General features: G+C 39.9%; 5 protein-coding genes across 11 annotated transcripts; 3 read left to right on the top strand and 2 right to left on the bottom strand.

Annotated features, from left to right (window-relative positions):
* Positions 1-1,882: 1,882 nt before the first annotated feature.
* On the bottom strand, positions 1,883-43,078 carry rsu1 (Ras suppressor protein 1). Of its 2 annotated transcripts, XM_031751240.2 has the most exons (9): positions 42,935-43,078; positions 42,670-42,784; positions 41,272-41,322; positions 36,454-36,574; positions 30,437-30,555; positions 29,873-29,955; positions 29,630-29,744; positions 28,913-29,045; positions 3,140-3,242 (listed from the first exon to the last, which is right to left on the bottom strand). In XM_031751240.2, exons 2-9 carry the CDS (start codon positions 42,776-42,778, stop codon positions 3,140-3,142), a joined length of 834 nt encoding a protein of 277 aa, XP_031607100.1. In that variant the 5' UTR covers positions 42,779-42,784; positions 42,935-43,078. The 2 variants fall into 2 exon arrangements, with proteins under 2 accessions (XP_039473531.1, XP_031607100.1); XM_039617597.1 differs by lacking the exon at positions 42,935-43,078 and having other exon boundaries at positions 1,883-3,242; positions 42,670-42,778.
* Positions 43,079-44,114: 1,036 nt separating this feature from the next.
* On the top strand, positions 44,115-61,880 carry trdmt1 (tRNA aspartic acid methyltransferase 1). The gene is made up of 11 exons (XM_031751222.2): positions 44,115-44,250; positions 47,228-47,337; positions 47,417-47,493; positions 48,491-48,562; positions 51,248-51,313; positions 52,545-52,614; positions 52,717-52,800; positions 54,639-54,955; positions 55,920-55,977; positions 57,435-57,564; positions 61,491-61,880. Exons 1-11 carry the CDS (start codon positions 44,187-44,189, stop codon positions 61,589-61,591), a joined length of 1,149 nt encoding a protein of 382 aa, XP_031607082.1. The 5' UTR covers positions 44,115-44,186; the 3' UTR covers positions 61,592-61,880.
* A 5,358-nt stretch (positions 61,881-67,238) lies between these two features.
* Positions 67,239-145,492, top strand: cubn (cubilin (intrinsic factor-cobalamin receptor)). 4 transcript variants are annotated; one of them, XM_039617163.1, is made up of 67 exons: positions 67,242-67,382; positions 67,600-67,729; positions 69,810-69,905; positions 70,121-70,159; positions 70,262-70,363; positions 71,496-71,599; positions 72,336-72,462; positions 72,548-72,716; positions 74,006-74,137; positions 74,694-74,789; positions 75,073-75,197; positions 76,801-76,993; positions 77,405-77,523; positions 77,754-77,988; positions 79,109-79,290; positions 79,592-79,754; positions 81,850-82,040; positions 83,985-84,141; positions 84,499-84,674; positions 87,615-87,780; positions 88,441-88,666; positions 90,806-90,936; positions 92,573-92,762; positions 92,871-93,031; positions 96,059-96,240; positions 97,330-97,486; positions 98,019-98,209; positions 99,579-99,738; positions 100,732-100,913; positions 101,870-102,038; positions 102,333-102,514; positions 104,539-104,692; positions 104,949-105,065; positions 105,181-105,294; positions 105,828-105,956; positions 106,102-106,234; positions 108,284-108,489; positions 108,918-109,099; positions 110,116-110,308; positions 110,801-110,998; positions 112,130-112,276; positions 113,032-113,222; positions 114,279-114,447; positions 115,540-115,714; positions 116,047-116,225; positions 116,650-116,859; positions 119,303-119,443; positions 120,436-120,620; positions 120,890-121,061; positions 122,301-122,504; positions 123,423-123,572; positions 123,692-123,813; positions 124,660-124,885; positions 125,314-125,501; positions 127,502-127,658; positions 131,745-131,894; positions 131,985-132,170; positions 132,635-132,764; positions 133,145-133,362; positions 134,736-134,935; positions 135,137-135,299; positions 141,395-141,603; positions 142,395-142,539; positions 142,724-142,905; positions 143,399-143,564; positions 143,856-144,091; positions 145,277-145,492. In XM_039617163.1, exons 1-67 carry the CDS (start codon positions 67,270-67,272, stop codon positions 145,382-145,384), a joined length of 10,881 nt encoding a protein of 3,626 aa, XP_039473097.1. In that variant the 5' UTR covers positions 67,242-67,269; the 3' UTR covers positions 145,385-145,492. The 4 variants fall into 4 exon arrangements, 2 of the variants coding, with proteins under 2 accessions (XP_039473097.1, XP_039473098.1); XM_039617164.1 differs by lacking the exons at positions 67,242-67,382; positions 67,600-67,729; positions 69,810-69,905; positions 70,121-70,159; positions 70,262-70,363 and adding an exon at positions 71,050-71,296; XR_005614260.1 differs by lacking the exons at positions 134,736-134,935; positions 135,137-135,299; positions 141,395-141,603; ... (3 more) ...; positions 143,856-144,091; positions 145,277-145,492 and having other exon boundaries at positions 67,239-67,382; positions 132,657-132,764; positions 133,145-133,286.
* A 2,880-nt stretch (positions 145,493-148,372) lies between these two features.
* lama1 (laminin, alpha 1) lies at positions 148,373-189,492 on the top strand. The gene is made up of 64 exons (XM_031750565.2): positions 148,373-149,556; positions 151,530-151,700; positions 151,900-152,012; positions 152,887-152,938; positions 153,054-153,244; positions 153,351-153,530; positions 153,622-153,711; positions 153,806-153,923; positions 154,031-154,209; positions 154,371-154,464; positions 154,573-154,730; positions 154,815-154,955; positions 155,045-155,203; positions 155,292-155,393; positions 155,563-155,777; positions 155,999-156,110; positions 156,544-156,654; positions 156,791-156,918; positions 156,998-157,084; positions 157,162-157,373; positions 160,783-160,889; positions 160,980-161,160; positions 161,242-161,378; positions 161,576-161,809; positions 162,155-162,298; positions 162,398-162,583; positions 162,840-163,025; positions 163,124-163,251; positions 164,274-164,394; positions 165,932-166,072; positions 166,199-166,317; positions 166,812-166,901; positions 167,023-167,216; positions 167,357-167,499; positions 167,576-167,674; positions 168,049-168,160; positions 168,296-168,452; positions 168,531-168,741; positions 172,961-173,077; positions 173,157-173,317; positions 173,391-173,529; positions 173,626-173,728; positions 173,846-173,962; positions 174,046-174,228; positions 174,310-174,464; positions 174,718-174,861; positions 174,941-175,074; positions 175,181-175,334; positions 175,410-175,534; positions 175,673-175,823; positions 175,903-176,047; positions 176,135-176,276; positions 176,371-176,485; positions 181,200-181,352; positions 181,455-181,606; positions 181,686-181,880; positions 182,702-182,885; positions 183,000-183,106; positions 183,252-183,441; positions 183,578-183,727; positions 184,112-184,259; positions 188,498-188,631; positions 188,892-189,105; positions 189,191-189,492. The coding sequence occupies exons 1-64, from the start codon at positions 149,502-149,504 to the stop codon at positions 189,343-189,345; spliced, it is 9,225 nt and encodes a 3,074-aa protein (XP_031606425.1). The 5' UTR covers positions 148,373-149,501; the 3' UTR covers positions 189,346-189,492.
* Positions 189,493-193,307: 3,815 nt separating this feature from the next.
* On the bottom strand, positions 193,308-229,681 carry epb41l3a (erythrocyte membrane protein band 4.1-like 3a). 3 transcript variants are annotated; one of them, XM_031750456.2, is made up of 23 exons: positions 229,619-229,681; positions 223,270-223,360; positions 223,018-223,191; positions 222,748-222,852; positions 222,634-222,676; positions 222,484-222,559; positions 222,270-222,391; positions 222,080-222,176; positions 221,909-221,996; positions 217,277-217,429; positions 215,673-215,770; positions 215,313-215,488; positions 213,988-214,071; positions 213,231-213,335; positions 213,015-213,130; positions 211,353-211,400; positions 211,233-211,262; positions 210,933-211,118; positions 203,306-203,401; positions 201,146-201,223; positions 199,518-199,616; positions 199,069-199,149; positions 193,308-194,003 (listed from the first exon to the last, which is right to left on the bottom strand). In XM_031750456.2, exons 2-23 carry the CDS (start codon positions 223,348-223,350, stop codon positions 193,998-194,000), a joined length of 2,142 nt encoding a protein of 713 aa, XP_031606316.1. In that variant the 5' UTR covers positions 223,351-223,360; positions 229,619-229,681; the 3' UTR covers positions 193,308-193,997. The 3 variants fall into 3 exon arrangements, with proteins under 3 accessions (XP_031606316.1, XP_031606330.1, XP_031606326.1); XM_031750470.2 differs by lacking the exon at positions 203,306-203,401; XM_031750466.2 differs by lacking the exon at positions 213,988-214,071.
* Between the last annotated feature and the right edge of the window lie 11,351 nt (positions 229,682-241,032).

The following is a 241,032-nucleotide window of genomic DNA, read 5'->3' as shown; positions in this document are numbered from 1 at the left end:
CAGGAAACTCAGACACAGAGAACCAGACAAGACACTGAACTAAACAGACAGATTCACAAACAGACAGTGTGACACCACAGACAGAACACAGAAGTGGGACCAGGGCAGGCACAGAACAGAAACCTAACAAATGGCAAATCATAACAGAATACATACTCAGAATAAACAAAAGCATAAAGAAACCCAAAACACTGAGTCAGCAGACTCAGGACCATGACAAGATTGCTGGAAGGAATAGTGTAACTCTGGAGAACACATCTCCACTGCTTTAACGTTCAGACACAGTGTGCTCTACAGCACTGCATCTGATGCTTTGAATTGCGCTCGGTGAAGTAAGGCTTGGATGCAACTACTTGGCCTTGGAAGCTGTTGTTGAGCTTATCTTAAGGCAACATTGCTTCCACTTTATTTTATTACTAACAGGTGACTGTGGAATCTATAATAGTGAGGAAACTTCACCACTGGACTTCTTGCACAGGTGGCTTCCTATCAAAGTACCAAGTTGGAATTCCTTGAGCTCTTGAGTGAGCCATTTTTTGACAAATGTTTGTAGAAGCTGTCTTCATGAGACTTCCATGACCGGCTGCAAGATGTCTAAATTTACAAACTTGTGTCTCAGAGTCATGCTAAAAACCTACCTCATGCAGTTATTACCTCTAGGCATGACTAGTGTAATTCATTATTATTGTTATCAGGTTGTTCTAAAAACTCCCTAAAAAGCCTTCAGTTGATCCAAAATTCTGCAACAAGAGTAAAGAAATGGCACATTTGTCTCATACTGGCTTCTTTTTATTGGATTTCTGTTAATTCCAGAATCAAATTTAAAATCTCCTCACATACAAAGTCTTCAATAATTAGGCACCACTTTACCTTAAAGGCCTCAAGTTACCATATCACTTCAATAGAGCACGTCACTCTCAGACTGCAGGCTTAATTGAGGTTCCTACAGTATTTAAAAGTAGAATGAGAAGCAGAACCTTCAGCTTTCAAGGCCCTTTTCTGTGGAACCAGGTTGCTGTTTGGATTTGGGAGACAGACACTATCTCTACTTTTAGATTAGGCTGAAAATTTCCTTTAGTTAGGGCTGGATATGATGATGCTGAACCCTTAGGCTGCAATAAGCCTAGGCTGCTGGGGGATTCCCACCGAGCATTTCTTCTTTACTTACCTTTACTTTAGAGGCAGGGTACACCTTGGACAGGTTGCCAGTCTGTCGCAGGGCTAACACATAGAAACAGATAGCCATTTGCACTCACATTCACACCTATGGGCAATTTAGAGTTTCCAATTAACCTATCCCCACTAAACTGCATGTCTTTGGTATGTGGGAGGAAGCTGGAGTAGCCGGAGAGAACCTGCAAACTCCAAACAGAAAGACCCCGGCCTGATGGTGAAACTCACTGCTTCCCACTTTGCATTTAATCATTAGTTATCATTAATCTCTGCCTCTCTCCCACATTGTCTTTTGTTCTTTCTTCTTCCCCTCACCCCCAACAGGTCGTGCACCTCCTCGATCCTGGTTCTGCTCGAGGTTTCTTCCTGTAAAAAGGGTGTTTTTACTTCCCACTGTAGTTCCTAGACAGTCATCTGACTGTTGGGAAATTTTCTCTATTATAGTAGAGTCTTTACCTTTCAATATAAAGCATTTTGAGGCAACTGCTGTTGTGATTTGGCGCTATATAAATAAATAAAATTAAATGAAAACAATTCAACAGCTCACATTCAGAAGACAGGCAAAAAGATTTTACTTTTGCATCAAAAACACTGATTCTTTTTCAGCTGGTTTCCTTTATCTGAATTGCCGTTGCTGTTTCCAGAAAGAAATACATGCAAAGAAATCTTCACCTCCACTGTATTTTGTAGGAAGTAGGGCACTCAAATATTAAATGAAAAATACAAAAGTACACTTTTTTATTTGCAAATGCTGAAATGCAGTGAGTACAATTAATGACCAGCATGTTTTGAACTGGTATAAAAGCACATGGATTGCATTCACACATTCAGAAAGGTCGTGAAATATCTGGCATTGAAAAACAGAATGTGAGAGAAAACGTGAGACGGAAAGCACAGAGGGATTCAAACACAATATTTCATGTTCATTTGAAATTCTTCTCATTAGTGGGATGAATACAGTTAATGGCAGATTTCACCATAAATTCTATATGGTGGATGGATGATAATTCCAAGGCTAAAAAGTTAAGCTAGTGTATACCTTAAATCTGTATTCCTTCTAATGGACATCAGGTCCTCAGATTGCAAAGAGAAGCCAGATCATAAACATGATCCTTCTGATCACTTGATAGATATCCTCAGCAAACACTTCCTTTAACACTAATAATCGTTAATTTCAAGTCTTATAACGTGGTGTTAATTTTGTACATTATGGTCCCTAATACTGTCAAAAAGCATGATAAATCAGGGGGTGATTTTGGGCAGGCATGCATGATTGCAGTGTCTCTCAGTTTCATAGTTAGATCTCCTTTGCAGGTCATGGCATTTTTCCAAAGATGAAGATGGCTACAGAAAAAAAACTGATGCTTCAGAACAAGACATTGGTAAACAACAGGCAACGTGATATATATACTGACAATGGCTTAACCGGTTTCCATAGTTTAGGCACGAATAAAAACAAATGTATCGAAATGTATGACAACATCTAAATAAGCTGTTAATGCATTTTTAATATGCACCATAATATTACGCTAGATTATAAGAATTAAATAGGAGAGTTTGAAAGTAACAGACCATGTGTATCTGAACTCTCCTAACAATGTTTCTGAAATACCTAAAAGCTCTTTTCACACAAAAGTAGAATCATCCTAATTCAGTTTTTTCCTTTGGTATATAGCAAATCCTTTTTTCCTAAAAGATAACATTACAGTAATTTTTTTTTGTACTTAAATCAATTTGCGCATTTTTGCAATCTTTATCAATTTTAACATGTCCAGTTCCTATAAGTAACAAATCACAAATACAGAGACTCTAAAAGTTAACAAGTCCAAATGACACATTGTATGCAGAAACACTCTTCATATATTTAACTGCAATACAGGTTTTTAACAAAAAAGGAGCACAAAAGGCACATGCAGTGAATCTGGCTGCTAAATAAGTGTCGATTTTCCATCCTCTTATTTCTTCTTCACTTGTTTTTGGCAGCCAGTGGTTTGCGGCTGATTTTCTTACTCTTATCGTTGTTCTTTTTGGGTGGTTCTGGGTTGGCCTGCATGTGTCTGCCATAAAGACTGGGGAGAGGAAAAGAGGAGGGAAGACACATTTAATATCAACGTGCATGTTTATGATTGCATACAAAAAGCTGCACAAATGTTTTTCAGAAAAGATCATGTAATAGTCAACCAAAAAATGTGAACTTTACTTGCTCCGGATAGTGCTCTGTTACACATAATGAGTCAGAATAATTACAGGTACAAGTAAATTGTTTATGCATTACTAGGATTTGTGAATTAACTTCCACTAAAAAGTAGCCTTGACTTCATAAAAATACAATTAGAGACAATCTGACTAAGCTGAGCGATAACTCAAAGACATCTGTACTGTGAAAGCTCTGTGAAAATGACTTCTCAAAATGCTACATGGTGTAAAACAAGTCTCCAGACACAGGTGGATGTTTACTTATAAAAAAGGGAAATGATGAACCAAACTAAAATGGATGTACGGCCGTTACAAACTTTTTAGCAAGGCCAAAAACAAGCTATGAGTGGATCAGTGGAAACATCCAGTGATATGGTGAACTGAATTAAGTCTATAACTAATTCACATGAGTTATAAGAGTACTCTTTCTGCCAAGAACCCTAATAACCTGTGTGTTTTAAAGTCTTTGCTTACAAACATGAAAGGGGTATGCACAAAAGAAAAGGTATGAAAACTTGTACTGATATACTGCCTTTCTACTGAATTGTCAAAGGAATTTGCAAAGAAAAGCGTCTGGACTTCTTTGAGTTGCTTGAAGACGTTTCACCTCTCATCCGAGAAGCTTCTTCAGTTCTAAGGTCAAATGGCGAGTCCCAGATTTAAACCCAGTGGGAGTATCCCCAAAGAGGGACAAGGACCCCTGGTGATCCTCTAATCACATGAGCCAAGGTGTGAAAGCGGGTGTGGTACCGCTTTAGAGGATCACCAGGGGTCCTTTGTCCTCTTTGGGGGATACTCCCACTGGGTTTAAACCGACTCTCGGCCATTTGACCTTAGAACTGAAGAAGCTTCGGATGAGAGGTGAAACATCTTCAAGCAACTCAAAGAAGTCCAGACGCTTTTCTTTGCAAATTCCTTTGACTACGATGACCTGGATGACTGAGAACCTTCACAGACTTTCTACTGAATTCGAGCTCTAAAAGCACTACAGTCATGGCCAAAAGTTTTGAGAATGAGAGAAATATTAGTTTACACAAAGTTTGCTGCTAAACTGCTTTTAGATCTTTGTTTCAGTTGTTTCTGTGATGTACTGAAATATAATTACAAGTATTTTATACGTTTCCAAAGCTTTTATCGACAATTACATGACATTTATGCAAAGAGTCAGTATTTGCAGTGTTGGCCCTTCTTTTTCAGGACCTCTGCAATTCGACTGGGCATGCTCTCAATCAACTTCTGGGCCAAATCCTGACTGATAGCAACCCATTCTGTCATAATCACTTCTTGGAGTTTGTCAGAATTAGTGGGTTTTTGTTTGTCCACCCGCCTCTTGAGGATTGACCACAAGTTCTCAATGGGATTAAGATCTGGGGAGTTTCCAGGCCATGGACCCAAAATTTCAACGTTCTGTTCCCCGAGCCACTTAGTTATCACCTCGCATTGTTCTTCACCAAACTGTTGTTGGATTGTTGGAAGAAGTTGCTGTTGGAGGGTGTTTTGGTACCATTCTTTATTCATGGCTGTGAGTGAGCCCACTCCCTTGGATGAGAAGCAACCCCACACATGAATGGTCTCAGGATGCTTTACTGTTGGCATGACACAGGACTGATGGTGGCGCTCACCTTTTCTTCTCCGGACAAGCCTTTTTCCAGATGCCCCAAACAATCGGAAAGAGGCTTCATCGGAGAATATGACTTTGCCCCTATCCTCAGCAGTCCATTCACCATACTTTCTGCAGAAGATCAATCTGTCCCTGATGTTTTTTTGGAGAGAAGTGGCTTCTTTGCTGCCCTTCTTGACACCAGGCCATCTTCCAAAAGTCTTTGCCTCACTGTGTGTGCAGATGTGTTCACACCTGCCTGCTGCCATTCCTGAGCAAGCTCTGCACTGGTGGCACTCCGATCCCGCAGCTGAATCATCTTTAGGAGACGATCCTGGCGCTTGCTGGACTTTCTTGGACGCCCTGAAGCCTTCTTAACAAGAATTGAACCTCTTTCCTTGAAGTTCTTGATGATCCTATAAATTGTTGATTTAGGTGCAATCTTAGTAGCCACAATATCCTAGCCTGTGAAGCCATTTTTATGCAACGCAATGATGGCTGCACGTGTTTCTTTGCAGGTCACCATGGCTGACAATGGAAGAACAATGATTTCAAGCATCACCCTCCTTTTAACATGTCAGGTCTGCCATTCTAACCCAATCAGCCTGACATAATGATCTCCAGCCTTGTGCTCGTCAACATTCTCACCTGAGTTAACAAGACGATTACTGAAATGATCTCAGCAGGTCCTTTAATGACAGCAATGAAATGCAGTGGAAAGGTTTTTTTGGGATTAAGTTAATTTTCATGGCAAAGAAGGACTATGCAATTCATCTGATCACTCTTCATAACATTCTGGAGTATATGCAAATTGCTATTTTAAAAACTTAAGCAGCAACTTTTCCAATTTCCAATATTTATGTAATTCTCAAAACATTTGGCCACGACTGTACAAGTCTCATTCACCCAATCATACAAACATTCAGGTGGTGCATTTATCTACACCTTTTAAGCATTTTTATCTAACATTCAAACACACTCTGACGGATGGATCGGGGCAACTCAGGGTTCAGTATCTTGCCTAAGGATACTTTGATACATAGAGTGGAGGGGCCAGGGGTCAAACAATAAATCTTCTGAGTGGTAGATAACCCAGTCTGAACCACACCCAGCCTGACAATTTAAGTGTAACACAAAAATCAAGAAAATCATCAACAGTGAACACACAGCTGTTGTGTTCAGTATTGATTGTCCATATTATTGCAGTATACCTTTTAGTGTAAGTTACACACACCACCATATACACATACATGCTCTTCTCACCCCACTGCCACCTTTGCCGTCCCATGGGTCTCATCTTTGCACAGAAGCAAGAGAGCTCATTGGACTGGAAAAGAGTTCTCTGCTCCTCACTGCAGCATGTTTCCACAGATAAATGTGTTGTTTTTCTCTGTTCTAGGCTTAAAATTTTAAATAGTATTCAAAATATGGTTATATTTTATTGTAGGCCTGCACAATAAATCGAAAATTTATTGTCATTGCGATATCAGCCTGTGCGATGGCCCCATCGCAAAACAGCGTAAACTGCGATAATTGGATACCTTAAAATGTTTACACACGTACTTTAAAGAATTTACCAATCAAAGAAACCCCTTTACACATTTGACCAGTCGAATAGAGCCCTTCATGGCATTAAACAATCAAATAGATTAGAGGCCCGCCTCCTACGTAGGTGGGGAGCGAACAACGCTGCAGCAACGAGTCAGAGTACGCTACTGACTGTGAACTCGTGGCTAAAAAAAAAAAAAAAAAAAAAAAAAAATAGTAGCTCGCTTATTTGGAGGTACTTTGGAAAACTGCAAAAGTTGCCGAACACTCGTGGCAACCACCAGAGGAAACACGACTAATCTCCACCATCATCTTCAATACAACCACAGAGAACTGTTTGAAGAGTTCCAGAAAGATAGGGCTAGCCAAACAAAGGTTGCTAATGTTAAGACAGAGCACAGCAGTCCAACAGCCGTCTCTGTATCAGAGTTTTTCAAGTGGAACTCCTTATGAGAAAACGTCGAAGCGGTACAAAGAAATAACAGAGGCCATTACACATTTTTTGGCTAAAGACATGATGCCTATAAATACAGTTAGCAGAGAGGGCTTCACCAGTCTGATACATAAAGTGGACCGGAGATACCGCATCCCCTCACGAAACTACTTTTCCCATGTTGCCATTCCACAAATGTACGAAATATGCCGCAAGACCGTCATGTTTGAACTGAGCCAAGCTGAAAACTACGCAAGCACTACAGTAAAGTTTCCTCTCCAGTTTTGACTTACATCATAACTACTTGGTGAGTGGTAAAATGGTGAACAACTGCATTGAGATAATTTGCAGTATAATTTGATTTATGTTTATTTAAAACTAATTATGGAGACCGGGAAGGATGTCTTTCAGAATTCAAGCCTCAGAAATTTTTTTATGGGGGCAATGTTTCAATGTTAAAGTGCACTTTGTTGTTACACTGCTAATACAGCAGCTTTCTTTAAATAAAACTGTTGCAGTAAAACGGAAATTATGTATTCGTTTTTTTGTGGGTTTTTTTGCTATTTATTTTATCGCAAGTCATATAGTTATCGCAATATTGATCACAGTTATCGCACATCGCAGGTTTTCCTAATATCATGCAGCCCTATTTTAATGTATAAAACAGTACAAGTAGGAAAAGGAATCCAGGGTTGAAATTCTGCGTTTAACAGCAGAGATCATCATGTGCACACAGGCCAGCAATGGCTATAAAGCTACAGCCAAACAAAAATATTGTAATTATTCAATTATCTGCGTTTAGACATTGTTTCAGGTAACAGTATAAACTGTTCATTGCCTCATTCCTTGTGAAATGAGACAAGGAGTTCACCCTTTATCCTCTTCCATGATTAGACAATGCTTAGATGAGAGAACCATGTACAATTGAATTGGGTATGGGGCATGGAAATTGGGGTGAAGGGTGTACATAATGAGTATATCCGTTTGTGGAAAAACGAATAATGCAAAGGACTTCTTAAAAATGCATTAGTATTCCAACTAGTAACTGTCCTATTCTAAACATCAACTATTTCTATTTTCCTTTATCTGGTGTCAGTTGTTTTATTCTAGCTGTAGCGGTTACGAAGCCTCAGTAAATTTCTCCCTTTTCCAGCCAACAGGTATCTAATGCTCTTCTACTTCTATCTCCTGACCCAAGGCAACCTTGCACACATGTGCATTTCAACACTGCCAAATAGATGAATAGCTGTAGTTAAGAGGACCTGGAGTGACTTATGGGATGTAATGGAATTTCTAGATGCAGCAGGAAACAGGTCCAGGTCAAAGTGCCACCAAAGTCACAGAGTGTCTGTTGTCTCTGCGATTGATATCAAGACAACAGTTTCTTTTCTTAGCTGTTGTTATTTTGGATAAAGAATTAAAGCGATGTACAGTGTAGTGCACATAAATCCAGTTTCTTTTAAACTGTATCTCTAAACTGAATTAGTACATTTAGTACAAAATATATTTTAACAATAATTTGTATTTCAAAAAGTGATCAATTTCTATCATGCATGGATATACCAGAAAAAGCATAATAAAACAATGATGCGTTACAAATATGGTCTAGCTTTTTATGGCCAAATGCCATTATTAGACAGCAGAAACATAAATTGTAAGAGCTTGTCTCACTATCAGATCGCATTTCCCAACAGTTTCTGCAATAGCCATTATTTACACTGTCTTTTGTTGGCATCGGCAAAGGGAGATGTCACCGTCATCTGAGATTTATATATAAAACTTCCAAACTGCTGAGATTTTAATGAGGTCACAGAGGAGTGTAATATCCACACACTTCTTTCATCCTTAGTAACACACCTTTAAAGTCTGAATAGAATTGAATGAACGGTTGTAGTGATAGGCTACACAGATAGGCTAGACAGAATGTCAGACAGACGTACAGAGATCCCTTCATTTGTTAGTTTGGTTTGAATGAGATGAGTCTATGCAACTGTCAGGCTTTTCTCTTGGGTGGTCTGTGGACAGGGTGACTGTAGGCATTCAAACTTCATAAACTGGAGGGTCAATGCTGAAGTGTTTGCTTGCTTACACTGAGATGCGGTTATGAAAGCAGATGACCTGAACATTTAAAGGGAGCCACCCATGATTTCCTTCTATATGTATAAATACAAATCATTTTAAATACAAATCCCTGAACACTAATTAAAAACTCACACCATAAGAAATTACCTAGAATAATCATAATTAAATTACAGACATTTGTGGTCCTCTTTTAGCCAAGGTTCACTGTGAATGATTTAAGATCAAGCTTAATGGGCTAGGCACCGCTATCCACTGTTTTTGTCCATTAATCATCCCAGGGACCATGTCAATAGACATTAAGGGCCCACTCATGCTCTTCTGTGATATGGCCTCACCATAAGTCCTGATACAAAACTTATAAATTAACCACAAAGTTAATGTTTCTAAAATCAGATTACATAGAAATGGAGCATGGGGAAATACCTGGCAAGCAAGAATGTAACAAGACTGGGACTGGGAAGTCATCAAAGCTAAATTTCACCATTTTTATTTGGTTATTAGATAACATTCATAATTTCAGCTAAATTAACACTGGTATTGTGCCAACAAGCAATTTGTTGTGGTCTACCAAGCAACACAGAGTTCTTGTGGCAAGACTTAATTTGACGAAGAGGAATGGTGTGTTTGAAGGTGTTTCCAGGTCATGCTGGGAACAATTTTCTATCACTGTATTGATATCGCTATATTGCTGTCATCGGTCAGAAGTCTTATAGCCTAAACAGAACTTGGTGCTTCTCACCCGGCATTGATAGCTGAGGTAAACAGTGAGTAAACAGCTTTCTACGGATAGGGGAAAAACTCCAGGAGGATCCAGTCCAAACAGTAATGGAAACCTGCTGGCTGCAGCCATTGTGGGGCACAGTGGTACACTGTTGATTACACTGTTTTCCCTCTCACTAGACTGAAATCTACTGATCTAGTGGTGAAAATGGGAACTTTAAAGGGTTCGACTTTAAATTTGGTCAGGCTGAACTACAGACCTCAGCCATGCTAAATTGTGTAGCTTTTGTTGTAGTGTACCACTGCAAATTTTGATAATTCAAATCATAAAATTTTAAATTTGGTGTCACGCATACATTTTCTAATTGACACCCATGTGAATGCATGACACTCCTTACATACAGCCCTGAACCCTGGGGTGCAAGGGCCCCATCATTATTATTATTATTATGATTATTATTATTTTATTTTTTAAGAACAGATTGCTAGAACAGATAGCTTATATTTATGGCCCTGAAAAGACAATGCACGCAGACAGCTAAAATACGTACTTCAAAACATCGCTTTCAAAACAAGACACTGAAGACACTAGAAAAGCTTAAGCATGTCACTGAATGTCTACAGCTAATGCTGCACATGCACACGCACACACATACACACCCTAAGAATGTGCGTATACAAATCCACAATAGTGAATACTGTCAGTCTATGATTGAAGTGTCTCGTTTTCTTCACCCTGCCTCCATCCCATGTCAAACCTCTCATCTGGGAATTAAATATGCCAACCCCCTCCCATGCTGCCCATCAAAGCAACTGTAGCCCTGGGCAGAGAGACACACAGGCCAGAACAGAGAGGAGTGGGACAGACGGAGATACACCCAGTGGAGGAATAGCAGTAGGCAACTCTTTTTCATTTTAACATGAGTGTTTGCTTTCCATGGGCATTTTGCCTTAACTCATGCAAAACCCATTTACCTTTGGAAACAGTACAACAGCAACTCTCTGGCTAGATGTAGTGTTACAAAACCAGCTGGGTTTTAGCCATGTGCAGCAACAGCTCAAAAGGAGTGAGTTGCTCACTAATTGGAAGGTCAGTATATGTACCCTTAAGTATCTCAGATGCACACAGTAGTGAGTGCGAGTATTTCTGATCAATAAAGTGCGGTGTAAGGCTAAAGAGATACCTATTTAACATTTCCCTACTTTAAAAAGCCTGTCTGTTTGGAGACACCACATCACCATTTAGGGTCTGCAGGGATACATATCAGACAGAGAGACAAGTTGAGACAAAGTAGGATCCTTGTGCTTTGCAGAGCTTCTTGCCCACTAGGGCCATCCCAGAGGAGATAATGGGGCAGGGGCAGGTGCCAGGAACCTCCTGGGAGTGTCTGGAATCAGCCAGGCATAGGGGCAGTTGACAGTTTTTACCATGTAAACAGAGCTCTAGGGATGGTACTGTCTGACTATTGGTCCTCAGCTTTTGTCCAGGCTGAATTATGTCAACATCAACAGGATGGATTACTGTTAAACATGGTTCACTCATGTTAATTTCAGGATGAATTCTAATCCCTCTATGATCCTTTAATAATTGTAATCTAGTCTGTAAACACAGCTATATATTGTGTTTACTCTCTGGATTATGAGCAAATATGAGGCGTGATCTCAAAGTTTCATGACTCTTCATTTATATGGCAAAAAAAAAACAAAACATGTTGTGACCAACAGCTCAAAAGGTCAAGGTCATCAAGTCAAAAGCATGGGGATTAAAGCAATAACGTATTTGTTGCTTTAACAGAATTCATGGAATTGGGGACATAGTTCTACCTTTCAGTGGAAACAAGGTGAACTATGGTATAATACTTAGTGCTGCTGCATCACAGCAAGAAGGTTCTGGATGTAAATTTCTAATCCTTGTTTCCACTGTGTACTCTGGCTTTCTTCCATAGTTTGATAGCATGCTTTGGTTAACTACTGATTCTAAACTGGTGATAGGTGTTGATGCAGGTTACAGATACTGCTTAGGAGCATAGAATAAAAGTATACCAAAATACCTCAGGTTTGCACTGGCAATGTGAAATCAATTGGACATCATTAAAAAAGAAGAAGTTTAATAGTAATGTCAACAAAATTTCCTTGTTAACCACTCTAATTGCTACTTTGTCCGTCCATCAATCCTCTTAACCACTTGTTCAATGTGAGGGGCTTTAGGCTATCCAAACTCTTAGTTGGAGAAATGTATGGTACACTTTGACGTGGTTGTTGACAGAGTTTATTGTTATGTCCAAAAAGGAAAATTAAGTACAAGGGCTACTATTTTAAAATAGTGTACTGTTTAACCAGTAACATAGCTCTAAAGCATGTTAACAATAGAAGTACTTCAGGCAATTTTTTAGCTGCCCATCTGCATCTGATGGTACCCCCCCCCCAACCCAACCCCACATCAACCTACCCATCAACCCACCCATCAACCCATCAGGGTCAGGGAGAGACTGGGTAAGAGGCTAGGTGCAGCCTGGACAGGCTGCGGGTCCATCAAATACACTTTCATTTCACACGTCACTGGAATGAATATCTTGGGTGTCTTTTGCAATGTTCTTTTGTAAGGCTCTTTGATTTGCCCATACCCTCAACATAGGACGACCTCTAACTGGTGTGGAAAGGTGGAAAGGCCTCCTCAGGAGATCAGCAGAACTATTAATATCTCTAAACAATCAAAAAAAAAAGTTAATATTCTTGTGTTATCTCAAATAGATCTCTCTTCTAAACTGATTTTAAGTTTTATGCTTTTATGTCTTAATGTAAAAAAAGGTGTGTATCTATTTAATAAAATTAAATTGTATAATGTTTTAAAAAGATCTAAATCCTTTACAAAGATGATTACAATTTTGTCAGTATGTGAAAAAAGACAGTGGAAACAGCTATTGTAATGAACACAATAGAGCTGCTTGAAGGAGCTCAGGACTGTGGTAACTCATTGAATATGCTCCTTTCAACAAAAGTGATTATTCATTAAGTCAATATGTGGACAGCCAATGCAGCACACTTGGTGTTGTCAAAACAAGCAGTATTCGCATAATTATGGGTACCAAGCATTGATGGATGAGAGGCTCGTGGATAAAAGGGAAGAGGGGGAGCGGGAGTAGAGAGAAATGATCAGTATGTCATAAAGGAAAAATTAAATGAGTGTTAAGACAGAATAATAATGCAGCCTTATTGATGCTAGGATCCAGTTTTCATTAATGCTTTTTAAATTAAATTTTTTTTAAGTCACACCTATGTTAAGGTAAAGAGAAGTAGGGTGAGCGGCTGTAGTGACAATACTGCCAATGAGATACACCACCTCAAATAAAAAATGTGCATTGCCCCCAATATGCTGTCATATTAGAACAAACAGTTGATCTAATTTTTATGGCGCTACTGGCACACCCATCCTGACAGTATTAAATGCAATTAATTAAAGCTAATTACTTTAATAATGCTTCCCTCTGATGCATATCTGAGAAGCATTATCCATGATATTAAATAAAAAACCATTTTAAATGCAAATCACTTTACTGTATTGTTTTGAATCATGCAAAATAATACCAAAAAAAGTCCATTGCATGTCTTGAGGTTGTCAGCATCAAGCATGCTGCTACTGCTGAATATCCTGTAGCAGCCAGAAAATGATCTAAAATCTACATATAAAAACAAAACAAAAACAAAACAGACAAAAAACAGCCAGAAAGACTGATCTGCATTTTCTGCAACTGGAATAAAAACTTACTATTAAGGCACACCAATTAGCATGATGATACAAAAATGTGTAGGATTTATTAATGAAGATTTAACCTATAGAAAAAAAACCCATATATGAAAGGTAATTCGTGCTTGTTCTAAAATGAAGAGTGTTTAAATGGTCTATATTTTTATTAACAATACTTGACAATCAGAAACCAAATATCTAACTACACCAACCAAAATGTAACATGCTAGATAATCTGTTCTGATTATCTTTTTTGATATGCAGTTTGCCTTTGCTAAACATAGCAACACTTTTTTGTTTATTTATTTTTTACTACATTTTATGCTATGCAGAGTGTAGTATAAACTCAGAACAGCTTTAATTTTTACTGTCACTATCACAGATACTAAATAACATCTCCACCACGTGGAGGTTGCAGAACCTTCTTCAGTTCTACCTCCATATCCATGTGGACCTGCAGGGGTCAGGACTTCTCTACATGACTAAGGATCACACAAACTAGCAGACATCTGAAGTGACAATCACACTGAGGGGAACTGCAGTCCTCACAAAATGGTGAGATCACAGTTGTAATAATGTGCCACTTTAATTCTCCAGATAGTGTAGCATACACTATCTGTGTGTATGATACCTGAAACACAGCAGACAATAGCCAAGTCATTTGCTAATTTTCATTTGACAACGCTGCTGTTCATCCTGTGTGGAGTGATGCAATATTTGTTTTATTTAAAAAAAAACCCTCAAAATTAATTCTGCATTCTGCATGTGTAATTTAATTTTGTGCATTCATTCCCTGTCATCACAGTTCTTTCAGATCATCTTGTAGTGTGGGATGAAGGCCACGGACGGATGTGTTATTTTCTCTGTCCTGAACCTGGAAACTCCCAGGAAGCTCAAAGACAACTTCCACATTTTAATGTTTTTTCTCATATGCAGCCCAGCAGTAAATTAAGCATTTATTGCCGCCATCTTGATGGAAACAAGATAGCGGCGCATACAGATGTATGCAGCAGCACAGCGTCCCTAACTACTGTGAACCTAACGCGCTGATCACATACAGTCGTCGAACTAATAGACGGCCTGAACCCTGTCTTGGGATTGGACTGACAGTATCCCACCCAACTGGGTGCTTTGTGGCTTATTGTCTGGAACAGCAAGCGATGCAGATGCCAGAGGGAGAGGAAACAAAAACAGGGATGCAGAGCTGGCCTTGCAGCATAACTATGCAATGGTTTAAGTTCACCTGATCCATTCCTAAACCTATGCTGGTGAGGTTTAATACCTAATCTTCAAATCAGACAGAAAGACTGTCTCACAAATTCAAACTGGGACATCCCCCCAGAAAGTTGATTCTGTTCATCTGGACGTAGTGTCTTCAGTCAGCTGATTGATTCTCAGCTGACTGCAGGTTTCCCCAACCTTATAAAGAAGACATTTGCGCAATGACTGAAACAAACACCACTGGCAAACAATAGCCTGTGATGTGAGTTTCTTCATTAATTATTGAAGAAATGAGTGACTTGCTTAATTAGTGGCGTAACATTTCTCCCACTGAAAATGCTACGCTCAGATGAAGGGAATCAACTTTTTGGGGGGATTGCCTTATCTGGATGATTGTACATACATCAAGACAAACTGGGACATGGTTCCACAGGACAGGGGCATGACAGCTGAAGGCTCTGCCTCCCATTCAACTTTTATAAACAAAACAAATTCACAAGTAAGACTACAGTCTGAGAGCAAAGTGCTCAACTAGTACAGTGGTCCCTCGCTATAACGCGGTTCACCTTTCGCGGCCTTGCTGTTTCGCAGATTTTTTGTGTGCAATTTTACACATTTTTTTTGTTTTTTACAGCGCATTGTTCTCTGCATCCTGATTGGCTGTAGACGATTGTCAATCAATCTCGTGCCGCGGTCTTGTACAGTACAGAATGCGTTCAAGCTTGTCAAATTTACATAAATCTTCAATCACTAGCCGTGTGACTCTGCCCATATGGAAAAGATATATATAAATCTTATAAAGTTTGTATCTGTCTTGTGTGAAACTTGTATGAAAAGCATACAAGAGTGAAAACAGATATAAGATCCCTTGAAAAATTATATAAATGAAAGTAGTATGTTTTGCATACTTACTAAAACAATATATGAAAGTAATGAGAAAGTGGCCACTTTCATGAGTAAATCATATAAGCCTTATGTGATTCACTATATGAAGTAGGCCACATTTTATGCAAGTCTTTTATAAGTTTTTTACTATTTCTTTTCCATATGGGTGAAGTGCTGTACTGTATGTTTGTTGTATTTGTTGGGGAAAAAACTCACAATGTCGATTAAACGCGTACCGCGGATGACGTCAGTGCGCACACTGTGTCTGAGGAGGATGTGCGGAAGTGCTTCAGGAAGGTGAACGCACGCAAAGCTACTGGTCCGGACGGGATTCCCGGCCGCGTCCTCAAGTCATGCGCGGCTCAGCTGGCTGGAGTGTTTACACACATCTTCAACCCTTCCCTCCCAGCAAATGCTTCGAGAAGCTGGTCAGGGACTTCGTTTGCTCTTCACTACCCGACTCACTGGACCCCCTACAGTTCGCATACCGCCACAACAGGTCCACTGATGACGCCATAGCCCTGATACTACATACTGCCCTGTCACACCTGGAGAAGAGAGACACGTATGTGAGAATGCTGTTTGTAGATTACAGCTCAGCATTCAATACCATCGTTCCCTCGAAGCTGGACAGGAAACTGCAGGATCTAGGACTGAGCAGCTCCCTCTGCAGCTGGATCCTTAGCTTCCTGTCTGACAGACGCCAAGTGGTCAGACTGGGCAGCATCACCTCATCCCCCATCACACTGAACACTGGTGCTCCACAGGGGTGTGTACTGAGCCCTCTCCTGTACTCACTCTACACCTATGACTGCACAGCCACTAACAACTCCAACATCATTGTGAAGTTCGCGGACAACACTACAGTGGTGGGTCTTATCACCAACGGTGATGAGACGGCCTACAGGGAGGAGGTCAGCGCCCTGACCCACTGGTGTCAAGACAACCATCTCACCCTCAACGTCACAAAGACAAAGGAGTTGATAGTGGACTTCCGGAGGTGCAGAGAAGTACACACCCCCATCACCATCAACGGTGCTGCTGTGGAGAGAGTGAGCAGCTTCCGCTTCCTTGGTGTACATCTGGCTGAGGATCTTACGTGGTCAGGACACATAAACAAAACAGTGAAGAAGGCGCAGCAGCGCCTCTTCTTTCTCAGGAGACTGAAAAGATTTGGCATGAGCCCCCGCATCCTCAGGACCTTCTATCGCTGTGCCATTGAGAGCATCCTCACTGGATGCATCACCACCTGGTATGGCAACAGCACCGCTTACAACTGCAAAGCTCTCCAGAGAGTAGTGCGGTGCTCTGAACGGATAATTGGAGGTGAGCTTCCCTCCCTCCAAGACATCTACAGGAAGCGGTGCCTGAGGAAAGCGGGGAGTATCATCAAGGACTCCAGTCACCCAGCCATAAACTGTTCAGACTACTTCCATCGGGAAGGAGGTTCTGCAGTATCCGGTCCCGAACCAGCAGACTGAGAGACAGCTTTTTTCACCAGGCCATCAGACTGCTGAACACGTCATAGACACCTCACCTTCACTACTTGAACTTCAACATTATGCACTCCACACTGTACATTAATGCCACTGTTTTGCACATGTCCAACTACCAACCTCTGTATATTTTATATATTTTATTTTATTGTTTACTCTATTTAATTTGTAAAATATGTATACATACACACACACACACACGTAGAAAAACATATTTAGTATACACATCCAGTAATGCATATACTCTTATATATTGTACATATATTTATTACTTTCAGATTTAGCCATTCCTATATTTTGCTTGTTTTACGTTATTGTATTTTTGCACATCTCTGTTGCTTGTGAAGCTCGCACACAAGAATTTCACTCGCATGTACTGTACCAGTGTACCTGCACATGTGACATGACAATAAAAATGATTTGATTTGATTTAAACGTTTTGCACCATCAAAGGCAACTGCAGGTGCCTTTGGTTTCAATCTATAATACTGGACTTATTTTTCTACAAAGGTTTGAACTTTGAGAGCGTTTAAACAACAGAGAAAAGTGTGAAAATGTTCATGCCTGTTTGAGAAAAGTGTATAAAGTTTGTAGTAAGGGGATTTACAGCCTTAAACATCTATAATTATTTTTTTACAATTAGGTTTTGTCAGCGATTCTGTTAATAATTTTTATGGAGGGAATTTCTAGGTGTAGCCAAGTGGCGGAAGGCTTCCACTTGGGATCTCATCTCTGCTTTTCTCAGATGATGTGGCTCTGTTGACTTCATCAGGTGATGGCCTACAGCTCACACTGGAGGCATTCTCAGCTGAGTGTGAAGTGGTGGGAATGAGAATCAGCACCTCCAAATCTGAGGCCATGGTCCTCAGCCGGAAAAGGGTGGAGTGCCACTCCAGGTCAGGGATGAGTTCCTGACCCAAGTGGAGGAGTTTAAGCATCTCGGGGTCTTGTTCACGAGTGACGGGAGAGGGGAGCGGGAGATTGACAGATGCTGTGGCTGCAGCAATGTGGATGCTGTACCGGTCCGGCGTGGTAAAGAGAGAGCTGAGCATAAAAGCAAAGCTCTCAATTTACTGGTTGGTCCATGTCCCTACCCTCACCTATTGTAATGAGCTTTGGGTAGTGAGCAAAAGAACAAGATCGTGGATACAAATGGCAGAAATCAGCTTTCTCCGAAGGTTGGCTGACTTCTCCCTTAGAGATAGGGTGAGGAGTTTGGCCATCCGGGAGGTGCTCAGAGTAGAGCTGCTGATCCTCCACCTTGAAAGAAGCCAGTTGAGGTGGTTCAGGCATCTGGCAAGGATGCCCTCTGGGCGCCTTCTGGGTGAGGTGTTTCGGGCATGTCCCACCGGGAGGAGGCACCGGGGCAGACCCAGCACACACTGGAGAGATTATATCTCTTGGCTGGCCTACGAACTCCTTGGTGTTCCTCTGGAAAGGCTAGAGGAGTTTCCTGGGAAGAGGGGATTTCTTGGCTTCTCTGCTTATGCTGCTGGCCCCGCAAACCGGATCAGGATAAATAAATAACAATAATGTATACTTTATTGATCCCCATGGGGAAATCCCTCTCCGCATTTAACCCATTCACTCAGTAAAGCAGTGGGCAGCCACTGGGCCCCCGGGGAGCAGTATGTAGGAACAGTACCTTGCTCAGGGGTACCTCTGGGTAGCCGTTCAGTGGATTCAAACCCCTGACCTTCCGATCATGGGGCCACCACTCTACCTACTGAGCTATCCCTGCCATAAGCGAAGAAAATGGATGGATGGATGGATGGATATACCCAATATCAAAAAACAAACAAGGAAAGACCAAGAAAAAAAATGCACTTTACCTCTTTAGCGAATATTCTTGCTTCTTCACTAGCTTAACATCATGTGTGATTTGCTAATTCTTGATAGAGAGCTGAGCTAAAAATACAACAACAAAAAAACTGCAAAGTCATGTGGTGTGGTGCGATGCCCATCGTTGGGACAGAAGAGCCAATTGTAATACCACTGAGAAACTCTATGGAGCAATTAATTATATTGTGCTGTACAGGTCAACCTCTAATAGAGGTTGACCTGTACAGCACTTTGCGACACTGCGACACTGTGCAACCTATAATGTCTTGGGGACAGTGTTTGCACAATGGATACACATGTTGTGTCCTATGCCCTACATTCATCTGCTTGTCGTTTTAGATTGTTACCCCTATATCATTCTTATTACTATGCCATCTGATATCTGCAGAGTTACAAGAACTTCTTCCCATTGTTTTTTTTTTTTTATCTTAAAATCTATGACATGTAAATACAAGCAGCAGACATGTAGTCTGAGCTCCCACCTATTCCTTTCCTATCTCTCTTGCTCTTGTGCTGAGCAAGCTGGAACCAGATATCAAACCAGTTGTACAGGCACATGACCAATGCAAGCAGTCAAGAGCAAAACAGTTCTAGCTAGAGGTCAAGATAAAGATTTCCTATTTATTTTAAGTGTGTGCATTTCTGTCTGTGTGTGTGTGTGTTTTCATGTATAGCTCCAGTGATGAACTGTTAGGGCCAATTAAAATCAGAAGAAAAGAGGCGAATGGATTCAGTTTCCTGATGATGTCTTTATAGAGTTCTGCTATTCCACCCGGCTTAATTAATCACAGCAAAGTTCTGTATGTATGCCTGCGTGTGCAAAGAGAATAAAAGTTGGTATCTGATTTTCTTTTTCGTGCGTGTGTGTGTGTGTTAAAAAGTTAAAAATATCTATGTGAATATATGCGTGTATGATAAATGTGCATGAAGGCCAAAGGCCATTGATCTGATGGAGGCGTTCCTCTTGCAGCCTCCTCATCTTCAACAGAGTTGCCGAGCAATTACGTAGTATCATTTACAGTCAAGTAATGTTTGTAAAAAGGAGGAGCTGCAGTGAAGATAAGAAAAGGGAAATGCAGAGGGGGACTAAAAGGCAGAGGAAAGGAGTAGAAAGTTCCTAACTAAGATTCATGAGAAACAACTAAGGTTTTTAGCCAATGGTGGAAAAGTTCTTTGCCTTTATCATTAGTTACATTTCAAGCTGACCCACCAGTCTTCTGACAGATATGTAGTGCATGTGAGTACTACTTTAGTAACCATAAATTACATCAGAAACAAATCTTTTACATAGTGGATATCTTTCTGCTACCCTTCTACACTCATCGGTTTTTAACCAGATTGGGCATGGGCCCATTTCTACTAAATTCCTCACATTTACAAAATGTGGAATTTATAAAATTAGGAATGAAATGAAATAGAACTACATACAAATGTGCATCTATTCATATTTATGCATTTTGCCAGTTAATTTGGATATTTGAATACATCTTTTTCTAAAATGAAAAATATATATGAGCTCACCCCTTCACTCTTAGGAGCATTTATTACAAATATGTCTCTTTTCCTTAATCCGCCCAAGTTAGAAACTTGTTCAGCAACTTCTTTTTCCATGAAAAAGTGTTTGGTGACAGTACTGACTTTACATTCACCAATACTACTTCTGCTACAGACATACTGTGACTACTCTGTATGCTTTCTGTAGAACAGAACACAATGGGTATAACCTTCTATTCTGCTGCTTTTAAACTTCTTTCACTTTGAAGTTTTGAAGCTCTGACTGATTTCAGGACTGGACTTGTTGCAAAGTGGCATCCTATCATTGTACCACACTAGAGTTCAAATATTTGCATCAAAATAAAGTTGCTCATCTTTATTCACCCAAATTCAGTGGATCTCTTAGAAAAAAAATTCGAAAATGTACCAAAACTTAACACAAAAATGAAATCAACATTGTACTACTTTACTCTGTGCTACAGTTATGTAAAACAATCTTCATATATATATATATATATATATATATTTAAAATTAATCTTTGCAGATAATAAGGTCTTTATTCAAAGGGCTCAAGTCCAGAAGTGCAGTTTTTGGCACTTTAGATAAAATTGATTGCGCTAGGCGATAACACATCTTTTGTTGAGTATGTTTACCATTTTCCTGAAGCCATTCGATACACATCTTCGGCCAGATGGAATATGACTGCATTGGTCATTTCAATAGGTCTTTGGGAGCTTGATGGATAAGCAGACATAGGCGGCTGTACAGGGTGACTTTTATGGATCAACCAGTTTCCAGAACGAATATGAGACAAAGGACTGAAAACATCCGTTTAGACTGTTGTGGTTAAATGCATCTATTGAGGGATGAAATGACAGCCTAAGAGAGGACAGAATGAGGTCTGTTTGGGTTAACAACCGTAATGGGAATTTAATTTGTTACTAATGATACTAAAGCTTAGGTCCCCATTTCTGCTAAGCCAGCTACTACATGTGGAGTAGGACAAACGCATCTGACACAGAAGAAAAGAATACATCTAAACGGGGATACATATACAGTTGTGGTCAAAAGTCATAAAAGAACCAAACTTCATGAATGTTTTTTGTGACAAAGAAGCATCTGTTCCAATCACTCCATCAGAGAAAAATCAGAGTTGTAGAAATAACGGGACACTCAAGAGAGCCATATTATGTTCTTTACAAGTGTATGTAAACTTTTGACCACAACTGTACTTTATTTAAATTAATCTATGTAAGGTCTGCATTTTAAAAAAATATTTCAGAGACTCAACTTTCAAGAAAACATTATTTTTGAGAATGATAGAAAGAAAGATTTATTTTTTTTTAAAAAAATATTTAAAATGATTTTTCCCACCACAGCAATAAGATGATAACAGCCAGATATTCTTTCTATTTTCATTAGACAGAAACTGGAGGTGTAGACAGCTCTGTGTGTGTGTGTGTGTGTGTGTGTGTGTGTGTGTGTGTGTGTGTGTGTGTGTGTGTGTGTGTTGACACGATTTGAAGAGGAAGGACATTTAGTCAGGTGTAAATAAAGCTGTGAAGAAATTAACACCTGTCAAAAGAGAGGCTGCTGCTAGATGCGAGTGTGTGCATACGTGTGTACATCTTCTCTTTCTCTGTTGTGCTGTTTTAGAGTAATACCTATTTCTTATTTACTTATTTTCACAGTCTATTCATATTGTGTCTTTCACAGAGTGTGGTACGTTGGAACAGCAAACTGAAAACCAGCCATGAGTGGAGTTAAGCTTGTCCAGATGCTGAGACCAGCGTAGACCTTCTTGTTCATCACATAAGGAGTAACTGAAGACTTAACTGAAAATAAACTGTTATCAATAATGTGGTATTTTTTCAAAGTTTAGTCACTTAGCCTCTGAATGTGGATACTGGATCAGCATGTTGTATGAAATGAGCTAAATGTTCAGCTTTTTTTTTTTTTATTATAGTTTAATCCCCAATAAATCTCATACATTTTTCTCTGTTTTTGTTATCAGACCAATGGAAGGATTAGTTAACAATCACACTCATAAAATCCTTCTGTTAACACAATGACCTCAGACATAAACACCACTTACCAAAACTAACATAAGTTATGGCTTAAGCAGAATTTATTGTCATTGTACAAAGTATGTGGTATAACCGGTCTGTGGGTCACTCTTGCTTTGCTGTAGATCCGCCAGCCAACCACAGATAAGAGTGAAGTTATAACAAAAGACCATTAAAAACAACAAAAGGTTTCTGCAGCAACGGTCTGTGTTTTTTATACTGTAGTTTTTGATCTTTGAAGCTTTATCTTTTTTTTCTTGCAGTTTTCACATTTCTGGTGAACTCTGTCACCGTAACTCCCTTCCCTATTCCAGCTCACCAGTCAACCAATCAGCATTCGTCAAATGCATACTTCATCCGCTTCCAGCAGCATGTGGTTAGGATGCTGAACGACTCACGACAATAACGAAAATACTTGGACCAAATGGGATCACTCCCAGGCAGATTGGCAAAGCTTTGCAATCAACTGGAGTCAGTCTGTGACAATGAGTCCAATTCACTCTGCACTTTGTGTTTTTGCAGTAAGGGACTAATTATATATTGCTTTTATTCATATACAAAAGCAAAGTGGTCTGTGAAAGAAATTCTGTTTCAAATCTTTGAGGTGATGGCTGAACTCAAATGTAAGTAGTTCTTATGAATTTCTGTTTAACTGATGTCGGACTTACAGCAGAATGACTGTCAGTTATTTCACGGTCTTGAGGTAACGAAATCACTTTGAAAAAAGCAACTGACTGCAAGTTGTCAAAGAAATGATCCCCGTTAGTGAAGCAACCATTTCAAAGACAAAGATTTATAGCAAAAGGTTACAAAAATGTTGACTGTGCTGTGACCTTGAACCACTGTTTTCCTTAGTGTGGCTGTAGTGTTAGTGCAATATTTGCTCTATTAAAAGTGATCAAAAAATTATGAAAATGATCCAGTAAAATTAAAAATCCTTACATTAATTACATTTGTCCATTTCCCCCCCTCCTATTAAAGGTCATCATATTATGTATCTAAAAACCATTTTCAGTGAAGATGCCTTTTTTAAAATCACTTTCTGCAAGTCCCATACATCCCCCAGTACTTGCAAATCTGTGATGCCAACTGAATCTGTTACAGAGTGTCAAAAATTTGATTTTTCACTTGGGATAAATCATGAGAGGTGAAACATCTTCACAAACGTAAAGCCGTCTAATTGACTTCTTTTTTCACCTCGACTTCAATTGAAAGGGAAGCAACTCAAGCTGAATGGTAAAAAGCTTTTGCGTTGGTCTGGATTAATTACAAGGCCACAACTTGCACTCCACTAATTAGTGTCACATTTGATTTTACCAGAGGAAATAAAGTTTCAACAGCAACACCACCCTCTCCACTTTGGGTGTTTTGGTATTAGCTTAGTTTAGCAAAGCCAAAAGACAAAGACAAAAATTACTATGAGGGACATCCTGTACTTTCTGATAGGTGGTCAAGGTGAGGCCTTTAACCCCAAGAACACCATGCCTGCCATCAAGCATGGTGGTGGTAGTATTATGCTGTGGGGCTGTTTTGCTGCCAATGGAACTGGTGCTTTACAGAGAGTAAATGGGATAATGAACATGGAGGATTACCTTCAAATTCTTCAACATAACCTAAAATCATCAGCCCAAACGTTGGGTCTTGGGCACAGTTGGGTGTTCCAACAAGACAATGACCCCTAACACATATCAAAAGTGATAAAGGAATGGCTAAATCAGGCTAGAATAAGAGTTTTAGAATGGCCATCCTGACTTAAACCCCATTGAAAACATGTGGTCAATGCTAAAGAAACAAGTCCATGTCAGAAAGCCATCAAATTTAACTGAACTGCACCAATTCTGTCAAGAGGAGTGGTCAAAGATTCAACCAGAAGCTTGCCAGAAGCTTATGGATGGCTACCAAAAGTACCTAATTGAAGTGAAAATGGCTAAGGGACATATAACCAAATATTAGCACTGCTGTATGTATATTTTTGCCCCAGCAGATATGATCACTGTTTTCTGTTAACCTATAATAAAGTCATAAAAGAACCAAACTTCATGAATGTTTTTTAGCAGTTACAGTGATTGATTGCATAGACAGAGTTGGAGTCGACTATATAGTGCAGGTAAATGCTCCATCATCCACCCTGACTGATACATGTAATCATGATGTCCAACTGTTTATCCTAAAATACAACCCGAGTGTTCTTGGCTGGCAGAGCTGAATTATAACGCCACACATTTTAGTTATAGTCCAGGAAAAATTGCAACAATGCAATCCACCACAAATCTTTTATGGTGGATATTTTAAAAAACTGAAACTTATGAATATTTTGTTGCTGTATTGAACCGTAAGCTGTGCTCTGTTATTAATGCTCGAGATGTTTTTAAAAGTTGGCTTGATGGACATATCTTTTTTTATAAGGCCCAATTCACACTGCAGACTTTCACAAACAATCATACAATACCCTATGAGCAAGTGTTTGGCAATGGTGGGAAGGGAGAACTCCCTTTTAACAGGAAAAAACCTGGAGCACAAGCAGGTTCATGGAGGGGCAACCACATACCACAAATATTAAAGTAAATTCAGGGAGTAAGTGAAGAAAAGTCAAAATAGGATAAATATTCCCTATTTCCAGCCCCCTCTCTCCTGGAGAGGGGCTGGAGTCTGTCTTATTCTGGAGTTGCTCTTGGTGAGAGGTGGCGGGCTGGGATGGGTATCTTAGTAGATCTTCTGAGTTCTTCCCGGTGCACGAGAAGGTTTGTTCCCTGCACCTTCACGTCGGACGCTTATGCGCTGAACGACAGTTTAGAGTACCTGACCTTCTTGGAGTCCCAAGGTAGGGTGGTATCCCTGGGGACTCCGTGGTCTTACACACTCATATGGCAAACGACAGTGAGACCTGGAGGGGCATGACTGGGAGGAATGACCTGCCAGATCTGAAACTGAGCGGTGTTCTGTTACTGGACTTCTGTGCAAACCAGTCTGTCCATAACAAACACAGTTTTGTAATATAAGGGTGTCCATAAGTACACGTCACCAGAACACTCTAGGCCACAGGTCAATAATTTTGTAATCGGATAATGAGATCGTAGCGTAAAAGCAAAGCGTAAAAGTCTCGATTTACGGTCAATCTACATTCCTACCCTCACCTATGGTCACAAGCTTTGGGAAGTGACCGAAAGGAGATAGCGGATACAAGCGGCAGAAATAAACTTTATCTAAAGGGTGGCTGGCTCCTCCCTTACAGATCAGAGTAGAGCCGCTACTCCTCCACATCGAAATAAGCCAGTTGAGGTAGTTCGGGCATCTAACAAGGATGCCTCCTCGGTGAAGTGTTCCGTGCATGGCCCACTGGGAGGAGGCCCTGGGGTAGACCAAGAACACGCTGGAGGGAGTGGCCGGGCAGAGGGAGGTCTGGGCTCCTCAGCTTAGGCTGCTGCCCCCGTGACCTGGTCCCAGGTAAGCAGAAGAAGATGGATGGATGCATAGATTTAAAATCATATCATTAAATAATGGTAAGACTTCTTTGAAAAGTTATGTAGGGATGGGGGTCAAATAGATATGTTTGGTTTGGAACTACTAAAGTTATTTTTTTTTCCCCTTTCTGAACTATCTGAAACTACTGCAGTTGCTGTACTCCTGCTACATCGATGAGAATACTGTAATAATTTTTCTAAAATATACACATTTTCTTTTTAAAGAATTTCATGAAGGCATTAGCCTTGTATTCCTTTAGAACTAAATGAATCCAGCTAGGGAAAGAGACAGAGGGAATGGCACTTCCATGCCTGAGAAAGTATTATTATGCTGAACAATTGATCCCTGTACTGCACTGGTGTAACAGAGGCTATAAAGCCAAGTGGAAGGAACTAGAATTTAGAATGTCATCTAATGTCATCTAGAATGTCAACAGTGAAGTTGCTGTTGTGTTATCTGTTGTTATCTGTGTTCTGTTGTTATCTGTTGTGTTGTTGCAACCACTTTGTGATCCTGTCATTGATTTAATAATCAACTAGCTCTAAGACGGATCAACAAGCTCTAACGAAGAAAAGTTCACTTTGTTGCTGTTCCCGTCCACCACCGTTTGTTTTACACTGCAAAAATCAACAGTAAAGCTACAGAACCAATGCTACATTAAAAAATGCATAAGAACTGTAAACTCAGCTTGATACGATGTTTAAATTAGACAGCTTGTTGAAGGCTGAGGGCAGCCGTCCCACTTTCTGTCGCAGTGATAAATGGTTATAATGCATTATTTTCGTATAATGCAAAAGATTTTAATCCTGGTCAAAAAAGGCTTAAAACCCACGTCTCTTTCTTTAGTTTATAAAAACTGAGGGATAATAATGATCTTGAACAGAAGGACTTTTAAGATGCCAACATGTATGTGGTATCTGAAAAAGATACAACATTTATCAAAATCACCAGTTAAGAAATATAATTACGGGCATAGTAAGGACGCAGCTCTGCGATTAAAGCAGAACTGTTACAGCCAACATTAGATTTAAAATGTTTTGTCATTCTAAATTGGGCTTTTGTTGCACCATAAATAATGCCGTCAAAAATCTGCATGAAAAACTGTCCGAAGCTAAGAATGATAGTATCATATTAAAGAAACATGGGAAAAAGAAGGAGGAAAAGGGCTATCCTCTGAGGACTAAAAGGAATTATGTAACTTTCACTGACTCAGTAACCATGAGTCTGTATGGAAGCTTATGTTGTCCCGATACTGGCGCATTACATATCACGGTGTATCATGGTGAGTGGTCTGATCAGAGAAATGTATTCTGCCAAATACAGAGAGATCCCTCAAGAAAACTTGCCATAGAAAAAGTGTGTTCTAAGGCCATTTCCACATTAACATGAACAATATATGAGGCATTATATTTCATACTCTAGACACCCACATTGCTGCCTTTTTAGAGTACCACATAGATCTGAGGCAAACTCAACATACCCATGATGTTTACTTATCTTGTTTAACACATTCCAACACACACCTTTGTTTGACTGCACCAAAAGAATAAAAAGCTGCTCAAAGGCCATTGAACTAATGGATTACTTAAATCTAAAAACAAAAAAACAAACAGATTCCCTGAGATCCCATTGATGCTTTAGAGGGAAAGATAACGCTTGACACAGTCTCTAAAACTATCCGCACACTGGAGTCTACATCTTGTACTGATGGGGAGATCATGGTCCAGTGAAATGACAGGTCAGTATGCTGATCAGATATTACAATGGATACAACATACCATGGCAACAGCAAAGCCTGACTTTACATTTTCAAGCCCTGCATCTTGTGTATGGAACGCCAGGACTGCCATAATGAATTAATTAAATACACCATTAAATAATTAATTAAATGTGGCAATAATTAATTAAATCTTGCAATAATATTTATTTAATTAATTATTTCCCATTTTAATTAATTATTTCCAATTTTAATTAATTATTGCCACATTTAATTAATTATTTAATGGTGTATTTAATTAATTCATTATGGCAGTCCTGGCGTTCCATACTTGCGTGTCTTCTTGTTTCATTTTTACTGGAAACCACAATGTTTGTATTTCCACTGTCAGCCTTCTCCATTGGTCTTGTGGTAATTAGTTCACTAGTGATGACTTTAAAATGCATAATAAAAATAATAAAAATAATAAAATAATAAAAATCAAGACATTTAAGTACTGCAGAAAAATATTTTTTGTGTGGGTCAAAATAAAAAGTTCAAATCGGACAAAGTGTGACATTTGTATGCACTACTCTATATCTTCACGGTGCTATATAAAATCTCATAGAAGTATGCAAACATAAAGTGGAATGGAATTTGTTTGAGACACGGTCTTTTTGTCTCTCTCGCCCACAGCCACATAGTGCAGGGATCAGTTCCAGAGCATGCCTCAGAGCAGCAGTTTGAAGCATTCACACAGAGGATTTGCAGCATCTCCTGCTGCTTGGAACAAAGAATTAATAGCAGTCTTCTGCTTTCCAGTGCAGACTCTAACTTTCTTCTCCACCAAAGTACCCTTTAAATATATGTATATATATAGATATATATGCATATATATATATATCTATATATATATATATGCATATATATATATATATAGATATATATATATACACATATATACACACACACACACACACACACACACACACACGTAGATATATATATATATATATATATATATATTTATAAATATATATCTGTGCTCTAAGGCACACATATCTGTACTAGACACTTCAAATCACATGCAAGCATTTTTTCTTTGGCACGATACTGAGATTGTAGCATTCAATTTCAGTTCAAGAGAAGAACCACTGCTGAGAGCAACCTCCACTTGCTTTTACTGTGACAAAGAATGCAAGCACTGCAGATAAACATATACATTTGTGTGTGTGTAACTCGTAATACTTACTATTTATAGGTCTCGGAACGAACATATTCAAAAACATGGGAGACTCCTAGCTGGAACTGGTCTGCAATGGGAGTAACCCAAGGATTATTCTCTGCTTTAAACACCTGCTTAGGACCAGTCAGATCCAGATTACCTGTGGACAAGGGGACATACAAACATGCCATTGAAGCATTTTCTCGTATGTCTGATGTTTATCTTGTATTCTGCAAACTAATCACATTTACAAAGTTAGATGCAGCTTGCTATACAGCTTCAGAGCCATCAGGTTGAGGGCTTTGATCATGGGAATTGCAGTGCTAATTGGAAAGAGTACAGTACTGCTCTAACAGTTCACCCACCCAGATTTATTCAGTTGGTAGAGAAACTCAGCTCTTGCCTTTATATATGCTTAAAACCCTTTAAAAAGGAAATGGGATGACAAAGAACACAGCTTTTCTCACCAGATTTCTATTTAAACATAAACACTCAGTTTTAACAGATGAATGTATTTGGATCACAGTGATGATTTAATAATACGTTATTAGGACAAAGAGCCAGTCCCCATAATGTAAAGCATTTAGTTTTAGGAAAAAAGACTTAGGTCTGTGTTAAGTTTGGGCTAGGCTAAGAGATAGGTTCAGGATTTCAGTATCGGTCAGCAGACAAAGTCTCCAGGAAATACACATGCAGTAAATCAATATGCTATTCTCTAAAGAATTGTTTGTATGTGGGTAGTACCGAGTTCGGGGGGCAGAACGGTCAGTCTGTTGCCCTGGATGTGAAGCTCTTTCAGATGAGCTAAATCCCCAATCTCCTTAGGCAGCGAGATCAGATCATTATCTCTAAGACTCAACTGAAGAGAAAAAATACACAAAGCAAAAAGAGGATGCATTCACTTATTATACAAGATCACATGCTTACATTGATTCAAAATTCAAATGGGGCTTGAATATTCCAAGACTTTTATTCACATTGACTTACTATTTGCAGCTTCGTCAGCTTCCCAATGTCAGCTGGAAGGACCTCAAAGTCATTGTCACTCAAATAAAGAGCTCGCAGAGTTGCTGGAAAACAGAGATCCCTGTTACTTTGAATCCATGTGCAATGATGGTGGAGAACAATACAACAGTCTAATCAATCAAGAGCAAACTCAGCAACATCTTCAACATAAGTTAGCAAGAGACAGGGTGAATTTCCAAAGTTTCCCAATTAGGCACCTAGTTGTTTATGGAAGGCAAAATATTCAAAAGCTTAACAAAACAAGACCCCGTCCATCCGTGCAATCTGCGACAGGTTCGCAATTTTGGCCCCATAGGCTGTATTATTGTAGAGTCTACCTTACAATATAAAGCACCTTGAGGCAACTGTTGTTGTGATTTGGCGCTATATAAATAAAACTGAATTGAATTGAATATAGCTTCACTGCCACAAGAATGGGATAAACTAAAATAATTCTATAACTCTTTGAGACTTTGGAAATTGTTTTGGGCAGAATCTATGATTTTCAACTTTTGCGTGTGTGTGTGTGTCTTCATGCACACTAACTGAGGTAAAAGAAGTTCCCAGGCAGACAGTTCTGGTTCAGGTTGTTATAGGTGAGGTCCAACACCTCCAGAGCAGGCAATGACCCAAATCCTCGGGGCAAGGTACTCAGGCGGTTCATCCTGTGCTCCAAAAAACAAACACAAAACCCATATCATGCATTACATAAAAACAATACACCAACTTCAGCTGTTTGCTGTTTCTGTTTCAAATTTAGGCAATGATTGAGTGCAAAGTTACTTATTGTGCATCATTTCCAAAACTGTGAAGAATTTGAATATCTCATAAACTATGGTTTGTCATAACATCAAAAGAATGTTGAAATCTGAAAAATGTCAAATATGTGTGTGCAAGGGACAAGGCTGAAAATTAATATAGAATCCTCATCTTTGGGACCTTTGGGAAGGTTGGTGGTTCAATCCCTGGCTCCCCCAGTCTGCATGCCAATTATCCTCGGGCAAGATATTAACCTCAAGTTGCTGTCTGATGCATTCATCCGAGTATGAATGTGTGTGAATGGTAGTTAGAAAGCACTTAAAAGCATAGAAGACAGTGCTTGTGTGAATGAATGGGTGTGAATGGGTGAATTTGGCATTTTGTATAGCACGCTTTGAATACTCTGGGAGAGTAGAATAGTGCTATATAAGAATCAGTCCATTTACCATTTACAAACAAACAAACAAAAACAAGCATGAGTTTATCATTTACATTGTTATCAGTATTCACCTAACGGCCCTGATGGTAAAGGTGTGGTACAAAATTTAATAATTGGTTGTGGCATATGGCTGCTCCAGCCATATTTTGCCAGAATTAAAGATTTTAAGCTTAAATATTCCATTCCTCAAGATCTGATGCATCACAGCTCCCCAACCTAAATAGGACACACACTTCACTGCAATCACCATAGCTATTCTACTTTAGAAACAGGTACAGGTAGAAATGGAGGCTACAATGCTACTGCTTTTGTTGGCTGTTGAAAATCAAACATTGATTGGGATCAGCATACACTCTGATTTACCATTTTTCTGGATTCTTCACTGTTGGCCTACTGTTAACATGCTGCCTTTGCAGATGCTTGGAAAGAGTCCATGTTGAATCAGCAGCAGTGGATAGTTTTTTTTAACCTGTAGTTTGCATTTTACTGTCATGTTCTTGTGTTTTCATGCAGCAATAATAAAAGCTCTTTCAAATCGTAACTCATCAATATTTATAGATTACTTCAAGATCTCCCTCCTCCCTGCACATACTGAAAACAGCTGATCGTAGTCTATATGAACAAAAGGGGCAGGTTTGATTTTTTTTTTCCTTACACTATATGGACACAGTCTAAGGAGCTTGAAAAGAAAGACGACCGGACTTCTTTGAGTTTCTCTCATTTGAAAAGCTTCTTCAGTTCTACAAGCAATTAGCGGAGGTTCCCAGATTTAAGCACTATTGGGAGCATCCCCAAGAGGGTCATGGACCCCCTTTTGATCCTCTACCTAATCACACGAGCCCAGGTGTGAAAACAAGTCTGGGTCACAATAGGCCAAGGTTTCGGGTGAACCCATAGTGAAAGCCATTGTAATTTCTTTCCTTAGTAACTGTAATATGATTTCTAAATTTACAGATGAGAAATCATCTCAATACTTCTTGCCATACTTCTTGATCTTGCGTTTCCACAATTACAGATTCCCATGGTACAAATCTGAGTTTTTTTGTTTGGGCCTTGTCCTTGATAATTATCATGAACATCGTAGCCAAATAAATAGGAACAAAACAAACAAAAGGTTTGAACAGACAGATTAACAGAAAGGGAGGATCTGATAATGGAGGAGACAACAGCTGAGTTTATGCACATATATGCTTTCAGGTAGAAGGAGCTGACAGGTCACAGGGACAACCGTTCTATTTGAGTTCTATGTGTTTGGCAAACGATATTACGAACCTACGAGGTCCAATCACATCGATGCAAGTCCAGCGACACACATACACATGCGCGCACATGTACAGACGCACACTCACAAAACAAAAAAATAAACAGAAAATGAAAAGTGAATGCACAGCCTGAATAGTAGTTTGAGGCTTAGACTATCCAGATCATGTTTGTTTGTGGATCAATACACACCATGGCTCCTCTCCTAATCCTCCTGTCACTGACATCCTGCCTGTGTGAGGCTGCACTCATATCTAAACATACACATACATTCACTTCCAATTTGTGACACAGAAACTGCAGTTTTAATTAGATTAGTTTGTAGTTTTTCTGTAACACTAAAACAATAAATGAAAACTCTTGAGTATTATTTGTGTTGTAAATCACTGGAGATAACCCAGCAAAGAGTCACATAAAGGCTGTGTGGCTGAGCTGAGGTTTAAACATCAAACACATGCTCTTTTACTCACTTACTGCTCATCAAATAAACAAACCAATTTAGATAAATGGCTGTAATCGAATCGAAGCTAGAGCAACCTGAGGTTTCACAGACTTAAAAAGGTAGAAAGAGATAAATTTACTGCATACAGTAATGTGTACACACTGGTGTGAGAAAGTATTTCCCCATTCAAACATGAATGGCCTGTCATACCAAAGCACTGAAATTAGATTCAAGTCCAAAACCTTCATTTTGTTTTGTTGAGCCATTCAGAAATAGACTTGCTTATGTCCTTTCCATTATTGTCCTGCTGCTTAACCAAAGTGTGCTTGAGATTCAGGGTACAAACGATGGTTGGACATCCTATTTTCTGGTAGAGAGCATAATTAATGGTTCCATCACTTATGACAAGTTGTCCAGGTCCCAAAGTGGCAAAGCAGCCCTGGACCATCGCACTATCACCACCGTGTTTGATTCTTGGTATGACAATGTTTTCGTGAAATGCTGTGTTAGCTTTAGGTTCTATTTAGATGATATCGTGATTAAACAGGCCTGGGTGCTGGCAAGTGAAATTGAACATGTAGTTAATCAAATTATACTAGTAATATTGTACTGCAGTTGTAAATGGAAGTTATCTCAGTATAGTGGTGAAGGAGATGAGCCCTTCTGTTAGTTGAAGAGTCTTCCACAATATTTTAATTTTTTTTATTGTTCATTTATTTATTTTGATTCACTTATTAAAATATTGATATTTAGTGTCTCTGGATCGATGCAATATCGCCATGCGAAATATCGCAATACTGCGCCATATCAATTTTTCTCACTCACCTCTATTGCACAAGCAACCTCACCTCAAACGATGCAGTCTGACTTGGACTGACTTGGAGTGAGTACAATTGCTCTCCGCGAGGTTGTCAAAGGTTTGGAAATGATTGCGGTCTAAATTATAAATACAGATTGCCAACATGTTGTCATCAGTCTGAATGAGTCTTTTGATTGCATTCCGGTTATATTGCTTCAGAATTGGAAGGTTGCAGAGCACAAATGTAAGTTTTATTCAAATTTCTGTTAAATGTATACATCTAGAGATATTTGATTCTTGATGATTTATCACAGTTAATTGCTTTACGATGAGAAAAAGATTTCATTTAATTGCCATCTTGACACCATTTAATCGCAGGCTAATAGACTGAAGACATAGTGTACATTTTCATTTTCACTGCTATGCTGATGACACCCAGCTCTATCTATCTATGAAGCCAGATAACACACACCAATTAGTTAAACTGCAGGAGCGTCTTAAAGACCTTGATGGCCGTTAACTTTCTGCTCTTTAATTCAGATAAAACTAAGGTTATTGTACTCGGCCCTGAAAATCTTAGAAACATGGTATCTAACCAGATTCTTACTCTGGATGGCATTACCTTGGCCTCCAGTAACACTGTGAGGAACCTTGGAGTCATTTTTGACCAGGATATGTCCTTCAATGCACATATTAAACAAATATGTTGGACTGCTTTCTTCCATTTGCGCAACATCTCTAAAATTAGAAATATCCTGTCTCAGAGTGACGCTGAAAAACTAGTTCATGCATTTATTACTTCCAGGCTTGACTACTGTAATTCATTATTATCAGAAAGTCCTAACCCCCCCCCCCCCTGAAAAGCCTTCAGTTAATCCAGTGGTTCTCAAACTTTTTTTGCTAGGCCCCCCTTTGTTTTACAAGAAAATCTACGCCCCCCCACCCCGTCCACACGTAAACGGCGTTTCAAATCACCGAAAACAAAGATTTTTTTAAAATTTTTTGCGTTTACGTGTGGACGAGTGGAATACGGAATTTTCCAAATCACGCTGTGCGCCACATTACTGTTTACATGAGATGAATTTCTACAATGGCAGATAGATTCAAAATACTGTTCCTGTTAATCTTACTATCAGCAGTTTTTACACGCTTACACACGCAGCTACTGTCCCTCCATTTAGAAAGGCAGAGGAGTCATGGTGTAATTATTTGTAGTTTTTTTTCCCTGTGTAATAATATTCAACATTGCTATCAATACATTTTTCAAAAAATGCCTCTTTGTGCAAAATTGGTTCAAAAACATAAACAACTGGGATACTGTTTGTCTGTGGTTTGGACAGCCCAGCGCGTGCTCTTAACGCAGGGGAAACAAATTCTATCGGGGATACCTACCTTGGCACTTGTGTAGGTGAAGCCAAAGGCAAGATATGCTTCATCATATTTTCTAGTCTTTGGCTTGGAAGGAAGCTGGTTTGGAAACATATTTGGCAATGCTTCATCTTCTGCTTTGCGTTTGTGTCGGAGCCCCATCACGTTTGTGTCCTAGCAGTGTCCAAGCATTCTTTATTTTTTAAATTTTTTTATTCATCACGTGTACCCCCCTGCAATGGCTCTGTGCCCCCCACTAGGGGGCACGCCCCCCACTTTGGGAACCTCTGCGTTAATCCAAAATGGTGCAGCAAGAGTACTGACTTGGACTAGAAAGAGAGAGTATATCTTTCCTGTATTGGCTTCCCTTCATTGGCTCCCTGTTAAATTCAGAATTGAATTCAAAATCCTGCTCCTCACATACAAGGTCTGAAATAATCAGGCCCCATCTTATCTTAATGACCTTGTAGTACCATATCACCCCATTAGAGCACTTCGCTGTTGCACTGCAGGTTTACTTGTTGTTCTTAGAGTATTTAAAAGTAGAATGGGAGGCAGAGTCTTCAGTTTTCAGGCCCCTCTTCTATGGAACCAGCTTCCAGTTTGGATTCGGGAGACAGACACTATCTCTACTTTTAAGATTAGGCTTAAAACTTTTCTTTTTGCTAAAGCATATAGTTAGGGCTGGACCAGGTGACCCTGAATCCTCCCTTAGTTATGCTGCAATAGTCATAGGCTGCTGGGGGACTCCCATGATGCATTGGGTTTTTCCTTTTCAGTCACCTTTTTCACACACTATCTGTTAATAGACCTCTCTGCATTGAATCGTACTTGTTATTAATCTCTCTCTCTCACCCCAACCGGTCGCAGCAGATGGCCCCGCCCCTCCCTGAGCCTGGTTCTGTCGGAGGTTTCTTCCTGTTAAAAGGGAGTTTTTCCTTCCCACTGTCGCCAAAGTGCTTGCTCATAGGGGGTCATATGATTGTTGGGTTTTTCCCTGTATGTATTATTGTAGGGTCTACCTTACAATATAAAGCGCCTTGAGGCGACTGTTGTTGTGATTTGGCGCTGTATAAATAAAATTTAATTGTATTGAATTGAATTGAATTGAACTGAAAGCAGACTGATTCCGTCTTACGGCAACATTTATGGTAAGTTTTAGTAACAGTGTTGGTATGCTTGACAATCTCCCTGTGTAGCAAATAAAATAACATAAATCAAATAACTTTATCTTATTGGATAAAACAAATGATGAAAGATAATTATGAGGACATAATTCACTGCTGAAAAATTGTGACAAACTGCAATGTATCGTATTGCAATACTTAACATATTGCAAAATATTAAAAATCCCAATAACACTGTATCATGAGCAAAGTATTGTGATAATATCATATTGTAGGGTTTCTGGCGATTCCCACCTATATCCAGCACGGACAGCTAGGGAACAATAAAGAGTAGGTGGCGATTGTAAACGAGGTAACAATAGCACATACCCAAGGTTGAGGTGTTTCAGCTTCTGAAGGCTGCTGATCTGAGTAGGAAGCTCTTCAATCTGGTTGTTGAACATGTTTAGAACTTCCAGGTTCTTCAGTTCTGAGATGTTAGCAGGGACAGCTGGAAAACACCAACACAGGGAAAATAAATGATAAGTATATCCAGCATACTGGGGACATTAGCACAAAAACACAGTTCTCTAAGATGTCCTGGATGTCTGAAAATATTGATAGTGTGGTATCACACAGGTGCCATCTCTAAAGTTAGGATACCATCAGCAACTCAGGCCTTGTTTCGAGACAACTGACTTTTTAACTAACCTTACACCTTACACACCCACAATTTACCAGGTTGTTTACAACAAAAATATACATACCGTGACACCACCAGTTCATCATCATCAACTTGATTAAACACTGTGTTGACCAACCTTGATATAAGATTGAAGAGTATAAACGAGACAGTTTTACCCTTCCCTACCATTTACAGTTCTACTGATGATCAGTGGGCTGGACATTTGAACAGAGACAAGTTAGAAGAAAAGAGTAAACCAACTAGGCCCTGACATGAATGCTGCCAGGAGGATGAGTGTTAAAGAGGTGAGGTCTGGGCATACTGATAGGCTTCGTAGGACTTGCGCATGAACGTGTGTGTGTGTGTGTGTGTGTGTGTGTGTGTGTGTGTGTGTGTGTGTGTGTATTTAACCTGCTAGTTGAAATGTGCAATATCTGCTTTCTACATTTTGAAAATAATTGAAGATAAATCTGTGCCATTCAGATCAAGACTTCCACAAAAACAACATTAACACTAAACACAAAGTCTGTGTCTGTAAGGTAAATATCGTTTCAGTCCAATTTAAGATTATATGTGGTCAAAAGAATTAGTAAGAAATGAAATATGAAGGAATTACCACTGTTAGACTGACCACAGTAGCTTATCTTAAAGGCATGCCCGTCTTGGGCTATAGTGGGCTAAAGACTATGGGGTGGAATTGTAGGGAGTGGGACTGGGTGGAGATGGGAGGTTGTTGGTTCAGCCTTTGCTCCCTGGTTTCTCGTTGGGTGGGATTGGACTTCACCTTTCTCGCTTCTTTTAATGCACAGCATTAGCCTAGCACAAGCTCATGACATTTATAATAAGTGTATTAACTATAGTTGTTAGGAGCAGATTGGGATGATGGTGGGATGCTGCCCCACATAACACAGGACCCGAAGAGGTTCAGGGCGATTCAGAACAGCATTCGGGACTATCTAGATTATCTCCTTGGTAAATTCCACACTTGATGGTGACTTGTGCAATCGGCTTTATGCTGGCCTCCGGTGTTTTTCGCCACATCCTCATCGATTTTCTGATGACAGCTGTTAGGGTCCTGAGTCATAGGCCTTTGTACAGACAATCTAGGTGGTGCACAGGTTGGTCAGTGTGGTATTGCAGTCTTGAGTGATTACTCTGTCTACTAAGAGCTTGTGCATCACAAGCTCACCTCTCTGGTGAATCTTCCAGTTCCCTTCTGGGCCCTGCTCATGTATTGAGTCATGTGCCTGTTCATCTTAGCTGCTGTGAGGCCTGATAGGGGTTTTGGTCACTAGTTGGATAGGACCGCTCCCTTTTGGGAATCCTTCAGGATCAGGACTGTCTGGCCTTCAGTTAGCCATTGCAGGTGCGTCTCATTCATTAGCAGCTCATTCGTTTGTACTGCCAGATGGCCATATCTTCTTTAGCCAGTAGGTGTGAACAATGTCTTTGCTTTATATCATGAAGCATGCCAGTGCCCTACGCTGAAAAACAGGTTCACACCATCATGTTCCCACCTTCAAACTTCACTGTTGGTATGGTGTTTATGGGGTGATATGCAGTGCCTTTTGACCACTGAACATGGTGTTTATTATGGCATCCAAAGAATTCAATTTTGGTCTTATCTGACCAAACTATATTCTCCCTGCTTATCTAAATATTGTTGAGCAAATTTTAAATGCGTTTCAATATGCTTTTCCTTCAACAATGTAGTCTTGCATGGTAAGCATGCATACAGTTTAGATATTCTTCTGTAACCAATGCCATCAGTAAGGTCTTGAGAGAGCTCTCATTGGTTTTATCCATCATGAGATGTTTCTTGTGTGAAACCTTGGTAATGAGACACCCATTTATAGGCCATCAGGACTGAACCAGCTGATATTAATTTGCACTAAGTGGCAGGATTGCGTTCTAATTACTGATGGATTTCAGCTGGTGTCATGACTTTCCATGCCTTTTCGCGCCTCCCTTTCTTCATGTGCGCAATACTTTCTCCCTGTGTCATTTCTTGATTTTACACATAATTTATGGACATCTATGGTTTGATTTCTTTGCATGTGTGGATTAGATGGGTTGTTACCGACATCTGGTAAGAATTTTAATGTCAATAGCCCAATTAGAAATACATTTAGTGACGTAATCAATACTTATTTTCCATGCTGTATGTATATCTTTTTATTATGTCCTCTACATTGCTGTGTGGAAGAAATGTAAACCATATAATAACCAATTATTTCTTAAATGAAAGATATACTGTACATTCTTTGGCATTATTAGATCACCTTATTTTAGTTTTATTTAACTCATAAGCTAGTGTTTTACATGACTTGAAGACATACAAACTGTAAAAACACAAGACCAGCATGAAAGTGTGAGTATATGCGAGTGAAGGAGGACTCGGCAGTCTTGCAAACCACATATTAGTGCTTGTGATAATATGACAGCAAACAGTAAGGTGTGTGTGAGTGTCAGTGAAGTCTCTTCTCATTCCTCCTGTGGGTCACTAACAGGACCTCAATCAATGAAATACCACAACCTTGTATCCATGTGAACAAACCTACAGTATTTATGAGGCTTTCTGTACAATATATGATATTGATTTCCATATAGGCTCTTTGGATGGTTGGAGAGCTACTATATTATTAGTTTGCATCTTCGTGTATTTGAACAAGAAAACCTTTTCAGCCATGCTTGAAAACACTGAAAAAAAAAAGTGTAAAGAAAAGTTTGGTGCAGCAGGTCTTCACTACCTTCTTTACGCCAGTAATATTCATCATTTATCATTTAAAATTTAAATGGTCTGAAAAATCATGACACAGAAAGATCAGGTGTGAGAATGGGATAGACGCAAACGTACAGAACAATATAAACCAGAATCCTGAAAAGAAAACATTTCTGTTAGGAGACAGTGGCTGACTGTTTCCACTCCTTTGGAGTTCTAAGGTAATATGATCCAATATAATACTACAAACAGTACAGACTGTCAAGTTTTTAAGACAAGTGTTAAGACAGAGGATCATCTTTCCTCTATTATTATAATACAGTCTTTACGTTGCAATAAAAACCACCTTGCCATGACTTCTGTTGTGAATGGGTGCTACATAGAAATAAACTGAACTGAACAGTGCAATCATTTGCAAACAAAGTAATCATAGTATTACAATTATAACAGTACGTTTATATTATAGTACTGCACTGTACTGTAACTGTTAGAGTAAAAAGTATTTCCGAAGTGCTGTGAAACAGAGCAAACACATTTTTCACACAGCTTCACCAAACATCCTAGTTTTATTTTGGATGCTTACTTGATTTTACCCTAACCCTAACCCTTCTTCATGTAGTTTTACATTTAGTTTATATTTCTCATAATTAGCTTTTATGAAAAATGTAAATTATCATTTTATTAACATAACATGAATTAGCAAGACACGATAACAAAAAAACCCAAGCTGTAGTTTCATAACAATATAAAAACAGATTAGTGAATGTGTGTAGTGAGCCTGTGGTGACCTCTGCTGGCGCAAAATACAATCACATGACTTCAATGCCATTAGATATTACAAAGTAGTCCCCTCCAGTTCCCTATTTATGACATAAATGGTGTCTTTGTTTCAGGTGTTAAACATTTTGCAGATCAAGTGTATTTATGTATGTATGGGGATTTTATGCAAACAGCTCTTAGAACAGAGCTAGTAAACCAAGGATGGGAAATGATAAATCAATATAAAAACCACTACAAGTAGTCCAATGGAACTCCTTTATATGTACACCATCTGAAACTCCAACCAGGGTTTACCGTTTACTTAAGTATATACACAACATGACCTTGCTTCAAATTCATGCCATGCTTCACTTGCCCAGTGACGCTATCTAACAGGACTGAGAGATGGGCTCCTATCTCTGTCTTAGAGATAATGTTATACCAGGAAGGGTGGACTGGTTCAGGGCACCATCAATTTATTTACATTTGTGATCAAAAGTTTGCAAAAACTCATCACTATATTCATGCCCAGTATATGTAATCTTTTGACCGCAACTGTATTTATAAACTGTATTTATAAACTACAAGTCTTCAGTCTGTTACTGCTTGTCCTGTTGCACAAATGAATAGAATGCCTTTATTGTCACTATACAGATGTACAATGGGATACAAATGAGTTCAAATCCCAGCTTTAGTAGATGAAAAGAGAACAGTATGAATGTGAATACACAGACTGGGCCTACCACTGACATAACAGGATATTACGGTTAGTTGATGCTGTCCAGATGTTTGACTTGAATAGGACTTTTTATTGATTCTAATATGCCAATGCTTTCCTTTTAACATCGCCTGCAGGCTATTTATTTTACAATATGCCTTACTTTAGATTTTTTTCTTTAAAAACCAAAAACAAGAATTAAAACAAAAAACAAAACAGTTACATCAAGCCTGACAATAATTAAAATGATGGCAAAGTTCACAGGGTTGTTTGATGTTAAACAGCTTAATATCTGAGAGAGCAGAGAAAGAGATAAGAAGTTACCTGTGAGCTTGTTGTGGCTGAGGACCAGCTGAGTGATATTAGACAGGGTGACTGAAACGACAAAGAATATCAAGTCAACAAAGCAGTAACAGATGACAAGGTGATGTCAAGGTACAAGTGTGTGTTATGTTGATGCACTGTTACCACCAACATAGAATACAAATAGTAAATATATAATACATTGTATAACGAGGAGTCAAAGTTGGAATAATCTGGAATGAGGTTGAGCTAATAAGCAGTTAAATCTAACAGGCAGTTTAATACAAAATGTTACCAAGTTCATTTTTCATGGGCTGCAATGTCAGGAGCCTGCATGTTGATACAAAGTCTTTTCATGGGCCCGCATGTATGTATTCTTGCTCTCACAGTACTTTTCCATCTAGCCACTTGTAGGCAAATGTTTATGTTATACATCCATTCATTCCTTTCTGCTTATCCTGTTCGTGTGGAGTGAGGGGCGTGAGGGGTTCTGCAGCCTCTCCCAGCTGTCATGGGATCACTGACTCTCACACCTAGGGCCCATTAAGAATCACCAGTAAACTTAATCCCACTAACTGCATGTCTTTGAACTGTGAGAGGAAGCTGGAGAACCTGGAGAGAACCTATGCAGAACATATGAAAAGTTATTGCTGAAGCAAAACAGAGAACTCGGTATGTATAAGAGCTCGGTGCAAAAAGTCAGGGAACTTTTGTTTGGTCAATTTCTTTGTTGTAACAATTCTTTTTGGCAATAAATGTCAGGATACCATTAGAAAGCCTGTTTATTCCATAATTTCCTTCAGGAATAATAAAGTATTTCTGATTCCGATTATCTGCCCTTAAATGGTGCCAAATTTGAACAACAAAATAGAGTATGAGTATGTGGTTTCTGCCCATGAAAAACTTCCAAATCTTCTGCTACTGACACTTCTGCTAATTGGACTGAATGATTTAAGTCTGAAGAAAACTGACATACTGAAAACTTAATGATCTATTCATTTAACAAACGGGATCGGCAGCATGAGGAAGAACCATACACAGCCAAAACAGCCTGTCACCTCCTCCTCGTTCATCTCCAAGAAGCGTTATTACAACAAACACCTGACCAAAAACCAATTTCGTTACTATTTATTTTAAGTGAATATATAATTCTGTTTTGCCCAATAACAACAGCTTTTCACATCACATTATAGTCCCTGTACAACGGTACACACGCTTTAAACATGACGCTATAAGAATACCAAAGTTGGAAATGACGATCGCAGATGGCTTTCAACAATGTATATTAGTCAGGAGTGGGAACACCAAGCAGTCTTATCTGTGTGTGTAACGTCTGTGTTATTTCTACGGTGCTTTGACTGTTACGTTAGCAGGCTTAAGAAAGTTTCGAGGTTAAATGGAAGACGGTCTTTTTCTTACATAGTCCTGGGATGTCGAGCATGTTCGAAATACCCCTATCGCACATCTCCACCTCCGGAAGGTTCTTATCTCGACACTCCTCCACAATCTTCTTCAAAGACTTGGACATATTTTCCTGAAAATCCAAAAGATACAGACGTGTTTAGAAAACTCGCAATCTGTAGCTACACTGCAATGCTAAAAGGGGAAGCTCCGCCTCTTCACAATTCTTCTATTTAGCAACGCAAAAACGGAAGACAGTTGTGTTGATACGAGATGGGCTTACCGTTAAGAAAAGACCGACAAAAAAATGTAAAAAAAAAAAAAAAAAAGAACTTTAGATTTTTAAAATCCTGACACAGCCTTCGCTACAAGCTCACGCCCTACCGGAAGCTTATGTGAGAACTACCATTCCATACTAGGATATTTCCTGTTCCTAGACGCGGTCAGCCACACCTCGGCTTCAGTGCAGCGGTGAACAATGTTGTTAGCAACATTGTTTAAAGTCTAAAAATAGTTTACAAAAATAAATGATACTGGATACTACTACTGTTATAACTACTGTTATTATTATTATTTTTAATAATAGTTATATACAGGTCTCCCTTGTAAATGAGACATCGAGTCTCCGGGACTACCTGTAGAAATAGGAAGTCTCCGGGACTACCTGTAGAAATAAAGATTATAATATACATATAAACTACCAGTTTGTGCTAGCAAAAATTTTAAAAAGTAAGCTAAAAATGGATATTTTCTATTTAATTCAATTTTATTTCACAAATGTTATTATTCTCCCATTTTGTTTTATTTTTCCATGTATGATTCTTGTTTATTTATTTATTTATTTGAAGAAGAAATGTATTTGAAGAATTATTTGATCCTAACCCTAACCCTAATTATTTGAAGAAGAAAGAATTCTTTTTAATAAGATCGGACAAATTAATTTGACATCACTCCTATAAGGCATCTAGAGGAAACAGGGCAAAGGAGGCATGCAAGAGGAGCTATAATCAAGGATTTGCAGATGTATGCTTTGCAGATGTGCAGATTTTGCAGATTTTTTTTTACCTGAAAATATATAAAGCTTGGACAGAAGGACTCTTTTTTTTTTTTCTTCATTTGTCAGCTTTTTGAGAAGGTCTAATATTCTGCCCTGTCCTGTTTCTGTGTAGTTAAAAATGTATTATATTGTCACATTGTGCTCTGTTGTGAATTCATACTGGGAAAATAGAAGCAAACACAATCAAAAGTGTTGAATATAATATTAACAGGGATTTGCTCTTTCAGAAAACGTCCATTTGGATTTGGTACATGTTGTCATTTCTGATTTATTTTGAGGAATATTTTGTATTTTGCATATGAGAAGCTCGAGGTTAAATAAACTATCGGGCCCCTACAGTCAATGGCCCCTACCTGTACCACATTCCACACCAGCTGGTGGCGGTAATGTGCCGTGGTCTTTAGTTGCCAGATAACCTTTATTGAATAGGAAGAAGAAATATGCTCCGCATCAGCATGCCGAGGTAGTTTATTTTGCCATGGACAATTTACGAGTACTCGAGCTGTATAGTGGCATTGGAGGAATGCATTATGCGTTAAAGGGTAAGCGTATTTGTGGTGGATACAAAGATTTGCTTATTTTGATTTTACTGGTCTATCCAACATGAATCCGGAAACACTGTTGGACTGTCATGCCAGCGTCTTTACTGCCATGCAACGCTCAAAAGTCAGGCCAGTGTTTCAGTTGAGTTTACATATTACTGTAAGACTTGTGCTGGCTGTGGCTCGTCAGCCGAAAAAAGTAGTAAGAACATGATAACTGAGTGAATCGGAATCCTGATAGGATGGGAAAACTGCCTTTACCGTAAAGAAGAGTGTGCAGTGGGAAACATCATGCTGTCACACGTGTAGAAGTCAGTTTTGAAATATATACTTTTTTTTTGTCCTTTGTCTAGGGCTCATTTCACAAACGACATTCTTGTCACAAGATGTAACAAGATGATGATTTTTTCAGCTAAAAAGTGCCATCGACATTAAACAAAGGCATTTTTACTACAGCTCCGACCAAAAGGGCTGCATTAACTGCAACACATATAGTAGTTATATATATTAACTGTTCTATAAAGAGATTTAAAGTGGCCAAAAAGAACTTTATTGATTATAATGTAGGTACAATAATGCAGAATCTTCAAGATATTTACAAAACAGGCAGTTCTTTATTTTATATATAATCCCTTTATAGATCCTACTGACTAAAGTCTATATACCAAAATAGACAAATACATTGCACATTAAATATGACACATAGACAGAGATCGACAGAGACCGGACACTGTTGTCAGTCCCTCATATCAATTAGTAACCTTTTCAACGAGTTTGATTCCCTGGACAGACTTTGTCCAGCTGTTTCAAGGTTCTGCTCTCCATAAGATCTGATGCTACCCCAAAACAGTACCTGTATCAGAAGAAGTTCATTAAGGCTCACAGAAACTGGAGTGGAAAAGGAGACTGTAGTTTAGTCAGCTTTTGACAGAATTTTTTTTTCTGAAGAACCTCAAGTACTGTGCTTTACTATGCCAGTATTGTTTGGGCTTTCTTCAGGAAGCTGATCAGCAATGTGTCAACAAGACAAGGTAACTGCTGAGGAAGACAAATACATGACAAATACAATACATCGCTTTTGTGCCAGTCACAAACAATTGATTTGTTAGCAGTTGATATTTGCATTACACGTGCTGAGTTCAAACATCAATTTTTGTGTCAAAGTGACCCAGCCGTCCTCTCATCACCATGAAGGTCACCACAACTCAAAGACTCAACAGCAGCTTTCAGTGGAAGAGCCTGGCCGCATCACATTAGGTCAGAAGCATGGAAAGAGCATACACTTTTTGGAAGTCCACAAGGGTCAAACTGTCAAAGTTCTGCTGATAAAGATGTTTAGCACAAATGACATGGACTGTAGCACATCCATTATTTGTCCTTTCTGTGAGGAAGAAATGGTGGATATTTCATTTATGAGAAAGGTAGCATTAATCTCAATTTAATTGTTATTTTTCTAGCTTCTTAACAGGCAGGAGTATATTTCCTAAATTGGTATTGATTAGTAAAATAATAAGTAACAGGCCCAAAATAAATGAAAACATATTTTGGTTTATTTGAACCTTGCAGTTCAACATAACAGGCTGCTGCATTTATGGTTGAGCCTATTTTCTCCTTTTCTCCACCAGTTCACAGCACAGGTGGAGCTGACAGGGAAGGGTAAATGAAATTATACTAATCAAGTTAAATGCAACACATTGTAATAGTAACAAAGACTTATTTTACATCAAATCAATGTCCCTCCAACTTCTGCGTTATATAAGCATGTTTCTCTGACCAAACGCAGGTTGAGAGAAGGTAGGAGTCATCGCCAGAGCGTTTTAGTTGTTTTAACTCACTTTGACCACAGTTTGTGGTCAAGTTAAAAACTTTTTGCAAACATGCATAAAAAAAGTTGTTGGTTTTAGCAGGTGTGAAACAGCCTCCAAACTGCTGAGTGTTTACTGTGCCATTCTATTTTGGCTCTCTCACTAGCAGCAGCTGCACTGTTGCTGATGTGTGGCGTAGGAAGAACAGAATGACATAGAACTGAATTCTGTAGAAAAGTCTGATGGTCGAAATGTTGTCACCAACACCACATCCAGCTGTTTGGCTCAGGGTTGAACTGATAATTCATCCGCAGCCTTAATACTGTTACAAGTATCGCTCACCACATGGCCTGACCACCACACCATACCAAACACAGTGGAAGTAAAATCTTCATGGAATTTGGGGAGGAGATGACATTGAAGAGAATGTCAGCCATGCAGACAGAGTCACAGACGTTTCTGATCACACCTCATATAATGATCAGTCATTTGTTACAAAGGCTTTTGCAATCAATAGTTTTGCAGTAGAGCACGTCACATTGAACATTCAATAATATGGGTCTCTGTGCACCTTTGCATGCATTCTTTCTCACACTCACCTGCCTAATATAGTGTGTTACCATTGTGCTCCTGCTATTCCACTCTGTGACTCTGAATCATGTAGAGCCTTTTTAGCACCCTGTGAACACCACCTAATAATTTAAATAGTCAGAGATTGTCAGTAGACAGCGGGCCTGATTGTGGGGTGTGATAGGGTCTGCTGAGGACTGGTAATCATGTTTCTGGTTTTCTTTTCACTGGTGGAATAATAAACCACATGGCTGTGTGGCATTAAAAGTGTTGAGTTGGTAATCTGGGATGTAAACAGCCATAACCAGGACTACACCATCTGTTGTCACCTGTCATTTCAATCCCCCCTGCTTTCTTTTTTTGCCTGCAGTATCTGTTGACCTGTAGAATCTAAAAAAAACAAGCGTCTTCAAGATCCCAACTTTTTCCATCAGTGTAATTTTTTTTTTTTTTTTTTTTAATAATCTGGTGAGAAATTAAACTGTGGAATGATAAACTAGAGCCTTAGGTAGACCCGGAATTAAAAATGAAATAAGTAATACAATGGAACTCATCATTATTAGTATTATTATTATTATTATCATTATTTATCCATTTTGCAGAGAGTGGCATACCTGCCCAAGTTGTAACTGCCATTGACATAAACACCACAGCAAATCAAGTCTACAAGCACAACTTCCCCGACACTGCCCTCTGGAACAAGACTATTGAGGTTAGTGATCGTGGAGCGTTGGTCCATGACTGATCAAACAATCAATCATATTTAAAATCCTTTTTTTTTCTTACTTTAGGGCATAACGTTAGATGAATTCAACAAGTTGTCTTTTGATATGATATTGATGAGTCCTCCTTGCCAGCCCTTTACCAGGTATGAGTTCAGTGTTTTGTATGTACTAAAATCCAAAATTTTGCAATCTCACTTAGACAAATGAATTAACTGCCAAAAGTGAATAATGAAGTATTTCATATATAATGTTAACTTTGGTTTAAATCCTTCCATCATGGGAATTCACAAAAAAGAATCTTTTTTAACGTGATGAGCGTGATCTCGTATTCAGAGTTAAACTATCATGCAAAGCCTGCATCGTAAAAAAGGCTTTGCACGATAAATCAATAAAAACAACCTTTTCACTAATCGGCAGATACAACAGCATACACCATAATGAGTCTTTGTGAAGATAAGTATAATGAAATATTTAATATTAATATTTCTGTGTGAACGGGTGACAAATTCCCTTATTTAGAGTTTTCATTGCATGTTTGTCACAGTGAAATGTTGCAGATCATCAAACAAATTTAAATATTTGACAAAGAAAACACAAGTGAGCATAATCATCATCAGGCTGTTGTTGTGTGTTATCGCTATGTAAATAAAACTGAAGCTCACTTCACTGTATTTGGGCTTTGTCTGTAGTGTTCTTAGTGAGTTTTTCCATTTTTCAGAGAGCTGTTGATGACTTCCTTTAAAAAGGAATTACACTTCCAGCCTGTAAATGACAAATGCATAGACTTTTTTTTTAGTCACTATCACTACATGATGCTCAAAATTAAGACAACATGCTAAACCTAAAAGTTTAGATTCGGGTGACATCCCCTAACCTAATTTCATGAGTATAAAATTAAATTTCATTTAGGGGGATAAAGGTTGACTAGTTGTATTTGACTCCATTTCACACATTTTTCCCTACCAGCAGATGCCCACTGTAAAACCCAGAGACTAGTTTCTCTCTAACAGGACTTCAACTGTCTTAGGTGCAGCGTAACACACTGAAACTGGGACCAGGTTGATATAGTCAGCCTAGAAAAAACACTTTTGTTGAGCAACTTAAAACTTGTTCCACCTTGTTTCATTTGTTTCTCCGCAGGATTGGCCTTCAAGGTGATGTTACTGACCCTAGAACCAAGAGCTTCCTTTACATCCTTGATCTTCTGCCAAGGTCTGAAAGACCCATATACCCCCTCCCTCACAGAGAGAATTATGACCTTGTTTTCTGCTTAGCAGTCACCTAAGGATTTACATCCCTGATAAGGAGGAGTCTCACTATCTGTTTAACATCTCCCATTACAATGGCCTCACTATGTGTGTAGAGCATAAGGCCCCTCTGTAGTGAACATGCATACAGCTAAGTGAGAAAGTGAAATTACTATTACTAATGTGATATGATTAAATTTGTGATTAATACAACAGAAAAGAAATCTGCTTCCACAGATTCTATGTGTCCATGTTCGTGGCTGACCATTTTATTGGCTGCACTATTTATATATTTCATCAAATGGCAGTTCCAAATAGGGCTGCCACGATTAGTCGACAAGTCACTATTACGTCGACTATCAAAATCGTCGACGACTAATTTAATAGTCGACACGTCGTTTGAAGCTTTGTAAGATCGCAAAAGACGCAGGAATAAGTAGTAGGATTTAAGAGTGTAATAACGGACTGAAACAGAAGATGGCAGCACTGCATGCACAGGGATGCCAGCTGCCGTTAAACCCCGAAGAAGAAACTGTCCCAGAATTCATAGCGCGACCCATCGCGGCCCTCCTCAGTTTCCAACAATGGCGGCAGCTTTGTGTAGGAAATCTGTGTACATGGATGAATGGAGATTTAACGGGATTTGGGCTGTAGCTCATTTTATGGATGAGAATGGGGTCTTATTAAAACATGAGACGTTTTGTGAGAAATTTGATGTAAGATGTACTGCTAAGAGATATAAATCCTTAATAAAAGCCATCCCAGTCCCTTTGAGATCAATGATAAAAGAAGATATTATGCACTCTAAAATTTCTCCTGGACTGAGGCAGCTCTGCATAGCTGGAGTTGAATTTGATGACAGCAGGTTTACAAACAAGGTGATCAGGAATATTTTGATAAATGAAATTTGCCCTAATCTGGTTAAAAGAAATTATATCCTTAAAGAATTTGAGTCCATGGAGGTTAAGGCGATAAGAAAAAAGTATATTTCACTTCCTCTTTCCCCTAAAGTAAAAGAGGTTCACTTTAAAATCATTAATGAGGTTTATCCAACCAATGAATTCTTAAGACGGAAATTTAACTTAGATGTGAACGCCTGCACATTTTGTGAAAATGATATTGAAAGTCTGGATCACTTGTTTTTCTACTGTGAGTCAGTGCACTCCTTCTGGACTGACATGTGGAGCTGGCTACAGTCCAGGAGAATTCAGTTACCACATTTAACGGTGACAGTAATAAAATTTGGAATACTTGCTGAGAATGCAGATTTTGACCTGTTGATTAGGACGTTTTTGTTAATGGGAAAAATTTTTATTCATAAATGTAGATATTTTAAAGCTAAACCATGTATAAACAGATGGTTGAATGACTTTAAACTCTGGGCTAAATCGCTGAAACTTGTGAATAATAAGAAAGCTCATAAGCTTGTTGTTTTATTTAACGAGTTTGATCTATGTTAAAAAAGAAAAAAAGAAACCTCCCTATGTTATAATCATGACTGCCCTTTTTTGCTCATGGTATTTTTTTTGCCTTTGGTTCAAATCCTTCATTGATTGTTCTCTCTTTTTGTAGCTTTGTGTTTATTGTTTTTTTTTGTTTGTTTGTTTGTTTTGGGGTTTTTTTTTTTTTTTCTTGCTATATTGCTCAACCGAGGATGTTACATATTGAGTTTAATGATTGTGCCTTGTATGTTATACTATCTGTAAATAAAGTTCTGTAATTTAAAAAAAAAACGAAAAACAAAAAAGACAATGGCGGCAGCTAGTTAGTTTTAATGTTACTCTTATTATTCTTTCTGGGTCACAAAATAAACGTTTAACATATTTTCAGGCGAGAATGTAGCTGTGTAAACTTCAAATATCTGCTCAGTTTATCAAAACACCACATATTTTCAAAAGCGCTCCGACGTTTTCGGAGATGTCTGTTACCCACTAGCTCGATAGCTAGCTGGGGTTGAAGGCTCACTAGAGCCGGTGAGAACACCGGACTCCCGGCAAATCGTTTTCAAACCCACCGCCGTCTTTCGCTACTCAGGTTAAACATGATATATAAGTCACTTGGATAACTTAAAAATGTTATTGTTTGGCTTTTTTCAGTATTTTATTTGTTCCTGAGTAAATCGGTTTGGCTGAGATGAAAGTTATAGTTTTACACAGCTGAATAAACGTCAAGCAGACGAGTGATTATCAGAAGTGTGAGATGCTTGAGAATATACTCCGGTGTCCTGTTATATTTTAGATAGCAAGGAGCAGACAGCTGCGTTTATTAAACTCCTCCGAAACAATCTGCAAATTTCAATTCAATAAACTATCATCTTGTCTTTATTTTTAGTTAGCACATACCTTAAACACTTAAAGCTGTAAGATAGTTAATGATAGTTATATAAGAGCAGATGCATGCTGGTGCAATAAGCTGTATGTTTTACGTTCAATGGATGCATGATCTGATTAGTCGACTAATCGCAAAACTAATCGGTGACTAGTCGACTATCAAAATAATCGTTTGTGGCAGCCCTAGTTCCAAACACAGATTAGTAAATGGTCCAAGGTCTCTTGATGCCAGCTGTGGGTGGATATGTAATAAGACTGATTTCTGTCAGCAAACTCTCCCATGCTTTGTTCCTAATGTGTATGTGCCATTGTGTTATTAGGCTGCAGAGGCTACCACGTTTCATCCTGCTGGAGAATGTGAAAGGCTTTGAGACCTCCTCTGCCAGGTAATTACTGGGCACACTAAGCACATGAAGGCCTGAAAGCTCAGCAAGTCACTAGCAAGCAAACATGGACAGTAAGCAGGGAGTCTAGAAATCTACCCATGTTTTCTCTATCTTCAAAAAATCCAAGAGTAGTCTAGTACTGCTCAATAGAGTAACTGTAGAATAATACAGTCATACTTCAGTTGTTATGTTTTTTTCGTAAAATGTACCACCATATTGATTTCAGCAAACACATTTATATCCAAAATCAAAGTGCAGCATGAAAAGAACATCCACAGACATGTGGATGTTTTTGATCAGTTTCTGACAAAGCCTGTGCTCTGTGAACTCTAAACATACTCATAGAAATGATCAAAAGAGGCCAGACGAGACGGGATTGAAATTACATCATGTTTATGGGACACCATGATTACTTCTTGATAATCTAAAAGTCATAAAAAATGCAGACACGATTGTTTGGTCTATGTTGAATTTGGAAGTGTGCTTACTTACAAAGAAAGAACAGTCAATAATTTTTATGGTTCAGAGATTTTAATGGAGTGAGAGAGAGAATATTAACCAACAATTGAGAAAAAACATGAAAGTTACAAATTGATTTGCAAGTCGTTGAATGAAATAAATATTTGATCCCCTACAAGCAGGTTAGAATACTGGCTCCCACAAACTGGCTGTGTGCTCAATACACAGCTTAAAATCAATCAATCAATCAATTACAGATACGTCTGATCTCAACATATGTGTAGGTTGTTCTTCCATTCCAACCACTCCAACACAATGGGTGAAAACAAAATAATGTCAGGAACAAGATTATACATACCATCACAAGCTGGAATGATGTCACAAGTTCACAGCAAGAAGCTTGGTGAAAAGGTGACCAATGTTGGTGCGTTTAATATGAATTGGAAGAAATACAAAACGATTATTAAACACCCTCAGTTTGGAGCTCCAAGCAAGATGTCAACTCCTGGGCTGCTGAGCATGAGATGTGTGTCGGATCAGCCCGAAACTACTTTAAAAACTTTAAAAATAAAGCTTCATTAAAAGAAAACTACCGTAAAATGACAGAATATTCATTTCTTTGTAAGTGAGCAAATTTACAAATTAATTTTTTTGATAACTTCTATAGAAATTCTGTCTCTAATTCTAAAAATTACTTTAATGATTATACAAATGTGAAAACTATAAACAAGCGAAGACAATAAAGATGTAACTATTTTACTCAATTCTGTAGAGCACGTTTGGTGAAAACGCTGACGGAATGTGGATATACTTTCCAGGAAATCATGATCTCACCCATAAGTGTAAGAAAAACAAACTCTTACTGACTTGATTCGATTACTGAAGTTTGCTGAAAATATAACATGTTTCTTTGTGCTCATGTCACTGTTATATTCATTAATCAGGTTGGGATCCCAAATTCAAGACTCCGTTATTTTCTGATTGCAAAGATTTCCACAGAAGATTTAAACACCCAGGCACCTTCAAAGGTGAGGTATTGTGCAATGTGTAACAAACAGTTGTTATTTTGTTTGTTTGTGCTTTTTTGAATATGAATATGTTCAAACAGCTGTTATGTAACAATTATATTCAGCACAACATTCCTCAATATTAATATTTTTCTCAAAAAGAGCACTTAGTAAAAATTGTTGATGTGCCAATTTACACAAGAGCTAGACTAGAAATCGTTGGCAGCAGATCTTATGGAATGATAATATGGTTATATGGACTTTCCCATATAACCAGAGGAAAACCAGAGGAAAAGTCAAACGGAGCTGGCGATGCAAATCAAGCATTTTGTATCAAATCAAAATGGCGTGTCATTTTTAAAATACCACCAATTTGCTAGAACATTTGGAACACAGTCATATAATAATGATTCCAATCTTGCGTTTCTTTTGAGTCTTGAACTGTTTAGGGTTGCTCTTACAGTATCCACTGATATGAATGAGTATATGGCAGTTACACACTTGTGTATAACGCTGCCAACTATACCTCTTTAGCAACCAGTTTCCCAGACATGGATTAAGCCTAGCCTAACTCTCAAAGGAAAAATCAGGTTCAAATTAGGATTTCACGTGAGGGAAAAAGTTTTTAATCTGGGAAACATTTTTAAACAGTTGCAGTTTTGTCATCACACAGCCAGATCCATATATGTTTGTTGTTATGGGGCCAGTAGGCATAGCAGTATTGTGTGTCACTTCTCAGACAAAACCTCTACATCACTGATAAAGGAGCAGAAGAAGACAAAACTAGAAGCAAAGAAATTGCTTGGGTTTTGGGGGGGTTTTTTTTTCTTTTCTTCATAGTTTTTTTCCATTTAAAAAAAAGAAACTTCTGTACTTTTATATCATTAAAATGGTGGTAAAAACAGACACAATCATACACTCCTGTCTTCCACCCACCGGCACTGGCATTGGCACAAGCACAGTTGACGTCAGTTTGGAGTCAACTTTGTTGTATGGCGTGTTTGCCAGCACCGCACGGCAGGTATAATGAGACCTGTAGTCTTCTTTGTAGTCTCAGCAGAATCACAAGAACTTAAGAGCCGCATGGACATTCGCAGTGATTCAATGACTTGAAGAAAATAACACAGCGATTAAATAATCGCTGTGTTCATATATATATGACCTCAGTCTTAGACACTGTTTCGAAGAGGCTGAAATGAGGCAGATACTTTAAATAGCCAAGAACAACTTCACTTTTCACATGAATTTTCGATGTATCCCTTATTCGCACTGGGTCATTACAGCTAGTAACTCGGCACATTTGATTTTTTAAACATACAGATTTTTTTGCCCTCCCTTGCAACCTTCCCTGTCCCCTAGAAGATTTGTGTCTCGTCCTAGAAACATCTTGAGATCTTTCGCTTGTTAACCAAATATGAAAACCCAGATCTAAAGTACATTTTTTGACAATTTGATGATATGACCAACAAATGTCACAGGCTCATATGATTTGGAAATCCTTGCATACTCAGCAGGTTTCATAATTTTGATTATGTATGCATTGGTTAGCACATCAAGAAGGTTTAGAGCTCTAGTTAGGTTCTCCTATTCCTAACTCTCTGGAGTTTACCTGTTCTCCCTGTGCCTGGGTGGGTTTCTTCCATATACTCCAGCATTTTCTCTCAGTCCAAACATATGTATGTTACTGGCTGATATAGTTTTTAAACTATGTAGAATAAAGTGTTATATGAATGAATGTATGGTTAGATATGGTTATGGCTTGTAATCTAAGGCAGTTTTAAGTGGCCACTAAGGACCCCACAGTGCTCATTTGTATATATTTGTGTATGCAAGATTTTATAGAAAGTTTCTCATTTTAGATTTTAGACTTCTTCCCACATCTTGCTGAGAGCGATTCTTCTGAGCATCCTACATTTTTGAGTCCTGCCTGTCAAGGTGCCAGCCAGCCAGAGGAAGGAACTGATGTCCTGTTTAAGCTAGAGACAACAGCAGAAGCCCAGAGGAAGATTCGTCAGAACAGCAATTTGTCTGTTAAGCAGATCAAAGAATTCTTGGAACCACAAATGGAAGTAAACATGGAGCCTTATCTCCTTCCTCCTAAAACACTGTTGCGATATGGTCTAGTTTTGGACATTGTTCAGCCCACATGCAGGAGGTCTGTCTGCTTCACTAAAGGGTGGGTTCATTAATTCTCTTCAACTTATCATCATTCCCTTCATTATTTTTAATGAACAATATGAAGAGTAAACAGGTTTTGCAAAATGTGAAAAAAATTGATTGTGCAAAATCTTGAGCCACTATTCATTTCTTTATATTTCTCTAGGAAAATGGGAAAGCTGCAGCAATTTATTCAAACATCTGCGAGCATACATGGAAATACAGTATACAAAAACAGAGTTAGGCAGAAAAACATAGTTAAGGACATTGCACACAGAGTGTGTTTCTAAAAAGTAATGTGAAATTCCAAATTTTTCCAAACTTATCACGTAACTTAAGACTGACATTCTGTTGGTAGGAAGAGAAGAGTAGATATGACTTTTGAATCTGCTGTTCACGATTTCTCTCTTTTTTTAGGCCCTCTACTTCTTTTTTCTTCCACTGGTCCAATTTCTTTTTAAGAACGCACTGAACACAATGCCAAGATATGGCTAGTGTTCAGCTTACCTTTCAAACTTGTCTTTTTTTTTTTTTACAGAATTTGCATTTTGCAGTATAGACTGCTAATAACGACTCGCATAAAGATACAAAAATTGATTCTTTGCCAAGTTCTCTGTAATGTGTAGACATAGCATCCATCCCTTGGGTTAGGTGCTCTTTCATGCTTGCATGATTCCCAACTTGGTGTTAATGGCCTGCAAAAATGTTCAGGTACAATGACTGGAGTGAAACTGACCAAAAAGGCAACCTGTGTGTGTGTCTGTGTGTGTGTGTGTGTGTGTGTGTGCGCGTGTGTGTGTGTATGTGTGTTACCAAAATACCGAAATAATGTTTTGTGTTTGTGCAATGGTTAATCCACCAGTATGCATAAAATCTGGACTGTATGCACTGATACATTTTTGTTGCAGTGTCTATACAATGTATAAATTAAATTAAAATGAGTAATTTTGTTATTTAACTTTGTTCATGTTGTTTATCCATAGCTATGGCCGGTATGTGCAGGGAACAGGTTCAGTATTGCAGTGTTGCATGGAAACCAAGGTACGTTTGGGTTTTTGTAAAAGTGATTTTGGACCCACAGAAAACGATCTCTGTGAATGCTACCTATTCCAGAGAAATCATAGATTAATGCTGCAGAAAAGCTAAAGAGTAAGCACACAGTTACTTTAGATTAGTTACTAATTACTTTAGAGCCAAATGTACTCTGTGGCGCTATTTATTACTGAGATGATGACTGCTCATTAGAGCTCTGAGACTCTAAACTGGATTCACTTAAACATTTTACTGCCCCACAGCTGGAGATGTGGAAAATGCTTTAGTTTGTCACAAAGAAGTGAAATGAATCTGACTGATTGAACAGGTATTCTTGGTATTCTAGTAGCTGTAGTTCTCAGCAGTAAGAAAGACTTGGCAGCAGATTAGAATCAAGTTTAAAAAACGCATATACGTTATCTCCAACTGACAGCAAAAAATCTGCATATAAAAAAACCCAGCAGAGAATCTAGAATGTACGGAAGCGTAGGCAAAAGAAAAATAGAGCTATATCACGTTATAACGTGAAAAGTTTATTGTTCTAACAATATACTTTTTATTCAGAAATCAACCAAATGCTTAATCTATGTGCAAAGTGGATATGAGCTGAGCAAGTACAGTGTTGGTGTCCTGTTTTAGAATCATATATTAATGCACATAGAGCGATAAAACAGTTGTTAAATTGTTTTGTTTTTTTAAAAAACAGATTTGGAATAAAGTTGCACCTAAAAATCGATATTTATTGCTGATGCTCATTTGGGAAACGCCTTTAGACAGAACTTTCCTACTCTTCCTCCAGAGGTCAAAGGAATCTTCCAGGAACAGTGGTGCTATTTTCTGGATACTTGATTGGTCAGTAGGCAGTGATTTTATAGATGTTAATCTCTAGAGTAAGTTGCCTTATACCTCCGTATAAATTGAATCACCTTCATAGTATAGCAAACCCAGGGTAAACCCTAAAGTTACCTGGCTTCAGGCTTCTAACCCCTCAGTGTCATCTGATGTTTTTGTTTTTGTTTTGTTTTTTCACATTCTGTTAATAACTATTTTTAAACTCAAAATTTAAGAGTAAGTCCTTGAGCAATTAAGCCCAGAATCTTTTTACTATCTTTGAATGAGCAAAATTGAGCAAAACTCATACAAATTTATAAAGCTAGATCCTACATATAAGGACTCCAAAATGCACAACATATTCGCCACTGTCATTGGTTTTGTGAATATCATCTTACTTTACAGTTATCAAAAAATACTCGATGGCAGCCATGCCATGCTGATATTTGGATGATAAATCTGTGTATGCTAAATATAAAACCGGTCTCACCACTGTGGTGATCCTTCCCAGAAAGCTGTAGGAATGGATTTAATTCTTTTTTTTTTTTTAATAATTTTTGCATTTTCCTATGTGTGGAACCCCATAAAAGAAAGAAAAGAATCTTATGCTTGCTTTTGCTTTGTGTCCTGTGCAGATTGAAAGTGTCTTTATGGGTCTGGACCAGTGTTCTGAGGAGGAGAAACTTCAGCGGCTGTTAAAACTGAAGCTTCGTTATTTTAGTCCCAGAGAAGTAGCCAACCTCATGGGATTCCCTCAAAATTTAAGTAAGTCATTAATCTGTCCATCATTGGAACTTTGCATCTTTAAGAATTCTTATGACCATCAAAATCTACTTTCATAGATGGATACAGTGGCTTGCAAAAGTGTTCGGCCCCCTTGAACTTTTCCACATTTTGTCACATTACAGCCACAAACATGAGTCGATTTTATTGGAATTCCACGTGAAAGACCAATATAAAGTGGTGTACACTTGAGAAGTGGAACGAAAATCGTACATGATTCCAAACATTTTTTGCAAATAAATAACTGAAAAGTGGGGGAATACTTTTGCAAGCCACTGTAGATGTTACTCTTTGTAGGTGATCGTCTATAGTAGTACTTAATGTTTTAAACTATTTATTTAAAGGTCATGAAATGCTTAACATTTTGTTATACTGGCATTGTATAGATGATGATCTAGGGGATTGACAGTGGTTATGGTATTTTTTGGCTAGTTTTCCCATTAATACAATAAATCAGTCATTGAGTAAAATAAGCATTTAATTCTGAAGAATAACATGATTTAGTATTTTGTGGAGAAACCCTTGTTGGCAAGTACAGCGGTGAGATGTTTCTTGTAGTTGGTCACCTGGTTTGTACACATCTCAAGAGGGATTTTGATCCAATCATCTTTACAGAAACTCTCTAAATCTTTTAAGTTTCTTGGCTGTAGCTTGGCATCTCAAAGCTTAAGCTCCCTCCACAGAGTTCCTATAGGATTGAGGTCTGGAGACTGGCTAGGCCACTCCTTAATGTGGTTCTTCTTTCACCACTTCTTTGTTACGTTGGCAGTATATTTTGTGTCATTGTCATGCTGGAAGACCCACCCATGACCCATCTTCAGTGTTTTTACTGACAGAAGCTGGTTCTCAACCCTGTCCGTTGGCTTTCAGAGCAGCAAAGTCCTCCTGTACAAAAAACAGCCCGAAACCATAACGATCACACCTCTGCGCTTGACTTCGGGGATGGTGTTCAGCATTTCTCTTCCTCCAGACACTCAAGATGATGCCAAAGCCTTTAGGTTTCATCTGACCATAGCGCTTTCTCCCAAGCCTTCTCTGAATAATTTAGATGTTAGCAAGCGGGCCTGTACATTTGCCTTCTTAAGCAGGGGGACCTTGCAGGTGCTGCAAGATTTCGGTCCATTACGGCATAGTGGGTTACCAGTGGTGTTCTTGGGGACTGTGGTCCCACTTGCCTTCAGATCATTAACAAGCTCCTTCTGTGTAGTTCAACCACATACTTCATGATCATCCTCGTCCCATGGGCCAAAATCTTGTATGGAACTCCAGACTGAGAGAAACTGATGGTCTTTTTATATAACTTTCATTTCCATGTAAAATCAATTTTCATCTCAGATGCCATTCAAGCTTTGTGCACCTGCACAAAGCTTGAATGGCATCTGAGATGAAAATTGATACAATCTTGTCCCCGATGTTCTTTGACAACTGTTTGTTCTTGCACATAATGGTGGAGAGATTGAAATGGAAGAAATGCTAGTCTGTCTCTCTCCATTAAAAACATACTACCATTAAAGTTAGAAACTGCTCATTTCTTTGTAAGCAGACAAACTTCAAATTCAGCAGGGGATCAGCAGATTTCCCCCACTGTATCTTAATATCTTTTTATTCTGCTTCCAATGTAGAATACCAAACAACATTAAGTCAGAAATATAATTGTATACACAATACATGTATTGTGGCTTTATTTTTTTTGCCACTTATCATGGTACTACTGCTGTTAGGAAGAATACACCGTGGATAGCATCTACTGCAGAATTATCATTCGTTTAACAACAGACTCTGTTTTCAAGTGTAAAAGTATAAAACATAATTTACATCTAACATCTTACTTTTCTGTGCAAGTTAAGAGAGCTTTTGTTACATCGAATTATTAAACATGTATTAAGCATCATATGCTTAACCTGACATACACTTGTAGGATTAGTTCCACACAACATAATTGAACTATGAAACAATGTTATTGGTTTTCAAAACCTAATAAAAACACCTGGGCCCATACATACAGGGAGTGCAGAATTATTAGGCAAGTTGTATTTTTGAGGAATAATTTTATTATTGAACAACAACCATGTTCTCAATGAACCCAAAAAACTCATTAATATCAAAGCTGAATGTTTTTGGAAGTAGTTTTTAGTTTGTTTTTAGTTTTAGCTATTTTAGGGGATATCTGTGTGTGCAGGTGACTATTACTGTGCATAATTATTAGGCAACTTAACAAAAACAAATATATACCCATTTCAATTATTTATTTTTACCAGTGAAACCAATATAACATCTCCACATTCACAAATATACATTTCTGACATTCAAAAACAAAACAAAAACAAATCAGCGACCAATATAGCCACCTTTCTTTGCAAGGACACTCAAAAGCCTGCCATCCATGGATTCTGTCAGTGTTTTGATCTGTTCACCATCAACATTGCGTGCAGCAGCAACCACAGCCTCCCAGACACTGTTCAGAGAGGTGTACTGTTTTCCCTCCTTGTAAATCTCACATTTGATGATGGACCACAGGTTCTCAATGGGGTTCAGATCAGGTGAACAAGGAGGCCATGTCATTAGTTTTTCTTCTTTTATACCCTTTCTTGCCAGCCACGCTGTGGAGTACTTAGACGCGTGTGATGGAGCATTGTCCTGCATGAAAATCATGTTTTTCTTGAAGGATGCAGACTTCTTCCTGTACCACTGCTTGAAGAAGGTGTCTTCCAGAAACTGGCAGTAGGACTGGGAGTTGAGCTTGACTCCATCCTCAACCCGAAAAGGCCCCACAAGCTCATCTTTGATGATACCAGCCCAAACCAGTACTCCACCTCCACCTTGCTGGCGCCTGAGTCGGACTGGAGCTCTCTGCCCTTTACCAATCCAGCCACGGGCCCATCCATCTGGCCCATCAAGACTCACTCTCATTTCATCAGTCCATAAAACCTTAGAAAAATCAGTCTTGAGATATTTCTTGGCCCAGTCTTGACATTTCAGCTTGTGTGTCTTGTTCAGTGGTGGTCGTCTTTCAGCCTTTCTTACCTTGGCCATGTCTCTGAGTATTGCACACCTTGTGCTTTTGGGCACTCCAGTGATGTTGCAGCTCTGAAATATGGCCAAACTGGTGGCAAGTGGCATCTTGGCAGCTGCACGCTTGACTTTTCTCAGTTCATGGGCAGTTATTTTGCGCCTTGGTTTTTCCACACGCTTCTTGCGACCCTGTTGACTATTTTGAATGAAACGCTTGATTGTTCGATGATCACGCTTCAGAAGCTTTGCAATTTTAAGACTGCTGCATCCCTCTGCAAGATATCTCACTATTTTTGACTTTTCTGAGCCTGTCAAGTCCTTCTTTTGACCCATTTTGCCAAAGGAAAGGAAGTTGCCTAATAATTATGCACACCTGATATAGGGTGTTGATGTCATTAGACCACACCCCTTCTCATTACAGAGATGCACATCACCTAATATGCTTAATTGGTAGTAGGCTTTCGAGCCTATACAGCTTGGAGTAAGACAACATGCATGAAGAGGATGATGTGGACAAAATACTCATTTGCCTAATAATTCTGCACTCCCTGTACAGAAATGTGTTGCAATAGTTAAACACAGAATTGTAATTCATATGTGATTTTGCTGAAAGATGAAGTGGATTGTATTCGTATTTGCTTGTTGTTTAATTTTTTTTTTTTTAATACAGGTCCATCGGCACATACACAAAGCAATTCACAAATGATTCTATGCTAGACAGTAACATGTGGTTTGCCATGTCTATTGGCTCCCTTTGTAGACAGAAATATATATTTCGCTTTATTGATTTATTTTTTTTATCTGTTTCTTCTTTTTTTAGCCATGAATAATAACGTGGCCCAGTGTTTATATGTTTTCTTTATCACTTTTTTCTGTTTGTTTTTTTTTTTTTGCAGTCTTTCCAGAAAAGATCCCTACCATTCAGCAATATAGACTGCTGGGAAACAGCCTCAATGTTGTTGTGGTGGCAAAACTTCTGCAGCTGTTGGTCTCCTAACACTTCCGGGGAAGACACCATTTTTGTACATGATTGGATTATATTACAATGCCCCTGTATAGCTGAATGTATATTTGAGATTTTGTATGAATGGTCATTCTTTCAATATTCATAAAACACAAAAATAGGTTTTGTGATCACCATTACCCAATTTAAAATCAGTGCCTCTCACATGTGTTTTAAGTAATGTGTATATCTTCTGTTTCAGTGTGATTTTATTTTTCTCTCATCACAATATATTTTCTAATAAAAATAAGTCTAAAAACTGTAGAGCACATTTTGTACAGTATTTACTCTAGATTTATTCAACTATTAATTTATTAAACTATTTATTGTTATTTTTTATGAATATTTTTACATTTCTATAGTAGATAAATTTATGCATTTGGTTTACTTAGTTTATTATATATACAGTTTAAACTTTAATTACTTTTTGCCTTCCTTTTTCCCCATACAGTATGCTTATGTCATTTCTGTGTATCAGTAAGTAATATTAGTGAAATTTGGTTGCTCAAAGAAATGTAAACTTTGAATAGTTTTACATTTATAACCTAAGTGTAGTTTACATTTCTCATTGATCTCATTGGCACCCTAGCTGAGCTCCATACACACTGATCCTAGTGCACAGCTTCCTGCCAAGGAGAACAGCACGACAAACAGAAGTGTATATACATATCTATGCTGATGGGGTGCCTTGTCATCTGTTGGTGTTGTTGGCGGTCCAAAGTCAATTCAATTCACAGCAGACGTTTTTTGGACTGGTTTTCTTTTTTTTCTTTTCTTTTTTTTTTGCCTGTCCCATTTGGTTCTTTAGCCGTCAGAATTGTTGTCTGAAGACCAACAAGGATACCAAATGGATTTTGCTAAATGGATCATCATGGCATTGCCGTATTGGTCCATTTGATCAAACTTTGTTGTTATTATTTACTTTATTTTCAGTTGGACTGGTTTCTGATTTTGGCTCTAGCTGTAAGCCATAATCATCAAACTTGAAACAAAAAAAGTCTTAGATGATCTGAAGCACTGGCATTCTGTTAGGACAGTCACTTCTAAAAATGCACATCAACTAAAACATACAAAAGTAAGTTCTCCTTCAGTCTCCGACAGCCCTGTCATGAAGCTACATTACATTACCGCCATCTTATGCCGGCAGTCAGTGGATTCAATCTCGTTGAAGACTGTAGCTATCCCTTTAATGCAGTGTGTCCTTAACAATGATCTGAGTCGAGCAAGCTGACAGGCCAGCAGCATTTTTCTTCTAGTGGTTTGCGCAGGTAAACTGAAGGAAGACCTGAGGCAGTAGCTCTCTCACTATGTCTGTTCTAATAAATCAGGCAAGTTGAACAGGTGCAATCTCAGCAGCACTGAATTTAATATGTTTAACCAGCTTTTCATTAGATAGTGACGGTTAACACTAGGTTTACTATCCTGCGCAAATTTGCGTAACTTCCCTAAACCCAATACCCCCTAGAATTACTGGCTTTTTTATTTTCTGGTGCAAGTCCCGAGGTGTTAAGCACCCCTGCTGAGATTTTCACAGGTCGTCAGCTCGTTTCTCCTACAGCTTTTGTTGTGCAAACCACCCATTGTCCTTGAGGCCTGGCACATTTGCATTTGCTCACTCAGAGTTGCTCAGATCCAAGGCAGGCCAAACCTCTGTGTTACAACTTTCAGAAATGCCTGATAGAAATGCTTCAACTTACTCATGAGATTTTGACCACATTTTTTGCGGAAGTCACAACTATACTGAATGCACGACCGTTGTTGCCAGCTGCAAGAAATGCTTGGTAGGGAACAGCTGTTCCCTACCAAGGTTCGTTTCAAAGTTTGAAAGACTTTGAAATAAAACAGACTTGTGTACCCATATATTGTGAATGTGTGTCTTTTGTATGTAGGTTGTAACACAGAGGTTTGGCCTGCCTTGGATCTAAGTAAACAAATGCCAATGTTGCACAAACACACACACACACACACACACACACACACACACACACACAGCAAATCTGCATTTATTTGTCCCACAAGTGGAAAATCTGCATTGTCATTGCAAAAAAGTGGACAGAGCACGGTATAGAAAGTGCACTATACAAACAATCTGGAAACATAAATATGGACACGTGTATTCAAAAATATTGGTGTAGTATACACACACACACACACATATCTATCTATCTACGTGTGTGTGTGTGTGTGTGTGTGTGTATATATATATATATACATCTATATATATATATATATATATATATATATATATATATATATATATATACGATATAGATGTGTCTGTGTGTATAACTAGACTTTATGCTTTAAGTTCATGAACTTATGGCATTCATTTCAATCCTGTTTGTAAGAGCAATCATGTGTCCTGTTGGTGCCATTGTGGATTGCTGGTCAGAAAGTTTTCTGGTGCCACTAATCAAAGAGACAATGCCCGAGATAGATTCATTTCAATTATGCAACACCTTTGATTTGATGACAGGGACACGCGGGCAGAACGGGTGAAAACAGACAAATTTGCAGCGATCTCCGACATCTGGACACGCTTCAACGAGAACTGTGCTAAGAGTTTCACTCCAGGGGAACACATGACCATAGATGAACAGCTGTTCCCTACCAAGGTTCGTTGTCCATTCACCCAGTATATTGCAACCAAGCCAGACAAATTTGGGATCAAGTTCTGGATGGCCACGGATTTGGACACCAAATATGTCTGCAGTGCATCTCCTTACTTGGGAAAGGACCCCAGTCATCAGAAGGAGAGAGGCTGGCAGAGAACGTGGTCATGAAACTGATGGAGCCGTTTTTGGATGATGGAAGAAATGTCACAACGGACAATTTCTTTACTTCACTGTCACTGTCGCACAGACTGCTGCAGCGCAAAACAACATTACTGGGCACGGTGAATAAAGTCCGGCGTGAACTTCCTCAACTTGCAAAAGATACTGCAAAGTGAGAGGTATTCTCCACTTCAGTGCTTAGAAGTGGCAGTGTGTCCTTGACAATTTATGCACCTAAAAAAAAAGACTGTGTGTGTTCTAAGTTCCATGCACCAAGACGTGACGATCCGTGACGGCAGAAAGAGGAAACCCAACACGATCACAGACTACAACCACATGAAGGTATGTGAATGTGTGTACAATTTTACACCAGTGCTACAATGTTTTCTGATGTGTGCTATACAGGCCTATAGAAAAACATATACTCATGACTCTCTCGCTCTGCTTTTACAGTGTGGTGTAGACGTGTTGGACCAAATGGCACGGATGTATTCTGTAAGATCAGCAACACGCAGGTGGCCAGTAGCGGTTTTCTACAATATGCTGGACCTGGCGGCAGTGAATGCCTACATTTTGTACACAAGGCATGTACAGGGTGGACAGGCAAAAGAAGATTGTTTCTGCGTCTTCTAGCTCAGCAACTTCGTTGCCGATTCATGCAGCACAAGGAAATCTTAGCACAGAGGCAGCTGCTGCAGCTGCTGTGCCAGGGACTGTAAAGACAACACAGTGCCAGGTGCAAGAGAGCTGCAACAGGAATCGCAGCAGATTTACCTGTGCAACATGTAAGAAATTCACCTGTGCCAAATGCAGGGATGATGGACACTGGGTCTGCAAACCCTGTAAAGTTTGAAACACTTTGAAATAAAACAGACTTGTGTACCCATATATTGTGAATGTCTGTCTTTTGTATGTAGGTTGTAACACAGAGGTTTGGCCTGCCTTGGATCTGAGTAAACAAATGCCAATGTTGCGCACACACACACACACACACACACACACACACACACACACACAGTAAATCTGCATTTATTTGTCCCACAAGTGGAAAATCTGCATTGTCATTGCAAAAAGTGGACAGAGCACGGTATAGAAAGTGCACTATACAAACATTTTATATATATATACATATATATATATATATATATATATATACATACATAGTTATACACACACATACATAGTTATACACACAGACACATCTATATCATATACACACACACATATATATATATATGTGTGTGTGTGTATATGATATAGATGTGTCTGTGTGTATAACTAGACTTTATGCATATTATATAAGGTGTGGCTATATAAATATATAAATATATGTACAACTCTGTGTATATATGTTTATGGACAGGCATGCAGGCAGGTAAGGAAGGAAAGCAGCCTTGCAGGGAAGGAAAAACTTGAATCTCTCATGGTTAGGGGTTGGGGAGGTGTGTTTGCACAACAAAAGCAGGAGAACAATGGAGCTGACGACCTGTGAAAATCTCAGCGGGGTGCCAAGAGGTGTTAAGGTCGGGGGGAATTTACGCAAATCTGCGCAGGCCAGTAAATCTAGTAGTAGGGACTTGCACCAGGGAAAAAAGGCTCAGTAATTCTATTAACCATGTCCCTCACTGCTCAAGCCTTTTAATTCAGCGGATTTTGCTGTTACTTATATATTTTATTATTTAAATAAATCGTGGTGTAGGTCTGTGTTTCTGAGCTCATGAGCACATTTTTTTCATAGACGTGGTTCTCTCAGGAAAGCCACTACAAACATTTGCTCAATAGAATATGATGCTGGACAATATAAATTACTTCAAATGAGCTCAATCTTAAACATATACAGCAGTAATATTAATTACTTCTGCACCATTTGTCATTTTCCCATAACAAGAACAACAGAATATTTTTTGGTAACATTTACTCAACAAGTAATAATAATAATCATCATATATATATACATAGATAGATAGATAGATAGATAGAGGAAGGAATGAGTGCACAAAGTTGAAGCTGTCCATATGTTTTAGTCACTCATGTCACACTCATGTGAATTATCTTTTATGTAACTACCAATATTGGCTCATCATTTTTTGCGTTGTACTACTATTGTTACAGTATTGGAAAGGTATTCTGACATGAATCACAACTAGATGAGCCTTTCAAAATGCAAAGGAGGCTTTTTATATGCTATTAAATGTTTTGACCAGCCATCTATCACAATTAATCAATGATTTGTTGATTTGTAGGTACCCAGAATGCAGCCTTGGATATTTTGTCCAGTAAGTTATCAGAAATCCCCCTGCACCCCCTTAACAGTGTTGGAAAAAATGCACACATTAAAAAACAACAACTCTTTACCCACCCAGTGTACTTCAGATGCTTGTAACTTTGACAATGTTCATATTATAAACATAAAGAGATGCATCTTTATGGCAAAATCAACCAAGGCTCTGAGACTTTTAGGTGGGAACATTTTTTCATAAACACAAATCATGTAATATGAGTTTTAAAATTCCACTAAATTAATTTGCCATAATTTAAATCATGGTCAAAATGTGAAAGGTTCATTAATAAAGATATAAAAATCTTGTATGAAAACAGGCTTTGTTTAACGTTAACCATGTCTGAGATCTGCAAATTTACGCTATGCACATAATGTCACCTGAAATGGGTTACTCATTGCTTAAAATCATGTGAGTGGCATTCTTTTTCAACAATAAACCACAGTTAAACCATAATAAACCATAATAAATAAACTATAGTTAACCATTTTGGGCAAATTGAGATGTACTTTACGGCTGTACTGTGAGGTCAAAGTCTTGGCAGTGAGCATCAGAGTGTGGCAGCATGTAAAACCCCAGTAGAGTTGCTGAGGGTGTTCATGCATCACATCCATTTTCCATGGCAGGGACACTGTGGCTATACTACACACTTGTATTCCTTCTGGTGGGATTGCAAGGAGAGCTGAATCACCCAGCACAACAGGGAAGTCAAAGGAAGATTAGCAATGACCAGTGAGTTGGTGTTTCTAAAAAAATGTTTTTTTTATGCTTTTCTTTGAATATTTCATGTCATAAGGATGCCATGTTATGCAGATGATCAGGTTTGTCTTAAGCTTTGATTCTAAGAGAATAAATGTATTTGTAATAGTATAAGTTGAACCCATTTTTTTTAACCATTACCTTTACTGACCTAAATATGAAATTGAATTTTGGACATTTGAATCTTTAGGCCATCCATGGTGTCAGATAATGGTCACCTTGTCTTCACAACTGGTGACAATAAAGAAATCCGTTTCCAGACCTCAGCATCAGGCCGGGTTATAGTGGGAAATGAAGACCTCACCCAACTTTTGAGTCAAGTAAGCTTTCTTTTACTAGCAAATATTCTTCTCCTGTTGTTTCACAAGATCACTGCCTTCGTGCGATCGTCATTTCAATGATAGTAAGTGACTTAAGGCACAACGATTGTGATGGTTATATACCATGATGCCATGGTATATAACATCCACATTTTGAAACACCCAGGGACAGCCTCAAAAAACAGAAGCAAAGGTCATGTCATATTGTTAGTGAATGGCATCCTAAAAAAGTGAATAGAAAATAACAAATTGTTTGAAAAGCGCAAATAATGTTTATAATATGTAATTTTTCCATTCCTAGCAGACAGGTATGCTCGCACAGATAACAGTTCACTGTCTTATCCAATCACTAATTACTTTGATGCTTTTGTTTCAATCTAGTAGTTAAAACAAATGTTTGTACTGCCACCTGTACTGAAACAGTAAAGCAATTTTTCTGATTTCTCAACCCAATAAACTCTCTCTGACTTTTGGAAGTGTGTGATTATAACATCTCACCTTTTAATGACCAAACACTGCTGCTCATCATATGACACTGTGAATCATTAACAAGTTAGGAAGCCAACAAAGCAAGACCAAAGCTCAGGGCTAGATACATTTGAGTCAGTGGATCCAGGATTACAGCTGTACGGCATTAAATGCAGTCCATCATACATGCGCACACACAATCTTTCAACATTTTTTTGATTAATCGTTTTTTGAATAGCTGCTAAGCCTAATATAGATCAAATAAATGGGTTTTTTTTTGTTTATGTTTGGGGAGGAACATTTTTGAGTTATAGCTCAAAGATTTCTAAATTGTGCTGCTGTATTATGACCACTGTAATTAGGGCGTGGTTATGCTTGGGTCTTGAGCAGAAGGTGGGCTAGATGTCGTTGTTTATTTTTAGTTTATTTCACTTCATCATTTTATATATGACATAAATAAACACAGACATTCTGACAGACACACAGCTATAATCTCCATGCTTATCCTTATCAGGGTTGCAGGAGGAACCCTATCTATACCTGGAAAACTAATACTCAAATACTATGATTTATAATTCTCCCCTGTAAGTTTGTGTGTAAAATGGAGACATGTTTATGTGAGCCTAAAAATATCAAATGGTAATCAAATTTCATACATTTTTAGCAATCAAATTAATGTGTTGACACATATTACGATTACGACTTCTTTCAAAGTAATAGACATATTCTGATAATTAGATGATGTTGCTTCTTGGAGAGTACTTTCCCACATTTGCATCAACTGCAGCATGACTGCATGTCAAGCCTCTTACTCCCAAGGTTTTTATAGTTAATAAAAATAAATACGTAAGTAAAACCTAAAAGCAGGTGTAATAACTCTATAATATAGTTAAATTGGTAAAAGCCTTTTCCAAACAATAAATCAATAAAAATCAAGTAAGCAAACCCACTGGAAACAAACAGACAAATTTGCAAAGTGCTTCACAAGACTAGGTAGAAAACAAGCTGCCCCAAAACATTTAAGAAACAATAAAGGCAAAAGGGGACTGGCAGCATAAATTCAAAAACAGGCAAATTAAATGCTTGTATAAAATAATTAAAAGAGCCTTGGCTAAGGACCTGACATTATGACAGGGCACAGAAGATCTGAAATATACTCTAGTATAAGTCCAGAGCAGGCCCTAAAAGGCTAAAAAAAACAAACACACATGATTATTGTAAATGTTTGCAAAAATGTTTCTGCAGTATTTTTTTCATATGAATGTACATTAGGTGGATGGTAAAATATTTTATTGCATAAATAAAAGCTTTAGCCTTTTTTAATAATTTTCAGGATAGTGATGATGATGGGAAGTAAATTCTTAAGTTTGAATGAGAATGGCAGCCAGGTGAATGGAGACCAAAAATATTTAAAAATCTATCTAGTTTATTGAGCTAATCTAAAAATGCAAACATGTGAATAGTTTCTTTTTTACCTCATTTACTCTATTCTTATCTGATAAATTTAATCATAAATGAAATATGACTAACAAAAAGAATCAAATCATTTTTTAGATCCCTTTTTTAAAGCTTTTTAATACTGAACCATCTGTCGTGGAATTTCTAAATGCAGATTAAAACCAACAAAGATGACATTGACGACATTAAATCTCACGGAGGAGCCATCCCTCCTGATATCACCAACAAGCTAAACCAGCTTGATACGAAGGTAGGACAAAGGTAGTTCCTAGTGGTAAATAAAATCATTTTTAATATTGCCATTAACTTATTTACTACTGTTTGTGTTACTTATTTCATTATGTTCACTTCATTCCTTTTATTGTTCCATGAATAATTTTGATTCAGTAAAATGAAGTGATTATAATGAAAAATGTAGCCATTGTCATCAAACATATTTACACTGCCTCTTTTCTTTCTTTTCAGGTTTCAACACTTGAGAATAAAGTGGTTACACTTGAAGAGGTGAGTCAGAAAAAGTCAAGAACTTCTATTGAAGTTGATGGTCATGGCTTAATCTGTTTACCATACCTTAGATATCATGTCTTCCCTTGTTTCCCCTTGCAGACAGTCCAGAGGGTGTCTTGCAGCAGTAATCCCTGTCAGAATGGAGGAACATGTCTCAACTTATTAAACTCATATCACTGTATATGTCCCAGCAACTGGGGGGTGAGTTCAGTATTGTTTTTCATATTCTTCATAACTTTTACAGGTTAGTATGTATGGATTGTAGACATTTACCAAAGTCGGTGGTTAGGACTGTTGCCTCGCAGCAAAAAAAGTCCCTGGTTCGAGTCCACCGTGTGGATGGACCTTTCTGTGTAGAGTTTGCATGTTCTCCCTGTATCCGCATGTTAAGAGATTTTCAAATGTTTCAAGTATTATTCCCACTTCCATTCGTATGTTATTGAAAGTTTATCTTTAATTTCAGTGTTAATAGTTGTTTACCCATTTATTCTTTCCATTTAATCATATTTTATAATTTTACTGTTTCACTGAAGTGAAGCTGAAGTAAAGACAAAAGCATAGTGTTCTCAGATATGATTCACCCAGTACATTTCCTCTGCACCTGGTTCTCTACGAGCCGTTTCACTCCCAGGAAGGGGAGAGCAGGACGTTCTTATCTACACTCCCAAATACCAAGAGGGGCCTGTTCTTCAGAATCACACACACACACAGAAAGCTGCATATATGTAATATTTAGTGATTATCTACAGAACACACACACACCCAGCTAAACTGGAACAAACCTGTCTCTCAGAGGCAAATCTTTGTCTCCTCCTTAAACAGTTGAAGCCACTATGTGACTATAAATAAAACCTCTGCCTGCACTCGGGGTGTGAGATCTCCTCGAAATCTCACCCAGCGTGCGCACGTTGTTACCATCTAAACTGTCTTGAGTGTCTTTATTTCGCCTGAAGAATGTCTTGTTTAAATATTTACTCCTTACACCGCATGTCTGCATGCTCCAAAGACATGCAGTTAGTGGGGTTAGGTTCAGTGATTATTCTAAATTGCTCTTAGGTGTGAATGTGAAGGGTGAATGGCTATATGTCTGCAACCCTGATATGGATGTGCAGAAGAGAATGGATGGATTAACACGTGGGTGTGATATTACTAAATAAAATAATACCCAGAAACCTCAAACTTTTAATTCCAGTACTGTTTTACTATAAGACTTTACTGTGTTCCTTTTCGTTGGGTGCTTGTTTTCCTGCATTATATTTTGATAAACCCATTTTCTCTCTCTCTCTCTCTCTCTCCCTCTCTCTCTGTATGTGTTTGTGTGTCTGTGTGTTAGGGTCCTAACTGTGCAACAGATGTAAATGAATGTCAGGTCTATTCAGGAACGTCACAAGGCTGTCAGAATGGGGCAACCTGTGTCAACACTGCTGGATCATTCACGTAAGTCTTATGCCTTCCTCTTTTTACTTACTAATTCTATGAGTGCTTTACATTATGCTGGCTTATGTCTCCTCGTGTCTTCTTTTCTTATCTATCTTTTGATCCATAAGACTTTCTCCTCCACATCTTGGAGGATTTCCATTTTTCAAGAAACCTTGATGCCATTAGGAGTAGTGTTTACTTATCAAGCAGTGTGAAGAATGAATGCCAGATGCACTCATAGTACACACTTTGTATTAGTATTGTGTATATGTATGATTAGACAGCAGAGGTCCAGTATAGTGTGTCCTTACCTTCTAACACACAACTAGCTTTACAAACAGTGGACAAAGAAAGTTTTTGTAATTCTACCTCTGTACACCTTCACAGTGAATTTGAAATGAAATAATTAAGTTTTTTTTTAACACTTGAATGAAAATCCAGTGACTAAAGTCTAGAACCCATGAACATCAACAAAAGTTGTTTCTGATGCTCTGCCAGGCCTTTACAGCAGCCACCTTCAGTCACTGCTTGTATTCAATAACTTAACAGCATGCTGTACTGGGTAGAGATCAAGTGACTCACTTGGCCATTTCCCTTGAAAAGGTCTTGGATTGCTTTTTCAGTGCATTTTGGGTTGTCATTCTTTTGCACTGTAAGCCTTTCTGATCAGTTTTGTGAAATCATTCAGGTTTTAGCCTGAAGCCCAGTCAGGAAAACACATACCCCATATGATCATGCTCCTCTTTGTATGCAGTTGCAGCTGTTCTCCAGAATGGCATGGGACTCTCTGTACCATGCGTTATGATGACTGCAGGAACGCAGGCAGTGACTTGTGTGTACATGGCTTATGCATTGATGCAGATCGAGTCATAGCTGGACAGGTAACTACTCGCCTATCCTAAGATATCTATCTATCTATCAATCTGTTGTTGTTAAGGTTTCTCACTGACTTTTGCTAATTAACAGCCTAAATACCAGTGCATTTGTGAGAGTGGGTGGGAAGCTCCAGCTGGGAACCCAGCGTGTGTGGCTGATGTTGATGAATGTAACCTTCCCAACAAGCCTTGTTCAACCAACCCAGCTGTTCCTTGCTACAACACCCAGGGATCCTTCTATTGTGGAGCCTGTCCCTCTGGTAGTGCTTAATAACATAACAAACCGCAGTATAGCCAGTTCTAAATTAGCATTTGGAGACAGGAGAGACAATTGATGCTAAAACAATTAATGTAACTATTTGTTCAGAGCATTAGCTTTTAATACTATTCTTTGCAGTGATGGCGGCTTTATACTACACAAGTGTTAAGCACTAATTAAGCCATTTGATGTTTTTTGTTGTTGTCACTTACTATGGTTTATTTACAGTTAACACTTGTCAGGTTATTAAAATCCTATATCAGAAATGGATGAATGGATGGAATGAAGACATTTTACTATTTCATGTAAAAATATGTAATTTGATGGCAGCAACACGTCTCAAAAAGTTGAAACATTTTTACCACTGTGCAGCATTCCACCTTCTTTTAACAACAGTTCATAAACTTCTGGAAAATGGGAATAGCAGATACTGGACTGTTCTCTGGTTTGTGATTCTACCTGTCAAGAGGTCTAGATCTTCTTTGTTGGATTTTTTGTTTGTTTGATGTACTGTTTGATTTAGCACCACAGAACAGTTTTCTACTTTAGCCAAGTTCATTGCAAATGAGCTTTGGCTCAGAGAAGACAACTGCGTTACAGGATTTCTTTTTTTGCATAACAGAACTTTAACCTGCATTTATGGATGACACAGCAAACTGTGTTCACAGACAGTTATTTCTGAAAGTGTTCCCAAGACAGAATCCTGTAACAGAATCACACCTGTTTTTAATGCAGTAAAACTTGATTCCCTTAAGAACCTTCTTAGCTCTGTCCCTTGCACAAAGAGATTTTTCCAACAAGATTTTGATGATAATATGTAATGTAGATGATGAGATGTTCAAAATCTTCACAATTTTCAGTTCAAGAACATTCTGAAAATTTTCCACAATTCATAGACACAGTTTTGGTTTTTTTTGTTTTTTTGCAGATTGGTGTGCCTCTGCCCATCTTTACTTCTGAGAAACTCTGCCTGTATACAGTCATATGACATCGCAACTTTTATAAGACATGTGCCATTAAATTCAGACTGAGTTAATATTTTTCATGAAGTAGTAAAATGTCTCAGTTAAACATTCAACATGTTTATTATGTGCTATTATCAGTAAAATGTGTTTTTTATGAGATTTTTACAAGTAATTAGAAATGATGTTCCAAGATTTGTTTTAAACCTTGTAAAGTTAAATAGCATTTTGCATCTTGATGCTATCCCAGTTTGCTAATGAGTTGTTGAGATTTGTGCATATAAATAGATTTAAGATTTTTCCTCTCATTTTCTCTGACATGTCTTAGGCTGGCAAGGAAATGGTTATAGCTGTCAGGATGTGGATGAATGTTTGACCAATAATGGCGGCTGCTCCACTACTCCAATGGTTCAGTGCTTGAACACCATGGGCTCTTTTCACTGCGGTCCCTGTCCTCCAGGTAACTCAGCAGAGAACAATACTGAATGTCATGCATATGTGCAGGAAGATGACCTGTAGCTTCTACAGCTTGGCTCCACTTAATCCCTGAAATTGCTGGTGTATTTAACCCAAGTAAAAAGCTACCTTTTTCAATAAAACATTTTGAGGGCACCACATAGCCTGACAGCACCTGGTCTAAGATACTATATAACATACCACAATACAAAGTACACAATACTGTAGCTGTAAGAGAAAAAATTACAAGCTATGTGGTGTAGACAAAACTAATTTAGTTTCATTTTTAATACAAAGTGCAATGGAACTCTAGATATTTAAACTCTAATTCTTTAAAATGTAAATATTATAGCTGTGAAAAATTGTTTATTACTGCATGTTGAGTATCTGCCTGTAAAAACTCTTTGTAACTCTTGTCTGTTAAAAATAGAAATATTTTTGTTACTTAGTCAAATAGCTGGGTGACTGACTGTGGCTCCCCAGATGTGAAAGCCACAATTTTGAGAGCACAAAGTGTCATTTGCACTGATAACTCACAGATAACTCCTCTGTTTTTGCAGGCTATGAAGGAGATGGGAAAACATGCACACAGTCTAACATCTGTGATACTAACAATGGAGGCTGTTACCCATTAGCCACCTGCAGCTCCAGCCCTGGTAAGAAAAATGAACAAAGAATAAACAAAAGAAAAGAAAAAAGAACCATGGGTTTACTGCTTCATATGTCAATCAAATAAGAATGAAGCATGAGCAAATAATACCGACTTACTACTGAAAGAAGGAAATAAAGTACTACTTATTTCTTCTTTCGGTACTTCTTTCTGAAATTTTGCTCAATTAAGAGTTATGTATGCATCTGCTCATCTGATTCCCCAAACATCTTCAGTAGTCACCAAGTCTGATCAAACCCCTTTCTATTCAAATCTCTTGCATCCACCAGGATCCAGTCTCCCGGTCTGTACCTGCCCACCAGGCTACATAGGCAATGGATATGGACCAACTGGTTGTACCCAAACCAGTAACATCTGTCAGACCAACAACCCCTGTGTCAATGGGCAGTGTGTGGTGAGTGTGTGCATGTGCATATTTGTTATTCTGGAGTAAAAATTAGGAAAAGAATTCTGTCTGTAAACAACACTTCCGTGGAGTCTTATATGACTCCCTATAGCTTCATTCCTCCTGTCATCCCAAAACCCCCCATCTCCACAGAGACTGTTTGTTCCCAGACCCTCAAAAACAAACCAAAAATCAGCAAGAACAAATTAAGTAGAACATTTCACAATAAAAGAATATTATAATAATACCCTCAACTACACCAAACAGTAAATCAACTAAATGTGGACTATTTAACAGTAAGTTTCTCACTTCTAAGTTCCTGTTAGTAAATTATTTCATAAATGATTAACAAATTCACTCTGCTTTGCCCAGACCTAGTTACAGCAGGATTAATATGTTAGTTCAAATGAATCATCAGGCGATCTCTGGGAGTACTGGGGTCTATTGGCTCCCTGGAGACTGGAGAACTGCGGTTGCCTTTTTGGAGTATCTGGGTCTCTGCCTCAGTTGGTGGTGGTGGGTGACTGGGGTGGGCCTGAGCTGCTTGTGGTGGTGGGTTCTGTCTCCCGACCGGGAAGCATAGCTTTTCTGTGGTCTGGGGGTCTGTGCCCTCTTTGGCTGCCTTGTCGTGTAGGGTGGCTGGGGCCCTGAGACCCTGATCTCAGCTTGCACCAGGGTGGCTGGGCTCTAGCGGGGTTCTCTGGGACTCCCACCCCCCGGCCATGAGTGCCCGATCTATGGCCTCGCTTCTTCTCCTGCCGGGATTAGCATGCAGATATGAATAAGATGTGCCTTGGAAAAGCAAAATGTGTTTGGCACAACAGTGCATTCATATCATAATTCTGATTGCAGAAGCTGCCAGACAGGACAGGATTTAAATAAATAAATAAATGAATCATGACCTTAAGTCTGAATCCTCAAAGCACATGCAGAGGAGAAGATGCAGTCTTTCTCACTGGACAATTAAAAAAGTGAAATAACTATTCTGGGTGATTTATCATCCATGGAGATGTTGAAAATGACAGTCTCAACACTGCATTTTATTTTTTATTATACCCAACTGGCTTCTTTCAAAACGTAAATGATCCCATTCATTGTCCTAATCACACTCCGGATATTGACATACGGTATAGAAACTGAAAACCCACTTTTGTCGGACATATAAAAAGAATAAATAGTATATAACAATAAATAAATCGATTTTGGAATAAGGCTGTGACATGACAAAATGTGTGAATGTTTTCCAGGTGCACTGTATTTTTGGTTCCTAGAGTTTTTAAAAGTAGAATGTGAGCCAGAGCCTTCAGATACCAGGGTCCTCTAGCTAGCACTTTGCATTTGGGAGACAGACGCTCTATTTTTACTTTTCAGATTAGGCCTAAAACTTTCATTTTTGTTGGAAATTTGCGCTATATAAATAATTCTGAATCTGACTGAATCAATAGTGAAATAAAATGTCCCACAAGATATTTTTTAAATTGTTTTTTGTTGTGTCATATTTATTTGAAATGTGTTTTTATATTTACTGAATGAATCTTTGAATGCCTAATAAATCCTTGATATGAAACCAAAGACAAATCCCTCTGCAAACATAAAACTTATGCTACCACAGGACATCACCTCAAATCCTGGCTACATCTGCAACTGCAACTCTGGCTGGGAAGGCGTGAACTGTGACCAGAATATCAATGAATGCTCAAGCAATCCCTGTCAGAATGGAGGAACGTGTACCGATGGCATTAATGGTTTCACGTGTACTTGCACCACCCAATGGACTGGCGAGCTCTGTCAGACTCCTCAGCAAGGTAATGGGAAGGATGGGCTGAGAGGGTGTGGATAAACTGAAAATAGATGAGGAGAGGAGAGTGAATGTGACACGGAGAGGAAAACACAGAGAGCATAGAAAATAAGCTGCAAAGTGCAGATTTATTCTGCACTGCACATCTGTCTGTGGCCGAGTGACTCAAAAATCACTTTGTTTTACAGAAATAGAACTGGAGTGGATTATTTTGTTTTTATTATTACACAGATAAATCATAGCCTTACGCTTCAAACTACGTTAACATGACATGTCCTTTAAAATGGTATGTGGTTAAAGCTTAAGAAACATAATCGCCAACCAGTAAAGATGATTTCAAACTTCAGCAGCATGCAAGCTAGCTTCTCTCACAAGGAAGATGATAAAGGTTAAAAACCAGTGTGAATGTGTGTTGCAGTTTGTGGAGGGTACCTGACTGGCCCTGCTGGTTCCTTCAGTTATCCTAACACCCCAGGTCATGATGAATATGATCACGAGGTCAGCTGTGCATGGGTGATCCACACTGATGCAAACAAGGTGTGTTCCTGTTCCTCTCAAATTTCCATACGGACAGCTTCTTTAAAATTCTAGACAAAAAAAAAAGTTTTTTTGTTTGTTTTGTTCTGTTTTATTTCATATTTTCATGATTTTGGTTTGTGAGGTGGTAGTAAATATGGAGGTGCAATGAAATGTGTTAAATGTTTACAAATCTTTGGCCCTTACTAATGTTTACTAATTAGTCATTTATTTTCTGTCTTTTCTTCTAGATCCTGCGCATTACCTTTCCATTCTTTGATCTGGAGAACAGTGCCAACTGCAACTTTGACTTCCTTCAGATTCACGACGGGGAGAGTGCTTCAGCTTACATGATCGGAAAATACTGTGGCCAAAATAGCCCTGCGGAGCTCTACAGCTCCCATAATTCTTTGTACTTCTGGTTTCGCTCTGACCACTCTGTCAGTGCCGGTGGCTTCACAGTTGCTTGGCAGTCTCAGGACCCAGGTCAGTACAGTTCAAGTGTTTTGGTTTTGAAATTTGAAATATTTTGAAGCTTGAAGCAGGAAAAAATTTTTTTGCATGAGGTTGCAATTGCAATTAAATGTGCCAACAAATGAAAAAACAAATTTATATATTTAAATAAATAAATAACGAAGACGCAGCCAGTTCATTTCAGTAATGGCCAAGAACAGTGCAAATTTGTGGGTCATAAATAAGCAAAGTTGTTTGTGAGTGTTTTTGTTACACTTTTAATTAGTAGTTGATAACCAAAAAGCTAAGCACAGCTTTACGTGCTGTGCTGTCTTTTAAAATGACATCCATATTGTAAATGAATGCCCATATGATGCCAAATGTATGTATGTGTCATATTTACATTACATCACCCCTCTTCTTGCAGTCCTTATCATTTCAAATAAATGAACACCTATTAGAACCACACAAAATTAGATTTGCTTTTTTCGGTGTCGTGACTTGTGTGCTGCAGACCTTAGTAAATCATATTTATGTGACTCCTTTAAATTTTCTCCTAATAATAATAAATAATAATAATAATGGATTGCATTTATATAGCGCTTTTCGGGACCCCTCAAAGCACTTTACAATACCACTATTCATTCACTCTCACATTCATACACCGGTGAAGGCAAGCTACAGTTGTTGCCACAGCTGCCCTGGGGCAGACTGACAGAGGCGAGGCTGCCATATCGCGCCATCGGCCATCGGCCCCTCTGGCCAACACCAGTAGGCGTAATAATATTTTGTGCTCTATAACTGAAATTCCTACAAATACATGTTCAATAATACCCCAAAATTACATTCAGTTGCAAAATTGACGCTATGCCTTTTTTGTAAATCCTGGCAGTAACTTTTTAAGACCCAGTGAGGTGTTTGATATGACACAGAGGGTTAATAAATCTGGTCCGTTACAATTAGTAATGTCTCAGTTTTAATTTTGAGAGATCTTGGTTTCTGTTACTGAGTTAGGCATGGGAGCTTGTGTTTTATTTATTTGATCATATGCACATTGTGTGCAAATGAACAATATTTTCCTGTTAAGTTAATAGAAAACAACAGTTGTATGAATAATGTTGATTTATTCCTTTAAATGCATTTCTAATCTCAGTGTGTGGAGAGGAACTAACTGCCCCATATGGCAACATTAATTCACCTGGTTATCCTGGAAACTACCCACCTAGTCGGGACTGCTACTGGACAGTAACAGTGGACCCTGGCCTTCTCATTACTTTTGCATTCGGGACTCTAAGTCTTGAACATCATCCTAACTGCAACTTTGACTTTCTAGAGGTAAGAAATGGCACATTACCCATTTCACTTTGAAAGCATGTTTTTGTGTTGTGTCCGTATTTGCTGGGACAGTCCTCTTTTTGACCACATTATCTCACTCAGACCTGACACTTATACCTATCTACACTGTAAAGCGGGGTTAAATGCAGCCATACTGCTGAAATGAAAACACTGAAATTATTCCGTCTTACTCGTGTTTGCTACAGTTTGCTATTTTAGGAGGTATGTGCATAGGCTGAAACTACTACTTTTTCATCCTTACAGTTTTTCCTCTATTGTTTTGTGTCACCAAATGCAATAGATTCGGGATGGCCTTCTATCTGAAGATCCGGTTTTAGGAAAGTACTGTAGTACTGCATCTCCACCCCCCATACAGACCACTGGCCCAGCAGCATGGATTCACTTCCACTCTGACTTCTCTGTCTCTGACCGAGGTTTCCACATCACATACACAACATCACCAAGTAAGAAACCAGTCATACTGAGTTTAGCTTGGTTAAGTGTATACAGTCATGCCCAGAATTATCGGCACCACTGGAATTTTTCCAGAAAATGCACCATTTCTTTGTTACAAGATTGTTACAATTACAAATGTTTTGTTATACACGTGTTTATTTCCTTTATGTGTGGTGGATCAACACAAAATACAGAGAAAAAAAGCCAAATTTGACAATGTTTTATGCAAAACTCCAAAAATTCTAAAAACTCCAAAAAAGCCTTGGTTGTGTGCAAGACATCATGAAATCTGAAGACTACCAAAACATTTTGGGGCGCAATGCAGGGCCCAGTGTCAGAAAGCTGGGTCTGCGTCAGAGGTCACGGGTCTTCCAGCAGGACAATGACCCCAAACACGCCTCTAAAAGCACCCAGAAATGGTAGAAGACATAGCGGTGGAGAGTTCTAAAGTGGCCAGCAATGAGTCCGGATCTAAATATGATTGAACACTAATGGAGAGATCTCAAAATTGTTGTTGGGAGGCGTCCTTCAAATCTCAGAGACCTTGAGCAGTTTGCAAAAGAAGAGTGGTCTAAACTTCCAGCTGAGAGGTGTAACCAGCTTGTTGATGGTTATAGAAAGTGATTGATTGCAGTTATTTTTTCCAAAGGGCATGCAATCAAATGTTAGTTTTGGAGTTTTCTGTGAAACACTGTCCAATTTGGCTTTTTCTTCTGTTTTTTTATGTTGATCCACTACACATAAAGGAAATAATCACGTGTATACCAAAGCATTTGTAATTTTAACAATTTTCTGGGAGAAATGTTGCATTTTCTGGAAAAATTCCAGGGGTTCCGGTAATTTTGGCCCTGACTGTAAGACAGATATATAATTGTTTGTATTAAACACTTTTCATTTAGCATATATAAACAGAGAAGCAGTAAACTGTAGCCTGATGTTTATCCCTAAGATCTTGAAGAAACTGTAGATATGTACCTTTTATGTATTGCTTGCAACCATTTTTGGCACTTACTGTAAGGCCAGGCTTGCTCCAAAATTGTTGTGCAGAAAGAAAGCATGTTTTATGTTTTGTGCTTCAGTTACTGCTTCATCACAGAGATTTAAGAGTGCATTCTTGATGAGTGAGATTTCTTTGCAAGGCCAGATGAAGATGTGATAAAAATGTAACCTAATTCTAAATTTGCTCTGTAATACCAGCTGCAAAATAATTTGGTGTCTGTTTCTTTGCTACTGTGACAGTAGTTTCACATGCTGTGCAATGCGCTTCAAAGCGAAATGGCAGAAGAATGGCAAGAAAAGAGGAATAGAGGGAAGACAACATTGAACTTTGGACCCTATCCTGAAAATAATCAGGCCTTAAATGGACAACAGCTGATCAGTCCAATTATTTAGCAGTCCATGTCCGTGAAATTAGCAAATCCCCTGTTTTCTCCCCCCCCCCCCCAAAATTAACCAACTGCAACTGTCCTGTTAATAATTGTATTACTTCTGATACAGTATAGCATCATTGACTGTCGTATGCTCTCCTGCTGCCATCTTGTGTCCTTCATGCTGTAGTTCTGGTCCATTTTTTTAATTATATTTGGTCAAAATTATTTGTTTCATGTTAAGCTAAATTGTAGCTAAAAGTGGAAAAAAAATGGAACTTATAATGAAATGAAATATTTTAGTGCAGAGAGAACAGTTCTGGACTGAGAAACATCCTTACAGTTGTACTTTTTAGGGGATTTGAGACGCATTATTCCCATGGGGGTTTTGGCCCCCTTAGTTTCATATTGCACTTGCATATACTTAAGGGCTATTTTATGGGATCTGGACCTGTTTTAGAAAAAAACAATAAGGGTGATTTTCCTAACACTTTATGTTTTGTATATCCTAAAAAATATATTCAATGTTTTGCATTTTTGTGTGCCTATAATTTGTACAGAGTTTGGATAAATGCTGTAATTGTCAGTTGTCATTATTATCATTATCATATTTATTAACAGTATTATCTGTGCAATGCAATTCTTGGATGCTTGGTTTGATTATTCCTAGCAGTGTCAATATCCTGCTTTATGAATTGTGTTGTGCTTCTAACTCTTTGTGCATGTTTTTTCTTAGGTGACCCTGGTTGTGGTGGAACATTCACTGACAGTGAGGGCATTATTATTTCCCCCAACTGGCCCAACAACTATAACCACAACCGCCAGTGTATCTATTTGATCAGGTTGCCAGAAGGTGGGCAGGTGGCCCTCAACTTCACTGACATGGATCTTGAGAGTCACAGTGGCTGTGCTTTTGACTATGTGGAGGTAAGACCTATTTATGTCTCCCAGACAAATATTTTGTCCCCTCTTTTTTTCAGAATTTGATATGTGGAAAGAAATCTCACCATACTTAAAAAATGCAGTGATTTTTTTTAGACACCATTTTGAGAAAATGATTGATAGCCACAATCAGCCTGGGAGCTTACTAATACTTTCAGAATCCGACTTTTATTCACAAGTAAATCTGCATATACATGGACTCTGTACTGGTCCATATGAACTTCAAATTATTTAATTTAATTCAATTCAATTCAATTCAATTCCATTTTATTTATGTAGCGCCAAATCACAGTCGCCTCAAGGCGCTTTATATTGTAAGGTACACCCTTCAATAATACATACAGAGAAAAACCCAACAATCATAGGACCCCCTATGAGCAAGCACTTCGGCAACAGTTGGAAGGAAAAACTCCCTTTTAACAGGAAGAAACCTCCGGCAGAACCAGGCTCAGGGAGGGGCGGGGCCATCTGCTGCGACCGGTTGGGGTGAAAGAAAGAAGACAGGATAAAAGACATGCTGTGGAAGAGAGACAGAGATTAATAATAACTACAAAGTTTTAAGCCTAATCTTAAAAGTAGAGATAGTGTCTGTCTCCTGAATCCAAAGTGGAAGTTGGTTCCACAGAAGAGGGGCCTGAAAACTGAAGACTCTGCCTCCCATTCTACTTTTAAATACTCTAGGAACAACAAGTAAGCCTGCAGAGCGAGAGCGAAGTGCTCTAATGGGGTGATATGGTACTACAAGGTCATTAAGATAAGATGGGACCTGATTATTTAAGACCTTGTATGTTAGGAGCAGGATTTTGAATTCAATTCTGGATTTAACAGGAAGCCAATGAAGGGAAGCCAATAAAGGAGAAATATGCTCTCTCTTTCTAGTCCCTGTCAGTACTCTTGTTGCAGCATTTTGGAATTACTGAAGGCTTTTCAGAGAGTTTTTAGGACATCCTGATAATAATGAATTGCAGTAATCCAGCCTAGAAGCAATAAATGCATGAACTAGTTTTTCAGTGTCACTCTGAGACAGGATATTTTTAATTTTAGAGATATTGCACAAATGGAAGAAAGCAGTCCTACATATTTGTTTATTATGTGCATTGAAGGACATATCCTGGTCAAAAATCACTCCATGATTCCTCACAGTGTTACTGGAGGCCAAGATAATGCTGTCCAGAGTAAAAATCTTTCTAAACTTTTCAAGGCCAAGTACAATATCCTCAGTTTGATCTGAATTTAGAAGCAGAAAATTAGAGGCCATCCAGGTCTTTATGTCTTTGAGACACTCTTGCAGTTTAACTAATTGGTGTGCGTTATCTGGCGTCATGGATAGATAGAGTTGGGTGTCATCTGCATAGCAGTGGAAATGTATGCTATGCCTTCTGATGATACTGCCTAAGGGAAGCATGTATAATGTAAACAGAATTGGTCCTAGCACTGAACCCTGTGGAACTCCATAATTAACCTCAGTGTGTGAAGAGGACTTTTACATGAAGATCTTAATCAGATGCTGGAGTTGATACAGACTCATCTGAACAGACCAAATATCCACCAATTCGTATAGCTCTTATAATGTGTATGACTTGAAAGAAGTAACTTGCTCAATCATAACGTCTCTTGTATTTGTGTGTGTAGTAATCAGGTCGAGGTGTGGCAAGTGAAATAGAACTCAGTTTTCCAAAAGATGTGGTTAATCAAAGTCAATTTAAAAGAAGAGTAGGCCAAAATTCCTCCACAGCAATTGCCAGTTACTGCAAATGCTTGACTGCACTTCTTGCTGAAACATGTAAATGTGAAAAATATGCAAAGATAAGAAATCAGGGCGGGGTAAATACTCTTTCACAACACTTTAGACACCATTGCTCGCCAGAGAGTTGTTATCAGATTAACATTCCAGCTTCTGTCCTCTTGTTCCACCTCCTTTTTTTTCAGGTCCGTGATGGGAGAACAGAGACTGATCCTCTAATAGGGAAGTACTGTGGAAACACCCTGCCAGCTCCTGTTCTCTCATCCTCAAACGTCCTGTGGATTCGCTTCAAGTCTGACAGCTCAGTCAGTCGAGCTGGATTTAGGGCTGTCTATACTGTTGGTGAGATTTGTAGTGTGATATTTTGTATATTTTATGACATTTTATGCTATTTTTGTTTAAGAATATCCACTTCTCTTAGTTGGCAGTTAGAATTAAAGCTGCAGGGATAATACCTTGCCTATAATTGCCAAATTTTCCTTTCCTTGTTGTCCCATTAGTTAACGGAAAATATTTTACAGTGACAGGAGAATTATTTTTTTTTAAAGTTTTTTTTAAAGCATTAATTTTATGCAGACTTGCTCAATCAAATATTTGTGTGTGTAATTATGTATATTTATGGACTTGATTTGGTAAATTCCACGTTCCAATATTAACCCCACTTGCCACTGACTAAACATTACCTCTCCCTCTCTCCAGCTTGTGGAGGTACTTTATCTGGGAGTGGGCAGTTTCACTCTCCCTACCACCCCGATGCATATCCCCATAATAAGGTCTGTGAATGGGTGATTAACCAGCCAGAGGGTTATGTGGTCACCCTTGACTTCCTGTCATTTGACGTTGAGGGAGGCTCCTGTCGATATGATTATGTTGAGGTAAATTCATTTTATATTAGTTCTCACAGTTAGATATTTTTACAGTACTCTGAGTACGACACACAACAATCTCAAATATAATAGAATAATTGCCTCATTATTTGACCGCTTCTTCTTTATCTTCCTATTGTTCTTCTTCTTTTTTATTATTATGGTTATTTATATTATTTCACTGTGATAAAAACATTAAGGAAATGAAAATGTTGCAGACAATAAAAAGTGATAGATGACTGATATTATTTTACAGGGTGGGCCATTTATATGGATACACCGTAATAAAATGGGAATGGTTGGTGATATTAAAGTCCTGTTTGTGGTACATTAGTATATGTGAGGGGGCAAACTCCTCAAGATGGGTGGTGACCATGGTGGCCATGAAGAAGTCGGCCATCTTGGATACAACTTTTGTTTTTTCAATAGGAAGAGGGCCATGTGACACATCAAACTTATTGGTAATGTCACAAGAAAAACAATGGTGTGCTTGGTTTCAACGTAACTTTATTCTTTCATGAGTTATTTACAAGTTTCTGACCACTTATAAAATGTGTTCAATGTGCTGCCCATTTTGTTGGATTGTCAATGCAACCCTCTTCTCCCACTCTTCACACACTGATAGCAACACCGCAGGAGAAACGCCAGCACAGGCATCCAGTATCCATAGTTTTAGGTGCTGCACATCTCGTATCTTCACACCATAGACAACTGCCTTCAGATGACCCCAAAGATAAAAGTCTAAGAGGGTCAGATCGGGAGACCTTGGGGGCCATTCAACTGGCCCACGACGACCAATCCACTTTCCAGGAAACTGTTCATCTAGGAATGCTCGGACCTGGCACCCATAATGTGGTGGTGCACCATCTTGCTGGAAAAACTCAGGGAACGTGCCAGCTTCAGTACATAAAGAGGGAAACACATCATCATGTAGCAATTTCAAATATCCAGTGGCCTTGAGGTTTCCATTGATGAAGAATGGACCCACTATCGTTGTACCCCATATACCACACCAAACCATCACTTTTGTTGTTCCAACAGTCTTGGAGGGATCCATCCAATGTGGGTTAGTGTCAGACCAGTAGCGGTGGTTTTGTTTGTTAACTTCACCATTCACATAAAAGTTTACCTCATCACTGAACAAAATCTTCTGCGTGAACTGAGGGTCCTGTTCCAATTTTTGTTTTGCCCATTCTGCAAATTCTGTGCGCCGATCTGGGTCATCCTCGTTGAGATGCTGCAGTAGCTGGAATTTGTAAGGGTGCCATTTGTGAGTAGCTAATTCCGCCGAAGGGATGTTCGACTAATGCCACTCTCCAGTGACATGTGGCGAGTGCTACGCTGTGGGCTCTTGCTGAATGAAGCTAGGACAGCCACTGAAGTTTCTTCATTAGTGACAGTTTTTCTTGCGTCCACATTTTGGCAAATCCAACACTGAACCAGTTTCACGAAACTTAGCAAGCAGTTTGCTAACTGTAGCATGGGAGATGGGTGGTCTCGTAGGGTGTCTTGCCTTGAAATCTGCTGCAGTGACCCGGTTACTGCGTTCACCAGATATCAACACAATTTCGATCCGCTCCTCACGTGTTAACCTCTTCGACATGTCAATGGCTGTGAACAAAGAGAAACTTTTAAATAACTCATGAAAGAATAAAGTTACGTTGAAACCAAGCACACCATTGTTTTTCTTGTGACATTACCAATAGGTTTGATGTGTCACATGGCCCTCTTCCTATTGAAAAAACAAAAGTTGTATCCAAGATGGCCGACTTCTAAATGGCCACCATGGTCACCACCCATCTTGAGGAGTTTTCCCCCTCACATATACTAATGTACCACAAACAGGACTTTATTATCACCAACCATTCCCATTTTATTACGGTGTATCCATATAAATGGCCCACCCTGTACATCAAAAAAAAAAAACATATCCAGAGGCTGCACAGTATCACCACAAGAAACCACAAGAAACATTTTCATTCATTCACAAAACAAAAATATAAACAGATGTACATTTCAGTAATTGCAATAATTATGAGGAAATCCTGGTTCAAATCCTGATTTATGGATATGAAGGTGTGATTAATGTACCTACTGTTAAATACCTGGAATGGAATATAATCTAGGCTTAATAGGGATGACATCTTAGGCTGTTTTTATGCTCACCACGTCACTTTTGTTGTGGGTGTTGCATGATGGTTTTCACATCAGTTCTTGTGTCATGGTGACATGGTGAGATGACGGTCCACCTCTGTACTGGAGCTTGTCCTTCAGATTCTCACAGTACATCAGGACCTGTTCCCTCCTGAATTCACACCTCACATGGTTTAGTGTGAGGGACATGTTTAAGTAGGTGGAGGGGCAGCACGTTGGGGAAGGTAGTGGAAGGGTGAAGGCCTAAGCTGGGAGTGGGCCATTCCCCAGGGGGCCCATGTGGGGTGTCGTTCTCCATTCTCAAGGTGTAGGTGGGGTTTTTTTTGGTTTAAATGATTTCAGATATGGGTTAAGGATTAGTGAGTGACCACATCTAACTCCATACATCAATACTTTGTGGTCTGCTGAGACTGCCTACTCCATTACACCATCTTACCTTAATTTCCTTTCTCATGTAAACAGCTGTATTTAACTTAAATGTTAAAAATTTCCGTCTGGTTACAGCTATCACTAACAAAAACTCATCACATGTGTAAAGCTCAGTACGGTAAATTGTTTTAAATGATTTTATGTTTTTTGGGTGTTTTTGGGGTGTTTTTTTTGGGGGGGGGGGGGTTGGATATATGTGAATAGTTCCCCCTGGTGGCATTTTAAATAGTTAATTAGTTAATTTTATATTTTTTATATTTATATTTTATATTTCACCTACAAATGTAACAGTGCATGTGCGTTATTCATACTTGAACTCATGGCAGTGGATCCGTTAAATGAGCACATGCTTTGTCCTGTTTCTAGGTGAGGGATGGAGCCACGTCAAGCTCTCCTCTGCTGGGGACATTTTGTGGTGCTGAGATTCCCCCCAGGCTTCAGTCTACTCAGCGATCTATGTACATCAAATTCACCACCGACTCCTCTGTCAGCAACCACGGCTTTGAAGCAGCCTATGACTCTGCCATAGAGGGTAAGAGAAATATCAGTGTTTCTCATTGAGTACTCTAAATGACAAATATTTTGTTGATCACCAGATATGATGGCAATTTGCTAAGTACTATTGGTTTAGTCTCTTGGCTTTTATAGGATTTGTTTTTTTCTCAGTTTTTAAATGGATCTTTCTTAAAATGTATCGTTTGTTTTTTTGCTTAAAAAATTTATATTGTTTGTTTGCCTGGATGACATTTCTTTCCTTTTTGAAAGAAACACTCAAAAAACCCCATGAGACTTGACTGTGAGTAAACACAGATACCGACAGAAATGTGGAAAGTTTGTAATCAAGTTAATTCACTGTAAATAAGATGAAATTTTAGTATTTGTAATGTAAGCTCATGAATTTATTATAACCGAGTGTGTATTTGAAACTGCTGTTAACCCATTTAAGATAACTGATAAACTGACTTGTGCAGCATATGTATGTTAATACAGTCTGATATTTACTAACAGCTAGCAAGTTTTAAGCCTTTAAAACTTTAAAGAAGGGACAGCAGCACTCCTGCTCTTTTTAAACCTGCTTTTTTACATGACATTAAGTTCCAATTATTTAAGCGCCATTCATACTTGTCTTTAAGCTTTAAAGCTCAAGCTCAAAAGTATGTTGATCTCTAATTTGCTTTTTTCCATATTCCAGGCTGTGGTGACACCTTGACCAGTCCTTCTGGCACCATTACAAGCCCTGGTCATCCCAGCAGCTACCCCCACGGTGCCAATTGTACCTGGTACATCAGTGTTAGCCCAGGCAACCTGATTCGGCTGACATTTGAGTCATTCAACTTAGAGTACCATACTAATTGTAACTTTGATTATCTGGAGGTCTACGACAACGGTACAGTGCAAACCGGAAACAAGATTGGAAGGTACACATGGACACCATGCACACACAACTGCACATATATGCACTCAACAACCACTTTGCATCAACATTTGTACACAAGTGTGCATGTTGATTGTATAATGATAATGATGATGATTGTATGATTCATACAGTCATACAGTTGTTGCATATTTATACAGAAGAGAAATAAAATTATTAAAAATGTTAAAAAGTCATCGTGTCAAGAATATTCAGCAATAACTAACTAACTCGCAAAAGTTGGTGTTGGTCTTGGAAGTCATCCAAACTAACTTAAACTGTTAGCTTCACAGTTAATTTAAAGAAGTAAGCCTGATTCATTATTTGTTTTACATAGAGACAAATAAAAAGTCACAAAAAGTGGTACCATAAGTTGGGATGCCATGTAAAATGTGAATAAAAAGTTTTTTTGGGGGGAAAAAATCATTTTAGCAACAAAAGTCTGGGAAAGTTGCATGGTGGGACAGTCTCACCAGTATGGGTTGACTGAGTATAATTAAAAAAAATGTAAATAAAATACCGAGAGGCTTGTGTCAGTGGGCAAATATTTCCCAAAACAATCTCAACCTTTGGTGTTTTAGTGTTATTCTAAATCCATGTCACAGAGCGGCTGTGTGCAGGCAGAAAAGGACCCAATCGCAGACTCAAACTCAAAGGAACACAGCTTTATTGCTGAGTGGCAAAACAATACAAAACTATACTGGGAAATGATAAACTAGACACACGGAGAGACACACAGGGAAACATAGCTGACACAAATTAACTAGACACACTGAACATGGGCACATGATTTTCACAACACCCCTACCTCTTTAAACTGTATTTATTATAACATTATTTAGTATAGTTCCAACAGCACCCCCCACCCCCACCCTCACTCAATGTGCAATATCATCCCCCCGCCACACACTCAATGTGCAATATCACTGATCACACTGCACCTCTCAATGCACCTGCTAGTTAGATGGCATGTATGTGTATGTATATAGATGTAAGCGTGTATGTGGAAATATGTGTGTGTATGCATGTACGGATGCAAATAGGTATATATACATATATGTATGTATGTGCGTGTATGTTTGCAGGTGTATGTATAACTTGTACATATCTTTCTTGTGTAAATGTAAATTTGTCATTGTGTAAATACTTACGCTATTGTGTACTTCACACACATGGAGAGATGCCAAACTGCCTTTCACTGTTCTTGTAACAGTGACAATAAAAAGCTATTCTATTCTATTCTATTCTAAAACAAGAAGCAGGAGTGGAGGAGTGGCAGACTAGAGGGAACGAGGGAACACGAGGGAGAGAGAGAGAGAGAGGGCAGACGTGATGGGCTGGGGAAACATAGATAAACATGACGGAGTGGAACACAAGGAGAGGAAACAAGGCACACGTACACACATAAGCACAAACACAGACACAGCGAGGGAGAGACAGAGGGCAAAGATATGGGGGAAAATCCAATAAACAAATCTAAAACGAACCACCAATAGAATAAATCTAGACTAACACAGAGGACTAAAACATAAATAATAATACAAAATTACAAAAACACAGAAAAAGTTAAACCGCTGGGTCACCAACCCAGGACCGTGACAATCCAGCCCTTAAATCATTTTGTTCTTAACAAATTACCTTTGTAGAAGAGAAGGAGGAGAATTCAAGGAAATCTTTGTATAAAAGGAAAGTAAAACAAGATTTTTGATGAATATATATTTCTTTCTTTATCAGTAAAGGCTCATGTTTTCAATAACACAATGCCACAAGAATCAAAATGAGGATATCTTTTTCCAGAAGAACAATAATAATAATTTGTTATGTTGTCTTTGGACTAAGTTTAATTTCAAAGGATGCTTTGAATGATTTGTCACTCCATGCATTGTTATGGATGTGTTGATTATCCAGCTACTATAACAATGCTGTTTTGTTTTGGTATTTTTACTTTACTGCTTTAAAAAAGGCTTGTTACTTTATAATACATTTTTTTTATCCTTCTCATTTTGATGTGTAGAATGATGCAAACTGCATTTAAGTTACAAAGCAATTAGGTTTGCACAGTGTAAAGGTTTGGATTGTTTTGTACATGCTGGTACATGGTACATGTATAAATTTGTCTACATGTTGCATTTTGTATGTGCAGGTACTGTGGTCGCTCAGTGCCTCCATCCATCACGAGTACTGACAACCAGCTGACCCTGCTATTTGTGTCTGACTCAAGTTTAAACACAGAAGGATTCTCTGCTAGCTATATCTCCATCAATGCCAGCACAGGTACATGGTTATCTTTCCCAAAACAGAGCATAGAATTTTTAACACAGCTTTTCCAGACATCCTAGTTTTTTTGCAAACAGATAAAAAAAAATATTTCCCAAAAATCAAAAACTACCAGGTTCAAAATTATTAACCTCCTAATGCAAATAGTACCCTTTTTTTGTTGGATAAGTGCCTAAAGTCATATGACACACATCTCTTGAGCAATCCCAGCCCATTTTTCTTTTTTCACAAGGCCTCCAGTTTTATAGGCTTCTGGCATTGACCTGGGTCTTCAGTTCATCCCACAGATGGAACTCAAGTGCAGGCTAGTCAGTAATATTCACTTTGGTCTTCTGGAGGTGGTACTTTATGAATAGCAATGTATGTTCTGGACCATTGTCATGCATCAAGATAAAGTGATGACCCAGGCTCAGTTTGATGGTGACTGCCTGCGGTTTTCTTTCTTCACATATCCTTGTTTCTTCTCGATTCCTTCCACCTTGAAGAGATTCCTAGTTCCAGATACACTGATAATACTCCTATCATTGTGTTTTACTGTGGGGACGGGGGTCATTGGCCTTTCGCCTTTCCCTTCTTCCTTAAAAGAGCTAGTTGTGTGTCATCTATTCTAAGAACACACTTCTAGCATCTTTCCTTACCTTACCTTAGCATACTTCAGTCTGGCTTCAAGGTGTCTCTAAAACTGGAGTTTTTCTTCATCTGCAACCCTACAGTCCATTCCTGTGAAGAGTTCTAGTCATTTCTTTATTTGAGACTACAATTCCTGACTTGGCCAAACCATTCATTAGTGTTCTGGAGTCTTTGAAATTGATTGCTGTCTATCTGCCAAACACTCCATGATGCTGCCAAGCTTGTTCTTTAATTTACAGATGATACTTCTCCCTCCAGTTCTTGACACTTGAAATGCTGTGATAATTTTGTACATCTACTTCCTGCTTTGTGAGGGTTTGTGAAATAGCTTCTCTAAGTTTAAATTCTGAACTTATTTCTTGTGTTTTTTGGCACAATATGTTTTGAAGTGACAGCTCAGCCCCTCCTTATGTTTTTATACCACGTGTAAATTTGGAGATAATTTAAAGTTTTAACTTGATTTTAAAAGCTTTAAGCATTAAAGAGTTGTACCACAGCATTGCCCAGAAATGCTTTATGCTATGGCTCAATATAAGTCAGTTTTTCAGTGGACTTTTAATCCGGACCCTAGTATTTTATTTTCTAAAATAATTCTGTTATTGTGTGCAGACAGAAAGAATTTATAAAAATGATGTGCTGCATTAAAGAAGAACAGGGAAAAATTTGACAAGAACTTCAAAAACTTGACAAAAATTTCATAGGGGGACTAATAACTTTTTTCTCATCTGTATATGGACATAGATATTGTACCTCACCTGTCAATTCAGGTGTTTTCAGTCACAGTGTATAAAATCAGACACCTAGTCATACAGTCTGCCTGTACAAACATCGTACAGTTTTCAAGATCAGTTTTAGAATTTAATCAAGAAAACGACATTTTAGGTTGCAGAAAAGTGAGCAGGGATTTTTCCATGCTTCGCTGCTTTTTCTCATGCAAAAAATAATATCATAGTCAGATTGTAATTTTTTAAAAACATTATTTCCCCCTTTTCTGTCTCAACAGACTGTGGCCAGACTTTCACCACCCCTACTGGGTCTTTCAGTTCACCCAACTACCCACAATATTACCCCAACAGTAGAGACTGCATCTTCAAGATAATTGTGGACGTCAATATGCAGATTATGCTGAACTTCACTGATTTTGAGTTGGAGGGGCCCCATCCTTCTTGCAGCTTTGATTTTGTGGAGATCAGGTGAAGAAAACATTTTCTGCCTACTTGGAAGAAAACTGCTGTACAGTTTTATCCGTAATACTTTTTACTCAGACCACTGACATGTTGAACTTCCACTGTCTCAACTAGGGACGGTGGCTTTGAGACATCTCCCTTGATTGGTAAGTTCTGTGCCAATCAACGGCCTCCAGTTCTGATGTCGCACAGCAACCGTTTGTGGGTTCGATTCAAATCTGACACCTCAGTCACTCGTCCCGGATTCATGGCTCACTGGGACGGAACACAAACTGGTGAGGTTCAAATATATGTGATGCCAGTTTTTACTATTTCAGCTTTTTCTTTATCAAGTTTAATTTTAAGTAAGTCTTTGACATTATGGGCTATAATTAATTTTTATAATATACTATAATACTAATAGAATTAAATTTATAATACCACCAAATTCATGCATTTTGCCAGGGCATCTGCACTTTTGCAACAAACGTCTGTAAGTTACCTATTATTTCAGTGGCACATGTCAAAGGTTAGCAGCCATCTGGAAGTAGAGAAATGGCCAAGGCCAAGTTTCTAAGTGAATTTAAAAAACATAAAGTTGTGTTCTGGACAGTGTGTTGCTTTGGCCCACAGGTTCTTGTGTTTCATATTGACCTATACCACCTACTTGAAGTAACACTGGTTAACTTGACCCCCAAAACAAAAATCAAACTAATACTTTATCTGGTCTTTCCTTAATTGTTAGAATAGTGTCATTCATCTACAATTATGTGGCTGAGCAGTTTGTATGTGTGTTTTAAAATACTTTAAATCTCGATGCTTGTGATTATGCATTCTAACAACCTGAGCAGGATGAGATCAACTAAATTTGTGTATAAATTTATATATATATATGTATGTAAAAACAAGATCTGGGCTATCAACACCTACGCCCTGCCCGTGATCAGGTATCTGGCTGGGATAATAAGCTGGCCAAAGGAGGAGATAGAAGCCACTGACATTAAGACAAGGAAGCTCCTGACCATGCATGGAGGGTTTCACCCCAAGTCCAGCACCCTGAAACTGTACGCTAAGAGGAAGGAAGGAGGCCGGGGACTGGTGAGTGTCAGCACCACAGTCCAGGATGAGACAACGAACATCCACGAATACATCACGAAGATGGCCCCAACTGACAGCGTGCTCAGTGAATACCTCAGGCAGCAGAAACCTAAGAAAGAGGAGGAAGGCGAGGAACCATCATGGAAGGACAGGCCCCTGCACGATATGTACCACCGGCATGGTGGCTGATATCCAGTAATCCTACCAGTGGCTGGACAAAGGACTGAAGGGCAGCACAGAGGCACTAACCATGGCAGCACAGGAACAATCTCTGAGCACAAGATCCATAGAAGCTGGGTATCACACCAGTCAAGACCCCAGGTGCAGGCTGTATAAAGATGCCCCTGAGACAATCCAGCACATAACAGCAGAGTGTAAGATGCAGTGACTCCCAAGCTAGGTTGAGTGTCTCAAGCAGATCCCGGGAACAACATCGGAGATCTCTGTCCAGAAGAGCGCAGTCCTAGGAACAGCTAAGATTCTGCGCAGGACCCTCAAGCTCCCAGGCCTCTGGTAGAGGACACGAGCTTGAAGGATTGACCGCCCAGGGCGAGCATGGAATTTTTAATACATACAAGAAGGCATCGGTGGGCAAGAGACGAAAATAGGGCGTTGTTGGAATGCTTTTTTTTTTTTTTTTTTTTTTTTTTATATTTGATTTTTATTTAGGAATAGGCAGAGCATCCTCTCTTCCTCCTGAAGCTCTGTCTTGTTTTTATTGACATTATTACACAACAGTGGGGAGTAGACTTCATCACAGTAGATGTCTTTCTGAAAGTGCTGTAACTAAGTTTAAGAATATAATCCACCCACTGTTATCATCTTCTTTTTTTTTTTGTTTGTTTTTTTTTTTTGTTTTTGTAACCTGTCCCGTTTGGTTCTTTTGCCATCAGAATTATTGTCTAAAGGCGAAGAAAGATGCCCAACGGATTTACTTTACCAAATGGACCATCCCAGCCTTGCCGTAATGGTCCATTTGATTCACCTTTATTGTTTATTTTATTTTCACTTGCTGAATACGGGACAGACTTGACTGGTGGAAAGAAAGGGAGAAAGAAAAGAGGAAAAGAAAAAAAAAAAAAAAAAACCTGAGAAGAGGGACGGGGAAAAGGGCAAAAACAAAAACCAACAGAATAAGCAGACAAAAAATACATATATCGATCACCTGGATCACCTGTTGAGAAAGAAAAAAGAAAGCAAGCAGAAGAAAACGAGAGTAATAAACAAGATCACAACGATATATGGGAATATGACAGTAAATACTAAATATTAAACATTATTGTGCAGCACGTGAGATCGACAGCGCAGTGTGTGCTTTGAGGTAGGAGCCAAAAAGGGTGTAGTTTGTGTGTGTGATCACCCGTGTGTGCACCTGTGAGCATGAACGCTTGTTTTTAAAAGGTTCCTTCATGTAATGATCTGCTAGAGGGTGTGGGGGGCCACTGCCCCGACCTCCAGGGCATGAAGCAGGTATGGAGGAGATCAAAACTCCAGACATCCAGAGGCCCCCAGAACACAAGAGACCAAGGAAGACCAACAGAGGGGCAGCCGCGCCACTATCCCAGAAAGAGCTGAGGAGAGTCCCAGATGAGGGGTCACTCAGCAGCCGCGGAGCAGAAGCCAGGGGGGGGCTGCAGTGACGTGCCCGTGAGCTCCGCCGGCAGCCAGCTGTGCCTGAGTGACCGAGCCCCGGGCCGAGAGGCCAAGGGCACCCCATCCCCGAAGTGGCCCGAGTGAGCCCCAGGCTCCATGCCCCGATAAGCAGAGCGTTGTTGGAATGCTACTACACAAGTAACCCTGGCAGAAGAGGTTACATGAATAGGATGAGGGACCTATGGATTCTTCGATACCCAACATCCACAATGTCTAAAACTATATATAGGTTATATAATTTTTTGTAAAGAGGACCTGAAACACTGAAAGAAACCTCTCCACTGTCCACCTGCTGATTGAAGCTTATGAGGGAATTGTCTAGCTATACTTCTATCTTCTTATCTAAGGCGTAAGCCAGCTGACCAGTTGATATGTTTCACGAGACTTTATTTCATACCTTTAATAATAACAAGAAATGTTTACCCTTCACTGTACAACAATTACAGTATATAGAAAACAGTACTTTTTCATTTGAAGTTTGATTGTAACAGTAAAATATAAAAAAAATAAAAATGTGTTTTCTGTCTTTTTTCTCTCTCATCTACACGTTTGATTTTATTCTTTGTTCCAAGGCTGTGGAGGGACGTTGACAACTGCATCTGGAGCATTCTCCTCTCCTAACTACCCACTACCCTACCACCCAAATGCTGAGTGCTACTGGAACATTAGGACCAGCCAGGGCAACAAACTCCTGCTCTCTTTCTCTGATTTCCATCTGGAATCTAATGCTAACTGTTATTATGATTATGTGGCTGTGAGTATTCTACCTCTAAGTCATATGGGTGCATTATTATGCAAGACTAAAGTATACAAGCAGATGAATGTTTCATTTGGGGGCATATTCAAACATTTTCTAATGAATGTACATAACTGTAGCTAAACATAGATGCGTAGCAGGCCTACTCAGCTTGGTGTTTGAAAACAACAACAACAAAGTCATTACAAAGCTAGATAGAGGTAGGTTTTTTTCAGTTTAGGGTATAAAACAACTTGCTTGGAGGTGTCAGTGGAATCTAAAATACTCGGAGAGAGCCAATACTAAGCCCAGAGGCTTTATCAGCCCACATTGTTCATGATTGGAGAAAAAAGGAGAGAAATAAGGAGTCAAGGTTTAGTTCGTTCTTGTAGTTTTTATTCTAATGAGTACTAGAAGCCAGTATAACTCTGCTAAGAGCGAACTGATGTGCTCTCCTTCATTGGTTTTCATTAATAACCTTGCAACAGAATTCAGGATAACCTGCAGCCTATTTGTAGTTTTATGGGGAAGCCCAACAAAGGGAGCACTGTAGTGATCCACTTTACCAGAGATAAATACATTAGTTTTTCAGCATAATGACAAGTCAGGAAGGGTCATATTTTGGTAATGTTCCTAAGTCTGAAGAAAGCTATCCTGGTAATGAAGTTTTAAAGCACATTTCAGAGTCTAAAATAACTCCAAGAAGGAAGTCAACTAGAATTTTCAAATTGATACCATAGGTGCAGCAACTAAAAATCTTGGATGAGTTTGAATCTCAATCATATCAAGGTCAGAGGTTAGAGGTCAAGTTTTCTGAAAATGGATTTTGGAAGTGATACCATGAGTGTATCTACTAGGAGGCTGAGGGGTAGCAGTGGTGGCTGCCAGTATTTTAGGTTGATGTAATTATGACAAAGTAGTACATATTTTGTTAGATTTTGTTTGGGTTTTGTTTTTCATACACAAATGTAAACAAGTTGTTACTCCCTCTGTTGAAAATAACACACCATAATTACCACTTTCAAAAATTTCAATTATTGAAATTGTTTTTCCTTAGTTCATTTTATTTCTTCAGTTCATTTTGTTTCTGTTATCTGTTTCTGTTAGGTACATGATGGCAACAGCAGCAATGCTCCACAACTGGCCAAGCTGTGTGGCAGTGACCTGCCGAGTACCATCAACTCTTCCAGCAATGAGCTGTACGTCAAACTCCGCACAGACAGCAGTGTCAATGCAGGAGGCTTCCTTGCATCCTACACTTCTCGTAAGAAAACATATTTTGTTTCTTTACATTATATGTGTTTGTGAATTTAAATAATTACAAAGATTTGGAACAATTCTGATAATTTATGAGATATTACCAGAGATGGCCAAAATTGTATTTTAATTAGTGCTATTAGCCGTAACCGCATTAACACGGCATCAGCTTGTTCACGCGTTAGTGCCGTGCGCACAGAGCGATCCACCCTAACTCGCTAACAGAGATTTGCTGCGCTAATGCGGTAATGGCGTTAATGTCATTTTAATGAGATTAACGCTGACTGCACTAATTTAAATAATAGAAGTGTTGGATAAAAACATCAGGCCACAAGGTCAGATAAAATTAGTCATCATCAGTAATAACTGAAATACTTGAGTTCACTATATATGCTATTACATAACTTTCTTGTTCTTGTAAAGATGGCTAACAAATGATAATGATGTTCCTGCACATATTCTTTTTAATAATTTCCATTTATCGGAGTAGGAATGCCATGTGTGATTTTCTTATTGTGTTGAACATTTCTTTTTTTCAGAATGCAATAGTATTTTGATCTCTGGCAAACACAGAGGAGTGATCGAGTCACTGAACTTTCCCAACAACTATCCAGACAACAGCCAGTGTAGCTGGACAATCCAAGCCAGTGGTGGAAATACCGTCAACTACACCTTCACAGCCTTCCAGCTAGAGGCCAGCTCTGCTGCTTGTACATTTGATTACATTAAGGTAACACATCCACATCTCTCAACATTATAAAAGAAAAGAAATAAAAGAAAGAATGACTCAAAACTCTCACCAGGCATGTTTGTAAATAAACAAAATTTGATTTTGTGCATTTTTTCAATGCAATTTGTTTACAAAAACTTAAATACTTGTAAATACAACTGACCCCTTTGTTTTTTATTATGTGACATTAACTAAAAATAACAGTTACAGAAATTTGCAACCATCCCAATAAAATAAACATCTATAAATTGGCTGCTGAAATAAGTTTCAACATTTTGTGAGTTAATGATTTGCTTTAAATGACTGCTACTTTAACATTATCTTTTTTTTCCCTCCTTCACTGATAAAACGTCCTCATTATGCAACTTTTGGCAGACCTACAAAAAGTAATAAGAACTTAAGCTGCATGGTTCATGAGTTTAAGGGAGAGCAGCAGGATAACAACTAGAAAACCATGGGAAATTTGCCTGTTTTTAAATGTTACCTGTCAGAGATGCCAAAGGACATCTGAGGTGTAATGACTTCAATGGCAGATGCTATTAATGGCAGATTCAATGGCAGATGTTATTACATGTCACAGTCATACTGTGACATGTAATAACATGTCACAGTATAACTGAGGAAATCTGTGATGTTAAGGAGCAAATTCTCTCTACACCTCTTTATCTGCTAACTCATGAAATCTTTGTCACCTGTGAAGTGCCCTTTGAACACTGAGTTGTCTGTGCAAAACTCAAAATAATGAACGAGCTAGTGGAGGAAATGTCAGTGGCAAACATCATTGAATTATTCTTACCTGCTTGGGCACATCGTGTCATTTCCAATTAACATCAAAGGAGATCAAAGGTTTCCTTGCATGGCTGGCTCAAACTACCAGATTGTTCCCAATTTTTCACAACTGTCTCAACCACTGAATGAATTACAATGCAAAGGATGTATGTCAGACTGCTTTTCAAGACCTGTCTGGTCTCCCCGTTCATCCGGGGTCATCACCAATGCCAGTGATGTAGGCCTGCGAGCATGAGTTTGGAAAAGAGGAAGTACTGGAGAATTGCAGTGATATTCTGAATAGAATAGGCAGAACTTAAGAATTCTGCCACTGAGAAGTGTTTGGCTCTGGTATGGCCTGGAAAGGCGGCGATGCCAACTGGAAGGGGAATGCTTTACTGTGGTCCCAGACCACTTTGCTCTATATTAACACTAGAACGAGCAAACACTTTTTTAATGTAATTAACGATGTAGGCTGTGCAATCATTCCACACTGGAAAAAGAACAGTTCAAAGAAATCGTAGAAAGCCCCAAATTACCATGGCATTTCTGCCCATTTTCAGTGCATACTTTCTGCTTTCTCCATATATCATTGTCTTAGCTCTATGATGGGCCTAACCAAGAAGCACCTCTGATTGGCACATTCTGTGGGTACACTCCTCCCCCGGCCGGCAGCACTACAAGCTCAGCCCTCAACATTGTGTTCAGAACTGATTCATCTGTTTCGACATCAGGCTTCCAGATGATGTGGTACCAAAATGGTAAGAGGGAAATATATTTGATTGGTACAGACCAGATCAAGAGAACCATTACAAATATACTGTGTACTATAGTATTTAAAATAGTTTTTAAAACATTTATATAAATAAATGAAATTGAATTTTTATATTTTTAAATACATGCTACTAACTTAGCACAGAGACCTAATCTCTCAAGCGTGTTCTGGATCTGCTCTGGGGTCTCCTCCTAAGTGAACATACCTCACCTTGAAGCCATCAAGAAGGCATTCTGGTGTGTTGCCCAAACCACCACATGCGGAGGAGTTTTCACTCTTCACTGAGTCCTTCCTGATCAAACTTATCACCTTATCAATATGGAAGATCTCTGACGCCCTCATTTCATTTGTCAGTTTTTACAATTTTATTTTTTCCTTCACTATCCAGAGATCATGGCCGTAAGTGAGAGCAGGAATGTCAACCAGTAAATCAACCACTCTCTCCCTTCAGCACAACTGACCAGTGTAACTAAATGCTGACTAATAACAGAAATACTGCATCTCATATACCAAGAACAGATGCATCCACACACTGAACTGCTGATATGATACATACACTCATCACTGTGTTTGTTACCACACCTCTTCTTGTCATAAATGTCCTGAAATGATGTAGAGGTGCAATGTTGTAAGTCTGATTTTACCATGAGGACTACATCTCCTTTGTCTCTTCAGATTGTCACACATATAGAGAGAAGGTGCGACTTTTGCAGGTAGTGGAGGTCATTTGTGTTTGATGGTATACTATAAAGGCAGTTTTAAGTTTATACTACACTTGGCAGCTGGGTGTTGGTTTTGATCTCTGGTTTTGACAAGAGTTAATGCTTGCTTTATTGAATCTTTTCTCATGCTTTCTTTTCACCTTCCTTTCTTCTGCTGACAAATCTTTTCGTTAAAAATGTTGGTTTAGTCTAAATAGTTACTTAAATAAAATAATACTAATTTGATGCATGATTTAGTGATTTCTGTGTCCCTGCAGGTTGTGGTGGGGATCTCTCAGGTCCCAGTGGCTCCTTCAACAGCCCAGGCTACCCTAACAGATATCCAGATAATAGAGAATGTATATGGTATATCACCACATCAGCTGGCAGCAGTATAACTATCACCATCCATGAATTTGATGTTGAGTACCACCAAGACTGCAACTATGATGTGCTGGAGGTAAGATATGGATCTTTTCTCTACTAGATGTTGGCTTAGTAGTAGACAGTTCATAAGCATACCAAAAGCTGAATTCATGACAAAACTCATATTATCTTAATTCAGTTCAATTTAATTAAATATCAGTTTTACTTATATAGCACCGAATGACAAAAAAATAACGGCCATCAGCACTGTACACAGACTGGTGCGTAATAAGCAAGTGAATAATGCGGCAAACAGAATTGAGATGGGAAACTGTTCTCTCAGTTCACTGAGAGAGAGAGAGAGAGAGCTGTGCAAGAAGTGTGATGTTATCGTAGTGAAAGCAAAACTGCCAAAGTAAGAGGGAACTCATGACGATGTTGTTCGTCATGTGAAGCATAGTTTTGATCTTCTTTTGCTGCTGGTTCAGTGAATTTTGGTAAGAGAGTGACGAATATTTGAGATGTCGGCTTCCTGCACCCGATGGTGTGTCCATGTACTCGACCCGAGGGTCAAACTTTGTGTTTACATCGTTGTGCTAAATCCGTTTACCTGTTTGGTGGCTGTTGAAATAGTTTTGTGAGCTTTAAGCTGAGATTCTGGCGTTTCTGGCAAAATAAATTTCTATTTAAAAATCAATTCAGGATCATCGCGCAATAATCACAATAATGTTATATAATGATATCGCATTATTCAAACCTAAAATCGATTTGAATCAGGAAATCAATTTTTTAAACCCACCCCTAATCACAACCCCCACCCCAAAGTGCTTTACACTGAAATTTAAAGACCTCACAATAATAGAGAGAAAATCAGATGACCCCAAGGACCTGAGCAAGGACTTGGTGATACTGGGAAAGAAAAACTCACCCTAGATGACTGAAACTATTGTGATCGATTGGGGTTCATGGCAGAAGGCAACAAATTGTTGATTGTTGACTTGATTTCTTTTTGATTTGATTATTTATTGAATTGATGTTATTTCCCCTCAGGTTTATGGAGGGCCAGACTTGTCAGCCCCACAGCTGGCTAAGCTATGCAGCACTACATCCACCCCAATGCATGTCTCCAGCACTGGCAACCTTCTCACTGTGCGCTTCAAATCTGATGCCTATGTCAGTGGTCGAGGATTCAATGCAAGCTGGACTGAAGTCCAGGGAGGTGGGTAGGCATCATTAAGTGCAGCTTTTACAGCTCTGCATGCTCCTTCTGCATACAGCATCAGAGCTTTGGGTCTTGCAGTTTGATTATAGATTTTGTAGCTGGGTGGAATATTTTATAGAAATTTAGTTGTTGTAGTGTCAACTGGATTGAAGTTGTCACTACTGCAGTAGTTTTGACTGCTAACGATTCACCATCTGCTATCTTTCTGCCATTTTAAATTACAAAGCCTTAAGAGTTTATGTATATATACAGTACTCTGTACGTTTTATTAAACTCTCTTTCTTCTTGCAGGCTGTGGAGGCCCAGTCACAGCTCCTTCAGGGGAAATCCATTCTCCTTTGTATCCCAACAGCTATCCAAACAATGTGGATTGTTCCTGGGTCATCAGCGTGGATCCCAACCACCGTGTCTTTCTGAACTTTACAGACCTGGACATTGAATATCACAGCAGCTGTGACTTTGACTATGTGGCTGTAAGTGACTGAATAACAACAACTAATATTCAAGCAGCTGTGTTTGGTTGTTGCTATGTGCTCTATCTAAGGCTAACAAGGCAAAGACAGGCAAAAGCACTATCACTGCTTGAAAAGCCAGCAAACTAAGAAAGTCCAGAGTAAACTTTTCATTCTTGTGCCTGATTTATTAATAAACATGTAGCCTAAAATTTTGTTTACGCTTCCATTCAGTGTGACTCAACACAATTATGCTGTTTCTAAATTTTTTTAATGTAACTTTTATTTTTTATTTTATTTGATGCACACTATTATAAAATAACAAATTATAAAATCACATATAACATTTATACATGTAAGACAAAATCAAACAAGTCAGAGTCAACAAATAAAGTAATACAAAGTCCAGCTTACCAATAGCAAATTGGACTTAAAAAACAAGTTTTTGTGTTGAATAATCATAAACCCATCAATATTCTTTTTTTGTAACTAGATATGTTAGCTACTGATGCTGGGGACTGTGTTGTTCTGGTGCTTTTAGATTTGACAGCTGCGTTTGATACAGCGGATCGTGCCATTTTACTCTCTCATTTGGAGCACTGGGTGGGCATTAGGGGCACAGCACTGGAGTGGTTCAGGTCCTACTTGGCAAGGCGAACTTTTTCTCTCTGTCTCTGTGACCATGTGTCGTCCTCCGCCCTTCTCTTGTGTGGTGTCCCACAGGGCTCAGTTCTCAGCCCCCTCCTCTTTTCTTTGTATCTGCTCCCTCTTGGTTCTATATTAAGAAAACACGGCATTGCATTCCACTTTTATGCTGATGACTGTCAGATCTATGTCCCTCTAAAGAAAAAAGGCACATACTCCACACAGCCATTACTTCAGTGTCTTGATGACATTAAGGCTTGGATGTTTCTTAACTTTTTAAAATTCAATGATAAAAAGACTGAGGTAATGGTTTTTGGTAGCCCCTCTGAGACCCCCAATTTGTATTTAGATACCTTGGCCCAGTATGTTAAGCCAACTGTCACAACGTTGGGGGTCAAAGTGGACTGTGACCAGAAGCTTGACATTAAGGCAGTGATAAAATCTAGCTTCTTTCAGCTCAGGCAGCTGGCAAAAATAAAGCCACTTCAGCACTTTGAGACAGTTATCCACGCCTTTGTTATCACTCAGCTGGATTACTGTAATGCACTTCATATAGGGGTCAGTGCTTCATACATTACTCATCTACAGAGGGTGCAAAATGCTGCACCCTCACTTCACTGGCTGCCCATTTCTTTTAGGATTCATGTTAAAATTCTTTTATTTGCTTTTAAAGTCCTCCATGGCCTAGCCCCATCTTATCTCTCTGAGCTGCTACAGCGTTATACACCCACCCGCTCTCTTAGGTCAGCTGATCAGCTATTCCTGAATGTACCCAGGACTGAGCGTAAACTTAGAAGAGATCGTGCTCCAAAACTCTGGAACGATCTGCCTTTAGAGATTAGACAGGCTTCTTCCCTACCTGTTTTTAAATCACTCCTGAAAACCCACCTCTTCACCCTGGCCTTTGACACCATGTGAGATGTTGGTTTTATTTTTAGTTTTATTTTAGTTGTTTTTAGTTGATTCTATGCTGTTTTATCTTGTTTTTTAATATAGGGCTGTTTTAATTTTTTTTATGTATTATGTGTTTTATTTATTTATTTTTGCTGTTTTCTGTTACTCTATTGTTTTTTAAACTTATTTTCTGTACAGCACTTTGGTCCTGTGCTGGGTATTTTAAAGGGCTTTATAAATAAAACTGGATTGGATTGGATTGGATTGGATATGTGCATTTTGTATCATGGCATAGTTTGACTAAGATGTCACCTAAGAACTAACTTGTTAATTGCCCCTTGGGGATAAAGTCTTCTGATTCTGATTAATGTGCACCCCAGTTGATAAGGTGTTTTCTGTGCACAAAGTTTATGAGAATAGATGCATGAAAAGTGATTTGTTTGTTCATTTACTATGTGCCAACACAACCACAGTTTTACTAAAAACATATGCTTGTCCATTTGTAGATCCATGATGGTCCTACCTCATCTTCTCCTCTGCTTGGCCGTGTGTGTGGCTCCAGTGTTCCTCCCTTCACCTCCACCCAGAACACAATCTATGTTCGCTTTAGATCTGATACCAGTAGCAGCCACCGTGGTTTCAGTGCTCGCTTCTCTGAGGGTCAGTCTTCTTTAACCTCTATGCTTCAGTCACTTGAACACTGATATAATTTGTCCACTGTAATGGGTTTGTCCGCTCATGCCTCTGTCCCTGCTACATCAGAGAAGACTGCTTCAGTTTTCAGTTGGAGATTTGATACAATCTTCTCCTTTTTAGCTACTGGAGAAAAATCTATCTGCTACAAACAGCTTGATCTGCATCATGTTGCCAAAGCCAGAGTGCAGCTGACATTGTCTTTTTTTTTTTTTTTCAACAGCTTGTGGTGCAACGATTATAACAGATGATAATGGTGGGGCCATTGCATCACCAAGGTATCCAGCACAATATCCACCTAATCAGAACTGTAGTTGGATCATCAGAGCACAGGAACCATGTGAGTTGCTTTAGTTGAAGAAGAGTAGAAAAGTTCATTCTTTTATATATTTCATATAGAAAAACTTGAGATGCAAACTGTTCTAATACCCACTGACTTGTCTTTTTGTGCCCAGTAAACCATGTGACCCTTTCATTCACTGACTTTGACTTAGAGAGGATCTTCACCAATTGTTCTCATGATTTTTTGGAGATCTTGGATGGAGACAATTACAATTCACCTACTATAGGTAGTTATTCACTATATGTGTGTTTGCTTGTCTGTTTTGGTAAGTGTTAGAGTTAGAAGGGTAGTGCCTGCCTAAGCCTAACCTTTCTAATCATAAGAGAAGAGATGTGCTGAATCCTGAAAACAATATCCTATTGAGTATCATACCACATTGCCTTTTTATCAGTGCAGTTCCCACATCAGGCAGGTGTCCTTCTGTGACAATGCCTTATACACCTGGTTTGTCACTCCAGTCTTGCCATATTCTTGCAATGTAATGTGTTCCATTTAATTGCACTGGGTAAACTACAATCTTCATTTCAACAATGAATGCCATTCCACCAAGAGCAGTACAAATTAGCGGTGGAAAAATGAGCATACCCGATAAGGGAGCGAATAGTCTACCAACCAAAATGTGTTCTCTCTGGAAAAATTATGACTCAAAATGGTTCAAAATTATGACAATTCAGATCAATGATAGCCAAGTGAAAAAGAATTGACATTTTTGTAATTAAGTTGATGTTAAAATTACAACTTGATGTTGTCTTTTTTTAGGGCGCTACTGTGGATCTGAAATACCTCACCCAGTGACATCCTTCAGCAACTCTTTGGTAGTCAAATTCATCTCTGACCAGTTTGACTCCAGAAAGGGTTTCAGAGCTACCTACTCAGGCTCCACTTCTAGTAAGTCATACTGGGTCACACTGCTTATATCCACACACAATAAGAGATGATCAAAACCAATTAAAAATCACGTTAGTATCATGCATACACACTCTTATGGACAAGATATCCAGCAAAGTTTTTTCTTCTCATTTCCTTTACTCAGGTTGTGGAGGAGATCTTGTGATGGAGACTGGTGCATTTAACAGTCCTAACTATCCAGATGCTTATCCACCTAATGTGGAATGTGTGTGGACCATCCGCAGTTCACCAGGAAACCGCATCCAGCTCTCATTTATGTTAGTCAATTTAAGCATGATTTTTTGACTTTGGAAAGGTATATTATAGTTAGCTAGTAAATAAGTTCCTATCAGCAGTATTCCACAGACAGACATTACTAGTTGACTGCCTATCAGTGGGAGTGGCTTTAGGAGGTTATCTACTAATCAGAGGGTTGGTGGTTCAGTCCCTGGCTTCTGCATGCCTAAGGATGAACACCAAGTTGCTCTCTGATGTGTTCACTGGAGTATGAATGTGTGTGAATGTAAGATAGGAAGCACTTATGCCTGATTTAGACTTCTGCAGGGAGCTTTAGTTGAGACTTGTGTAAGTGGCTGACATCACTGCCCCATTTATGCTTGTTTGTGGTTATGTGTTAAAGGGGTTTACGGTTATATTATAAGTTACAACATAGTTTTTCAGCTGAATCATAATACAGTCATTAGGTATAGAAAAAAGTGTTTGTATGAATGGATGAATGAGGCATGAAGCATAAAGAACTGAGTCCTCCAGTAGAGTAGAAAAGCTGTATATAAAGACCTTACCATTTATCATCAAAGGTTTGACCATAAGATTTCAGATAGTAGTTAGAACAAATCTTTTTGAATAATTACCTGCCAATAGTAGCAAGAATTAACACACCCAGCCATTTATGTACTAACAAAAAAATAATAATACAGTATAACCAAAGGCTTTACAAGTGTGTCTCTCTGAAAACACTGTAGTACTTAAGATAAATGAGGAAGTTAGAAGAATCAGTATCATAGGAGGTTAAACTTGCCTGTTAGAAAAAGCTGAGACTGTGTGAGGTCCTGAGGATTGAGATTCAGGTGGAGAGCTGAAATAATTATTCCCCCCACTGTAGTTTGTTTTTCTTCTTCTTTCAGATCTGTAATATATAATATAATATATTTGGCAAAATACTACAATCAGAAAGATAAGAAGTGTCTTAGGTTAATGTTACAGTATATAATCTTATACTATTACCGTATAATGCTGACTATCATTTCATGGTGTACCATAAATAAAGAAACACAATCTTGATGACTGCATTTATGCAAGTGACAGTTACTGTAGCTTGAGTTTGCAGATGAGTCAATAAAATTTGTCTTGCATTCTTTTGTACACTGTACAGGTCCTATGTGGTCACAGTTGCTCTAAGACAGTAAGAACATAATGATAAATTATAAAACTATCTATCTATAAAACGATAAAGTACAGATTAAGTAATACAATCTCTTACAAAATACCTTTATTAATATAAATAGCTCTAATATATAAATATCCTGATATATTACACAAAACTGAAATATAAAATAAATCTGAAATTGAGGTGCCCTTCTTATCATACTGACAGTTATGTTCTCTGAGTGGATGTGCGGATAAGGGTGTACAACTTATGCAGTGTATCCTTTAAGGGAAATTGTAAAGAGATAGCCACGGCCATTCTCTGTGTGGATTTTCTGTGTGGTTCAGTGGTGCATTTGGGTAATCTCAGTCTCTCACTGAACATGCTCCTCTGACGGGCCAGCACATCATTGAATGGGTGGGAGGTATTGTCCAGCAATGTCCTTGCCAGCAACATCTGGCTATCTGACACCACCTTCAGAGAGTGCATCTCCATTTCCACAATGCTGGCCCCAAGGATTAGTTTATTGAGTCTGTTGACATCTGCAACCATGAGGTGCTCCCCCAGTATGCAACAGCAATTCCACAGGAAAGAATGAAAAAGAGCGAGAACACACATTTAGGGAGAAGAGCTGAAAGTAGTATGTAAGAAGTAACTACAGATGAGATGGTCAGACAGATGCTATATGTATGATTCAGCAGAATAATTTAAACTTCCCACTGTGATAAAATAGCCTTAGAAACAAATCAAAACTCTGTTGTGCATCACTGATACACTCTGCTACTTAAACAAATAGCACTACACCTTTTCTTAGGTGTCTGTTACATGAACTACAGTTAGATAATTCACTCTTGTACTTCTGTTAATTTATGACTTATCTATACACACAGGAACCTATATTAGTAAATATGACAAACAATCTTATTGTGTTTTGTTTTAGTACATTTCAGCTCCAAGGAGACTCTGATTGTCAAAATGACTACTTGGAAATCAGAGAAGGCAACGCCACTGGGCCTCTAGTCGATCGCTTCTGTGGAAACTCGCTTCCTTCCAACTACACCTCTGTCATTGCTCATATCATGTGGGTCAAGTTCGTCTCAGACGCTTCAGTTAGTGGAGCAGGATTCAGAGCCACCTTCTCACACTGTGAGTGTCTGTTTATTTGAGAATTAACCAACCATCTTCTATATCGTCGTTTTTCTCAGGTTCTCAAATTTTTCTCCTGAGGTCAGTACTAGGGATGGATAAGGATATTACTGGTCTGTGATCCTAAATATGTTTGCAACGAAAAGAATAAAACCAGCGTATTATTTTTAACAAGATATTTGAGATTATGCTTTTTAACGCTGCAAGTTTTAGTGAAGAGAATGTGAAGAGATGGAACGTTATATACAGTTTCAACCTCCTTTACATGTGGGTTGTAGTCATTGCCTCATTGTAGGTAAGGTGTGTTGTGCATCAAAGAAATTCAGTGTCAGTTCAGCCAGCTATTTACACTGAGTTATGTTCTGTGTAACCAATAAAAAAAGGATATAATGAGAAATGTTTCTTTATTCTGTCTCACTGCTCCACAGTGTATGGTGTTGATGTGACTGGGGAATCTGGTCAGATAGCATCCCCACTGTATCCCAGGACATACCCCAATAACGCTGACTACCACTGGACTATAACTGTAGATGGAGACAGCTACATCCAGATCCGCTTCTTGGACATGGACATCGAGGATCTTTATGACTGCTACTACGACCACCTGAAAGTAAGATTGTGAATGCTCAGAGACTGCAATATATAACAATAAGAGTCACATTTTTATAATATTGTGAGTAATAAGTGTCTGGAAATACATTGTGTCGTTTTACATTACATACTTTTATTAACTTATGGTTCAATATCAATTCAGATTTTGTGTGTGTGTGTGTGTGTGTGTATGTGTAAGATCTATACCTCACATAATGTCATATTGCAGCAGCTGAATTGGTGTAGGCACCACTAAAAATAGTCATGTGTTAAATAAAGCACACCTGATGAGATAATGGACAACCATGTGTGCTATCCATGGTCTGTGTCCATGTCCATGGTCCTGAAATTATAACACTTTATTTAATTTAATATTTATTTATTTAATGTTTTTGAAATTTATTAATGTAAATCCATTCATCAGAATAAAAACAACAAAAAGAAATTTTCAGGATAGATCCACTGACATCGCTTCATTATTTCCCTTCTTTGGACCCTGTTGTGCAGGTTGTAAAATTCTTGCAGCAAAAGCCACAACATGTTGAAAAGAACCTGACACCAAAACTTGCGTTGAGTTGCAAAGAAGTTTGCTTTTAGAATTAGGCTGCTTGGTAGTTTATACACTTTTATCAAATCCTCATCTGACATTCGAAATAAACTGACATGAGTGGATTAATCAGTTTGCGCTTGATTTAAGTATTCTCCTCCCAAGACTAGTTAGTATGTTGTAGGATGGAGATGTTTAGTAAATAGTACAAAAAATCAACCAAAGAAAACATAGACATTTTCTTTTGCATGTCCTGTTACAGTCTCCTAGCCCCAGTTTTGAAAGACAAAATATAATTCTGTGTGATCTACAGATCAATGAATGTAATGGCTTTTTATATTTGCTGTGAAACTCAGTAGTGTGCACTATCTGCAAAAGAGACAGAGCATAGCTTTTGTAAACTCCAGGAACTAGTTTGATCGCCCAAAAGGTTGCCTGTTTACGGCTCTGCCTAATGGCTTCTATCCTCAATCCTCATGTCTCTGCAGATATTTGATGGTCCCAGTGTTCATTACTACCCTATTGGGACATTCTGTGGTTTGAGTCTGCCCCCTCCTGTAAGAAGTTTGGGAAGCACTGTCACTGTGCAGTTCAAGTCAGATACAGTGTTGGGAGGAAAAGGTTTCCTTTTGGAATGGACTGCTATTCAGAACTCTGGACCACCACCCACTATCACACCAGGTGAGAAACAGCAGTTTCTCAGCAGCCCTGTTACATAAACCCATGCATGACCCAGATGCAGACTCATAGCTGGGAGGAAACAAAAACCTTTATTGTGGCTGAAGTAGAATATCTGAGAATACTTCAGGGAAACACACTAGACACAAACAAATTAAATAAAGAGAATGCCAATGGCATTTTTATTTATATAGTATTTTGTATTTATTTGTGTTTAACTTATATTGAATTTATTTATTGAACTGACTTCAGTATTGGGTAATATGTTCACATTTCTGTGTACATGTAAGGACTCGGACTGCTGCTATCAGACTCTAAGTCAGTTGAGGAAATGTATTTTTTTAGTGGTAGAAAGCAGTCCTGGTGAACTTATTAATATGATTTTCCAAATTTAAATCACTGTCCATAATCATACCCAGGGCTCTGACTTATTCATTGTGTTTCCGAAATGTTAAATACAACCTTCATCTTGTTGTTTTTCTGTATGTGTGCCAGGTGCATGCGGTGGAATACTAATGACAGGAGAGACTCCTGGCTTCCTCTATTCTCCTGGCTGGCCAGAAAACTACCCTCCTAATCAGGAGTGTACCTGGTTAATACATTCTCCAGACTCAACTGTAGAGCTTACTATCTTGTCTTTAGACATAGAGGACAGCCATACCTGCTACTTTGACAGCGTTGTTGTCAGAGATGGTAAGTAATTAAGGCCAACATTAAGGGATAATAGTGCTGATGGGTTTTTAGAGTCATTCCATTTCAACTGATGAAATGACCATTTGTGTTTTCTCTGCTTTTAAAGATATTAAAAATTGTTTTCTTTGAAATTCAATGTGACATTCCCCCCCCCCCCCAAAAAAAATGACATAATGTAACAGCTTCAAGTTGACTTTTATAGAAAGATTTGGTGTCTGATAGTAACATATCCAAAACTTGTGATGGCACCTGCCTTGCTTTCCCAAAATGGATTGTTGAAAAATTCATGTTCTTGTTTAGAGGCAGACCACAACCTCAGACTTAATATTCTAGTAAGAGGAAAACTGACAGGTTTTGTAATAGAGAGCTTAAATTCCACTACGTGTGTCTTATGCTTTAGGCTAAATTATGTATAAACGACTTAAAGTGTTTAAAAACAAAAATATTAAAGCACAAAAATGCATTTATGAAAATTTCAGCAAGTGATGCTTTACTGTTTTTTTGTTATATTATGATATATATTATTCATTTTGTTTCATTTGTGGCAAATAACAGCATCTAATAACATACTGTGCAGTATTGTTATGGAGCTCTTGATAATTCTCCCAGCATTATTTATGTGTGGATTCTATATATCAAAACAACAGCTTTCTAATTGAGAATTCTTTGCCTTGAGGAATGATCATTATGAAATTTATGATGTCGTTGCAACATCCAACTTGAGATGCTTGTTTCATGAAGTGCTAGAACTTCTCTGGACATGTCATTGATTGCTGAAGTGAAGATGGCTCGTGGATTACCTTGATTGTGCAATTCATTGCAACTATAAACATGATTGGCAAGGAATAATTTTTTTTTCTGTGTGATTTCATACATGCCTGTATATACTGTCCAAATCTTGTGATGTGAAATCTGCATTTCACTTAAAAAACATAAAGTATTTGCATGGCAGTGCTTTCTTTTATATAAAGTAGTAAAAATTATTTTCTGCAGACGCTTAACAGATAACATGAAAGACCCTAAAGTGACTGCTCTGGACTTGTAGAGAGCATTTATATGTCCACATGACTGTTGTTGGTTTGTTTGGTCTTCTGGACAGCTTAGAATGTCCTTTGTTTTGGTTATTCCCAGGTGCAACCAGTCAGTCCCCTGTGCTGGCTGATGTGTGTGGTCGGGATCACCCAGGATCTCTTCACTCAACAGGAGACTTCATGTACATCCATTTCTCCTCAGACAGCAGCATCAGTGGCCAAGGCTTTAATGCCTCCTACTCAAAAGGTGATACATTAGTAGTTAATTACTAAACATCCCCTACATGACATATAACCATAAGATAAAAACAAAAAAAACACTAGAACGCTGAAATACTACACGCTTCAGTCTTAAAAAGACAAAAGCAAATTGGGTGGTAGTCCTTCTTTTTAAGAACGGAGACCACAGGGTGTTTTCAAACTCGATGAGAATCACGGTTCTCAGCTGTGACAGAAGAAAGAGGTCATTTACTTTCAACATAAAGTAAGTTGTAACAAGCTTTCAGTGTGCGAACCTACAATAACTGCTTGAAGCATTCTCTCCTGTATGTCCATGTGAACCCATTAAAACCGATGGGTTCCCATTTGTTTTTGGTCACACTTTTAGGTCAAACTACTGTAATCGTATACTTTGAGTCTCTCTGAATAGCTGCTCCCATGTGTAAAATATTAAGGCTTTTCTATACATGTTTTTGATTGACTTACAAAAGTTCATTTAAGGCATAAAAATGAGAAACAAATCCACACTTGTTGAACATAAGACAGTCCAAGAAGTCACATTATAATTTTACTATACAATAAATATTGCTTACTCCCTTAACTTGAGAATTGCTTTTGATGATCCAGATTTAACATCCATGTGATGTTCTGGGCAGAAACACTTCCTCTCAGGTCAATTTTCATGATCAATATATTAACTGCCAGACTCCACAACTGCCACTACTCTACAACAATAATTATACTAGTAAGAGGAATTATATGTGTTGCTTTTTCTTTTTGTAGGTTGTGGTGGACTCCTGCATGTTGACAGAGGTGTTATGAGCAGTCCCAATTACCCACAGAATTACCGGCCAGGTTTGGATTGCAGCTGGCACGTGATGGTGACACCTGGCTTTAGAATTTCTGTCACCTTCCAAACCCCCTTTCAGATCCAAGGCTATGGAACTGGATGCAGTACAGGGGATTACCTGGAGGTAAACATATGGATAGCAAAAGCTGCAAAAATAAATATTTGAAAAAAAAAATCCACATTGCTACAAGAGAGAAAATAGATTTTTGGCCCTGTCAATGCGCATAGACTGAAGTGATTACTGGCAATTAACAGCTGTTTAAAGTCTATGATATTTACAGGTGCTAGAAATCCGTGAAATTCACTGTGTGTTGTTCAGCTCGATCCAGTTTGATCCAGTCTCAGTCCAGTCTGGACAGTGTGCAGGGAATAGTTTGATCAACTTAAGTCACACCATGACGATGTCAAGTGGAACCAGCAACAGGCTTAGCTATATTTGACAAGTTTGCTTTTTTCTTTTTGCAAAAAACAATTCTAAAAACAATGTGCAAAAATGTGAAACAATAGAATACAAGAAACAAATGTAAATTGAAGTAAATTATTAAAGTGAGCATCTCAACACATTTTTAGAGTCACATAAAACCCCAAGAAAGTTGAAGGAAAGTTTTATTTGTTAGAAAATTTTCCCACTAAATTCATGACGAAGCATGTTTTTGAACATCAGACAAGTAAGCATATGTAACGTCACATTATCAAAGTGAAGTTTACCCCAGAGGGCATAACATCATATGTCATCATGAGAAAAGCGATGTGTTCCCCCAAGAGATAGTTGCTATGTTCCAAGGTATTGATGTTACTACTTCTCTAATGTACTAACAGATAAATCATGTCAAGAGGAACTTTATATCCTTCCAAACTATTCTCAGTTTGGATGTCTGTGCACTGTTGACTTGGACCAACTGGATAGGACAGTAACTTTTTTATTAATACATATGATTATATCACTTGTGTTTGAAGAAGAAACTGTGGTGATACACTGTGGTGTTTTTTAAAAGCTGTAGTTATGTTTAAGTTTATTCTATAAACCTTACAGTGACAACAACAACAGTAGATGGGAGTACTAAGGTTCCTGAAAGTCTTTTTTGTTGTTTCAGAGCCCTGGTTGGAATTCCTGAAGTCACTGATCTTTTGGTTAATTATTTCTATCATTATTCACAGTTATCTTTCCCTTTCTCCACAGCTCAGGAATGGTCCAGATGGATCTTCTCCATTACTTGGAGGACGACTGTGTGGTTCAAGCCCCCCATCTGTCCTCCAGACAACTGACAACCACCTCTTTATTCACTTTGTGTCCGATGCCAGTAATGAGGCCTCCGGCTTTAAGCTGGTATTCGAAGCCCACAATCAAGGTAGAATCTTCACTTCATCATTATCACAGGAAATGTTTCAGTGCAGAAAAGCGATAATTTCTAAACATTTAGTCATGGTTGACAAGTTTCGAAATTGGAGTTGTGCTGTTGAAACATGGACTCGATGCCAACAGAACTCTAATTTAGGAACAACATTTTCAGTTTTATGCTTAGGAGAGGCAAAAGGAACTAAGTTGGCTTAAAGGGGGCGGGTGTAAAATAGCTTGTTCAGAAAGAAGATTAATTGAGGCGCTGCACTAATGCCCAGCATAAGACAAAGGTTATTTCATAACTTTAAGGAATGCTGAGCTGCTGTAGTAAAGTCTAGGAGAAACTTTGGAGTTGGATATAAGTAATAGGTCACTCTTTTTCATCTTTCAGCCTGTTTCCAAAAATGTTTGCTGTGCAAAATATCAATACAAACAAAATGCCATGGTTTAAAAGTCACTTAAAGGCTATATTTAATTAAAAGAAGAATAAATTAAATGTTGAAAACTTTGTTTTTTGGTGAATTAAAACTTATACTTTTCTTTCTTTGGTTTCATAATGGTCATAATACCATAAGGTCGTCTGTACCGTATGCAGGCCAGTTTAGCAAATGGACCCTTGCACTACAGAGCTCTGCTGTTAGAATAGAAATAGAATGAGGCTTATCAGTGTCTTAGTATATTGCTCCAAAGTTTGCATATATTGTTTAAGCATTAATTTGGCATTATATCCATAATTATATCCATAATTTAAATATACCCATAATTTCTGTTTATGATTTTGATTTGTCAAACCACAGGACATTTTTGCCCTTTACCTCAGACTATCTTGAATAACCTGAACAATAAAGATGTGTTTCTGGATCTTTGTATATTTTGCATGGTAGAGTTTGCTTTTGCTGACTGTGTCCAAGCTGTGTCCATTGCAAATCTTTAACTTATTTTAGGTTTGTTTTTTTTTTTGTACAAATTTTTCTGGTATCCAAACCTTTTCTGAAGTAGGTTTAAAAAAACACACACAGAAAGATATATTATCTTTTCAACTTTACGTAGATGTTGGAAAACCTGTCACGTCTCTTATCTTGATCCTTCTATTTCTCCACAGGTTGTGGAGGTTTCATTGAGCTGAATGATAATGATCCTCCAGGGTACATTACTTCACCGAACTATCCACAGAATTACCCCCAGAACATTGACTGTATCTGGGTAATTACTGTGCCCAATGGGGAAGCTGTCCAGATTGACTTTGAGGATCAATTCTACATTGAACCCACATCCAGGTACACCTTTACTTTCTCTTCAGGTTGTTGTATTTATACCTTCTTATTACCACGTAAATATAGCAATTGTTGTCATTTTATTGTATTCATCCCAAGATTATTGGTAAACACATTTAAGCCAATCTATGTTTTTACAAAAGAAACTAAACTAAAGAACAAACAAACATTACAATGTTACTAAATTGGTTGGTGTTGTTATTACTGTTTGTAGAGCACAATATGTGAACTCTATCTAGAAAATCTTTCACTTTTAAGTGTTGAAAACACTTTCACATGTATTCATGCCCCAAGTTTCAGGGCTCACAACATGTTTTTGTCCATTTATTCGACAGCTGTATGTACGACTACTTGGAACTGCGTGATGGCTCAACATCCAACAATAACATCATTTCCCGTCTTTGTGGCAACACCCGACCATCTACTCAACATTCGACAGGTTCCTCCATGTGGCTTAGGTTTCGTACTGACGCCAGCATCACACACCAAGGATTCAAAGCAAAATACTCCATAGGTAAAGAATCATCATGATCATGCAGTCTGAAACTCATGACTGTATCTGTTCTTCCCTCATTAATGTCTAGAATGGAAGTTGTAAACCAGTAAGATGGTGTCTCATCATAAGACCACCAACCAGCAATAAACTTGTCTTTATCTAGGTCTGGTTGTAAGGTGCCTTCAGTGGCGGCATTCTTGTGGCATACAGACCGAAAGTTATGGGAAATTGTGCCAGAATCAAAGCATTACTGGACCTAGCTTTTTATGTCTTAAAATACTGTGTGCCATTTGAAATTCACATTAAAACATTGATTTGGATTTTGTGGTTATACTCAATTATAGAGATGTAACCTTTGAGATTTTGACTATGTATCGCAGAATGGTGATAGAAAACCTATTTCAAAGCCCTGTTCTGATTCTGTAACTCAAATTCCTCACAGCAACATGTGGAGGTACCTACATAGGTCAGAGGGGTGTGATCTACAGCCCAGGCTTCCCAGGCTCCAACTATCCTGATAGCTCCAGTTGTGAGTGGTACCTGGAGGGACCCACAGGACACTATCTCACTCTTAGCTATGGGAATTTCAGCTTGCAGAATACTGATGGATGCTCTGCTGACTATGTGGAGATCAGAGAGTACAACGCCTCAGGTAAAAACATAAGTAATAAAAAAACAAGAAGATACATTCTCTACACCATCACAATGTCTATTGTGTTGAAATCTTTTGAATGTGTTACTGTCCGCAACTTTCTAAAACTGGACTTCCTTCTCAGTTCTTTTTCTTAAATAAATGTATTTATCTAATTTGATTTTATAACCCAAATTATGAAAATGTTGGGATTCTGTGTAAAAAAACCAAACAAACCCCTATATATATAATTTAAAATCCTCATAAACCCATAAACCCTTGGAAAATAAAAAACATATCAAATGTTTGAACTAAGGTGTTTGTTCCTGTAAAATATATATAATTTTATGAAAAACTACTTGCACATTTTGAATTTAATGGCAGTAAGACGTCTCAAAAAAGTGAGGATGGGGCAACAACAAGCTGGAAAGCATATTGTACTAAAAACAAACAGCTGGAGGAACGTTTTGCAACTGAATATGTTAATTAACAGGTCAGTAATATGACTGGGTGTAGAATTATGCAGACTCTTTAAAAGTTTTGCTAGACTGCCTTGATGACATTAAATGATGGTTAGCATTACATTTTTTGAATGCAAACAATCAAAAAACCAAGATTGTAGTATTTGGACATTCTGACCGTTCTTCTCTTAAGGGCGATCTTAGCCCTCTGGAAAAGTTCAGAACTCGCATTGGAAAAAAATCTGGAAGTGTTCTTTGATGGCAGTTTTTCATTTGAGAAACAAATAACTTCTGTTGTAAAAGCCAGCTTCTTCCACCTCAGGGCCGTGGGAAAACTAAAAGCATTTTGTCATCTGTTGACTTTGAGAAAGTGATTCATGCATTTATTTCATACAGCCTTGATTAATAGTCTTTATTTTGGTATCAGCCAGGCTGCTCTTTCATCTTCAGCTTGTTCAGAATGCTGAGCCCCGACTCTTGACAGGGCCCAGTCTTGGCTCGTTTACACTGGGTTCCTGTACATTATAGAATTGATTTTAAGATTTTATTGCTTGTTTTTCTGAATAAAGAGGTGGTTGTCTCTAAATGGATTAGCTCTCTCGTACCCCTCTGATCTTTTAACTAAAAATACTCCAAATAGAACTCTTAGGTTAGCTGATAAGTTGCTTCTGACTGAAACACAAAGTAGACTGGGCCTTTGCGATTGCTGCGCCTAGACTTTGAGAGTCTGCCTCTTCAAATTAGGACCTCTCCAACGAAACGTAACAAAATTTTTACCCCCCTAGCTTTTAATTGTGTTTTGTTTTGTTCTTTTTGTGTGTGTTTGTTTTACTTTGAGCTTGTTTCTGCTGGAGGTTTCTTCCTGTTAAAAGGGAGTTTTTGCTTCCCACAAGTGCTTTCTCATAGGGGGTTCTTCTCTGTAGGTATTATTGTAGGGTCTACCTTACAATATAAAACACCTCGACTGTTGTTGTGATTTGGCACTGTATAAATAAAATTGAATTGGTTTGAACTTTGTACAGCACTTTGGTCAACCTGTGTGGTTTTTTAAATGTGCTTATAAAGAAACTGATTGATTGACTGGAAAAAGAGCATCTTAGCGAGGCCAGAAGTAAAGATGCACAGAATTTCACAAATCAGCAAAAAATCTGCACAGGTTCACGAACACTTGCAGAAATCATTTCCTTTACAAATACTTGTTAAATCTATGATATGCAAAAGAGAAGCCATGCATGAACACGATACAGAAATGTCACGGTTTTCTCTGGGCCAAAGCTGACTTAAAATGGACTGAGGAAAAGTGTAAAACTGTTCTGGGGTTATGCAAATTAAAGTTTGATGGGTTTTTTGGAAAACATGGACAATGCATCCTCTGGACAAAAAGAAGAGCCATCTAGCTTGTTATCAGTGCTCAGTTCAAACTCCACATTTCTGATAGTAAAGGGATACAGTAGTACCTATGGAATTGGCAGATTGTACATCTGGAAAGGCGCCATCTATACTAAAAGGTATATAATAGGAAAAGGTAGAATGGTATAGGCTCCCATCCAAATGATGCTTTTTTCAATGAAGGCCTTGCAGATTTCAGCAAGACAATGCTAACGTGCATAATGCATAGTGAATCTGTTACAACAGCTTTGCAGTGTAAGAGAGTAAAATGGGACAGCAGTCCTGTTCCAAAAGTACAGCAACCTTTTAAAGGGAGAGGGGATCCTACGTAATGGTAAACATGGCCCCGTCTCAATTCTTTTGAGAAGTTTTGCTCTCCAATATTTTTCTTAAATGGTACATTTTTTCAGTTAAAATATTTGATGTGTTTTAAATGTTCTTTTGTGATTAAAATATGGGTTCATAAGATTTGCAAATAATTGCATCCTGTCCCAATAGTTCGAAACAGTTTTGAACTTAGGAAATTAAGTTACACACAACACATGTGTCTGTGTTTCATTTTGAGACAGTGGGGTGATCAAGATATTCCTGCATCCTTTCTAATGTTTGTTTAGGCCGCCTGCTGGGCCGACATTGTGGCAATAACCTTCCTGCTCCCATGGAGACATCTGACAGTTTTGCTTATGTCCGGTTTGTCAGTGACACCAGTGGAAATGCAGCTGGCTTCCGTTTGTTCTTTGAAGCAAGTGTTGAAGGTGGGTACATTTTGAAAAGTACAAGGAATAGTTGCTGGATGATCATTATGGTACGTCATATTTACACATGAAGTAAATCTTTGAGTAATATCACCACGATAGTCATAATTATCATAGATACCTGTTTTGGGGGGTAACTGTTGTTTCATTAGGTTCTGTTTTTTTCTTTTCATTCTGAATGATTGCATGGATGAGAACCAAATTGTACATTAAACAATTGACATATGTATATTAAAGCATTTGATAGAAAATGTTGTCAACATTATTAGTACTTGCTCTCATACTTTCATATTTGTGTATTTGACAGCTCTTCAGTGAGCAAAAGGTCATAAATAAGCCAGATATAGTCCTGCATATTAACAAACCATTACACTGTATGTTACAATATTATGGAGAAAACACAAAACATAAAGTTAATAAGCTGTTTATATTCTAATTTTTTAATGACCTGTAAAAGAACAATAAATAGAGATGTTTTTTATCACACAGAGATGCTAAATTCCATCCTTTAGATCCTGTTCATAAATATGTAAGATTTGGCATTTCTTTTCTTACATTTCTGTTTCTGTTCTCAAGTAATAAAGTTCAGTGTATTATATAATAATATACTGATGATAATAATCACTATGATGTTTAATTTATCTTATTTGTAAAGTGTCAGTCATTCAAGAAAACAGCATCAAGTTTTTTCCTAATAAAGCAAGTAACAAAGTGATTCACTTGAAGATGGAGGTAAAACAGTTTGACCTATAAACAGTGACACAAAGGGAACCTGGAAATTGCGACTTTGACCAAATGCAAAAAGAAAAACTGGATAACAGGACATACAGGCTGGTTGATTATCTGCCTCATTATAGTGCCTTTTGATTTTGTTTCCAAGCAACAAAAGGAGACAAAAAAATTTAAGCCGCTCTTCATTCCAGCGACCTCAAACTCAAAACCAACAACATTATTTGTTATGTTGAATCTCTCTTTTTTATCCTTTCCCACAGAATGTGGAGGTGAACTGAATGCTCCCTCAGGAACTATCTCCTCTCCCAATTACCCCAACTTGTATCCACACAGCCGAGTGTGTCGCTGGGAGCTGGTAGTGTCACCAGACCGCAGGATTACCCTCACCATCAATGACCTGAGACTGGAAGGTTCTGATACATCCTGCGTATTTGACTATGTTGATGTGAGTCCCTTTCTGCCAGTAGTCCTCATTCCTTTCACTTGACTCAAACCACAATTCAAATTAATTCCCCTTAAATGCTGTGGAATCTCTGATAGCCATCTAGAACCCTTGAAAATGAAATTAAAAAATCAAAATTTGCAGCATACCTGCAATAAGTTTATTTGTGTAATTTTTTGTGAAGTTGAAAATACTGAAAAATATTTTATTACTTTTTTGATGGGCATGTAAGAAAAATCGCATATCAAGCATAAATCATAAATGTCTCCCAGGTAATGAACGGATTGGCAGTCGATGCCCCTCACCTACAACGGTTCTGTGGTACAGTACCAGCTGGAACTCAGGTGCGGTCCTCTGGCAACACCATGGCCGTTGAGTTCCGCACTGATGCGTCAGTGTCCAGTGGTGGATTCTTGGCAACGTATTCCTCTGATGAACCTGCAGGTTAGATTCTCCTGCGTGCAAAACTAAAATATTATCTACAGAAAAATATAATTCAGATCACTTTAATCATATTGTCTAAATCAGAGGTCTTGGTGTTTAGCAATTTTTAGATCCCACAATGGCTTATGCTCTGACCAGTATATAGTGGTAGGAAGAGAATATGATAACTTCCAAGTGGTTTAGTTTCTATTGGAAAATAGTGCCAAAAATGACTTACTGTTAGCTGATAATGCTACCTGGCAGAGGAATGTTTTAAAGCATTCCTTTACCAAAAGAAGCAATGAATCACTATGAAAACACGTCGCTACACAAAAAAACTATTTATTTTTTTTTAGCAAATTCTACATAATTTCTCAAAACAAGAAATAATTACTCTGCAGGAAAATCTTCCCTGTCAGTGTTATGTGGATTAACATTACTGCTGAGTTCATTTAACATATTTAAAACATTTCATACTCTATTGTATCATTACTAGAGATACATGTTTGCAATGGCTTTCCTGTGAAGATATTTCTGAAAAAAATGGATTCCATCTTCTTATCTACATCACACATGTCGGGCAAGGTGGTTAGTAACAGAAAACTCTGTTATGATGATAACTGAAGCAGATCTATTTGTTAATGCTAGCTAGCCCTGTTTCCACATAAAGCACAGCTTGTTTCTGATCTCAGCACAGGCTGTTTTGATCCAGCAGGTAAATCCAGGGAGCATGTGCACATGTGGTGGATCTGAGCAGAGAGAATAAGAGGCCAAACTGAAAAAAAGCAAGAAGCATAATCCACTATTAGGAAGCCTGAGCAACTGTAGGTTTTAGCTAGTCAAATGACCTGCAATGAGAGTGAGAAAGGATGTGTTATGTCAGCTGGTGAGTAATGAGCCGCAAGTGGATAGGCAGGGAAACATTAAAGGAACCAGCAGGTAGCCACACCTCTTTAACCATAAAAAAGACTTTTGGAACCCAAAGAAAGCTGAAGTCATACAAGATTATTCCTTATTGGAGGATGATGTTCTTGTAATTGCTGAAGAGTCCAATTACTCTGTCCAATTACCTGTCCTGTCTGTACTTTAGTATTAATTATTAATAATTATTAATAGGTATCATTCCCAATCAGTAACAGGTCAGTCAGTTACTCTATATAGTCTCAACCACCTACACTTCATTGTGTTTTAATGAAGTGCTGTTCCATATTGTGTTCTAACATTTACTCTAATCTGCTATTTTAATCTGTATTTTGCTAGAATGTGGCGGTATCCTGAATAACCCTGATGGTGGCAACTTCACTTCTCCTGGCTACCTGGTGTCCAACTACAGCAACAACATCAACTGTGAGTGGCTGATTCAGAACCCACAGCACATCAACTCCTCTATTGTGGTGTTGATAGAAGACTTGCACCTGGAGGACCATCAAACCTGTGAAGCAGACTATCTCCAGTTCCGCTTAGGTAAGTCCCATGTAGAACACCAGACCAATATGACGTATAAATTACATGTGCAATGAAGTATATAGCTGCATTTTTATTTTAATTACTTAAGCTTGGAGGCTTGAGCTTATCCCACCTACCATAGGGCGTTAAGCAGGGTACACCCTGGACAGGTCACCTGTCTGACACAGGGCTAACACATAGAGACAGAAAATCTACTTCTGTCAGTGTTAATCTCGTTAAAATGGCGTTAACGCCATAACCGCATTAACACGTCAAATCTCCATTAGCGAGTTAACGTGGATCACCCTGTGCATGCACGGGATTAACGCTGACAGCACTAAGACAATCATTCACACTTAACCCCATTAATTGCATGTCTTCAAACTCTGGGAGGAAGCCAGAGTACACAGAGAAAACCCACACAAACGCAGGGAGAACATGCAAACTCCACACAGAAAGGCCCCAGTCAGATGGTGGAGTCGAACTTGCTACCTTCTAGCTGTGAGGTGCTAACAGTGCTAACCACCACACCACTGTGCTGCCCTTATTAAAAGAGGCAATTTGGCAAATTGCTATAAAAAATGATCCAAGCCTTAGCAGACAGCTAGTTGGTTGTAACACAAATAGAATTTACTAAGAGAGCATTCTTATTTATGTATTTTTTAATTAACCATTACTGCCATTTGAAATATATTAGGCCTGGCAAAATTGCCAGCACCACCTCAAAAGTAAAGTTTTTGTTTCTTTTGTGAATAAAATATGCAGCTGTGAGTTTCCAGGTTTCGTTAAGATTACAAAATAAATCTTTGCATTATGATATGATTATTATAGCAGATAAAAAACTAAAAACAAATGTATCTGTGTTGTGTGTTCAAGAGTGGAAGAAAAAGTATATGAAATCTAGTCCAGTCTAATCTAATGTCTCACTTTTTGCAGGTGACTCAAATGGAGAACTGCTGGGCAGGTTTTGTGGCCAGACAGCCTTTGTACTTCCTATTGTGGTCTTTACCCCAGAACTCTGGGTCCATTTCCAGACAGACAACTCCAACGGAGACTTGGGTTTCAAGGCTAAGTACTTGTTTTCCGGTACGACTCACACTGATACCTCATTTCTTTGAATACGAGACTAACATTTAGCTAATGTAGCAATCAGGTTGCAGATGAACATTGTCCTTTGATGCATCATTCTCTCTTTTCTCTCTTAGAATGTGGAGGCTGGCAGACAGGTGACAGTGGGGTGTTAGCCAGTCCTGATTACCCTAACCTCTATCCTAGTCCTAGTCGCTGTGCTTGGCTGCTTGAGGCTCCAGAGGGCCACACTATTACAGTGAGTGTGTACAGTGGCTTGCTACATTAAAATACCTATGCGGACTACAGTGTACAATTGAATGCCCCCTATAAGCAAGCACTTTGGCGACAGTGGAAAGAAAAAACTCCCCAGCAGAACCAGGCACTGGGAGGGGTGGAAGACAGGAGAAAAACATGCTGTGAAAGAGAGCCAGAGATTGACTGATTGTACAAGACCTTATATATTTAGGAGAAAGATTTTAAAACTGTCACATCGCACTGAAGCTGTTTAGCATTCCTTAAACTAAATATTTTTGCCACAGTCATAATTAGAATATGGGAAGGAGCTGATATGGCATAACTATATTAAACTCTCGAGATTCAGAACTTTCCATCCATCCACCACATCCCTTCAGGTCACAGGGGCAGGAGTGTGAGCAGAGAAGCCCAGCCACCTCTTCATCCAGGAGAGACACAGATGAAGTGCTAACTCGGTGCAACACAATAAACTGAACTTATCAGTTGCAGAGTTTGTGGCTTCACTCCATTGAAAGTGACTTGTCACATTACAGGCATTCCTCTTTGTTTCCCTCTGCACTACCGATTATTAAAGATGACATTGACTCCCCCTAGCAGAATTCAGTTTCAAACTTGTATTCCAGTGCATGAATCTCTTGCAGTCCTCACCAAGCAGTCACTCGTGTATGACTGATTTCAGCTGATTTCAGTTTCAAGCTAGCCACTTCTCAATACCACTAGTGAAATGTACAGCTGATTTGTTGTTTATTTTAGCTGCCAAAGTAGAGATTACTGTTTGTGTGTGTAGACTGAGGAGCCACTAATACTTTTCAAACTTCTTGATATCCATTTCTCTTCCATGCTGCAGCTAACCTTCACCTACTTTAACCTGGAGTCCCACAACACATGTGGCTGGGATTCTCTCACTATCTTCAATGGAGGATCCCCAGGTTCTCCCATTATTGGTCAGTACTGTGGTACTACCTCCCCAGGAACCATCCAGTCAGGATCCAACAAACTGGCTATAGTTTTCCTGGCTGATCATAGTGTGTCCAAAGGAGGATTTTTGGCCTCCTGGTCTTCTGATTCTTCAGGTGGGTCTACACTGCCTAATTAAACCTCTTATGCATATGCTTAATACATTACAGTTGCTTATTCCGTGTTTTAAGCACAGTAACTTGTTTACTCCAATTGTATTATCAGAGTCTCACATTTCTGAGTTAAAATTCAGTGAAGTTAAACTAAGACATAGTTGAATATGTAGGATTAAACTCAATATGATACAATATGATGCTGTCACTTTGAACACTGAGTTAGATTATTTTTTATATCCAACATGTCAGATGGTCATAACTGCTCAGTATTGGTTTTTAGCCTTGTGTACAAATAATAACAAATATTTTCCTGAGTATTCAGTGTATGGTTATTTATCAGCGGAAGAGCTATGGGACGACCTCTGAGTTATTTAATGTCTTACATACACTGTGTGCTCGTGTACTCACATATTTTTGTTTGCTGCCAGGATGTGGAGGGGTGATCCATGCTGATGCAGGAACAATCAAGTCTCCAAACTATCCCCAGAACTTTCCAGCCAGTGTGGAGTGTACCTGGAAAATCATTGCCCATGAGGGAAATCACCTTGAGATGAGCTTCAGCAGTGATTTTGAAATTCCAGACAGCGCCGGTACCTGTGAGAGCAGCTATATCAAGGTATAAGCACTTGCACCTTGCAGGAGATTTTTTCCCTTTTTTCATTTCAAATTAAGCTTTAATTTAGGGCAGGGATAATCAAATTGCTATTGAATCTTCTTCTTCATATTCAAAAATATTCATCTTTGTATTTTTGTTTTGGCAGATTTTTATGCCCGACTTAATTCAACCTGAAAGGGATTTGTGTCTTGCATGTATTAGGCGAATATGTAAACTAGGACACTGTGGTGCCACTGAGTAATGTGTCCTTCATATAAGTAATAATATTAATAAGATTATTATTATATTTATTATTACAAACATGTCAGACACAAGTCCCTTATGGGTTGTGTCAAGAAGGGCATCAAAAATCTGCAGCGCTACAGTGAGAGTTTGGGAGGGGGGCAGGGGTGTGTGTTTTTGTTTAGTTATTTGTTTGTTTTGTTTTAGGTTTTTTATTTAAATTATTATTATTACTTAACTTAACTGTTCCTTTAGTTTTGTTATTTATTCTATTGGCATCAGTGCAAAAATAATAAGAAATCTTCAATAAACGAAAACTATACAATAAATAACAAAATCTTAATATCCATAAGACATAATCTGTTTTGTCTCTGTTTATTCTTTTACACTTTGTATCTGGAAATATTCAATACTTAAGCTTGTTTTCATTTGACCTGCAGTTGCATGCACAGAAAGCTCTCTGAGCCCCACCAGCAGCGGTCGTTTAGTGCAGGGAAAAGAAGACAGAATAGAAGCAGCGCAAGTAGAAATTTGTGATTTCTTGTCCTCATTTTTATCCGTTCATCCTTTTCTACTTATCAGGGTCACAGGGGGACTGGTTCCTATCCCAGCTACCATAGGGTGGCAGACAGGGAACACCCTGAGAGTGTCAGTCTGACGCAGGGCTAATACAAAGAGAATGACAGCATTCATACTCACATTCACACCTATGGGCAATTTAGAATCACCAATTAACCTAACCCCACTAACTGAATGTCTTTGGCCTAAAAGAGATCCCACACAGACGTGGGTATAACATGCAACCTCCACACAGAAAGGCCCCGCCCAGGTGGTGGAGTCGAACTCAGAACCATCTTACTTTGAGCTAACAGAGCTAACCACTTTGCTTATTCATTTTCATTTATTTATTTTTGGCTTATATGTCATACTTACATATTTCAAATCGTTAGACAAACTTATTTATATGAGAGAGAGGGGATATAATTGACACAGTCCTCCTGGAATACCCCACTGCACGTTGTAACTTTTCACCGGTATGGTGGTATCTGAAGAATTCGTATCATGTGTGAAATTACAACAAGCACTATATAAGCATAGATAAGGAAAATAGGACTGTATTTAGTATTAACCCCAGCCAGACTCACAGACTTCACAGAGTGATGATTAGATATGACAGAGATATGGCTACCTATCCACATGTGTTAGCCAGTATCAAACTCTGAACCCAAATGTACCAGTAAAAGAGCAGAGCATTCACATTCAGATCAGCTGTGACTATAATAAACACAGTCTTTGCTTTAAAACTTGCTTTCTGTGTAAACACCATATACACATCATTTTCCAAACTGGTTTAACTACTATGATTTAGTTGAATTACAAAAAGAAGGTTAAAATCAGCTAATCTCTGTCTAAGACTGTGAGTATACTAGTGGCCAAAGGATAAATGACTGATTGCATTATTCTTGTTTAACCGGTTGCCAAGAAGATGCATCGAATACAGTTATTTAATGAAAATAGGCTATATCTGCAGTTATGTGTAGACCCAACATTATTTTGTAAGTCATCCTGCTGCAAATTATGCAAATGTTTAAAAAAAAAAACATTTTTAGCTTCTTTCTTCCTTTTTTAATCAAGTATATTTGCTTTCTGACCTTTGAATGCAGAAATTAGAACATAGCTTTGATTTTTTTTCCCAATCACCTTTTTGTTTTCAAATAAAATTGGCTGCAGAATGCTATCATAACAGGACCTGATTAAAACTGTGCATGTTTCTGCAGGTGTGGTCAGGTCACAGTCAAATTAGTGAGGCTCTGCTGTCTACAGGCTGTGGCTCTGTGGCTCCAGGGTCCATAGTTGCTCCAAATAACATCATCACGAGCCGATTCCAATCCACTGGAGCCCCTGGCAAAGGTTTCTCAGCCTCCTTCAACACCAGTAAGAACCAGACAGCCAGTACAATTTCATGTTAAACCTTTGCTGTAAAGGCTATTATATCACACACACTTTGGTGAATTTTCCTCTTCTAAATAAGTTTAGAATTAATCTTTTCTAATATGAAGGTGGAGAAATTTTACTACTGCTATGTAAATGCCATTTTCTGTCTGGAAACTTCCATGGGAAGACCCAGTAATTCCACGTTTGCCCATTTGGAAGCTGTTGCAGATTCTCGGTTAAGCCTTTAGAACAGTGATCCAAAATGTGAGCTGGTGGACCACAAAGGCTGCAGTAATAACAGAAATTCAGTTTGAAATTATTCAGAAATATGTACAGTCACATATTTATTTAGACTTATTTATTTATATAAAAAGTGAATTAAAACAGGTAATAGGAGGTGGTTAGTTGGTGATATTACTCATTATTTTGACTGTTCTTGTGTTGAAATGTGTGTCCCAGCTGGGACACAACATTGGCCTTAACACTTTGCATATGACCGGGTGGTATTAGAAATTTTCAAAGAAGTATCGTCTTGATGCATTCTCAATCATCCAGGAAAGTTTCGTCACTCATCCAAGTCACTTGGATGAGTGACGAAACGTTTCTCCCACAAAACGCTACGTCCAGATGAACAGATTCAACTTTTGGAGATTTCAAAGAAGTACTTCACTTTCGCTTGTATTTTGACTAGAGTATAAGTCACATGGCATTTTCTGCTTTGTTTTGTTTTTTCTAAGCAGCCATTACCACTCTTGACTTTGGGAATGAGCGCTCTAGAAGCTTTACACACATGTATTGTTTTATGTTTATTATTATGTTTTGCACTCTATGCACATGCTTTGTGGGATTTCGTTGGTCAGAAGAAGTCAGAGACTTGTCCTAAAGCCACTCTACAGTCTCAGAGTACTTTGAGAGTACTCAAAGTAAAAGTATTTTGCTTTATTGGGTTGCATTCATTCTCCCTGCAATTTTTTCAAGGTCTGTTCCTCTGACAAGTAGCTGCCATTCATTGTTGTCTTACAAGAAAGTGTTAGGAGTTGCATGAACAGTTGAATCATAACATCTGAGAAACTTGATTCTTATACTCTCAGATTCTACAGTTTTGCAGACTATAAACAGGTTTTGTATTTTACCCAGTGTTACACTATTCACAGCTTCTTGAACATAACACAATGAGGAACAACTGTATCATGTTATAGCCCTATTCCAAAATTCCAAAATAAATTCATTTTTCACTTAAAAATTGTCCATATAATAACAAAAAGCAAAAAAACAAAACAAAAATATAACATGTACATAAGTATTCACAGTCTTTGCAAAATACTTTGCTAAAGCTCCTTTCCCAGTATTTACCGCTTCAAGTTTTTTTTGAGTATGATGCTAGGAGCTTACCACACCTTTTCTTTGAACAACCTCTCAAGCTCCCTCAGGTTGGATGAGGAGCATCGGTGCACAGCCGTTTTCTAGATCTCTCCGGAGATGTTCAATCTGGTTCAAGTCTGGGCTCTAGTTGGCTCACTCAAGGACACTCAAAGAGTGGCCTTGAAGTCGCTACTTTTTGCTCCAAAGATGAACCTTGGGGAACCTTCTGAGGTTCAGAACACTCTGGAACAGGTTATCACCAACGATGTCTTTGTACTTTGTTTCATTCATCTTTCTCTCTTGTTTCTTGCTTCTGAAAAACATGCCATGGTATGACTCTACCACCACCATTCTTCACTGTAGGGATGGTATTGGCCAGATGATGCGGCGTTCTTGGTTTCCTCCAGACATGATGTTTGACATTCAGGCCAAACACTTGAGTCTTTGTTTCATTGCCCCAGGGAGTTTCTCATGGTCTGAGAGTCCTTCATGTGCCTTTTACTGAACAGTGGCTTCCACCAGGGGCGATTCTAGGATCAGAGCTTTGGGGGTGCTGAGCACCCAAAGAGCTGCCCAGCCAGGCAAGATAAACTTTACACGTCACAATGAGACTTCTTCCCCGTCTCTGTCAGTCCCTGCATCCTTAAATGTCTCCAGTTGTCCTGAGTTCTCTCTGACTGTCTCCTTGGTACATTTAAACCCCTGTTCCTCCCTGTCCTCGTCGTCTGTTGTCCTCATCTCCGTTATCAGTCATCATAATTTTAGCATCTCTGTGCAAGTCTCCAAATTTCTTTATTAAATCATAAGATTCTTAAATTCATCAAGTCTCTCTGTGCCTGGGTCCTCACAAAACACGACATCACTGTTTTGTACATTTTAACACAATTTAATCCCCACATTTGTGAAAGAAAAGCAAAACACTTTTTTTAAAGTCTGTAACAAAACCATCAAATATGATAAAGGTTATTTAAATGCAGCAAAGGAAGAATGGATTGGAATTTTAAAAAAAAAATACATATCCTAACCTTAATTACTGGGGGAGAATAATGTATGATGCTCATAGTGAGTAAAAAGAAAACTGAGTGCATCTTTTTGACAAATATTCACTTTTAATGTGTATGTGTAATATAATACAGATACATAAAAAATACACTCTAAAAATAGAGTCCTTGAAATGTACAAATGTACAAAATATTGATAAAAAATATTAAAATGGAGGCAACTTTGCCTATGGTACAATGTATGTATGAAAAGATCTTTACTGCAGATACTACTATGGCTCTGCAGATTTTTTCTTTTATTTTAACCTATGTCGCCTCACCTTGAGGTTGGCAAATCACTTTTGGTGGTCAACTCTCTCAAACAGTTCAACAGTTTGTTTTGCCTGTCACTGTTCCCTGTCTGTTTTCTTACCTGGTTCTTCCTGACCTTGTACTTTCTCCTCACGTTCCCCTCTTTCCTCCTCTCTCCCTCTTTGGACTGACAATCATACACAAATAGATTGTATTCAATTAGATAAAAAAATTACATTAATATGAAAAAAAATATTATTAAGATCACTAATTAAAAAAAGTCCTCCCTCAGTGTACTTTCAACCAAAAGGCAAATAACAAAACCACATGTACATCTAATAAAAGATATAAATATTGAAACCAATGACTGTATAGTCATTGATTGAAATACTGATCCAACATTATCCTTTATTGACGGATCATTTGATCTTACACTTTTACCTGAATGTTGCTCCCGGGTTTAATATCGGCACATGCACATATGACAAAATAACCAGCTTCTCTCATTCCATTTCAAACAGGACAGTGGTAACAACAATAGGCTACGGACAATTTAAAATTTTAGATTTTAAATATGCTATATAAATTTCAATGGGAGCAACAGGACGGTCAAATGTCGCTGATTTTACTACAGAGTAGGACGGATTGTAGGGTAGCAAACATCGTCGGAAAACACATTTCCAACACTGCTGGTTACCTGGGTGTAATGTTTTTCAGCTAAAAAGAAACATGGCCTGACTCCTACCTAACTATATAAAGAGGAACTGAAGGTTAAATGCAGCTAATATGTCCTGTTTTAAGCCAGCCACTTACACCTCCGCTCCGCTGCGTCTTACCATCGCTCTGGCAGCAACAGCGCTAGAGCCAGGGTAGGGCAGAGGCGAGCTGAAACAAACCATTTTGGGAGGGGGGGGGTATCTATACTTTTGTTGTTAAAATGTTACGTCTCAACCAAGTACTGAATGCTTTTTATATTTTTAGTAGTGTGTCACACAAACAGCAAATATTGTCAAAAAAGTAAGAAATCTTTGGGGGTGCTTTGATTCATTTTGGGGGTGCTTCAGCACCCCCAAAAATGGGCTAAAATCGCCCCTGGCTTCCACCTTGCCACTCTGCCATAAAGGCCTGATTGGGGGAGTGCTACAGAAATTGTTGTCTCAGAGACACTTGCAGTTACTATCAGGTACTTGGTCATCTTTTACCCCAATCTCTCAGACTGGTTGGTCTGCTTTAAGCAGGGTTGTAGTCCTTTAAAAACTTCTTCCGGAGGCCACTCTTTTTCCCCCAATATGTTATATTAGGGGGAAAAAAGCTATTTTTTTTCAGTTTTTAAAAGTTACTTTTTTAACTTGTGGGTCGGCAGATCTTTTTTTGCAGTGACATGGTTATTCTATCAGCATGCAAAGAAAGTCTGTTGTGCTCTTTTCATTAGGATGCGGTGCAAACTTTACAGCTGACAGCGGCCGTGTGGTTTCACCAAATTATCCAGCAGACTACCCATCCAGAGCCAACTGCAACTACACCATAGATGCTGGAGAAAAGACTGTGGTCATCCTCACCTTTCAGACATTTCAAGTTGAAGGTAAGTGTTACAATTAACACATTTGCATGCAAAATATCTAATAAGATTTAGTAGTTTGTTGAATATTTCCCTCCTCTCTCTGTTGTCTAGCACATTCCACCTGTCTGTACGATGGCCTGAAGATCTACAGTCTTGCTACAAGTGGCATTCCTATTGCTACTTTGTGTGGTACCACCATCCCAGGGAGCTTCTCCACCTTTGGCCCCATGTTGCTCCACTTCTACTCTGACTCTGTGATTACAGACACTGGCTTCATGGCAGAATACACAGCTATTCGTAAGCAATTCAAAGTCAAATTATTGTTATACCCTAATAAACCATCACCATTTGTTTTAAACAAAAACAAAGAATAGGAAGGCAAAGAACATTTTAGATATATGAAATTGGAATAAAGTCCAGTATTTTTAATTAAAATTATTATAATTATGTAATGAACCACTTTTCCATTTAGTTACTTTGTCAAACTTTTTCAATCAATTATACTTTTCTTTTTTGGCATTTATCTTCTTTACTCTAAGGAGGATAATTTGTTAAATACACATTAGTCAATGTCAATATAATGTTTTAAGGGAAAAAACTAAATGACAGATTTTATTTTGGTTTGTTTCATTTTTGTATTTTCATTATATTTGGCATTGTTAGTTATATTTATTATAAAGGGTGTGGTGTGAGGAGTAGATGCATACATCTAAAGTTGTGTATGTGTGTGCGTGCGTTTTTGTGTTTGTGTGCATCTACAGCATGTGGTGGTTTCTTTAACAGCACCGCGGGTACAGTGAGCAGTCCAGGGCTGTCCATGACCAACTATCACCACAACATCAACTGTACCTACCACATATGGGTCCAAGCAAATAGAGTAGTGGATCTTAAGTAAGACTTCACTGGCTGCTTTAACCTGACTGCAGTACTTCACAAATGAACTGAAATTGTTCACAAATTATTGTATTGTTTTATAAACAGAACCAAATCTTGAAAAACTTGAATGCAGTGTTGTTTTTCAATTAGCTTTGACTTTTAAAAAAAATTACTTAAAAAATTGCATGACATCAGTGCATTGTCTTAAAACTAGAACAACTCAAAACGTTTTTTCCCACATATTTCTGTGGAACCTCTTTCACACAACAATGGGAACAAAACGTTCTGAAAAAGGCAAAGCCTTGGATACATAGGACTTGAGCTGGTTTCATCTGATTACTAGACAAACTGGTGCTCTTGTACTCTGGGCTTTAAGAAATGTTTCTTTTCCACAGGTTTAACACCTTTCATCTGGAGGCGTCTTCTTCCTGTCAGTTTGATTCTGTGGCAGTTTATGACGGACCAGACACTCTGTCACCCTTGCTGGGGAAATTCTGTGGTACAGTGCTCCCACCCAATCTCCGTTCCTCCACAAATCAGCTATTCATTGTCTTCAGCACCGATAACACAGTGAATGGGATTGGCTGGAGAGCTACTTACAGTGAAACACTCGGTAGGTGGTAATGACAGTGTATTTTTTTTATTTTAAGAACAAGTGAATGCCACTTATTCATAAAACTGTGCACTTGCACTGCACAACTGATGATCTCCTAAGACATTCTATCTCTAGAACTTATTCAGAAAAAAAACATTGTTCAGCCGAGTCTTTCATTTTCACTTTTTAAATGAAAGACTCATTTAAAAAGTGAAAAATGGCTGGAGCTGACAGGAACCCCAACTTTGGGGTACAAGACTGTACTTCAAGATGGTAAAAGGATGGGTACTTACTATAAAGTACCTTTGTACTCAGGTTGAGCAATCAAAGTGCTTCCTGCTACAAGTCTCATTCACTCAGTCACACACAGATTCATACAACACTGTATGCCTAAGCTTTGCCTAACATTCACATACATATTCATGATGGATGCATCAAGGGCACGTGAGGGTTCAGTCTCTTGCCCAACAGAAGACATTAACCCTAGTCTGGAGAAGCTAGGGATTAATCCACCAAGCTTCTGATTGTGGCGGGGACTGTGGACACAGTTGCCCACTAGATTAGGTCACACCTGTCAAATAAAAACAAATCTGAGGCTGCAGTGGATTTTCCACAGCTGAAGGCAGGGAAAAGGGAAGCCTGGTCTCAGTTTGCCTAAGGCTTTAGATCATGGAGCCAAAATTTGACATCAGCTGTATCAATCCATGGACAAAACCCACCTTGGGTCAAAGAATGGTGACAGTCAAATACAATGTAAAGGGGAAGAGGATTCTCTCACTGAGAGTGGACTTTCACCCACCACACAACATACCCAGAAATCCACACACCATCAGCTCAGCTGTTCACCCTGCTTGAAATGTGAGATAACACCTAAATCGCAGTGCAGGCTAGTTTCCAAAGATCCCCTTCAAGTAAGTGATCACTGAGTAAATTTGAATGAAAATTGTCTGATAATGACTCTTCATTCTCATACACTGACAATTGTTGTAAACAACCTTCTCTTAAAGACTGAACATTTGACTTCGGTGCAACCGAGTGAAAAGGGACAGTGACTGTTTAGATTTTATGTACTTGTAAATACAATGTGAGCATTTTCTTGATTTGCATTGTATGTTGCTTGGTGCTTTTGTGCTTTCTGGGCATGTGTGCACTCTTTGTAGGAATTGATGTAAGGTACAATTACTGTATGCAGTTTGCTGGTGATAACTAAAACAATAACGTTAGTCTGTCTTGAATTCTGACTGGGTACCCAGTAGCAACTGTTACAAGTACTATCTAGGCAGTATTATCTGTTTTTACATTACTAGTTTGAACTTTCCAGACATTGGACAAGTTCTGTTGTTGCTGTTTTATCCAGAATAAACAAGTGGACATGCTTAAATTACTTGCAGGTCCAGCACAAGGATGTGGTGGATACCTTTCCATGCCCATGGGCATGTTTGGTTCACCAGATCCAAATCTAGATGGTGTCTATGAACCAAGGATGGACTGCCTATGGACCATTGAGATGCCTGTCAACAAAGCAGTCAATCTGACCTTTGACTCCTTTGAACTTGAGACTTCAACTACCTGCCGCTATGACTATGTCAGAGTAAGTATACTAAGGGTGGATATTTAATTCATTGAAAATTTCTGAGTTCAAATATCAACAGTACTATTCTTATACAAAAACCCAGTTTACACTGGCACAGTGTGTTAGTACACTGACCCTACTACTATGACCAAATGTACTTGCTATTATCTGGTATTTCTGCCAAGCTTGTATTAAAATTTGTATCTGTATCTCTCTCAGGTTTATGATGGTGACAATATGAACTTTCCTTTGGTTGGGACATTTTGTGGAACCTCTGTCCCTGCTTCCTTCATATCAAGTGGAAACTTTTTGACTGTTCACTTTGTCACTGATGGCTCGGTACAGAGGCGAGGCTTCAATGCTACCTACAGAGAAGTACCATGTACGAAACTTTTTGATACTGCATTGCACTCAAAGTCATATTTTCATATGACGAGACATGAAACAACATTTTACGTACAAAATCTATCTGCCCTCTTTTTTATTTGGCATTGTGTCCGGTGGCTGAGACACTTTTTTGTTTTTTATCCATCACAATCTTCAATGGATGAGGCTCTCAGGTCCTTACATACTGTCACACTGTCAGCAGTGTAGAGGCGGCAGGGGCTGGGCCAGGCGAGGCAGGGGCCGGGCCGGGCCAGGCCCCTGCCTCGCCTGGGAGGAAATGACAGAATGGCTAAGTTTAATCCCCCGACAAACTTCCCCTTCGATAAGCCGACAGAATGGCCCGACTGGAAACAGCGTTTCGAGCGCTACAGGATCGCAACGAAACTCCACAAAGACGAAGGACAAGTACAGGTGAGCTGCCTAATCTATGCGATGGGCAATGAAGCAGAGAACATTTACAAGTCACTCACCTTCGCCGCCGATGAAAGTCGCGATGACTTCGCCGTCGTAATGAGGAAGTTCGACGAGTATTTTTTCCCGCAGAGGAACATTATACATGAGAGAGCATGTTTTCACCAGCGTGTCCAGCGGCCAGGCGAAACGGCGGAGAGTTTTATCCGAGCCCTGTATGACCTCTCAGAGCACTGTGAGTTTGGTGCATGTAAAGAGGAAAATATCCGCGACCGTATTGTGGTCGGGATACGAGACAAGGACCTCTCCCGCAGGCTACAGCTGATGAAGGACCTCACGTTGGCGCAAACGACCCAGATCGTCAGACAGTCAGAGGAGGTCGCAGCGCAGGTAAGCTTGCAGGGAGATGCGGGAGGCTCAGTACAGGAGGTACGGGATAAACGGAAAAGCATGGACTGGAAATCACAACAACAACAACAGCGAGGCAGGCTGCCCGAAAAAAAAAATGGGCGGGGCGTGACAAGAAATGCGGTAAATGTGGGAAGACACAGCATGCCAGGGATGAAAGGTGCCCGGCAGCAAAATCTGTTTGCCATGGCTGCCGAAAAATGGGACACTGGGCCAGGGTGTGTCGTAACACCAGATCAGTGAATGAGGTTACAGAGACAGAGAAAAGCGAGCAGGCCTCATACTTTCTAGGCTCAGTGTGTAATGCAAAAGGAAATAGTGACGCATGGACTGTGCAGTTACTGCTAGACTCTGCCCCAATAGAATTTAAGATTGACACAGGAGCAGATGTCACTATCATAAATGAAGACATGTTCCACACACTTGCTCATAAGAGAACACTGGAGCCTTCTAATCTCCCTCTAGACAGCCCCGGAGGGGAGCTGTTATGTCTCGGCTACTTAAAGGCCACAATAAGTTATAAAGGCAAAGACTACCTATCCAAGGTGTATGTGGTTCGTGGACGCAGGGTTAACAACCTTCTCAGCCGCTCCTTTCAGTGCAGATGAACCTGGTGGGAAGAATTGATGAAGCAACGTTCACTGCCACCAGGAACCAACCACTTTACGGTGAACACGGAACATTAAAAACTGAGCCAGTCAAAATTCAGTTAAGGGACGATGCTGTGCCATACGCGGTGCATACGGCACGCCGTGTGCCTTTCCCCATGCTGCAGAAAGTGAAGGAGGAACTACAAAGAATGGAGAACCATGGTGTCATTGAGAGGGTGACCCAACCTACCGAATGGTGTGCCCCAATGGTGCCTGTCTTGAAGAAGAACACAGCAAGGGCCAGGATCTGCGTTGATCTGACAAAACTGAATAAGTCTGTCAAAAGAGAGCGCTATATCTTGCCTACCCCTGAGGAAACCATGTCCAGGTTGAGTGGGGCAACAGTCTTCTCCTCGCTGGATGCAGCCAGTGGATTTTGGCAGATCCCGTTGCATCACGAGAGTTGCAAACTAACGACATTCATCACGCCATTTGGCAGGTATTGCTTTAAGGTTCAAGGTTCAAGGTTCTTTATTTGTCACATGCATAGTTATACAAGTATAACACACAGTGAAATGTATCCTGACACGATCCTCGACATGTGCAAAAACATGGGGGGGGGGTAGAGGGATAACATTATAAATATATATATAGTATATACATTGGGTGAATGTGCAGTAGAAGCAGCAGCAGGTGAATTCTGTACATTAATATGAATAGACATCTGACTATTTTACAGAATGGACAATATAAACATATTTAAAGTTAAAGGAAGTTAAAGGAATTGAGTGTCTGGAGGAGAGTCTCAGTCAATTATAGATGATGTGAGATGGCGTGTGTGTGTGTGTGTGTGTGTGGGGTGTTGGTTTAGGGCCCAGATGGCTTGAGGATAAAAGCTCTTCTTGAGTCTCTCTGTCCTTGCCCGGATGATGCGGAACCTTCTACCAGATTGTAGAAGTTGGAACAGTTTGTTGCCAGGATGGGACGGGTCCTTCAGTATCTGCGTTGCTCTAGTCCGGCATCTCCTGGTGTAGGTGTCCTGAAGTGGGGGGAGAGCAATCCTGCAGCAGCGTTCTGCTGTACGGATCACTCTCTGGAGAGCTTTTTGGTCCTTCACACAGCTGTTCCCGAACCACGCTGTCATGTTCTGTGTGAGGATACTCTCCACAGCGCCTGTGAGGCTGCCCTTTGGGATAACAAGTGCACCAGAGATCTTTCAGCGAAAGATGTTGGAGACCTTAGAGGGGCTCGAAGGTGTGGAGGTCTTTATGGATGACATCCTGGTCTATGGGGCCACCATGGAACAACACGACACCCGACTTGAGAAGGTGCTGCAGCGCATTGAGTTAGCCGGATTGAAGCTCAACCGAGAAAAGTGCTCCTTCAGACAGAGCCAGCTTCGCTTCCTAGGGCCTGTCTATGTGCAGTTCTACTCTTAACTGCCACACCCGTAGTTGTGCTGTTATAACCCATGCTGGATATATGTTCAATAAAGCAGCGTCATAAGAAAGCTACCGAGTGGTCATTCTACACCAGCGAAGACAGACACAGGACCAGCAGGCTCGGAGACCTCTGGCAGAGACGGATCAGGACCAGCAGGCTCGGGGACGTCTGGAAGGCTCAGAACAGAACCAGCAGGCTCGGAGACCTCTGGCAGAGACGGATCAGGACCAGCAGGCTCGGGGACGTCTGGAAGGCTCAGAACAGAACCAGCAGGTGCGGAGACCTCTGGCGAGGACACCGGTAACTGAAGCTGCACAGGGCACTGGCTCTGCTCAGGCAGCACTGGCACGGTACAGTTCTTAGGGGGCTGTTTAACCTTCAGGGTTCCAGAGTCTGCTGGGGACTGAGACCCAGCCTCTGGTGAGGCCCTGGAGTGAATAACTGCCCCTAAAACAGCTAAATTATGAAAAACACCCTGGGTGGGAATGAGATTTTCTCCCTGCATTGAGATGATGGATGGCTGGGTAGCTGAGCAGGGGACACAGGAGACCGAGCTACGGGTAGCTGAGCAGGTGACACAGGAGACCGAGCTACGGGTAGCTGAGCAGGTGACACAGGAGACCGAGCTACGGGTAGCTGAGCAGGTGACACTGGAGACCGAGCTACGGGTAGCTGAGCAGGTGACACTGGAGACCGAGCTACGGGTAGCTGAGCAGGTGACACTGGAGACCGAGCTACGGGTAGCTGAGTGGCTAACTGAGCTGAAGGTTGCTGAGCGGCTAATTGAGCTGAATCGGTGGAACTTTTAAGCGACTCGGGCATTGCTGGCTTTTTAGTCTCCAGGGGTCCAGAGTCAGCTGAGGGAGGAAACTCAGCCCTTGGGGATTACTGCAGCATCACCACTTAATGTCTGTGATTGTGTCACGGCGAGTGAGATGAGCCGTGTGGAAAATAAAGGAGGATCCAAATGCAGGCACTTGTACAGGTGAGAGGGTGGTTTATTAAACACAAAAAGAAAAGGACAAAACAGCAAACGGGACCGACAACTATCTAAACTGAGAACAACTAAACTACTGACACAAACCAGGATCTGAACATGAAGGAGGATGAGCGGAGGTAGCAGACGACGGACAGCAGGAAGACAGACACACAGATGAAGCAGGGTGGATACGCAGACGGACCAGCAACTACAATGACTAAAGACGTGACTTAAATACACAGAGAGAAACACAGGGAGATTGCACACAGGTGGTGGACACAGCTGGGAGTAATTAACAAGACGAGACAGGTAAAACTGAACACACTCACATGAGACGCAGACCTTCACAATAAAACAGGAAACCATCACACAAAGACGCCGACTCGACACTGAGAGAGAGACAGAAAATGACACATGGAACTAGACCTATACTAAGCAGACACGACCGAAGAACAAATCCTTAAACATGAACAAACAGAAACATGGAACTCTAATAATAATAATCCATCATCCTAATAATCATCACCACCACCACCAGTATTACAGGGAAAAATCCATCATTCAAAACCAAAACATAACAACTCAAAATACTGGGTCACACCGACCCAGAGCCATGACAGAATGAGTGTCAGTAGCCCCAGAAACGAAACATTCAGGCGCAAACTTAACACTCTCCTGAGGTGGCAGCTTGGAAAATGAAACAGTCTTAGAATCATCAGAGCTAGGGTTAATTGTCTCTGGGGTGAAAGCCACAGCTTTAGCAGACTCTGGGATAACCGATATGGGGTTAACAGGCTCAGAGAGAGTTAATCCTCTTGGACGGGTTGAATGCCGCTGGGTCCATAGTGGCGGGTTCGTACTGTCACGGCTGTAGGATGTAGCCGTGTGGAATTATTAAAGGACCCAAAACGCAGGCACTTCTGATGTGAGGAGGCTTTATTAACGGAGGTGGTAAATACACAATGGGAGGGTGGCAAAAAACAGAACTGAGTAAACCTAAACCTGAAATGATGACCAAACGGGGTGAAGGACAGAGAGACGCAGACAGATGCAGGGAAACCACTCAGGATGACGGAGGGAATTAACACAGATGAACCAGCAACAGGCAGGAGAGCACACAGGGCTTAAATACACACAGCAGTAATCAAGGGATGGGAGACAGGAGGGGAACACACCTGGGAGAAATCAGAGCTGACAGGACAGGGGAAACGTAAACTGAACACACTCACATAAGACAGAGACCTTCAGAATAAAACAGGAAACTCACAGACACAGAACCAGACAAGACACTGAACTTAACAGACAGATTCACAAGCAGACAGTGTGACACCATAGACAGAGAGAGGGAACACAGAGAAGTGGGAGCAGGCAGGCATAGAACAAAACCCTAACAAATGGTAAACTTTAACAAAAGATATAACAGAATAAACAAGAACATAGAATAATATAAAGAAACACAAAACACTGAGCCGTCAGACTCAGGACCATGACACATACATGCAGCTATACATGGATTCTAGGTTACAAAAAATTTGATTTGTTAAATTTTGTTATGCCACCGACACAGCTGGGTTGAAGACATGAGCGTATGATCGTGTTGGTTTTTAGATTTTCATAAAATATCTGGCAAGCAATGTCAGCTAGACCTTCAGGCCAAAAGACTTCAGCCCAGTTGAACTCACATTGCTGGTCATGAAATGTTTTGAACATTCTGTGAAAAAAATACATCTTTTTTCATCATCTTGAAGTGAAAAACTAATTCTTGGTCAGCAAGACACAACAAATAATATGTTTTTTGTATAACTTTTATTTTTCAAGATGGATTCTAAACTGCTACACATTGTACATTCATTGAAAATGTATTGGCTTTCTGTATTATTTGTTGCTTTGGAAAGACTTCTGTGGCACAGAACACACCAATTAGAAAGGTAGGAACAATAGCCAGGAAGTTGTTGGGAGTTGCATTAGCACTGTGTGTGGAACAAGGCAAATAACATTGTGAGTGATGTGAGGCATCCACTTGCCTCTTCCTTTAAACTACTACCATCTGCACGGTGCTATCGTCCCTCTTTGTTTGTTTTAGAGAATGGCTCTTCTACTGTTATGGAATAAGTCTGGCTATTTTCCTTTGGAATAAATATAGATATGTCCAAAGGGTCACCTATTTCTTTTCATTGTTCTATACCTTTAACTTTTGGTTAGTGTTGGTGGGTTTTTTGTTTCTAATCTAATGTTTCTAATCTGTCTATCTTTCCTCAGTAATTTGTGGAGGGACGCTGAATGCCACATCTGTTGTCCAGACCGTGACGTCACCCTTTTTCCCTAATGAATATCCTCCTTACACCTCCTGTCGGTGGATCCTGGATGCTCCAGCCCTAGAAACCATCAAAATGTCCATCCAGACCTTTGTCCTGCAGCCTGACCAGAGCTGCTCAACAAACTATCTAGAGTTGAAAGACTGGCCTATGGTGAGTACAGACAGAGACTAGACCAACACGTGCTGTGTTGTTAACACTAAGGTGGTGACTGAACCGCCTAAGCAACTATCACTCTTATCATTTTGCAGAACTTTAAGATAAAGTTACTCCAATTGTTTTTCCCTTTTTAAAATTTGAAATTATTAAATGTCACGTGCATTTCATGAACTCTTGTAAAATTGAATATGCAGTGGAAAGGAGGTGCACTCATAAGACGGTGGCTCCAACAGCACACATTATCAAAACTATTTCTATCAGTATGCTATGCTATTGCTATGTCTATCATGTAGGACTTGATAGACTGAACAGAATCACAGATGACCAGGCTGCGAAGCACTGAGTAGTCAGGAAGCCAGTCTGAGAAAAGAGGAATTGTGACCACATTTTATCATCATAATTTTTGTCTACCAAAAGTCAAATGCAGAGAGGCATAGATCATTCAGAAATTAAGAATTGAAATATGTTAAACTTGGAGGTTGCACTAAAAGTCTTATTTAGATTTGTACATCCCTAAACCTCAGTGCAAGTACAGATTGGGATACAGTGTAACAACCCAAAATTACTCAATAGTAACACATTCATAAATCTCTCCCTTTTCAGCTTTTGATGTATTTTGGGAAATTTGTGAACTTTTTGTCATGACATTTATATATTAACCAAAACTAAAAGGTTTCATCAGAGTGTCTTTGATAATGTTCAGTATGAAACCACCTTATGTCGCAGTAGCGATATGTAGACGTATGACGTTAGTATCATTCTAATAAGATTTTTGTGTTTTTCAGGGAGACTATGGGCAGTGTCATAAGTTCTGTCCATCAGATGGTCATCTACCAGACTTCTACAGTTATGACAGAACAATGCATGTGCAGTTCAAATCCGACACCTTTGTGACAGGAAATGGCCTCAGCTTCACCTTTCAAATTGCCAGTAAGGAAGGAGAAATAGACCGTATTCAAATCATACCTTTTTATTATTAATAAAATTCAAATGACTTTAAAAAGTGTACTAGCTTGTCTGCATCATCCATACTTATTGAAATGGTGAATATTGTGAATACTGATTGTATCTGGTTTCTGATAAGTGCTCTAACTATAGTTTCCGTGTTTTTCAGGCTGTAGCCGAACATATGAGCAGGAATATGGCTACCTGAAGAGTCCAGGCTGGCCTGACATATATCCCAACAACATGGATTGCACCATCATCCTGAAGGCACCACAGAGCAACTACATCTCTTTCTTTTTTAACAATTTTGATGTGGAAAGCCATACCGACTGTCAGTTTGACTATTTGGAGGTAAACCAAGCAATGTTAATGCAGAGACACAGACGCTGTGTGTGTATGTGTGTGTGTATGCTTGCATGTGCCAGTCCATTTAGAATAGAATAGAGCAGAATAGAATAGAAAAGAATGCCTTTATTGTCACTATCAGATGTACAATGAGATACAGAGCATCTCCTACTCAGTGCAAGAGAAGGAGAAGAAAGGGGGCATGAGGTCCACAGTTTCTATTCTATTCTATTCTATTCTATTCTATCCTGTTCTGTTCTGTTCTATTCTATTCTATTCTATTCTATTCTATTCTATTTTAACATGCTGTTCCAATGATTTCCTTCATTGGAACTAAGGGGTTCATACCAGTGTCAAGTTTTCAATGATTTGACATGGGTATCTTTTGTTTTCATATATTATAGAAGTGTCAGATTCAGTGTAAATGTAAATATCTGTTGGATACCGTGTTCTGTGTGTAATTTGTTTTATCCTCGTTTCCATGATTTTCATCTCTCAGATCCGTAACGGCAGTACAGCAGACTCACCACTGATTGGCAAGTTCTGTGGAAGCACTCTGCCAAGCCCTGTCTTCCCACAATCCAACCAACTCTACTTACGCTTCAAAAGTGACTTTTCATATTCTCGTGATGGCTTTGATGCCACATGGACATCCTCCCCTCAAGGTCTGAACTGAACTGAATAAAATATCATTTTTAACCAGGTCATGTAAAATATCAGGGGCTTACAAGTCATTTTTTTCTTGTTGGTATGACCAACTAAACAGGATTTTTTACTATTACTTTTACTCTTTTATACATTTGACACCTCTCCGTTAAGCTTTTAAGTCAACATGTATTTAGAATATTAAATCCTGCTCTATTTAGGAATGATAGGATATTTTTTAGTAGTAGTAGTTTTTGTAATGAAGGAATACAGATTGTTCACTCTGTTCATCCTGTCTTTTTTTTAACTAGGTTGTGGTGGCACTCTATTTGGAGACCAAGGCTCATTTGCAAGTCCAAACTACCCTGGAACCTATCCTAATAACACCCACTGTGAATGGAGCATCATGGCACCAAGAGGCCGTGTTGTGACCGTTACCTTTAACCAGATCAGTATTGATGATCCTGGAGATTGTCAGAACAACTTCTTGAAGTTGTACGATGGCCCGGATACCTCTTCACAGTTTGTTGGACCTTACTGTGGTGTGGTATGTTAAAGAGTGTTATTGTAATGTTGACATAATCCGGTTTTTATAAATTTTACTGCATTGCATATGTCAGAAAAATTGTACGGATTTAGCGTTCCGGATTAGGTACAAGTGTTTAAAAGCTCAGTAGGAAGAGACAAGTCAAACCTGTCCTATTCAAACCTCTGACATCTAGTGTCTGGTGTTGTCTTTGTTATTGACCTGTGTGGTATAATAATGCTATTATTTAAAGAGCATTATAAGGGCTTCACAAAATAGGTTAGGTGAGTCTGGTCAGGGTATTAACAATGTAGTAATAAACTATTAGGCATAATTTTTTCCATTGGTAATGTAGTTTTACTGCATCTGTAATGGAATAAGCTATAAATTGATTACTTGAGGTAAAAAAGTCCTCATAATCACTGAACACTCCGCTTACTGGGTCCATCATCTGGTTGTTTCATTCTGTCATGAAATGCAGAGAGATAGGACCCAGATGGAGACTTGTAGTTGACACAAGACAAGTCTTTATTATGGCTAATATTGTCCAGATCACAAATTTATCAAAATTCCAAAAAACAGCAAGCACCAGGATAACAGTATCAAAACAAATAAGATACATATTTTCAAAACACTGTGTCTCTGTGACTTTCAAACTCCAAAACATGTTGCACCAAAGTAACATGTTTTGAAAGTCCATCTTTCACCAACTGAAAAAAAATGCTGTGATTGCAGCCGTTTCCTCTTTAACTCTGACAATTTGAATATTAACAATCACAAAACTGAGCTAATGTCTCATATTTAGGTGGTTCTGCTAGTTACAGTCATTGTGCAGCTGTACGTTTTATAAAATTAAAATAACAAAAAGTTCAGATTGAGTGTGCAGTATAAGGTAATTAGTGTACTTAATTACGTATCATTTTGCAATGGATTATGGTGTCATGTAAAAATAATATATAATTTGGCAGCTCCATTCCCGTTTCATGCAGGTTTTTTCTTGAGTATTTAGAGTCATACTATGTGCATTTCCATATAGATATGTTTTCTTTGAATTCTTTGTCAAAATAAAGCACAGACATTGTAGTTTGGTAACTATGATTGGTAATGTGTTGTTTTTTCCTGTTTCTTAATTATTTAGAGTGAGTCACTGTTGATAGTTTCAGTATAAAAATGTAAATTTCTCCTCTTTCTGTGTCGTTTGTTCAGGAAACCAACATTGCTCCATTCACAGCCACCGCCCACCAAGTCTATGTTGTTTTCCAAGGCCAGTACTCCACCCTGCCTTCAGGATTCAGACTCACCTGGACGAGCTGAGAGGATACTCTCTTTCTTTCTCTCTGTCTCTCTCCCTCTCCCTCACACATACTAAAACTATTCTATGTTATAATGCCATGTTATAATAAATATATAATTCAAGAAATGCAACAGTGTGCTCAGTCATTTTTATATCAGGTGCTGTTTGTAAAGCAGAATGCTGCTGCATCAACCTCACTCACCTGCTGATGAGTTAGATGTCACAAACCACACTTATTTTTTGACATGGTGACAAATGAAGGTGTCAATCAAATCAAACAACACGCTTTAAACATCAATAATGACAGCTTTGCATATTATATTTGTTTTATTGGTTCTCATATTTTAGCAGTGATAAAGATGTTTGTCTAGATGTTTACTGGAAAACCAAAGATAGGCCTATGCATGTGCCTTCTTGAGAAGAGGAATCTTGCAAGCACTTCAACATTTCAGTCCATAATGGCACAGTTTGGGGCTGATCTCATGATCATCATTACCCCGTGAGGCAAGGTCTTGCACAGAACTCCAGACAAATTGTCATGTTTTGTGGCAGTCAGGATGTAGGACCCAAAAGCAAGACTCATGGACAATGAAGAAGTGAACTAAAGAAGGCAGTTTTATTTTGGCTGTAAGTGATTCTTCATACAGAAAACAAAACCCGAAAGCGAGGAACTAGAAATTTGAACTAAACTACTAAATACTGAGGACTAAAATGCACAGGTAGCATAACAAGAGGATGGGGAAACACAGCTGAGACTAATCAGACATAACGAGACAGGGGAAAAGCAAAACTCAGAACACTGAACACAGGACAGGGACTATCAAAATAAAACAGGAAACACACGGCAGGCACAGAGGAACGGACTTGGTACTGAAGGAACACGGAGCAAAGGGACAGGAGTGACATGAGACACAACTGACTAGTGAACAAGAACAACAAACATGAAGACAGAACTAAACTTACACTAAACATGAGGGGCACGGGAACACAACCCAAGAACTAGAATTCAAGGAATATTAGATAACTTAGGGAGCTAAAAATAACAGTGATAAACCATGATGAAATCATTCTACATTTCTTTTATTTCTGAATAATCGTACTAACAGTGGTCACTTTCTCACCAAGCTTCTTGCTGAATGTCTGGTAGCTTTTACAGCTTTGTGCAGGTCTCCAGTCTTGTCGCTCATGTCCTTGGACAGCTCTATAGTTTTACCCATGGTAGTGAAGAGGTTGGAATGGAACAAATTGTTTCTCTGAATAGATGCTTTCTACACATAACGAGTTGAGATCAGGAGTGTCTGCAATTGATTGATTGACTGATTGATTATAATATAAGTCCCTGATGGGCACACAACCAATCTGTTGGAGCCAGAATTCTGGCTGGACTACAGGGGATCGAATAGTTATACTTAATGACGCGCAAATTGATTTATAACTTTTATGTAATGTGTGTTGTCTCTCTCCATTAAAATGAAACTACCACAAAACTAGAGACTTCTGTTTTGGTTTTTTGTAAGTGACCAAACTTACAAATTCAGCATGGGACCAAATAATTAGCAAACTGTATGTGTAGCAAGATGAAGTAGTTTGTTGCTAGTTTTACTAAAGGAACAATGGTACTATTACTAGGTCCTTTTTTTCTTAGGTCAGGAAGGCAGACCAAATGCAGCACAAAACCATGAAATTGTATTTTCAGTTTGCTTTAAAGTGGTCAATTTTGTTTTGTTAGGCAGTGGAAGAACTGGATTTGTTTTTTTCTTTTTTTGTTACGAAGTTAAAATATGTCAAGAAGGCAGGTAAAGCCTTCCATTAACATTAATCCTATAATATTTCTTATACCTATTCATAGTTTTAACGGAATCCACTTCACTGTTATATAAAAACTAATGTAAATCAATGCATATCCTCACTACTAACTCCCAAAAAATGCAGCTCTGTGTCTTTTTATTCACAAATTTTAATTGCCTTCTAGCACTTTCCAAAGTCTACACGAATCACGTTATAATCCGCCATGCTGAGCCGCGACTGATGCAACACTCACTACCTAAGGGCAGTGTCATGACTCAGACAAGAGCAGACATCCAGACATCTGAGCTATCAGACTCGTGATTTTAGAGTTAATTATATGTTACACAGTGACAGCTTTGTTAAAGCTCATTCAAAGATTGATAAACAGGAAAACACCTCAAAAATCACACTACTGTGAAAAAGATTTTTTTATTCTTCAATTCAAAAAGTACACTTTCACACATTTTACATATATTTACATCATATCTTTCACATAAAGTGAAATGTTTCACTTTGAAATGATTTTTAATGAATTAATTTAAATTTTAATGATAATGGGTTATAGTTCGTGAAAATCAGAATGCCTGCATCTCAAGTTATTTTCCAGACTACCCATAGACTTGGGGTTATGGTTGGGCCTCTTGTTGGCAGTCCCATTTCAGTGCTTCTAACACATTCATCAGCAGAGTCAAAGGCCAGCAACATTTTCTATAAGTAAACCATTAAAAAAAAAACCTAAACTTGACAAGTTGTGAACTGTTGTGAAAGACAAATACCTACTATTATTATATATTACCTAAGTATTATCGGCAGGCACCAAAAAAGTAATAACCAGATGATGGTTGTGTGTGAAACACGGACAGAAATTGTAGAGGAAATATAAATAGTAAAAGCACAAATAGTATAAATGGAATATATATGTGTGTTTTTCCCTTGCTCACCTATAACATTCTCAAAATTACAGAAGTGAAAAGCAATTAAACTGGTGAAACAAAAGCCTGAATGATATAGTAGTACCCCCTGATAGATGGTACAGTCTGCCTGTCTAGCAATGAAGACAATGCTTTAGAGCTTCTGAGACGAAGGGGGGCAGTTAAAGGAACAGGCTGCTGTTTTAATACAATTTAACCTTTTCCTCCTTTCAGTTTAAACTAGGAAATGTAAAATTCATTCTTCTCCTCTGCTCTTTACACTGTAATAATTCTTCTCATGTTTTACTTTTAATCCAAAGCTCTTGGACCTACAGATTCAGTGGCAGTCACTGATAAGTTTAAATGACCTGAGGGCTGAAGCAGCTTTTTGTCTTATCTTGGTAATTTCAGGGTTAACCCGGGGTTTTCTGTACTATGAAGGGGGTTCACGTCTTATTAGGGTATAATTTATGCTGCAAACCTTATGTGCTCCAGAGCGGGTTATGTTCCAGACTAAAGATCAGCAGGTTTGAAATCACTGTCTACTGACCAATCAGTTCCCTAGAAAATAGTGTCAGCATTCCTTGGACCTCTGTGTCCAGGGGGCCTAAAGTTTTCCAGTAGCATCATCTTTGCATTTCCCAGATGATCAGTGACAAATAGGAATTCTTAGAAACAATTTTATCATCAAACTATTTATTTTATTGTTGTATCAACATTACTATGCTCCAAACTATTAAACACCACCAAGGCTGCACCTGAGAAAAAAATAAACAATTGTCTTTTAATTTATTAAAACATTCTCATTTATAGTCTGTCAGATTCTCTGTGTCTTAATGGTAGGGCTATGATTTTGTTAAGTGTGTTAACTTTCATAGTTAGCCAATATGCTATTATTATAGCTGCTCTTTTACAGTCTCATGACCAAAGCACTTGAAGTGAACATTGATACTAAACTCCATGTTTTTTTTTAAAATCTCATATCAGTGATTTTTGAAGCAGCTGTGTTGCTTTGATTCTATTTAATTTATGTAACGGACATGAAATCCTGCAGGACCCAGTAAACAACAACATCTTGTAAACAACAGCCAAAATTAAATACAAAATAAATGAAGCAAAGACTGTTTACAGTTTCTCTTTTATTGTTTACATTAATGCTTAAAAAAGTTTAAAAAGAAAAAGGCCCTTACCACCCTCCCCCAAAGATGAAATGGTACATCCCCCCCACCCCATACAAACCCTTTTGGGCTGAATGAATGAGAAAGGGGTTAGGGGGAGGGGTAGTGTGAGTTGGAGTCACTGTGGTGTTCAGGCACTCTGCAGCAAGCATTCCTATGAGCCACATTGATTCTACCAGTTAATTCTAGTTTTGCTGCATGGAGCAAACACTCACGAAATAAGAGCAACACTCAGATTTGACTCAAGGGTGTGAGCAAGGATGAAAGTGCTGCTGCTTTTGTTGTTGATGGGGCAAGCCGCTGCTCAGCACAGAGGTGAGATACCTTTTTAGAAACTTTGCTGAGTTCTAACAGCCGCTTTGAATTCTTATTCTCAAGTACCTTCACAGATCTCAGAGAGGAACACTGAAAAAGATTTTATTTTCAGGGTTCCCATTACACATCTGTTTAAGCACTGTTAAACCCATCTCAGCTCTGCAGCCTGATCAGTGTGATTAGAGCTGGCTCTAATGTTGATGATTTAAGTAGAATGTACTTTTTTCTTGTTTCCCAAAGTAGTGTGAAGGTAGTATTCTGCTATAGTTTAAAGTATGTTTCCCTTTCAGTTGTGTGTGTGTTACTGTTAAAACAAATCACATGTGTATCTTTGAGTCCTTGAGTCTTCATGAACTGTAGGTATTTTGAATAGTGTAATGTAGTGAACATGCTACTGTTATCTTTGTATTGTCTTCGGTTAGGGTCAGTATGTTCTGATTTAAGGAACATTTCATGCACAGACCTCTTTCTGTAAAAGTGTCAGTCAGCAGACTCGAGACAAATAACTTTGGGATTAAGCTCCACTTTTCCATCAGAGGTCAAATATCTGGAAATCTGATCTGGATTAAAGCTTGAGCACCCGTGATGTTATCGTTATCATCATATTCATTACCCCGAGTCTGTTTAGACATGCACTTTTACTTCTCTTATCACTGGCTCATGAATGAATCACTGGAACAGTGTGTGTGTGTGTGTGTGTGTGTGTGTGTGTGTGTGTGTGTGTGTGTGTGTGTGTGTGTGTGTGTGTGTGTGTGTGTGTGTGTGTGTGAGACTCTTCTCTCCTTCACACCCCCAAACACACACAACACATATATAGACAAATCTCTACAACCTAAATACCTCTGTCTGTGTGTGTGTGTTTGTGTGTGTGTGTATGTTGGGGGAAGGGTGACAGGTCATCCTGAACCTAAAATGGCTGACTTAACACATTCCAACACACAAACAGTCAGATGTAATCTTTTTTATGTAAAATATATAAACTAAGTACTGAACAACATTTCACTGCAAAGTACCAGCAGCACCAGCATTATAGCATAATAACAGTGACAAAGCATCACATACAGTGGACTCATATAGATCGCATATTTTATTAACCCTTCCACTGTTGTTCGATTCTCTCTCGCCTTAAATGATTTGCTCCAATCAGGCTTTGGTTCCTTGTATTTGAACCCTGAGGATATAACATCTTTATTCCTTGCTACCTATGTGAACATTCTCAATTAAAAAACACCTATATATATATATATATATATATATATATATATATATATATATATATATATATATATATATATATATATATATAAAAAAGATATTGAAGAAAAGAAACAGATCAACCTTTGACCTCTGACTCAGATTGTTTTTCAAAAAACAAACATATTTTCAAAAAAAATTTCTGTCACATGTTGTGTTACAAGCATGTTGGTTTATGTGTCTTTGTTTTGTTTAATACTAAAAACCTATGCACACTGTTTCAGTGTAAAAGTCCCATGGCTCTAAAATTCAGATTTTTAACAAACACAGTGAGAATCTCAGTTGGAAACTGCAGCTGAGTCAATAGACTGTGTGTGTCTGTGTGATTGGTGAGGTGGTAGGACTGTGGGGCTGTGGGGGTAGAGTTTCAGTAGTGTCTGAGAGACTTTACTTGTTTATGGGTCCAATATATTCAGGCTTCGAGGCCTGGAGATGTAATCACTGAATATCCATTGAGACCGCTCACCTAAAGATCCAAATATTTTTTCTGCTCTTATGTGAGGAGGTTTCAAAATAAAGGTTATAGAATAAACATTCAGAATTGTCTTTTTATTACAAAAACAAGTCATGATGTCACAAGAGTAACACTGAGGTTTTAGACAGTGACCCATCTGAGAGCATACCTGTAAAAAGACCTGAACTAATCTATTCAGTCATTAATACATCCATCAGTTCACTAATGTCTCCCCTTACATCATTCTAATGTAACTGTACTACAGGTCTGTTTCCCGCCATATTGAATCTGGCCAGTAATGCAGTAATCAGCAGTAATGCAACATGTGGAGAACCAGAACCTGAAGTCTACTGCAAGCTGGTGGAGCATGTTCCAGGACGGAGGATCAAGAACCCACACTGTCTCAAATGTGATGCCAACTCCGTTCTGTCCAGAGGTATGAGAACAGACTCCAGATTCTTTTTTACATCAAAGGTCCAGTTTGCTTTAATTCAGAACCAGAATCACACAGATCACTTCAAATTATCCGAATGAATTCATATTTTACCTTCAAATGAAACATTTTACAGCATCAGTAAAGTGCACTTAGCTATAAAATTCCAGTGCACTACTACAGTATTCATCTCTGTCTGCAGAACGTCATCCAATCACAAATGCTATTGATGGAACCAATCGGTGGTGGCAAAGTCCAAGTATCAAGAATGGACAACAGTTTCACTGGATTACCATCACACTGGATTTGAAACAGGTAACACAAACACAAGTAAGACCCAAGCAGACTGAAACATAAAGAATGATCACAGATAAAAATGTAACCATTCGAGGAAAAATATCAAGTACAGCAACTCTAATATCTACTGATATTTACTTAGACTCCTTCTGTCCAATCAATCTTTCCGAGTTAACTTTAGTAATGTCTTTTTCTAAACAATCAGTGTGCTGTTGAGACCCCATTAATTAATACCTCAGTTTTAAATATGATTAATATATCTTTATTAACGAGCTCCATACAAAGGGGTTTTAAGGTGTCGCTTCACCAACTATAGACTGATTTATGACCTTTCTTTACTTTCAAAAATTCTTGAAGGAGTCAAACAGTTGACTCATCATCATCATTGTAAGCCATGCGCACTTGACATGTTTCTTCAGGATTTTCTGTTAGAGAGCACAATGTGTTCTTCCATCAATTAGGGCAAGTCGAACAGGTGGGGAGGGAGGGAGCTTTGGATAGCTTTAACAGCTGCATTTTGTATTTACTTTATGGCATCATCTTCTCTTTCCCCTTACTCATAACTGGTTGTGGCTGATGGCTGCCCCTCCCTGAGCCTGGTTCTTCCTGTGAACAAGGAATTTTTCCTTCCTACTGTCACCAAGTGCTTGCTTGTAGGGGGTTTTCTTTCTTTCTAATATTCACCTTGTAAAATAAAGCACCTTAAGGCGACTGTTGATGTCAAATGGTGCATTATAAATAACATTTGAAAAATGAAGTTTTTCTTTTTCTTTTTATGACCAAAGTGAACAATAAAAGTACAGAGGAACCCATTAACCAGATGAACAGTGCCAGTATCCTCTGTTCTTTACTCAAGGTCTTTGAGTAACTTTGAACTTTTTTTGTTGTCCAGGTTTTTCAGATCGCGTACATCATTATTAAGGCTGCTAATTCTCCTCGACCAGGTGAGACTAGCCCATGTACTGTCTGTCTATTTGCCTTTGTACCTCAGACACAATCACACAGTAAATATTTAAGACATCGTTCCATGTTTGCTATTCTGATCTGTCTGTTTCTCAGGTAATTGGATCCTTGAGCGGTCTCTGGATGGAATTTCCTTTGAGCCCTGGCAATTTTATGCCATCAGTGACTCTGAGTGTTTATATCGCTACAACATCACACCACGACTGGGACCACCAACCTATAAGAGTGATACAGAGGTCATCTGTACATCTTATTATTCCAGATTAAACCCACTAGAGCATGGAGAGGTGAGGCTTGCACTTGCTTTGCTCATGTTATCTGTCTCCCTTTCTATTTAGCGTCTGTCCCTCTCTGACCTTTCTTCTTCTCCTTGTGCCTCTTTCTGTCTCTCAGATCCATACCTCCCTAATTAATGGCCGACCTGGAGCCGATGATTTAACCTCAGATCTGCTGAACTTTACGTCGGCGCGTTACATCAGACTGAGACTTCAGCGAATCCGAACACTGAATGCTGACCTGATGACCCTGAGTGCTCGCGATCCTCGAGAAATTGACCCTATTGTCACTCGGAGGGTGAGATAGGCTGCAAAAAGTTGCGAAACAATCTTTGACCAATAAATTGACTTGTACTTTCTGATACCTTTTGTGTTACCATGTTTCTCAGTATTATTACTCCATCAAAGACATCTCTGTGGGTGGGATGTGTATCTGCTACGGACACGCTCAGAGCTGCCCACTTGACCCTGTTAGCAAGGTAATGGCAAATGCCTAAGCACCTGTATATTGGAACAAATGTACAGTTTTTCACCAGGTGAAATATATATGCATATGTGTGTGTGTGAGTACAGAAGCTTCATTGTGTATGTGAGCACAATACTTGTGGAGAAAGCTGTAACGAATGTTGCCCAGGTTACCATCAGCAGCCATGGCAACCAGGGACCATCTCCGATGGAAACACGTGTGAGAGTAAGAAACACCAGACAGACAGAAAGAAACACCCTTAAACACACTGAGTTACCATTTGCGTCAACTTCTGTGCGCTATTTGTTAACCTGTCTCTGTTTGTCTCTTAGAATGTAACTGTCATAATAAAGCAGACAACTGTTACTACAATCAAACCATCTCTGACCTCTCTTTGAGTTTAAACACTCACGGTGTTCGTCGGGGAGGTGGAGTTTGTTTTAACTGTCAGCAGAACACAGCTGGCATAAACTGTGAGACCTGCAAAGATGGATACTACAGACCTGCTGAGGTACTGACACAATATTACAAATTGGCTAAAATCATTGACATAATGCAGAAATTAATACCACAGAGTTGCTAAAGCATTGACACAAGTAAAACTATATTTGGAGATACTGACTCAGAATGTCTCTCTGCATGATCTGTATGTGTGTGTGTGTGTGTGTGTAGGTTTCTCCATATTCTGACTTTCCATGTGTTGAATGTAAATGTGATCTGAGAGGCTCAAAGTCTTCAGTCTGCACCAGAGACAACACACAGCCAGGTTAGTATATTTTTATTATTATTAGTAGTAGCAGTAGTATTGTTGTTCTGCAGCAGTTTTTTGCAGTATAACTATATTTCTTGGATGTGTGTGCGTTTGTGTGTTTAGGTTTGCTTGCAGGTCAGTGCATGTGCAAGGAGGGGTTTGCAGGTCAACAGTGTGACCGTTGTGCGTTTGGATACAGAGATTTTCCTCAGTGTGTTCGCTGTGAGTGTAACCTGTCAGGCAGCATCAACACTGACCCATGCAGCCCCTGCATCTGCAAGGTAAACACCACCTGCTCTTCAATATCTCACCTGCTTTCTGGTGTTTCACCTGGTCCCTAACCTTACCTGTTCTCTCATCCTCAGGAGAATGTGATGGGAGCTCACTGTGATCTGTGCAAGCCAGGTTTTTTTAACCTCAAGGAGAGCAATCCTCTCGGATGTACCAGCTGCTTCTGCTTCGGTGTGTCTGATGTCTGCGAGAGCTCTGGCTTGTCCATAGGGCAGGTAAAAAATACATGTGTTCAGGTAACAACGCCATATTGGGTACCTACATCATGAAGAACCTCTAATCATGTTGCGGTTGTTTTTTTCAGGTGGTTACTGCAGAAGCTTTGCTCTTCCTCTCTGAAACAATCACCACCACCCCTGTATTTCACAGTAATGAGATACCCATTCACAGCAACATCTCCTCTGGTGCTACCCACCAACAAATGCTGTGGTGGGAGGCACCCCAAAGTTTCCTTGGCAACAAGGTAAGCTACCATTTCCATATTTGCTCATTATGCCAAACACATGCCAGTCTCTCCATTTACTGTTTGTGACTTCTCTCTGTGTCCATAGCTGTTGTCTTATGGAGGTTTCCTGAAGTACTTTGTGGTTTATGATGCTCCACTTGACTTTGAAAACCCCACCCTGTCCGCCCACTGTGACATCATTATCAAGGTAAGAACAAACCTGTGAATAAATCACTATTTTGATTTCTCTAGATTGGTATGTTGTGTTGTTATCAGACACCAGCTACGTTTTCATAGTGCATGTTTTATGTTGAAAATGTAGTAGTGGTGTTTTGAGGGCTTCAACATCCAGACTGAAGAAACTCTCTCATTTCCAGGGTAATGGTTTGGCTCTTCGTCTTTCACGTCCTCTCCCATTATCCCTCTCTACACTGGCTGAGCATTTGGTTAGCGTGCCAATGGTCTGGCAGCAATTTGTGTATGACCAAACAGGCAGTCATGTTACCCGAGATGACCTGCTATTGGTTCTTGCCGATGTGACGTCATTGGTTGTCAGAGTTTACCTGAATACCTCCGCCAGTGGGACGATACGGTGAGGGAAAAGTAAATGATTAAGTATGGTCAAATAACTTCTCTAAGGCTGAGTTGGAGATTGAAAAGACTCAGATAGCAAGGCTGAGATTCACTTACCCTGAACCTTTAGTCCTATCGAGTCATCTCCCCAGCACAATTCTGCAGGAGGAGCCCAACATTAGTATGAACACTGGTGTATTCTACTGAATATGGAATATTGACTGTCTCTGTCTATCACAGCCTCAGCTCCGTCTCTCTGGACATTGGTGACCCTAGCTTGCATTCTGAGGTTCAAGCACTTGCTGTGGAGAGATGTGAATGCCCGTGGGGTTACAGTGGCACTTCCTGTGAGGTAATTTATTTAAAACTGAAACATTTCTTTCATAATTTTGGATGCTATTGAAATGCAGACTTCCTACCACAGAGTAGTTTTCATGATTGACGTGTAGCACTTAAATGAAATCCTCAATCAAGGACAGGTGAGGGCTATGTTTTTCTTGTTTCCTAATCAGTTAGGCCCAGAATAAGTTTGAAGTGCAGCAGCTGGATAGTGTAGTGGTAAGATTACACACCTTTGGAGCAGGAGTTCCCACCCGGCATCCAGTAAGGGTCCCCCATGCTAAAAACAAGCCCTGGAATGGCGCGACTACGTCTGCAGCCTATCCGTAGCTGGGACACAAGCATTTCACTACATGTTGTACTGTGCGTGTGACACATTCAATTTGAAGTGCATTCTTAGTAATAACATTTCCATACCTAATTGTTTGTGCATTTTTGTGTTTTAGTCGTGTCTACCAGGTTTCTACAGAGTGGGTGGAATCTTGTTTGGAGGAAACTGTATGCAGTGTGAATGTAATGATCATGCCACTGAGTGTGACATCAATGGAGTTTGTGTGGTGAGTCACGTCACAATCAGAACAATCAGAAAGAGTTTTCTCATCTGCTGTTCTGACACATGGTTCATTCCCTGTCCACCGTGTGGTCATCTCTCTCTCTGACCTTTTACTGATTCGTCCGTCTAACTTTTCTCAGGCTTGTACCCACAACACCACTGGTTCTCATTGTGATCAGTGTCTTCAGGGTTTCTATGGTGATGCTACAGAGGGAACAACAGATGACTGCCAGTTGTGTCCATGTCCTCTGACGGAGCCATCCAACAGGTTTGTCTCATTGGACCTCATTCAAACTAATTAAAGTTTATTAGTACAGATAGTGTGTAAGAATACCTCTGTGCCCTAGGTTCAGTCCCACTTGTGTGTTGGATCCATCTGGACAGGTACTGTGTGACCAGTGTAAGGATGGGTACACTGGAACCAACTGTGAGAAGTAAGTATGATTGAGAAGCTGATCAACCCAATGATAAATTGATGAGCCCAGTATAACACATGGGTTTGTGTCTTCAGGTGTGCTAGTGGTTTCTATGGAAACCCACAGGTAGTGGGTGGGACCTGCATTCGCTGTGAGTGTAACGGTAATGTGGACATCAGTGAGGTAGGACACTGTGATACTGTCACCGGGGAATGCTTGCGTTGCCTCGGCAACACAGCAGGGAGACACTGCGAGTTGTGTCAGCCTGGATACTATGGAGATGCCGTGCACACCAAAGACTGTTGGGGTATGTCACACATACCTGCTAAGACATCACTAATGACACACACCTAATGACTAAATGGGCCATTTTACCATTTTAGATACATGATAGATTGCAATTTGTTAATCTGAGTTTTTCTCACACTGAAAGGTTAGTGATCGATGACTTCCACTGTGACCATTCAATTCAATTCAATTCAATTCAATTCAATTCAATTCAATTCAATTTTATTTATATAGCGCCAAATCACAACAAAAGTCGCCTCAAGGCGCTTTATATTGTACAGTAGATAGCACAATAATAAATACAGAGAAAACCCAACAGTCATATGACCCCCTATGAGCAAGCACTTTGGCGACAGTGGGAAGGAAAAACTCCCTTTTAACAGGAAGAAACCTCCGGCAGAACCAGGCTCAGGGAGGGGCGGGGCCATCTGCTGCGATCGGTTGGGGTGAGAGAAGGAAAACAGGATAAAAACATGCTGTGGAAGAGAGACAGAGATTAATAACAGATATGATTCGATGCAGAGAGGTCTATTAACACATAGTGAGTGAGAAAGGTGACTGGAAAGGAAAAACTCAATGCATCATGGGAATCCCCGGCAGCCTACGTCTATTGCAGCATAACTAAGGGAGGATTCAGGGTCACCTGGTCCAGCCCTAACTATATGCTTTAGCAAAAAGGAAAGTTTTAAGCCTAATCTTGAAAGTAGAGATAGTGTCTGTCTCCCGAATCCAAACTGGAAGCTGGTTCCACAGAAGAGGGGCCTGAAAACTGAAGGCTCTGCCTCCCATTCTACTTTTAAATACTCTAGGAACAGCAAGTAGGCCTGCAGAGCGAGAGCGAAGTGCTCTAATAGGGTGATATGGCACTACAAGGTCATTAAGATAAGATGGGGCCTGATTATTTAAGCCCTTGTATGTGAGGAGCAGGATTTTGAATTCAATTCTGGATTTAACAGGAAGCCAATGAAGGAAGCCAAAACAGGAGAAATATGCTCTCTTTTCTAGTCCCTGTCAGGACTCTTGCTGCAGCATTTTGGATTAGCTGAAGACTTTTCAGTGAGTTTTAGGACATCCTGATAATAAAGAATTACAGTAGTCCAGCCTGGAAGTAATAAATGCATGAACTAGTTTTTCAGCATCACTCTGAGACAGGATATTTCTAATTTTAGAGATGTTGCGCAAATGGAAGAAAGCAGTCTTACATATTTGTTTAATATGTGCATTGAAGGACATGTCCTGGTCAAAAATGACTCCAAGGTTCCTCACAGCATTACTGGAGGCCAAGGTAATGCCATCCAGAGTAAGAATCTGGTTAGATACCATATTTCTAAGGTTTTCAGGGCCGAGTACAATAACCTCAGTTTTATCTGAATTAAGAAGCAGAAAGTTAGCGGCCATCCAGGTCTTTATGTCTTTAAGACATTCCTGTAGTTTAACTAATTGGTGTGTGTTACCTGGCTTCATGGACAGATAGAGCTGGGTGTCATCCGCATAGCAGTGAAAATTTATGCTATGTCTTCTAATGATGCTGCCTAGGGGAAGCATGTAAAATGTAAATAGAATTGGTCCTAGCACTGAACCCTGTGGAACACCATAATTGACCTTAGTGTGTGAAGAGGACTCTCCATTTACTTGAACAAATTGGAGTCTATTAGATAGATATGATACAAACCACTGCAGTGCAGTACGTGTAATACCTACAGCATGTTCTAATCGCTCTAATAGGATATTATGATCAACAGTATCAAACGCAGCACTAAGGTCTAGCAGGACAAGCACAGAGATGAGTCCACTGTCAGAGGCCATAAGAAGATCATTTGTAACCTTCACTAAAGCTGTTTCTGTGCTGTGCTGAGCTCTGAAACCTGACTGAAACTCTTCAAATAAGCCATTCCTCTGCAGATGATCTGTTAGCTGTTTGACAACTACTCTTTCAAGGATTTTTGATATGAAAGGAAGGTTGGAGATTGGCCTATAATTAGCTCAGACAGCTGGGTCTAGAGATGGCTTTTTAAGTAAAGGTTTAACTACAGCCACCTTGAAGGCCTGTGGTACATAGCCGATTATTAGAGATAGGTTGATCATATTTAAGATTGAAGAATTAATTAATGGCAGGACTTCTTTGAGCAGTTTTGTAGGAATGGGGTCTAAAAGACACGTTGATGGTTTGGAGGAATTAATTATTGAAGTTAACTCAGAAAGATCAATTGGAGAAAAAGAGTCACATAGTCTGTGTGAATAATATCCACGCAGCTAAGACTTAAACACATAAAAGTCTGGATGAGATGTAATTTTCCACTTCTAAATTCAGGAAAAAATTAACCACACTGTCTAATTGTATACTTATTAGAGACAGCATTACTGTGGCCTCCAGTAACACTTGGGAAATTTTGGAATCATTATTGACCAGGATATGGATATGTGTAAATAAATATAATGTTCTCTTGTGCTTTCGTTCATCTTCAGTTGATCCACCACACCACATTGAGAGTTTTTTCATGAAGAAGAAATAGAAAAAGAGATCATGTTTCTCCCAAATCACCTTCTATTTACCTGCTTCTTGTTAAATCCAGAATTGAATTTAAAAACATTTTCTCACATATGCAGTCCTGATAATCAGGCCTCATCGTTTCTTAAAGACTTCATAGTACCACATTTTCCAATATAATGGGTTATAGTGAAATAAAATAGGCTCTCAGTCTGGAAAGTGAAGTGAGTGTGGAAAAAACTAACTCACAGAAACACACACTCAGAAATGCTTACACAGAGAAACACTCACTGCCTTTGTCTGAAATGTTGATCTTTTCAAATCCAGATTAGATTCGACCTATGGACTCTTTGTTCTGCTGTCACATGACTGTCTGTGACTATGTGTGAGTGTGTATCAGTACTTGTGATTGCATATACTACTATCTAGTGGTGACATAATCAAACTGCACTCTGCTGATAATTTATAGCAGTACATTTTTCCTTGTTTCCCAGACTATGAAATGAGTTGAGATAGAGTCATTCTCGTCTGCACAACTGTTGTAAATCAAACTTGAATTCCCAGATACAAAAAGTAGCATTAGATATGTAGTAAAAAGGAGTAGTTAATTCAGTTTTATTTAATTAGTATTTCTCAAGGAACTGTATATTGCAGCACCATTGCCTTTGAGGTAGAGAGGAAGAACTCCCCTATAAGGAGAACCATACACAGGGGGCTGCTGCAAATTATTGGGAGTGAGGGGAAAGAAGATGGAATAGAAAGCACAGAGAGGTGACAACAATCAAAAGCACAAAAGCTCTTTGAAGCTGTACTGTTTGTCAGTAAACAGCAAACAACTTTAAGAAACTGTTCTAGAGGAGGTGTCATTCGACCTGGGCTGCTAACGGGTAGGAAACTCAAGTGTCACGTCATTTTGACAGCGAGTGGGGCTTTCTTTCAGAATGTGACTGTGATGTCAATGGGGCCCTTTCCAGTCAATGTAATGTCACAACAGGCCAGTGTTTCTGCAGAGAGAATGTGACAGGACGCACCTGTGACCACTGCAAGGTGAGAGACACACATGCATGTGTGGCATACACTGTTTTTATTTTGTGTTTGTTATTTTCAATCATACTTTGTATAAAACTTGTTTTTCAGTCAGGATTCTATGGACTGCAAAGCGGCCATGGCTGTATTCCATGTGGCTGCAGCAAATCAGGATCTCTCTTTGAATCATGTGATAAGGAGGGGCAGTGCCAGTGTGTAGAGGGTGTGACTGGACACAAATGTGACCGTTGCAGTAGGGGTTACTATGGTTTTCATGACAAAGGCTGCATAGGTAATAAACTGTAAGCTACAAGTCTTACTGCTGATTTGTTGACCCTTCTGTTTAAAATCGGCTGTTCTTTTCTCCTCCCAGCATGCTCCTGTGATCACACTGGTGGGAACTGTAACCCTGAGAATGGAGAGTGCATCTGCCCCGCCCACACAGAGGGAGAGACCTGCAATAAGTGTGTAAAAAATTACTGGGGCCATAACCCCACCACAGGCTGCAAGGTAACACACACACACGCATACTAACACACACACACACACACACGCATACTAACACACACACACACACTCACACACACACACACACACACACACACACACACACACACACACACACGCATACTAACACACACACACACACACACACACATCAGAAAACAACTTACACTTGTGAGATTAACTCTGTAGTGTCTGTTTAGCCTTGCAGCTGCAGTGAAGCAGGAAGCTCCTCCCCTCTGTGTGACCTGACCAATGGACAATGTCTGTGCAAAGAGGGGTTCTTTGGCAGGTCATGTGACCGGTGTGCACCTGGTTACTATGGGTACCCAGCATGCTCAGCCTGTGGCTGTGACATGGCCGGCACAGAGAAGACCTTTTGCAATGCTACCTTGGGGGTGTGTTCCTGCCAAAACACTGGAAATTGTGTGTGCAAGGTAATGTGTAAGTTGTTTTTGTTATATAGAAGTTCTGGTTTGGTGAACTCATCATATCAGTGATGGTCCTGTTTAAGATAATAAAAAGAACTTCATGAAGTTCCATATTCCAAAATCATATACATGCAAAACAGTCTCAAAAACTGAACATCTAGACACGTTTTCCTTCATCAGTAGCATCAAGGTGGGCAGTGCTGCACTGCTTCCCGCACAGCTTGAACTGTTTGATTGCTCTGGGAAAGTTAATAAACTTTGCTATTCATCTCAAATTCTTTTTATGTTGCTCACATGTTTCTGTATGGTGAAATATGACTTTGTCCTCTATGTGTGTGTCTATTTTCTCAGCCTGGGGTCTCAGGCCGGCGTTGTGAAGAGTGTGTTTCTGGTTGGTTCGGTCTGTCAGCTGAAAATCTAGACGGTTGTTTGCAGTGTTTCTGTTCAGGACTCAGCCGAGACTGCGAGGAACAGGGAGGACTGACCAGAGTACCAGTGAGTACATATTTAGCATAATTAATGATGGTTTATGCATCACGACATACACAGTGAAGGATCCAAAGAGTTCTCACTCATGCTGCCCCCTTCTCACAGGTGTACCTGGCTTACTCCGCCACTCTCCCATTCCTGTCATTGGTCAGTCAGTCAAACCTGCAGGGTACTGTATCTGGAGTGTACCGTCAGGGCAGTGAAATGCTGCTCGACACCCGTCAGCTCAACACCAGCGGGCTGACAGGCCCGCTCTACTGGAGGCTCCCCAATCAGTTTGAAGGAAACCAGGTCCTATTTTCCAAATTGATGTCTTGTTGCTTCCGCTGTACCTTCAGCCCAATCTGCTAACTGACAGTCGCTGTAGCCCACACTGTTTAAATATGTGCTTTGGTTGTTTAAATCCTCATTTAAATATTCACAGAATGATTTAGTCTTGCAACATTTAAATGTGTTGGTTTAGGCTGTACAATTTTCACTTCATTAAGTAGTAGCGTAAACTGCTGTATGTGCTTAATGGTGTATTTGCGTTGTTTGCACTTTCCAGCTACTGTCATATGGCGGACTGCTTTCTTACACTGTCACCTTTTACGCTGAGGATGGTGCAGGACTGTCTAATCAGGAGCCTCAGGTGCTAATGAGGGGTGGGACTCTGAGGAAGCTTGCCATATACACTGACATCATTGCCCCAGGCAATGGTGTCACGACTCAGCATGACATCAGGCTGACAGAGGTACAGCTGTATACCATCATGCTAAAATAAAGACAGAGATGTTTAGAAAGAAAACCTGCTCACTTTGCGTGTGTATGTGTGGTCTGTGTGTGTTACAGCACAAGTGGAAGTATTTTAACTCGGTATCACAGAGGGTGGTGAGTCACGCTGACTTCATGTCCGTCCTCAGTAATATTGAGTACATCATCATTAAAGCGTCTTATGGTACCAGACTGCAGCAGAGCAGGTACTAGTAAACACTGTACTACACATTGTATTACACTAACAACTGATTATGGTTAAAAATAAACTGTGGGCGAAATAAAATGCAGTATTCATGTATAAGCACATGATGAGTAAAAAGGTGGGAATGGAGAAGAAGTGCTCATCCAATTTATAATTTGGGCTGATCCAGCCCCAAGTTTTAAGCCTAACCTTAAAAAGTAGACAATGTGTCTTTCCCAGTGGTGGGATAACATTTTGATCTGTAGCTAAATCAAGGAGCAGGTGGAGGTATGCGCTGGAGAGAAAAGGAATTAAAGTCAGTAGAAGCGACACAGAATACTTACATGTGAATGATAGGGATGCAGAGGTAAAGGTGACGATGCAAGAATTAGAGATAGTGAAGGTGGTTATGTTTAAATACCTGGAGTCACCCACCCAAAGCAACAGACAAAGAGGAGCTGAATAGGTGAAGAAAAAAGTGCAAGTGTCAATGGTGATCTGTGACAGAAGGACAGCAGGAAGCGTGAAAGGGTTTCACAACATGGTAGTGAGACCTGCTATGATGTATGATTTGGAGACGGTGGTGCTGACAAAATGACAGCCAAAGCTGGAGGTGGCAGAGTTAAAGATTTTCATTACAGGTGGCCAGACAGGACAGGACTATATTTGACAGACAGCTCAGGATGAGAGACAAAGTAAGAAAGGCAAGGCTGAGATGGCTTGGACATATGACATATTCATCAAAGGATGTTAAAGACGGAGCTGCCAGGCAGAAGAAAAAGAGGAAGAGCTCAGAGGATGGATGTGGAGAGGGAGACCAAGAATAGGGTGGTGTGACAGAGGACGATGCAGGGATAGTGTGAGATGGAGGCAGATGATCTGCTGTAGTGACTTCTAAAAGAAGCAGCAGAAAGAAGACCAAGAAGAATCTAAACCGGGGGCCACTTCCAAGGAATTCTTTTTTTACATGTCTGTGACCACAAGTCATGGTAGCTGTGACATCACCAGCATTGCTGATGTAATTTCTTGTGCTGTTTTTTTAAGGATTTCCAACATTACCATGGAAATGGCAGTGGAGGTGGAGGAGTCAGAAGTCAGAGAAAATGTAGCCAGATTGATTGAGTCATGTATCTGCCCACCTGGGTACACTGGACTCTCATGTCAGGTAATCACCATGTGCTGGTACAACTGTATACCTGGTGGGGCACTATGTAAAGCATCCTTTCTTCCTTTCTGTGGTTGTGGCTACCGAGGCTAACTAGGTCTGCACCTGGACTTACTCAGTGAATTAAGCTAGCTAGCCAAGTTTAACTAAAAGCTGAAATCCTTTTCTATTCAGTTTGTGTAAATAGTAACTTACCCCCAGTTTCAAAAAATGTCAAAAGACATTTTATTAACAGTAGAAACATATCTAATGTTTAAAACAAAACACTTTATTTCATGAAAAATATTAGCTTAGTTTGAACTTGATGGCAGCAATATGCCTCAAAAACGTTTGGTTAGAGGCAAAATGAGGTCGGAAAAGTAAATAACGCTGAAATGAAACAGCTGGAGGAACATTTTGCAACTATTAGGTTTAGTGGCAGCAACTCAGCATCATGACTGGGAATAAAGTGTCTTAGAGAGGCATTTTCCGACAAGTTCAAATGGGCAGAGGTTGAGCAAAAAATTTGCATTTACTAATTGTAGAGTAATTTCAGAATAATGATCGTCAACCTCGTCAAATACCTCGTCATTTACAGTATATAATATCATCAAAGGATTCCAAGAATCACACGTGTGCAAGGATAAGACCGAAAATTCATTGGACCCTCAGGTGCCACTGCATTGCAAATAAGCATGTCATAGAAATCGCTGTATATGCTCGCTCTGCAATCCTGAAATTCATGTTTGAGTTGTGTCATACAAAGAAGAAGCCATACATACTCATTATATCGAAAAGCTGCCATCATCTCTGGGGCAAATTCAAAATGGAATGAGACAAAGTAGAAACTAATATTTTTCTTGAAGTGGTACATTTTCTCAGTTTAATCATTTGATATGCTTTCAATGTTCTGTGTTTGGGTGTATGAAATTTGCAAATCATTGCACATTTAAAAAAATGTTTTTACACAGCATACCTGCTTTTGTAGAACTGTGTTTGTATTTTTATATTTTTATTTGTATTTGTATTGTTAGTGCTTTGCACTGTTGTATTACAGCAGGAAGGTTCTGGGGTCAAACCTATTTGGGAGCTTCCTGTGTGGATTTCTGCTGGTCCAGGTTTCTCCAGAAGTTCCAGTGGCCTTGCATAGGCTGTAGACATTTCTGTTAATTAAAATTAGATAATGTCATAAGTATGGATGTGAGGTAGATAAAGAAGTTAAACATAAAACAGATATAAAATAAAGAATGTTTGCACTGTAAAGATTTTTCCAGTCCAAGGAAGGACTCACATAGAATGGGACGGGCAGTGAGTAGAAGCGGAAGAGGATGGAAATAGACATGAACAGACAGAATGTGCTAAAGGCAGAGAGAAATCCCTGCATGCACTTCTGTCTTTGCAGTAAGAATGGTGAGAAAATGCCCACAGCTGAATTTGGCTGGCAGGAAATATTCACCTCTCTCCTACACTAAGCAGAGTGAGGACCACCTCACTTAACTACAGCTACCATCACCAAAGCCATTTCCTGACACTGCCTCTCTCATGTATCCTTCTACAGGATTGTGATGTGGGACACTTCCATCAACCTCAGTCTGAGTTGTCACCGCAGAGCAAGAAGTCGATGTTTGTTCGCCCCTGTGTTCCGTGTCGCTGCAACAACCACAGCCAAAGTTGCTACACTGAGACGGGAGAGTGTCAGGTAACGCGCTAACACTGATTCATACATGCATTTTAGAGCAGATTGCAAACTACAGACAGAACTACAGTCAGTGCAGAACATCAAGAGACTGCAGAATTTAGTAGAGTCCGTATTTTTTCCACACAGGACTGTAAGCATCACACCAGTGGACAGAGCTGTGAGAAATGTGCATCAGGTTATTATGGAAGTGTCAAAGGATTCATTGACGACTGCTCACCATGTGCATGCCCCCTGCTGAACAACAGGTGCACACCTTCAACGAGCATCTTGCGCCTCATTTCTTAATGATTCTTAAAATGTGTAAAATTATTATTACTATTATTATTATTATTATTATTATTTTAAAATGTCACAGTTTTAAGATAAATGCTGGAGGAATTAAATATGTTGGTATGGCTATTATATAAAATAAACCTAATTAGGTCTATGATGCTTATTATATAACAGGCTATTAAGATACATGAGCTAAGTTGAGCATGTGTCTTTTAAGCCCAGCTCATAAACAGCAAGTAGTGGAAACCTTATATCAAAGTTACTTTAAAAAACTTGTTTCAACTAACAAACAGTCCAAAATACAAACATACTTGCTATATTTAAATGTTTATTCATGCCTGGATATTATACAGAATTTTGGTATTGATCAAATGTTAATACACATTTGTTATTGAGCACTAGTTGTAAACCTGAAGAAGTTCATCTGGGTTGATTTAACTTCTTACATGTTTCTGTATGCGTGCAGCTTTAGTCCCACCTGCATTTTGGAAGGAGCAGCAGGTGATTTCCGCTGCACCGCCTGTCAGCCTGGCTATGAAGGGAGATACTGTGAGAGGTGAGATTATTACATCATATCTGTCTTTAGACCCTTTGTTATAGACTGAAGTCGTCATCTAATTAATGCGACTTTTATTGTGAAAATTTGCTTGCTCTGATTTCATACTCCCATCCTCCAGGTGTTCTGTTGGTTACTATGGTAACCCATCAGTACCAGGCGGTGTGTGTTCACAGTGTAGCTGCACTGCATGGGGCTCCCTCCACTTGCTGTGTGACGTGCTGACTGGAGAGTGTGAATGTAAGGATGGGGTCAAAGGTCAGTCATGTAATGAGTGTGAAGAGAGGAACATCTTCCAGGAAGGCGAGTGCGTGTGTGAGTAAATACATTAGACACATACACACACACACCACACACACACACACACACACACACACACACACACACACACACACACACACACACACACACACTAACGTGAGACATGCGACTAACATGTTCTTTTTTATTTCCAGCATGTGATGACAAATGTACTGGCATCTTGTTGGATGAGCTGGATGAGTTGCACAATCACTTCCTGTTTTTCAACCTGAGTACCATTGCCATGTCATCATACCGGCAGTTGTGGCTGCTGGAGAATCAGACCAGAGAAATGCAGGTACAAAAATGTGATTAAGTTGTTGCTCATGTTGAGATGTATGACAAACTGAAATAATGATGACATGTCTCTCCAGGTGGTATCTTCACAGAACAACTCTGTTATGGTGTCTCTGTCCAGAGTGGAAGAAGGTCTAAATTATTTGACCTCTGAGCTCGGCTCTCTACTGCAGCAGGTAGGCACACCCACCTGTGTGCTAAAGGTTCATTACACCACTTTCTGTGTGTCACTCAAAGTGTTTTCATGGCTTTAGTTTTCACTATAATACATTGCACGTTGCAAACAATGTGAGAATGTTCAGTCTGATTTTTGGTCAAATGTGTCTGAGGCAAGTGCAACAAAAGTAAAATACAAGATGAAGGTACTGGGTCCTGGAACACACTGAATAACTTGGTGAATTTGCAGTAATTCTAGCGTTAGCTGCTAGCTAGCTCTGAACACTTTTGTACTCTCCACACTTTTGTACTCTCCACATCTGATAACTGACTAGTCCTTTAAAACTTCTTCCCGATCCCATCCCAAAATTTTTCCCAACTTGTGATTGGCTAGGTCAACAGTCTGTCTAATGATGTCCAGATTGTGGACGTGTCCACAAACAACAGCTTTTCCCGAGGCGCGCTCCTGTTGGAGGGCATCAGCAGACTTCAAAACAACATTCAACGTAAATAACAACAGAATATCAGAATGATAAATAATGAATGATTAATGATACATTAATTAATAAAACAACAAAGACACCATTACCAACAGCAAACTAGTTGTTTTTAATCAAATGTGAAAACTGTAATTGATGTAGTGCTTCAGAGAGAAGCAGCACACCTGAATCAGACTGCAGAGGAAGAACTGGGTTCAGCCAATCAGACGCATCTGCTGGAGGACGTAGAGTCCATATTAAACAGCATCAAAGATGTAAACCTAACAGCTGCAGAGGTTGTAGCCAATCAGGAGCTCAGGTCTGTTTGATCAACACAGCAATTTAGTTGATAAACAAACACACAAGGACAGCGGTAACATGCTCTCTCTTTCTCCAGTCGTTCGGAGTCTCTCTTTCAATCGGTGCAGATCGACTTCCTGTCCAGCAGGGTGGCCACTGGCGACAAGCTTGGCCCTCTCTCTACTTCACTTACTGCTGACATTAAAACACTGCAACATGCAAACACAACGCTGAGTGACACAGTGCAGCAAACCATAGAAACGAACTTTCTGCTGGACACTGCACACACATTGCTGCAGCGATATCAGGTAAGTCTACATACACAGACCACAGGCTGAAGTGAAATTACTGGATTGCTCTTAAAAAATGCTCCTGATTCCTAAAGTCAAACTGGAAGTGCAGAGGAGAGGATCCACATTGTTGAGGATCATAATCTAGTCCCTGTAGTCTCTCCTCGGTGCAGTTTGGATCACCTGAAGGCCTTTCAGGAAAGGTTTAGAACAGCCTGATAATATAACCTCGACATAAAATAAAAGAAGTAAATGCATGAACTTGTTTTTGTGCATCACTAATCTCCTGTTGGCTAGGGCCAATCTGCGTGGAGTTTGTTGTGTTTGTTGTGTTCAAAATAGCCATCCATCCATCTTCATCCGCTTTATCCGAGGCCGGGTCGCGGGGGCAGCAGCCTAAGCAGAGAAGCCCAGACCTCCCTCTCCCCAGCCACCTCCTCCAGCTTATCCGGGGAACACCAAATGCGTTCCCAGGCCAGCCGAGATATAATCTCTCCAGCGTGTCCTGGGTCTGCCCCTGGGCCTCCTCCCGTGGGACATGCCCGAACACCTCACCCAGGAGGCGCCCAGGAGGCATCCTTGTCAGATGCCCGAACCACCTCAACTGGCTCCTTTCGATGTGGAGGAGCAGCGGCTCTACTCTGAGCCCCTCCCGGATGGCCGAACTTCTCACCCTATCTCTAAGGGAGAGGCCAGCCACCCTTCGGAGGAAACTCATTTCTGCCACTTGTATCCGCGATCTCGTTCTTTCGGTCACTACCCACAGCTCGTGGCCATAGGTGAGGGTAGGGACGAGATCGACTCGGTAAATTGAGAGCTTAAGCTTTTACACTCAGCTCCCTCTTCACCACGACAGACAGGTGCAGCATCCGCATCACTGCAGCCGCAGCACCAATCCGCCTGTCCGATCTCCGGCTCCTTCTCCCATCACTCGCGAACAAGACCCCGAGATACTTGAACTCCTCCACTTGGGGCAGGAACTCATCCCCGACCCGGAGTGGGCACTCCACCCTTTTCCGGTTGAGAACCATGGCCTCAGATTTGGAGGTGCTGATCCTCATTCCCTGCTGCTTCACACTCGGCTGCGAACCGCTCCAGTGCGAGCTGGAGGCCTTCACCTGATGAAGCCAACAGAACCACATCATCCGCAAAAAGCAGAGATGAGATTCTGAGGCCACCAAGTGAAAGCCCTCCACCACTTGGCTGCGCCTACAAATCCTGTCCATAAAATTATGAACAGAACCGGTGACAAAGGGCAGCCCTGGCGGAGCCCATCACCCACCGAACGAGTCCGACTTATTGCCGGCAATGCGAACCAAACTCTTGCAACGGTTGTATAGGGATCGAATGGCCCGTAGCAATGGGCCAGACACCCCATACTCCCAAGAACACCTCCCACAGGACACCCCGAGGGACACGGTCGAATGCCTTCTCCAAGTCCACAAAACACATGTAGACTGGTTGGGCAAACTCCCATGCACCCTCAAGTATCCTTGAGAGGATAAAGAGCTGGTCCAGTGTTCCGCGACCAGGACGAAAACCGCATTGTTCCTCCTGTATCCGAGGTTCGACTAACGGACGAACTCTCCTTTCCAGCATCCTGGCATAGACTTTCCCAGGGAGGCTGAGGAGTGTGATCCCCTGTAGTTGGAACACACCCTCCGGTCTCCCTTCTTAAGATGGGGACCACCACCCCGTCTGCCAGTCCAGGGTACTGCCCCTGATCTCCACGCAACATTGTAGAGGCGTGTCAACCAGGACAGCCCTACAACATCCAGAGCCTTCAGGAACTCGGGCGGACTTCATCAACACCAGGGCTCTGCCACCAAGGAGTTGTTTAACTGCCTCAGTGACCTCGCCCCGGAAATTGGCGGGTCATTCCCTCATTCCCAGACTCTGCTTCCTACTCGGAAGACGTGTCAGTGGGATTAAGGAGGTCCTCAGTATTCCTTCCACCGCCTGACAATTTTCTCAGTCGACGCCAGCAGCGCCCCGCCAGCACTATACACAGTGCAGGTAGAGCACCGCTTTCCCCTCCTGAGACGCCTGACGGTTTGCCAGAATCTCTTCGAGGCAGTCCGAAAGTCTTTTTCCATGGCCTCTCGAACTCCTCCCACACCCGAGTTTTTGCTTCAGCCACTGCCCGAGCCGCATTCCGCTTGGCCTGTCGATACCTGTCGGCTGCCTCCGGAGTCCCACAGGCTAACCAAGCCCGATAGGACTCCTTCTTCAGCTTGGTGGCTCCCTTCACCTCTGGTGTCCACCATTTGGTTCGGGATTACCACCACGGCAGGCACCAACCACCTTGCGGCGCAGCTCAATGCAGCAGCCGGGCGATGGAGACGCTGAACATGGTCCATTCGGACTCAATGTCCCCAGTCTCCCTCGGAATGCTGTTGAAGCTCTGCGGAGGTGTGCGTTGAAGATCTCGCGGACTGGGGCCTCTGCTAGATGTTCCCAGCACACCCTCACTCGCCGCTTAGGTGCACCAGGTCTGCCCAGCGTCCTCCCCGCCACCTGATCCAACTCACCACCAGGTGGTGATCAGTTGACAGCTCAGCCCCTCTCTTTACCCGAGTGTCCAGAACATATGGTCGCAGGTCTGGTGATACGATTACAAAATCGATCATCGACCTGCGGCCTAGAGCGCCCCTGGTGCCACGTGCACTTATGGACACTCTTATGTTCGAACAAGGTGTTCGTTATGGCCAAACTGTGATTTGCACAGAAGTCCAATAACAAAACACCGCCGGATTCAGATCAGGGAGGCCGTTCCTCCCAATCATGCCCCTCCAGGTCTCGCTGTTGTTACCCACGTGAGCATTGAAGTCTCCCAGCAGGACAACAGAGTCTCCCGGTGGGGCACCTTCCAGCACCCCCCCCAGGGACTCTAAGAAGGCTGGGTACTCTGAACTGCCACTCAGCGCATAAGCGCAGATGACAGTCAGGACCCTTTCCCTGACCCTAAGGCGCAGGGAACAAACCCTCTCATCCACCGGGAAAAACCCCAACGTACCGGCAGCAAGCCGAGGGGATATTAGAATACCCACCCCAGCCCGCCGCCTCTCACCAGGGGCAACTCCAGACTGAGACAGAGTCCAGCCCCTCTCTAGGAGACTGGTTCCAGAGCCCAAGCCATGCGTAGAGGTGAGCCCGACTATATCTAGCCGGTACCTCTCAACCTCACGCAAAAACTCAGGCTCCTTCCCCACCAGAGAGGTGACATTCCATGTCCCTATTGCCAGTCTTGGCAGCTGGGGATCAGTCCGCCAGGGCCTCCGCTCCTGGCCGCCGCCCAGCACACAATGCACCCGACCCCTATGGCGCCTCCTGCGTTTGGTGGGCCTGCGGGAGGATGGGCCCATGTCTCCTCTTCGGGCTGTGCCCGGCCGGGCCCCATGGACTAAGGCCCGGCCACCAGGCGCTTCGCCCTCGGGCACCCTCCCGGGCCTGGCTCCAGGGCGGGGCCCCGTAACCCTATCCCGGGCAGGGTAAACTGTTCCCTCGATGTTTTCTTCGTAAGGGTCTTCTGAATCGCTCTTTGTCTGGTCCCTCACCCAGGACCAATTTGCCATGGGAGACCCTACCAGGGGGCAAAAGCCCCCAGACAACATAGCCCCTGGGATCCCTGGGACACACAAACCCCTCCACCACGATAAGGTAGCGATTCACAGAGAGGTTCAAAATAGCCTTGTAGTCAAAAGCACTAAGAGGTCAGTAAGACTAGAGCAGGAAAAAAAAAAAACTCGAACTCTGCTCTGGTCAGTAAGACTAGAGCAGAGTTCGAGTTTTTTTTTTTTCTCTTTCTCTGCTTTATAAGATCTATCTCTGGGGGCGATCGTGGCTTAAGAGTTGGCAGTTCGTCTTGTAATCGGAAGGTTGCCAGTTCGAGCCCCGGCTCCGTCAGTCTCGGTCGTTGTGTCCTTGGGCAAGACACTTCACCCGCTGCCTACTGGTGGTGGTCAGAGGGCCCGGTGGCGCCAGTGTCCGGCAGCCTCGCCTCTGTCAGTGCGCCCCAGGGTAGCTGTGGCTACAGTGTAGCTTGCCATCACCAGTGTGTGTGAATGGGTGGATGACTGAATGTAGTGTAAAGCTCTTTGGGGTCCTTAGGGACTAAGTGAAGCGCTATACAAATACAGGCCATTTACCATTTTATAAAACAAGCGTGACATTGTCTTAGCATTCTTCTGAAATTCAAAGGTGTCTCTTTTTTACTCTTTCTCTCTCTTTCTGTCAGTCTGGCCATCAGAACCTAAGTGTGGTGTGTCTGTCTTTGGACTCTCAAATGGAGGACAGCCAGCTGCTGCTTGAAGATGCTGTCAGTTTGACAGAGGAGTTAACAAACCACACCAGAGTAAGAGAAACTATAGTAGTTAATAACAAAGCTTTCCAGCAGACGCTTTCCATAATAATTATGTCACACTGATCAGCAGGTTGAAGTGTTGGCTGCTGAGCTGGATCAGTGGCGCCCCCTTCTGAGGAAACAGGTGAATGGTTTGGTAATGGGGCTGAAGAAAAACGATGCTCTGGAGAATGTTTACCGTGCAGAGAAACATGCCCACCTGCTGCAGAGCTATGCTCACTCCTTGCACAGGTATTTTGTGTTCCTCTTCCTCTGTGTGCTCCTGCTATTTTTTTCCACTGAAATAAAAACTCTTCTCTCTCAGTTCTCTGTCATCAGTGTGTAACATGTCTCAGAATGGCAGTCAGCTGGCTCAGTTTGACAGTGACATCACAGAACAAGTTGACTCTGCCCATCAGATGGCTTCAGTTGCCCTAGTGTCTGCCTCCTTAGCTCTAAACATGGTAAGTCTGTATTTAGCCTGAGACAGCAGTGCAATAAGGTAAATGAGAGGCTGTTGGTAAACAAATGTATAACACCTACATGTATTTGTATTTTAGAGTGTCCAATCGGAGCAGCCACTGTCAGAAGAAGGCCGAGCAAAGCTGGAAGTTTCCTCTGCTATTTTGGAAGAAAGCCAAAGAATCGGCAGTGCGGCTGAAGGTATGATAATGTTTCTGTTTCTGAAACAATGACATGCACTATCATTGCACATCAGCCATGTGTGCACTGAATTACAGCTACTTTTAGATGAAACTTTTTCCTCTTTGTTTCATTTAGACCTGCAGCTGAATGTTTCCATGGTAACTATCAGACTCAGACTTGTCAGAGACAGTGTTCATAACTCCAGCTTCCTTCTACGTAAGCCCGTCAAAGTCCTACAGAGCCTTTCAAATGGTAAGAGAATTGATATGCATGATGTATGAACTGACGTATTGAAACAGTAATACTAATACAATACTAATACACTTGTCCATCAGGTTCCTCTGAGGCATTGCAACAGACCCAAATTCAGGCTGCAGCAGCGCACTCCAAGTTGCAGGAGGCGATGCAGCGGCTGCAGAGACTCAGAGCACAGCTGAAGGATTCTTCGTCTTTGGTGGAAAATGCTAACAATACATTGAGGGAGACCAGTCAGCTGGTGACTCTTACACACATTGCAGGTTTGTCATTGAGATTTTACAAATTGGTTTCATAAAGATCCAAATCTTTAGCCTAACTCTTCCTGTTTCCTGTTCGCTCAGCCAATGAGATGCAGCATAAGATGGAGGAGGCGGAATATCGTACACAGCATCTGATGGACAGAATAAAACCAATGAGAATGTTAGGAGAAACGTTGAGCAGAAACTTATCTGACATCCGGGAGCTGATCTATCAGGCTCGGAGACAGGCAGCATCGGTAAATAAACACTCACACAATGGCTTCTATCACTGTCCCAAAATGAGCATAGATACCTACAAAACTTGTTAAACAGGAAAAAAATGAACAGCAAACAGTGTAGATAAGCCAGCCTAAACCAGAGAATTCTATATTAGGACATCTGTGACCATGATTATCCACAACAACAGTTATTTCAAGGCACTTTACATTGTAAGGTAAAGACCTCACAATTTCTCTTGATATCGATGGTGTTGTGGCGCACCATCATCAGATTAAGGTGGCACTGCAAGCGGACAGAGGCTGTGTTCGTTCCTACAGACCATCGGTTCAGTCCAGTAACTTCAACACTCTGAATCTGATCGTAAAGACGACCACTCCAGATAACCTGCTCTTTTACCTGGGCAGCAACACTACGGTAAAGATAATAACTTGCTGTTAATGAGTAATAACAGAAATGGCTTCGTTCTGCATTCTAACTGAAGCTGTTGTTTCAGATGGACTTCTTGGCTGCTGAGATGCATAATGGACAGGTTTCTCTACTGTGGGATGTGGGCTCGGGCAGCACCCGGCTTGAGTTTCCTGGACTGGATATCACCAACAATAGATGGACAAAGATCAATGCTACACGGTAAAAAAAACCCTAAACGATCGCAACTAATCACATGATTCAAGATGCAGGTGAATATCAGTTTACAGCTGTGTTTGTGTATGTCACAATGTGATGATCCCGGCAGATTTGGACCACATGTTGCACTTTCAGTCCATCAGCTGGATTCTAAGTCAGCTCTGTTGCCAGCAGTAACAGCAACATCACCAGGAACCTTCCAAGTTTTAGACATCGATGAAAACAGCTTTGTTTACATCGGAGGGCTGGGAGCTCATACACAGGTAATATTGGGACACATCAGGTATGCAAGTGTGTGTGCAGGTGAAGAAGAGCTAACTCAGTGTGTTTGATTTCAGCGGCCTGCGGCACTGCGATCGACCACCTTCCAGGGCTGCCTGGGTGAAGTTTCACTGAATGAGCAGAACATCGGACTCTGGAACTATGACCATAGAGAGGGAGAGTGTGGCGGTTGCTTCAGCAGGTACTCACACAAGTTTTAACATTTTTATGTGTACACTGCACTTACATGGACACAACACAAACACGTGTTACACACACAGTTTGCTAAATCTGTACATTCCCTATGCAAATTCTGACTTCTATTTTGTGTCACTCACAGTCCCCAAGCAGAGGAAACTTCCTTTCACTTCGATGGATCTGGCTATTCAGTGGTCCAGAAGTCTCTGCGGTCTACTTCCACGTTAATCGTTTTGCAGTTTAAAACTCTGTCTCCAGTCGGATTGTTGCTGTACCTGGCCTCCAACAACACTGTACGACACACACATTTACAGTGCTGGGCTTCTTATTTTTAAGGAGACTTACACACACCTCACTTTCTCTCACTGACAGAGAGACTTCCTGTCCATGGAGTTGGTGGAGGGGCGCGTTCGTTTGACCTTTGACCTCGGCTCTGGTGCTCTGATGCTGACCTCCAACAGGAAGTACAACACTGGAGTGTGGTACAAAATCACACTGCAGAGGAACAAACGCAAAGGTACTAATATTACTCCTAGTAATATTCCTGCTGCTACTTCTGTGTCCACACTGCTAAATGTTATTTCACATTTTTCTGTGTGGCCAGGTTACTTGTCCATTATGGCAGCTGACCAGTCATCAGAGAAGGAAGTGTTGGAAGCGGACTCTCCTGGAAAGGCCTCTGACCTGAACCGCTCTGATCTCGACCCTATCTTCATTGGTGGATTTCCTGCTTCCAGACCAATCAGGTGAGCTTTTGAATACACAGGTGATTATAATATAGCCAGACAGGATTGTGTTAACTGTGTTATCACCTGTGAATGCCATCTCTCTGGTTGCTAGGAGACAAGTAGCATCCCGGTCTTACGTGGGGTGTATAAAAAATGTGGAGATTGCTCGGTCCAACTTTGACCTGCTAAGGGATGCACATGGTGTCAGGAAAGGCTGCATACTCAAGGTAAGCTCAGACTATACAAGCCCCAGTTAGCCCAGTTCTACCTGTTGAAAGAGTTTTTCTTCAAATGCTCGCTAACGGCATCATCTGATTGTTGGGGTTTTCTCAGGATTATTGTGGGGTTTTTAGATTAGAATATAAAGCACATCAATGCAGCTGTTGTGATTTCTGCACTACATAATTAAAACTGAATTAAAAATTTGGACAGACAAGACCAAAGTGGAGATGTCTGCCTATAATTCACAGTACGATGTTTGGTAAAAACCAACACAGAAAATCAGGACACACAACTCATAGCAATTGTGAAGCATGATAACATGGGAGTGATTTCTGGGGCTTGTTTTGCGGTAACAAGACCTGGGCACCTTCCAGTCATCAAGTCTACCATGAACTCCTCTGTATTCTAGAGTCAAATATGAGGCCGTTTCCACAACAGTTAATTTTGGTCCAAACTGGGTCATACAACAGGACAATGATTCCCAAGCATGCCAGGAAATCTATTCAGTTGAATTGATTTAGATTCAGTCTTCTGTATATAGCACCAGTTCACAACAACAGTGGCCTCAAAGTGCTATTGCAGGGACTTTATCTCAAAATATTAGAAAGAATCAGACAAGCCCCTTTATAGTCAGAAAAGATATAGTCATCCGCTGCATACAGCAGCATAACTAAGTGACCAGTGAAACTCCAGAACCTGATTGAAACACTATGACAGAACCTTAAACAAACAAATACACTAACCTCCATAAACTGAAGGAATAATGGGCCAAAATTAATCCACAATCATGCAAGAGACTGAAAAAGAAAAGGATTATTTTTTATTTATTAGTTATTGCTGCTAAAATTGTTTCTACATCCTATTGAATCACAGGGTTTAATTGATTTTCCTCAAGGCTGCACATAATACTCCATGTGATGGCAATCTTGGGCAGTCAGCGTGGGTGTTGACGTAGAACATGACCTCCAAAGCGCACACGCCGCTCAGTCACAATGTCTCACAATCGTAGATTGCGGTAGGCATAATGATGGAGTTGAGCAGGCGAATCTTCGTTGCCAGATCGATCTTTGGGGTCGACCAGATCGGCCGGAGCCACTGAAAGACCGCACCTGCTTTTACAGTTCGACACACAACGTCATGCTCAGCATCTCCATCACTTGCCAGGATGCTACCCAGGTAGTTGAATTGATTCACCTCCTCCAGTGGTTGCAGTCCTACCATAATGGGGTCCTGTGTCATCACATAACCTATCCTCATGACCTTGGTCTTGTTTCCACTGATCTGTAAGCCCACTTTGGCTGCCTCTTGCTCCAAGCATGATGTCATAGTACAGGGAGTGGAGAATTATTAGGAAAATGAGTATTTTGTCCACATCATCCTCTTCATGCATGTTGTCTTACTCCAAACTGTATAGGCTCAAAAGCCTACTACCAATTAAGCATATTAGGTGATGTGCATCTCTGTAATGAGAAGGGGTGTGGTCTAATGACATCAACACCCTATATCAAGTGTGCATAATTATTAGGCAACTTCCTTTCCTTTGGCAAAATGGGTCAAAAGAAGGGATGCAGCAGTCTTAAAATTGCAAAGCTTCTGAAGCGTGATCATCGAACAATCAAGCGTTTCATTCAAAATAGTCAACAGGGTCGCAAGAAGCATGTGGAAAAACCAAGGCGCAAAATAACTGCCCATGAACTGAGAAAAGTCAAGCGTGCAGCTGCCAAGATGCCACTTGCCACCAGTTTGGCCGTATTTCAGAGCTGCAACATCACTGGAGTGCCCAAAAGCACAAGGTGTGCAATACTCAGAGACATGGCTAAGGTAAGAAAGGCTGAAAGACGACCACCACTGAACAAGACACACAAGCTGAAACGTCAAGACTGGGCCAAGAAATATCTCAAGACTGATTTTTCTAAGGTTTTATGGACTGATGAAATGAGAGTGAGTCTTGATAGGCCAGATGGATGGGCCCGTGGCTGGATTGGTAAAGGGCAGAGAGCTCCAGTCCGACTTTCTGGAAGACACCTTCTTCAAGCAGTGGTACAGGAAGAAGTCTGCATCCTTCAAGAAAAACATGATTTTCATGCAGGACAATGCTCCATCACACGCGTCCAAGTACTCCACAGCGTGGCTGGCAAGAAAGGGTATAAAAGAAGAAAAACTAATGACATGGCCTCCTTGTTCACCTGATCTGAACCCCATTGAGAACCTGTGGTCCATCATCAAATGTGAGATTTACAAGGAGGGAAAACAGTACACCTCTCTGAACAGTGTCTGGGAGGCTGTGGTTGCTGCTGCACGCAATGTTGATGGTGAACAGATCAAAACACTGGCAGAATCCATGGATGGCAGGCTTTTGAGTGTCCTTGCAAAGAAAGGTGGCTATATTGGTCGCTGATTTGTTTTTGTTTTGTTTTTGAATGTCAGAAATGTATATTTGTGAATGTGGAGATGTTATATTGGTTTCACTGGTAAAAATAAATAATTGAAATGGGTATATATTTGTTTTTTGTTAAGTTGCCTAATAATTATGCACAGTAATAGTCACCTGCACGCACAGATATCCCCCTAAAATAGCTAAAACTAAAAACAAACTAAAAACTACTTCCAAAAACATTCAGCTTTGATATTAATGTGTCTTTTGGGTTCATTGAGAACATGGTTGTTGTTCAATAATAAAATTATTCCTCAAAAATACAACTTGCCTAATAATTCTGCACTCCCTGTAGTCATATTTTTCCAGACGTCAGCCAACAAAGCGATGTCGTCTGCGAAGTCAAGGTCCTTCAGGCGTGTTGGTGGATGCCAAGGTATCCCAAAGCCATCTTGGTCCATGGCACTCCGCATAACAAAGTCGATGACAAGAAGGAAGAGGAAGAGAGAGAGGATACGCCCTTGCCTACACCGGTCTCAATGGTGAAGAAATCCGTGTAGCCATCCTCTGTGCGGACGCAGCAACTGGATTGAAGGTAGAGAGTTTGGAATATTTTGACAAACTGTTCAGGGATGCCATATGACCGGGCAATGTTCCAGAGGGAATCTCGATGGACGCTATCAAATGCCTTTGTGAAATCAACGAAAGTAATTGAGAGGTGCTGTTGGTATTCCAAACTCTGTTCGATGATGGTGCACAAGATGAAGATCTGTTCTATGCATGACCGGCCACTGCAAAATCCAGCTTGTTCTTCCCGGAGTTTCTGGTCCACCGCCTTATGGATTCTTCGGAGGAGGACAATGCTAAACACTAAACGCTAAACCCAGAACAGAAAGGAGTGTGAAACCTCGCCAGTTGTTGCAGTCTGCCACGTTGCCTTTTTTTGGGAGCTTTATAATGACTCCTTTTCGCCACTCTTCTGGCACTCGCATCAATGACCAGGATGAATCGAAAAGGTCCGTTATTTCATTGACGAGGCACACATGGAACCCACCCCATGGAAGACACAAACCAGGCCGCCCCCATACAACATGGGAGAGGACCTTCATCAATGATTTAGGTGCCATAGACATTGCATGGGATGAGGCCGAAGCAGCCACAGCCGATCGAGTATGTTGGCGGACACTTGCCGCCCAATGCGCCGAACGGCGCAGGAGGACCTAAGTCTAAGTAAAAGCACATGATCTCTGTGCATTTGCCTTTCGCTCCACCTGACTCCATCTCTATTCATCTCAAGTCTCTTTTCAGATCCAAGCTAATAATATACTAATATACACGTTCTAATAAATGCATGTACTGATACATATAATAATGCACATTAATCCACTGACTTAAAGTCCTTGGATGACAAGTAGTTTTCAGCTTGTAAATTTAAACAAAACTGATGTTAAGTTTCTGAACTCTGAACTAAAATAACTGTCCAACAGTTATTTCACTGGCTTCCAGTACTACTGTGAAGAACCTTGGGGTTGTTTTCGTCCTTCAATACACATATAAAACAAATATGTAGAACTTTCTATCACCCCAAGCAGGTCACGGCAGATGGCTGCCCCTCCTCGAGCCTGGTTCTGTAGGAGGTTTCTTCCTGAGTGTTTCCTTCCCAGTATCCTGAAGTGTTTGCTCAAAGCCACTGCCTTTATTACTTTAAGGCTGGACAAAGCAGTGAGAGAAAGCTCATATTTATTTAAGCTTCTCTTCATTGGCTCCCTGTAATTGAATTTAAAATCTTTCTTCTCACATATGAAGTCTTGATCAGACCTCATCATATCTTAAAGACCTTTTTAGTATCATATTATCCAGATAGAGTACTTTAGTACTTGGTTCTCAGTATGCAGGGAAGCAGAGCCTTCAGCTGTCAGGGCCCTCTCCTGTAGAACAACTACTGCGACATTAAATTCATATTTCTCCCCTCCATGGTTTGTTTTTTGCCCTTGTGTCTCTGTGCTCTTTTTTCTCTTCGTTCTTGTCTTCTCTTTCCCATAAATCCCTCAAACCAGTTGTTATAGAATGCTCCCCCTAACCTGAGCCTGGTCCTCTCAGAGGTCCCTCCCTGTTAAAAGCGAGTTCTTGCTGCCCTGTAACTGTTGCCAAGTACTGCTCGTAGGGTATTGTCTGATTTTTGGAGTTTTCTCTCTAATATTGTACTATCAATAGATTAGATCGTTAGATTTTAAAGTGCTTTGAGGTCACTTTTGTTAATTTTTAATGAACACTGATCACACTCGTAGGATAACAGCTTGATTGATTTACGGGTTAGTTGTTTAATTGATTAATGTATTGACCAGGCGGTGCGAAGTGTGTCCCTATTGGCCGGAGGCTATGTTCAGATCACTCCACCATCGTTTGGTCAAGAAGCAGAGTTGCTTTTCTCCTTCTCCTCCAACAACCAATCAGGGGTCCTGCTGGCTGCTTTCAGTAGTGACCGCTCACACAAACAGGTGAGACTGATTTAGGTCACATGTATACCAAGTCTATTTGAACTAACAAAACTATGTGAGTGACAATGTAACCTGAATTTTTCTATGTGTCTGTATGTGCAGCACTTCCTATCTGTTCACCTAGTCTCAGGAGCATTGGAGGTGGAGCTTGGAGAGGTGGGCGGAGCCACACGTAAGGTAACTGTGATAAAGCCTGATGGAAGATCCTTCAGTGACAGAATGAAACATTCTGCGATCATTACCATTAACAAAAAGTAAGTATCAGCATAACATGCTCACTTTTCTACTTTTTCTCACATCTCACCTGTCTGGCCTTTCTTAACTGTCTTTCAGGTCGCTCTCAATACAGATTGATGAGGAACATAAGAAGCTTGTGTCCCTGTTGCCAGGTGTATTTTCTCAGCTGTCTCCAGCCTCTCTATTTATTGGTGGGCTGCCTTCAGGCAATGAGGCCCGTCTACCAATCAGATTGCAGAAATTATCTAGGTTGTTCAAAGGCTGCATCCAACACCTGGCAGTTGGCAGAGCGTAAGTGCTTTACACATCCAAGTTGTGTCCCAGTTCAATGACTGCATATTTCCAAGACTGCCTGCCAAAAGCTTCTTTGAATGCACCCATCTGAAGGCTCCTGGAAATGTAGTTTACAGATGTGTCCCTACTTTCTGACACCACTTGTTTTTGAATCAAAGAAATCAAAGCGTTCATTTCCAAACTTAGGATATTCAAAGGCTGATTTAGATCTGTTCCCAAACCTTTTAAAGCCAGTTGGGTAGTTGAAATATCAGGCAGTTTCCCCTGACTATCAGATCTACAATTTGCGACCTTCAGAAGAGGTTGTTTTGCCAAGAATGTCCTTCAAAAAGCCTGGAGAGCTTTTCTTGAAGGCTACTTAAAGAACTTACAGGAAATCATGCCAAAGAGAGTTTAGGATGTGCTAAAGAATAAAGCTGGTCATACTAAATACTGACTTTAAAACTTTTGACCTTTTATGACCCTTTATACTGTATTTCCATGATTGTTTGCAAGTTTCAGTAATTTTTCATACCAAATATAAAGAAATGGGGATTGGCTCAAGACATTTGCATAGTATTGTACATCAGACACCAGCAGCAGCACCACTTTCCTTAAGTCAAAAAAGAATAAATGGGATTTATGGATCTTGGCCAAAAAAATGTAAAATTATTTTAGGGCGGTTCCTGATTGTTATCTGCTGCTGTCAGTGTTACCTAGGAGTCAGGTGTGGTACTAAGGTCTCCTTGTACTAGACCATCTCATGTAAGAGCCTTCATAGGCTGTGTTCTCCAAAGGAGTTCGGACAACAACAGTTTTGATTTTGTGGCTCTATGCAGGCTTGTTGACCTTTCAGGAGCTCTGAGATATGAGGGGGTGAAGTTTGACAAATGTGTCTTGGAGGAGAAGGCTGGGGATGTGCTCTTTCCTGATGACCAGGATGTAAACGTAACTCCTGACCCTACTCATTTACCTCTACCTCAGCCCACACAATTGGGTGCCCTGTCACCTGAAGGTCTAACGGTAATTACTATATTCATTATTACTTATTCTCAGTGCATTCATTTTAATTGATGAATTTAATCAATATGTCTGTTTTTATTGATTCTTGGTTTTTGATTTATGTGTGTGATGCAGTGTGCATCAGATGGGGAGTTAACCTTTGTGCCATCAGCAGTTCAGTTTGGCTTGTCCAGACACAGTCACATGACCTTCATCATCAACCCCAGCACAGTCAGAAAGAGGTGAGTTTCCATAGCAACGGAGGCAACTCTCAGGTCACAAAGGGGACAGGTTTCTTCTTCTTTGTGTAACACTACATCTCTCACACTGCTGTGTTGTTTTCTGTCTCACTTTTGTCTCTGCTACTGTGTCTGTTCCCTTCCTCAGTGTGTCGGTGAGGTTGTTATTTCGAAGCTGGGCCCTGGATGGGTTGATCCTCCTTCTCTCCGACTCCAAGCAGATGGACTTTGTTGTCCTCAGCCTAAAGGGGGGGAGGCTGATGATGTCAGCTGATCTGGGGAAAGGCCTGGCCTCCATCACCTCATCTGTAGCTGTTAACAATGGAGAGTGGCACACTGTGAGTTAACTGGACATGAGGCACTGTAGACACATTGATGTCAAACTCAGTAAATTTCAAGCTAAGTATGTTTGAGGTTTTGCTGTTAAGACAAAAATAGCTTGGTTTGAATGCTGTGGTGTTTACCGTGTCTCAGGTGGTTGCAGAGGTGGGCCGGCGGTTGATGTCAGTGTCTGTCAACAGTTTGAAAACCGACTCCATCTCAGTCAAAGGAAATCAGCTGGATGTGGACAACAAAGTTTTCCTAGGAGGAACACCTCACACTATGACCAGCAGGAGAATCAGAGTATGATTGTTTTTCATTTTTTCACTGTTAAACACAAAAGGCACAAACATTATTACCACAAATACATCAAATAATTTTATCTGGTGTTTTAAAAAAGCATTTTATGTACCTAGAAAAGAAACTCTTGAGGTTTTGAACATCTTATGCACGAGTGTCCTGATTTCACAGGAAGAAATTTTTGCGTAAAGAATTAATATGTAGATAGATTTTCTTTATGCACATTTTTGAAACTCACAGGTAGCTGTAACATTCTCATAACTAAGTTATCATAGCTGTGTTAGTCAGAGGAAATACAGGCGAGCCATGTAATTCTGACTCTATCGGAAATCTCTCCTTTCTGCTCACATGTGTCTCCCCCTGTCTTTCTTCCTGTTTGGTTCTCAGGATAGCAGCAGTTTTTCAGGCTGTGTTGGGTCCATCAGTCTGAATGGTGTCATGTTGGATAAGCCGGCGTCACAACATGGTGTCACATCCTGTTTCACCAGAGACCAGATTGGAAGTTACTTTAATGGAAGCGGATACGCTGAAATGAGTAAGTCAAACTTAAAGACAAAATCATCTGCGCGGAAGCTGAGATGCAGACTGATCTCTCTGATTAGTATAGAAGGACTTCTGACAGCCTACAGTCTGTACAGCTTTTGCCTATAGTTCATATCAGAAGCTCCTTTTGGCTGCTTCCTTATTGGGCCACAATTTTGAAAGCCTGTTTTTTAGGTAGTTGGAGCAAGAGTTATAATGTTTGGATGATGGGTGTACCGAGACATGAACAAATGGAAGCACATTTTCATTAACAAACTGCATTCATAAACTGTATAGGTGAGATGCACAGACCGTTGCTAATTGTTGTTAAGTTGCAGCAATTAAAAACATGTTCTAAAAACCACCAAGTGCAAAAACACAGAGGTCCACTTGAGAGCTAGCATTCATTTTTGTTGACTTCTGTCTATGGATGGGAATTGATAAGATTTTAGCGATTCCGATTCCACTGTAAATATCATTTATCGATTCGATTTCTTATGAGTTTTAATTGGGTTGTCATTAGCTTCATCATCACTAAGCATTTTTACGGGTTACATTACTTTCGTGTTTTTCCGTAAAATGACCTGAAACACATTGTTTATATTGGTAAATAACCAACATAAACCTGAGGCCAACACAAATCTCTATTCTAATGAGGACACACATGACTTATTTTTTGGGTATGGACTAGAGATGGACCGATCCGATATTACGTATCGGTATCAGTCCGATACTGACCTAAATTACTGGATCGGATATCGGCGAGAAATAAAAAATGTAATCGATCCATTAAATATAAAAAAAAAAAAAACACCTCACAAAACTTGCGACATGGCGTAACTCGGCTCATAACCGTAGCACCTCGGAGCAGTATGCATCACGTGATAGAGCGGCTGTGTGTATTTGTAGCCTCGCTACCAAACCAGCATTTCATCTCCGAGGAAGTTATCCCAGAGAGACGTAAAGCAAGTGTGTAAGTTCATCTCTGAATGTTTGTAAAGCATTCCCACGTTAAGCTTAACAACCGATATATGGAGTGACTGCCTCTCCCTCACTTTCCTGCTCCTACTTCAATCGTAAAACTGCTTAATGATCAGCTGATCGGCTTTTCTGTCGCGAGTCCGTCTCTCTTCTTTGTTTTTGGTCCACTTTGCACCAGAAAGAGGAAACCAGCAGCTGAACAACAGCAGCACGTTTAAGCTTGATAAGCTGTTGTTAGAATTTATTTAATATTACTTTCTAGACCAGGATCGTTTTCTACGTAGCTGACGGCTGGTAACTGTGCAGGGGCGGATCTAGCAAAGTTTAGCCAGGGGGGCCGATAGGGCATGAACAGGGAAAAGGGGGCACAAAGACATACTTTTCTTTCTTATTCTCATTTCAAATGTCTAGCTTTTAATAAACAATTATCTGAATCTTACACCCAAAGTTTTAATCTGATGTAAAATGTATAGAAGTCCATTACTGTGTATAGTAACTGTTAAGTCTAATATACCCTAGTAAGCTATAGTACTTTTTCCTTTGGGAAGGTACCATCTGTGCAGTTTGCAGTTCTGTTGAAGAAAGATGTTGAATCTATTTAATTATTCTTGAAAAATAATTTATTTCTGTGCATTTTTTTTTTCACACTGCATCAAATTAAAGTTGATTACATCGATTAAGCATCATGAGGTGGAGGGTGGGGGGTGGTTCTCTATTTTTTTTTGCTGGGAGTTTGCAACCCTATTAGTTAGGTTGCTTAATATTTTTGCTAAATACTCTTTAAAATACCAGAATAGGGAGGATGGAGTAGGTTTAAGTTTATTAGATTGATCAGTGTTGCTGAACTATGAAATATTTTGGGTGCAGTGTATTTTTTACATACAGGTATAACAGAATAGCTTTAGTGTTGTTGTTTACTGAGTATGAACTTATACAAAATGCAGCAAGATATTAAAAAAACAGTTTTATTGATTAAAAAACACACTATATCGGATTCATATCGGTATCGGCAGATATCCAAATTTATGATATCGGTATCGGTATCGGACATAAAAAAGTGGTATCGTGCCATCTCTAGTATGAACTCAAAGCTGACAGTAGAAAGTAAAGATAAAAACCAGAACAAAGAGACTTTAAAGCAGTCACCACAATGATTCTACTTCAGAAACCTGAAAAGGTAGAAACACACATTCCCAGTGTGTGAATGTGTGTGTGAATGGGTGGATGACTGAATGTAGTGTAAAGCACTTTGGGGTCCTTAGGGACTAAGTAAAGCGCTATACAAATACAGGCCATTTACCATCACTGTGTTTTTGTTACCTGTTGAAGTTCAGGGTCTGGCTGCTGGGGTGGGGGCGGCATTCATTAACTTCACTCTTGGGTTTTGCACAGATGACATGCTAGCACTGAGGTTGTGTTACCAGCATAATGCAGTTTGCACTTTACCGTCATGCTCTCATTCTTTTGTGCAATAAAAATAAAAGTAATGTCAATGTCCATGCTGTAGATTTCGCCACTATTCTCTTCCTCTGGCTATGAACTGAAATAAGCCGTTTATAGTGCAAGTGGCTGTAATTACTTAAGAGTTTGTGCAATGCTTTTGTCAAAAACATTAAATTGAAAGTCTGTATTTTAGTTACTTCTTGTTTGATTAATTTAAAATCCACTATTTTTGTGTACAAAACTAAAAAAAAGTGGCATTGTCCAAAAACATTTGTATCTAGCTGCACGTAACATACTAGACAGGCAGTAGCGGGTTTTGATAGGCCGACAAGTGCGGTTGCCTGGGGCGGCATCGTGGTGGGGGGCGGCATCACCGGCATCGGCAAAAAAAAAAGTTGCTTGTATTCATGCTGCCCCGACATCATGCCAGTGCATGCACCGATCGGTTTTCTATCGCCCATTTGCTGGGAGTAAGGGCGCCCTCCGTTTGCGAGGTGCGCCTGCTGCTTGCGGCACAGGGAGGAGAAAAAGGAGGGCGGGGGATTCTCTGGCTGGCTGGAGCAGCATCTAATAACCAACTCGCAAAATAAAAGAAAATAAAAACAAACCAACAAACACGAAAACACCAGACATTATGATACAGACTTATAATTTGCACCGATGTTTTTTCGAAATTCTATATGCGAAAAGTGAGCGCGAGAGCCCTCAGTGTACCTGCTGCTGAAGTCAAAGTAAACTTTATTGTCATCTCCGCTACATACAGTCCAGTATATAGAGAGACGAGATGACGAGGCTCCAGTTACAGCAGTGCAAGTAAACAAACAATAAATATAAGAAGAGTAAGAAAATAAATCTACACTTTAGGACTAGGGGTAAAGGGATCAATAACAATTTAAAATTTATAATTTACAGTTTGATGACTTAAAGTCTCACACACAACCCGTCGAAAGGGGAGGGGGCCGGCTGCTTCCAAATAGAGCACATTTCATTCATAATGTTGTAAATCCAAGCCCATTATGTATTCATGATTTGAATCCTGGGTTGTGCGAAATCCCAGAAATACACCCTAGACAAAGTGAATCTGTGAACTAAGCTGTAGGTCTATTAGGTTATGTTGTATTGATCCTCGAGTTGGGGGATGGGTGTTCTGGAGTGCAAAATTAAAACCAATGGAAGATGGACAAGAAAAGTTCAAAGCCATCAGGTGCTCGGTTTAGAAAAAAGAGAAAAGAAGAGGAGGAGAAACGCGCAAAAGATAGGCTACAGGTAAGCAGATGTGTCTTGTAGGTCATGGTCATGTATCCTGAAACAAACAGAACCAGAATACTTTATTAATCCCTAAGGAAATTTTGTGGGTTACAGTTGCTCCAAGAAGAAATGGTAAAAATAGTAACAGTAACAGACTAAACTCCAAACAATACATTATGTTACCGATTTTAATATTAATTAGTCATTGTCAATTATTGATTTATCCTGTTCTCATTGTATTGTGGTTCATTGAATTATGATGGCTGTTTGGTAGCCGTTTGCATATTATCATATTATGCATACTCTCTTTCCCTTCATATGTGTGTGTGTGTCTCTCTCTGGTGAAATTCAGTATGGTTCCGACAACAGTTCTATGTTAATGTACAATCTTTAATATGTTTTGTGTGTGTGTGTGTGTGTGTGTGTGTGTGTGTGTGGGTGGGTGGGTGGGTGGGGGGGCAGAGGAGTGCTCGCCCAGGGCGCCAAACAGGCTAGGACCGCCACTGTAGACAGGTGTTGGATCGCTGTCTCTAACTGTGATTAAGCTATGATCTGATTACATGCTATTTGCATCTGCAGTGCATGATGGGTATAAGGTTGGCTCTGACATGACAGTCTCTCTGGAGTTTCAAACAAGCCAATCAGAAGGAGTGCTTCTGGGAATCAGCAGTGCGAAAGTGGATGCTGTGGGACTGGAGATAATCAACGGACAGGTGAGCAGAGACATTCCATTCTATGCATTATGTAAACAGTTATAGGCCTAAACCCTAGGGATTTAATGATCTTAACTCAGCGAGTTGCCACATGTTTTCCAGGTAACTTTCTATTAGCTGCAGTAACATCAGAGCTTCTGTTATTTTTGGTTTTTGATTAAAGTAATAGATGTATAGAAAAGGATTGTACAAATTAAGTTTCAAATATGCAAATGAAGTTTTATTTGTGTAAATAAAGGTGTATCTGTTTTTTTCCTCAGGTGGTTTTCAATGTGAATAATGGGGCAGGTCGAGTGTCAGTGCGTTCTGTTGGCCAGATGCTATGTGATGGACAGTGGCACCGCCTGGTGGCCCAAAAAACCAAACACGCCTTTAGCTTAACTGTAGATGAGCGAACTTACACCACTGCAAACCCTTACCCACAATCCACCTCTGCTGAAACTAATAACCCCGTCTTCCTTGGAGGATATCCAGGTAAGACCCTCTGAACATAAACAGAATTTAAAAAAAGATGAACACACGTAATAATAATTCTAACCTGTCCATCTCTCTGCTGCAGCTGGTGTCAAACAGAACTGCTTGTCAATCAGCTCCAGCTTCAGAGGTTGTCTAAGGAACCTGCAGCTCTTGAAGTCTCACCTTACCAAGTCCCTTGATCTGAGTTCTGCTCACTTTCTGTTGGGAATAACCCCTAACTCATGCCCCGCTTCCTAGCAGTGGCCAGAAAACATGCTGGATTATGTCACAAAGCAATATCATTGATTGATAAGCTGTGTAGTATGAATGCCTCTGCTGATAATTACTGTGAATTTTGAGTCTCTGTAGTCCAAACTTAAATGATTAAAATCATCTTAAAAATAACATATTCATACTTTTTATTTTCTGAGCAGAGAAACTTCAGTAACTTCTGTCTTTAAACATGAACGGTCAAACCACAGAAGAAACACATTCCTGGTGATCAGTTTGAGTTTTTGAGTAAAGGCACATTTTATATTAAGCTCATCATTAAAAAGGAGGAGTCATCTGTCTGCAACCTAAGGGAGCATTTTATGTTTAGACATCTGCTGAGGCCATCCTTTTCCATCTACCCATTTTTGTAAATACTTATCTAATTCACTTAGGTGGAGGGTCCAGTCTATCCCAGAGGTAACAGAGTTATCAGTGGGGGTACGACCTGCGGCAGGTTAATGGGAGAGTAATTTGAGAGTAATTCTAGTTTATTCTATTAAAGGGGTGTCAAACAAATTTCATATCTCAGCTATTAATGTCCCATCGGTATGTTGGAGTTGATTCTTCTGCCCTGCTGAGAATCCAGGTGGCGGGACATTACTTTGATGGGCACACCATCCGGTCAATCGCATGCAAAGACAGACTGGGATGGGATCGTCTGAAGAAGGAAGGAAGGAAGAAGGAAGGGCGGCAGATGTTTCAAAATAGCAAGTTTAGTGGTACAGGCCAGGTACACAGACAGACGGGGGAGCCTGTCGGAAAAAGTGAAGAAGCGAACGAAAACGTAAAATTAGCAGCATCTGACTGCATTTCAGTGATATGGGAGAGTGCAAAGTGGAGTGCAGAATTGATAAAACTAGGAGCGGGCTAAAGTGATGCCTGTTTTTATTTTCAGCCATTACCCATTGTAGAGGACAACACGTTTCAAGACTTATGACGACTTTTTTGACGTGAAAGCACGTACTCTCAACAAGCAGCGGGTGCTGCCGTGGGCACCTCACCCGTGCCAAAGCACTCACAGGCGGCAGACAGTCCTCACACAGCAGTCGCCCCCAGCTGCTGTCAGAGCAGGAGATGCTCACACCTACACGTCCAAACTGCAAATGAATTGTGCATGAGCGAAGCCGCTGCTGTTTAAAACTACTTAAAACACACACACACACAAGTAACTCCGCCAGAGTAATTATTTTGGGTCACTTTTGCCGGAGTTCCCCTGTTCCTAAGCCCGGACAAAGGAAGAAGGTTGGAATTGTGACATTAAAAAGACAATAATTGCTAAAATAAATTTAATTTGTAGTTCTAAATATATTCTAAATGCATTTAGAGTGTTTTTTTTACTCACTTTATGTATCTTCCACGATGTTATTTCTGTATCCTACAGTAGGTTACAATTACGTAAGCATGACAAATTAGGCAACTTAGGGATGACGTCATTTAGCGATTTCTAGCAACTTTTAGGACAGCCAATTGGGATTTTTCTTACTGAGGAGTTGGCAATACTGCAGTTGTTTGTGACACAGCCCCCCTGCTGACAGCAAACAGCTACAACATGTAAACAATGATCTGCAAAGTGTAGGCTCTGCACAGGACTAATGCAAAAATACAAAACAGGGGGAGTGATGTGTATATAACACGAAACAAAGAGAGTAATGACCCAGAAGGAATGATCAGTGGGGATTTCTCAGTATGGTATTCCTGTAATGTCAGATTCACATGGGTGAATCTCACATGTCCTGGTTCTGCCCTGACCCGGTTAGCAATGAATTTGTAAAACTTCTCCACTGCTGCCAATGCTGCACCAATCACTCTACTAGTCTTCCTCCATTCTCTCCTTACTCATGAACGGGACCCAAAGATACTTTAATTCCTCCATCTGGGGCAACAACTCATCCCTGACCTGTTGTGGGTACTCCAATCGTCTGTGGGTCAACTTTGGAGATGTTAATGCTGCGTTCCATTTACCTCGGAAGTTGGATGTTGGAGCCAAGAGTGACACCACTCCCGAGTCGACAGCGTTTGGAAGCTGCTCCAAATTGGAAAAGCGAGGAAAGATAGAATTCGTTTTGCTCTTGGTGAGCAATGTTGCATAACACCTGTTGTTGGTTTATTTTTATTTGTAGAGTCAGTTCTCTGTGCAAGACAACAGTGGTAGTACAGATTAAAAGTTTTACAGTTTTACTCCTGTTTATGTGCACTGCCACCATCCTGAAGCAAGATTCCAGTTGGAAAATCTGACTAAGAAAATGAAAAATACTGCAGGTTTTTTTTCATCACTGCAGCCAGGCAGACAAAGTTAGAATTCTGTTGAGCCAAGCATTCCTTTAACATTAAATCATGAATTTCTTCATAAATAAAAGTTTACCCATTAGAGAAAACTGTATAATATCACAAAGACATGTCATTATGTACAGCTACTTTAAATCCTATTGATATTTATTTAGACTGTTCTCTCCAGTTTCTGAGTAATTTCAGTTAATGCTTCGTTCAAGCCATTCTAACTGTTCAAGTTCTATTAGACCCCATTCCTACAAAAAGTCCTACAATAAATTAATGCTTTAATATTAAATATGATCAAAAACCTATGTATCACAGGCCTTTAGGGTGGCTTTAATTAAAAACATTCCTGAAAAAGCCATCAGCTGTCTTAGGCCAATCTCCAACCTTCCTTTTATCTCAGACATTCTTGACAGAGTAGTGGTAAAACACTGATCACCTGGAAAGGAACGTTTTTTTGAAGAGTTTCAGGCTGAATTCCAAATTCATCAAAGTACAAAAACAGCACTTGTGAAGATTACAAAAGATGTTCTCTTAGCCTCTGTTTCTTCTTCACTTCTGTACCTTTCTCACTTACTATGTCATCCTTATACTCCTCTCTGCATTTAATCAATAGTTATTTGTAATCTCTGGCTCTCTTCCACAGCGTGTCTTTGGCCCGTGTTCCTCCCCTCATCCCCAACCAGCCGCAGCAGATGGCCACCCCTCCTTGACCCTGGTTCTGCCAGATGTTTCATGTTGTTAAATAGGGGTTTTTCCTTCCCACTGTTGCCAATGCAGTTGCTCATAGGGGGTCAGCTGGTTGTTAGGATTTTCTCTGTTTTCTATTATTTTACGGTCTTTACCTACCTGTAGAAGATAAGGTCATTGAGGCAACTGTTGTTGGGATTTAGTGCTATATAAAAAAAAGAAAAAAAGTGAATGGCTTGTTTTGGCAACATAGTGTATGTCAAAGAGACACTTGTGTCTCCATTGTTACCCCTCATTTGAGGTGGAGAATTTCACATACCTTGGCAGCATCATCTCAAATGACGGGATCTCTGACCGAGATGTTGACGTCAGAGTAAGGAAGGCGGTCAGTGTCCTGCGACGTCTCCGACCTATTTGATCTTGACCCTAACATTCAGGGAGGTCGAGTTCCAGACTATTGAACTCTATCGTCATTCTGACTGCACTATACACTAGTGAAACCTGGTGCTCAACAAATGCACTCGACGCCTGAACGTGCTTCAACAGCACAGCCTGCGGCAAATCCTGAAAATTTCCTACCGGGACCGAATAACAAATGAAGAGGTCTTATGAAGAGCATGCCCCTGCCTTTTAGCCCATGTTGTTGCAGAAAGGCACTTCCGCTTTGCGGGCCATATTTTATGTCTACTCCCTTATCGCCCGGCCTAGATCGCCATTACATGGCTCCCACGCACTGGCAAGCGAAAGCAAGGCCGACCAAAGATCACATGGCGTCGAACATTTATGGACGATCTGAGAACCATCGACATTGCCTGGGACGAAGCCGAAGCAGTCGCTGCTGACTGAAATCGATGGAGATCATTAGCTGCCCGATGCACTGCTTGGCGTAGGAGGAACTAAGTGCTAAGTAAGTGATGATCAGTGTGATACCAGGCAAGCAGAAGTCTCTAATATAACAGAGAAAGTAGTCGGTAATCAGGGGCTGTGATCAGTTTGTAATTTAATAAATAAATGGATACAGAAATCAAAAACACACACAGATGAATCATTCATCATCATTTTCATGGAAGGTTAACGAATGGCACATTACTATTGCATTATGGGTAAATTCAAAGCAGAGTTTTAGCTGTTTTTTCTTGTTAGACAGGAAACTGTTTTGATCAGCTGGTGATAGTACACATCAAGTTTCTCACCAGGTAAAGCTAGAAGCACTATCTTTCAGATGTGAGGCTAAATGTTTTGAAAAGCTGCTGTCTCCCAACAACGGAGGAGCAAGCACACCTGAGTCAGCTAGTCAATCAGATGCCCACCTTAGAGTGTTGGGGAATGAGGTATGGGGGAAGGCTTATATAAGTAAATGCATCAGAAGGCTGATTCATAGTGAAGGTCCAGTGAAGGTTGTCTGTTGCTATGGAAACACATCTTTCTCTCCCATCTCTGCGTTGTATGTGGAACTTTCAGTTAAATCTACTCATCTAGTCACACTATCAAACTAATGCTAACTCAGCCACTGGCCCCACTCCCTGTGAGATAGGCAGGCGATGCTGTATATGTGTGTGAGTGTCCATGCATGAATGTGTGTCCAAATCCTCAGTTCGTCCATGCTCGGTGGATGTTGCAGCGAACAGTTTCTGGCTCTGCACTCTACACTAAAAACCCTTGGGCGTCCAGATTCAGTCCTGAAAATGAGACAGAAGCAGCAGTGAGACACACTGTAGTTCAGAGATTCCATGGCATCATTCTCAGACCAGACCCTGAGACAAATATTTACAGTGCGGAGAAATTTTTGTTTTTAGCTTATCACTCTGATAATGTCTATGCTAAGCTAGTTAGGAAAAGAGCAGACTGATGTTAAGTGCATGTTAGCATAGCTTAGTATGTTAGGAAAGTGTAGCTTGCTAATGTGACCACTGCGCTGTCAACAGTGGAGTGGTCATAAAGGTGAAGACCACCTAGAGCAGGGGTCGGCAACCTGCGGCTCCGGAGCCACATGCGGCTCTTTATTCCTTATAGTGCGGCTCCGCGTGGTTTGGGAAAATAAATTACAAGTATTTAGCTGAAGTGTATTTTATTTATGTTAGTTCTTTTTTAACTTGTAGTTCTAAATTGGAAGATTACTGTGATATTGAAATATAAAAATAAAATTATATTCTATTATTTTTTCATCGCTCAAAACAAGAGTCACACTCGCGGAAGCCGGTATACCCGCCGAAACGCCGTGCATTTATTGAGACTTTCAACCCCAGGTAGGCCAATTATGGATCTTCGGATCCACTTTATGTCAGCAGCTGTTCTCCACCGTGAACTATGTTAAAAACAAACACCGCTCACGCCTCACAGATGACAGCTTACAGTCCTGCGTAAAGATGAAAGTGACTTCGTACAGCCCCGGTCTGCAGATGCTGTGCGCAGAGGTTCAGGAGCAGAAGTCCCATTGTAAACACATCATGGCAGACCCGAGGATATTTACATGAACACGCTTTTCAGCATCTCTTTATTGACCACTTTTCACACACGGTTGCTATACGCATACAGCCGGCTGTAGCTTTTCAGCTCACAGCCCGACACATACCAACACAACAGCATAGATAGCACAGACGTTAAGGCGGCGAGGTGTGATTGCGGGTACCGCTCAGGTGCGTCCGCCTCCCCTGCAGCGGTGCAGCAGATCACGCCCCGCCAAACACATTAACCAGGTAAAAGACATGTTTAGGCAGAATTTTGCAAATATCTATTTTTCATTTTTCAGCAGCATAGAGCTTTTTTTCCAATTATTTTTTAAAAGTCAGGTCAAGGCTCCAAAAGCCCAAAGGCGATATAAGGGTGGCGGCTCACAACAGTTTTTGTTTGCTACATGCATCATTTTAGTTCAGCTGGGTGTCTTTCCTTTTGTTATATTTCTTTAAGAGTTCAAGGTTAATTACATAAATAAAATGTAATTTGCTCTGTAGCACTTCATGGCTTTCATAAGCAGCACACCTTAGTTGTTCACACAAAGCACAAAGGTAAAAAACAATATATACAGTGTTATCTTCATTTTAGATGTCAAAAAGTATTTGTGGCTCCCAGTGTTTTCTTTTGCGTGGAAACCGGGTCCAAATGGCTCTTTGGGTCTTAAAGGTTGCTGACCCCTGACCTAGAGCCAGTCTAACGAGCTTGGAAAGAAAAGTGTCTGGACTTCTTTAAGTTTCCTTGAAGACGATTCATCCAAGAAGCTTCTTCAGTTCTAAGAGCAATTAGCGGAAAGTCCCAGATTTTAAGCCCTATGTCATCCAGGGAAGGACAGATTTTGTTTTGAAGTTGTTTTGCTTTGCATGTTTGCTGTGTTTTGCTGTGTTTCAATGTGGAGTGTTTTTATTTATTTTTTGTATTGCATGTTTTGGTTATATCTGTTAATTTGTCCCGGAGATACTCCGCCCTTCCCTGTTTACTAATTTGATACACCTGAGAGGTGACAGCAGGTGGTGATTTGAAGAGAGTGCTCGGAGACGCAGGAGCGCGGCGTTGGTGTGGGTTGGTCTACCAGTACGTGGCGAAGACATACAACGGCCAGTGCGTGGAGAGGCAGTGAGAGCTGTGCTGCTGCTGGAATAGCTTGAGGTCAGAGGACACCGCAGTGGGGGATTAGTTGGCAGCGGGACAGCACCCTACCTCCTACAGCGAGACCATAGTGCTGGCGTGCCACAGAAAAGCGGCGGGCAGAGTTAGGAGCTCTGCCCATCTGGGGTAAGTCTCGCGACTTATCGTGCTGCAATAAACTGAACCACTGGAAAGAACAGTGACCCTCGCTGCCCCTCTCTTTCCAGCACCTCGGAGCGGAGAGACTGACAGGATGGCCGGGGACGGCGCCGGGTTTTCCTTGTCCCGCTCCGATTGACTGGATTTTAATTCTGTGGTTGACACCACCGGACTTTTAATGTTTATGTTTTATTGGTTTCTATTGTGTGTTCTCCCTGGTCAGGGTTGTTTTAATTGCTTTTAAATTATTAACTGTTTTTGTATAATAAATTATATTTTAGTGATACAGTTTTTATATCGTTCTATTCCCTTGGCTGCTCCACTGCTCCGTCCGTTTTCTGGAGGGTTTACCTCCTTAGAATAACACCTGTTAATCCACTATTACACCTATGGGAGTGTCCCCAAGAGGATCTTAGACCCCATGGACCCCTCTACCTAATCACATGAGTCAAGGTGTGAAAACAGGTGTGGGTCACAATCAGCCAAGGTTTCTGGTGAGCTCATTGTGAAACCTAGCCCCACCCTATCGCGTGATTTACTGAGGTTAAAAGGCCCAGGATGTGAGTGGGCGTTAAGGCGTCTGTGAAGGATCTCAAAACTGGATTATAGATGGCAGACAGTTGGTGTCGTAAGCCACCTCCTCTGTTCAAAGATGGTCAGTGACAGACGCTTTTCTTTCCAAGCTCCTCAGACTACGATAATCTGGATGACTGAGAACCTTCACAGACACGTAGAGCCAACTGGAGTTTTGCCATATATGGTAAATGGCCTGTATTTGTATAGCGCTTTACTTAGTCCCTTTTTTTTTTTTTTTTTTTTTTTTTTTAACCTGTCCCGTTTGGTTCTTTTGCCATCAGAATTATTGTCTAAAGGCGAAGAAAGATGCCCAACGGATTTACTTTACCAAATGGACCATCCCAGCCTTGCCGTAATGGTCTATTTGATTCACCTTTTATTGTTTATTTTATTTTATTTTCACTTGCTAAATACGGGACAGACTTGACTGGGGAAAAGAAAGGGGAGAAAGAAAGAGGGAAAGAAAAACAGTGGGGAAGAGGAACGGTGATAAAGGGCAAAAAACAAAAACCAACAAAATAAGCAGACAAAAAATACATATATCAATCACCTGGATCACCTGTTGAGAAAGAAAAAACAAGCAGAAAAAAAGAGAGCAATATAATAAACAACATCATCACCACGATGATCTATAGGAATATAACAGTAAATACTAAATATTAAACATTATTGTGCAGCACGTAAGATCGACAGCGCACAGTGTGTTTTGAGGTAGGAGCCAAAGAGGGTGTAGTTTGTGTGTGTGATCACCCGTGTGTACACCTGTGAGCATGAACGCACTTGTATTTAAAAGGTTCCTTCATGTCATGATCTGCTAGAGGGTGTGGGGGGGCCACAGCCCCGTCCTCCAGGGCATGAAGCAGGAATGGAGGAGATCAAGACTCCAGACATCCAGGGGCCCTCAGAACACAAGAGACCAAGGAAGACCAACAGAGGGGCAGCCGCGCCACTATCCCAGAAAGAGCTGAGGAGAGCCCCAGATGAGGGGTCACTTAGCAGCCGCGGAGCAGAAGTCAGGGGGGGTTGCAGTGACGTGCCTGTGAGCTCCGCTGGCAGCCAGCTGTGCCAGAGTGACCGAGCCCCAGGCCGAGAGGCCGAGGGCACCCCATCCCCGATGTGGCCCGAGCGAGCCCCAGGCTCCATGCCCCGATAAGCAGCCACCAGGAGTGAGCCGGTGTGTACACAAAGAACCACCAATGCACCGATGTCTGAGGGTGTCTGCCACTGGCAGGGAAAGTGGTGGGGGGAGATAGGCCTCCATACCTTGGAGGGCCTAAGATGTCCCTAGAGAGGTGGTGTCTGATACCCAACCTGACATATAGACAGAGACAAACAGGCACACACAGATACAAACATCCATTCCCACCCTCATGCTCTCATATGGCTAACCAACCGGACATAGTGGTGGTAGACAAACAGAAGAAGACAGCCGTAGTGATCGATGTAGTGGTTCTGAATGACAGCAACATCAGAAAGAAGGAACACGAGAAGCTGGAGAAATACCAAGGGCTCAGAGAAGAGCTCGAGAGGAGGTGGAGGGTGAAGGTAACGGTGGTCCCCGTGGTAATCGGAGCACTAGGTGCGGTGAGTCCCAAGCTAGGCGAGTGGCCCCAGCAGATCCCGGGAACAACATCAGAGATCTCTGTCCAGAAGAGCGCAGTCCTGGGAACAGCTAAGATACTGCAAGAGGACCCTCAAGCTCCCAGGCCTCTGGTAGAGGACCCGAGCTTGAAGGATAAACGGTGCTGGGTGTGTTTTTTTTTTTTTTTTTACACACACACACACACACACACACATGTACATATATATATATATATATATATACATATACACACACATATATATATATATATATATATATATATATATATATATATATATATATATATATATATATATATATATATATATATATATATATATATATATATATATATGCATGCATGTGATTCCACTGTCCATTGTACATTTCATAGATTATAATTATATCACAGATAAAAGAACAATAAATAACATTAGTATTCACGTTAGTACTGTTGGTCAATTATTTCATTTTAGAGGATGGTGCGTCCTGACAACAACACGATCACCTGAGTGATCAGCTGAGTATATTCCTTTCTGTTTTCTCGCTTTTCAGTACAGTAAGTTCATCAAGGTTTTCATCATCAGGAGAGACCTTGGTCTCTTTACGGACAATGAACCAGGTGATGAAGGGCTCGGGATGCTGCTGCCACACCTCAATGAGCGCAACCTCAAGGGCCTTCAAGAGATACACAAAGGTCAGAGCCTGGGATGGCTCTAAGAACTAGTTCTAGAACAAGGTCTGGCTATATGCACAGGTCTGCCCAGGATTTATCTGGCATTTTTTAACAACCCTTCTGTCCCCTTGCTTTGAACACACCATTACAGAAACAACAACATTCAAGTTACCTGGTTGTGATCAACTTCTGGGTCTCCCGAAATCACAATCCTCTTCTCTATTCTGGTTTCTGAAATCCCCCCTTTTGCCATCTGAAGTAGAAACAGAGAGAAACATCCGAATTCAGTCAAGCGTCTTTATCTTTCAATTCTACTATATGTCTTCCATGTCCTACCTTTTCTCTGGTTTGTAATGCTGTTTGTAAATCCCTTAATTGTCTGTAGTTTCAACAAACCTTTTCAGCAGTGACAATATTACCATGGTCTGCAGTGGTATTTCGTAGGCTATGGTGTGTCACGTGTCGTGTGGCGCTCATGTAGTAGCAGTAGTGCTCCCATAGTTATCATGTCATTTTGTTGATGGGTGTGTGGTGGTATTGCCATGGCAGTAGTGTAAATCTTGCCGTATTATGGTGGTACCTTGAACCAGGGCCCCTCAGAACACAAGGTGCTGTGGTTACCTTGGTGATGTGAGTGGTGGTAGTGGTGTTGGAGGTCTCGGTAATGAAAGTCTGTGAGCTCAGCAAGAGACCAGCAGGAGTATCAGATTCTACTTGGCTCTGAAACAAATATGAACATCAGTCCATGAGGAAGAGTAATAACCAAAAACCAGGACATTTTTGTACTGATGAAACAAAAGATGTTGAGGATAAAACACAAGATGTCAGTCTGGGGGAAAATATTTATGTATTTATCTATATTTGGTACTACTACTATTTACTGCAAATCTTTTGATTGATCAAACTACGCAGTAAACTTTTACATCATTTCAGAGTAATTCTCTGAATTCTTTTCACCTAATTAAATAGTAAAAACTGTCCTCTTAAACTAGAAAGAGGCAAAATTGAACCCTTTACAGCCAGCAGCAGCACTGGTTAATGAAGATACATTCTGAGGCCTAAAACTGAGTGTTCTTGCCTCTATCATCTTAATATTCTGAAACAGGAAATGCTGAGCTAAAAGGGTGTCTAACTGTGAAATATGTGAATTCTTAGCCAACGATCATGCTCTACTTTATAAATGAATGAATTTTGTCTTCACAAACTAGCCACTGAGCCCATAAAGTCGCCAGGAAAATTATTACTAAGATTATAAAGCAAGAGAGTCAGGAGTTTTCCCACAAACCATTTAAACCACTGGTAAACCTTTTTGCAGCCAAATGAGATGTTGCTTTGGTCTCCAAATTGACTTCACTTTCAAGACTCAGAAGCGATGCCCATCTTTGATATACAGTCTATGTTTTAAACAAGCAAAATTAGGAAAAACAGGAAAGCCGAAGTAGAGTTTGAAAATATATCAAACTCTCGTCTGACTGACATAATATTTCGATGTATTCATGTGAACAGAGGGTAGATTAGATTTAAAGGAACAAATAGGCCAAAAGTCACTGGGTCAGGTGGGGTAGGTGCAGTTTTGGGTGTTGAAATGGGGTAAGGGTATCTAGTATGGGAGTCGCAGATGCCATTTAGGCAAGTGTCTCAGGTGTTACCTCCTGTAGTGGTTTGAACTCATCGTCATCCCTGTGGGCAGATGGTTGCATCTGATGGGCCAAGTGCCTGGATGTAGGATGGAGTAAAGAGGGTGGAGGGGAGTTTTCTTCAAACTGCCACCCTCCTTCATCTTCCTGTGAGTCATCTGAGTCTTCGTTGTCAGTGTAATGCAGAGTCCCAGGTGTTTGAGAGTCCAGGACAGAGCTAGCTTGCTCCTGTTCACAAAAGCTAACTGCTATCTTGTTGTTAATGTTATCCTGATTAGTGTCATTAGCGTTGGGGGTCTGAGTCTCTCTGACTGCAGCTTCGATGGCCTCCTCCACTGCTGCCTGTACCAGCACACTGACGGCATCCTCACTAATCTCACTAGCATTGTCATCGCTAGCCTGGCTGCTGGGCTCGTAGCTAATATCATCATCATCATCATCATCATCATCATCACCTACATTATGTTTACTTGTTGGACTATTAGCCCGACCATCATTAAAACTGTCACAGGCCCATTGCTGTGTGCTATCATCAACACTTGTTACACCAACACCTGCTGGAGGGGCTGGTAGGTTCCTAAAGGGCATGCCCACATGACTTTCTTTTGCTACCTTTTGCTGGTCCACCATTGCCTCGTCCTGGTCATGTGGCTCTGTCACCAGCATTATTGTCTCCACCTTCTCTGAAGTCTGAAAAATGAAGTGAAATCACAGAACATTAGGTGATTATTTTAACAAGTGATGTCTCCTTGATGATAGTGCTGCACATGTGTGTCATTCTGCTGCAAACCAATTTGAAGGACTGATGTAAATGGCAGTTTTTTGTGAACTGAACTGAACTTCTCGAAATACAGACGTTAAGCAATATTTGGTGATTATTCATAGAGTAGGAAATGAAAATGGCCCCACCAGAGTCCAAATGCTGGTGGTGCTGGAGATGGCATGACATGGACATAACAGGTTAGCTATGGCATAATATATGAAAAGAGTATTGACATAACTAACTGAAAGGAGTATGGTGTGGAAAGGGTGGAAAGCTGTTGAAGGCCAGGAAATAGAACAGAAAGCCTACGATGAATGTTTGGTGACCAACTACCTGCCAGTTACCCCAGTACCCCTCAAAACTTGTTCATAGCACTATATGTGGGTAGAATTTCACCAGTTATAGAACAGCAAGGACCAGAACTTAAGATCTGTGCATAAACCTTTTTCTAATGAAACTGTGACCAGCAGATTGTGTACTGAGGAGCCTCGACTGAGTAAGTGACACACATGACTTTACTTGCTTACATTTAAATTATGTGCCTCTGATATTAGTTTTGAACAACCACGCGCCACTGCCAGCTAATTTTTTGAGGACTGTACACTAAAGTGTGATGCAGTAAAAATCTAAATACGGGCAAGCTGGAAAAGATGACCTAGTAAACAAGGTTGTTGTTTGCAGTGTGGAAACCCAAGTTTGTGAAAGTGAGATTAGAGAATGAGGCGATGTAGGATTTTGAAATTTACAACATGGGTGCATCTTCTAAAAATCTCAGATGAATTCGAATTTTAGTGACTTCGACCTCATGGTGAAGGTCAGAGGTCACATTCATTCAGGTACATGCACTAGAAATCTTAGACCAGTTCAAATCCTGGTGACCTTGACCTCAAGGTAAAGTTCAGGGGTCAAGTTTTCTAAAAATCTTGTGACTGGAATAACAGAGGAGGCTGAGGGGTAACACTGGCAGTCGCCGTTATTTTTTAAAATGAAATTAAATTCAGTTTTATTTACATAGCCCCAAATCACAAAAATGGTCACCTCAATTTACCTACTTCTTTTCCAGAGCTGTGAGACCAATTTATGCTCTTTAACAGCACAATTAAAATTCTTACATAAAAATAAGTCATGCAGTGGTCTAATAACAACAAACTTTTGTCATAGTCCACATATCAAAAGAGCTACAAACAGAGGTGATCTTTCAATTCATTTGCTGGAATGTGAACACTGAGAGGAAGGATTTATTCTTGAATTCTTTATAATTAGACTCTTAATCAGTGCTAGTTATGTGTTAAGCTTATTCTAGTTAAACTGTGCACTTCAGGATCTGAGGATTTTAAATTAATTTATTTTACTTATATTTTACAAGGCTACATATTCACATATTTTTGTGAATATGTAGCCTTGAAAATGAAAGGACAGCTTAGAATAACCAGAAACCACTGAGGTGAGTATGAGGAGGGTGAAGCAGCTGCTACAGGGTCATGGAGCAGATCGGTATCAGGGTTGTTCTATATGATCTTGCTAGAGGATGCAGGGGAGTGTGGATGTCTTGCAGGGATGTCATAACAGCCTGGAGGACATGAATCAGATCAGTATTGTTGGTGAAGGGGCAAGGAGAACCCATGCTCTGCTTATGTTCTTAGTGTTAGAACTCGGACCAATAATTGTGGCAATGGAGGGTTCTTGAGAAGCTGAGATGATTTGCTGCTCAGAATGCACAGCCTTGGAGACTGAGACTAGCTTTTGAAACTGTAAAGTATTGAGATGGGATGCTGGATTTCTTTTACTGGCTGCGAGAAGCTGCAGTGAGGAGAACTGATTGTAGGTTTGACAAGATGCAGTGCTGGTTCTCATACATAAGAACATTGAGATTAAAACCACAGAGAAAAGAGAATTTTTAGCTTACAGAAGGCAGGCAAGAAAATACCTGAAAGAGGAGTTAAAGAGAGACAGACAAAAATACAAAAATAAAACTGGACAAAAAGGAAGACAGCTAGTGAAAAGGGCACCTTCAGCAGGTCATGTTCTCTGAAGGTTTGTTGCTCTCTGGCTGATTTCAGCAGAGCCGTCAGCTCAGGAGACATATCATCAAATGTAGGTTTAGGCTGCACATATCAAACACACAAAAAACAACAGTTACAGTGAAAATAGGCAAACAAAGAAGAAACTTGTAATTAAAAGTCTCAAAATAAAAGGTCACTTGAAACTCCAGCCATGCAGGGGACACTGTGGAGCCATGGTGGGCTTGTTTAAAACAGCCTTGAATTATGGTGATATTTTCCTATCTAAAGCCTTCTTGTCTTCCTGCCTGTGTCTCAACCTGCCTCGGTTTCCAAAATGCATCTGGATGAGAGGACCTTGATGGAGGAGCTATGGGTAAGAATGTACAAGTATGTCTTTGTTAGTTATAATGCCACTGTTAGTGGTATTACACTGAAAAAAGGGACTGACCATCTCTTGGATTTATGTAAGCATCTTCTGTGTATTTAACACAATTGCCTCATGCTTTAAAGTTAAGTGTAACTATATAGTGTAGAAACTACATGATATGGAGAGAGAGTATATTAAATTGTTCATAACATGTTCGAGTGAAGTACGTCAATAATATAGCAATGTTAAATCTCGCGACACTGCACGTGATTTTGTCTCGCACACTTTGGATCGTGGTTTGAGGAAGGCGTCCATCTCAGTCAAGTCGAGCAGCCGACTTGACTTCGGTATACCGAAAAAAGTAAATTGGGTGGTTGTTTCATTTACAAAAGTCTAACTTGTAATTTGAACAAAACAATTTCATGTTTCTATGGTGAACGCAATTAAATCATGTAGGATCTGTAAGAAATTCAACAACTTAATTTGTTCCTGTTGTGATGACATGATACAATCTAGTAAGAATGGTTAGTTGCTGGACTCATGAAATTCACAAGATCACATAAGATTTCAAACTGCAGGAAAATCACTGGAGTTATAAGAGGCAGACAACTACACACATGTGTGTCTGCTATCTGCATCAAGCGTTGTAATCACAGCTTTTTTACTGTTGTTCAGCCTAGATTGGTGGCGTGGTGGTTAATGCGGTTGCCTTACAGCAAGAAGGTCCTGGGTTCAGAATCCACAATCTAGCTCGTTTGCAGTGGGTTCTCTCTGGGTATTCTGGTTTCCTCCCACAGTTAAAAGTCATGCAGTTATTAGACTTAGGTTAATTGGTCATTCTAAACTATCAATGAGTGAGTGCAAATGGTTGTTTGTCTCTATGTGATAGACTGGTGAGCTGTCCAGGGTGTACCCTGCCTCTTAACCTATCACTTTGGGGTTATACCCCTGCAAACCAGATAAAGATAGGAGAATGTAAATCCATTCAATTTTTATGTTAACTAGACTTTGTTGAACAATATGTAATATGAAGACAACATGTAGTATTTAAGTGACCAAGTAATATTGCTGTAAAAGTTATTGAATAGCATTGGAATAAAATGACAAAATTGTGAAAGATTAATATATTCCAAGTGCTCAACTTACTTCATCTAAACATGTTTCAATCACGTTTTATCAACACAAAATGCAAAATGTTATTGAATATGAATGAGTTATGTTGATTTAACTCAGTTGTTTAAGTTTCTGCCAAAGCAAAACAATTGTGTGCAACCAATGTCCACTATTGAATTAAGTAAATCCAACATGCTCTTTTTTCAGTGTATAACAAAGTGGAAGCAACTGGCAATGACAGCAACTCTGTTTTAAAGCAAAATCAGAGATTCTCATAATGCACAGAGGTCGCCAACTTTCTGCAGAGACTAGTACAGACTTCCAAACTTTATGTGGCCTTCAGATTAGCTCAAGAACAGTGCATAGAGAGCTTAATGGAATCTATAGAGTACCAGATGGAGTGGTGTAAAGTGCATGGTCTCGGGAGTTACAAATCACACTTCTCCATGTGACAATTCCAATTGATTCGTCTGAGTTTGGCGTTTGCCAGAAGAATGCAGGTATGGTGTGGGGTTGTTTTTGAGGTGTTGGGCTCAACCCCTCTTCTTAAGTAACTCTTCAGACATTTTTGGACAATTTCATGTTCCCACCTTTGTGGGAACAGTTTTTGGATGGCTTGTTCCAACATGATTGTGTACCAGTAAACAATGCAAGGTTCACAGAGACATGGATGAGTGATTTTGGTGTGGAGGGACTTGAATGGCCTGCACAAAGTCCTGACCTCAACACGATAGAACAACATGAATTAGAGTGGAGAATGCAAGACAGTCTTTCTCATCCAGCATCAATGTCTGACCTCACAAATGCACTTTTGGAATAAACACATTCCTAAATCTTGTGGAAATCCCCTTTAGAAGCCAGGCTGACACAATGTCAGAACTCTGCTGAGCCAAGCATTCCTTTAGCCTTAACTCATGTAAAACAGCTAACTGATCATCTGCAGAGGAATGGCTTATTTGAAGCGTTTCAGTCAGGTTTCAGAGCTCATCACAGCACAGAAACAGCTTTATTGAAGGTTACAAATGATCTTCTTATGGCCTCTGACAGTGGACTCATCTCTGTGCTTGTCCTGCTAGACCTCAGTGCAGCGTTTGATACTGCTGACCATATTATTATGGCGATTAGAGCACGCTCTAGGTATTAAAGGTGGTTTGTGTCATATCTATTGAAAAGACTCCAATTTGTCCTCCTCAAACACTAAGGTTAATTATGGAGTTCACAGGGTTCAGTACTAGGACCAATTCTGTTTACATTATACATGTTTACATTATACCCTTAGGCAGTATCATCAGAAGGCATAGCATACATTTTCACTGCTATGCCAACTTTATCTATCCATGATGCCAGATAACACACACCAATTAGTTAAACTGCATAACTCTTTATGTCTTAAAGACATAAAGACCTGGATGGTCTCAAATTTTCAGCTTTTAAATTCAGACTGAGGATATTGTACTCGGCCCTGAAAATCTTATAAAAATGCCATCTAACCAGATACTGATTCTGGATAGCATTACCTTGGCCTCCAGTAACACTGTGAGGAACCTTGGTGTTCTTTTGACTATGATATGTCTTTCAGTGTAAACATTAAACAACTGTATAGGACTGCTTTTTTCCATTTAGCCAATATCTCTGAAATTAGAAACATCCTGTGTCAGAGTGATGTTAGGGAGTCTTTTAGGCTAGACTACTGTAATTGATTATTAACAAGATTTCTTAAAACATCCTTAAAAAGTCTTCAGTTGATCCAAAAAACTTCAGCAAGAAAACTGACAGGGACTAGAAAACAGACTGGCTTACTTGTGGTTGCTATATTAAGGCTTATAGAAAATATTAAATTACCTTTAAAAGAACATGAAACAGAGTTGGTCCTGAGGATCTATATTTCTTAATGATCCTCATTTGGGAAAGACTAAAACTTTACATCCTCTTGAAAATTGAGGTTGACAACAATATACATGAAGTGGACTGTCTTTCAATTCACAATATAGTAAACTGTAATGTCAACTAGACACTGGGGTGGTGTAGCTCAGATGTAGAGCAAGCCATCTATTAATTGAAAGGCTGGTGGCAAATATTCTTGGGTAAGTTAATAACACTAAGTTGCTCTTATTCATCCATTAAAGTGCCAATTTGTAAATGTAAATGTAAATGTTAGAACTTATACATAGAAAACAAATGCTGTTGTTAATGGGTGAATGAGGGATGTTGTACAAAGTGCTTTGAGTGCTCAGGTAGAGTAGAAAAGAGCTGTATAACAACCAGTCCAATCATTATTTACATTAATAAAGAATGAAACAAAAACAAGACAATCCCCACCTAACTAGTTGTTTCTCTTCCAGTATTCATAATCTCCCCTCAGTTCTAAGCACTCCTCATGAGGTTTCTTAAACAACAACATCTGAGTTTAAAGTTACAGGATTAACAATTAGTTTGGAATTTTAAATAAAGGATTACCTATAACTTCAGAATCCCCAAGTTTGCTTTAAGAATAAGTCCAATTTGCTCTAAGAGAAAAGTGTCTTTGGCTCAGAGTTGGACACTTTTTCTTGTTCCAACAGAATTAATTGATCATTAGCATATTTCTCCTTTTTTGGCTTCCCTTCGTTGGCTTCCTGTTAAATCCAGAATTGAATTCAAAATCCTGCTCCTCACATACAAGGGCTTAAATAATCAGGCCCCATCTTATCTTAATGACCTTGTGGTACCATATCACCCTATTAGAGCACTTCGCTCTCACACTGCAGGCCTACTTGCTGTCCCTAGAGTATTTAAAAGTAGAATGGGAGGCAGAGCCTTCAGTTTTCAGGCCCCTCTTCTGTGGAACCAGCTTCCAGTTTGGATTCGGGAGACAGACACTATCTCTACTTTCAAGATTAGGCTTAAAACTTTCCTTTTTTGCTAAAGCATATAGTTAGGGCTGGACCAGGTGACCCTGAATCCTCCCTTAGTTATGCTGCAATAGACGTAGGCTGCCGGGGATTCCCATGATGCATTGAGTTTTTCCTTTCCAGTCACCTTTCTCACTCACTATGTGTTAATAGACCTCTCTGCATCGAATCATATCTGTTATTAATCTCTGTCTCTCTTCCACAGCATGTCTTTCATCCTGTTTTCCTTCTCTCACCCCAACCGGTCGCAGCAGATGGCCCCGCCCCTCCCTGAGCCTGGTTCTGCCGGAGGTTTCTTCCTTGCTCATAGGGGGTCATATGATTGTTGGGTTTTTCTCTGTATGTATTATTGTGCGATCTACTGTACAATATAAAGCGTCTTGAGGCGACTTCTGTTGTGATTTGGCGCTATATAAATAAAATTGAATTGAAATTGAATTAGTGGTTCTCTTATCTAAAGTGTGCCATGGCAACATCAGTGGAACTGAACCACTTTAGTGACAAGGTTAAACTTGAATTTACCTTGCTAAACTTCTAATCCTGCTTTGTGGTACAGGCCTCATGAAGTACTTGGACAACTTATTATGAAATCTCTCATTGTGGTGGATTTGTGACTCTTTGAGGCAACCTGTTGTCTCTTTGCTTACACCTTGCATGGACAGGAATGTTAATAAAAAGACAGCAGCTTCCAAAAAAGTAAAAAAGCATTACAAAGTCAAAGTAACCAACCAAAACAGAAGTTAAAAATAGCAGTACAATGGAGTTAAGCCACACCCCGAAGCTCACTAAGCATAAATAAACAACAACAAACAGAAGAAAACAACTAGAAAGATCAGCTTCCTGTGTTCCATTTTGATCAAAGGAGAAGACACAAAATGGTTTCCAGAAGGAGGTGAAGCAAGAAGCTGGGCAGAGTTTAAACTGAACACTGCAGCTCACAGGTGCCGCTTACTAGAGAAGAAGGAAACCCAATCAAAAACGGAAAGCTAGAAGGTCCAGCACCACTAGATTGGATAAGCTCTGTTGTGATTGATTGCTACATACTCACTGACCATCTATGGCAGACAATGAAATAGGATGAAAGTACTATAAAAACATTAATGTCAACATGCCACACTTTTCCATTTAAGTCTGATAATTTAGAAGATTTGTAGATACCGTCGCACATTTCTTTTAGATGGGTGGAGGAACCTGCTGGAATCATGTAATCTTTAAATAAGAAAAATGTATAGGGTTTTTTAAAACTACCTGTCAGCAGCAAGACAGTCTCAGACACACATTACGTGGAAATTAACTAATGCCACAAGAGATGCAAAACAACCAATCACAACAGAGCAGAACATCCATTATTATCCAATCTAGCATAAATTGTGATTAAAATCCTGTAATCACTTTTTTTTGATGGAAAAATCAACTTTTCTGCAGCACCTCCTTTTCAGACCACCAGGAGGCCTAGTTGATCAGGTGGAGATCCTGGTCTCCTGATAGTCTGGTCCCTCAGATATCTACAGTCTTTTGGAGCTCAAGACATTCAGTTTGAACTAACTCAGACGAGCCAGTGTTAAGCCACGCTTCCTGTGTCAGTGCTGCAGAGGTTAACATTTTGCTGCCAGGTTGTTGTTTTCATGCTTGTTTTCATGCTGAACACCAACCAACCAATCAGTATACCACTGCTGCCATGAAAGGTGATTTCCTGCCAGAGATGGGGCTTAGCTTGTCCAGAGAGGATGTAGGGGCGGCAGGGAAGGACTTCACAGAGACTCTGGCCCCACAGAAGTCGAGACCTTCAGCCACGCTAATCATTTGTCTGTTGTCAACAGGTGGCAGATCTGAAGGTGAAGTCGGAGTCTTTACCTCAGGGATGGCGATCAGTGGTCCCTCTGTGATGTCATTGTCAGCAGTGAGCTGTGAAATGTGTTGAACTTGTTGGCAGGGTTTGACACTTGCTGTTGTCATGGTAGCATCAGAGCTGTCATCCAAGATCGTCATGGTAAAAACCCTGCCAGAGACTGTGCAGTAAGTCTGCCCCACTGTGTAGCTCTTCTTTTTGAATGGCTGAGGAGGAGTTTGGTTTGTCATGAACCCGCCCTCCTGGAGCGCACAGGTAAGCAATATTAAATAAGCACAGACTTAGCAAGAAATTACGTGACATACGAGACCAGTTTCCTGAGCATAGACGGTGTAAAAGAAAGATATAGCCATTATGACATCAATAATCCAGTCATTTTGGACTTTAAAGCATAACACATGATTTGGTTGCTGCCATATTTCTTTGTTTTCCCTTTGTTTGATTGTTGCCAGACGTTACCATATTTTTTTGAGAGGATGTAGTGGTTAAATGCTGTGTTATAAATAAATAATACAAACAATACAAGCTTCATACATACTGTAAATGGTATGAGTGCTATTGGCTAACTAGTGCTAAATTACAGACTAATAAAACAATAGAATTTCACTCTCTAAAACTATAGTAAAACTGGTTGGGCTGTAACACAATACACAAATACAGTGGGAAGGCCCAGTTTAATGACTCAAAGTAGCAGCATTGCAAGCGTTGGTGGGCAAGATACTGAATGCCATCTTTCTCACCAAGGCTTATCCAAAGTTTATTTGATATTACATTGAGGTTTTATCCAAGTTCCATGAGTTTCAGCTTAAATTCTACTGTTGTTGAGCTGAAGATCAACTAAACTTTTAGGAAGTTTCTACTGATCACAAGGGTCATAAATCAATCAGCTTTAAGATACAGATCAATATTTTCCGTTTATAACTGGCAACAGGACGTAACAACAAGCACACAGACATGTGACCTGTCGATCTATTTTCACCTCCTGCTACTGGGGGTTGAAAGTTTCTTTGTTTTCCTCTGGGCTGGTTAACTTGAGCCCATAAAGAATTTTCAAAAATACTGAGACAGTCTAAATATCTGCAACCCGGACATCTGAAAGATAAAATTGGGATTGGTTTTCTTATCAACATGCTAACAGCAAATTGGGATAATGGCACCGGCTCCTGCAGTGCAACACTTTTATGCAAGTGAGCACAGCTTTACACACACACTACCAAAAAAAAGGTACCTGGAAAAAAAAAACAGTTTAACTTCAAAGATATGTATTGTAAACATTCAACCCACAAACTGTGGCAAAGTACTACATCACAATTAATGGAAAAAATTCCAAGTCACAGCACTGAGACAACATTTACCAACAGCAGGTGTCTATGAACCCAATGCCACAAGAAAACCCATCCATGACTGTCTCACCTCATCAGGCTCCAGAGGTTCGATCATTGGGGAGTCATCAACCCTTCGGAGAGGTGACGAGGCTAGACGCTTCTCCCACTCTGTCATCCCTCCTCCTTCTCCTTCTCCTCCCTCTAAAAAGGAGCGTCTGAGAGCGCTGATGGTGCTCTGAGGTTTCTGCATCTCCTCAGGACTACCCAAAGTTCCCTAAAGACAGGGCAGGGAGAGAGGGGGAGACGTAAGATGAGACAGAAGACATAAGTGAGGACAGAAGAGGGATCAACACATGGTAATATGAAGAAAAAATAGTTCAGGTGTTACCTGAGTTTTCAAATCTTCATCTTGGTCAGACTGTCAGATAGATAGGTAGGCAGAGAGACAGATTACGTTAACAAGTCGTTCCACAATGGAATTATTAACCATACGATCACAGATGTGTACCTCAGTAGCTGTCAGGTCTTCGTCCACAGCAGTATCAGTTAGCTCAGTCTGAACAAGAAAAAGTAAGTAAGCAAAAAAATGTTTAAGTTGAATTATCAGTGCAAATATAACTACCAGATCAAAACCATTTAGTTTGCCTTCTGCTGTGAAATGAAGTGTGGTAGGATCTGAAATCGTTTTAAAGAGCAACTTGCAGGTTTGGGACCTCAGAGGAAAAAATGAAGCAATAAATAGGCAAAAATGCACATATTGAAATAACCCTTTAAAAGTTGTTTTTGTAACAGAGTTTCTGTCCACCTCTAAAATCAGCTTGACTGCAACAGGCGAGCGAGCTGCTGATGAGGTCGATATCAGCAGTAATAAATGTGTTTTTGTTAAACTGTGTCTCTCACCCACCCATGACACTATTGAAAGATCTACACCAGCTATTAGTATCATACAGTCCTGGCTTTTAAATTCTAATCAAGGCTTCATACATCCAGGAACTTAAATTAACCGTGCATGTATTTCTTTACATGCATGCCTTTGACATGCATGTCAAATGCACTTTGGTTATATTCTATAATACTGGACTGATTTTTCTACGAAAGTTTGAACTTTGAGAGTGTTTCAGCAAGAGAGAAAAGTGTGAAAATGTTCATGCCTGTCTGAGAAAACTGTCTGTAGTGAGGGGTTTTACAGCCTTAAAACATCTATAATAATTGTAAAAAATAAAGTTGGCTACTTCGCAGATTTCACCTGGGTGGGTTATTTCTAGAACATAACTCCCGCGATAAACGAGGGACCACTGTATTCACTCCCGAACTGATTCCTAAGAAATATTATATGCAAATAAAGAGAATCTTTTATCTGCAAGCTGCTCTTTAACTGAGGATTCAAACTGTAAAAACATCTACTTTTGTAAAAACAAAATATGAAGTTCAGCACATAGAGAACTTCAGTAGGAATGTCAGATTATTATTATGTTTGTGTTATATGTATATGTATTTTTCTAATTTTTCTCATCTTACCAGCCGCTGGGAGTAACACAAAGTTGATTTAATGAGAAGGATGGCACCTTAATGGGGTTAACACATGATTATTATTATTATCCTATGTTTCAGTTTAATTCTGGTTAAGAGTTTAGCTCTTAGGTTTTGTTCTTGAGCCATCGTGTTTAGTGTAGGTTTAGTTCAGTGTCTGTGCTTGTTGTGTTTTCTGTTTTACTCTGAAAGTCCGTGTCTCATGTCAGTGTCTCTAGTTTTGCTTCCCTTGTCTCGTTAAGTTTGATTTCTCCCAGCTGTGTTTCCCTCCTGTTTCCCATTCCCTGATTACTCCAGTGTGTTTTTAAGCCCTGTGTTTTCCTTGCTTTGTTTTGTGTTGTATCCCCATTATTGTCCTGTGTTTCTGTTTGTTTCCCAGTGTGAGTTTTCAAGTTCCTGTCCCCAGTTTAGTTTCTAGTTTTGTGTTTGGAGGTTTTGGTTTATTTTGTAAAATGTATTTCCCATGAAGAGTTTGTTTTCCCAGGATTAAAGCTGTTTTAAGTTTAAGGTGGATTAGCGTGTAGGTGGGTCCTATATCCTGCCTGCCACACAGCACAACATGAAACATGAGGCCCAAAATCTAGTTTTTCACACAGTAGTAGAAAACTGGTCAGATTGGGTTGACAGGTGAGACAATTACTTTGGTGTCTACTTTCTGAGGAGTCAGAGTACTCTGCTGTGAAATCTCTGTTTCTTTGGTTTCCTCTTCCTCTTGCTCCTTTTCATTCAAATTCTCCACTTCCTGCACCTCCTCAACTAGAGTGACATAGAAAAAAAGTGAAGGGTAGGCAAGGGCTTAAATAATTTGACAGATTAAGTACCTGGTGCATGATCAACCACAGAAATTGTTTTTTACCCTGAACTTCACTGCTCTCTTCCATTCTCTTCTCAGGTGTTACCGTGGTGATGAGGTCACTGATGGCGATGGCTTTAGATGCTCCATACAGCCCAGAACCCATATCTATATACACACACACAGAGAAGTGCACCAGCTGTAACGTCATAACATCAACAGGTACAACAGTAAAGACAGCAACCACTATGATGCTCATTCAAGCTGTGTTTGTTCTCATCAGCAGCAAAGCATCACGATAGCTCTTTCAGGGTAATGGCACACTCAGCCAATTAACAGCTCAGGGTGCATGCACAGCAGCCTGGCCCAATCAGCATTCAGAACCACGACCAAGCCATGACCGGATATTATTTTGAATATCATGGCTCATTGAACTCTGTTAGCTGTGTGGTTAATGGGGCTAATAAGTAGTGTCAAAATAACCGTGCACTCAGATTGATAAGTGCTGTCTGATAATTATCTGGACATCAAAATATTGGCAACAGGTTTATTTGAGTAATATGGATGTTTTAGCTTAGATGTGACAAACATGTAACACTTTTGCATTCTGCTGAAAACAGGATGCAAGTCTGACAACATGTGAGCAGAAAGAGGAGCACTTTTTGAACAGAAATGTACAGCTGTTATCAGGTGTATCTGAGTGAAGCAAAGTAACCAAGTACACGGCATTCCTGAACAAGCTGAATGAAGCGATCGGAGCCCAGTCACAGAGCAGTACTACAGCAGCCAGTAGCAGTGCAACTGCAATATTGAGCACTACCTGTGTGAGCACCACCATTGACTTTTGGGGAAGCTGTGATGGCTTGAGAGACAATTGGAGAGGAGGTAGGTCCAGTCTGTGAAGCTGAGAACCAATCACAAACTAGTCAAATATTGAGGAAGAATGAGCTAACCAGTCAGTGCTGAACCTTAACATAAGGCTAATGAGTTAGTGAGGTATGCTAAACGTAAAGTCAGAGTTTTCAGTGTCAGGATGGTTGCTTGCTTTCAACCTTTCTGGAACTCTAGAGTAACTTATGCTGAACAAGTGTATCTTTACGCAGGTTTATAATGGCTCTTTTTTTGTTTGTTTGGAGTATATAGGAAACAAAAACAGGATATAAATACAATATTATACCCCCATTGACAGTGTGAAAGATGAACTCCCTTTTAACAGGAAAAAACCTCTGTACGAACCAGGAAGGGCAGCCATTTGCCACAAACAGTTGTGAGGTAAGGGGAAAGAGAAGAGGGGGGAAAAGCATAGGTAGTAAGTATAAAACAGAGTTTATGGGAGAGAGAAGACAAACTCACATTACAATGCAACAATGAAACCCATTATTTCAAATGATTTGTGCTGGTCATGAGCAGTTTGTTACTGGATCGAGCAAAGCTGGTCTGACCAATATTCACATGGTGAAATTTGACTCTGGCTCACTGCATTTGTGCAGAAAGAAAGAATGACATGGAGCATACACACATAGTAAATATAAAGACATAAACCTTGATTCATGTCAGCACGGTGCATACTGTTTTTATGTGAGTCCACACATGACTTTGAGGACTTTCATAATACTGATTATCTCCGACTGGGGATTTTGACTTTACTGAGCTAACTAACACAAAAAAGCCTGGCTATGTCAGCTTTGCCTTTTAAAACACTTCCCATAAGCCATATCCATATGTTTTTGTTATGTGGCTTCACAAAAATCCAGTAACCAAGATTACAGTTAGTGCTTATAAAACAGCGAGTACCATATTCACATAAATGGACAATGTGGACACAACATAAAAAAATATGGACTGACCTAGTTGGTCTCGGAAAGAAAAACAAACTCATAGCTCAAATTCCCCATTCCTCCTTTGTAGTACAGGTCTAGTACTAGGAATATTCCAGTAAATACATGGAAAAACTTGACTTCCAAACTTGGTACAGTTGGATTGCCACTAGTATTACTACTTGGACCAGTATGATACAACTAGAGCTATAGTGACCAGTTCTCTCATTGCAAACTGTTTACAGTGCGCGGTACTAATAACCCATGGGAACAGAACTACTACTGTTAGCACTCTGGGAACCATAACTGGTGTAGAATGCACAAGTACCTCCATCTAAACTGCGGCTCAACATGCTCCTTTTGCTGATGCATCGTGGGAAATGTGGTGCTGGTCTGGATATCTGAGCACTGGCTCTGCGACTCTGAATCTGAGTCCGACCACTGTAACGAAACTTTGAACCCAGAGTCAGGAACTTCTTAGGAGTTTCTTCTGGTGATAATAGCCTGAGAGAGGGGAGAGACGCACAGGGAAGAGAACAAGCTGGAGATCAGCAAGAGGAGACGAGATGAGGAGAATTTGAAAAACAAGCAGACAGACCTGAGAGAGGTAAGGAGACAAAAGATACCTGTCACATGACTGATCACATGATTTCTGAAACAAACCACTTGTGACATGATCTTGACTGACCTGAAAAAGGAGTGATGTTCCACACACACCTTCCAGAGTCTCTTAGCAGCTCTATGGTTGAACAGCTTAAAACCAATGGTGGACTCAAACTGCTCGAACTGAAGACAGAGACGGATTATTTATCAGCATCTTAGCTTTAAAATAAACCCATCAGGAGGTGTCACTCTCACACATCCTATACAATATCACAAAACTAAATTCGGACACATTTTGAATGTGATGTCTGAATGGGGTGGGGTATTTCTGGTCGACAAGCCTCTACAACAATCTTGCAGGTCTCGAGCAATAACTCTGGATGGGAGACTGGAGGCGGGGTTCCTCTTTTCAGGAAAGAGGCCCAGAGAATGTGTTCCAAATTTCAGGGGATCATACTTCTCAGTCTCCCTGGAATAATCTGTGCCAGAGAGGAGTGTCTGTCTATCAGTTGTAGTGATTAAGAGCAATGGGTGTGGACCAGCTCTTTACTTTACTCAAGTGTGCATGGGAGTTCAGCGGTGGCCGAAGGACTCTGCGAGAGCTGCTCTTTGTCACAGATTCTCTTTGTAATTTTTATGAAAAGAATTTTTGTGTCCAGTCAAGCAGCAGAGGATGGTCTTAATTGTGGTCTTGTCATCATATGATGAACTTCAATTAGCAGTGAAGTGGTGTGTATCTGAATATAAAGCACAGTGGTGAGAATTTGAAACCTCCAAGATTAAGGCCCTGGTCCTCAGATAGAAAAGGGTTCCACGCCCACTCTGGGTTTGGAGTGAGTGGAAGAGTTCTATCATTTTGGGCTGTTTTTCGTGAGGTGGGAAGAGTCGAGGGCGGTATTGACAGACAGATGGATCCGCAGTAATGTGGCCACTCTAATCTGCTGTTGTGGTGATGACAACACAACTGAGTGTAAAGGCAAAGTTTTTGATTTACTGGTTGATCTACGTGTCAGTGTTCACCTATGGTGACAAGCCAATAAGACTGTGGAGAAAAGCAATGTAAACAAGCTTTCTTTGAAGTGTGTCTGTGCTAAGCGATAGGATGAGCAGCTCAGCCACATTTCTTTGTTTGTAACCAGGTTAAAAGTGACTCCGATGTCACATTGCGCACTGGGTAAACAGTTTCAGTCAGGATTTAGAGTCCACTGTAGTACAGAAACAGCACTAGAAGAGTTTACGAATGACCTAATTGTTTTTAAGCAGGAATACACAGCATGTTAATTTTGCCACTCCCGGATTTTTTTTAATCTTTGAAAATTATGTTTTCTTTTTTCTAATTATGAGATGTAACCAATTGCTATCAACTCAAGACCATTTATTTTATAAAACTGTTGTAAAATAATGAGGAAACAGTCTATACCTGGATATGAAATGGCTTATCATTCAGTTGTCAAACTATGCTTGAGCAATTTGCAGGGACTAAGTAACATCACAGAAACATTACGCTGCTTAAGTACAGCATAAGGGTCAGTGTAACATTGATATATTACCATAGATATAGTATTCTGTTTAACAGTGAGTGAAATAAAGCCACCTTGTGGCCAGTTGACAGCTGATGTGAAATAATGTGTCACATTTTACTGAAAGGTGGTGTTTTTTCCTCTGTGGTGCTAAGATGTGTGTTCTTACCTCTCCTGGTCGGATCTTGATGTAGAAGTTGTTTCTTTTGTATGAAATCTTCAGGATCTTTGGCCACGAGAACCTGTTGATCCTCAGTCTATCTCTGTAGACCAGCAGACCACTGTTGCACACACCCAGCATAATAGCCACACCCTCTGAGTCCTGCACAAATACACAAAAACACCATGGTTCCCAAACTAACACGGAACTCTTCAGTCATGTGTTAGCATTATCGAAGGATCCTGAAACCAAGAAAGCGTTTTAAAATATCTCCGGGCACTTAAATAAAACTTTTGGGAGAAATGAATCGTGTTTATTTGGGAAGCTATTTGAAGCAGTAGCTAAAACATCTTTCTAAGTCAATTCCAGCAGTCTGTATTACACGAAGATGCAGCATTACCAGTTTAATTAAAAAAAACAAAAACAAAAAAACAAAGCTTAGAAAATTTGCTTATTTGGGTTTTTAAATGTTTTTAGAGGTTCTTATAATGCCGCTGGTATTTTCCTTTCTGGTGGAGGTCTGAATCTGAGTTGAGCTGTTGAAATCTGTGGTTCTCATAAGGTAACACTTGCAATTCAAAGGTCATGTAATCATTCAGAACAAAGCCCTGTGTTGAAACTAGCGCTCAAAACATCTTTAGACTGCAGTTCTTTTCTGGACACATGAGAGATTTAAACTGTGATCACAGCTCTGAGAGAATCAGAATATCGAGTGTTACATAGACAAGAGCCTCAGTTTTCTCAGTTGTCTTTTAATCATCACTAAACTACTTGATGCTTGAATAGAATAGAATGCCGTTATTGTCACTATACAGTTGTACAATGAGATACAGAAAATGGGTGGGAGCATGGGGGTGGATTTAAGGGCTACTGTGAAGTCAGGAGCTGTTTATGAATAACTTATGAATAACTAACTCTACAAAAAAACAGTAACATCCAGATGAAAATGTTTGGATTAACACACACACATTTAAAATACAACCACATATAAACACGCCTACATACAGGAAAGAGTCTTACCTCTGACTTAGCTGAAGACAGGCAAACAAAGCCGCTTCCTATCATCTACTCCATTCAGACAGACAGACAGATGACAAACAAATAAAAAAACAAAACAACAAAACAAACAAAACAAAAACCGAACAACAACAGAACAGCTGGTCTAAAGTTATACCAGTTTTAGAGTGATAACACCGCTGTACATAAAAACATTAAAGGGTAATGCTACCGTCCCTGCAAGATCTAACCATCAGTGTTTAGCTTACTGTCATTCAGTGCAAGCAAGTTTGTTCATCTTCGTGGTGCTCTTTGTTTAAATGAAGCTGCTCACTGATCACATGTACATGCGCCACTTATAGCATCAAACAGGATAATGTTTGCTATCTTAGACAGGTGCACTTATCTTCTACCCAACATAATAACACTATAGCAGCAAAACTTTAAGTAATGACTTCAATGATATTTAACAACTGGAAAAATACAACAGCGCAGAAGTGACGACTTTGTCTTTTACAGCCCACAAAAGTCTGATTTTCTGAAGCAGTTCATTTCATTTTACATGTTACAAATTTACAAAAGAGAATTCACAGACGTTGCAGCCTTGCTGGAGAATAGCTAAGTGGTTCTCTCTGTTTGTTAAATGTTTAATAACTGAATATAAGAGCAAGGTAAAATGAATTATCAGCATGTGCATGGACTTCTGTGCAAATTCACATCCACTCTGCAACACATTTTTAATAACAACCAGTCACACATTTTCTTACTTAACTTGCCAAACAACTTACTAAGCCTTAAAGCCCTTCCACAGTAGAGTTACTGGGAGAGTTTTTTTCTTAAGTTTTTGCTAGAAATGTATAGTCTAAAGCTCTCTGAGAAGATGTATGTTGAATGTTTGTGTACACAGGTACATTTGAGCCATAGACCTTGGCCACTATTTCCAGTCATTTTGCAGTTTTTATTGGATCTGTGGTTGTGCACATTATCTCACTCATCTTCATATTTGAATCCACTAACTCTCCACCCTCAGCTTTAGAAGTGTGCTCTTGTTCAGATGCTCTGCTTTTACTTCTATGCAATATTAGGCAGAGTGTCAGTGTTTAGCAGTCATTGACTACTAAATTTTTATTTATTTTCCTATAAAAGTGTCTGCAACATATGAGATCCTTGTGATCGTTCTTCACTATATCAAAGAAACATTTAACAAAATAAATAAATAAAATAATGTAAATAAAAACCAAAGTGGTAAAGTGAATGAAAAAAAGGGCTGTTGTTCTTGCATCAAGATTGGCCGAGGCTGGACACCCATTCAGTGGAATAGGTCCCAGCCCCTCTGCAATCCTGAAATAGATAAGCAACTATGAAAATGGATTGATGTATCAATGACTCGGGAGAACTAAGTAAGTCAAGATGGATTCAATCATCCAAGATAAGTCCACATCCTCGAGTCTTATAATAAATCCTGGAAACCATGATCAACAATTCTGTGATTACAGGATTTGAGCTTTGCCTCAGCAGAGCACAAGCTCCATGGGAAATAGTATGATTCACGCTAAAGGTGATATAAAAAACAAAAGCAAAAACAAGAAAATTGGGGTGACAAAAAGTGACAAAATGAAAACGCAGTCATTATATAACTGAAATTAATTCAATTTAATGGCATTTTCCTCTAAAGCACAACAAGTATAAACTGCTGAAAGAAAGGGAATGTCATAAGTTTTTTTCTTCAGGTACCATGGTGAGGATATTACAGCACGAGCACCTGAATTTTTTGTTTTCACATGAAGTTGGGTTGTGTTTTTCCTTTACACATACAAAGTGATGAAAAATCTGAACAGGCTGACTGTTGTTCTGCCTGGAGCAAGGCCTGTTGTCCCAAAGGAGCTATGGAGGAGACAAAAGCTGGAGCTAAATGGAGAGCTAAGCGTAGGATATACCATCATGGGGATTGTGCTAATGTACACTCACATTTCCTAGACCGTGGTGTGACCTTTTTTTTTTTTTTTTTTTCGGATCAGAGAGTTAATCTGAATAAATGTGGAGGGATAGCACTAGCAGATAAATGTTGTTTAATTCCAGACAAGTGTGGCAAAGTGATTACTCTGTGGCCTGAATATTGAACTGCTAGCTGTAGGATGCAGCCATATTACTTGCTGTGGGAATTTTCTCCTGTCATTGCTCTGGCTGTTTGAATTCAGTTTGAATCAATATACTGGTTAGATTCCTCCATCAACTGGACATAGAGGTCATCTTCAAAATCCTCCAAAACTGTAGCTGCACTGAATGGTAACACACACACACACACACACACACACACACACACACACACACACACACACACACACACACACACACACACACACACACACACACACACACACACACACACACACACACACACACGGCAAAGTGACACAAAATGCAGAGAATGAAATCCATTCTTCGAAAATGTCATTCTGTGATGTTTCATGCAGAGTGAATCAGTGGAAAACAGCCTTGATGGAAAAACCATTACTGTCAACCAATATGCACAGACACATGCATACAAACACAGGGAAACACACTCACATGTAATTGACTCTTGACAGGAACTGGGCCATCCATATTGATCAGATTGTTGGGTCCAGAAACCAAAACACTCTGTGTGCTTTCACATGTTCATTCAAGGACGAACACAGTCTGACCACATTTAATTTTCGTGGGGGTCAGGATGAAGAAGACGAACAGTGCCTGTCAATCTAGTCAAATCTGACAACTGACATCAGTTAAAATGAACGGTCACAGCCTCTGGAACCTAGCGTGACTACCAGTAGTTAAATCTGCATTTTCTTTCACATATACATGTTTTGTTCAGAGAAATCAATAAGTGCTTTGCACCTGACCTGGGAATCAGCTGATTCTACACTGCTCAAAACATTAAATAACCACTTTGAAAACACATCAGATCTCAATGAAAAAACAAAAGCATGATGGTTGTCTGTTACTGATAAGGACTGGGTAATGTGTTGGGAATGAAAGGATCAGCCTGCAGAGGCCTGAATTCAAAGACACCAGGAAAATCAAATTCTGTCACATAAGCTCAGGATGAACCAGCTCTCATCTGTGAAAAACTAATACCAGCGATGGCCCTGCCATTTCTGGTATTCTGGGGAAATGTCAGTCAGACTCCATGGTGCTGGGTAGTGAGTACTAGAGAACGTCGGGCCCTCAGGCCACCCTTGTGACAGCCTCACCCTTTAAGAAAATGCTTTCTAAAGACCTGAACTAATCATGAATCGCTGTATCACTGCAACATCTATTAAGAATATAATGTTGACACTTATGTATTTATGAACTGCTGGAGTCATTCCATTTCATTTGTAAATGCTTTATGATGCATAGATAGTCCTTGTCACACAAATACTAAATAACTGGTAGCTGCCTGAATTATCTATGACTTGCAATATTGCTAAGTATTTATAATGCCTGTATTGACACAGTCACAGACATGTTGTGCATTTTATCCATGTGCAGGTGGAAACATGCAGATCCAGTATAGCAATCACTATTGTACCAATACCAATCACTATTGTGATGATTTAGGGTAGAAACTAAGTTGTTGCTATTTTTAAATAATGGGGCTTACTGTCAACAGAGTGTTTTTACCTTTGCATGATGGAGGTCGACTCCATACATGGAAAGTTTCTTTACATTTTCCAGGAAATGCATCTCGGCTTCAGCTGGAGTCATTCCTCTAAAAACACAGTCATACACTTAAAAATCTTTGCTGCTCTGAATATTGACACCGTTTAGAAAAAAATATGTGTTGTGAAGAACCTGTAGGTTTTGTGCAGCTCTATGATCTTCTCTTCCATTTCTTTAGTTTGATTCGGAGCAAAGCACAATTCACTGATGTAGTCTGCACCACAGTCATCTGAAATATGTAAACAGTGGAACGAGCGGTCAGAGTAAGAGAAAAATGTGAACAGAGAGGGCACAGTATAGTATAATAGGGCAGACTGAGTACCGGGATCATAGTCTCCGAGCTCTGACTGGACTGTGTAGGAGCCGAGGATGGTGTGAGTTGCAAATGAACAAGGAAGACAACCAGAAACTATATCCTGCCTGAGCTGGAGACACAGGAAGTACCTGAAGGCAGAAAAAAATGATCAGCGTCATCATACATGGAAACAAGCAAGACATACACTATTGAGCTTTGATTGACAGGTGTGTGGCCCTACCTGGTGATGTCCTCAGACAGCTGTGCAGGATCAGGAGGGTAAAACTTTACATTAAAGGAGAAGTTCCAGGGAACACCTGTGACACAGACAGCGATGAGTTGTATAACACACAGGGTTAATCTGCTGAATTTACTGTGGGACCATACTGACCTCTGACCTGCTTCTTCATCTCCTTTGCTGGATCCAACCAGTTCTACAATAAAAAGGTCAGAGGTTAGAAAGACAGGTGGAAGACAGTAAACACACGGGTGGACAGACGGGTACCTTGTTATTGTCAGCATCTCTGAAGGATAAAGCGAAGTAGTCTCTCTCTAGCAGGTTTATGTGTTCACAAACCTTCTCAAACAGCTGCAGACCTCGAGCTCGTTTCTAAGCACAGACAGAAATGGGTTAGTGATTTTACTGTTTGTCATTTGGGGCCCTCTCCCTCCTGATTGTTATTTCTGTTGTGATTTATATATTTTATTGGTACTCCATCTGTCTTCACTTTTTTCTCATCTCCATCCTCCTTTACACACACACAGGCCATCTCACCTCCACAGTGCAGGTGAACATGGAGCCATCTAGCAGGGTCACTCTGGCCTGCATTGTTCTAAAGCTCAGTGGGTTTCTAGCAGGAGAGCGAGCAATCCAGCTGCTTGACGACAGGTTACTGGCTGAGTCCTCTGCCAAGGAGCTCTGAGCTTGGGACACCCCACCCTTCTCGCCCTAAGGAAGTAGGAAGTGATGTCACAGCAGTATTGCTCTCATGATGTTTACTGATCCTTCTTTCCTTTGTGTTTTTACCTGTTTCGGTGTGGAGTGGTTGGCAGCTTCAGGGAAAGACTCCGCCTCTGTGGGCTGGGCTTCACCTAGCTCTGTCGTCATGGTGAGTCACCTGCCATACAGGGAGTGCAGAATTATTAGGCAAATGAGTATTTTGTCCACATCATCCTCTTCATGCATGTTGTCTTACTCCAAGCTGTATAGGCTCGAAAGCCTACTACCAATTAAGCATATTAGGTGATGTGCATCTCTGTAATGAGAAGGGGTGTGGTCTAATGACATCAACACCCTATATCAGGTGTGCATAATTATTAGGCAACTTCCTTTCCTTTGGCAAAATGGGTCAAAAGAAGGACTTGACAGGCTCAGAAAAGTCAAAAATAGTGAGATATCTTGCAGAGGGATGCAGCAGTCTTAAAATTGCAAAGCTTCTGAAGCGTGATCATCGAACAATCAAGCGTTTCATTCAAAATAGTCAACAGGGTCGCAAGAAGCGTGTGGAAAAACCAAGGCGCAAATAACTGCCCATGAACTGAGAAAAGTCAAGCGTGCAGCTGCCAAGATGCCACTTGCCACCAGTTTGGCCATATTTCAGAGCTGCAACATCACTGGAGTGTCCAAAAGCACAAGGTGTGCAATACTCAGAGACATGGCCAAGGTAAGAAAGGCTGAAAGACGACCACCACTGAACAAGACACACAAGCGGAAACATCAAGACTGGGCCAAGAAATATCTCAAGACTGATTTTTCTAAGGTTTTATGGACTGATGAAATGAGAGTGAGTCTTGATGGGCCAGATGGATGGGCCCGTGGCTGGATTGGTAAAGGGCAGAGAGCTCCAGTCCGACTCAGACGCCAGCAAGGTGGAGGTGGAGTACTGGTTTGGGCTGGTATCATCAAAGATGAACTTGTGGGGCCTTTTCGGGTTGAGGATGGAGTCAAGCTCAACTCCCAGTCCTACTGCCAGTTTCTGGAAGACACCTTCTTCAAGCAGTGGTACAGGAAGTGGAAGTGGTACAGGAAGAAGTCTGCATCCTTCAAGAAAAACATGATTTTCATGCGTCCAAGTACTCCACAGCGTGGCTGGCAAGAAAGGGTATAAAAGAAGAAAAACTAATGACATGGCCTCCTTGTTCACCTGATCTGAACCCCATTGAGAACCTGTGGTCCATCATCAAATGTGAGATTTACAAGGAGGGAAAACAGCACACCTCTCTGAACAGTGTCTGGGAGGCTGTGGTTGCTGCTGCACGCTGTTGGGATTCAGAGATTCTTTTATTGCTATCATATAATCTGCCTTATGATGAATGTATTAATAACATGTTTTAGAGTATTATTTTAACAGTAATATTGTTTACAGGGTTCATATTGCATTGAATATGTTTGTCATCACATTGACCTTTCTATTTACAGGTGTAGTTATGATCATTTTATACACATTGCATATCTGTGCTTGTTTAGAGTTGATGTTCCATCCAAGAGGGTTTTAAGCTTCACTGGTGAGAGTGTCCAGGTGATACATGTTGAGGGAAGATGAGAACATAGCAGGTTAATTGCATGCATGCTTACAATACACATAAATCTAGTAGCAGGCCTGAGCGAAGGCCCAAGTGTCTTCTGCTTCTTATTTGAGACCTGCGCCAATTCAGTATACTTAGAGATTGAGGACGAGGGTCAATTATTAGCCCTTAGAGGCCCTGAAGCTTGAAGTTATTACCTTAAAAGGAAGGTGTTATCAAAAAGAGAAGTTATATGTCTGTTTACAGTTATTAGAGATGTACAAGATGTACCCTTGTCTGTAAACAATGACTGTACATAATGTATTTTTGACCTGTATTGACGTGTATGTGGGGGTGTGATGCTCTATGCTATAAAACCAGAACCCAGTGTATTTTTGTCAGAGCAAAACAGGCCATATGCTGATGATTGTTCTCCGTTGTCAATAAACTCATCGTTTGATTGCACTTTTCTGGAGCCTCCGTCGTTTGTTGTCTGATCTGCAGTTGATCGATCTCGCTTCAACGCAATGTTGATGGTGAACAGATCAAAACACTGACAGAATCCATGGATGGCAGGCTTTTGAGTGTCCTTGCAAAGAAAGGTGGCTATATTGGTCGCTGATTTGTTTTTGTTTTGTTTTGAATGTCAGAAATGTATATTTGTGAATGTGGAGATGTTATATTGGTTTCACTGGTAAAATAAATAATTGAAATGGGTATATATTTGTTTTTGTTAAGTTGCCTAATAATTATGCACAGTAATAGTCACCTGCACACACAGATATCCCCTAAAATAGCTAAAACTAAAAACAAACTAAAACTACTTCCAAAACATTCAGCTTTGATATTAGTGAGTTTTTTGGGTTCATTGAGAACATGGTTGTTGTTCAATAATAAAATTATTCCTCAAAAATACAACTTGGCTAATAATTCTGCACTCCCTGTATATTAATAACATGGTTACCATAGAGTTTTGTGGCGTTAAAGCATGAGAAAACACTGTCTGAATGTCACATAAACGCTGGGTTCACATATAGTAGTAATAAACATAATGTTCTATGTCTGAGAGTGGTTGAAAGGACTAGAAACGGACATTTTTTTTAAAAAAGGTCAATGATAAGCCGTGTATGCGACGCACTACATTTAGCAGTGAGTAGTATAATTTTCACACTTTAACAATAAAAACATCAGTCACTGCCGGTCAAAATGTCACAAGTTCAAATATTGGTGATGTAGGATAACCAGTCAGTGTTTTCACCAAAGATATATCATTTACAGTCACAAGAGAAACAAGTAAACCTGATTCAAACACAAAGTTTGAATTTGATCGAATAATATGCGATTATTCTGTCTCATCAAACTGAACAGCCTGACCTCCATCCAGCTGTCAGGTGATGGTTTGCCATGGCAACACGAGGGAGCGGAGAGAGGGATTAAGGCTGAAATTCAAGCTGATGTAATCTGGTTTGGATTCTGACAGACAATGGCGATAATGTTGTTTTTTTTATTCATTGCTTTTATCAAATCTATAGAGTCCAGAAAATTAGTGTTCACTGACCTGCACAGAGTGCATGAAACTGTATCCTAAATCAATATTCAAACTTAATAAAACCTTGAACCAAACTAAACCAGAATTAGTTCAGACTGGATTGAGGTTATTACTGAACTGTTTAGGGTCAAGTTGTTCTCCAATATGATAACAGAAATAACACACAGCATGTTTCCTGTTGGTACTCTGTACCAACAGGAAATTTGTATTTGTGTGCTACCCTGTTGGTAGCACACAAATACACTCCAGGCGCTGCTCAAGCTCCTGCCCTTTTGGCCTCTTATTTCATAAGCGCCTTTTTTGTGACACAGATTTTTTTTCAGTTTCTATTTCTATATTTGATATTAAATTTGGCCCATGGAATCCATTTCTAAACAAAATGTCTGTTTTTGCATCTTGTGAATCCTTGCTCTTCACTATATCACACAAATGTAGAAAATAATTTTTGAATCTAAAAACTGTAGCACCAAAGTACATGAAAAACTAACTTTGTTCCATTGTCAAAACTTTCGGCCACGATGGTATGCAAATACTTGGACGTTAGAAATGTTGTGATCAGTGGCACAAGCAAGGTGCAAGAATACATCAAAGTATGTGCAAGTCCATGAGAAATGAGTAGCAGCATGTATTAAATGTGAGTATTAATTAAATACAATGATAAACATTTCTGAAGCTAAAAAACTATCCAAACTGGGTTCCATATTGACAGCTGTCCTTAATATTATAGACCTCTGACATTGGTAAACTAAACTTCTACAGAGGAAAAAAACAGAGACAGACAGAAATGCATCAGTTTGTGCAATGATGCACCAACTACTTTGGATCATTTGTGGACCACCTAACTGAAATATTACCACACATGCAACTGAACATTGAGTGAGTATATAAAGCCAGCTCCAAGTACCGGTCATTTAGGCCTGTATATATGTTCACATATTCATTTAAATTGACAGCCTCACTTTTGTATCTATCTCGCTTTTCACCACAAGAAACTGATACAGAGCCTGCACCACTGCTATCAGCGCATCAGTCTTTCTGTCATCTGCCGCTCAATTCTCCCCACACTCGTGGCCAAACTTCTCCACCCTTTTCCAACTGAGAAACATTGCCTAAGACTTCTCCCGAATAATCACCCAAGCCACTTCTCATTTAGATGCAAATGACCCCAGTGCAAGCTGGAGGTTATTGCTTGATGAAGCCAACAAAACCACAATATTGGCAAAAAGCAGCGACGGGATTCTGAGGCCACCAAACCAGAGACCCTCCGCCCCTTGGCTACACATAAAAATTCTGTCCAAAATAAATTATTTTAAAATGATTATAACTATAGCAGAATTGGTGACAAAGGTTTAGTCCAATACCCACTGAAAATGAGTCTGACTTATTGTCAGCAATGCAGGCCAAAGTCTCACATTGACTGTACAGGTACTGGGCAGTTTGCAACAAGAGGCCTGATATCCCATACTTCCGAAGCACACTCCCCAGGATACTCTGAGGGATGCAGTCAAATGCTTTCTCCAGGTCTACAAAAAACATATAGCATGGTTAGGCAAAGTTCATGAAGCTGGAAAGCAATCACCTGCTCCCGTTCTTGAAAATGGGGACCACCACCCCAGTCTGCCAATACGAGGCACTGCCCCCAACTTCCACGCTATGTTGCAGAGGAATGTCAGCCACAAGTGCCTAAAACCATTCAGAGCCTTGAAAAACTCAGGACGAAATCTCATCCAACCACAGGCACTGCCACTAAGGAGTTGTTTAACTACCTCAGGGATCTTTGGGAGGCTGTGGATTAGATGATAGTGGGTCATCTACCAGTTGGAAGGTCGGTAAATTGATTTGAGTCGACTCAATTCGAGTTGTGCTAAATGACAAAGACTCATTCGGTCTAATGAAAACATGTTGGAAATCTGTCTGCATTTACAAATTAGATAGCAGTTGTTTCCAAACCTTCAACAATCTCTCTGAGAGTGAGTGCAGTCTGTCAGTCAGACTGCAGCTGAGAGGTTGCCTCCTATTGCCTTACCATCAGAGGCGCTCGTTAGTTTTGCATTAGTATGCAAAACATTGCCATGGGCCCCTCGTAAGCCCAAACATGTCTGAGAGCAAGAGCAGCAGCAGTCAAGGTAAAAAGGTCAGTGTTTTTCATATAAAGCTTTTCTGCACTTTTCTCTATACTTCGTCTACATAAGAGAGCATCTTAAGGTTCAGTATCGTGCCCAAGGGTACTTTGGCATGGAGACTGAAGCAAACAGCAATCAGAGTCAGTACATGACAGCCCCCCACCAAAAAAAAGGGGTAGGTCTAAAAAAACTATGCAAGAACAAGGTTACATGGTGGGAAAGGTTTTTAAGTAACCGTTTTTTTTTTTTTTTTTTTTTTTTTTTTTTTAAAAAGAAGAAAAAAAAACTAAACCTAGATCTCAGGTAGAAAATATTTTTCAATTTCAATAAAAATATTATTACATCAAATTTACCTGAATATCATGATAAAACTTTGCAGCCATAACTAAGTACCAATAGTTAATAAATAAAATAGTTTCTGAAGCTAATGAGCAAGGCTCATTGTTTTGGTTCGTCGTGGCTGGTTACATTTTTTTCCCCATGACACATTAGAAAAACTAAACACTCACGAGTATAATGATTTACTTTATTATGCATACCTGCACACCTTATCTAAATTGCAGAGTTGCCGGGTGTAGCAGTAGTGCTATTGTACTGCACTCTATAGTGACAACTGTCTTTAATATTGACGTTGGCCCCTGACACAAAGAGAATTTTTTTAAAAAAAAGCACTTCAGTCCAACATAGCCATTAACCATGATCTCGCAAATAAAAACATCATTTATTTTACTGAGTTCATTAGAGGTCACATTTATAGCAGAGCTGTTGCACTAAAATGGAATAGTTTGCACAGACCGGTGTGCCTAATAAAGTGACAGATTTTCACAATATCAGCTGATTCATCGAATCTGCTGCCAGACCCACAGACCCACAGACACAGAGCCTAAACCGGTTTTTTTTAATATATCACATTCATTCTGAATCATTTACTGGTGTAATTTCATATAAAAGATATTTTTATATCCTACGGCGGTATTTCCGGTGGACGAGACTGTCCCAGCGTGTTTGAGTCTTTGTGGTTCTGCAGCAGGAAACAAACACACACCCTGAGCTGCAGTGTGATGAAGTACTAATGATGCTCTTTCGCGCTGTCTCTCTTATCATCGATAACAAACTGCTCATGGCTTCAATCACTGGTCACTGAACAGTAATCGCTATTCTTTCTCCCTCTCTTAAGTAAATCATCCCATCATCTTTACCTGTCCTGAGCAGGACGCTTGCCCTCTTCCTCCCGGTAGCGGACAGCTTTTTTTCTGATCACGTCATGTCTCACTACGACACACCGTGTCGCCGTGGCGAATCGCTGACGTCAGCACGCAAGGTGCTTTCAGATGTGATTTAAAAAAAAAATAAAGATAAAAACAGTGTTACGCTGAGTACGGACCCCCAAGAGTGCCAAAATGAAATGACTAAATACATCATTAGCCCTTTATTTTCCAAGATTCATACAATCCGAATATCATCCATTTTAACCATTTTAATTTTCTATATAGACCAAAATGTTAAATAAAAGGTTAAGTAATTGGTGAAACGTGTTGTTAATTAATTAAAATTGAAAATAAATAAATAATTGGTTAAATGGATCATTTTTATTTTAAAAAGATGAGATGAAAGATGAAAGAAAATTATTTCACTTTTTAATTCCTATATATGGTCCCTGTGCTGCAGTGCTTGATGACTTTATTTTTATCTGACAACCTCACCCATCGCTCTGGAGTTGCTTCTTCCTTGGGTGTTTTTCAATACCAGCTACAAAGAGTTTGTCCTCGCTACTTCCTGCGTGGAAAGTGCACTCAGGAGTGTAGACATCGGATTATAGGGCGACTGTGAGTTAGCAGTATACTAGGGGATATCAACTCAGCTTTACTGTGTGCTTTACTAGTTATTTAAAGTTTTCCAAAGCCCCACAAAGCCAAACTGGCAGCACCCACCAGCCCCCACTCATTCCCCAGTTGCATCCGCCCCACCTATCACCAAGAGACGGCACAGCAGGTGCAAATATGGAGCCCCTGCATAGCTGCCACAGCACCTGCCCAACCACAGCAAGCTAACCCTCATGGAGACACCAGGAGGCACACCAGGCCAGCCACCATAAGGACTGGGAAGCGAACAGCAAGAGTAAAAGAGTTAGAGACGCAGGGGGCCAACGGCACAGCCCCCACCTGATTGTGTCGAGGGATTGGTGAGTTGCATTATCATGGCAGTTGGGGTAGAGGACAGCAGGCAGTCAATACACATTATTGCCAGACAGGCAGTCAGATGGTAGGGTCTGTGCTGCAGTGACAGTTCAAATAATTTCATGAGGCACTGAAGCACAGGAAGCATGAAACAATTAAAATAGCGTAATAATCAAATATGCCTTAAAATAAGTTGATATTTTAATAAGTTAATGCTAAACTTAAAAATTATGTTTAATAAAATGTTATTTATTTATTTCTACTGTAACTGTAATTAGCACAACGACACAAGTAATTAATTATTCTTTTGTGTGTTGCATTTAGGAGTTATATAAAATTGATTAATTTATAATGAATTAACTATGTAATGAATGATTTAACTACTCCATGTGTTCTGTGCATAGACTGTAAATAAAAGACAGACTTAGCTTACAGGTCTGGAAAATTCAGTCCCTGAAATCTGCGTTCTTTCTCAACTTACAAACTTTATTTATACAAAGCTTGGCTCTGCAAGATGCTTGCAAGAATTCAAATGTGCATGTACTGCTCTATAGCTGTCCAAAACCTAAATCAATAAAATCTGAATATGTAAAATAATGTATAAATGAAACCAAGCAATAGGTTAGAATAGTTTATTAAAAAATAAAAAATCCTCATCTGTGTAACGTGCAGGTCTGCCATGGGTGAAAGCTTTACTGCATCTTTATTATATCTGTGTGTGTGTGTGTGTGTGTGTGTGTGTGTGTATTTACTTACCAATACAGTTGAAACAGAAGGTGATCCATCCAGAAAAAAAGAAAAGGAAAAAAATATATTATTGAGTATTTATCAATAAAACATCATATCATTTAAAGTAAATTCAGAAAAAAACAAATATATGTGTCACAAAACATCCCCTCTGAAACCACACTGCTGAATTCCAAGACAGAATAAAAGGAAAGCTAGTTCCTGCAAAAACACATAAATAATACGCTGCTTCAGTTCAGCACCATCCTGAAATGTGTTCCCATAACAATATGTAAATGAGACAATATATGGTAAACATAAAAAAAAATCACAGGTTACTCAGTTATGCATCAAAGAGGGGTGTAAAAACCTTGTCGTGACACGATTTAACATAATTGTCCAAAACACAGTGAGAAAGTTATGAATATAATCAGCTACGGTAGACTAATAGTAACATTAATATATTTACATGGTCACCTACCCATTATGATGGCAATCAGTGATTCGTCCCACCAGAACCCACAAATCTCATTTCATATTATGGGTACAGCTACAAAGATGAACTATACAGATTTAACTGTGATGAACCTCTACTATGTCAGTGCACTGATTCAGCAGCAGAATTGGTCCTTATTGACCCTTGCTGTCTGTAACTGAGCTTCCCCGCCATGGGATCAATAAAGTCTTGCTTATCTTATCTTATCTTATCTTATCTTATCTTATCTTATCTTATCTTATCTTATCTTATGTTTCCTGGATGAGCTGCTGTTTGACTTTTTGGGGACAGGAGAATTGCTATCAATATGAAATTCTCCTACACATTTCTATGCAAACATTTTTCAGTCTCATTACATTTTTCATTCTTAGTACAAGAGAATGGTTGAGTAAACCATTCTCTTGTACTGGCCTATCTTACCTGTGCTTACAGTCTCTCTTCTGAATCATGTTCAACTCTGAACATTTCAATGTTTCTGCCATTCATTAGAGTCTCCTAAACAATTCTGCTTATACTAATCCAGTTTGTTTAGTTCCTTAATGCCACTGGATACTTCGATTAGCCAAACTGGATTCTGTCTTCCTAGATGACCATCTGCTTTTTGGCTCGATTCCTGGCTGCTCCAGTCTACATGGCAAATATCCTTGGGCAAGATACTAACCCCAAGTTGCTCACTGACACATCCATCAGAGCGTGAATGTTAGATAGAGAGCACTTAAGCATATAAAAGGTGCTGGTGTGAACGTGTGAAGCGGGCATGTTGCATAAAGCACTTTGAGTGCTCAGGAAGAGTAGAAAAGCACTACATAAGAGCCAATCCATTTACCATTTACATTTTAGACTAACCCAGCAGATGGTTTGATAGAGGAGTGAGGAGGTCAGAGGACTGTGAATGACGATCATTGAACACAAGTGGTGCCTTACAACAACCACTGTCTGCCATCTACAATGCAGTCTTGAGTTCTCTTACCCACATAGCAGACAAGTCTGGCACGGATCTGGTGTCAAGCTGGCACTGCTGACTGACTTCTGGCATGGTAAGTGGTATGTCAACCAAATGTGGGCCAGGTCTGGCAATGTTGGCATTGTTTATGTGATGGCATGCCACATCTGGTCCAATTATGGTTTGGTTTATGTGGCCCAGGCTCGTAGAAAACAGGTCTTACCTGGATCCGGCCTCAAGCTGGCACTTCTGACTGACTGGTATCATGGCAGCGTGTATTTCCAGATGTGGGCCAAGTCTGGCAGTGATGGCACTATTTATGTTCCTATTTTCCTATTTTAGTTCGAAGACCCAAATGCCATGTTGCAATACTATACTGCTATGGTAGCTAACATTTCAAATGCAGGTTTGACAGGTTTGTGAGTGTACACTTTATCCAAAACCTAGTGAGGGTTTACTCATGTTAACCACTGGGTGGCTGTAGCTCAGGAGGTAGCGCAGGTCATCTACTAATTGGAAGGTTAGTGGTTTGATCCCTGGCTCCTCCCGTCTACATGTCAAGTGTATGAATGTAGTTAGGAAGCACTCAGTTTAGAGAGATTGGGTGAACATGGCATGTTGTATAGAGCACTTTGAGTAATCCAGGAGAGTAACAAAGCGCTATTTAAGAATCAGTGCATTCACTGTCTGAACAGAGTTTTGTCAGGTCACTTTTACACTATTATGTTCCAGCACATATTGTACTTACATGGGTGGTTTAAGGTACGTATTGGGCTGACATCTGGAGCCAGAGCTGAAACTGTTCTAGGCCAGCACAGGCCCAGCAGTGTGTCTGCAACTGGCCCATGGCTGCACACATGGCCCACATACCCCAAATGACGGCCCTTTGGTGGCCCAGACCAGGTTTGTCAGAGGTAATCCACACATGGGCCAGCACAGAACCACCAGTGTGTCTGCAACTAGGCCACCAAAGTGCCATCATTCTTTGCGGTATGTGGGCCATGTGTAAGCACATTGTGTGGGCCAGATCCGGGCCATACCAAATTTGCTATGTGGGTACCAGGCACCTCAACTCCCATATGGACTTTCTGTCAGGTGAAATTCAGTAGGTTAAATGGTAGAGTCAGGTAAAGTCTCATAGCAGTTTTACCCAAAACCTCAGGTTGTAATGACCCACAACCTTTTTAAATACCTGGAACTTTCTGCCTTTCGGATGAGAGAAACATGTTATAAAAAACCTTAAAGAAGTCCAGTTGTCTTCTGTCCAGCTCCAAGACTATCACCCTTAGTTATGCTGCAATAGGTGTGGGCTACTGTGGGATTCCCATGATGCATTGAGTGTTTCTTCTTCAATCACCTCACCTTTCACGAACTACATGTTAACAGACCTCTCTGCATTGAATCATACTTGTTATTAAGCTCTGTCTCTCTTCCATAGCATGTCTTTATCCTGCCTTCCTTCTCTCACCCCAACCGGTCGCAGCGGATGGCCCCGCCCCTCCCTGAGCCTGGTTCTACTGGTTCTTCCTGTTAAAAGGGAGTTTTCCTCCCCACCCATAGGGGGTCATATAATTGTTGGGTTTTTCTCTGTATGTATTATTGTACCTTGCAATATAAAGTGCCTTGAGGTGACTGTTGTTGTGATTTGGCGCTGGATAAATAAAATTGAATTGAACTGAATTGAATCAACATAAATATGTGAATTCATAAACTGATTTGGGGATAATGTAACACAACACATCTAGCAGGCAATGCACTAAACAGAGCACTAAAAAAAGATTGGAAGTAAAGTATGTGAAAATTTCAAATAGGAGTGTCTGTAAATGACGTATTCATTTACTCCTAGCAAATTTTTGTCCCAGAAACACCAAACAGGATTTGAGTTATCAGAAGCTTTGAGGGTTCTGCTCAATGTGTTAGCTGTTCCTAGACAGAGACCATGGATGTTGTGCCTGGAATTTCCTGAAGCCACTCTCCTAGTTTTGTAGCAACAAGGAGATTTCCATGGAGTTATTAACCCAAAACCTGGCATGGGGCTGAGGGTTGCCAAATTTCACTAGAACTGGATTGAAAATCATAAATGTGCTCATTGTTGTTGCAAGAGTATGCAGCCTGTTAAAATTGTCTCTACAGCTATCTGTAACCCAAAGTTGAAGCTCTGTCATGGTTTGAAGATGTACTTAACTCTCTGAGGTCTAAGCTATTGTTGGTAGTAACCCTAACTCTACGCTAACCCTGTATCTTGGAGAAAACCTGCTCATCTGACTACCACAGGACTCAGAGCCTCTAGTTGTTCTGCCCTGAGACTTTGGAATGCACTTCCACCACATCTCCGGACTACAAACTCTCTCTACTTTAAAATAATGTCTCAAAACTCATCTATTCAGAATTGCATACCCTTCATCATGTCTTGATATTGGTCTATTTTTTATCATGATTAGCTTTTATAATTGTTTTTTATTTTGTTTAGCTTGTGTTTTATTTTGATGTACTAAAGTGAGGTGACCTTGAGGGTCTTTAAAAGTGCCCATAATGTATGTATTGTGCTTAAAGAAATAAATATGGCTAAAAATTATTACTAAAATGTCAGCTTAAGGCTTCTAAGGTGGTCATTCAGACATTCAGAATCAAAAGCAGCATTTAAATGCTCCTTTCCTAAAAAACTGAATAAAAACCCAAACCCACACACACACACCTTTAAAATGTCCTATTTTTGTCTTTTTTGTTACACTGCATTTAAAAAACAGGAGGCATTATAGAGCAAATTATAGAGCAAGCTGTGGAATATTTAATCATTTCAGTGAACGCATACTCTTGATATCACAGATCAGAAAGAACAACAGATCACCCATGAAACAGATGACTTCTACGCTTTTGTGGGTTGTATCATACAGTGAAAAGGAACAAATGTGTTTTACCTGTGCAGGTAAGTCCTATTAATGAAGCTGGTGTAGATAAAATTCCTTTAAATGGTTTCTGTAGATTGTTTTCTTCTTTCTCTTGCTCTTTCAAACTGTCTGTTGTTTGGATGGATTATTGGTTTTTACTCTGATACATCAGACCACGCCCACACAGATTAACCCCCCTCCCCCTCCTTACAGCTGTCAACCTCGGGAATGGGGGGAAAGGCTTACAGCTGTCTTGGATTTACCCATCCTGATGGGCTCCTGTGAGATTGGGGATTTGTTGTGTGTGGAATGCATCCTGGGAATTGTAGTTTCCCAGGATGACTGACTTTTTAAAAATCACAGAAAAGGTTATTTTCGAACACTGTCTATCAAGGGTTATGAAAAGTGTAACAGCAAGCAAACAAAAAGCAAACCAAAGCCAGCAGAAATGCCCCTCAGAATAGTTTCTTTTATTATGAAGGTGTACTGGGAAGAAAATCCCAGAGATCTTATTCTTGATGAATCACATATTGCTATAAGAGTGTTGATAGTATAGAGCCAGGGAGAAGGAGCTGCACTGTGTCTTAGTGGTTATGATGAGACCCAAGAGAGGAACTGTAGTACTCTATGAGGAGGTGGCAGCGAAATAACTGAAGGTGGTGGAGAGGACTGTACTACAAAGCAGGATATTCAGGTAACTTCAGGTTAACTCTGGGTTTTCTGTACTACAAATGTTGATCCATTTTTTGCTTTATCACCATGGTAACTTGTATGAACCTAACCTGCTCTGGGATAGGTCAGGTAAAAGCACACTTATACAGTACTTTTAAAAGGAATTAATGCTTATCTTCAGACACACACACACGGTTCACTGTGTTTTCTGGAGGCAACTACTAATGGCTACCTAGAACTCAGTCTGTATTATATTTGTATTATCGGTTCTTCGTAGTTTTTACATAGTACACTTTTAACTTCCTTTCTAAAATAAGCCTTTATACTGGCAGTGCAGTTATCAATCAGGTGCTGCCAATACCAGCCTTTTCCTTGCCAGGCAGGAGGAAAACAGGAAGACCATGGAGAAACTTTACGGATGTAGTGAAGCAGCACATGCAGAAGGTTATTGTGATGGAAAAAGGTGCAAGAGATAAGGTGAAATAGAGGCAGTTAGATAGAGGCAACTGAAAGTGAACATTTCAAAGCTCTTTTCTGCACTTATTAACAACAGAGGGCAGAAGGGAGGTGGGAGACAGGACAAAAGACCTCAAAATTCATTCATATTCATAAATTCATCTGAAGTATATTAGTAAAGCTGCAAGCACACACACACACACACACACACACACACACACACACACACATATGAAGAGAGAGAGAGAGAGAGAGTATGCATAGTGTGCAAACCGCTACCAAACAGCCATTGGTGGTGTGTGAGAGGCAGATGTTGTCTAAGATAAGAACAATGTTGGATAATACCTCCCACCCACTCCATGACACGCTGGCTAGTCACAGGAGCGTTCAGTGAGAAACTGAGATTACCAAAAAGCACCACTGACCGACACAGGAAATCATTCCTACCTGTGGCCATCTCCCTGTACAACTCCTCCATCTAACACAGTGTGAACACTGCAATAGTTACATCCTTTTTACACACACTCTTTTCTATTCTGTAATATACTTGTCAATATTCTTGATATTTATTTATAATCACCTCTGTTAATCCTTGATATTTAGAACTGAGTGATCTGTATATATTACTGCTATTTCTTAAATGTGAATACATGAATACATAATGGGCTTGGATTTACAACATTATGAATGAAATGTGCTCTATTTGGAACCAGCAGCCCCCCTCCCCTTTCGACGGGTTGTGTGTGAGACTTTAAATCATCAAACTGCAAAATAGACATTTTAAATTGTTATTGATCCCTTTAGCCCTAGTCCTAAAGTGTATATTTATTTTCTTACTCTTCTTATATTTATTGTTTGTTTACTTGCACTGCTGTAACTGGAGCCTCGTCGTCTCTCTATATACTGGACTGTATATAGCAATAAAGTTTACTTTGACTTCAGCAGCAAGCGGGCGCACCGAGGGCTCTCGCGCTCACTTTTCGCGTATAGAATTTCGAAAAAACATCGGTGCAAATTATAAGTCTGTATCATAATGTCTGGTGGTTTCGTGTTTTGTTTTTATTTTCTTTTATTTTGCGAGTTGGTTATTAGATGCTGCTCCAGAAAGCCAGAGAATGCCCCGCCGCCCCGCCCTCTCCTCTCTGTGCCGCAAGCAGCAGGCGCACCTCGCAAACGAGGGCGCCCTTACTCCCAGCAAATGGGCGATAGAAAACCGATTGATGCCTATGACATTCCCAATATGTGCTGCTGACGTCGGGGAAGCATGAGTACGAGCAAAAAAAATTATTATTTTTTTTTGCCAATGTCCGCGATGCCGCCCCCCACCACGATGCCGCCCCGGGCAACCGCCCGTGTCGCCCGTATCAAAACCCGCTGCTGCCTATCCCCACTAGGTGGCAATGAAGAATAGTGAGTACTTATATGTCACGGTGTTATATATTATTAATGGGCCCACCAATGAAAATGTGATTTTGATAGAATAATAATTGTCACCTACCACAAATTTCGTGTTACCACTAGGTGGCGCCGTAACTGTGACCTAGACTCCGGTTGGGTTTATATGGCTCCAAAAGACTTGTTTGCATGTCTCATAACATTACATGACAATATGAGACACATAGATGAAGCATAATGTCAGAGCTGATTTTATAGTAAATTTATACATGGCGCCACAGAGCCCGTTTGCAACACTAATAAATAAGTCCCATAAAAATTTAAAGCCTATTCACCTTGAAGGTGTGTGCCAAGTCTCATGGTTTTTTAAAGCTTTCCAAGCCCCTGAAAAGTAAGTTCCTGATTCACAGTGTGCTGCTGGGTGAAAACTCATAATTTCCACAGCATCATCAAGGTCTGAAGTTTATTCAGACTGCTTTTGAGGTGGATGCAGTTAACATGGGTGAAGAACTCTAAAACATTTTGGAATACATAATTTAATCGTACAAACTGTTTCCCAAATTGTCTTTTCCATTGCTGCTGTTCAGCAATCCAGTCTTCCAACTTCAAGGTTGAACCTGTCTGACACTTGCAATGTTAATTTGGACCCAGATTTTAAATCAGATCAACTGTGTAATCTTGGTGTTTTTTTATTTGTTTATCAGAGTCTGAGTTGTTGCTGTTGTCAACTTGAATATTGAAATCACCTGAAATACAAAAGCACACATACACTTACCTTATTAGTGTTTCTCAAACTTTTTACAGTGTGTACCACCTGAGAAAAATGAGCTTTCCCAAGTACTACTATGAAAGTATGAAACTCATGAATCTTGCAACACAAAATTAGTATTATTAAATTGGTAAAATTAGTATCTGCAGTAAAGATTTTTTTAAAAAATTGTATACATTGTACCATAGGCAAAGTTGCCTCCATTTTTATAATTTTTTTAATTAATATTTTGTACATTTCAAGGGCTCTTCTATTTTTGGAGTGTATTTTTATGTATCTGTATTATATTATACATACACATTAAAAGTGAATCTCTCTCCAAAAAACGCACTCAGTTTACTTTTTACTCACTATCAGCATCATTCATTATTCTCCTCCAGTAATTAAGGTTAGGATATGTAATATTTTATTCCAATCCATTCTTCTTTTGCAGCATTTAAATAACCTTTATCAGATTTGATGGTTTTGTTACAGACTTTTCAAAAAAGTGTTTTGCTTTTCTTTCACAAATGTGGGGATTAAATTGTGTTAAAATGTACAAAACAGTGATGCCATGTTTTGTGATGAGGACCCAGGCACATAGGGACTTGATGAATTTAGGAATCTTATGATTTAATAAAGAAATTTGCAGACTTGCACAGAGATGGTAAAATTATGATGACTGATAACGGAGACGAAGACAACACACGATGAGGACAGGGAGGAACAGGGGTTTAAATGCACCAAGGAGACAGTCAGAGAGAAATCAGGACAACTGGAGACATTTAAGGATGCAGGGACTGACAGAGCCCGGGAAGAAATTCTCATCGTGATGAGTAAAGTTTATCTTGTCTGGCTGGGCAGCTCTCTGGGTGCTCAGCACCCCCAAAGCTCTGGTCCTAGAATCGCCCCTGCATTGAGCTATACATGTTAGCTCAATGTTAGCCTTAAGCATTAAGGCTTATCTTCTCCCAGATAAATGTTTATCTATTGCTCACCATTAGCCGTCTATTCCACTTCACATTGTGGAGAAATTGGCTGCAGTTGAGGTGGATGTGCAGAAGGGAGACCTTGCATCTAGTCCTCTGTAAATAGAAATGAACTATACTAGAGCTAAATGGCTAGAAAATATGCATCATATCCAGAAAAATATCTTAGTTTTTACAGTTATTTGTCCTTAACAAAAAAAAAAAAAAATCCAAACAGAGAAATGAAACAACTTTAGTTGTTTTATTTTGAAGTGGCAAACACCAACATGTTGACAGACCAGAGCTGGAAATTTGGGGCTCATTGTCTTTGGTTCTACCTTCTGAACAACACACGTGACTGGTAATCCCAACTTTAAAAAATAGCAATAAATACATTCAGAATAAGACAAATATGAAAAAGGTTTAACCATAATGTGCTTTATTTTCAGTGATATTGTGCTTAGATTAAACTTAGGTTAAGTAGGTTAGATTTTCAGTGGAAGACTCCATGAAGCTACAACTTTGTAGTTTAGAATCAGTCAAAACTGAGAAGTCATGCTTCGTCTCTGCAAGTCAACAACAACTGGAAAAAGTGAGTACATTTCTTTTTAGGTTAACATGTACACTTGATAGAAAGTAATGTGACCCATCTTACACGTATTCCAGGGTACAAATGATAAACTCACAGAAATAACTAAAGACATTGGGCATCCTCCCAGCAATTTAAATTAAGGTTTTGTAGTGAGATTGCTTAATGCTGACTTATCCTGATTCATTTTGATATGAAGTCAAAACTAACTCACAGCAAAGGTCATAGAAACAAAATGTGAAATCGTAATTACAGTGAGTAACTTATATGAACAACAGGTATGTGTGCACCTGTACATTTTATTTTTTACTTCAAACAATTTTCCATAATACTGACAAAAACTGAAGCTATTTTACAGAAGTGCACTGCATTCACAAAAATAAAAATAATACAGGTCTTCTGGAAATAACATCCAACTTCATACACAAAACACTTACATTCAGCTTGACTTCAAATTCCTCAGGATATCATTACCTGTGACATCCATAATAATAACCAGCATGAAAAGGCTGAGGCACAAAACACTTTGGTGGATACAGTGCTCTTCTGTAGTTA

Source organism: Oreochromis aureus, linkage group 9 (assembly GCF_013358895.1).
Source record: "Oreochromis aureus strain Israel breed Guangdong linkage group 9, ZZ_aureus, whole genome shotgun sequence".
NCBI lineage: Eukaryota > Metazoa > Chordata > Actinopteri > Cichliformes > Cichlidae > Oreochromis > Oreochromis aureus.
The sequence above is the reverse complement of the archived record's forward strand: the minus strand, read 5'-3'. Positions and strand labels throughout refer to the sequence as shown.

Excerpts from the sequence above, each read along its gene's own strand:
- rsu1 (XM_031751240.2), bottom strand. The coding sequence starts at position 42,778 with ATGTCCAAGTCTTTGAAGAAGATTGTGGAGGAGTGTCGAGATAAGAAC. Across the intron at positions 29,956-30,436 it reads TGGGAACTTCTTTTACCTCA|CAACTCTGCGAGCTCTTTAT; the intron begins GTTAGTGTGCAT and ends TCTGTTTTCCAG. Across the intron at positions 3,243-28,912 it reads CGTTCCGAGACCTATAAATA|TCTTTATGGCAGACACATGC; the intron begins GTAAGTATTACG and ends TCCTCTCCCCAG.
- trdmt1 (XM_031751222.2), top strand. The coding sequence starts at position 44,187 with ATGGACAATTTACGAGTACTCGAGCTGTATAGTGGCATTGGAGGAATG. Across the intron at positions 44,251-47,227 it reads AATGCATTATGCGTTAAAGG|AGAGTGGCATACCTGCCCAA; the intron begins GTAAGCGTATTT and ends TCCATTTTGCAG. Across the intron at positions 57,565-61,490 it reads GGGATTCCCTCAAAATTTAA|TCTTTCCAGAAAAGATCCCT; the intron begins GTAAGTCATTAA and ends TTTTTTTTGCAG.
- cubn (XM_039617163.1), top strand. The coding sequence starts at position 67,270 with ATGGCAGGGACACTGTGGCTATACTACACACTTGTATTCCTTCTGGTG. Across the intron at positions 102,039-102,332 it reads CTGGACTGAAGTCCAGGGAG|GCTGTGGAGGCCCAGTCACA; the intron begins GTGGGTAGGCAT and ends TTCTTCTTGCAG. Across the intron at positions 105,957-106,101 it reads CTACTCAGGCTCCACTTCTA|GTTGTGGAGGAGATCTTGTG; the intron begins GTAAGTCATACT and ends TCCTTTACTCAG.
- lama1 (XM_031750565.2), top strand. The coding sequence starts at position 149,502 with ATGAAAGTGCTGCTGCTTTTGTTGTTGATGGGGCAAGCCGCTGCTCAG. Across the intron at positions 162,299-162,397 it reads GAGGACTGACCAGAGTACCA|GTGTACCTGGCTTACTCCGC; the intron begins GTGAGTACATAT and ends CCCTTCTCACAG. Across the intron at positions 167,675-168,048 it reads TCGGCTCTCTACTGCAGCAG|GTCAACAGTCTGTCTAATGA; the intron begins GTAGGCACACCC and ends GTGATTGGCTAG.
- epb41l3a (XM_031750456.2), bottom strand. The coding sequence starts at position 223,350 with ATGACGACAGAGCTAGGTGAAGCCCAGCCCACAGAGGCGGAGTCTTTC. Across the intron at positions 222,560-222,633 it reads GATGAAGAAGCAGGTCAGAG|GTGTTCCCTGGAACTTCTCC; the intron begins GTCAGTATGGTC and ends TCTGTGTCACAG. Across the intron at positions 199,150-199,517 it reads CCACCACTCACATCACCAAG|ATGGCAAAAGGGGGGATTTC; the intron begins GTAACCACAGCA and ends TTTCTACTTCAG.